General features: G+C 37.8%; 2 protein-coding genes and 1 long non-coding RNA gene across 3 annotated transcripts; all 3 read left to right on the forward strand.

Moving 5' to 3' along the window:
• Window positions 1-22,609: 22,609 nt before the first annotated feature.
• LOC577102 lies at window positions 22,610-109,120 on the forward strand. Its single transcript, XM_030989879.1, has 12 exons — window positions 22,610-22,744; window positions 94,369-94,885; window positions 97,272-97,385; window positions 98,943-99,034; window positions 99,579-99,682; window positions 100,321-100,441; window positions 101,885-102,038; window positions 102,456-102,525; window positions 103,047-103,107; window positions 103,785-103,870; window positions 104,842-105,025; window positions 106,556-109,120. The coding sequence occupies exons 1-12, from the start codon at window positions 22,610-22,612 to the stop codon at window positions 107,687-107,689; spliced, it is 2,772 nt and encodes a 923-aa protein (XP_030845739.1). The 3' UTR covers window positions 107,690-109,120.
• Window positions 109,121-116,402: 7,282 nt separating this feature from the next.
• LOC100891952 (corticotropin-releasing factor receptor 2) lies at window positions 116,403-148,567 on the forward strand. The gene is made up of 12 exons (XM_003725126.3): window positions 116,403-116,698; window positions 133,741-134,077; window positions 135,317-135,430; window positions 136,650-136,744; window positions 138,008-138,108; window positions 138,551-138,671; window positions 142,889-143,042; window positions 144,017-144,095; window positions 144,606-144,666; window positions 145,232-145,317; window positions 146,935-147,118; window positions 147,818-148,567. The coding sequence occupies exons 1-12, from the start codon at window positions 116,696-116,698 to the stop codon at window positions 148,229-148,231; spliced, it is 1,749 nt and encodes a 582-aa protein (XP_003725174.2). The 5' UTR covers window positions 116,403-116,695; the 3' UTR covers window positions 148,232-148,567.
• A 7,728-nt stretch (window positions 148,568-156,295) lies between these two features.
• LOC115926180 lies at window positions 156,296-176,082 on the forward strand. The gene is made up of 3 exons (XR_004065006.1): window positions 156,296-156,500; window positions 166,834-166,836; window positions 176,071-176,082. It is a non-coding gene; the product is annotated as an uncharacterized LOC115926180 (long non-coding RNA).
• The last annotated feature ends 109,644 nt before the right edge of the window (window positions 176,083-285,726 follow it).

Below are 285,726 nucleotides of genomic sequence, written 5' to 3' on the forward strand. Positions count from 1 at the left end.
CAGAGTTAAGTTCAACTTAAAGTCAATCTTAATCTTTGTGAAACACTCCCCTGGTCTCAGCTCAGGAGATGTAGACCAGTCCTGAGAAGAGGGGACCATGTGGGGGGGGGGGGGGGGGCGTATTCTTTGTTGCTGCCCTACTTGCCTTGATCGCCCTTCCAATGGACTTGAAATCATCTTCATCAACCAGGAGCTTTCAAAAAAAGACTTGAAAACGATGCTGATGAAAAAAGTGTATCATTACTGTCATGATAATAAGGTGAACCGTGGTATTTTCATAAACTATATCTTTCTTTATTTGTTTATGTTGTTGTCATAGTAATCATTTGTTTTTTCTTATTTTTCTAAATTGTTTTTTTTTGTTGTTGTTAATTTTCAACTTATCAACTCTTCATGCTTGTATTGATTAATTGTGGATCGATTACATTGCATTTTGCGCCGTTTTTTATTGAAAAAAAAAAATCACTTTTATGGAAACAAATGTAAGATTTTAAAGGATAACCTACGAGCTGTTGGTAATTTGAACACTTGTCCGAATGTAAGCATAGACTGTATGTATTATTCGACGAAATCGGGTTGGAGCGTGAGAACACAATATGGAACGACAATTGCGAATTGTCTGCATGACTTTATACGGCTTACATGCAGTCTATAGTTGTCTGATCGAGTGAAACCACAGGGGAATTTAGGTTAATTTTCGAGTATTTAGCACGTTTTGTGCTCCGAATATCAATGCATGACGTCATAAAGCCATCGCGATTTGTGTTTGGATTATTATGTTTCCTTGCCTTCAAAATGAAACCTGCCCTGGCAAAAGTGGTAAATTGTACGAAATTATTCATCTGCAACATACTTGCACTAATTGCATAGCCTCCAGCAGCATAAATGATTAATGCCTATGTTTTCGCGCCATTACAGCATCACAACGGTGTGAAAAATGATACAGTGCAACGGAACGCCAAAGTTTCTCTAATTAATCCTGTTAGCCGATAATTGCGATGATAACCATCTAGCTAATCTATCAAGCGATAACCGCCTGTGCTCCGTACTAGCTTATTACAGTCTAATCCGCATTTTTCATTTTGCTGATGAAAATATCAATTCATGTTCGTGTCAAAAGAAATATAAGAATTAAGTGTTCACAAAGAACGACGCATCAATTTTTCTGTTAAACTATGCTTGATCAATTTAGTTTGACTGCGCGTCATCACTACTATCAACAGCTGAATAATAATTCATGCATAATTAAATCTTTAGATTAATCATTTAATTTATTATATAATTGATTGTTGTAAAGCGCATAGAGAATTTATTATTATGCGCTATATAAAAATGACTTTATTATTATAATAATATACTATTTCAGTAACAACATCAATAACTACTATTACTACTACTACTACTACTACTACTACTACTACTACTACTGCTGCTGCTACTACAAATATACTATTTTTTAAATTACTAATGTTACTACTACTACGACGACGACGACGACGACGAGGACGAGGACGACAATGACAACGACAAGTCAACTTCTACCAAACGAAGGACATTACCGGAAATAATCTCGAAAGTAGACTTCGCTTGACCAGAAGCTAATCACAATGAGGTACGAACCAATAAATCAAGCTGTTCCACTTCAATTATATCACAACGTTTATATTAAATTAACAATTCTAGTTTTTACGGTCCGGCAATTACAATAACTATCATACTATTCACTTGGGAGGGCATTTATTTTCGATTTCCCTCCCAAGTGAGTAGTATGATAGTTATTGTAATTGCCGGACCGTAAAAACTAGAAGTTCGAAACAAATATAGCCCTTATGATGTAATTGAAATGGAATAGCTTGGTCTATTGGTGCGAACCTTTTCTTGAAACACATGAGAAGGAAGTACAATTTTCGAAGACATACTGCAGAAGAAAATCTGGCTTCGTCATTTAAAATAGGGACTGGGGTACAATACCTGTATTAAAAACGAAAAACATCATGGTCCACGAAAAGCGCAGAGTATCGAGAACGACTAACTCTGTCTTAGAATCGGAGGGGGCCGTGCAATTTAGTTTTCTTCGATATTGATCCGCTCCTGTGCATGCATATTGAAGGGCGAGATGACTCAGTGGTTAAAGTAACAGTTGTCTTATAAGCGGGAGGTCCGCGTTCGAATCCAGGTGGATGCACTATTACCCTTTGTTATGACAGTCACCCTTATTTATCAAGTCTAACGTCTTGGACTTTAATCGATCGGTAAAATGGTTGCTTATTACTGTACAAGCATAATGTAATTTGCTTGGCAGTCAGGTCAACAAGGAATCTGTTGGAAATGTTAGTGTATCGACAACAGATCAAATTTCTTTTATAAATGTAATGCTTCCTGGGAGAAATTTCAATTGTTTAAGCCACAAATATTTGTAAACAATTAAAGATCAAATTTCGTATATTAGTTCAGAATTAACTGCGCTGACAAAAAAAGAATAAAATCATGTGAATCATGTCGAGGAAGGTAGTTATGCCACACATACGCTGACATGTCCCATACGTTTTAAACAAGATCGTAGTAATATCTCTGCCTCATGTCAAGTATTGAAAACCATTCGTATTTTTAAAAAGTTGACCCTACACCATTTCCTCTCCTTAAAGGCCTTTGTCTGCTGATTTTGTCAGGAGAGCTCTATAAATTAGTCAGATGAATGAGAGAGCTAGGGAGGCCCGACGGAATGGATCTGTTTATTGTGAAACATCCCCACTTCTCCACCACACACAACGAGTAGACAGGGTGTAAATTGATGCAATGGATATACATGAGAATGAGAGAGAGAGGGAGAGGGGGAGGGGGAGCTGCTGGCTGGAACCCGTTTCCCTGTTTTGCTGAGAGCACCCCCTCCACTCACCCTCTTTCAGCACGAGATTACTTCAAAGAAAAGAATACTTACGATGTTAATTGTACATTGAAAAGACAGACACACACACACACACACACGCGCGCGCGCACACACACACAAACATATAACGAGAGAGAGAGAGAGAGAGAGAGAGAGGGGGGGGGGGGGGAGGGGAGGGGGAGCGGGTCGTAAAATTAATGAGAATCCTACATAACATGAGAGTCAAATACAAGTGAAGGAGATTGAAAGGGTGAGAGAGAGACACATGCATAACTGACTGTATGAAATTGAAACGTTGAATTTTGTAAAATAGTGTACATGTATGTCACAGCTACTTCTTGCCAATGTGCTGCCACGGCCCCATGGCATGATGATACATATATATTGATTGTAACATGGTTGTCATAACAGAGTTACATGTGTCCAGTTTGTCGCATATTATTGATGTGGCGAATATAGAAACATTTACCTCCCGCGGGCTATGACGAGGCGCCACGTTAGGAAGTAGCACGTCTTTTTAACACGCATGAAGGGAGGGCGTGTCAATCAGACGATTTTCTTATAGGAACTCAGCATGCGAGGACCTGCTCCGGTAGTTAGTTGATGTATAACATGAGAGGGTGGATTAGGAGTGTATGTGCAGGGGTGAATGTCATAACTAATATGAATAAGGGAATGTAACGGTGTTGTTCCATGTAGTATCCAAGCGCTTTACATTTGCTAAAGCTAACCTACGAGTTGTGGTACTGGCATTTTAAGGATATAAACAGGCTTAAGGAAATGTTTAGTGATTTGTTCTGCAGTAAACATGGTAGATGGATTGTTTGGATGAGCAGAATGTACATGGAAGCAACAACAGCTTGTTGAAATAACCTTTAGCTGAACAAAAAAACAAAAAATACATATACATAAACACAAGAACAAAGACAAAGAAAAAGAAATAAGCAGAATGAATCAGAACGATCAGTAACCTTTCGAAGTGCTGCGCCGGAGCTCGAACCTAGAATCTTTGTAATACCCATGAATGTTATTAAAATAAATACGAAGAAGGGGAAATCGGGAGGAATTCGAGTATCGAGTACTGTTTATTAGCTTTTCTGAATGCGATATACATGCAGTTTAAAGATAAACTTTAGTACTGGTAATGCGATTGCATTGTGAAAGAAAAGGTGTGGAAAGGATCAGAAACAGTTGATCATGTAGCATGTAAGTATTGGTGAGCACTGCAAGGTTCTGGAGTCATCAAAATCATAATAAATTTGACCGAGTCTTGGTAAAGTAACAAGCACTCACATAGAAAGCTATATATGGGACAACACACATGGTGTCGGGGCTAGTACTACCTTGATTTCCTTGTATTTCTATGCTCATTACTCAGCCAGTATACATTTTCTTCCAAAATTGTTTGGCACATGTCATTTATTTGTAATCTTGAACATTCAGTGTAAGTTTCGTTTGATTCTGTGAGAATTTTTTTTTTTTTTTTTAACCAGTACTGGAGTTTATCTTTAATAAGAATACACTAAATACGATTATAGGAAGAGAAATTACTAAGAGATTATTAAGAGAGTATACGAGATTGCAATGATTTCGTACAATGATACACAAAGGGGAAAAAATTAAGTGAGATATATTATTGATGGATTGTCGATTACTTTGAGTCTAATATTTCAACCCTGCCATTCTGAACTAATTTCCGTTGCCACAATAAAGCGATGGTATTTTTAGAGTCGTATTTTAGCTGTATCGTTTATTTTCTAAACATCCATCGCGTGTAAAGAATCACACATTTTCCGTTCATTGTTTCCATAGTGTACAGCGTTTCGCTCTCGCTCTCAGGCATGGAATATGGGACTTTTGAAAGTCCAATAGTTCAATGTATAATGACCCGCCAACAATAGTACAGGCCCTTTAGCTACCGACAAACCTTGTTTGCTGAATCACAAGATCCGTCTAAAAATAAATCGTCTTTTATATTTTTGCAGGCTTTATGATTTGATATAATACCCACCAGTATTTTGTCAGCGTCCAAAGTTTATGGTTCAATCGCATCGATAACAAACCAGCACTAAAGCAGGAAACACGTACTTACTTGAGGAAGAAGGGGATTTATGATACCCGTATATTTTCGTTGAAAAAGAGAAGTAATTTTGAGAAATAAAATCAGCTAACATGTAAGGCATTTTTGTTTAAACTGAGATGAGATACTGCCCCCAAAGTGCGGACCCAGGAATCTGAAGGAAAACAACAACAACAACAAAAAAAAAGGAGGGGGGAGGGGGGGGGGGCGGTGTACAATCCCGAAAATGACTGGGGGAAAAATAACGAAAACCAACCAACCAACAGCTAACGAGAGTAAGAGCCGGGTTAAGTTTGGGTCTGAAAGTTTGAAAGGGGCCCGAATGAAGACGGATGAAGGGAGAGCACAATTCCTTTCCTCTAATCGGCGTATGCCACTTTGGTTTTTAACTGGATGGGATAGTGCCCCTAATTCCGCCAGTTATTGTAGCAACACCCCTACTATTCTAATGGAAGTGGTTTTCAACATTTTGCGTAAAATGATCGATATTTTAATTGTCTTCTTCTATATTCTAATTCTATCATCACGAGTGTGTGTCTTTTGTTGAACAATGTTATCATCACCCAGTACGAAGTATTTTTAAGGAGATTGTATTCAAGCTTCCAACACATCCTCCTCGACCGTCCTAAGACAATTACTATTGTAAGTTAATAATCTGACAATGATCATAAAGTCGTTTTGAAATCCATCCCCAAACAGTACATTCCGACTCGTTTCCTGTGCAACCACCGCCTGATTATCATGTGACAATAAATGTTTTCCTTCGTTTGTCCATCGTAAGAATTCGGGAGATATTTGTCATTAAACTTTACAAAAGGTTCTTCTTTACGTTTATTTAGTTATACATGGAGTTACTACTGAGCAATTTTCTTTGTTTCTTTGACGATATTACATGACAGAGTCTGTTGTCTTTTCTTTTTCCTCATATTCTTCCCCACTTAAATGTATTCGTCCATCTTGGGGACACTTTCTTCCATACTGTTCCCAAAATCTCTTTTTCTCTCCCTCCATTTTTTATTGTCTTTGTTTTAGCTTCTCTTTGATTTTATATCGAGGGGGCGGGGTAAAAAGGGTCCATGTTTCCTCGATTCTTAAATGTTTGCCTCTTTCATTGTTATTGTTACATTGTATTACTTCAATAAACAAAACAGTTTTAAAGTATAATATTGCACAGGCATGTGTGCACTTTTACACACAGTTTGCACGTGTAGTAATAGGTACATTTGCTCTGTTTTATGAGTAAAATGTATTGATTGAAACGAAATAGGAATAAAACGTGTTGACGAGCTTTTAATATGTTCAGACCGTTTCGAATGATTTTTTTTTAAATTTCAGAAAGGGCTAATAGTTGAGGAAGGGGACGTAACACAACATAATATTACAGCAACATAGGCTTGATATTTCTCACGACTGTGACAAATTTTGACCCTTTTCTAAAATTAGGTGAAATCTGATAAGGGTTTTGGGAAGGAAGCCACATCCGATTGAGCAGTTGGCAAGGGTCCATGAAGGGGCGATATGGGGTGTCCACTGTCCGCGTATGACTAATGGGGGCGTATCCGGAAAGGGGGCGGGGAGGAGGAAACCACGCGACCGGAGAGGGGGAGGGGCTTTAAAAGGTAACAACTTTGTCAGAATAGAATATGTTCAATTAAGAGATGCTGACGTGTAAGAGATGAACGATCGCGTTGTTTCAGTACTGCACTTTTTCAATGTTATTACCCTTATATATTGTTGTTCTCTGCTTGACATAGGAAGTGTACATTTGAAATCAGAAGATAATAATGTGCTGATATGGAAAAAGGAGATTTCTTGATAGGGTTTGCTGTGTGCAGACTTGTACTCCCAAGAATGGTATTTCCACCAAGTCTGGTTTCAACGAGTAATGGCCTTCTGCACATGGAAACTGACGATCCACCCACTTTACCTTGCAATAGACGTGTTTTCGACTTGTTTAATGAACTTATAGTTTTATGCCCAGAACTTGACCGTTCTGTCCAAATATATATATAGTTTGCAGAGGAAGATACGGACACGTGAATGAACGGAGAATGTGAACTACTAGATCGATATGTTATATTTTGTTTTGATTACTACACTCGATCGTCATTTATTTGTCTGTAATACTTCTTTTATATTTATATGATATTTTATGGTTGTATATGACCGACTATCGTATGCTTTTCATTTAATTTCTCAACTGGATTCGCTGGAGTAGGACACCTGCTGCCTGTTTCGCTCAACTCCCCAGGCATCCCGGATGGGAGAAACCTAGTCTTGATGCGCTAAAATTACAAGTTCGGTGAAAAAGAAATTGAAACTCTTTGAGCGAGGAAAGTAAACACGTAATACGAAGATAATCGGAAAGTGATTGTAATAATTGCTGGGATAATCAGTTTCATATCTGAGGATAAGGTATCAAACACAATGATACTTGATTGAAAACGTTGTAATTCGAGAATCGTAAACAAGCTCATTATGATAACAGGCAGTTTGTTCAGTAGGTGCTACACAAGCCAGTCACAAGCTGTCGGGATTAGATCTAGAAACGTTATCCTTGTTTCAGTCAATATGAAATTAATTATTTCGAAATTATTGAACAGAAGTAAGAAACAACAGTGATTTATTTTGTTCATTTGGAGTGTGTTGTATTAGATTAAAAGGTTGAAGAACAACGAGCAACATTTTATCAGCCATGCCAACATTCTGCAAACTGTAGCTCGAGACAGTAATTGTGTGCATAATGCTCAATTTCAAATATTTTCACAAGTTAGAAGGGGATTGAACTTACGTGACCTGCTTCGCATAAACTGAATTCATCCTACGGGATTTAAAGAATAACGGGAAATGGCGAGGAAAAGTCGTTAACCCCATTTCATGTTTTGTTAGTTTCAGAAGAATTTGAGCTTTGTAGTTCGGGTAAGAGGTGAAGATTGAAGGTTCGATTCTTAGTCTCGTCGAAGATAAGTTCCAAGACGGTTGTATGTCGCTTTCTCCTGCAACAGTTGTTTCATGGTAAAGCCCTACACGAAACGGAAATAACTTCAATCCTGGACCCAAAACTTACCCTAACCCTAACCCTAACCCTAACCCCAAACCTTACCTAGGACAAGTTGTTTCCCTAACCCTAAACCTACTCTAAGACTTATTGGACCCTTTACCCTTTACTCTTGACGAAATAAAACTCAGAGGAATTGCCGCCAGGGCAAATATCCGAATAGCCCAGGGGCAAATACTCATGGGCCTCGTCTTTAAAAAAAAGAGAGTTGATTTGAATAGCAAATGTGTACACTATGCGTGAGATAAGCCCTCTATATCAATTGATTTAACCTTATGCATGTAGATTGCCGATAAACGAAGCAATTTTTTTCTTCATGTCTGCAGCATATCGTACTCAAATCCATCAAAACCTCTCGGCAGTGCATTTTGACCGTCTTGCAAGTCTCCTTTGGAACATTTGATCCTTTGAAAATGGATTTGAGTCGTAAACTATCTAAATTGAACTAAAACGAGTGTATCTTTAAAGAGCAGGTTGGGTTCAAGTAAAAATAAAAGGGATTTGTGAGGTCTTTCATTCCTGACGGGTCAGTTTGAAAGGATATCATATAATAATAGTGGAAACATCCCATGAGAAGTACATGCCCTCTTATCCAAAACATGATGAACATTTTTGGAAAAGTTTGGAATAAACTCCATGCCAAAAAGGTGTGTCGTCCGGTTTAGTCCCAACAATTTCCCTGTTCTGTTGTGTATTAAAATGAGTCAATTTTTTTTTTTTATTCATTTTGATGATTCCAAACAAACGCTGAAAACATATTCATCAACTCTTTTAAATACAAGCCTTCTCCACACAGTTTCTTTCATACTCTTATCTCATGACCAGGATTCAACCTGATCTTTAAAGTCGTAAAATATGTAAATTAAACTAGAACAGCCATGTTTAACCTCATAAGCTTCTGGTCTGAACCTGAGCTTCATTGTCATAGGGTCGGTCGTTTGCGAGGCATATTTCCACGGATTAGGACTTCGGCTCCTCTTGTTTTAAAGGGATTGTTTCTCAAAGACTAAATCGAATTTAAGTTGGACTTAACTATGGCAGGCCATTCATGTCACTGTTTGCTCTAACAATTTGCTGGCATTGGTCTCCCAAGATACGTACATATAATTCATTATTGAAGGATTAAAAAAAAAAAATCTAAATATCATAATGGTGAGATCAACCAGTAGCATTAATGGCCTGCCATAGTTAAGTCCAACTTAAAAGTCGATCTCAGTCTTTGTGGAAAACCCCAAGCTATGTTTGACCTCCTCATAATATAAGTCACTTACACAAGCCGGTCGTTATCGAGGTACATTTTCACGGATTAGGACTTTGGCCTCCGTAGGCAAACAAAATAATCTGACAAGGTATTTGTCCTAAATCATATAAATATTTCATGCTCCTCCCCTAGTTCCTGAAGAACGACAACACACTGATATGTTTAGGTAGTAACTCCATGCATAGAACTTACCTTTCGAATATTAAATGGGGACACACTTGGATTTGGGGTTAGATTTTACCTCTTGATTTAACATGTGCATTAAATTTGACTTGTCACTGTTCTTTCCGAGTACCCTAATGATATAACCTTCATTTTATAGATAAAATTCATTTACATCTAGTGTTGCTGTGTCGAACAAAACTCGTATGATCTTTCGGGTCAAAAGTGTCTATTCTTTCAGCGGAAGTATGTACGCTTACAAGGTTTGAAAACATTCGTAAACCGGTCTGTATATAACCAAAAAAAAAAAAAAAAAAAAAAAAATCCCAACAATTGAAAACAGTCATTCACAAGAGGTGGTTTAGTGGAAGGGCAGTGGTCTCTCAACCGCGAGGTTCTTGGTTCCAAGTCGATGGGCTAGTGCCATTATACGATTATTAGATTAGATTAGATGATGAAAAGCTACATTTATAATGCGCAAATATTCACCCCAGGGACTGATCAATACGCCTATAATTAGCTTGAGTTTAGCCCAGCTGCACTAACGTGCTTTAACATTGAAGGATTAAATTCTTATGAGCTACTGATTAACTTTACCTGGGTGGAGAGTAAATAAGGCATTAATTCTCGTGTTCATGTCCCTCGGCGGTTTCCTGTTTCTTTTTTTTAATTATTTTTTTATAATGTTTTTATTATTATTTCTGAAAAATTAACAGGGTAAAAGCAACAATGTAATATGGTTTCCTGGTTCTTTGTCAATACACCTACACCTGCTGTCTTAGCTGTCATAAAACTTATCTCACTATCTTGTAATTAACCACACTAAAAATGCAGAGAGCCTGGCCAGTAATATTCAGCGCCAAATACCAGTAGATTTAAAATGCCTATACAACTGTTGGTTTAACAGTTAAGTACCTTTAAGTTTCAGGCAGCTGGAAAATGTGCGAACCAATAACTTATACAACCTCTTAAAACTGCATTAACATTGGCAACCATTGGGTGACGGGCTAATACGCAAATATACAATCAGACATGGCCTCCATTAATGTCATCGGCTACTGATTAATGGAACTCTGTAAATGTGCACATGGAACAAAGTTTACCTTAAAGATGAGGTCGAGTACTTGGCTCTGTTAAAAAAAACACCAAAACAACTTTAGACATTCTCGTCATATTTCGAATAATAGAGCATTTTAAGTTTAATCCTTTTCAGGGGACAATTCTGCAATGCTATTCTTCCAAAGTGAAATAGAATAGAATAATTAATCTCTGAAACATCTTTTCTTCAGCTTTCATCGTTCTCTTTAGCATAGTTGTCAGGCTGACTAAGACAGAGATGGCTGCATCCAATAACTGATATTAGTTGGAAAATATCCGATGATGTGCTGCTGAGCTTATCCACGAGAGTAGCACTTTATTACCATTCGTTTTGTTTAAACTAATCTGGATGAAAAGACTGTTATTTTGTTCATTTGTGACAATTATTTTTCATTGTTCACAGGAAGCTTTGTAAACAACAAGCAAAATAATATTGGTTCAGAATGAAAATAATAGGTTCATAATTACGACCGTTCTGTTGGTCTTCATTTATTTTTCCAAAGGTTCATACAAGTCTAGGATTACAGTCCACTTGTAATTAAAAAAAAAATACTAAGTGAAACCAGGTCCATAGTGAAACTACTTTTGAAATGATTTGCTTTGTTCAAGCTTTTGATGTCCACTTTTAATAACAGAAAGGAAATAAGAAGGTAAAACTCTTTTTTTTAATGATAGGCTTTGTTTATTAAAGCTTATGACATCCACTTTAACCGAAAAGATATAAGAAAGTGAAACTACTTCTTCAAATGATATGCTTTGTTCAAGCTTTTGATGTCCTCGTTATTAAACGTCCACTTTCATTTTATAGGAAGGTTTAATAAGCAAACATTAAAGGAAGAAAGAGAAAAGCCTAAGAGCTCATTTCATGAGAGACGTGAATGACAATGGAATGAGAAATCATGAATATGGTCGTTCTTGTGTATTCTTTGTAAGATACGATGTTTGAAGATAAAGAGGAGATCTGACCACGGACCAAACCTAATGCAACATAATATTCTAATATTTGTGCGCAGTGCATGTGCATTTCAACGAGACTCGGTCTTTTTTAAATGAATGTAAAGCTTTCCAAAACCTCACTGCATCACAAACCCTTCCCAGACTCCTCAAGACAGTATATTTCACATTAAAATGGCGTGACCGATAATACTCACCTTCATTTTTTAAATGAACTTGTTGTGTGTATTAATATCCCATTCCTCTTCGAATTGATCTTGTCACATGGCAATAACCCGAGGCGTCAGCAAACAGCTTACTGTATTGGATTAACATTACACATGTCATAATGTGCATTCGATATGTTATAAATGGGGTTCACAAACACACAATATGGTACATGTACGTACCGTCACAACCCGACGTTGAATGTGCCCCCCGGAAATGATAATAATAAAAATAACGTTTCGATATAGTTGTGATTGTGTTATTTGTGTTTTTGGATTAATCATAACATAACAAACAGAATGCCCGGGATTTTCCCTAGTATTATTAAAACCAGCTATTTTTTGTGTTACAAGCTATATGTAACAAATATGACAGTGAACCATATCAAGAGATAGAGTTCAAGAAAATAATCGCCCTGCCCTATATACATCAAGATTCTTATTCAATATTGTTTACTCCCAAAATGCGAATCCTTATATTTCAACTGTTTTCTTGTTTCGCCAAACGTATATGCCTCTCACGTTTTCCCTTTTTCTTTTATCACTTTTGTTAATGTTACATTTTTTGAGTATCTTTATATTTCTGGCACCTTTTAACAGTAATCAATTTTTTTTTATCACGCTTCCCACATAATCATAATTAAAGGAAACCAAAACCTTCATACTAAGTTACTTTTATTGTAAAGTTTAAGATATTTGAAAAATATCAGTGAAAATTTGAACAAAATCGGGCAAGGAATAAGGAAGTGAGAGCTTTTTGAAATGACTAGTCACTAGAGGGCAGTATTCAATTTGATGACATCATCTGTGGACAACTCTCCATGCCTTTTGTACGTCAAATTTCATGTTTTTCCTTCTTTCTTGTGATTGAGATAATGTACTCTCCTGAAAGCAAGATATAGAATGCAAAATGAAATTCTACTTCACATGTTATGAAGTCGGATCAAGAACACAAATAAATACGAAGAAAACAAAAAAGTTGTGAAATTTTATGTACAAAAGGCACGGAGAGTTGTTCACAGATGATGTCATCAAATTGAATACCGCCCTCTAGTAACTAGTCATTTCAAAATGCTCTAACTTTCTTATTCCATGCCCGATTTTGTTCAAATTTTCACTGATTTTATTCAAATCTTTTAAACTTTACAATAAAAGTACTTAGTACGAAGATTTTGGTTTCCTTTAAGATATACTGTTGTACAATTACAGGAGAATAACAGACTGTTAAAGTATTAAATATCACTCACATCCGGTCAATATGACACAAACTGTCTTTGGTTATATCACTCATCTTTAGCTATGTGCGTATGTTGAAAACCATAATGACGTTAAATCTATCTTTAAAGATACGAGTCATCGCCCTTTTGGCTCTTATGGGACTAGTGTCATGATAATGATTGATCGGGTTGTAAAATAATTATGAGGGGTTGTCAATATTTCTTTGTCTTCTTAAGTGGCTTGCAGTATCATATTTATATAAATGTGTTTATTACACTTATAATCGAAGTCACGATGGTGGTATATGCGTGTAAAAAGGTACTAAATATCTATTGTAGTTTTAGTTTCAGTTCTGTCATGTCCGTAGCTGACCTCGTATAAACCTCCTACAAGAAACAAAATTGGATGAGTTTTGAAATACGATAATGTGATTTGGCACAGAATGAAGAGTCATGAACGAATTAGTTTTTATTGGAACCCAGATAATGAAGAAGAAGAAAAAATCGAGCACACATGTTATGGCATCATAGTTAATAATTCTTCGCGTATTCTCACGGTGTACTGCAGCAATTAACTCGATTTAAAGAGAAGGTTGAGTTCTGGGAAGAGGTGAACATGATTTGTGAGCATTACCATTGTATTATGCAAGTGTGCGAGAATATCAGATAACAAAATATTCCCTGAAAAGCATGGCTCTTCAAATGCCTTAATTTTCTAAATATGGCCTCATATACATCTTTCTGTGTACAGTGCTTGTTACTTTACCAAGAATGAGCCTACTTTCTTATCATTTTGATGATTGCAATACCTTGCAGTACACACCAATACTTATATGATACACGATCAACTTTTCTGATCGATTGCACAACGTTTCTTTCACAATGCAATCGCATGACCAGAACTCAACTTTATCTTTAAACCTCAGGATACCAAAATTAATCCAATGCTACTAGACTGTTAGAATGCTGGCCTAGTATAATTGGCAAGAAATTCCATAAAACAAACATTGTGTTTGCTAAACTCCCCCACATCTGCCATCAAAAATATTAATCAATAAAGTGCCAGGATTTCCCGGTAATCGAGCTCCTATGATCGAACCGTTTTCTCTACGCATTATTTCTGCACCAGGAAATAGGCAATCAAACGAATGAGGGTCATGGCAAATTCGTGTGGAATATAAAGTGATAATAATTGTTTTAAATATTCTGAATGGTAATGCATTCACGTTTCATTTGTCAGAATGGGAATCACTGCGGAGAGTGAGGGAGAGAGAGAGAGAGAGAGAGAGAGAGAGAGAGATAATCGTGACCACTTGTATCACGTGTGTTGGAGGCCGAAAGAAGCGTTGTCATTTTATGATAGTTTATGTCATTATAAATGTCATCACAATAAGTGTATCGGTATAACTATTAGTAGAAGTCGAAGTAGTCAAAGTAGTAGTAGTAGTAGTAGTAGTAGTAGTAGTAGTAGTAGTAGCAGTAGTAGTAGTAGCAGTAGAATCAGTAGTAGTAGTAGTAGTAGTGGTAGTAGTAGTAGCAGTATAAGTGGTAGTAGTAGTAATATTTTACAGCAGCAACAGCAGTAGTGCGTTTACTTTAGATCAACATCATCATCATTACTATTATCATGTCATTGATAATCATCATAATTATTATCATAACCACCACCACCACCACCACCATCATCATTAGTATCATCATTATCAGCATCATCAGCAACATCACAATCATTATCGTCATCCCTATCAAAACCGCCATTATCATCACATCATCAGCAACATCACAATCATTATTAGCATCCCTATCATAACCACCATCATCAACACCACCACCACCACCACCACCACCACCACCACCACCACCACCACCACCACCACCACCACCACCACCACCACCACCATCACCATCATCATGATCATTATCTTCGCCATCGTCCGTAATATTATTAAGTAGGCCTACCAGTAAGAGTAGTACAGGAGTATTAGGAGCTACGTGTACTCTCATCTCAGATGTATGTTTTTTCCGCTTGCTTTAATAGGCATTCGTGAGGTTCAAGAACTAGTGCCTTATCATGGTTGCAAGAGCACCACCCTCTTAATCTTATATTCTAGTCCCACCAGCAAGACCTACTAATAACCGACAAGAGACCAAATCAATAATTACGTTAATACCAAATGGCCCTAAAATTGACCATTTGAGTAGATTTGAAAATCGGTTTATCTGTGTGACCGGGTGCGAACCTACAAAGCGCAGAGTGCCTCATGCTGCTAGTCAAAACAAGCCTCACGTGTGTTTTCTCAACGACTTAAGTGGTTTTAACGAAGGTTATGTTGATTGCCCTTCGTGATGAAATGTATTAGCGATGGAAATATGGAATACTTAACCCTTTGGCTATGGGAGCCGGGTGGTCACTGTGATAACTCTATGGGAATGAGTGAATTCAGTAGTCAACGGGTTAAAGGCTTTGTACAGCAGTGGCAAACATAATAGAATATAATACAAAATATGTAATCACCGGTGGCCATGGTCGTAATGGTTGCAGCTTGAAATACATTGTTTTAGAAAACGGAACTTTATTTAATAATATAAACATTTAATTAATCGAAATAATGAGAAGGACGAGAGGTAGGAGAAGATGACGAAGATGAAGTACAAGTTGTTGCAGAAAGAGATGAAATAAATAAGGACATGAACAAGTAGTTGATATTTTGAACAACAATATTTCTCTTTTTGCGTTCATGGGTCGAAAGTAGCGAAAGCTGTGTATTGGTAGATGATAATGTAAGGGGTGATATGCTTCTGCTCCATCAAATGATCCTAAAACGCTCCCCGTTTTCAGTGATTACCTTGTGCTTGCATACACCGCTATATTCATCGTCATCAAAAATTAACGGGGTGTTATGTGACTTAGAGAATGTAATTTTGTTAGCAGACATTTAAATGGTCTCCTACTGACATCCGTCCATGGTATATGTGAATAGCAAATAGTAATCGGAGAAAATTAAAGTTCATAATCCTAATTACACTAATAGCACGTTCGGTTACGTGAATGGTGTCGTTTAATGAGGAATCAATTATGTACTTAAAATATTTTTGCCATCAAAGTAAAACATATTAGAGGCAAACATTAGGCCCCCTTTACTCTCATACACATTCAAATGGTGTTGCATTCTCATCAAAAAGAGCACATTAACATGATTAAAGGATATGAGATCGCTGAAACATTCCGAAATTTTATTAGAAATACGTTACTCATAACGAAAGATAATTGTATTAACTTTGCATTATTGTTATTTCTGAAAGCGTTGTAAAAAGGTCAAATTAACATCCAGTTGAACTATGCCATTTGTTCACTTTCCCGTATATTGAAATTAAACAAAAACTACGAACTTTGCCTTATTTTTATTCTGAAAGTGATGTAATAATCGTGATAACGATGCCATTTGTTCACTTTCCCTTGTAAGTATTTTACAATATGTGTTCTAAATATACAACAATTATTCGCTTTTATACAGTATATCTGCGTGTAATCGTTTGGTACTTATTCATTTTCAAGTTTGTAACTGAAAGTGTATTGAAATTTTGTGGTTTTAGACATCGTTGTAGATCAACCTTGTGCTATAAACAACTTATCCCATAGCCCTACACACACACAAACACACGCACGCGCGCGCGCACACACACACACACATACCCACCCACACCCAAAAATCAATTTATCGGCGGCCATTGCCTTGTGTTCGGTCAGCATTACCAATCACCACAGTCCACTCCATGTGTCGGACCACTTAGCAAAGGGCTTAATTGAAATTGCCCCTTGTCTAGTACCATTGAAAGAGACTGAAGTGTCCATCCTAAATTAGAAAATTGGCGTCATGGCCTTCCTCAAACATGCTCATGCTAGCGACAATGATCCTTGATCAACAGATCAATGTCCTGCATGTCTTACGCCAATGATTTTTTTTATTTGTTTCATCATTTTCTTAGACATGATTGGTATTAAATTGTGTTCATATGAATTGTTTAACTCATACCAATCACAATTATGTTGTATGTATCATGTCACATGTATTATTTTATTTATTTTTCTCTGTGAATAATTCATGTAAACGCAACAAATTTCCTTTTGGACCTATACAATTTGAAATGAATTCTTTTATCGAAATCAGTTATCTAAACGCAAACGAGTAAAAAGAGGGAATATGAAAGAGAGAATATGAAAGAGAGAAAGAGAGAGAGAGAGAGAGAGAGAGACAGACAGACAGACAGCCTGAGCGAGAGAGAGGGAGAGAGAGAGAGAGACAAAGATAAAAAGAATTATCGATGAACATAAACTAAAAATAGGCATTCATAAATTGTTTGCGGTCGGCTCGCTCTAATGATAATTCGGTTAGTCTAACGAGATTATTGGCTGTCCGTTGGTACCAGTTCTCCTTTGTATCGAGATTATCTTTTTATGAAATCAAATTACGGTTGCATGCATACATGATATAGTTCGAAGGTCATTAGAACACAATTGATACGTTTGGTATTATGTATTGACAGCTATACTGGGACTCTGAGTAGGTATTGTGACCTTTGACTTCGATATATATCCAATACGGTTCTGTTGACATAGACTGTAATTTCTCAGTCTTTAATATCTGGGTCGGTTGTTCGTGACTATGGCGATTTGATCTGACCTTGGAAGCTATTTTGACTCTTAAAGTTGTAGATTTTTTAAAATAAAAGTTCAATAAAGTAATACTTATCGATTGAATATGACAGCAAAAATATCTGTACACATTAAAAAATAGTTTTATTAAGCGGGACTGCACTACTTGCAGCTACTTGCGCCATCCATATAGCAAACAATGCCTAAGCGGTACCTGTTGATCGCCCATGATCTCCTTTTTCTTATGTTAATTGAGAGCTGATTAGATGAGATAACCACCTGTCAGTGACCATGCAGGGAGGTATAATCCATCCTGGCCAAAGTAGGGCTATGGAAAATTACGATTTCAAAATTAAAATAATTTGTGAACGCAGGAGACCGCCATCTTGCTTGATGTCGATGGCGACTCCAAGGTAAAAAGCCAACACAGAGTTTACAAATTAAAAGAAAATATGTCACGAGGGTGCAATGCAAGTGAAGTTGTGGTAGAAATATATGAATCAGTTTTTTTAATGGGTACAATGAATAATGAACTACATCAGTAATTCTTTTGGATTTGGTCATTTCCTAAGATGCGGGTAGGGTGTGTGTGAATGGTACTGTTTTGATTTTGAAATAATGAACGAAGTTGGTAATTATATTCTATTTGAACAAACAAACACGGCAAATTAAAAAAAAATGTTTGAATCAGTGACCTTCAATGTATTTAGCTTTAAAAATAGGGGATCTTAACGGAAAAAAGTAGAACGATCCTGTACAAATACGCAGTGCCCGATTTTGTAGGGAAATAATAGGACTGAGTTTGGTATTACCGCAGTTTGCCTCAACATTATTGCAGTATGTTATACGAGTAAAATTGTACAAGTATCAATGTGTTATATGGTAAACACATAGTTGTTTGTGGCAACGTAAATGTAAACTTATAAACGATTCTCACTTCTCGAGAAATGCATTCTACAATATGATAAATGTGATCATTCCATGTTTTCATCACTTATGTTCTCATCAGTGACAACTCCCAGGAACTTAGAACTATTCTTTTGCCCAAGGGAATGTTATGAATATTGATATTGACAGGAATATTGGCTGTATGGATATTATTGTGTTTGAAATGCATATAGTTATTGTGTTTTCTGAATATTAAGATAAAGCTATAATTGCCCTCACCTCAATTCAAAACATTTAGTAAATTCAACATTCTCTATTTTTATAATGATTTTTGGTTCTTAATTTTTTAAAAACACTATATATTATTGTCTTTTGCCAATCATTTATGTCTTATTCATTGTGGATTATCACGTTTGTGTATAATAGTCATTGCAACTCTTTTTTGAAACTCCACAAAAGATAATAATAAAGTAAAAGAAAGGCTCTCAGTTAAGTCATTATCTATCTTTTCACCAACTAAATGAAATAGATGGATGTTAAAAAATAATAATAAACATAATATATCGATGTGTATACAAGTAAAGTACTGTCAGGAAGTGTGCTTTAATATTGAAAAGAAAACACATAATTGTTTCACCAGAGATGGTAATATGGCTTGGTATCAAGTATCATTATAGTAATAGAAACGGAGAGGGAGAAGAAATACAAGAAATAAGGAAACAGAACAATTACAAAAAATAAACTATCTAGGAGGAAACGGAAAGCAGAAAACATTTTATCGCTCATTCCCACACGAATGTTCTGTTATCACTCTGAATAAACAGTGCCGACGGATATCAACTTATTAAGAGCACGTGTTGAAAAGATCATGGCAATTGTTCAAGGGGAAGTTCCTTTCGCGCTCTACTGCAAATACCTAGCGTGAAATACATTACCGACCCCCGCAAAGTTTGCGAACTTGAACTCAATCTTCTCTCTCTTTTCTTTTTTAAACGGCAAGCCAGTAGCCACCCTCGATAGTAATCCATGTTTCGGGAATACAAATATTAAATTGAACAGTTTTGTGAGTTTGATTGTTTCCAGCTGTTTAAAAGCCAACAGGTGCCAGGCACATCTTTCCACCAAAGTTCAACTTCGTTTTGATTATGGTTTTCACGAAAACGTCATATTAAGCTCGCCTAAGTTCGCCTAATTCTCATCGAAATGCGTTTTAATTGGAAAAAGACCCGGATGAAAAGGGTATTGTAAATGTTATTAAATTGACCTTAGCCGTGAGGGTAAGTGGGAGTGGAAAAAGGGAAGATGGAAGAAAGATAACGAGATAAACAGAGATGGGTACTGAGTAGAGAGAGAGAGAGAGAGAGAGAAAAAAAAAGGAGTGGTAATTGTTAATAGTAGATACACGCACGTGAACCTACCCATGGCGGTTGTACACACTTGCTCTTGCGACAATTTCTTACACTAAGCAGACACTTAACATCAACCGGGGACCCCAAAATACACCTAACTCTAACCGTAACCCTAACCTTACCTAAACCCTCTGCTACCATACCTCTTATCCTATACCTTTGATGAAATAAAGCCCAGAGCAATTATTACCTCATGCACGAATACTGGGTCACCAGGCATGACATATGAAATTGTAGCGCCCCCTATTGCCCCTACCTGCCCCCACGTCACCTCTCCTCTTCCCTTACCAGATCAGCCACAATCAAATTCGATATGTTAGGATGTTGTGTGTTTGTTTCAAGTCGTCACACACTGTCGCATGTAATAATCTGTACAGTTGGTTTCCAAAGAAACAATTGTGCAGCAGTCAATTGAGTTTGATGTGAGAAAACAAAGCATCATATTTCATAACTATTATGCACTGGCAAGTTTGTTTGTGTTCTGCTATAAAAATACGTCAAGACCCATAACATTCACGAGTAGATTCCGACTTTGTTATGGTCTTATGTTCCTGAATGAAATTAAAGTAAATGCAAAGGCATTAAGATAATGGCCAGTAGCCAATCGTCTTTTCGTCACACTTTTATTTCAATTTAATTTGTTCTTTGCTCGTATTTTGTTATTCCTTATCTGAGTTTTCTTCAGAATCTTCGCCTGAATATCCTTCATGGTGTTTCCTGCATTTAACTCACCTTTGCTGAACACAAAAGACTGTGTTATTTCCTTGACCCGATTCGACACTGAATTCTAATTTTATATTTCTGTTATCCTGCTTGTGAACGTTATCCTTCCTGAGTGTGTTTTCTTAACTTTGTCCTTGCTTCTTCTCAACAAACACCGCATCGGTGGCGTAGCCATGGGGGCGCAAGAGCCTGGGACACGCGCCCCCATTATGTTTGTTAACATTTACAGTTGGCATATGATCTAGGAGAATTGTTAAATGACTGCGATCGCTAAATTCGATTGGACAACTAACGGTCGTTATTTTCCCACAAAAAGGCATTTCAAGCCCTTTCGTTTTTGAGGGAAGTTCTAAATTAGTATTAATTTCAAATGCCGTTGGAATTTAACCTCTTCATTGTTGTTTGCCTGCAAATTAAACATAGAACCTTAAAGATATCTTGGTTAAAATATGGGTTATCATGAGAGTTTGTAGGCGCCTTGTTTAAAGCAACCCATGGGATCGAAATGCTCATGTCATGTGGGGGGGGGGGGGGGCGCCTCCTCAATTTCCAAACCTTGCACCCGCCGCTGTTGTATGAACATGATACATGTCTGACCTTGTAGTGGTTCTTCATAACAGTTTACCGTGACAACATTTCATTGGTGTCATATTGAACTCTTTGCAATTATGTTTCGCCAATGTATTTTGAGAGCATATAATAATAATTATAATAGTGTGGCTAATACACATGCAAATATGAGTACGTATTAAGTAGGTACAATATATATAGAGAGAGAGAGCATTAACATATTTAACTAAAATAGTATTTCATGACAAATATTATCATTAACTTTCAATTCTCGCCTATCTTTCTGGTTTGCCATCATTTATGCCAACAATTTGTTTTGCATACGATTTGCATTACCATGATTTATGCTTTCTAGTACTCTGTTGGTTATTGTTTGAAAATTTTATTTTATTTCTGCATTTTCGACATAATAGAAAGTTATATACAAACTAGGTACAGATACATTATTAGAAAAGTTGAAATACACATTAAAATACGAAATACATGTTTCTAACAGAGCTTCATCTAGAAATTATCACGGTTTTATCTGTATTTGCCCATTGCGTCTCCATATCTTAGGTGCGCACAAAGAACATACCCTTTCCTTCTGCCACACACTTTTTATTCCGCCATGCGTATTTTCCGTCGAGGCCACTCAATGAAGCCCTTCTCTCGAATTAGTATTAGCGCCCTCTGCCGGTTGATCTAATTCAACGTGGGATGCAGGTTTTTTTTAGGGAGGTTAAAAAAAGACTTTTGATTTAAGGGAGGTAATGTTAAGAAATGAACAAGCATTTAATTAAGGTGCTACTTTAAGGTTAAATTGGTATACTGGATTTTTTTGAGGCGCAAAATACAAAGTCTGTTACTATCCAACGTTCAAATTGTTTCTTTTATGGTGTCATATTGACCATGTTGACAGTCATGCTATTTCTGTATGCATCGTTCTCCTTAAATGTTATCTCATTTCTCCTTAAATATAATGTCCTACTCCCATAATGCAGATGTTAGGCGTTTAATAACTTACAGTCGAATACAATTTTAATTACATTATTTTATTCGATCATAGACCAGTCCATTCCTGAAATCAATGCCAGTAACTAATGTGAGCAAAATTAAAATGGTTAATAAGTCATTTGGAATCGAGTGAAGAAGCTAATATTTTGTGTCTATCCCATTAGTGAGAAATGAACCAGACTAAATGTCAATTGCTCTTGCATCTTGAACAAACATGTCACATCTTTAAGAAATAAATGACTGCAGCTAATCACAAATACTTGAACAGCGATGGAAGACCGAGATAGTCACCATGTTTACGCTTCCCTGGTCGAAAATCCGAGGCTGCATGTGACGATTAGAAAACAAGATAAATCGGTTTTTAAAGAATGATCTCTTCCCCGGCTCTAGATCACTCTCTGTCTCTATTTTGTCTCAGCCGGTAATTGCACGTCTCTCACCCGGCGATGCTTCTCCCCTGCTTTGCTACAAGACTCGAGTGGTTGTCGAGTGGTTGTGTAGATGAAGGCGAAACGGTAGACAATCTGAGGCGGGACTCGGGACCATCAAGAGCGGCCCTTGATGCCGCTCTGCTTCGCCGCGTAAGAGGCACTTCTCGAGCGCGGGCCCCCCTCGAGAGGGTCCTTGAGAGCCCCGTGTGAGTTTCATTGGGCAGAGAGAGAGTCACCCAAAATTCGCGGTACGGCGGCCAAACACCAACTTGATAAATTACCCTAGGAAGATTTTAAAGAACAATTAAAAGATGTTTCTAATTCGTTTGGGAGGGTGTCGGGGTTTTTCGCACGTAAACAAACGCGTGGCCATGCCGTAAAAGGTGAAATCGTATTAACACCAAGCACCAACTGAACTACACTAGGAACTAGGTCCATGAAGAGAGTAATCTAATTATTTAGAGTATATCATACAAATCTTTAACGTCTTGGGGCCTGATCTTGTATTACAAACAACCAATCAGTCACGCCAGTGTTGTAGAACATTGTGTAGACGCGGTGGTTTAGCGACAAATTTGAAAAAAAGTATACGTTATCTGTATCGCTCATGCCGGCGCTCATGATAATATTATTGAAGGTTCGTAGGGTTTTAGCGGAGATTTATCACTTTTGTAAGTGAACACAATTTTTGTTGTCTCGAACAATCTATTTGTTAAACATTAAAACTTGTTATATGGACCGCTCAAAGGAGAAAGTGTTCCTTATTGGCAGGTTTTATGTAAAGGTCATTTGCAACAGGTTTCAAAGAGAACCACTTTTCAAAGGCATGAGTAAAACGTGGTTATTATGGACAGGTGGTCTTTCTATACAAGTGGTCACTACTTAAGCAGGTTTGACCGTAGTTCTACAACCATCACAACCTGCACATCACCAGGAATGAACTTATATTTGGATGTCACCCGATACAGAAGCTGTTTCGCTTATCCATCTATTTTCTGTTTATACGATGAAAGTTTTTATTAACTTTGTACTAAATTTTCCTTTTTCCCAATCGTAAATATTGATTGTCACACGAAGCACACTTTAATAGTCAATAATATGACAACGAGACGACAACGAGACGACAACGGTTCTACATGATATAATATTCACCCTCTTACACCTCATTTATGCCATCAAATTTTCCATTTTATTGGAGGAAAAAAAACATCGTCAAAGTTTACCATTGCATATACACTGATCGTATCATTCATCAAATCCACTTTTATTACAACTTTCTTCAAGCATGTAATTGGAAAACTTGGATCTGAATATTTTCCCTCATCATATTTTTATTACCCAATTTGTCTCCCGCCTTTTTGGTATACACCGACGTATGTGCAACCATGGCAACCCCCATAATATCCAGCGATGATTTAATTGGGATTTTCCTTTTACAGAATAATCTTAAGTCTTAAGTCATAGGTGCATTAGAAGATATAACCCTGCTTTAGCCAAGACAATTGTCTATATGGAAATAATCCTTACGTGGTTCGGGGAGTTTGGTTTTGTATTAATTTGTTTTCGAATAACTATGTTTGTTTGCCCCAACTTTGTTAGCCTCTATTTTAATACCCGTGGCACGATTGGACATCAGAGTAAATAGCTATCCAGAAATGGGTCAATATACGTAGAAACTCCCTGTTTGTATATATTTTATATTTCATTTCAAACCATGATATTTTCGAAAGATATGAACAGAAAGTTCGAGTCATCGTCCTTGCTAGCAGGGATTAATCACGTTTGAATAATAGCCTGGAAAGCCAGATAAAACTATGGTATAGTATTATAATAGTAAAATATAATGCAGTAAAGTATAGTAAAAAGTCGTAGAGTATAGTTGAGTATATAAACATAAATAGTAAAGTATAGTATAGAAAAGTCTATAATTATAGTACAGTATAAAATAGTGTAGTTCATTATGCCTTTTCCACCGCTCAGACATAGAATATAACTGACAGGATACAACTATGACAATCTGGGTAATGCAAATGATCATGCATTTAACCATTTGCGGCACTTGCACATCATAAATACCTTACAGTTCTTTTCACACACTCACTTCATAAACCTGTCAAATTGAAATAGCAAAAGCTATATGTCAGACATGGTCCAGCAATGCCTAAAATCAGAATCACAGTGAACAGTTTGCAATTGGAATGCAATTACATTGAACATGCTTTTTCTCCCCTTTCGTGTTCAAATTGACGAAAATAATTCACATTTGAATGAACATTTCTGGCTCATAACGCGACCTTCAGAGGCTGGAAGTTAATGGGGAACATTTGATTTTCAATGTTCTCTCTGTGGAATAACAGGAAACAGGGAAAATACAAAAATCGAAATTCAGGCAAATGGCTCATGCATCATGCTTGGTTAGATGTGGAATGCTGAATATTGGTCTAAATTCAAGAGGCAGCCGTTCAAAGGTTTGGCACTCTTTCGGTTCACCACTGAAATTACATTTGATTGTGCTTGTCGGGTATTTTCTTTTCATTGTCATGTAAAGACTACCCACGTAAGTTGTGAGGAAAACACAAACATCATGATGATTAAGTAATGTTCCCGTCTGATCTAAATCTATACAAAAAACAATGGTTTCAAATGAACACCTATTTTGTCTTGCTTTACAAATGTACATGTATATCGGCTGTATCACATTGTGACATTAATTGTCCTGAAAATAATATTTAAGACTATAAGAAGGAAAACACAAACTGAAAGTTTTATAGAAAAAGGATCGTTGATTTATATGGAGAATGATTTATTAACAAAAAAAGATTTTCATTGATATCATGAGAGATAAACATTAAAAAAATGGACATATTCATAAATACATGAATAATTTAGCCAGAACTCATAGAGGTTCCTACCAAGTATGCCCGTCATCAAATGAAAGCATTTTACCAGTAGCTACATTAAGTAGATAATGATTATAGGACCTAACATGTCTTATTCGAAATATTGTGACACGCGTACATATTTGCCGCAATTTTCCACAACAATGATGCAGTCAGAAACTTTGTGTAGATCAATACGTTAATAGACGAGTGTGAACGAGGCTACTTGTAATCGATTATTTACTGTGAACGTCTCAGCGGTCAACATTGAACGTCACCTCAATTAGTCTCACTCAAGGCGTGTGGGGCTCTTGATATATATTAGCCACGCTCCATTTGAACCGATAACCGATGCGCTCATTTAAAAGCAATGGCAAGGGCAATGTTAGTGGTGACGTCACAATGATGACCTTCTTAACATCCCGATTACATTTTAGGGTTTAGGACGTGGAAAATCATGGATTTTTTTTGCTCGTGATTTTCGTCATTGATTTCGAAGTACGTTCAAAGAAATTATCAACGAGAGAAAAAAACGAGTAAGAGAGGAGGGGTGGGGTAAAGGTAAAGAGAGAGAGGGTGGGCGGGGGGAGGGAGAAAGATTGAGAAAGAGAGAGAGAGAGAGAATAGAGGGGCAGAGAGAAAGGGGAGAAACTTTGAAAACATAACCAAAACGTGTTCTCGTCTTTCATTTTGTTATTGTCACATATTTTATAACAAGATGATTTAATAATGTGTAATCAAAATGCGTGGATGGAATGATGTATTCGGCAACTCCTAACCAAATTAATTCTACTCCGTATTCACCTCTCACCAAACCTTGATTTTCCAAAACTTTTCGACTGATGTTGAAACATGTATTCAAAAAACAAAGTTCAATTACGTAGAACCTTTGATTAAATACCATCTGATGAGGGAATAGAATGTAAAGTGATATTGATGAAAAAGAAGGAGGAAAAAAAGGAACAAAGATGCTTGATAGAAAAGAGGAGCGTGAGAGACCTTGTAACATTCTACGCATCAGTAGCATTGACGTATTGAAAGTCAAAGAGGCAACCCGTGGTCTGAATTCTCCGCTAAAAGGCTCCCATTTCATCAATAGCTGGTCTCCGTGGAAATAGGCTCCAACAAAATACAAGATGCGATGATGTTTATTGCATTTTTTCTCTACTGGCCTTTCGCGCCAAAATTTACCTTCTTTGCGTACGTGGTCCTGCATACATAATAACCGCCGCTTTTTCGGCGCACTTACTTTTTTTGTTCGATACGTGATTTTCTTAAACAGAGGAGTGCACTTCCTTTTGCACTCTTTGAGGGGTATGTGGTGTGCGAATTAGATGACCTTTATGGCGGTTAATTTCGCGTGTTGCCGAATTACCTTTCGTAAGAAGTGCATTTTGTTCCGACGATTCTTGTAATAAAGGTTGAAAGTTTTCATGTTACTTGTAATAAGTAGAGTGCTTGCCATATCTGTATGTTGTTGGTGGGACTTCAGGTTAGTGCAATTTTTCCTGAATATCAACTAAATGGCTCACAAAAACAGTTCTCAGAAGGGCGTAACAAGTAAGCAGTCTTATTGTATTTCCATTAGAAGAAAAACAATATAACCTTTCTATTATGACCATCAATAATAGGTCTGCTGAGAGCCAGAAGAACGTTAATCTATTATGCTCTAACAAAGGATAAATACCCGTTAGTCTCTTAACAACAATAACAACAATAACAACAACAACAGCAAAAAAAGCAGTATCAAACATGGAAAATATGACAGAAACACGATCTCAACTACTTTTGACAAAATAGACTTGTTAATTTCAGTAGCCGTGTTCATTACCTATTGAAATGTACAAACATTACAGCGCTGTAGTATTACGTAATCAGAACATGATTTGTAGGAGAAATTAGGGTATTGATCTCGCCCTTGACTTGATTTTTCGAAAACAGATGCGATTTAGAGCCTATGCTGAATACTAGTATACAAATAATGACAGGTTTAACATATCTTGCATTGGTTGTTTAAAACCACCCTTCCATTCAGCATAGACGCAGCTTGCGACTGTTTTATTCAATATTGGTAATTATTCTATGAGTTGAGGTTGCTGAACTTCTTTTATTTTATTAGTATTTTTTTTTTGCATGGTGAAGAGGGAAAAAAATGGTATGGAACAGCGGCAATGGAAGTGTTGTAACATATCTGGTGCAATGGCGAGGGCGCCAGACTTGAACGCATGTCGCGCGGATCACATAGTTCAACGTACTTTCCCACATTATTTTCATCTGGAATGTAATCCGTTTCGGAGCCTACTGGCTGCTGCATTGTGTTTGAGGAGACACGCGAGTTTCCACCCACTGCTCCTCTCTGCCTGGAACCACGCGTTATTTGTCACTTAACGCCAGATTGGACCTTTTAGGTTATCATATTTCAATTCGATGATCGCTTTACAGGAAGTACAATTCGAGAAAAGTACACAAGATGGTGAAAATAAAGGAAGGGTGGGAGTCGTTCCTTTAGGACAGCGCCATGTTAAAAGGATTTCGTTTCATATAGACTAGTACAGGGCGCCGTTTCACAAAGCCTTTTTCAATGACGAAGGACAAAAATCAGTGACAAATCTGTTGATAACCAATCAGAAGCAAGGATTTCAGTAGCTTATTACTTAAACCGCCATTTGTCACTGATGACAATTTTTCTGAAACGCCCCCTGGAGTGAAACATGGCGCCATTAGAAAACATTATATATTAATAAAGTGTAATCATGGTAATATACGAATGACAGGTTGATCTTTATTGATTACCAGGGAGTGAAATATTGTCTTACATTTTACAAAAAATTCTCAGATGTAGAGTCTGGAAGATGAGTAGGTCGGTAATTGGCACACATCATTTATCTCCATAAAACAAGACAAAAATATGTCAATTTGATTCCGTTTATGGTCTACGAAAATGATATTTACGAGAATTTGACTTTTGCTTTACTATTCTGAACGCTCAATGCCGCTCATGAAATTAGCAAATAAATCGCCATCCTTATGACGTACGTTCTAATACAAATCAATTTAGAGGACTATCATTTTGTGTTTAATAATTCTCTACAAAGTAAGAAAATACAGTTTTATAACAATTTGAAGATTAATAGACAATTGAATTAGTGGTGTCGGTCGTTTTATGACCAGATGACACTGACTACGATGGAGCGATTCAACACTAGTGATATCTCAAAAGATCTCTTGCCCTATATTAAATCAAGTCCTGTTTGCGAGCGAGCATTAATGGACCATTTCAAAATGGAAACAAAAAGAGAAAAATAGGAAATGTCTAAGATCTCGGGGTTGGAGGTACCTGCCCCCCCCCCCCCCCCCCCCGTCCCCCTCACCAGTACCATGTAAGTATATGATAGAGTACATGAGCATAGCCATCCAGAATATAATTATGTGCTGCTGTTATTTTGTTTGAAATAGCAAATGGTATTTTAATAAACGGATTAGTATATTCATGATTTTAAAAGGTTGAAAAAGAAGGTCGCTACATGAAAGTTGAACGCACGGTCTAGAGTGCCAACATTTCACTGGCTAATGAAGTATCTAGAAATTGGTATGATAAAAACTGATATAGAGTACATACCTAACAGCTAAAATGCATTTTCCCTTTCCTAGTGGTGGTTCTGATGTTACTATTCTCAGTATTACTTATTTTAGGAATACATGAATTGCGCTTAGCTCTGTTTTTAATGAGAGTGAACAACATCAGAGCCTGCTTGTGATTATAGATAATGGAGATGAATAACTATTTTCTACTTATACTCGCAGAGAGATTAACGCATTAATGGATGTAATACTAAGAATTTTAAATTATCAGGAAGGATTTTCACTGGAAGTGGAACATTAAATATAATATCATAATAAACCACGTACAATGCATTTGCTTCATGAAATTCTAATTAATCTACAATGACGTGAGACCGTACTGAGACTAGGGCATTCTTAATGTGTGCTGCTATATTACAATAAAGGAAGCATAAAAGCATTTGAGGAAATGTTCTTTTTTGAAAGTGATAAAATATCGTGACATGACTTTCTAGTTCGAAAGGTGCAGGTTTTTATGTTATAAAGGCTTCGTTTAACAATGTTAAATCTTAGATGCATGGCCCTACATGTTAATATCAGTGTCTGTGATGTGGTGTAATATTGAAGCCCTAAAAACATTGCGCTTCAAAATGATCATGAAGTGCCTCAAAAAAAGTAAAAATCTTTGAGTGACCGGTTTTACCATACTCATTTCCCCCACTAGACTGTAGTGTTACAAAAACCATTGAAAACCGTGTTTTAAATTTCGATTTCCAATCATTAATATCTTGATAATCAGCTTGTAAAAGTCATGGGGTTCCTGACTGACCTAAGGTTTATAATTATGATTGCAGCATGAGCTAAATACATGATTTTGTTTCAGAATCTGAGGCAATGTTACCGAGTCACTTTAAGGAAGGACATTACAATCTCTTTAATATGTAGTTATATACATTAATACAAATACGTCAGGATGACGGTCTTGGTGATTAGGAATGTCATCAAAACATCTTGACCCAAAGCAATTTATTATCATTTCTTTCTGCGGTGTAGATAAGTCATGTAAATTCCCTGTTTGACCTTCAACAAACCTAGACCATTCCTTTCAAATTACATTGATATATGGAATAAGCTAACTCTCTGTTCATTATTTTCTTCTTTCTTTTTTATGTTGCTGACGTCTTTGACAACTCACCACCCATCTCCGGATCTTAACAATCATCCTCAATAACCATGGTAACAAAAGCAGGTAAGCTCAACATCGTTGCTTTGTGTTTTCACGGGGGCTTTATCGCAGGGATACCCTAATACCACACAATAACATAACGTGGGTAATACGATCAGCTTCTCGTTTATCAAAATGTATTCAAAGGCACGGATAGACAGAGTCTTAAAGGTTTCTTGTTGTTTGGAGAAGATGAAAAGAAAAAATATGCTCAAAAATTTAATTTTCCTGGAGACTCAAAGCTTAGATTTAGAATTGGATTTATTGATAAAACATGTTTGCAATATTTTTTCAAACGCACGGTAGGTTTGTGTTTTCTTCATTCCTTAATTATTCCAATTTGATTTTTTCAATGAATATGGAAACGGATAAAGTAAATCTTCGTTTGTCAAATGGAAAGTTTGATAAAAAATGATAGATAGCAGTGGGATTACAAAAAAGGTAGGTAATATGATTCATAGCGAGCCTTGTCCTGATCGCATAGTGTACATCTATATTTTGTAATATTTCTGTTTACGCCAAAGTAAAAGCTGATGTATAATAAAATAATATCGAAAGTAACTCAAGCGGGAATCGTGCTGAAAGTCATATACACTATACACAGAAACATGTATATGGTGTCTCACGAACAATAAACACACACATTCGGTCCAAACTTTTAAAACTATTTATTGTCATAAAGTCGAAAAAGAGGGTTTGCGAAGAGCAATCATAATACAGGGACAAATAGTCTATGACATTCTTCCAAACTCAAAAAGCGACTGAGAAAACTCAGAACTCGACCTTCTCTTTAAAGGTTCGGGGGAAAGGTGACAAATTATTTAGTGTTGTTATGCAAGTGTGGGAGAACATCAGAAAAAAAAAGTTCCCTGAAAAGCATGGCTCTTCAAATGCCTTCATATTCTAAATATGACAAGTAACAGCTTTTAAATGAGGCCCGATATTTTGGGCCACATGTTTGTATAGTCCTAGATACACTTTTGTTACGTTACCAAACTGGGCCAAATTTCTTATCATTTTGATGACTCCAGAACCTTGCAGTACACACCAATACTTATACTCTACATGATGAACTTGTTCTGATCGATTCCACACTGTTTCTTTCACAATGCAATCGCATGACCAGAACACCAGTTTACCTTTAAGCGTAGGGAACTCCCGGACAAACAGGTGACAGCGTACTCTATTCATTTCCTCCCTCATTTAACGTAACCACATTATTTCCCCTGATGCATTATTGATTAATAGGAACGCATCTCCCGATTAATCTTGCTTGTCTACCATATTGCTATTTTGAACCCATCATAATGTCACGTTTTGATTGTCAAGTTGAGAGTTAATGTAAACTTCTCTTTAACTTCGAGTGACCCCTAGAACGAGGGGTCAGGCAGTCTGACGAAGTTTATGGGAAGTAGCATACGGGTTTGCATAACACTCAAATGTCTAGATGTTTAATTACTAAAATCACCCCCCAAATGAACTTGAACAGTAAACAGCGTTCTGGTTGAGAGTTCATAATATTATATTCATTGTGTTTTCACTTCCAGCTGGTCCAGGTAAACACTAGATTCGTAAATTTGAAAATCTGAGTAACACAAGCAAAAGTATCCTCGTTATACATCTTTTAAGTGAAGTATTCTGTGTATTTGTTATTTCTTCTTAAATTGTGGATGTGACATAATTTTGCAACAAACTTACAATACACAAATATTATCAGCATTCTGGGCTTAAGGGTTCCTAATAGGATGCAAAAGGTTCGTAAAAGGTAGCAAGAAAGTTCGCAAACAGTATTCATTGTCGCAAACAGTTTTTCTTGGCGAATTTATTTTTCCTCAAACAGTTGCAAGCGTTTGCAAAACAGGCGTAAGCCTTTGCAAACGATTGTAAGAAGGTGTCGCTGAAGTTATTTTTGATTCGCTAATGCTAGCGACCATATGATCATATGATTCCTATATAAAATCGACCCATTGAGTACCAGGAGTTTATAGCAAAAGGTCCCAAACATTCACCAATATTGGCAGAGAATTGGCAAGTAGTTGCTCATCTTCGCAAAAACTGTCGCTTACATTTGCTCAAATGTTGCTAATCGTCGCTAAACATCGCTAAGAGTCGCTAAATATCGCAAAAGCGAACCCTGATTTTTGCCAACATTCGTCAGAAAAGTTGGCGAATCAAAAATTCGCAACGTTCCTAAGAATTCGCCGCTCAGTGAGATACACCCTTATTTTGTCCATCAATAAATCTGATTTAGTTTTGACTGTATTTCTCTTTGTTTTCTCTTCTTACACTGACCCTTAGAGTATCAAATGGGCGAAGATCAATTTACGTTGTCAGTTTTGAGTCTGGCCTAGTTTAGAATAAGCGATGCTCCTCAGTTCCATCAAAGTTGAGTTTGGTCATGGTAACACAATGCTTGGCGCTCGTCATAACGCGGTTCAAAATGACATCTTATCTTCTAGCTTATATTAAGATGTCAGGGGATGCACTCCGCTGGAGAGAGAGATGAAAGAGGATGAGGGAGACAGGGGTGATGAGAATCGAGAACAAAGAGGAAGGTCCTTGCGGGAAACACGCTGGCCGTTGATTATTTGAGATTTGAAGGGGGATGTCATCGGCGAGGCACTCCCACATTCTTGCGTTGATTAAGATGGAGAAGGGAGATGATGATGATGATGATGATGATGCGGATGATGATAATGATGATGCGAGGGGAAAGATACGCAAACCGAAGTGTAACATGGAGATAGAGAGCAGAGAGTCCCACGGATCACGTTTCGCGGGCTTTCGTGAAGGATTTGGCATTGTCATGGCAACATAGCGTCAAAACCCACACTTTCCAGTAAGAAAGTATCGGATGTCGTGTTTCAGTTGTTTGTGGAATTAAGTGGTCAGTTCGAGAGTTAGGGGTCCTATGTTTCAAGGCATGAGCTATTTTGTATTTTTGTCATCGGTTTGATTAGCAACGTCTTTGCATGCCCCTAATGTCCCCCTTATGTCACGGCATGTCACTTGTACGAGTTGCGTCATTTTCTTTCCTTAGTTCGCGTGAAAATAACAATTAAAGGACCTAATATCTAGAATTTAAACAAAAAGCCTCATGATTTCGGATATCTCTTGGCGTTTTCGACTTATGATACATATGAATAAACTTTGAATTGAATTGAATTGAATTGAATTGAAACATATCTAGAAATACTGCCATTGAACCGTATTGTGATTGCAGCCTGCATGTCATTTTTCATCATGGTAATACATGTATATTTATGGTAGCTCAGCAATAAAACAAAATCTTTCACTGCCGAACCCAACTAACAATGATTTTAAGAATAGTAGTACTAATAATAATGGTAATGATAGTAATGATGGAAATAATAATGATAATAATTGTAGTGATAAAAAGCCAGCCAAATGACGCCAGGTGTACACCGGGCATACGGATGTTTGTAAGGATGTCTTAAAAAAATAATAAACAACAAAGGAAGATTGACAAATATTGATTAAGATCATAGCATCGGTAGGTTTCAACAAGGATTGATATTCTTCAGTTTTCAAGCGCCCATATTCATAATCCTAAATATTCAATGTCGCATATTAAAGTCGTTTTGTGTTTTTTCGGTTACGAAACGATATAGTTGTAGGTGGTAGTGAGTAAACACATTTTTTATAAGCTCTACGTTCTTTTTGAATATGCACGCCCTAGTATCACCATCGTACGATCATTTTCATGATGCTATTTTGTCGTAACAGTCATTAACATGATATGAGAGTGCTTTGCTTCATTTCACACACTTCCAACGTGCTGTTTTACACGACGAACCAATCCAACGCGCTCTGTTTTGGTGTCGCAGCCGCGCGCGAACGGACGTGCCGGCGTAGCGGTAAAATTCACAAACTCGACGCGGCTCTTCCTTTATTTATTACCAGTTGATTTTAACGCTCTCAATAATAACACATCATATCATCCCCGCTGAAGCCGGGTATGGGAAGTGAGGAGAGGATTGTTGAAGCGACTGTGCGGCTCGAGGGAAGTATTCTGTTTGCCATTGTACTTTTAAAAGAGCAAAACTAGATTAATTATTGGATTGGAGTGAGACCATCTTGGTCATAATGACCTGATCACTGCAGCAGGAGACGTGATCTAACAACGAATTATCTTCCTTTGCATCGCCTTGAAGACTCCTCTTCATTTTATATGCACAACCGAGTGAATTTAAGTTGCTTCATTGACCTTAGACTTCTCGTGTCATCATCGTTAAGTAGTCTTGATTTCAAATAGCTTTAACTTTGGGGGAGACAACCGTACAGTGGCGTCGTGTTTCGAACCGAAATCGTTACGAACTCAACCCAGGTGTTTTGCAGTCTTTAAATTGCCTCTGATGTTTTGTACTTATATAAGCGTGACATTTTTTTCCTCGGGTTAGCCGTAATACATGTTCGCAAGCGCTCATTCGTCATGCCGTCGGAGGATGGTTCATCGTACATGTGATGTGCTTCTGAACATGGTGTTGACGACCATTGTTACCAAACTGTAAGGAATAGGTACTTAAATATTTGTCCTCACCGTGTATCGTGTTTTATAAGCATCGCTATTACCATTATTAAACAGGTGCTTGTTAAACCTATCGTATCCTCGTCTCTGCAAGTGCATATGTACTTAGAAAAGCCGCTGCATGTATTTACAAGGATTTGGTATAATGTAACGTCATGAGGTGACGAGAAGGTGAGAGTTTTGCGCAGATTGTGTCGCAGCATACAGACGGCGATGCCGACTCCTTACATATTGCGGTCTGGTTACTGAACAAACGGTTCGGGTCGCAAGACGCAGAATGTTTGAATTATAAATCAGTCGTGTTCAACAGAGAATCTACTGATTAAAGCATCGAGTCTCTACAGTTAGATTAGACAGGGGTGCGTCTGTGATGTATGCGATCCTCAGGAATCTAAGAAAAACCCAGCAGCAAAACTTTTAGTTGTTGATGTTTGTTGAAGGTTGTTTCTGTCTCACCACGCCCGGCGTGATTTGGCAGTCCTAAGATGAACTCATATTTCAATATTGTAAATGTCGGTGAGTTGTAAACTTTCGCACTTTGAAGTTCAGCAACTTTTGCATTCTCAATGTTGATTTTACTGCAGATGACTTCTGCGGATTCAGAGAACACATGTTTGTGACCTTGTGAAAATCTCTATTCAGGCTGTAGGTTATCGGTTTTGCTGAACACCATCGTCTTTTATGACAATTGATCCAGACATATTTGTTGTGATCTTTTGATTGGAAACGACATGGAAAACATAAGGCTTAAACTGAATACGATTGATATTGTTGACTTTGAAAGAAGACAGAGGAATTTACAGACCATTGTAAGAGAAACGGATCCAAGGACTTCATTGTTGTAGAGACAGTGGATCGCATGTTGATCGAGATCTACATATAATACTTTCCTACCTGGAGCATCATTCAAACGAATGATCTTGAGTCGATATAGCCTTCCGCAAAGTTCCGTCGGACACTCCCACGGCTGCTACCTGTTTCGGGGCTACCGTCGATATTATTCATTCATTACCCTGCTTTCCCCCGTGATCATGATACGACTCTGGAAGCATCAATATTGAAGTCACGATACCTCGTGCCTGCAGGGCAATTGCAGAGAGGTAAGGCAATCTTTAGCTTCAAATTGTCTTGTCATTTCTTTTTACCTCACAATTAATGCATCCTTCATCGCTCCCGTTTCACCTCCTTTGCTATATCTCTCTTCTTCGCTATCGCCATCTCGTTCATTCAGTTAACCCTTATCTTTCCATCTCTCACATCCCCCTCTCCCTCTCGTCACCTCGCCCTCCCTGCCTGCATCCACCTGACTCTTCAGTGGCCGAACGCGTTATGCTTTCTAAGTCGAAATCAATTTCCCCGTCGATCCTCCAGCATTTGGAAAGAGGGGGAGAAAAACTGCATGCGTTCGAAAACATGATAATTTCTCGCCTCGACTGTTCTCGCTGAGTGTTTTAACTCACCTTAATTTGGGTATCCGTACTTTCGCGCATATAATGACACCTGCGAGTAGCGTATGATTACACCATCCATTACAAGATGGTAATTTACATCACTGCTGCGGCCATTAACCAACAATCTAAGCACGTACTACCCCTCCTCAACCCTCGTAACGATTCATAACAATTCTACATTTCAAATTTCACTTTCATTATTTATGTTATGCCTTTACATTCGATGTTACCTTACAAGACGCTGTCTGCGCACACCAACATTTAAATCAATGGCCCTGGTCATAAAATGAACAATTATTATGTTTAGTTTCCACTCTGTTGTCCTCCATTTCTCCTCTTTATCCCTTACCTTTCCTCTCTTCATCGTTTCCCATTAGCTCTCCAACCGATCATGAGCGCCAAAGGGGAATCGTGCAGGAGTCTACACTGCCCTCTCCATATCTCTCTCTACTCTCTCGCCCTTCAATGACAAGTAATGCCCTGCATTTAAGCAATGGATATTCGTATTCTAATCATGGCAGTCACTTATCTATTGTGACATCACGACCTTTTGGCAGAAAGCATTTTGATCGATACGGTATTTTGACACGAGTGCCGCTTTTAAGGAATCTCTTTTCCCGGGAAAAGAAAGCCTGATCCGCGTGCTGGGAATCGACAATTTATCCGTACTGGGGGGTGTTTCACAAAGATCTTAAATTGAACTTATCTCTAAGTTGGACTTAAAAAATATGGAAAGCCGTTAGCATCTTTGAAAATATTTTGTAAAAGTGTTTTTGAAAGGCATAAAATGTTGATTCAAATCATTCATATTTTCTATCATCAAGGAGATTTAATATTCTGGATGTGGAATTTATAAAAAGTCTAAAATACCTGAATTTCTGCTTTTGAATATATTTCACTTTAAGGCTCCAATGGCTGTCCATAATTTTTAAGTTTAACTTAGTGTTAAGTTCTACTTAAGATCTTTGTGAAACACCCCCCTAAATTTCAAACCGATAATGGCTCAGGATTTCACCCGGGCCGAGCCAAAGTGTGCCATCTATAACTGGCTCGGTTCCCCCGATGTTCCTCATTTTATACTATCATAGTAATCAAATGCATTCCGAAAAAAACTCAATTCAATTTGGGACCTGCCAGTCAGATAGAATTGTCAATGGTGTCCATCCCTTGCGATAACTTGTATTGTTGACGGATTCGTGCTATCAGGGATGAAAACGAAGCTGTAATCAAACCTTCGACGTTTGATGAAAAAGCTGATTGCGAATAATCCGATCAATGTTTTTCAAGGCATAAAGATTTTGATCAAATTTCTTGTCAATATTTTTCTATGAATGTTTTCGACTTCGGTGGTATTGATTCAACTCTCACTGATAACTGTTTTCCCACTTTTTACGTTGTATTTCGGAGCATCGATTACTAACACCCCAAACAATCACTCTTTTAAATCGAAGTTCCCTGCCGTCGGTAACTAAAAACCATTTAACCATAAATACCATAGATACCATATTGAGGTATATGGATCTAGAAAAGCTCACATGAGACGCGATTGGGAAATAGATTCATCTTGTCAGAATGTTTTACATTAAAACGCGATCGATTCCCGAAATATAAAATGGTGGCAGAATAATAATAAAGATAGTTAAAACACGACCTTCGTCATCTGCAGCGGGAGAACGGCATGTAACATTGAAAGGGGAGCCTTCAAACGTGCAACATACATTTATTTCACATTTCCCAGCTAAAAACACGCCACTTCTGGCATTCTTGCGATTAACAAACAAACTCATACCACTGCGTGCAAGCCAAGTCAAAGGTTTGATTTAGAAAACTTGACATCGTCGTGTGCACTCGATTTTTGCTCCGTTGTCGGTGGCCATAAAACAGCGATGCTGCCATGGTTTTTGCGGTCGCTGTCGCGTTCTCTTCTTGTTCTCTTGTTGTTCATAGAGGATGCATGACGATGTATTGATCGAGTTCCATCATCGACACATTTTTTCCTTCTCTCTCCGGCAAGCAAGGTGTTTGCTGTACCCCGTTTGAAACCTGTGCTTGGCACTTGTGAAACAGGTATAGGGTGTGTCATAAAATGATGCGATATGCAGGCATTGCGCATGACTTTACATAATTATCTTGATCTAAGGAGACACGAACGAACGATTGCGCATGAGAATGACCCATGTATCATACAAATGTTATGACTGCAAACAAGCATTTGTCGTTGTTGTTTTATTTGATATATCAACATGATTTGTCAGAGAATGTTGCAAATTCCTTGCCTTATTTCATAGGCATGACCATGGGTGGGTCCAAGTCCAGTATCATCGCATTTTGGTCATATTGCGTGCCTCATTTGATACATTTTGTGAAACAGGTACAGAGTGTGTCAAAAAGACGCGAAATGCATACATGTGCTCTATTGGCTTGACCTGCATTGATCGAATAATGATAATAATGATGATATCATTGATGATAATAATAATGAAAATAATAGTGATAATGATAATGACGGTAGTGATAATAATAATAATAATAATAATATTTAAATATGTCTTGTTTACTCATAGTAGCCTCATCAGTATCTTCTCCCTGAGGGCCCTGCAATCCTATTTTTACTCAACACCGACGAATTTATTTCGTTTGTCTCCTCTGACAAGAAGCTTGTTATGCCTCATTTGAAACTTGCACTGGACTCTTGTGATACAGGTACAGTGTGTATCAGAAAAAAGATACTCTTGATAATGCGTGTAGTAAGAAAATGTGAAATACAGTCGCCTTCACGCTTCAATACACGATCATTTCAGCTTATGACGATGTGTGGCTTTTTGCGTGCATTGGTATCATGGGAAGGATACAATATAATGCAATGCAATCAACAAATGCGAGAAAAGCGGAGTTCTCTTTTATGTATTTTAACGCGAACACAATTCCCCTCTGTGTATTAAGAAACACTAGTACTAGCTAGTAGCATGAACCATATTCCATGACAGACAAACAACCTTATTCGCTAACGTATATTATACTCAATACATATTGTTTTGTATTCTAGACACTTCCGTGTTAGTTTTCGATTAACTCCCGCATGCTAAATAAGCAGTCTCAAGGATGAAACAGGCAATTTTTTAATAACCATAATTGCTGCGTTTTTATTAGTTCTATCGCCAAGTGCAGACATTTCCCCCCTTTTCTGTTACACCCCCTGCATCGTTCAGGCATTACTCTGGAAGAAGAAATCTCATCATAATAAATCATTGCGCTGTCTCATTTCCACATCCACACCCAGTATTTACATTCGCGATTATGCCGTTCAAAGAATCACATGCATAAATTGGAAAGACTATATCTTTGTGTGAATTTCGGATGAAAATTGTGTCAATTGCGTATAGCATGTATGCGTGAATATCCTTCACCGTGGGCGCCCACACGCACAGCACATATCAATGGTGGATTTGATTACAAATTTGTACAATTTAGTTCACCATTTGTGAGTCCTTAGACCTGTTGACGGGGAAACCAACCCTTTCTGTTTTGGAATTATTTGCAACTTGCAACATTCTTTCTTCATATATATATATATACATGTATATATAACTGTGAAAACTTGGTCGACTTTATCTGCTGTCCTCTTACTTTCACAAAGTTTCACAAAGTTTGAAAATCACGAATCTGTGATTCGATATTATTTTGAAGGTAATCCCCACGCGATCAATCTAATGGGTTTCTAATGCTTTCTTTTATATTTCATTTGCAAAACGAATGCAAATCCCCCACTATTGCTCTTTTATTACGGATTCCGAATATGATCCATAGTTTCAGCCAGCTTTGTGTGTCCCCCATCCGTATAAAGCATGGATTACAATTCTAAACGCCCTCATACCCTTCCATTTTCTATCTTACCCTGCCCCTCCCATAATTCACCCTCTTCCCCCACCGGATTGCCCCCCCCCCCCCCCCCCCCCCCCGCACCATTGTCAGATTCCGGTCTCTTTTATTCACATCGCGGTGCCGCTTAAAACCAGATGGATGCTCTTCCTTTTCCGCCGATCCAATTCCGCAAATAAAAGCACCGCTTATTGGCTCTCTTCATAACATTGATTGGACTGTGTTAGTGTGTGTTCTACCTATCTAAACTCGCTTTCTTACGTGTGTTGTTCCACCAGTGGGAGACTGGTTGCGAACACCAGAGAGAGAGAGGGAAAGAGAAAGAGAAAGAGAGAGAGAGAGAGAGAGAGAGAAAGAGTGAGAGAGAGGGAGAAATAGAGAGAGAGAAATAGATGGGAGGGGTGCATGGTGAGTGAGAGAAAGGGAGCCCTGTATGTGTTGGTTTTATTTGTTGATATGCGTTTGCCTGATCAATCTTCATTTTATAGTGCGTACCCAGCTTGCAAACTATGATCACCCCAGTTCAATAGGGTGAGTGAGAGGAGGAGAGGGAGAGTAAGTTAATGAAAGACGGAGAGAGAGAGACAGAGAGAGAGACAGAGTTGAATGAGAAAAAAAAGGGAATTGAGTGTTTCGATCAACGGAAATTGGCGGAAATATGAAGGTGCGGGGGTAGGAAAACACGACAACTGGATGAAAAAAGAAAAGAAGATTGCATATGTATGGTTATCTGTTTCTATAAATGAGTGGTGTTGTTGTGGATGTCTGTTATCCATAAACTCAAGGATTACGCTGACATTTTAACAGTTAAGGGAGGGAAGGAGAAAATGAGAGGGAGGGAGAGGGAGAGCGACAAATTGGAAAAGGCGAACGGAATATGATTGCGTGGGTTAGTCAATAGTAGGAGGGTTAGAGTTGGAGACAGATTGAAATAATGGCGAAAGAGACTTGCAGAGAGAGAGAGTTTGAACTAATGGCGAAAGAGAGAGAGAGAGAGAGAATTTGAAATAATGGCGAAAGAGAAATACAGAGAGAGAGGATTGAGATAATGGCGAAAGTGAGTAACAGAGAAAGAGAGTTTGAACTAATGGCGAAAGAGAGAGAGAGAGAGAATTTGAAATAATGACGAAAGAGAGATACAGAGAGAGAGAGAGAGAGAGAGGGGGAGGGGGAGGGGAGGGAGAGATTTAAAGACGGAAAACGGGGATAGAGGACGTCGTGAAATAGAAAGAAATTAAGAGAGAGAGAGAGAGAGAGAGAGAAAGAGAAATATATATATAGAGAGAGAGAAATAGAGAGAAATATATATAGAAAGAGAGAGAGAGAGAGAGAGATATATAGAGCCGATACTTGTCTTGAAATAGGTGGGATAATCTCAGTCATTTGAGGATTTAAAGAATGCAAATCACAAGAGCTTTCCACTCTTTCTCTATGATCCAGCCTTGAGGCGAAAATACTTCGTACCCAATATTGACAAAAAGCGTTAATAAAACATGATAAGTGCTTGCATGTTCATGAGGTATGATCAGAACGGATGCCAGAAATCCCTCGCTGAATTTTATCGAACGTTTATTTCGGTTAGCGAAAGTAATAAAAATGGTAAACTCTGTTTTACACCAGCACTCGGTAAACACTGCCATGGCTGAAGCAAAAGAAGAAAAGCTGAGTGCTAAAATTTAGCTCTCTGTTGAGTTCAGTAACGTCTGATTCTTGGTGAATAATTTTCCATTGAAATTCACTAATACTGCTGTGTGTCATTGTAGAAAACGCAATTAGGAATATGTTTGGTTTGAGTGAGTAGATATGAATCCCCTGTATGCCGTACTTAAAAACCACGATTACTGCCTCTGAATAAATACCACATGTACGCCCCTTTCCATTGTACATGTACATGTTGTAACATTCGATTTCGTCGGCACTTAACATTTAAAAGGAAGTTCGTGAAGGCGATGTAAACGAAAAGCTGAAAACCCCACTAGTTTTTCTCTGAAACGTAAATCAGAGCGGTGTCCAAAATAGATGGGCTGAAAATCCCGTTTTCCCTGTTTCCCCATTCAAGCTCTTCGCAATTACGTCACCGACTCAATAACATTAAAAGATTATGCGATAAGAGTAAAACATGGCGTTAATTGTATGTAAATATTTAGGTGTTGGCGCTATTCTGGCGCTCAGTATAGACCGTCAACAACATTTCGAATGCAAAACGGTTCCAAGTTTATCAACCGACTTATAACTTCAAAAGGCGTTGGCAAAGCAGGAGTTGTTGAATGTCAAAAGGGCGTTAATCGTACGTAAATATTTAGGTGTTGGCGCTATTCTGGCGCTCAGTATAGACCGTCAACAACATTTCGAATGCAAAACGGTTCCAAGTTTATCAACCGACTTATAACTTCAAAAGGCGTTGGCAAAGCAGGAGTTGTTGTATGTCATGAACATTACTGTTGTGATAATCTAAACGCTAATATGAATTCATAATGGCGCTTGTCTCCTTCCATGCCTCACCTAAATTCAAATCGAGCCGTTAAATATTCGGAACACGTCGCCTACTGGGATGTTTCGTGGTGGTGTCTGTTCGTTGATCCAAGATTCTTCCATTATTAAGTAATTTTGTAGAAACGGATGCATCATTCATATCTTGGCGCTTCCGAAAATTTCGGTTATAGAGCGACCTGTCATACACTTTTCACAATTATTTGCAGCTGTTCGTCAGCATTATTCAATCAAAGCTTTTAAAGAAATTCCCGTCAAACTGCAGAATATCCTGCTTATACAGCCGAAGGTGTAACTTCAAGGAGAGAGATATAGAATTCTGCCTGACAGCCGGTAAAATGGGGCATTATTGGTGCATTATATATTTTTCTTTCGTTTAGAAGGGTTAGATGAGGATGGAATTCGAAATGAGTTGTCAATTTGAGCGGCGTGTAAAGATTGTGAGTTACGCGGTGAGAGAATATTTGCCTTGGGCGATATGCGGTGCATGGCTTTGGGTAGGTTCACACCAGCACCAGATAACGAGTATTTGAAAAACACTGTTCCACAACAATACTTAATGGGAAAGCACTCAGTATTATAGAGGCAGTTCGACCGCAGAAGAACGGTTTTATAGCATTGAATATGAAAAAACACTGTGATCACACTCCTTTATAACTGTGTTACACTATGAAAATGACGGACAAAGAAAGAGGACAAAATATACAGTTCCTCATTCTACACTCAACAATAAGGTAGACAAAGGAACATCCCTTCACTGCTATGTGACAGGTGTCACATGCATATTCACCTGTTCTACACATTCTTACATAATAGCAGTGAAGGGATGGTCCTTTGTCTACCACAGCAATTGTTGAGGGTAGAATGAGGAACTGTATATTTTGTCCTCTTTCTTTGTCCGTCATGTTCATAGTGTTACATATCATGGTACACTGTGTTCATAGAGATGGAGTACACAGTGTGCGCATGCCACAGTTTAACCACAGGAAGTTTGCGATGATGAGAACGAATTGTTCTGATCCAGTTTCACACCACACTAAGCGTGATCTATTTGAGAGAAAGATAGGTAGATAGAGAAAATGAGGGTGAAGGAGATAGAGGGGAGGAGGCGTTGGGTGGAGAGCTATCGAGTGGAGGTATATAAAGAGAGAGTATATATAGAAAGATAGATAGAGGGAGAGAAATAGAGAAAGGGAGATTGATAGGTATACAGATAGTGATAGGTAGAAGGAGAATTAGAGAGAGAGAGAGAGAGAGGTTGTAAGTCATCGGGAGATCCAGGATTTTCCTATTCAAAAGAAAAATAAGTCAAAAGAGACATTAGAAGGAAGGGAGAAAGAGAGAGAGGGGGGGGGGGGGGGGGGGGGGGGGGGTGAATGAAAATAAAGACAAAGAAAACATTATATTAAAAAATCATTTTTCATTCATGAATTCCATTATTGGGTCAAATTTATCATCATTTCTACCCGCAGATTGTCGACATAAATCTACGAATGGGTTCATATCAGCTTTAGATAGCTAATGCCTGGCCCCGTTTCACAAAACATGTTATCAATAACAACTGCTAAATCTCTATGACAAATTTGCTCTCAGCCAATCAGATGCCATGATCTCAGTAGATTATAACAGTAGCTTGTAACTTGTTATTGATAACAAGTTTTATGAAACAGGGCCCAGGGATACGAGTATTCAAACATTCCTTTGCATGTCTTATATTTTCACACTCTCCTTGCTCTGGAGAATTATATACACTGGTATACTGAGTTGAAACCAAGATACAATGGAGTAAACTAGTGCTTGTATTTCTCACAACAGATGTTTAACGTTATCTATGTTTTAGTATCCAAACCTACTGATCCCTGCAGTGAAATTGGGGACGGGTTGGGAAAAATTATTTTCGACAGAAAAAATAGATGCTAAGAAAGGAAAAACTGACACATGTCAAAGATATTTTATTGTGCAAGATATTCGTATAGATAATCTTATAGTTGTTCACGGCTCTAATGAAATAAAGATGATTGGATCAAAGCCATTAGTTTTAATTGGAAGGAAGAGAAATATTGAATAATTTAAAACTGTTCTTTGTTGTGTACTAAAACGCCAGGGCAAATTTTAAGTGATACAAATGAAAAAGACACATCAGGTCTAAATCTTATTGCAAAATGCCTTTGGTACGTATTTTTTATACAAACCCCGACTTAAGAAACGTTGCCCTACTATTTCGCGGTCTGGCGGTCATTTTAGCAGAGACTACGAGCTCTCATTCAAACCCAAATCGTTAAAATGGAAAAAGGGAGCCCTTTTCTATATAACTCGATCATGGGCGCTGGCAGGGCAATTACGCGAGAATTGGAGTGATGTCTCCCACACAAAACGAAGCTAGGCCTTCATTTACCCAATCGCTACCAGTCAATTGGATAGGCCGAAATACATGAAACTAGAGAGAAAGAGGAGGAAAAAACTGATGTTCGTGAAAAATGGAGAATTTAAGAGCAGGCATTAATAATGCAGGGCGTTTGTGTGGACAGTGGGATGAAAGTGTAAATTATGAATCTTTTGTAGGTGCAAAAGCGGGTGATTACTCTAATCAAGAGTGGAATACTGATGGTTATTGATATTGCAAAGCTCGGCCATGTCCCATATCTGCGTTTTCATTAAAAACATACTGCATGTAGGATAATGCCAATTAATCATACCCATCTTTCCCCCAGTGCTAGAGATAATGCTGATTATAATTGTAATCCCCTTAGTCCCACTCGTAGGGATTTGGCGACGGCTATCGATTTTGTTATTGTTCTGTATCGTTGTAATAATTTCCGGCATCCATGTTGTGTCTGAGCTCACGATTTCCGAATTTTGCAACTGAATGCTAAAACGGTGACATATTATCATGGGATTCACTGAAAAATAAGATTACCTGCGGTATACATTGCAGTCCGAAGTTAAGATAGGGAAATTGTATCTATCATGACGTTAGAACGTGCAAACAAGACCAAAGCCACAGTTAAAGTTTAGAGGGATTGGAGTAGGAGAAGGGAGAGAAAGAGAGATAGAAAGAGAGAGAGAGAGAGAGAGAGAGAGAGAGAGAACGAGAGAGAGAGAGAGATACAGATGAATTACAAAGGAGAGAAAGAAAGAGAGAACAAAAATTGAGAGAGTGAGAGAGAGAGAGAGAGAGAGAGATACAGATGAATTACAAAGGGAGAGAAAGAAAGAGAGAACAAAAATTGAGAGAGTGAGAGAGAGAGAGAGAGAGAGAGAGTCAGGGTGAAAACTAACAGTCAACAGCGATAACAACACACTAAATTAAGAACGGAAAAAACGTATATTTGGTGTCAGTAGGTTCATATATTTTAACCTAGAATCAAAGCTGATATGATATCATGTCCTTAGGTAGAGAAGGGCAAACGTAGGTAAAAATATCTTGTTAAATTATGATGTAAGCACCAATCAGTGGTCGAACCCGTGACCCATTGTATGAGAGTCAAGAGCCTTTACCACGCCCGAATGTGTATCACAGTCATGACAATGCTTCCACCTGGTTGAAAACAGCATTTACGTAAAAACCAAAAAATGGCTAAAGATTCTTCGCAGGAAAAGAAGAGGAAAACACGGATAGATAGAGACGCGGAGGGAAAGAAAGCGGTGAGGTGATGGGTTGTGGGGGAGGGTTGGATTGGAAACAGCATCCACGAAAAACAAAGAAATGGCTGAAGATTGTCGCAGGAAAAGAAGATGAAAAGACGGATAGATAGATAGAGATGCGGAGGGAAGGAGAGCGATGAGATGATGGGTTGTGGGGGAGGGATGGGTCGGAAACAGCATTCACGTAAAAACCAAGAAATGGCTGAAGATTGTCGCAGGAAAAGAAGATGAAAAGACGGATAGATAGATAGAGATGCGGAGGGAAAGATAGCGATGAGATGGGTTGTGTGGGAGGGATGGGTGAATAGATCAAGTAAATGAGACCAAATATTAAAAAAAAAAAAACAAGAAATTGCTAGAGATTGTTCGCAGGAAAAGAAGAGGAACATACGGATAGATAGAGACACGGAGGGAAGGACAGCGGTGAAATGGGTTGTGGGGGAGGGACGGTAGGAAGCAGCATCTACGTAAAAACAAGAAATGGCGGAAGATTGTCGCGGGAAAAGAAGAGGAAAACACGGATAGATAGAGATGCAGAGGGAAAGAGAGCGATGAAATGAGTTATGTGGGGGAGGTTTGTCAGTGAATAGATCAAGTACATGAGATCAAATCAAGACAGGGTGTAGAATCTATGCCGTGTGTTCGACTTTCTGGATGCAAAGAAGAGAACAATGTAGTGATGAGTGGTCTCCTTGAGAATGGAGTACGTCATGATTATGCTGTCATACCGTGAAGGCGGAGAAAGATTGCATGATGAAGTGGCCCTGGAGAGGAAAATGAAAACTAATTATGAGAGAACTCCGGAACATACTTAACATACATAACCGAGGCATTTTGTTAGAGAAGCAGCGGTCTAAATTAAGTCTTGGCAGTCTTTCTACATTTCGAAAGTTGTTGTAGATAGAGATGTTTTGTACTTATATAGAGCGTTAATCATGTTTATTAACAAAGGGGAAAATATCTTGTGTTGTAATATTGAGCCTTATACAATTCCATTTATGAAGTTTGGATGGATGGGATGAAATCGACTGTCGTGGTATGACACTATGAACATGACGGACAAAGAAAGCGGACAAAATATACAGTTCCTCAGGTAGAAAAAGGAACATCCCTTCACGGCTATTATGTAAACAGTGAATATGCATGTGACACCTGTTCTACACATTTTTACATAATAGCAGTGAAGGGATGTTCCTTTGTCTACCTGAGGAACTGTATATTTTGTCCGCTTTATTTGTCAATCTTGTTCATATTGTGAGGAGGAGGGGGGGGGGGGGGGCTCCGTGACGAACAAAAGCCGTTAAGTCGTACATCGTTATGATTTTTTTTTAAAGGCGTTTTAATTTTAAAAGGGAATATTAAAGGTTTCTCATGGGGATATAATTTGTTTTGAGCACCTTAGTAGCCATGGTACCAATGATATTTTTAGTGGAATGGATATGTTTTAGGTTACATCACACAAAATTCGCACCCCCCCCCCCACCTCTAGAAAAATGAAAGAAGAGAAGAACGGAGGTGTAAGGGGGAACGCCCCCAATGGAGTAGCATCTCAAATATCGAGATCATTATCATTTCGTATTGATTCTCGTTTCATTTCCACTTAACGATTCTTTATCAAGGATATCATTAAAGAGCAATTACCGCCCCAAATCCCCGCCTGATAAATCACCGTAATTAATGTAATTTTTCCCTCTGACATAAATGACTTTTCGAATCACGCGATGCATTCGACATTCAACTCCACTGAACTTCGTTACCTCCGTCGCCGTAATGACGGGCCGTTCACATATGTAGCCAAAAATATTGATTGATAATTATTATCATGTTAACGATGACGTTTCCGTAATACACCCTACACATAATGAGTATGCATATAGACCTTTGTTGCACGCAGATACGTTCTCATCCCGACTTGTCAATCATGTACACGTGTTAAAAACAAAACAACAGATTATGTTTCCAGGTTCATATGTGAACGAACCCCTAAGGAAGAGAGGAATCCCGTACGCTTGACATTTTGGCTCTTGATCTGGTGACTGAATGGAAGAATGGGGCCCACCTCGAAGCGACTACCAATCCGCTAAAATTGGTCATCAGTCTATTAATGGAATATTGATTGGTAGAGCGCTGTCCCGTCAAGGATAATCAATCATCATGCTGTCAATCAAAGGGGGTTTGATATGGTAGGGTGGAGTAGGGTGGTAAGGGGTAGGGTGGAGTAGGGTAGGTAAGGGGTAGGGTAGAATAGGTTGGTAAGGGGGTGGGTGGGGAGGGTGGTTTGGAAGATTTTTGGAGGTAGCAAATCAGAGCTATCCAGAAATGACTGGAAAAGAATTACCCAAAATGAGTAATTGGTAATGACAGTATATAGTGCCATACATCAAAGGGGGTTTGATATGGGTATGGATAGGGTGGAGTAGGGTGGTAAGGGGATGGGTGGGGAGGGTGGTTTGGTAGAATTTTGGAGGTAGCAAATCAGAACTATCCAGAAATAGTTGGAAAGGAATGGTTTCACAGAGGCGGGAGGGCCAAACATTACTAATTAAAAGTGTGTGTGTGTAATTGGGTTTTACAGACGTGTATCAATCAGATATGATTATTTACGTCTGTGGACCGACATTTTACGTCCCCATCCGACAGACGTGACTCGGTTTCAAACCGGGGTCACCTGAGCAAGTTTGTAGGCGAAGACAGAGAGCTGACCACGTGAACGTGCCGCCAAACCAGCTCACAATGCTATAGGTCCATACATCTAGGCGCATCAACTAAAACTGTATTGCCCCGGCTCCGGAATCTTTGCCATCATGATCATAAGACATGTGGGACTTCACAAATGTATGACAGGGACGCGAACCCGTACCTTGTCAACTATAGTCCCCGATTTATTCACTACTCCTCCTTTTCCTAACGAAAACTGAAAGGAAAGGTATTTTAGTTTTCCCCCATTGCTTTTTAACTCTTTATATGCCACACTATTACTAACATTTGAGTGATATATGAACGAGCATAACATAAATATCTACCACACCGTAGTGCCATGAACGTAAAAATTTCGCCGAGCTTCTACAAGTCATATGGGAAAAGGAATAACTAATGCTCGTCTCACTATTTGATCATACTTTTGTTTCTAAATATACATATATATCCTTTAGTATTATTGAAATGAAATCTGATATTCGTCTTCCGGAATAATTTATAGTCTTAGTCATGCTGCCTTTATTGATGCTCTTCTTTGTTACCTTTCTCTTGTCAGTGTCGTTTTTCTCTTCCCCATTACCACGATTGCTCCTCTGAAAGTTCAGAAAATATGAATGAACTGGGGGATGGAGGGAGGGGGAGGAGGAGGTTTGAGGAAGGTCATCATCCATCCATAGATATCACTATCACGACCTAATGAAATGGCAGATAAATTCTTTAATATGAAAACTAATCTCTGCCTCTACCTACGCACGCCTACCTGTACAGTGCCCCTAAGTAATTGGGCGAAAACACACGATCACAGACTTGCATATTATTGGAGAACTTTTCCTCAATCAAAGTCAAGTCTGTGCCCGTTTTCGAGCCGGCTAAATTATTATTGTTCAAATGAAGTTGAGTCATGTCTGCAATCGGTCATGCTGCTAACATGATAAAGAGGTTCATGCTTCACCTGAAAAGCCTTGACAAATTATATTCATTTTGCTTTCAACGTGCGTATAAAATATCCCATATTACTCAACTCCTCTGATTAATAGAGGAGAGGCAATTTAATTCTCCTAAACGATTGATAAATGGGTAAATTAATTCGATGGATGGTCTAGTCGTAATTTAGCCTTTCATTCGAAACCGATGGATGCTCTTTTGATTTGAAGCGATTAGATGCAGGCCTGTGCTCTTAAATGATTTGCAATTATCGCATCTACCCTCTGAAAAGAAACGCCTAATTTTATAATGCACCATGTTCTCATTTGTTTCCTTTAACATTTTCCCTCTTTTTATTCGATTGGGTCCTTTCTCAATGCATTAGTTCTCAGTTGTTGTTCATAACTCTTTCATTTGTTAATTCTTGAATTTAAAATGCTTTTGTAACTGAACAAAAAGTATTTCCACGAATACCCCTTTCCGCTAATCTCTGCGTAGATAGATCTATGATGTCATCCGTTTGCTATCTAGCCTATATTCCGTTTTTTGTTTGTTGTTGATAAAGCATGTCGAAGCAACTCATATAATATCAAAACCAAGTATATTGCACCTCCTTATTTCATTCAGTATCTATTTTATCTTAACCTTATAAAGTGCAAATGCTTACATTTTAATTCGTATTAACAGAAACATGAATGATTTTAACATTTCCATACGCTTTATACCAATCAGTTATGCATAATACAATCCATTCATTCTTTGTACATTTTTTTTGTTGTAATCTGAATATTATACAACAAGTACATGTATTCCTATTAACCAAACGACCAGTGAAATCGACTTGCACAGCCACAACAGTTGTTCTGAAGGATATACGCCTACTTTTCTCTAACTTTGTATTCATTAAATGGGGCTGGTTCACCGACTGTGAAGGAGAAAACATTACGAGCATGTTCATGAATTCTAATGAAGAACTGTGGTTTTTTCTTTGCAAATCTTTCCCGTAAACAGGGAACAACAATTCCCGGCTAGGCAAAATTGCATCGTTCTTTGCTTTTCGCTCTATCCCCGCTTGTCCCGTGGGATTTGTCGGGTTCGAAAGGATGGTATTTGTGAGGGTAGGCTAAGAAGGGGGGGGGGGGTCATTTCTGATGCCTTGTATCCATTTCTTGAAAGCACAGCTCACACACTCTCTGAGTGTCTTGAAGAGGCAAGTCCAACATGGAGAGCCGCCCCGACAAGATGTTTTCCTGCGGTCTCCAGCGTCTCATCGGTAGAGTACCCATTTTGAAAATCTCATCTTAATGGATTCCGGCGTAACACCTAACTGTTGGCATGCCACTAAATTTCACTAGGATGTCCCGCAGGAATTTCTTTTCGCGTTTTGGTCGACTTAGCCCTACATTTTCCTCCAAACACGCCTGAATTGTTTTACCGCTGGAACCGTTTAAAAGATGCCATGTGATGGACCTTGGGGCTTTTTAAATGAGCTCTTATCGATGGTTGGGAAGGATTCATAAGAAATGATGAGGAAAGAAACAAAAACACGACTCTAACAAACAAGTATATCCCTGGAGTGTTTTTTTTTTTATCATCGTACAAGGACAGTTTTTTTCTTCCGCCACCCCCTCCGGCGGCCGCTACATCTAGTCGAAGTATTAGTAAACAGAATCAGGTGAAAACCTAAGGAGAGATCGAAATCTTGAAATATTTTTTCTGATTACAACTATTCTTCCCTCTCTTTCTCTTAATCTTTTTCTCTTTGTGCTAGTACTAGGTTGGCCTCAACATATTTCCGTTGTGGCATTTGTCCCTTTTTATACACATTTATTTCAACTTTTCCGTTCCACAAATGAAGTCGAGCAAAAGCCAATTTACTTCATGCAGGCAAATCAGATTTTATACTACCCAAGGCGAGTGACGTCATTACGATCCACGTACGGTCTTTGTTAACGCGTAAACATCAAAACATAGGCTCTGGACAATTAGCCTGAATTCCTCCAATTTCATCCAATTTTATAATTTATTCCTGACCTAAAACTGAGTTTCTCATTTCTTTTAAAAATATTTTATACCCGACGCAAGCCTACCTTGAGTGGGATGTACGCCTTCTTCCTTGTGTAGATGCTCAACAAAATATAAATTGGGTATTTGGAGAAGAAAACAATGTCGCTAAACTCACTATTAAATAAAAAGGTGAGTTCTGGCCATCCGATTGCATTGTGGAAGAAAAAGTGTGGAATGGATTAGAAAAAAGTTGATCATGTAGCATGTAAATATTGGTGTGTACTGCAGTTCTGGAGTCATCAAAATCATAACAAATTTGGCCCAGTCTTTGTAAAGTAACAAGCACTGTACACAGAAAGATGTATATGGGACTACACATATGGGGTCGGGGCTACTAAACTTGATTTCCTCATCTTTCTATGCTCATTACTCAGCCAGTATACATTGTCCTCCATTTTTTTTGGGCAAATTACATTTATTTGTAATCTTGAACATTCAGTTTAAGTTTCGTTTGATTCTGTGAGAATTCATTTTCTTTTTTTTTAAACCAGAACTCACCTTTATCTTTAATTTTGAACATACATGTAATTGATATCGTCTGCTTGGAGCCATAATGATGTTAACTCATGGTGATAAACACCCTTCTGACTCTCAGCAGACTATACAGTGAATATTTCCGCCATTTTACTAAGAATCCTGCGATTCTTAAAGTAGTAATTGATGTCAAGAAACCGAGTGAATCGACTCGTTGGAACTCACAGTTGGAACTGACAGTTGGAACTCACACCCCAAAATGAAATAGAACAGAAACTAATTTCAGAGCGCCGTGTTTTCTAGATCATGGCGAAAGAATCCGCTTTGCAATCGTTTTTGTCTGAAACACGCCATGAGTCCAACATTTCCTTGAGTCCTGCTGTAGAAAAGGACATCCTTGGAATCATTCTTGCATGAAGCTTGAGACAATTAAATGGAACAGATTAAGTATATTAAGTATTGTGTACATCAGGCGCACATACAGAAACCCACACTTACTCTTCCTCCACACGCACTCTTCCTCCACACACAAAATGCCCATGCACACATTGAATTTTAATCGTGTTTTTCTGTGATAGCTTCTCGTCTAGTATTGTGGTAGAAATTACACTAGAGGGACAAAAAGGGAGCAACAATGCAATTAAATGTAATTATTAATAGCTTCATATTTGTTGTTCTATACGTACATATCGCCGGCGGATGAATACGTAGAAGTGAGTGAGAGAGAGAGAGAGAGACAGAGAGACAGAGGCATTGAAGAGAAGGAATAAGACACACGTATCGCAGTACAATATTTACAGAATTACTATAATTGTGAATACATGTATGTAAACAGCACCGGTGGAATAACTATACCCTTCAGAGCTGATCATAATCGTCCATTCTCTTGGTGTGCGTGCTTCTCGGTCTCAAATGATTCCCATAATTATTACTATTACTCTTGAAATACTATTTGAATGTGGTGGTGGTTATTTTACCTGGCTGCTAAGAAAGCATACATGCCTGTTAGTTAGCAACCAGACGGCCGACGGCTTTAGGTCCTCTCTGAGGGACCTGGTAATGAGGATTAATGCCTTACCCAAGGGCACTAGCGTATCAACCTGGTTTCGAACCTGGGTCACCGGATCATGAGACCACTGCTCTACCGACTGAGCTATCGCGCTTCCTCACGATCTTTACGATCTGAATGTAGGTGTATAGAATATTAACTACATTCCACCACGGAATACCATCGGAGGATAGCTACGGGACAGTATGAACTTGATGGGACTTCCAAAATAAACCTCCCTCTCGGCCATCAAAAACAACTCCACGAGATGGATGTTCAAAGCCGTGCAGTCTCATTGGGCAGTGTGTGTTTCCACTATTGATTCCGACAGCCCGGCTTCGTTATTCCGGCTCCGATTGCGACTTGGAGAAATCCCGGTGACTTTGCCCGTCTCATATAACAATCCTGACTAGCTCGGGAGATACCTAACCTCCATACCAATGAAGCCCCCATTAGCATTTGATCGATGCTTCGCTCGTGTGATACTCTAGAAAACTGCCAAGAATCGCCCAAGATTGTATCCTACGCGTAGGTGTAGGAGGGAGAGAAGCTGGAGGCGGGGGGGGGGGGGGGGGGCGTTGGTCGGACGGGAAAAAACATGAGGGGCAAAATGCGAAGCTAATTAGAAAGGGTTGGTGTGATGCTTTTGAGGAGATAATCGAGGAATCGGGGTTTGTGAAGTCAAAGTCGGAAATTGCAATGAAATAGAAGCTGCGTGTAGTTCCAAAGACGGAAATTACAGAAACGGGAGCGTAAGTGGAAAGAGTTGTCCAATACTTGGAGGAGAGACGTTCAGGGAATTAAAATGAAACTAAAGCTTATTTGTAGATATTTAAAAACATTTTCTTGCCTCTGTGATAGGCGGTAAAGCCGGATGAAAGAATATATGGTCTTTTTGCCTTTAACCCCATAGATATTCTTAAAGCTGAACAAGTAAATAATATTTATTTGTGTCGTGCAGTAAATTGCTGACTCCCGAATGTTCGATAAATACATAAGTTGATCATAGTAGCAAATTATTTGCATAGAACCATCGTGGAAAATTTAATTTTGTGTATTTTACTTTAATAAGTACAATAATTTTTTTTTTTTAAATACATTTTTACGACGTTTTACAAATGAAATATGTATATAAAATGTTTTATTGGGGACTTCACCAAGAAAGTTGGAATGAGTTTAACCACTCCAACAGGGTATTTATTTCGGCCAGCTTTCGAGAATCAGGACTTATTATGATCCAATTTGCCAAAAACCTCCTTTTAATCCCGCTTCCTTCCTTCCTCTTTACCACATCAGATCAATAAATTCGTGATACAATGAATTGCGGGAAGCCGCTGCTGTTATCATGGTAGCAACACGAACCAAAATCGTTTTCCTCGCGAATTTTGGATAATAAAAAAATAGGCATCCGCTCTTTGCCACTCAGATTATAACATCATACGACGAATCGGACTTGCATGGTGTCTGCAACCTACTTTCATTTGAAGCGTATGATTAACTCTTGTTGATGAATGTATCACTTCCCGATTCCCTCCTGAACTTGCTTTATTTCACCAAGAGTCTGAAGCTCTGGAATGGGCCCACCAACACGCCTTGTAACAAATTGAGCGTGAAACTATCACGACAGAAATGGGTTCTCCCCAGCGCTCATGCTAATCTCAATTTCTGGGCGAAGAGGGAAAACACATTCGTCGATGTTGGATTCTTTTTGGGCGGTTTCTATTTCACGAGAGTGCAATAGATAGATAGAGAGACAGAGACAGAGAGACAAAGGAATAGAGAGACAGGGGAACGTATTGTATACGCAGGACATTGTGGTAATTAGAAAAGGGGAAGACCATTCGCAAGGGATGGATTCGTAACATGCATTTAGGATATTGTTTCTTTATTTCTTTCAAACAATGTCAATGTGTCTGTAAAATATTGATATGCTCGAGCATTCTACGTTTATTGTATTATTTTGTGTCATTACTCTGGAACATATTACATTTCCAAAAAATGCAATCAATAGAAGAATCGTAATGCCAATTTAGAAACCGTAAGACATTGTCGGGGGGGGGGGGGGGGTTGCTGTGCTGATTGGGATGATAAGGGCTCAAAAGGCAACTGGAATAAGTTCCAGCTTTATTTTGTTGTAATAATGAATAACATCTCCCTTCTCTGTCTCAGTTTGTGGTACGCAAAATACTCTGTGGTTCGCGGTCAATATCATGTGCTAATCATGATCTGACTGTACGCATGGACTAGAAGCTATGCCTCACTTTAACTCTAAATCTATTACCTGAAACCATATTGCAACCCTAACCCAGACCTTATATCTTTGACGAAATAGAGACGGGACAATTCTCGCTACCCCAAATAGCGATTCTGCCGAGATCCGGAGAAAATCCTGAAAACGCGCATTGCATTATGGGATAGCTTTTCGACATTACAGCTTCCTGTGCAGGCGCTATATTACTAGGCGCGATAGCGCAAACGTAAAACGCCGTCGCCACACAACGTGTATGCACCGAATATGTCGTCTGCTCGGTCTTGTTTTTTTTTCGCAAATATTTCAACGTTTATTTGAACATTTCATTCGTTGTTTTTTGCGTCTTTTGACATCAGTGACGATGGTTTTCTTTTGTGAGGCTGCACAGTGCTGGGCTCATGATTCCAAGCGTAAGAACCCTGAAAAATGGGGGTGGATGAAGGCCGTGACTTGGGTGAAATTTCCCAGTTCGTGATCACAACCCTCTCTTTCACGGTAGAGTTTAACGGCCTTTTGTGCTAAAGTCACTAATTCTGCCCGAAGCTTTCCATTGCATGGTATTCCTCTGTCCGTTAAGATTTTTTTAAGTTCCGAAACTGTTTTTTTATCCATTTTGTGGTCGACGAGAAATACATGAACTGAGTGTTGTCTCTACACTGTTTACTGTATCGTCTGCTCGTGATTGTGACGCTGGTCGCTACATGCACAATTTTAAGACAATTATTTTTTTTTTACTTTTAGATTAACAGAAAAAAAACATGAATACAAATAAAATCTTTTCTGTAAACTATTTTTTGCTTTTTATTGTATATTCAAATTGAATAAAAACAAACTAAATTTAATGCATATATTATAATCTGTACAAATTACACTGATTGGCATCGATTTTAGCGTGCGTGAAAACTCTGCACAGCGAACACAGGCGCTAGCGCCAGCGGGATGGGACTCTATACCGGAAGTTGTAGTGACGACCCGAGAGAGTGAAAATTACCTCGTCTCGCGAATTTCGAGATTTTCGTACCTATTTAGGGTAGCGAGAATTGACCCATGCCCACATCATCGGGGCATTAGGTTTAGGATTAGGGTAATGATTTGGTTAAGTGTTTGAGTTCTATTAGCGTAGGAAACAGACCGCCGAACAATTGTCACTGAAGTGCCTGGCAACTCATTTGAGTTTGTGGATATACGCCATTGACCTATCTTTGTGATATTTTACTCGAGAAAAGAACAGATGTAGGGTAAGGTAAAATATTGTGAGAATTACATACATATTTGGTGCAAACATTACAAACTCATACTCTGCCAATTTATTGATCTAGAATCTAGATCAAACCTCACATTTCCTGTATTTAAGAAAGGGGAACCAATAACGTAGGAGGTAGAAGGAGTCAGGTGAATCTAACCGTTTGTTGTTGGATACCGTCTCTTTCACACATACGGGTCAGATTGCAACATGATGAACCTCGACTCTGGATATTCCCAAAACACTGGGACAACTGCCCCCGCAAACTCCTCCGATTACCTGTATACATGTATGTATAGCGTGCAATATCCGTAATTTAGGATTCAGAATATTCCGATTGGTACCTTCTCATCGTAAACAGGTACAAATATTGGCTCGACGCCAAATTTCGTGTAGTTTCATATCTAACGTAGATTGCACGAACAGTTGTCAATCCAGGACCCCGTTGCACAAAACATACCACTGATGGCAGGTTTGTTATCAATGGTAACTACCATGGAGACCTTGATTTTGATTGGCTGTTGAGCCCTGTTACCATGGTAGTTGCCATTGATCGCAAAGTTACCATCAATGGTAAATGTTATGCAACTGGGCCCATGTGTGACTGTTTTTGACATGTTCGACTAATGTATGGACATGAATGTATGCAATTGAACGGAATCGATTATTATGAATGTTCCTTTGAGTATAGAAAGAATGTATAATAATTAAGAATATGCCCTCGAATTTCAAGGATCTTTCCTGAATTAAAATATTGATAATTTTGCCAGATTTGTATTTATGAACCTCAGCCTTGTTTGGAGACGACATTTTGGCCAATTTCATAATTATGCTAAAAAGGACATAGATGGATACCATAAATATTTTTAACTAGAGCTTATCGAACTGTTGAGGAGAGGGCAGTAATCATGATCCCTACTATCTATGTAGGGATACAATCTCTCAACCATAACAATCTCAAAGGGGCTACTGTAGCTTTAAAAAAAATCAGACTGACAACAATGGCAATCTATTGTCAGCAACATGCTCTTATCGGTCTAAAATTCATTGATCTTGATTTAAACCCTTTAGCCTTAATGATTAAGTTATTACATTTAAGAATAAGCTTATATATATGTATCTGCCAAAAAATAGACTGTACACTTCAATAAGTAAGATATCTCTCGCTTAACAGTTTGTTTTAATGACGTGTCCTTTGATAGATTCTGCTGATTTCACAGTGTTCAAGTATTATATCTGTTTAATTAAAAGAAAAAGGAAGTTGAATAATGCCTGGGGCTTTTTCGTGTATTTCCCCTAATTCTGAAGCGATTTGGTGCAGATTGCATTTTGTTATTGAGTGCGATATTTTGCTGCTTTGTCGTAATCTCTACTTTGCGCGTTCACATTGCCGTCATGCGCCCGCGATTTAATATGGACGAAAGGCTAAAGGACGGGCGGCGTTTGATCAACAATGGAAACGTGGTGACGTATGACAAGAACAACGTGCTCTTATATCAAGATAACGGAATCGAGAAAATTGATTGCTAGCAGCGGAGGAGCTTTAACAAATTATTTTTAGTTAGTTTCAAACTCATATGACTGAAAATGGGGGAATATTTGAATCACACATGCAAAACAGTGTGGGTTACACGTGGCACTTGAAGATGTTCAAAGACAGCTGTTATTGCTCCAGCGATTATTATTTTCCTCTTCACAGTTTTGATTTACCTAGTCGTCTTATATTCCTCCCACCGTGAAGAAAAGCTTCATCAAACACTACTATATAAAGTGAAATATCATGGACAAGCAAAGTAGACTTTTAGGCCCGAATTCACAAAGTAGGTTTGTCGACAAACCTAGGTTTATGTGCGTCATATGACGCGTTTTAGCTTGCGATGTTTCATGTTCACACACGGGATGCTTCATCAGGCCGACTTGTCTAGGGCGACAAATGATTGTTACCCTTGTTTTTGATATTTAACGTTATTTATTTAATTATTTATCTACGTTTTTGATATAAGCACCAATAATAAACATATTTCGCAAAACAATGTCACATGTTTTTAACATGCGCTCTACGATCTTTCTCGTAAATTTACGAGCGAATGTTGACCGGACGCAGACGATCCCAAACACCAGGTCAACTTTGTGCGGGAAAGAATGCGTTAACAAAGCGCACCTGAAATGGTGGACGGTAATAATCATATCATTATTACAGCGGATGCACGCACACACGGACGCACAATATCCGGATGCGTTTAATGGAGTGAGCAACACCCGTAGGACAAAAGCGTGTTTGTTTGAGAACACAAGGTGTGGAAAAATATGTTATCATCACCTGTCTTGAGTCTTCAGAGAGTGTTGTAGGTTCTTTGCCCACCGGCCCACTAATCCCATCGCCAATTAGATGGTCGACAACAAGTGATGGGGAAAAGCACTTCTCATGTCAGAAGTTAACCGTGAAGAAATTAGCAAGACGCTGGCATCGTGCACATGCGGACGGAAAATGGATACGGAAATCCATGAATACTGCATGTGTCTCATAATTTATACATCGTTTTTTACCGAGTGATTTGTCAATGCATGTCTCGTTCTATCGGCCCCATTCGAGGTAGGAAAAAAGGCAAGTACGTTTCGTGTGACATTAATCGGAATATTCGGCGGCATCGACAGGAAATCTAGGAATTTCCTTTCGTTAAGTGACATAGAAAATCGTGATTACAGGCAGAGAAACGGCAATGCATCGAAATTGTCGTCTGCTATTTCATACAACCCAAAATATCGAAATACATGTTGTGGTATTGTGGAAAGTGGTAATCTATTTTAGTTTCTGTTATCTTCTTTCGGTTGTATACTGATAGAAATAGTAGTAGGAAACTACTACTAGTAGTAGGAAAATGTTAAGTGTCATCATACACCCTTAACGAGATGTTCTCCAGGGAAGTTTTCATCATCTATTATCTAACTTGTTTTCAGACTGAACGATTTATATATATCTACACAAAGTTGTTTCACTACTAAAATAAAATTGTGCATACTTTGTTAGCCACATTTAAAATGTTTGCGTTGTTGCGTTTCAAAATTCACGCTAATGTAATTCATTTTCTTTAGAGCAGAAAAAGGTGTTACTGATTGTTTGTTCTCTCTGTATTTTGTCCACATCTATATCTACTCACCACACTATGATTATCGCATTATCTTCTCTTTTTTTGTGCAGGATATATGCCACCCCCTGTCCAGGCAGTGATTAGAATATCCCCAATATAAACCCACGTTTGGGGGTGACGAGAATACTGTAAAATGGGTCACCCATATTACCATGGCAAATCCTAAATGAATGTTCGTGTTGTATTTCATGGGAATGCATCTACACGCTGATATCAGCTCATCGCCATATTAATTGGAAATTTTCCTCCATCTTGCATGTGGGAAATTCCACGAATTACGAGACCTGACAAACAATTTTAAAATCAGAATTTTTGTCTATCTGTTATGCCCGCGATGGTTTTAAATTGGGATATTATGTCAAGATACAAAAGTGGAATCATTTTTGTACCTACAGTGGTGGTGGTTATTTTACCCGACAGCTAAGAAAGCAATACATGCTTGTTAGTATTAGCAACCAGAAGACCGACGGCTTTAGGTCCTCTCCGAGAGACCTGGTAATGAGGATTAATGCCTTACCAAAGGGCATTAGCGCATCACCTTGGTTTCGAACCCGGGTCACCGGATTTCGATACCACAGCTCTACCAAATGAGCTATCGTGCCTCCTCCTATAGTTTTATAATTGCGTGTCATCTTCATGTTTTAGCTGCAATGCGTTTGATGGAGTTTTGACGATGCTGCCCTTGCATTCACTGGCATTGCTTACCATCAAGTTGTAAACCACATCCATCCAATCCGAACGTGGTTGAAGCTTGATAAACGAGGTTGGGTCGGCATACCACCCTTACCATGTTGTAACGTCGCGCACGAATACACGTAACGCCACTTGTGGTGAGATAGGGATTTGTGTATGGTGTTTTCTATTGTGAAATATAAAAGGGAATTTAAGAAAAAAAGTCAACAGTCGCCCCGACATACAAATCGTCGTGTGCCAGGCTAACCATCTTTATTCATAGAGTAGATTATTTTGTTTTCCTTTCTGAAGAGACTATACTGTTGACGACATTAATGTTTTACCATGTTTAAAATTAAGGTTTCTCATGTTCAAGTTGGTTCTGCCCCTGTATCTCCTGTACATAAAGCTAGGAATCTTGGTGTAATATTTGATTCTGCCATGTCACTCGAAACCCATATTTCAAATTGTGTTAAACTGGCCAATTGTAATCTACGTAATATCCGTGCAATTAGGCAATATCTCTCACCTCAATCCACCCAACAGTTAGTACATGCTTTTGTTACTTCGCACCTTGATAATTGCAATTCATTACTCTTTCGACTACCCGCCAACCAAATTAACCGATTGCAAAAAGTTCAGAATGCTGCTGCTCGCCTTGTAACTAACACCAGAATATCATCACATATCACTCCTATCTTGAAATCTCTGCACTGGCTCCCTGTTCAACAGCGTGTGATATATAAAATTCTACTCTTAACCTATCGTGCACTAAATGATCTAGCTCCAGAATATATTTCATCCCTTCTATCACCCCACTCTGGAGGTCGTTATGGTTTACGTTCATCACATAATATTAGACTTAAAGAAATACGTACCAAAAGAAATTGGGGGGATAGAGCATTTGCATCAGCAGCTCCTTCTTTGTGGAATAAGTTACCTTTCTCTATTCAGACGGCCAACACTCTCTCTACTTTCAAAACTGGGCTTAAAACTCACCTGATGCTCAATGCATATTGTTAAATTTCAATGTTCTTTTTATACAATGCATGCAAAACAAACAATCGCACTGTGCCACATTGTATGTACCTTGGCACGATGAAGTTGTATGATCTAATGCAAGTTAACATTTAATATTTCTTTAATCTTAAGTATGTTAAATATTAATTTAAATTATTTGTATGCGCCTTGAGCATCTCTAGAGATGGATATGTTGCGCTTTATAAATATTGTTATTATTTATTATTATTACGGAAGTACATGTAGATTTAGTGTATTAAAGACGTGTCAGAACCCGGGAACCCATCACTTGAAATGTGTATTCGTCTTTTGCGATTCCATCCGGGTTCTTTTGCCTGACACAAAACTGGATGTGTATTGTAAGGTACATTGTTTTAAACGGTGTTTGGTTCTTAATACCACGTTAGCGCTGGGAATATGATCACCAATCAACAACATTATCGCCATGGCCACATTGTGGACACAATTGCAAGGCCCTAATCAAATAACTTCAACAATTTCACTTCTAACTAGTTTTTTCTTTAATTTGTAAATTTTCTTATTCATCCAGGACATTAAACAGAAGACAAATATTCAAAAAATAACCGGGCATTGATATCAACTCTTCATTTCGTAACCTGTTGAAAAACTTTCGAAAAGGATATAATATTTGCATTTCGAACGTATACCGATTTTGTCCAATTGGTCATCTTTCTCCAGCAAACAACACAAACAAGCTGTTTATGCAGTCATGGCCTTCTCGCTATATATGTTCTATTATTTAGACTGTAAACTGTGATGGCATTTCCCTTTTTCTATATTCAATAAGCGACTAAACACTACTGTTTAATAACATGTTGCGTACGTGTTGGGCAAGCTAATTCACCAGCGAGGTCTCAGCACGCAATTTCATTTCCCACAATTATTCATGAAGCGTAATGCTTAATATCGTAAATGATATTATATATCTAATTTCCATCGTGGACTCGATGCGATTGCCCAAGTGGAGGGTTCGGGCTTGTTTTGAAAGTAGTATTTGCATGATCGTAACTGAGACCACTTTCTAATTTCGAGCGTGAACATGATACGAATGACCATGTTGGGTGTTCACACGTGTTTTTAATCTAGTATTTGCTTGTAGTACTTAGATTTGTAACAGGGATTATCTTCTAGTTTCGAATGAGAACATAATACGTTTCAATAATTAAGCAAATTAACACGGAACGTTTCATATTTCCTTTTCATTTGCGTTTCAAAGTGCTTGTATGCTTGAACACATAATGGTATATGAATTTTCTACAGAAAGCATTTTCAATGGTACTATTTTGACTTTACGTTTTGATTATTTTGCCACTTCCAATGTTTCATATTTTTTCTTCTTTTTCAAATGGACAAAATATGGTACATTTTAATTCAAAAATATAATTTTCTATAAAAACATGGGCTGGTAAAGAATATATAGAAAATGTTTAAATTGTCTTTACTCTGTTGATTTCTATGGATTTTGCCTTTGTTATACTTCGTAATTATATTCCATGAGAATTCCTGAGAGTGTTTTTTTCTTCACCTACCTCGTAATCTTTTGCAAGTATTTGTAGTAACAGCGCTTTTTTTCGAACCGCAAGCTGTGCATTTTGAAGTATTCATTAGACAAAAACTAATTTCGAATACCTTGGGAAATTGTATTTCATTTTGAATCGTAACAGATTTTGTCACTTGGTTTTACACCGTGATGGTTCAACAAAAAGAAAAACGGGTGAGGTGTACGTTATTCAAAGAATCTTCTTGAACTATATGCCGACATTTGTATGGAAACGCTAAGGCCTTCGTCATCGGACAACAGTATGCTATTTCACTGTGACTTCTGCTCACTGTAGCTAATGAGTTATCATCGCCTCTCTTCATATACTTCAAAGTGAAGTCGTCGTTGCTTTTAAACAGTTATTCACGACTTCTCTGTCACCCCATAGTCGTTGAGACGGCGAGAATTGATTATCAGGTTACAAAACGCCCGGGAATTCGATTGTTTAAAGTAGGGCGCCTCGTAAAGAAGCAGGAGTTTGAATCTGATTTTGTATTTACTTATGATAAATAAGGTGATGAAGCTAGCGAAAATCGTGGCTTATCTTGGCTGACAAATTCGTGTGAGATGAGTTATGTTCATGTATTCCCAAAAGAGCTATAATCCGGTCTGAGAACTGGCTGTACTGATTTAGTATCAATGCGTCCTCCTTGATGTGCGTGCGTGTGTGTGTGTGCGTGCGTGTGTGTGTGTGTGTGTGTGAGTGTAGGCCTACTGTTGCATACGTGAATGTCACTTTCACCAAGTACAATGAGCTTGCATTTATCACAACCAAGTTTTTATTTCTGATTTAGACTTCTGTTAAATACATACGTGGAAAGTATGCATTACACGTGGTATGCTCACAGTTCAAAAGTAGATACTCGTATTGATCATATTTATTATATATACACATACATATAAATATGATATTATATTTATCATAAACTTGGTTCACCTTTAGTTCACTGAATGCCAAGTTTCACCACGATTCCTTACAAATTACTTTGAATATTATAGTAATTTTTATGGAGCGAAGAATCCACATTTGACGCTCCATACATCAATATAACAACATTACCAACTAAGTCGGGGTTGCAACCTGGGGGCGTTTCACAAAATTTGTCATCAGTGACAAATGACAGTTTTTGTTATTTATAAACTACTGAAATACTTCTAATTAGTTATCAGCAGATTTGTCCCTGATTTTTGTCATTTGTCATTGAAAAAAGGCTTTGTGAAACGGGTCCCTGGACTAATGTCAGTACGCTTTTATTGTAAGTGTGTTCGACTCGTGACGGATAAAATATTTACAAGGTCAACGAACATCTTTCTTCCTTCGCGTCTTTCCTCAACTACACGTCGGAATGTCTCGATAGCGCTTCTTCGAGATACCCTGTTTTCCACAATGCTCCAGGCTGCCATGGAGCATGATGAATTCCCAAATTTAGTTACCTTGTAACGAATGCTCAATGTAATGCATGTGTGCCACGCGATTGTCATAATGCATTAAATAAGGAGTCATTATGCCTTGCCACGCCGGTTTTTGAATATGCTCTAAGGCTGATTCCACATCATACGAAGGGGCTCTTGAGAAACGGTCGCCCTTTTTTGGGTCATTCTCGCTCATGTGAAACCGCCACCCTCTCATTGCTTTAATGCACTATTTCGCCTACTTATTAACTGAGCGTTGATGGAAATATAAACCTGATTGAAGCTGTTCCCCTATGAATATTTATGATTGTCGATTCGTGCACGGCTTGTTAGTATTAATTACTCAGGCATACATCGTGACTTGGTTCACGATAGAATAAAGTCCACTTTATTGAAAGTAAAAAATGAAATAAGAGGATGAGATAATGGTGCACTTGATCACGTTCATAATTTGACGCTGTATATGTTGGTGTAAGATACCCCAACGCAAGCTTCCGTCAATATCCGTCGCACATGGGATGTCATCTTGCATATGAAGAGCTGCGTCTGGGATTGTCGCCATTTTAGAGGTACCATGTGAAAGTAATTGGTACACTTGATAGGTACATGTTAAAACGCAATTGAAATGACGCCTCGTCTGCAACTGACATTATACAGTTGTACTTCCTTCAAGTTATTGTATGTTGATGAAGTATACTCCGTCTATTACGTGATGCTTCATTGAGATGAAAACCCAAGCATTCACGATGAGAACAAAGCCACCCCGAGTAACCTTCGTAACGCTTTATGCAGTGCCTTAACGATGTTAATATAACTGTCCTCGTTGCAGCACCATCGCCCCTAGATGTATTTCATAGATGAACAGATGAGGCCCTTAGCAGTGGCAAGCCTAGTCATCTTATCTTCAGTAATTATCATCTAGTTCTCTCGGAGGCGCTATTATCTGCCAACAGCCTTATCGTCGTACCATCTTGCAGCGTCATCCAGGTCCGTCTACACGAAGAAAATTGTACGGGTTTCGTGGAGCGCGTCCCCATTGCTCGGTGAATAGTCACCTTGTGATGATTTCATCCCGTGTCTCGCGCGCCCTCTATTCCGTCTCCGCACGGAGCGTGTCCATTTCCACATACAGACTGTACACATCTTGCAGAACAGAACAAGATCATCGTCCAGTGGGAACGATGACCACGTGTACGGGTATAAAACGCTTACAATAACCCTTTGAGGGAAATCGTACAGTTTGTGAACAAAAAATTAGCTGTCAGTCAGTGGTGCCCGCTAGATAAATTCGATTTGACCGAGTTCATTGACATACCTGGTGATTGCACGCGCATAAGAAGCAGGTAATTATTTAAATGACTGTATTCCTAGAAAATAAGAATGCTGTTTTCGTCGTTAGAGTAGAGACAAATACACCCTGATCGTAAAATAAGAGACAATTAAGACTTTTAATACGATTATTTCTTTATTTGCCGTGACTATTTGTATTCGAGCTTTTGCAGCATCGATCTTTTATCCTGAAAAACACATTTAAGAGGAATTCGTTACCACTCCGCAAACATTACGAGAAATGATATATTTCGTAACTTAACACTATCATAAGTAAGTGACAAAACTAAAGATGAGTAATGTTGTGGTTTGCCCACACGTAGGATTGTTCAAATGAGGTTTTGATCCTCTACAGAACCACAAACGAGATATCAGTCTTAAAATACTAACTTTCCTCATTCAATCCAATCTTTTAATGTTCTAAATACAATTTTCATCTGTTAGTAATGGCAATTTCAGATCGATTTACTTAACATTTTGAATAATAAACGAATCAATCATTGTTTAAAGAAACTTATTTTCATAAAGCGCTTTTACAGGAAAATATTTTGTTTCGTATCATTAATGTATAATAAGCGTAGGCCCGATGCAGTATAATTCCATGTAATGTTACTTCTTTCCCCATTAACGTGATCGATGAAAATGTGAATAACTACTTTTCTGCCCTTTAGTGATTTATGTTAAGGGTATCTTAAGGATCAACCAAGATGTTTACCATCGGTGAATCCAAGATTCATGGGGTCAGCGTTGTCTCAGCAACCTCTCCGTCCCAAACACAATACCCATATTTCGGAAAGTCTTTTCCGTCCCAGAAATGGTGAGGTTTCCCTCGGAGTAAGCAGTAAGGAATCATCCTCTGCCACGGAGATGCCCACTCAATGGGTTGTGCATATCCCACGGACATGAGTGCTAAGTCTCTAATGAATTGCTCCCGATCAGATGACTCTGGAACTGCGAAACAAAAACCTCCGTTGCAAATCTCCCCTCACTTCTATATTCCTCTCACTCTCTCGTCTTACATTTAATAAAGTTTCCCCTCTTTTCTGCATTTGCGTCGCCTGTAGGGGGTACGAGCGTTTGTAAACTCTACAGAAAGTAAAGAGAAATGTATAACAAGTTGGAGAAAGCCTCTCAAAGGGACGGCTTTCGGAGGCATTAAGATGATTTCGGCAATGTCGCGTTGACTTGATAATTTCGGTGTTGTTAAAGCACTTGTAAGATATGCGCAAAGCCGTGTCCGTGTTTCCCCGTTTGAAATCGACACCGGTACATTGGAATTGGAGTGTGGAGCGAGATGGGGAACGAGATGGGGAACACTTGCTCATTAATGATTTGGGATGTATGCTAGAAGCCTTGAACGCGGGTATCCATTGTTTAGAGAATGGACGATCGTGTTGCCAAACAAGTGAATGTTTGATGAATGTTCGCCGGGAAGCCCATATCTATTCCGTAATATGGTAATACCAGTGCAATGATAATGCAGCTTGCAAGACAATGATTTGCATTAGATTGTCTGTGGAGCTGAAATGTTAGATGGGGTTATGTTGCAGCGGATGTAATCAGTCAGGTGTCCTGTATAATAGCCCCATTCGTCAACCTCTCTGAACCCTTTCCATTAATCATAATGCTCAGTCGGTGTTGTTATGATCATGATGAGACCTTGATCTAACACGGAAAGCATTTAATTCGGTTCTTTAAAGGCCCACTGCACTACTTGTAGCTACTTGCGCCCTCTATATAACAAACAATGCCTAATCGGTGACCACTGGTCCCCCATGATCCTCTTTTTCTTATGTTAACTGAGAGCTGAGTTGATGAGATAACCACCTGCCCAGTGACCTTGCAGGGCAGTCTAATCCCTCCTGTAAACTACGGCAGATAAGCTTTAAAGCCCGTTTGTACTAGTTTGGCCAGAGGGATTAGACCTACCTGCATGGTCACTGACAGGTGGTTATCTCATCAAATCATTGAAATCAGTGAAAACGAACTCGTTTAACAAAATTATGGAAATGCAAGGACTATTTTAAACAAACATAACTTTGTTATTCCTAGCTCATTTTTCCTGATTGAGGTGTCATATGAAAGGGCAGAAACTCAACTTTCTAGAAATGTGATTTTCTCTTTGAAATTCAGATACCGTCCGCCAAAAGAATTCTTGATTTCATATCTTCCAATTCATTTGAGTCACCCATGCGTGAAATATGCATTATATGAGTTGGGTCAAATGAAAGAGGAGGATCTAAGCTTTACAAATATGTGTCATTTATCAATTATAATTGTGATTAAGTTATGACAAAACATCGATAATTCTCGGTTTCGTTTTTTCTGGGACGCACTGTATAGAGGGCGCAAGTAGCTATAAGTAGTGCAGTGGGGCTTTATAGGATAGAAACCCGGAACGAAAAAGCTAAAAGCAAAAGCATAACAAACAAACAAAACGAAGCAAACAAACGACAAATATATTGGGATTTCAGTTGATGTGCACTTCACTTTTTTAATTGATCATATAATCATGGTCATGGACAACCACCATTAAAAGTTGAGCTATGAAGAAGAAAGCTTAAGTTTTTAAGGGAATCGGATATCAAATATGAGTGTTGATTGCAATTGAATGACATGTATCTTGTTGAATTGCTGTAATAGCAACCCACGGGAGACAGATCAAAGGATCGGTCGTTCACTTACAAGAAAATCACTAGGACATAATATATCTGAGTATGGTATAGCTAACATTTAGCTCCAGGCACAATTGTCCCAGTGGTATTTAAACTCCTCCGCACCCAAGATTCTCTCTCATATTTCAAAATTTTCCTTCTTGCCCCTTTCTTTTTTTTTTCTTCTTCATATTTACCTACACAATCGATGATATTCATTATTTTGACAAAAAACGTAAAAACGAGGGGTTAGATTACAAGGAAGGAAAAAATGCATTATGGAAAGTGGTATTATCAACAAGACGGTATGGATCGAGTTACTAATTGAATAGGTACCTAGACAAAAACATGGTTTGCACGACCTCTCAGCAAGGCTAATTTTGTTTACATTTACAATAAATTACTTTCGTGCCAAACAAGACCCGAGCCATCAAATGGAACCGCCAGAGGTAGTGGCAAATCTCACACATGCGATTTTTATATGATCTTTGTTTCTTGCCAACTTACAAATGTTAAAGAATAAATGTACAATATCCATTCTCGAGATTAGCTCATTTAAAGTTTCTGTCTTTGCAAATCGTAGTTGCGAATATACCAGTAATAGTAGTTGAGTTCATTTACAATGTAGTAAGGATTAGATGTGCTGTTAATATTGAGGTTCTTAGCCCTATAGCTATCGTCACTGCGGCAAGCATTTGCTTAAAGGTATTTTATTCAATTTTTTAATTACAATTAAATGGGCAATATTTTCAAAACTAGCACGATTTACTGGAGTCAAGATATATAAATGGAATAACATACGACATACAAGGTTTGAATGTATTTTTCTTAACGTGATTAAACCGTTCTATATTATCCTTTTTCATTCTAATCACGTTTTTTCCTTTAAATTCTGCGTTGTACATGCTATATGTCTTTACCAACATGGGAACGAAGTCTTTCCAAAAATTCAATTTATAGACAACATAAAAGAATTGCGATAGCTCGTGATTTTGTTACCATTTTGTTGCTACTATTACGCAACTTCTATTATAATAAGCATCACCTGTGTGTTCCAAAAAATTAAGAAAAGGGGACTCTGGATTAGGTGGGTCAACCATCTAGATGTGAGTTTCTCAGTCTACAAGTTATATTCGAATTGAGGTTATTACAGTGTGCTCAGGTAGATAGGGGAGAAAACAGCCTATCTAAACGACATTAGAAACGGGACAAAAATACCCCTTTTTGTCTATTACCTCTAAGCAGCCCGACTGCTAACCTAATCAACGTGTATCGATCCGGAACGCTCCCCTAGTCCATCTTCACTTGCAGCCTCGTAGGAAACTTCTAGTGAAGTAAATACCAGTAATTGTTGGAGGCAGCGCCGCCTGAAAAGGTTGCCCAAAATTAAGCGTCTTGATGGTACAGAATGATAGGTGATGTATTGATCAGGTCGAGACATTAAGGGGGAATAAGATACAGCGATTGGGTAATTTGAAACCTAACCGGTTAGGTAACGCTGAGGAGGGAGGGGAGGGGGGGGGGGGGTGGTGGGTAGCACGATTTGCTTCTCCCTCCTCTCGTTATGTCGGCCCTGATTAGGTTTACCCCTGACAATTCCAAGACATTGGGGTGTTCCATCTGCTTAGATAACATAAAGAGCGTTCATCAAACGAATTTCGGAGTATTACAAGTGCATGATTACCTGTGTTTGGTGCAATCAACGAGTTACATCATAATAATTTTACCCAGAGCTAATTTTCAACACATCCAGGATTAAAAGAGGATAACATTGACAAATAGAGGATTGTTAATTTGGTCAATTTTTACAGAACGCAACCATATCTTCGCAATTCGGTGCGATCCTGATTATCTTCTTTCAAGTTGGTACATTCACATCTAATAAAGATTTTGTCTCCGCCTGGTAATTGCGCGGTGACGTAATGGAATATGGGTTTTAAGCGCGGAAAGTTGATTTATTCCTGATGTAGTGAATGCGTATATATCATGCTACATAATTACCACCAGCTTCTGTGGGAGCGGGATACAGATGAGCACAATTTGACGATACGCGGGCACATGTGGCACAAGGCAAAGATAAGATTGTAGATTGTAAAACAATTATAAGTTGTATAGGTTATTGTACAATCTTTACTAGATAGAAACAGATCGGGAAAGGCTAACGAACAAAAGAGGCGATTTCATAACGATTGCCTGTCTCTGTATTTCTATCTCTTGCATAACCCCCTCTCTCTCCCTCTTTTCCTTTTCTAAGATTTATGTCTGCCAGTGAATACAATGTTACTAGTATATCAAGGAGGCAACTGGGAATGCGTAAGAACAAAATATCAAGCAAAACATTTAATTTGTCCAGCCTTTTCTGTAGAAAAATAGAATGATTGACATTCTAGGGTCTGCGATTAGGTCACTCCATTATGATTTCTAACTTGACCGCTTTCAGCATTGAAGGGCAGTTTCGTAACTCCAATGTGTATTCAGTATCTAGTTTCGTTTTTAAACAGAAGACTAAAATGGAACGCGGCCCTGTTTTATTTGCTCTCCGTAAAGCCATAGGTATAGCGAGCCTAGCACGTTTGGCTTCCGTAAGATTTCTGAAGGACATGGAATGAACGAGATTGATTGAACGAGGGTGAAAGAGAAAGAGAGAGAGAGAGAGAGAGAGAGAGAGAGAGAGATAGTGTGTTTGAGAGGGAGAGAGAGAGAGAAAGAGACGACCTAAAAATCCAGAAATAAACGAGGTTGAAATGTTTTCACAATTTTTTCTTCGGCGGCTACCGTATGGAAGTGAGTTGCGCACGTGAGCTCCAAATTTTATTTACCATGCACTTAAGGTCGGGTGGTATTAAGTGTTGCGATGATGCTTCGCTCCAGAGTAAAATGGCTACTGTTTGCTAGCTACTCTAGCGCCAGACCTTGCCGAGTTGTCCTATCAATTCCTTCCTCCTGCTCCCGATGATGAATTGGTGAGGAGAACATCTGTATCAAGAGGGGATGTCGTTGTGTTGACCGCTCAAGAAAGCGAAGGTGAAAACCATTCTTTGTATTGCGTGACAAAATATGTGGTATTTAGGTTATTCTCCCTCTCCTTCTCTCTCTCTCCCTCTCTCTATCTCTTTTCGATTTTGGAGGTGACTCACGTGTAACTGTTAGCCACTCACCTGCTTTTAGACACCCCCCCCCCCTCTCTCTCTCTCTCTCTCTCTCTTTGTGTATCCCATCTCTCGCTGTGTCATTGCTCAAGTAAATCCTTCTTCCTGAATTACAAATAGTATCAATTCTAGAACATTATGTAGCATGATAATAATTGATTTTACTTCTTTAATCCTTAAAACTTTAATAAGAACTTATACTCTTCCTACATTTGTTTGTTTATAGATGTGTGCTTAGTGGGCATCTGATATTTATCATCAGCGTGTAACATGATAAATGTTCCTACCTGTTTAATAGAAGAAGACAGATTAGAAGAGAAAGAGAGGAAGGGAGAGGGAGAGAGAGAGAGAGAGAGAGAGAGAGACAGACAGACAGACAGAAAGAGATGGAGAGAGAGAGAGAGAGACAGACAGACAGACAGAAAGAGATGGAGAGAGAGAGAGAGAGAGAGAGAGAGAAAGGACATAAATGGGCATTCTCGTTTGAGTACTTTCTCAAGAAAGTCTTAACATGTTGAAGACTCTCTCATATCAAAATTGACCGGGGGCTTTGTACCTAAACATCCACCTTACCCGTTCAATTATGGCAGACCAAAATTCAATATTCCGTCCTGACCCCCAGATTATCTCCCCAAAGAGGGTGCTCTTAATACCTCCTAAACAAGATTTGCGAGATAAAACAAGGTAGCCGACACTGTCTGGTATTCCAGTCACGCGCTCTCGCGTTTTGAGTAAATAGTACACGGTACACTCGTTTGAAGTGTGCCTTTTACATGTTTGCCTGTGCTACGTGATATTCGCCACTACAAAGTGGCGGATAATAAGTGGTCAAATAGAATAGAGGCATGTTGCGGAAATACATCCAGAAAACAGATCTCCATCGCATGTCAAATGGGTATTCACCCTCGCCCGATTTGTTTTGGTACACGAAACTAACATCTTTGACTATACTTTCAAGCCCATGTCGAATTTATAATTGAAAATGTCAGAATGTGGTTACATATTTAATCTGCAAAACACGACGCATTCTCGAATAATTATTGAATGTTTACAACTATTATGTCGTCATTTAACGTCCCAGTGGCGTGTACTGCGATATCGATCAAGTTAATCTACAGGTGTACTAGATATATTGTATCCCTAATGATAATTATCTCCAGAGCTGATCTATGAAATGACGTGACGGAGCATCAGAGGTATAACACTAATTTGACTTGGACTACACTACACAGGTCAACTTTGGGGGCGCTGCAATGAGCTTACTTGAAATACAAACTTTTACTACGCATAACATTTCAACAAAAGATAAGACCCCCTAAATAAACTAGCAAGAAATGTGTTCGTTTTCCGGCGGGTGTATGGACACCGGTAGTCACGTTTCAAACTATATATATATATATATATATATATATATATATATATTTACCGAGAGAGAGAATAAGAGAGAGAGAGAGAGAGAGAGATAGAGAGATTGAAAGAGAAGATTACAGATACATTATTTTGGAACTTTTTTAAGGAGTTTCTCTCTACCATTTCCTGATGCAGATATTCAGTCATGCCTTTGTTTAACTTCCGATTCATTAATTTTATGTGAATATTGCTTCTTTTTCTATATCAAAACGTTTCCCCTAATTTTCAACACTGTGAGCGCGGGCACATATACATGTCGTCAACATTGTTGTGTTTGGATAACGTTTTACGTCATATCATAAAGTTGACACATACTGTTTTGACCACCAGGTACCAAGTACTAACTACAAATATTACACGTGGACATGACTAAGTGTACAATATTGGGAAGATTGAAAAACCAATTACCTAAAGTACGTTTATAGATGGGGTACAAAAACTAGCTGTCAATATGAGTTTCTCATTCAAAGTGATATGTATCGCAGTTGACATTTTAATGTAACATGCGATTCAAACCGAACAATAAACTAGACAATTATGCCATTAATTCTGAAAATGATGTGATGATTGGAAAGTAACGTATGCATTACGTTATCAACACATTTAATGAAGTTGAGTGCAGACTGTTTGTTTATCCTTGCTCATGTACTTAATAATATCATTTTCCCCAATAACACTGTCCTCCACGGCATGTGCAGATTGGCCAAATTAATGATTTTGAAATAACAACAACAGTACTACAAAAACACAAGAAAAGTGGATTCCAATCATGTCGCCTAATGGTAGTGCCTATAATACAGTGACATGATTTTTATATGAAACGCTAAGTCTTTTCTCCTGTATTGATATTCCAGGCTAATGCGTGCACTTAGTGCTAAATTTCCCAATATGTCATGATTATTATAGGTCGCAAAGACTTTCGGAAAATTTATTCCAGTACTATGTTCATGAGTTCAATACCCTGCTTGTATACACCGTAGAAAGCATATTCTGATAACGTAATAATATGTCAATGCAATGTGCACACTTTTCAACGGGTAACGAACAAGAATACTGAAATAACTTCAAGTCATTTTACTGAAAGTCTTTCATTGTACATGTTGAAAACCGGTTAATGTAATTTGCATGTAGTGCTTCTGTCAATGTTACGTAAGAAAGCTGCATCATGTGTTCTATTAATTATTCTAAAACTCTCTTCAACCATACAAGCATCTTAATTAAGAAACTGCATGTAATTATTTTTAAGAATATTTCTCAAAAGTTCCGTGTTTACCAGAAAGGATGGAGATGTGTAGTGCTCTAATACACCCCTCTTAAGTCTGTATCATACGTGTATACCTTCACCAAGTTGTTGCCACACCTTATTTCTACAGTGTATACGTCACAACTTCAGAAGCTATCATTGAATGATGTGATGCACAGAGATGTATTCGATAATGAATTGAAACTCAGAAATGAACAGACTATGGAAATTTTCCAAGGACAGAAAAGTCAACAGAATGATAAACTTAATGACATGGTGTCCAAGCTTTCCTGAAGCTATGACGATGACGGACAATAAAAACCACAATTTTCCCCACTTGTTTATTCGGTCTTCGCCACACGCAAGCTAAGCATTAATATTTCATCAGAACTTTTTCTGTGTGCATTTTCTTTAGTTGCCATCCTGAATTGTGTTCATCTGTATTCAGCTTCTAAAAAGCTACAAGGAAGATAACAAATAACTCGGCGAGGTGCCCTGGAGAATTGAGAAAATGTCATCCAATGGATACAAAACCCCGTAGAATCGGTAAAAGGAGATTTGAATAGAAATCAGGATTACAGGGATCTTGACTGGCATGAAATGCATCATCTCTATTTCAGCCCACTTTCCTTTTGTGGGCTTATTGACAGAAGCACTTTATTTCTCTTTTAGAAGTATTTATCCGTATAGATGCTAACTTCTCTCGTGTTCTGTATTAACAGAGAATAACACCTGTTGTTTGAGTGCTATTCCATCCAAATCGTAAAGCAACAGCATGGCTGCTGAGGACTTCTGAATAAAAAGTTGCCAATGTTTTAATCTCACCGGAACTTTATCGGCCTCTGAAGAAAGTGAAAACTCTAAGTGTTTTCAATTTTTCAAATAGTAAGAAAGATTTGAAGATTCTTTAGTAAATTCCCTAAATCGGTATTAACGGTGAGAATTTAAAATTTGAAAACGAAATCCTCTTCATCTGGATTTGCCTAATACTTCGTAGGCGTTCGCTTTAAAGTCTTACTACTTTTAATCTTTTGGAAAGAAATATTTCAAGTTGTGAAAAGATGAAATCTATTTATTCCCAAAGCACGATTTTATTGAATATTCATCCCACCAAATTTATTGCCAACTGAGTAAATAATCCGTTCAATCGGATTATTTACTTCACTAAGAAAAAAACGAAAATAGCTAGCCTCCAATGAACCTATATAGCATCCCCTTTTTTTCCTTTTAGGATTATAGTACAAATCGTCCATAAATGCAGTTTGTTTTAAACTAAAAACTCGGATCGTACACATCAGATACCATTTTTTGTGATTTATTTCTTAAATCAAATGCACATGAAATCGGTCAAGCTAGTCACTATCCTCACTTAGTCGCCTACTACGGGCAGTGGGGTTGAATAGTCCAAAATGACCACTGCTGCGTTACTTGTCCCGTTTGCGGAGGACTTTCGTTGTCCGCGGAAATCGTCTGTCTCCTGATATGTCTATATTGTTGTTATTTTTGTTGTTGTTTTTATAGACGTTTATTGTTCAATTTTAAATATCGCTCCCTTCTTAATAGCCTGTGATATCAACGCCATACTTCATTTCTGAATTTTGTTATTAGCGTTCAAAAACAATCCCCATAGTATCCTTTTATATCACGTGATCTGAAACGTGACGTACCTCAGGGATACATTTACCCACCTTAGGTACTTGTATCCGCAAGCCATGCATGGTAAGAATAACGGCGAGTGTCTTTTGAGGGATCTGACCGTATTAGTCTTGACCTTAAAGTGGAGCGAAACTATAGGGTTATATAGAATCAGTCAACTTGTCTGTGGGTGTGTGTAAGCGTGTTTGTGTGTGAGTGTGTATCATAATTTCTTACTGCGAAACAAGTGTGTCATCCTTTCAGATAAAAGGTATGCTACGACTTCCTTTTCTTTTTTTCAGAGTGGCTACATTGATGGCTAAAGTATGCGAAATTATTTATTTATGGTTTGAAGAATCCACGTGCTTATTGTAAATTTCAAGGTGAAAGATAATTTTTGTTATAACGTGTTAAAGTATTTCTTGATTTCGTAGTTTTCCAAGAGCGAAACATCGCTTTTAACGAAGAATGAACTTCCTTCTCCCCCCCCCCCCCGGATTGTAGGTAGGCTGCACATATTTTTTCTCTTCATTTTTGTCCAAAATCTCAGTGTACCACAATAGAATTCCATTTTAATCTATTTCATAAAAAAAGTTCCCAAAGGAAATGATCATTGGTAGGTAGATGATAAATGAAAATCTTCGTTTTCATTTAACTATTATCACGTAAAAGTTTATCTAACAACGTCTTTTTTTTAGCTACCTTTGATCTTGATTGAAGAGAAGTGTTCATCCGTAGAAAGCTCCCCCCTCCCAGCCAGTTTTGTCGTTTGGAAATGTCTCATATTTATTTCATGATCATGATATCAATTTCAAACTCTGCATCCCGTTCTAAGTATCAGAGCACAATATGTTCCGACAGGTCTGTTGAAATGCTATTAGGATGCTTATAGAGAGAATAAATATAACGATTATGAAATAATCTCGCTGCCCAAGGCTATCTCGAAATTGTTTTGATCCATCATTTAGGGGGAAAGACATGTCTCCCGTTGTAGGCTTGTAGCTCAGTACATGTTCTATGAGACGGGACAAATTCGACAGAAGGAAGGAAATTACATAGCTATGATTACCGTCAGCAATCTCGGATATTAATAATTCATGGAGAAGAAAAAAGAGACGAGAACCAACATTTGTTTAAGATGACACTGTGTGGAATATTGGCACAGAATAAAACTTTAAGAGAGAAAAAAACCACGACAGACGCGATGGCTTGTTGGTAGATCGGTGCGGTCTTGTAACCGGGAGGTGCTGGCCGATGGTAAGCCATTATTGCTCTTTACTATGTCCTTCGGATATGAAGTATAGCCGTCGATCCCCTTGTTGCTTACGTATACGCATATACATTCTTTCTTTGCAGTGAGCTAAAACAGACCAACAACCTAAACCTTAAGACTGATATGAGATGAGGGATTTGGTGCAAAATAACCCTGAACGAATTATCTGGGTCAAATAATTACGCGGAAATACTGGGGATTTGTAGGTTATTGATATTTAGAGGAGACTCTGATAACTGACATTTCGAGTTTAAATTTTAGAGACGGTGCTAAGATTCCCCAGTTTATGGTGATGATTCTAATGTAATTTAAGATGGAAACTTAAACTAGAAATGTCTCTTTAATATAGCGCTTTACGTCAAATTTCTCTGTTTAAGCCGTGGATAACAAAGCTAGATAAATGCATGTTATTTCGTACTATTTTTCGAAAGAAATACAGAACAGAATCAAACCATATTATCACCCACAACGTCACAGGCTCATCTCTCACAAACTGAAATCAGCTTTCAATTAGTATGAACGCAATATGCAGTAGAATTTATTTAAATACGATTATGAACATATTTCATGATGATCGTTGAGTACTAAATAGGGGGAAAAGTAAGATGCTTTTAATATCATAATTTTTGAAGCATCATAACGGTGGTAGCCTAAAAGGTTGAATTCGTTTTCAACAGCATTACAAAGATCCTTTGAAATGCCAAATTTTAATAACAAAGAGAAACAGAGAGCGTTTGTAAGAAAAATAGATATCTTGCGTACATTCACGCTTAAAACTAGGTATTAAATTTCACTTTCGTTTTGCGTAGTTTTTGCAAAAATAAGTATCGATTAAGCTCGTATAGAGCGATTCCGAGAAAAAGTAATCTCTGATATTGAAGTTAGATTACCAAATACAATTAACATTCTTGTATTACATTTTGCTTTATCCCAATAGAACGGAGTTATCTATTAAAAGGTAAACAAAAAGCCAGTTTGATATATCAAAGAAAAATAAGCGGGAAGTAAAAAGACGGCTGAAAATATGATCATGAAAATTGTAAGCCTCTAAAAGTAAAGTAAATATTATTTGATTTGTTTTCAATTGTTAAAGAACAGGGTAATATTTTATGGGGGGCTGATAAACGAATATGAGGTGCATTGTCGAAATGCTATTGTTTTATTTCGGGGGAGGGGGAGAGGGAGGCGCTTTCTCGTACTTCAATTTATGTTACAACTGTGAAACGAATTATTGTTCTAGATTTCAAAGAGGGCGTTTTAACATTAGCTCTTATCGTGCCACAGGGCTAATCCCCATTGTGCCAAGCCCCAAACCCCCCGTGCCAGGTTTACTTTTGAAATAATCTGATTAACGCGATGGTTCTATGAATAGCACATGCGAAACTCATAGCACAGTCCAATGACATGAACAATAATTGCTATTACGAATGCTTGCAATCATGCACAAGGCAGTTAAGTAATGGTTTGCTCGCATGTACAAAGCACTTTAACTGTAGCGTGCATGCAGCCTTATTGCAGGCTATGAGTTAATCACCCCTGTATTTGGCTGTGATACAACGAAAAGGGAAGTTACCCCCCCCCCCCCTCCTGTACAAACCGTTATTCTGAGCGTTTAATCAATGAATGGTTCACACCGCCACTTTTAACCCTATGTGAGAACATTCCACTAAGACTTAAAACACTCGTTGTCGTGAGCGTTTAATCAATGAATGGTTCACACCGCCACATTTAACCCTATGTGAGAACATTCCACTAAGACTTAAAACACTCGTTATTGTGAGTGTTTAATCAATGAATGGTTCACACCGCCACATTTAACCCTATGTGAGAACATTCCACTAAGACTTAAAACAGGCTAAACAAAACCAACACGTTTACCCATATTTCAATATTACTCATTTGTCACCCCACAACGCTAACGTTTTGTTATACACCCGAAAACATCCTTTAGTTTTCGATATCGCGGTTTTTGTCACGATTGGCCCTTTCATACTCGGTAAGTGCAGTCCGCGAAATATATGCCCATGGCCCTTTTGCGAATATCAGAATCACCATGCATACGCATCTAGATCTAGTGTGAACGCGTCCAGGTAAGGATTAACAAGAATACCGCTGATTTTCCCCGATTACGAAAATTATCATATAGATTGAAACTGAAAATAAACAATTCTAAATTTCTCGCCGGGTAATCCTTCACAGCTACGCTCGGCGAATTGGTGTTATGAAAGATATGAAATTTACCCTGATTTCATAAGTGGGCTCTCTGTAATGAAGTTGCAACGAAGATTGGGAATAGTAGGTGGTATTAGAGGTTAGAGGTATTAAATGCTATTGTCTATCCCCGTAACCTTGACGACGAGGTCAATCCTTGGTTTGTGACGTAAAACTTGATAACCTGGGTTTCTCTCTCTCTCTCTCTCTCTCCCTCTCTTTTTAAATGTTAGTGGTAGAAAAGTAAACTTTAAAAGAATAAATTCCCCTTGCGCTCCTCTCTAATTTGAGTCTCATATGGGAGAACCTGGAATTTTTACCCCGTTTTTTTTCGTGATAAATCGATTGAATATCAAGTGGCACAAAAACCATGATTTTTTTTTAAAAAGATAGATCTTTCGTAATTCATCTTATGGATTTGTTTAATGAATTTGAATCAAAATAGAAGAAGACGGAACAAAAATAGATCGATCACTTATTAACAATCACGAACCAAATACGCCTTTTGGGCGAATTATACCAAAAAGATGGATCTATTTTTGAACGACTCACAGGGTTGACTAATGACAAAGCAAGAAAAAGCCAATTCCGGAGCTAGCCAAACACTGATATTTGGAAGATCCTTCAATTTCTTCAAGATTTATAATAATGATAGATTTTGATCGATGTTTAAATTTTTCGGTGTTCGATTTCTCTTTAGATTAGATTAATTAAAATCATCTATCTTGATGTCAGATTAAAACCATTTAATTTATCGAGCATTGCGGGATGTAGTCAGGCTACTTTTCTCGCACTCCGACTCGTTTTAGTTACTGAATATCTGAAATGGAAATTACAAGTATATCTCTTTCCTTTTCCGGATCTCTTCTTTCCTTTTCGTACGGACAATTGACAATTTCGAGGAGATCATTTACCTCACATTCTATCTGTCTCTGCCTTCCCCTCTTGTATATCTTCTTAACCTAACGCCTTATGTTCCTTTTCTTCTCTTATCTGCACTTTCCAACAAAAAGGAGACGATTTTTTGGCCTCGACGAAATGCTTATCAATTACAACCCTTCGGTGTTTTCTTCAAAAATCTATCTGTACCCTCGTGTGTCGATATGATTATGCCCCCTCGTTATTTAAGCTGCAATTCTAATGTTATTCGGAATAATATCTACCCCCGGAGGTGTTGAGAGGGTAGGTGGCATGGATGTATCAGTCGTTCCGTGCTTGGAATATCGCTTCTTTTCCCTCACCGTTCGGGCGACGACATTTAACAGACGCCAAAAGCAGATTTAACAGTTTATGAGATGTCTCCCTCTGGTATCTCTCTCTCTCTCTCTCTCTCTCTCTCTCTCTGTCTTACGCTCTCTCTCTCTCTCTCTCTCTCTCTCTCTCTTTCTCTCTCTCTACCCTCTCTCTCTTTCCATTTCTCTCCCTACTCTATGTATTGATGTTTCTCTTTCCCTCCACCCCCTCTCTTATCCATATTTATCTTTATCTGCCCCCTTATTTCTACCCGTTTTTCCATCCTTCTCATGTCATGTATATTTCGTTACTTTTCTCTCACTCTCTTTCTTTCTTTCTTTCTTTCTTTCTTTTATTATTTCCTCTCTCCCACTCTGCTCCGTATTACCAAGTACACTACTACCTGTGAGAGGACAGTTCTCGTATTGTATGAAATATCTGTACCGCATCGATCTGCCTTTTTGTCAACCATGTACCTCCAGAAAACATGATGCACCCAATTAATTCAATAAACAAAAAATAGCAGTCAAGCATCATTTGAGATGATTGACAACTACAAGTAGTAATCCTAATGCATTCAGCTAGAATCAATGCCAATTCCAAGCTTGGTTGATGAAATTGCCCCCATGGTTACGACCAAACACCCTACCAAGGGGGGCTTTGTGGATCTACCCCTTCTTTCATTACCGCTCGATCCCTAAGCTCTGGTGCTGTACGTGGGGCATTTTTAAAATCGCGGTTCTGTTAAAGGGCAAGCGGCGCGAAATGTCATTCTTGATGTTGAGGATCTCGCGAAGTGCGTTGAAACACCCATGAGAGCTAGCCGAGATGTATTGGACTGTGTCTTTAAAGCGTCAATTACTGTGATTTCACGCTTGACGTTGAGTCCAATCAATAAAATTTCGATTCTATGCATGCGGGATTATTCAGTTCGGTGGCTGTGCGTGTACGGAGAGGCGATGCCAGACGCACTTTAGCGTGATTGTAAGGACTCACGACATTTTGAAGTAATTGTGAAGTAATGGCCCTAACTGGAAGATTTAGACGAATATTCTGCTAAAATGTTGTTTAAGTAACTGTTCGTGTAAGATGTACTTATCATCCGGTCTAATACCCTCTCATCTTTGTATTTGCCTCTTTATAAACCTTCCCTACGTAAGAGTGGCCTCACTTCGTGCTTTTGCCGTTCTTCCCTTATACTGCTAATCCTACCATTTGCCTTCAGAATATGAATCCACGCATCATTAGAACAAAAAAAATACTGTACCCTTTTCTTCGACTGTCCTTGCGGGATTTTTTCCTACTCTGACTTACAGTTGTTTCCAAAAACGATTTGTGATATTAATTACAACCTTGACAGTAGAAAATGGCAAGCGAATAATCCCTTCCCTCATCACTGTATTCGTATTTGGAATGTATCCCCATCTCGTGTTTTAAAGAAGTTATTACATTTCCAGATAAATGTTTAATACAGTCAGTTGATCCTGTTGATTAGCTCATTTCAGTTTATACCATTTTTGCAATTTGAGTTAATTGCAAAATCATACACTCATGAAACTTGTTCCCTCCGTCCGCCTGTATCATTTTATTAGTATGGTTAATGCATTATTGACTTAATTTAGATAAATTTTAATGCTAATGCATTAAAATGTATCATATGAAATGAACATACGAGAAGAAGTAGCATATTGCCATCATTGTTTTACTTGAATTTTTCACATTGTTTACGTCCCGTTTCTTCTTTGAAGCTATGAAATATTAAAATACATTTAATTTACAAATGCACGTCCTTGAAAGTAACTCGAAATAACTCCCAGTTTTCTTCCAATTTCGGAGTTAAGCTTAAGCTGAAGGATTGCCCGGGAAGACAAATCGTGTAAAGTTTATCAAAATTTCACAAGGATATTAATGCTAGTAGTTACCATGGCAACGCATTTCAATACTTAACATTCGTCATACTTTAACCAGGTATGCCTTCCAATTAGGCTTTGCTGATTTTCATGTTTATAAAAACAACATTTTCCTTGTTGTACTCTCTTAATTTCTAGGACTTATTTTAAAGTCCAAATAATTTATTCTAAAGCCAAGGGGGACTTGGATCAGTGACAATCAGTGACAACCGTGACTGATCCAAGTCCCTCTTGGCTTTAGAATAAATTCTTTGGACTTTAAAATAAGTCCTAGAAATTAAGAGAGTAGATAGCATGAATGTATGTATATTCGTTTATAAATACGGTTCTTGGTCGATCTACACTTTCTTTTATCGTGTTTTAAGCGTGAACAATGCTCTAACACCGAGCGCTGTACCAGGGACTTTTCTTCCAAGTCCCTGGCTGTACGAAGGGCGTTCTGTGAAACCTTTGAGGATGCAAAAAAAATGCATCAGATAAACAAGTTGGAGAAAGTTACATGCATTCAAAAAGTGATAGGAAATATATGTCTCCAAACCACTATAACACGGAATAAAGATTTTACCCGTGTTCTTGCACTTGCAATTTCATTAATGTGATTGCAAGTGTACACGAAACTTGATTTATGTGGAACAAGTGGATTGTTGGTTACTTCTTTTATATTGCTTGTGTAGTGGCGGTATTATTTATAAAATGACACCAAACCATTCATTGAATGTTTTATATCGGAATTCTAGCAAAGACCCTTCCCTCTTTAAAACAGAATATTCTACATTGCCCCTCCACGCCCAGGAGAAGGTATGGTAGTCAAATTAAAACAAAAATTGTATCAGACGAAATGGTTCTCTGGATAGATTTGCTTTCGAGGACTTAAGCTAAATAGCCGTTGTAGAGTGGTTCATTCACTTGAACTTCAATCAAAAGGTTGAGGGTTCGAATCCCAACACAGCATCGGAGGACAATCTAAAACATTCTGACCGGAAAATTGATACTGTTGGCATGGCTGGAGAGCGTCTGGCGTATATGAACGCTAGAATAGTCCAATATTACTTCAGTTACTAATAATTAATTTCTGCCGCGGCGTTGACACAGTCATTATGTATAATCCCAAGGGAGAAGGATGATTTATGTTTCGGCTTCATTTGCGAATATCAAACATATAAAACATGAATGTCGTTAAGAGCTTTGGCGCTTGATGATAATGTTACTGCGTATTCATTTTATGGATCCACTGCAGTCTAATTATTTAGTACTCATGTTATGCATGATCAACAAAACAAAATGTTTTCGTCTAAATACGTGTTTTCCATCACGAGCTAATGGAAGGTGATGCATTTACGCTGGCCACTAGCTGCTGTGGAACAACTTCTGTAACTGTAAGTAAGTGCTGGAGATAGTAGTGGTGTATTATTACTTTGATTAATGTAGCAATCTGCTTCTTTTTAATTACAGCCCGCCTACGACACTGTGAATGATAAACAGAGGTACAGGCAATCACAGGGAAGTGAAACAAGAGATAGAGAGAGAGAGAGAGAGAGAGAGAGAAGGGGTGGGCGGTGTAGATATTAAAAGAGATACAGAGGCAGGAAGAAAGTGAGATAGGGGTTGGGATAGAGAGAGAGAGGGGAATGGATGGATATATATATATATATATATAAGAGAGAGAGAGAGAGAGAGAGAGGGGGAGAGAGATAGAGAGGTAGGAAGAAAGCGTGGGTAAGATAGACTCACAGAGAGGGAGAAAGATAGAGAGGTTCAGTGGGACAGTGAACGAGAAAAAAATGAGAAAGTGGAAGAGAGATATAGACAGCAATATAGAAAATGATGATGAGATAGAGAGAGAGAGAGAGATATATATATATATAGCTGAGTTGGGAAGATTGGATGAAGATTCACAATGACAGACATGACATAGAGACAATGCTCAGAGGAAGAAAGGCGGGGGTTAAGAGAGATAAATGTAGATATAAACAGAGACGGAGATTGAGAAGGAAATACAGCTAAACAAATAGACAACGAGCGAGGAACAGTGACAGACAAGCTAGAAAGAATCTCTTACATGGGAAAGATGGTAGAGGGAAGAGGCATTGAGAGGGTTCTTTTGACGGTTAATGGTTCACATGCATTCGATATGTTTTTTGCACATAACTAGTATTATTCCTTGTTACGCGCCTTGATCAAATCATCAATCCCGCGTTTGGCAGAAGGAAGGATGCGATACGTTTAAGAAATTTCTCTTTGAGTAGCAATGAGACACAAATCTTTTATGAGTTGTCGCGAGTTAGTCTAAAGTTACGCCCTTAAAAATACACACCCACACCCTCAACATTGATAATTTGTCTACTCTTCAAAAAAAGGTTATTTTCTATTGTCAATGGAAGGACTTAATTTAAAATTATTTTCTGATGATTGTCACTTACTGCCTTTTGCCAGGGAAGGATGTGATTGGTTGAATGACAGCGTTGTTATTGGGGAGCGACCAAGATGAAGACCTCAGCAGGTTGTTGCTGAAATTGTTCTTTTCAATCACATCGTTGTTTCCAAGCACGTTCTGCGTGTTCAATTGTGATGAAACGAGAAAGGTCCACAGCACGCTTCCAAACCCATCCAATCTAAAATAAGAATTCGCCTTAATTATGATAACACCCGTTTCGTACAAGGCGTTACTGATACTGCGTCACCACTTACGCCAACGCAGCCTTTGAAGAAAGCTTGAACATGCGCCAATATTCAAACGCAATAGTTTCACTGTACATTCTGGATGTACGTTTTGTACGAACTCACTCTCATATGATGCGTCAAAGACCGCACCATTTACTGACGTAATCATGCGTCAGCGCAATGACGCATCCTGCGCAATAGGCATATGTTTTTTTCTTCATAACATTAGGTGGCAGGTGTTCATTTTTATCTCATTTGGCTGTCCATACAGTGTTGCATCTCATGCTGCGTTTCCGGTCACATTTCGCATCGTGCAGATAGGGAACTGATAGTATGACATTACGCTGTCCATACGAGCTAAGATGTCTTGGCGCATTCAGAAACGCGGCGTACATGTCACAGTGTATGGACAGCGAAATGTGTTGAAGTAAACACATTTGCATGCCACATGGACAAAGCAGTGAATACTGTTCATTTTCTTGCAAATGTTACTCGACCATCATACAGCCAGTTAAGGGATAATCTTGCCCAATAAAATGATCAGATTACGGGCTTTAATTTAATTCCGAGTTGTGGTAGTAACCACTAACTGAATAATACTCACTTAAATCTGCCAGAACCCATAGTTCTGGTTTATGTCATATGAGCTGTAATTAGCATGATTGGATAGATAATGGAGGATTAGCCGAGCAATGATATGGGTCATTTCGAAAAGTGACATAGGTGTACATCTCCCCACACACTCATATCAATGTAAGTAAAAGTCTTGCTTTAAACACAAGAAGAGTATATTGGACCACATACACATTGGCACTAACACCTAGCAAACAAAAACAATATTTTCAGCTATATTTTTTCATAATTTAATTAGGCCGTTTCAAGAGCAATTTTTAATCGTGTAATATTCTAGTTGTGATATTCTCCGACAAACGAATGTAATTAGATCACAATACTTATTTATCATCTTCATCAGAACTCATCCTTCTCTTTAAGGTGGGGTCTGTGCCCCATCTGTCTTCTTGTAGCATATGAAAGGTAAAGCAAGCGAGAAAGTCTGCATCCTATATACCTATGATGACGCTACCTTATTGGCCGGACTGTCAAATTTCAACTTGAAACTCAAGACATCAATTTAGAACTCACTCCACTTTTGTTTGCCAACGTTCTGCAATGTTTAACCCATAAAAGATGATTGATGCGAGCTCCTTAACTCAACATCGTTGTGTGCAGAAAAATCCAGAAGAGAAATTATGATTATCAACAAGAAAAAAAGAAGGATATCAGCTAGCACGAAATAGGAGTGATTTTGTTTGTTTGTACGTTCTGTTTTTCTTTTTTCTCAAGATTAATGCGAACTCCGTAATTTAAACTCGTTGTATGCAGAAAAATCCAGAAAAGAAATATGATTATAAAAAAAGGATATCAGCTAGCACGAAATGGAAGTTTACTTTGTTTGTTTGTTCTGTTTTGCTTTTTTCTCATGATTGATGCGAACTCCTTGATTCAGGCATGTTGTATGCAGAAAAATCCTTGGAAGTAATTATAGTATTTTAAAAAAAAATGGATATCAGCTTGCACGGAATAAGAGTGTACTTTGATTGTTTGTTCGTTCTGCTTTGCCTTTTTTCCTCATTAGTTACAGTAGGAAAAAGTCTATCGTTTTTCTCAAATGAAATTCCATTTTCCGTAGCTTAAAATTCCAGAGGAACTATTGATCTGTGTCACATGGATGCAATTCTACCTGTACGTGTCCACACTGATATCGACTATAATATACTCTCTGTTTTCTTTTATTTCACTTACTTATACGGGATATAAATTCAATATATGTCTATTACACAAAAACACTTAAATCATGTTTGCATTGATCAGTATACTCCGTATAACTATCGGAATAATACATCTTGTTTTTTTCTTTACAATTACTCTTCGACTGGGAAAATAAGATGCAGGGCATTTACGAAATGGCTCAATAAAAAACATAAAACGTCGTATTTTTCGATTCAATTTGCATTGATAAGAGATGCGAGGCTTGGAGCAAAGCACCAAAGGCGAAACTTGGACGTGAACTGTTATGACTACATTCCGTATACACTGCCGTATTGATTAGAAAGTGGCTTTCTAACGTGCTTTTTGATTGCTATTTGCCACGAGGCCCGAACCCTAGCTGACCGTTCAGAGAGAGAGAGCGTGACAAACATGTTGAGGCGAAGACGTACATTTCCTCTATTTTGTGGTGAAAGTTTACAATGAACATGATGAATTTTCAATATATCATATGACCAAAGTATAAAAAGTGGATAAAATCCATACTCTGACGAAAATGTTTAGAATTGAATGAGCACCAGTGAAATGAATCCTCTTAATTCATAACTGGTTGCTAGGTGCATCGTCTGTTCAAGACATTAGCAATATTGGCTTTGCATCTACTTCTATCTATATAGTTATTTGTGATCCGCTGGTACTACTTGCACTAGCCAGCCCAACTAATGAATCCATGAATTTCGTTCATTGTCTTACATTGCTTATCGTTCCCACAATGTTTGTTTCCCATTCAGTATTCTATTCCTATTTATCAATTCGTCAAATGCATGTCAAGAGCGGGAAAATAGGGAATTGGAGAGTGAGGGAGCCGGGGGATAGAAGGGAGGGAGAGAAAAAGATAGAGAGAAAGGAGATAGAGAAAGCAAGATAGAGGGGAGAGATAGAGAGAGAGAGAGAAAGAGAGAGGGAGAGACGAAGGGGGGGGGGGTAATTCTACGCAGATACCAACATTATTAGTATAACATAACGGCAACGGAATATGCCAATCAACATGACTATAACCTTATTCTCATCATCATCACTTGAAGAAAAAGAAAATGGAATGGTAACCTACCAAATAAAACAACTTTTTCCTTTTTTTCATCCAGACCCATTTTAAAATGAACCCATCATCTTCCATTAACCGCGTACCAAGGAAATATACATGATCGAGAACACGACACTTTTATTGCATTCATAAGTTGAAATATGAAATGTCAATACACACGTTAATAGATGAGTGACACGCGAACGCAGAGAAAGCGGAAAATCATGCGTACACAATTCTGAGATAAAAGCGGGTTTTCCATTAGGCTCTCCGGTACTCACTTCCAACGATGGCATCATTTGATCTGTAGAAAAAAGAGGAAATTCCTTGTGGCGGTAATTACCTGTTTGAAAATAATGTGTGTTCTACCAATAGACCAGTTCACGGTTAGCACATGGCTGCAATGACCCCGAATATCCACAGATCTTCAAAACATGAAGAGGTCCCACTTTGTACATTTTGAAATTATCACTCCTACAGCGATGGAGATGCTGCATACTTAGCCTTTGTTTCCCCTTTTCAAAGAATACTTCCACCTGTGTATCATGGAGTGCTCTGCTTGTGCATAAATGAATAATGATTACATAACTTTCATGAGCACGTATCCAGTATTCCGTCTCCGTGTATTTCACAATTTGTTCTGCAATGACCTTGATCTGCTCATGCTCAGACTGCAACCGTGAACTGGCTTATTGCAGTTTATATCCGAAATGTAACAACGAAGATGGGGGTTTGTAAGGGCTATGACGTTGCACCCGGTGTGTTATTTGGCTGACGTAGCACTCCGTCAGCGCCTGACGCAGTCTTTAATTGACGCGAATTCTGAGGGCTGATACAACAAATCAAAAAATGTATGTGGAACAATAAGATAATATATACATATTCATGTAGCACCTAGCAGTAAACATAATATTTATTTAAAAGATAAGGACATAATAAAAGCAATACAGAGATTATCACCTGTGCTGTTGACAGCCACAGCAGTAATACGAATTTGGCTTAATTACGTAATAGGAAGAGTTAGGTTGGAGCTTCTTTTTGAAAGTGTTATCTGTGTTACGTATACGGATATGTTGTGGTAGAGCATTCCTTCCATACAGCCGGTCCTGCGTATGAGAATGAGCATTCGGCTGCCGTTGTGTTTCTTCGTGGGATTTGAAGTAATGTTTTATCGTTCTGTGAACGGAGATGACATTTGGAAACTGGGATGATCAGTAGGTCAGACAGGTAATGCGGAACAGTACTCATCAAGCATTTGTAGATAAAAAGTGCCATTTTATATCCACTTTATATCACATTTTGATATTGCATAAAACCGATCACTTGCCAAGTCTTTTCCAGGTCAATCATGGACAGCTTATCATCGATCGCGCGATGCCTTACATTAAGAATCTACGTGTATATATTATTAGGGCTTTGCATATTCCCGGATTGGTTTGGATTAGATGGAAATATCATTACAACTCAATGAATAATACCATGACATCGTATCTGTCAGTATAACCTTGTTTTACAATGTCATAAACTAGCTTTCTAGGTAAAATATGAAAAATTGAATAATAATTGTGCCTTTAAGGGACGTTCTTTCCAAGATTCGGAAAAGAGGGAGATGCATGCAGAGTTCAATTAAAACAAAATTCTGTATTTCTTTTCTGAATTTCATAGCTGCTCTGATTTGCATTTTGTTCAGATTTCGGTCGTGTCCCCTCTGGGATTTCATTTAAGATCGAGATAGGTTCAGCCTGCACAATCAGTCAGCTTCCATGTGGGCCATCTCTGCTTACATGTCCCTTTGTATTCGGTCCATATCTATCAGGAATGAACAACGATTTGATGGAAAAGATAGTGAGTTCGTAGGAAATCGGTAACATGGCCAGGAAATTATCCCTTGCATAAGGCACACAAACAATGACTAAGTTGAACAGAGAAAGGAGTTGTCTCTTTAATTATTGTTGCCGATGTAACACTCAGAGGCAGACGTGTAAAAGCGTTAAGACCTGCTAGGTTCTAGCTATAATCATAATGTTTTCAACCAGTGAAGAAAACATACACGCGTACGCTTTCGATAGATCACTATGTCTTCATATCAGTTCATCACTTAAATTATGATATCAATGTTTATGTATCACACATTCTCGAAGAAACGCCAATTTGAAATTCTATATTTTGTTTCTATTTGTTTTGAATATTTCCCCCCTTTAATAGTTTATACAACAATTCGCGTGAACTCGCAAATATTTCCAAGTCAAATTTGGGGACGTTCTTTATAACCACTCTTTAAAGTCTGTAAAATGTATTTGTTATGATGCCAGCCATTTGCTTACCCCTCCTAGTCAATTAACCTTCGATTTTTAGGCGAAAGTGTCCGTGCTAATATTGTTTTGAATTGGCACTGAAGTTAACCGGGAAGAGATCTCAACGTCTTTGCGCCCTCTGGCGGTAAGCACTGGGTTCGTGACGAGCCCTTTCCCGTGCGGAAATCAATTTTCTCAAGACTTGAATAGGTATAGGGGGAGAGCGGCAGGCTGGGCCGCTAGAATACGACGGTTTTCTTAACCCCCTTTCAGAAGTTTCTTTCTAGATTAATCTAAATGTGCGTCTACGATCAATAGCCCCTAGGATTGTAAGTGATGAGTTCTAATTTCATCTGGTGGTGTGTGGTGTGGTCAAATAGCCAATGAAACCGTCCAGGGGTAGAGCCAGGGATTTTTCAAGGGGGAGTCAAAATTCAAAACACCAAAAAAGACTCTGACAAGAAAGATCACATTGTTGAGGTATTTATTATGGTCTCGAATTTTAAAATTGGGCACAAAAACTAACTAATGAAACCGTTGACTGTTCGGTGGTTTCCTACTATTCCGATAAAAATGAAGAAAAAAAAAGAAGGAACAAATCTATCATGATTGCATTCTTCAGATATCGGATTCTAAAACCGTGTTAGTACACATCTTAAAATTAAAAGTTATTTCTTGTCACAATTTTCATTTAATTGGGAAAGACACCGTCTGGAAGCAATTTTTGGAGGTTGTTCATGAATTAAATGAGATGCAATGCTTCAACTACCGTAAGGTTGGAATGCCCAAAACGAAATGAAATTGACCCAGTCTTGATCAACATCACATGCACTTACACAAGATTACGTGCATGGGACTACACACAAATATTTGCTACAAACAAATTATATAATAAACGTTAAGGTATAGGAAAAGTAATCCTTTCACTGTGTTATTCTTCCAAACTAACTTTTATATCATAACGAAGGAGAATTTCTCTTTTCTCATCTACCATAATTCATCATTCTCTTCAACTTTGAATTCGACTATTCAATCACTGTCTATTTGTTTTATAATGCTAGTTTACCCTTAGGTTTTCCCCAAGACATAATATTAAGTACAATTGATTTATTGCTTGCGTTTGTTTGTATACATTCTATTTTCCAATCTTCAGCATTAGGATAAATGAAATGTATATCAAATGCCCATACGAACATTATTTTATGCTTGAAACTGTTCTCAGGGCACTAGATGTCTGGCCTTTATTTTCCTAATTTCGACAAATTATGCGATCCTCCGGCTGCGTAAACAATCTACACTTTCCTTTACGAAAAATAAGTTGGGAGGGCATCAATTTGTTTGATAAAGCTTTTCAATGGAAATTCTACTCACTGGACAAATATGGCGAGTTTTTCGTTCCCCGAAAAGAATTTGGAGAGATAGAGGTTTAAATTAATTGCACTGAAAATACAGATTGCTTTGGCATCAAACCAATTTGCCAGCAATGTACCTCAGTCTAGTGCGTTATATTGAGCTGATGGTTCAGAGGGGATGGAATATTAGGGTTCTTGGATTTGAGCAACGATACGGCAGCCATGTCCTTTAAGAAGGCATTCGTCTATATTTCCCACTACTGACCCAAGCGTAGAAAATGGATTATTGGTTGAATATATACCCTGAAACATCGGGTACTGGAGTTAGATGCAAGGTAATAAGTTTCAAACCATTTTGGAAACGCTTTATTGTTTTATACTCTACATGTCGGTTTTAAATCATTCTACAATCAAACTGATTATAGAAAACATATAAGGAAAACTGTTATTACATTTACATCGACACACAGTAGTTTTACATGGCACAGTTTAAAATATATATGATTGTATATAAACAAAACAATATATACTTTACATCATAAATATTCGTCTATCGTTACTGTGGCATGTTGCCAAAAGGCAAAACATATCAAGAAACCTTTTTTTTTTTGTTAACTTTGCGTGGTAATTGAAAATGTGATTGAAATTCATAATTTTTCATTGGAATTATTTTACGAAATCTCTTTGGAAGCTCTCCGTATTAATAGCTCGCTAATTTCAATAAATTAAAACATTAGACAATAAGAGAGAGAGAGATACAGAGGAGTAAACGTTTAATGATTATTTTAAAATTTAAAATATGAGAGTCAGGCACATTAAAGTTGTGTTTGATCAGTCGAACATTTCAAGAAACCTTTTTTTTATTTTTTAACTTTACGTGGTAATTGAAAATGTGATTGAAATTCATAATTTTTCATTGGAATTATTTTACGAAATCTCTTTGGAAGCTCTCCTTATTTAATAGCCCGCTACTTTCAATAAATGAAAACATTAGAAAATAAGAGAGAGATACAGAGGAGTAAAAGTTTAATGATTATTTAAAACATTTAAATATGAGAGTCAGGCACATTAAAGTTGTGTTTGATCAGTCGAACATTTGCAACTCTGTCTCTTTTAATATCGGAACCAAGTCTCTATTATTGCACAGTCTTAACGAATATTCGGTTTCTGAAGAAGAAATGGAAGACAAATCTCTAATTATATAACTAGGGCGCAACTATGGGGACATGTTCTCATACCCCCCCCCCCCCACGCACACACACAAACACACATACATAAAATAGATTTGCTTCACGTTTAAAAAAATGGTGTGCTGCTCGCAATGACCCTCCTCTGAATTCACTGAACTGTAATTTATTTTCTTTCTCAACTTAGATTTTTACTGCATACTAGAGTTAATATTCAATGAAAGAGAAGATTAACTTGTAAGAGAAGTGAACAACGATTTGTAAGCTTGTTATACGTGAAAAATTATATGTGAGTGTGGGTTAAAAATTTACAAAGCCCCCCCCCCCCCCCCCCCCCCCCGACAAGGATGGCTCTTCAAACGCAATAAATGTCGAAGTATGCTAAGAAACAGCTAAACGTTGGGGACCATGCACACTTACGTGCTATGTGTCAGTATACACATGTCTGTGTACAGCACAAGCGACTTTTAGCGAGACTGGCCCAACTCCTTATCGTTTTGATGATTCAAAAACTGTACAGTATAAAGCCCATGCCCATGTCTAACAGGACAACAAAAAATTCCAATCGACTCGACACAGTTTCTTTCGAAATGCAATCGCATGACCAGAAGTCCACTTTATCTTTAACAGATTAAGCAAATACATTAAATGCATTGCAAAGCCCCGACACTTTGAATTTGTTTCGTAGGTACTGCCTAAGCCGCTTCCACAATCCCTCATCCGCAAACGAGCTTACACACTCAGAATAAAGCGAGGAGTTAGTGATACCGAATAATGTATTTGTAATAATTCATTTATCGGTTTTCTTTTCTTCCTAAGATTAAGGAATCGTCTTTACCTTTTGAAGAGCAAAAAGTAATGCCGCTTGTAAATGGAATAGGATAATATATTTTCATCAAATTCTCTATGATAAGCCTTGATTATTATCTTTACGTAGGCCTTTTATAATATGTTATATTTGATATTGTATACGATTATATAATTTGTTTTCAGATGTATGGGATGAACGAGATTACGGTTTCGAATTGATTTCGTTCTTTGTTGTTTGTAATATGAGTGATGTAAGTTTCTCGTTGGGAGCATTGACCTCAATTTACTTTGTTTCCAGCGTTAAGGGTTTGCTAGAGTTCATGAAAGCTGGGTTTTAAATTGTTTCGTTTTCTGTTGTTTGTTCTTTGATGTAGGTTCTAACTGTTGGGACGTTGTACCTCCTGCTCACACCGGTACACTGCCAAACGGACCCTGCTGCCGCCACGCCTCCGGCTGTCGGCGACCAGAACCAAACGGCGTCAGCCACTGGCACGACCCCATCTCCAGTCCTCTCTTCTTCCACGCAGCCCGCCCCGTCTTCCACCAATGCCACGCTGCAACTAGGAACACGTGACGGCAACGCCACGTCCATTCCGCCAACGCCCCCAACGTCCGATTCTAACTCAACAGCGCCAAACACCACAGCCAAAATGGAGATGACCTATTTGGTCCGTCGCCCCACCACCCAAGCCCCGACAGATGCGCCTCACACCCCGTCCGAGAATCCGATCGATGAACCGGAGAGCCAGCTGGTGAATGCATCTACATTTGAGGTGATCGTGAAACATCTAGCGGATTCTGAGGGTTATAACTACAGCGACCCAGTTCAACAGTGCGATATCCGCAAATTTCTAGAGCCCATTTACCTTGATAATGAAGCAGACAATGGAGGTAATGGTTATTTCTCACTCACTTCAGTTTCGTCTTCATGAATTCATGTCGTATTCCTCAAGGGGGACTATATTTCAAATAATCTCCTTTACCAAAATAATATTACCTATTTCTGCCCATTCCTCACCTATCTTCTTTTTCGAATGTGTACTAAATTCGAGATAAAAATGGAAAATGGATATCTTTATTTTATTTTATTTTATTTATTTATTCGGTTTAAAAACATCAACACGTAAAGTTCAGGAACTCATAATGGTTGATTTACAATGAAATTGAATAGTGTAAACAAAATTAAACCAAAATATATACACTTAAGAAAAACATGTTGTTTTACACACATGAAAAAAATGGTTACGATTCAATAGGATATTCGTTAAACATGTATACCTGTCAGCTACTGTTCTTGTGAATATGTCTTTTCACACTTTTCCTTAAAATACGATCGCAAAGGTTTTCAAGAAATCAACTAAAGGCCAAAGTCGCTACCCTAGATTTTTGCCTCTAGAGATCATGTTGAGATTACGTAATACATCACTGTAATGCTCCCCCACTTCAATCGGTGAGGGGGCAGGGCTTTTGGAATTACAATCAGTTGATATTCACAAGTCTTTGCGATTCTGATTTAAATTGAGGCAACATGAATCTTACCTAGCTATAATATGATAAAACTTATGATAGATAGAAATTGCCCAGGGGGTGTTTCACAAAGCCCTTTTTCAATGACAAATAACAAAAATCAGTGACAAATCTGCTGATAACCAATCAAAGGCAAGGATTTCAGTAGCTTATAACACAAATTGTCATTTGTCACTGATGACAAGTTTTGTGAATCGCCCCCCCCCCCCCCGAGCGCTGTAATATGTTCCAGCATGAACCTGCTACCGTTTGTCTAGAGTTCATGTGAAATATATCCTCACAAATGTTAAAACAACATGAACAATCTTTTGAATTCGTGGAAGTTCATTAATCATTGGCAGATCTTTCCTACTTGGTACAATATTATGAAGCATGTGACTCTTAGCAATTTCCCAGAGCGGTGTACGGTTCAGCATTTTTGTCCACCATAAATATTTTTTCTTCTTCACACGGTTCGTGTGAATATTTACACAACTTTCCTTTATAAATTGAAGCAACATGAGACGTAATTAAACAAAGAACTCTTTGAGTTCTTCGAATTTAGAAAACATTTGCAGATTTTACCGAGGGAACGCATGATGAAACCTATGGCGAAACTTGTGATTGATATAGATCGCCCAAAGCTCGGTGTGATTCAAGTTACACGCTTCAGAGGTAGATGTATTTCGATGGCGGATCAATGGCATACCCGCTGGACATTCTGTCAGAAATAAGAAATTACGTTCAGCAAAGAGCAAAGTTATGTTTTTCCCTTCTATAAAGAATATGGTTAAAGTGACTCAGTAACATTGCCTCAGATTCTGAAACATAATCCTGGGTTTAGCTCATGCTGCAATCATAGTTATAAACCTTTAGGTCAGTCAGGAATCCCATGGCTTTTACAAGCCGATCGCCTGTCTGATTATCAAGATATTTATGACTTGAAATCGAAATCAAATTTTGCGTTTTCCTAACTTTTTTGTATGTAATACTACAGTCTATTAGGGGAAAGGAGTACGGTAAGACCTGTCACTTAAAGATGTTTCATTTTTTTGAGGCATTTCGTGATCATTTTGAAGCGCAATCTTTTTAGGGCTTCAATATTACACCATTACAGAGAAGGTTAAAGTTTGGTGAAAGTGAAGGGGACAAATAACTTGTGACGGAGATTTCGTCGTTCTCTTTATGTCAGTTGGGAAGGAGGTTCACTAGAAATGTCTACTGAAAGGGATCATTATTTAAACACCCTCCTGTAGAAAATAGTGACGAGAAATATCTGAGATGTTTAAAGCAAACTTTCATGTCACATCTGTTTGTGTAGTCCCGTATACCCATTTCTGTTTGCAATGCATGTTACATTCAACTGCACTGTCTCAACTCCTGTTATGCAATGCATATGTGGTAAATATAAAACCTCACTGTATCATACACCATTTCTTTAAAGCCTATCTGCACTAGTTTAGCCAGGAGGGATTAGACCTCCATGCATCGTCACTGACAGGTGGTTATCTCATCAAAACAGCTCTCAATTAACATAAGAAAAAGGGGACCATGAAGGAGTAACGGTCACCGATTAGGCATTGTTTGCTATAAAGGGCGCAAGTAAGTAGTGCAGTAGGGCTTTAACGAAGTTACATTTAACCCACAGTCTGAGGCACACCGCAAAGCAGGACCCTAACTGACCGATTATGTTCGATTCAAGGTATATAATTGTTTGTTTGGTCTGCAGTCTTGTTGATGTATCACTTCTGAAATACTTTTGATTTTGCAGGTACGTTCTGTCCGAGTTACTACGACGAGATTGTGTGTTGGGTTGCTAGTCCACCAGGTCTGGTTGAGAGGCAATGTCCAGAGTTCTTCAACGGAATCATCTACAACACCAATGGTTAGTTAGAACGTCACGAGTCGGATGTGGAAGTGATAGTGATGGTGACGGTATCGAGTTATGAGTATATGAGATTAAAGAAAAAGTTTAGTTCTGGGAAGAGGTAACATATAATTTTTGAGCGTTTTTTGTTATGCAAGTGTGGAAGAACATCAGATAAAAAATGTTCCGTAAAAAGCATGGCTCTTCAATTGGCTTAATATTCTAAATATGGCATGTAACATCATAAAAATCGGGACGGATTGTTATGCAACATGTTCGTGTAGTCTCATATACATCTTTTTGTGTACAGTGTTTGTAACTGTACCAAGACTGGGCCAAATTTCTTATCATTTTGATGATTCCAGAACCTTGCAGTACACACCAGTACCTATATGCTAGATGATCAACCTTTTCTGATCGATTCCACACCGTTTCTTTCACAATGCAATCGCATGACCAGAACTCAACTTTATCTTTTAGCGCCGATTGTGACATTTATGGTTATACGAGTATTGATGGTGATGAAAAGGATGTTGTCAAAGATTTTGTTAATTAAACCGTGGTCACATTATAGATGATTACGACGAATAATAATGGTTACAGTATCGTGCTTAGAGTGTTTTAACGCCGATCCAGAAGTTTGGGGTTTAAAGGTACTATGTCCCTTTTGCAGCCAACCTCAAATTCTGTAGAACTTTGCAGGAATTATGAATATGTCATGTATGTCCTATCTGTGAAATTTGAACGTTAGCAGTGTCCTAATATTCAAATGATGCAAGGAAACCCGTTTACTCGCTAGACTTCACTGTCAGACACTATTGAGTGACTGACTGGCTTTTTTTCTTCTTTGGTAATAAAATACATAAAATGAGCTGTAATGGGTACATGAGCATGTGTCTACATCAATAACTCACTTCTTGTGATGGCCAAAATTAAACAGATTGAATCTTTGCACAGCATAGATTAGGTACAATGGTCTGAAAATCAAGACTATTACTTATTGGCTCTATAGCTCCTAAGTCGATTTGACAACTAATAGTCGTTATTTTTCCACTTGAAGACATTTTCAAGCCCCACTTTTTTTAGGGAAGTTCTAAATTAGTATTATCTTTCAAATGCCGTTGGAATTTAACCTTTTCATTTGTTTGGCTGCAAATGGGACATAGTACCTTTAAAGGGTGTAGGAAGAGCCTCGTGTAGACAAAAGTATTGAAGATGACGACGATAACAATGTTGACAAATTATTATTGGTGACATTGTGGATGCGGTCGACGAATACCTTTATAATAATGATCGTCGTGATGAATGCGGATAACGGTCATGTATTTATGCTCGCAATCATATCATGATGATGAGAGTAAGGTTAATGACGATTGTGAACTTCATGTAGTGATGACGTTGATGACGACGAGGACGATGATGACAGCGATAGTGATGGTGAAGAATTCGATAGTTAAGTTTCTACTTTAAAGTTTTAGTGTTTGTGTGTGCACTTTAAATGTCCACTGTGTAGTACCTTTAAATGATGTCTTCCCAACTTTCATCTGTTCCCCTTTCATCCGTTTCCTAACACAGACACTGTCACTAGATTGTGCATGTTCAATGGCTCGTGGGGAAATGACAACAAATCGGACTACACTGATTGCAAACCGTTGGTAGATATTAACGTAAGTATTTCTTCTTCTAAGCTTTTCCCAAATATCTTGGTATATCATAACAAAATTGTTGGCTTAATTGTAAACCTTTCAGTGTCAGTTCTAGCCCAGCATTTTAATAGCTATAACGCCCCTACCATGTTTTAGCGTCCCCCCCCCCCTGACAAAAAAAGAAAACAATTACAACTTGTTTAAATGGGATAATAGCTGATGTGTGTCAAACTACTGTATGCCTATAGTAGGGTGAATCCTTTTACCATGCTTATCAATTTCATGATATTACATACACTTCCAAACCGAAGCGGAGTTTCCATATGAAAAGGAGATTCATACATTACCACTCTGTAATAAGTATTGAATAGTAAAGATAGCTAGTGAAATATGGACCTTACGTGGGTAGAAATCCCGAACGATTTAATCGGTAATGTATGAAGTGGTTTAATATTTTGTATGTGATATCAATTAGACTTCAACTCCGTGATATAGTATGATTATATTAAATATTTAGAATGAAATTTATATTGTCATCCTAATTATTTTTTTTTCTTCTTTTCAGCCCTTTAATCCACATGAGAGAGCCGCGGACATTTTGATTTACACGGGTTACAGCCTGTCTTTCACCACTCTACTGGGGGCGTTTGTTATCCTTGTCTATTTCAAGTAAGTTATTATTTTTAATTTGATTGTAATGAGGATGGTTTGTTTTAGGACAAAATGCTCCTGTGACATATGTTCACTTTGACGAATTAAAATCCGAAGCAAATTCGGATCACCAGCAGTGAACCTTTAACTTTGTTGATGAAAAGGCACGTACCACTATCGTGGTTTTGAGTCCTAAGCCTATTCAAAGAAATTTATGAGAAACTTTACATTATTTTTAGAATTAATAATGCCTTATTGGGGGTTTCTAGAGCATTGACTTGGTTTTGAACCCGGGACCTTCTGATAAAGACTACACCTATAACTGAATCGTCCTGTCCATTATATGTCAGTTTTTGTCGCCATTTCTAGTTCAGGGGTAATCTTGCGAGTACGAAGAACGACAACAAAATGTAGTGAACATAACAATTTACGACCTACCATAAAAAAATAATGCTTGACTGGCCATGGTTTAAACTAAAAATAAGAAAATAAATCCCATATTCTCCCCGTGTAAATTAGAACATTACATTTTTGGCTACAAATTAAAGTACACGGTTCCATATTGACTAATGAGTAATTAATAAGAAATCCCACTCTAATATAATATTATTTATTTCCTCTATATATCTTTCTCCCTATCTGCCTTTCTTCTGCAGGAGCTTACGATGTGTGAGGAACTACATTCATCTTAACCTCGTGACCAGCTTTCTCCTTCTCTATCTCATCTTTTTTCTCATGATCATCATAAGCACTTTCTCTGAAGTGGCCGAAGAAGCAGTAAGTACTCTCCTTATACTCGGCCAGGGTAGTATAACAGCAGCTACGGAACATTACATGTACATCACCCCGATCACACCAATCTGACCGACAACAGACAACGACAGACCGAACAAAACAGTACATTACCCATCTAAACCCCAGTTACACCCATCTGACCGATACCACACCAACAACAGATCGAAGGAAAAAAATAGAACACCGTACTAAACCAGTCACATGAAGGTGATGTACCAACAACGATTAAAAAAAAAAAACCGATCACAACATTACATTACCCCCTGATGCCCAGGTCACACCACCCTGTCTAACACCAGGGACCCGTTTCACAAAGCCTTTTTTCAATGATAAATGACAATAATCAGTGACAAATCTGCTGAAAGCCAATCAGAAGCAAGGATTTCACTAGCTTATAACAAAGACTGTCATTTATCGCTGATGACAAGTTTTGTGAAACGGGCCCCAGGTCGACACCAGATCGAACGAAAAATGGCATTACCCCTTCTAAACCAGTCACAACAAACTGACCGACACGAGACCGATAACCGATCGAAAAAAAAGTATTACTCCTAATACTCCGTCAACCAAACCTGGCGGACGACAACGACAAATACCTGAGCCGAACCGTTTTGCGGACTCCAAAGCGAATCAAAATCGACCGACTCTCAGTCAGTGAGGCTAACATATTGTTCTGTTTCGTCTGTTGTCTGTCTTGGTGTCGTTCTCGCTGGTGTGAATGGTTTATCAGACAGGGGGCTGTTACTCGAGACCGTCATAAGTCTAAGTTCGTGAACATCCCATCATAGAAACGCGTGTTAATTCTATAACATACGTTTCAATGGGATATCTAAGAAGTTAGACTTGTGACGGTTTAGAGTAAAGGCCCTACTGGCCTAGGTAGAAAGAGGCTCCCTCAGCGGTGCTTTCTAGACATCCATATTCCTGTTAGGTGTTGTGCAAGCCCGAAAAGAACCTTTACTGAAATATATGACGTATAGAATGTATACAGAATGCCATCGTTTTAGTGGCTGATACATGTATGTTATTACTGTTCCTCTATAGATAAAACTAACAAACAAATAAGAATGGTTCAGGCAAGCTGGAGTGTAGGTATCAACGTCTGCAGTTTATCTTGCTTATCCATGAAATTTCTATCACGTTTCTCTGGAATTAATTCATTAGTGTTCAGCAAGATTATTTTTCTTGGTTGTATTTGCAATGGCACTCTACAAGCACATGGAATGATATCATTTATATTATTGTACACACCTCAACATTGTGTAGAATATCAATTTCAAGCTGTTATCATGTGTGGCTGAATTAGCTGAACGGTGTAACGTTTCTTAAACATAATCAGTGTTGAGAATTTGCCTGGAGTTGTATCCCTGAACTCCTCTGATTAACCTCGGTGTTCATATCTTGTTATTGTATCTTCTTGTTTAGTGGTACTGCCGTCTGCAGGCGACAGCTCTTTTCTATATCAATCTGACCAGCTTCTTTTGGATGTTCGTAGAGGGCCTGTACCTCCATACCATGGTGGTGCGAGCCCTCGCCGTTCGGAGAGAGAAATTTTGGGTGTATTGCCTCATAGGCTGGGGTAAGTGACTACTTCAACAATTTAGACAGTAAAACCGGGTATTCTGCAGACAAATAAGTCTACAAAGCATTTTTTTTAATAAGAAAAGCCTGGAGCTGAGTCTAGCTCTGTCAGTATTTGGACTGTCTAAAATATAAATAAATACTAATCATTAAAAGTTTGCAGCAGATCATGCAGCCAACAATGTCTCACAATACAGACACTCTGTTTTTTTCACACTGACTGATAATGTTTGTTTTGTGCCTATAAAAACAGGGAAGGGGGAGGAAGGGCACAGGGCAGTATTTCACAGTATATCATGATAATATGCGAGAGTCTATGGTTAATGCATGAATAAAAAAAACCCACTTTGACTGCTCAAACGATTATTCAAATCTGCTTATTCCTAATCTCGTTTCTTATTTTTTTTACTTGAAGGATTACCGGTCATCTTTTCAGTGGCCTATGCTATTACCGTAACAGTACTGGCTACCGGCACGAAAAATGAGTAAGTTTGCCACCTTTTAAAACTTTGTGGAGAGAGATTCAAGAGAGAGTGATAGAAGAATATATATATAGAGAAAGAGAGAGAGAGATAGAAGAATATATATAGAGAAAGAGAGAGAGAGATAGAAGAATATATATAGAGAAAGAGAGAGAGAGAGATAGAAGAATATATATAGAGAAAGAGAGAGAGATAGAAGAATATATATAGAGAAAGATAAAAGAATACATAAATAGAGAGAGAGAGAGAGAGAGAGAGATACATACAAGTATAGAAAGACAGAGATGCAAGTATATATATATAGAGAGAGAGAGAGAGAGAGAGAGAGAGATAGAGATAGAAGTATATATATATATAGAGAGAGAGAGAGAGATGGAGGGAAGGAGAAAGGCAGAGACAGAGACACAGAGAGAAAGAGATAGACAGAGACACAGAGAAAGTGATAATTTAAGTCACCAATCCCCGCGAACATGTATCTCATGATTTTTATTTTTATTTTTTACGTTTTCTCCATCCTGATACAGTTGTCTTCAGAACAGCAATGCGGAATATATCATTCGAGTGCCTATCATAGCCGTTATCCTGGTGAGTCCGCTGCCTCAAAATACATCCAGGTTTTTTTTTCTCAAGCTTTTTATTTGATTGTCTCTGGAATTTAAAAAATAATATTATTATCAATTTTATTTATTCCAAAACATTTGGGAGAACTATACTATGTCTTTGATCAAACTCTCCCCCCCCCCCAAAAAAAAAAAGAAAGAAGAAGAAGATATATAAAGAAATTGGGGATTTATGGCCTGAACATTTCTTCATCTCTATTCGATAGAGATAAATATTTATTTAAATAATAAGTATGGCAGAATTATTTGTTCTGTCTTTCTCATCTCCCTTCTGTTTCTTTCTTGCTCCCCACTCGTTATCTCTTTCTAGCCCCCTCCCCCTCTTTTGACAGTGTCAGTGCTAAATTATACGTTTGACAGTTCATGATTATTATTATTTTCATTATTATTATCATTATCGTTATCATTGTTATTATAATAAGGATAAGTAGAAGTAGTATGAGTAGTAGTATCATGATTATTATTGTTATCTAAAATGTATGTATTATATGTCAAATGAGCGACCGTGTCAATTTGCAATGGGCTGAAAATAAAAGTTCATTTTGATAAAAAGCCTGTAATTTTCCTACAATATGATTGACATTTAACAAATATCATAAAGCGATTAGTATTGCATGATAACATTTGTCTTTCCTTTACCAGGTCAACGTGTGCTTCATGGTCCATATTATGATCATTCTTGTCACTAAACTGAGGGCGTCACATTCCTTCGAAACGCAACAATACAGGTATGACCCTCGACCCCGGTAGCAGTCCGAAGGTTTCAAGTTGAAATAAATTTAGAGGCAGCTGTTGATTCTACTTTCCTCGTCTTCGTATTTATGCGTCAACAACATAATTTACCAAAACAGCTTAGGATTGTATTCTAGATTGAATGATACCTTAATTTGACCATGCCGATGCTCTAAAGAATGCATCATGTAAAAGTCAAATATTAAACCTTGCCAGTCTATAAAGTTTACCCTATTTTCAAAATCTTTCGAAACCATCGCACCTTTTTGTATGTTTTGGTCATATAGATTTAGGAAATGTACGGGTTTATAGTCGGAGATAGCGATTAGGCTAGATTGAAATTAGTTAGGTATTATTCATGCCTACACTAAAAATCATCGAAAATCATGGTCGCAGCATTGACACGTTTTGGCACACGTGTAATTTAATACTAGGGGAATAACCATAAGCATGATAAGACCTTTCCATTCGTTATTTATTTCATAAAGAACAGGATTGTCTTCAAGCTTGCGCCCTCTATATAGCAAACAATGCCTAATCGGTGACCGTTGCCTTGGTCCCTCATGGTCCCGTTTTCTTATGCTAATAATTATTGAGAGCTGAATTGATGAGAAAAAAAACACACCTGTCAGTGACCATGCAGGGAGGTCTAATCCTTCCTGGCCAAACTAGCGCAGAGGGGCTTTAATTTGTTTTTTAACTGTTTTAAAAAAGTTTCGCCATCCCCACATTTAATTTTAACTGTTCTGGCAATCTCCTTCCCCATGCTCTTGACACCTGGTACCCGTTTCACAAAACTTGTCATCAGTGACAAAGAATAGTTGTTGTTATAAGCTACTGAAATCCTTGCTTCTGATTGGTTATCAGCAGATTTGTCAATGATTTTTGACATTTGTCATTGAAAAAAGGCTTGTGAAACGGGCCCCTGCAATGATAACATTTTGATATTTTCAACGTCGTCTTACAGGAAGGGTGTCCGGGGGATCGTGGTCCTGCTGCCTTTACTCGGGGCGTCCTACTTCATGCTGCTTCTAGAGCCGAGCCCAGAGAAACCCAACGCCTCCACCTACGTCTACCGCTACCTAAACGCATTCCTCCAGTCAACCCAAGGCTTCTTTGTCGCGATCATCTATGTTTATATGAATCAGGAGGTAAGATAGATTTAATAACAGGTACTATATACCTCACTTTAGAAATCCAGCCATCTGATTGGTCGAAATTGGAGTCGTGATTTTATCCGTTCCCGTAAACAAATGTAAAATGCCAATAACGGTTAATAGTCCAAGAGTGAAATCCCTCAAAATTCCGGTTACCATGAAAATAGTAATTTTTTGCTGCGATACCCATTGGTTAACATGTTAACATTGTCTTTGTGCGAGCGCGGACACCATTCAGTGCCTTTTGTCTGCGATTCCCAAATGATCGAAACTTTCAGTCATTTTTTCAAGTTAAGATTAACAGACAGTATTTCAGATTTTCCGTGATGTTTTAATTAATCTTTACTCAATAAAAGGATAAGGTAATAATTATTGGTAGACTTTTGTTTCAATTCGGCATATGAAAGACACATCGACTGCTTTAATGTTCGAGGTCTCGCGGCTTTATATGCTTTTGGGAACTAGCAGATGCTGCCATGACCCCTTGGCGCGCCGCCCACCCAGGCGCGCCTCAGGGTAATGGCAGGATCTGTGCGCGTTCCCTTGAGCATATAAAGCAGCTAGGCCTCTCAAAGCAGTCGATATCTCTATACTATGTACGTTGATCCAAGTGCGTGAGGGCGCTGCGGCCCCCGGCTGGAAAGAAAGCACGATCATCATCCATATAATAACACGATCGATTGAAAAACCTCTAAGAAATCAACTCAAAGCGATTCTAATGCCCTATTATATTAGAGTATGTAGAAAATAATGTTCAGACTACGTAATATGTTATTGTCATATCGCACAATTTAATAAGTAATGCGCAAAGCTATTGAAATTAACAATTTTGATCGGTTAAGGTCATTGTGATCGTGTCTATTGACAAATTGTCATCCTTAGGATCATCGAAAGGGCTGGCATAGGGTTTTATCTATTAAAAACAAAATTGGTTTGCTTTTCGAACAAAATCTGACAGTTTGTAATAACGCCCCCACCCCCTACCTTGGAATTGTTTATGACCGGGCCTGTATTTGCTTCTATTTTATTTTTGTTGCTAAGTTATTACATTTCCAGTAATATGTTTGTACTAGGCCCTGTCATATAAAGAGTTGTTACTATCAATCGCAACTATGTGTATAACAAGAGATACAGGACTGCAAAATTGCGATTGATTGGAGGACTTGCCATTGATTTGGATCAATCGCAACTCTGTATAATACAGAGCCCCTGGTGTTGATGTGCATGATTCTAAAAAGAATCTTTGAATATGTTAACCCACCCATTACAATTTTATAATTAAGGTGGTTAACAGAGAACTTTTGCTATTTTTGTTGTTGTTCACATTGTTAATATTATTATTATCGTTATATTATTAGGAGGAGTAGTGTTTTAGAAATTTGCTTGAGTACGTAAACGCGTTTAAACGAATACATATCCAGGCGCTGTAATGCTGTGCTAAGGAATTATATTCCTTAGTGTTGCATAGGGAAAAAAGGAAAAATTTTGCTGGATTTTTAAATCGTTTTTCCTCTCTCCTTTCAGGTACAAAATGTTATAAAGAGACTGCTGAGGAGATGGCAAGAACAAAACACGCTACCCTCAGGGCGTCACATCTCAAGGATAGGTTCACACTCGCGACAGAACAGTCTTGCGAACAACCTCTCTCACTTTAGAAGAGGTTCCAATGAGGATACATGCGCTACCTTAAAGACAAGCCTCTCCCCCAAAACCGATGGAGGGGACCACGTGGGCAACGGGAAACTCCCAAGTTACGTCAGCTCGGGAAGACAAGAAGAGCTGGTTCCCTTGCAACCCGTCCTGGAGGGCAGCAACGAGAAGCTACCAGATTGGCCCGCCTCGGATTCCCCGGCGACTATTCTTGACAAGGAGACAACGGCACTTACGACAGACGAGGTGCTACCAGAAAAGAACGACAACGGAGTCGAGCAGGAAAATGACAGGGCGGAGGAAGAAGAAGAGGAGATGGAATTTCGAAGCGATGATAATTCTATGAACGATGATCATCCGGTTGGAGTGGGGTCGGATGAAGCGCTGATCGTCCACGGCAACACACCTGTCATGGAACAGAATCTGTTTCTGCAAGACAAACTTGCTCGTGAAAACAATAACCTCCAGCGAAATGGCGGCACCAAGGTGAATAGTTCCGATGAAAACTTACTGGCAGGACAAGTTGGTGCATTGAACGCTAGCAAAGAGAAAATGTCAGGCGGTGGTGACCAACCTTTCGGGAGTGTGCCTTCTGAAGGCAACCAGAACAACAGCAACAACACGCAGCTTCCATGTATACTAAAAACCCCGAGCGAGAGGCATTGTTCCGGTGGTAAGAAACACGTTGCCTTTGTGTGTCCAGATATCACAGGGGATGTTCAGCCCCACCCTCAACAGTTCTTTGAGGACTCCGAGTTTGACTCGTCTTTCATAGCGAACCAATCGCTTGGACTCTCGCCGGAGCCTGCTTCCACGTGCAGTACCATCGCGTCAGACCCGTGGACGAGGGAAGGTGATAAGTCAAAATGGAGCCCAAAGATTCTGTTTAAACGACCAAAGTGCTACGGAAGCCCCGCCTCACAGAGGTTGGTACGTCCCTCCTCTAGCGACCAAGGCCGCAATGGTCGGATCAAGCTTCCCAAATCGCCCGCTGGGACTCCCGTATGACTAGCTCCGCAAATGGACGGTTACAATGAATTAAGCCGCGACTTTATTTGATGACATATTGACCATCTTTTCAAGGGCATGATTTTTTTCTGCAACATGAACCAATGAGATGCACCAAGTCTGTACTCAAGTGAACATCCTGTCAACTGCCCTATTGACCGCGAAGGATGTGGACGAAGGATGTGGACGCGTACAAACGTGAATACAATTTGATATGATAGTTCACCCAGCGGATAGACAAAGGGCGGAAAGGGAAATTGGCTGATGGCACCAATATGAACCTGCATGACCTGACTGCAAACTTGTGCTTTCACAATAGGTTAAAGACGGTGTGTATGATCGGCCGAACGCCCTGCCTAAACGATGGTCATGTGAATCATAGCCGAGTGCCTCCGAGTATTTCATTGATATTTGTACAAACCGTTAGCAGTTCCAATTTGCAACATCTTATTGTTTTCGACCGAGGCCAGGAGCCTAGTCGTGGGTGCTTCTGTAATGTTGCCTTTACATACCCAGCAACGTACCTCAACTCTAGGCTCGCACTAGGAATGATCGTAGCGGGAAAATGGAGCTCGCGCTTGCAACCAGTCACTTCTTCGCAATGTGAACCGCCCGTTGTTGTTCTGCCCAAGTTATGTAGAGGATTCTGTTCAAAAGCAACCATAGTGGAGTTGTCAGCGTATTTCCAACCAGCTATTATGTGCAAAGTTAGCATACAAGGAGTTCTTGTAACGTTGTGTTTAATGTATTGACGTGTATCGTTTTGCTGAATGTAAACAAGAGAAACATTTCATCCATAAACCATAGATATCCTTACGATGTATTGTAAATAGTTTAAATGCACGGTTAACAGGGGCTCTATGGCATATTACTTTTATTTTGTAAATTCGACAAAAATATTCAAATAGTCCTATTTAGAGTAAAGATGTTGCTGTATATAATAAGGAAACTGACTAAGTTTGGCAGAACAAAACATGTTAGAGTATCTAAATACGTGAGATATAAAATACAATGCTTAATGTGGATCAGATTTTCCCATTCGACCCAGGTGAATTAAGTTGGTAACTGGCAAAGCTAGTGTTTTAACAATTTACAGTGCCCTTTGGAAGAACAGTATCCAATACTGACGTGGCCACCATGGGTAAATAAGATCACACATTTAGAATAATTGTTGTATTATTTCATCATAATGCTGAATATTATTTATGCTTAGGAAAAATCGGGGCAAAATGCCCGATTCAAATTATAGCCGATGTATAAGACCCCAAATGATGTCAGCTACATATTCCAATTTAAAGCGGCCTGTACCTGCATTAGGTATAACAAATACAAACTAAAGACGATGGATAAACAATTTAACAGGTAAACTGATTGTTGTAAAGACAACTTTGACACTTGGGAATAAATTGTTATATATTTTCGGTGATTTTTTTTTTTAATGATGTTCCTTCCTTAGACCTTATGTCTGTAATAAAATGAGGACATTCTGCCGAATCGGAATCTGTTGCTTTCTATTTCCTTTTCCATCCATGCAAAATTATTTGTAAAAGATTACGGTTGTAGTATTTTGTTGTGAATGTTATTTTGTCGGATGAAAATGGACCAGATTAATTTTTGTTGTTGAGTCAATGGCAACTGTTTGCTTGTTTGCTTGTGTTTCTTTTGACAAAATTAGCGCCTTAATTGATTTATGTTCAAAAAGGAAATGATGTACATAATATAGTTTGTATTATTTTGTTCTCCATTTATACAGAAATGCTGATTCTTATTAACTGCTGCATGCGTGTATAAGCTTTGATCATTGTATACTGAAATTATTCATGATTATGAGTCGCTTGTTTTGTTGCTCATTTTTCTTTGATTTATGACATACATGTAAGCCGTCTGGTTAATCGAATTTATAATAAATGGGCATATAGCAATCGGGGGGGGGGGGGGGAGGGGAGAGGGGGGGGGGGGTATTGGGCTCTGTCTGTGTCAAATCATCTGTATCGTATAGAAGGCAACATCGGATTATGTTTGATTGTTATTGATTTTGTTTGTACATGTAGGTGAGAGAGTTGAATATTTCCAACTTGACTGAAATATCTAAGCAAGTTTTTATGCTAATGATCTGATGAAGCGAGCAAAGGGACGTTGATTTCTTCTTTTTAATGAGATTATCGTTTCAGTACTGAGCAAAATAGCATTTTATTATACTTTATTGCAAAGTAACATGGTTTTTGCATTCCGCGATCCTGGCATGATTTAATGTTCTACGTCCCTCCTTGTGTATGATGTATCTCCATTTCAATGATTGATGATATATAAATCAGGAAATATTAATGTATATAGATTAAAAGATATATTTGTAATCGGTGAGACAGATCTGTAAAATACAATGCTGCCTTCAAATACTGAGATAATGTAGTTATTATCCGTGTTGTTTCTACGATCACCGAAAACGATGAACGTTATGATTAACATTCCCTAAAAAATCAACAAGAATTTTCTGATGGAGTTGAGCTTTCTTCCAACAACGACATCGAATGAAACTTCGCGGCGAGTTTACACCACTGATTTACGATTGCAATTGTTTTGTTATAACCACAATATTTTGTTACTATGGATAGTGAAATATATATATATATATATATATATATATTTGTGTGTATACTATGTATGTATGAATATAAATCTTGTTTTTTGTGTGTAACGAACATAATTATGTGAAATATTTTTATTACTACCAGAAATCGGAAGAGGGAAACAGTCGGTGAACGTATTTAGATTTTCAGCATTGACACCGATGTGTGATATGGCTGAGATGATAACAAAATATGTATGATATAGTCATGTTTCACCGTGTAGAGAAATGTGAATATATTTTTCGTTTTATAGAAGGACCTGTTTGTATAATTGTGTATGCATTCTGTGATCATTGCATACGAGGCATCATTTTTGTTGACGTAAGACTGCGTCAAAGATTGCGTCAAAGATTGCGTCAAACTAAGATTGCGTCAAACACTGCGTCAAACACTGCGCGATCTGTTTGATGCCGTATGCAAGTGACGTATGGCATGCAACGTGAATGCAATTGTGGAAGGTACAAGAACTGCATTGATCGGCTGACGCATGGCTGACGTAGGCCTCTAAAGCGTATGGACGAAAAAGACGCAGTCGAAAAGACAGCTCGTGTGCAAGGGGTATTGAATCATATATGTATGTGGATGCTTTGTTATCTCTTGTGTATGCTACTGGAATACAGGACCTAATACGAATCCTATTCGTGACATTAACGTCATTTGGCAGGGCATTTAAATACATTTGCCACTCTTTATGCAGGTGTATAAATCTATGTAAGAAAACTGGTAGTTGATACTTGTTAATACGTACATTACCTGAATACCACCTGCGTAATTGAGGGAAGCTCGGCTTAAGCAAGGATTCTAATTTTACCTCGGAAGTTGTCTAGATGGTCCCTTGCATTTGGTAATTGGCGCTTTGCAAATTATAATTATTTTGTTATACTTTATTACTGGTGATAGTATACGTATTAAAATACTGTAGTCGTAATCAAGTGATTGAAGACGAAAACATATGTAAAGGAATTACATAAAATACGATGTGCGAATATTTTTACAATCTGCGAATGAAAATGGGGAAAGTTATAACGCATTATACTAGCTAATCGTTCTACGCCAACGCATTTTGCTGCTGATGCGTTACTAGTTCTTCATGTATTGGCTCAATATTGCGCCATTGACGGAGGGCTGCGTCAGTGACGCCGGTTTTGAAGCGCTATGGGAGGGTAAACTCGTATAAAGTATGAGTATGAACATTACATCAACCAAAAAACGACTACTAGTAATAAATTGAATTCAAAGTTTAATTATACTTAACGTTTTATTTCACAGTGTTTGCTCTTAAATAAGCGCTCTTCCATGATTTCTATTTTACGTTGTAGATGTATTCCAAACTTGTTGCATTTTTGTTTTGCTGTTGTTGTTGTTTAGAATGTTTAGAATGCTCGTTTATATTGAAATATAATTTTAATCTCTTTCACGATACCAACACTGTCGTTCTCAAAGGATGTTTGATTGTTGATGCGTGTCTGGAAAATGTAAGGTATAAGGGAACCCATGTTGGCAAATTTAAAATCCTACGACCACTTTCTTTTCTTCAAATTTAATATTGTCGTCAAACATTGTCTTCAAAATCGCCTGGCGAAATCCCTCCTCTCCCCCCCCCCCCCCCCACTCAAATGTACATTAATTATCGATTTAACGGTGAGTGCACTTTTTGGTAAACTCACTCAACGTGTTTTTGAGTGTCTCATTCAATTTCAACGACGGAGGTAACTATATTCTTATTGTTACCAATATTGTTATTATTGCATCCGGATTAGTTTCTTGTAAGCAAATAGATAGAGAGCAAATGTACTAAACACCATCCCGATCATACAATTCTATACCACGTATTTGACCAAGTATCGAATATAAACCTTTTAATTGAAAATATGTTTGAATCCGAGTTGGCTGTACCTGTCGAAAATGAATTTCATTGTGATGTCATTTTCTATTATACACCCTTTCACTATAATACTGTTAATCGTGTACAAGAAGACTGTATCCGATCTAAATCATGTTTTAATCGTGTTATTTTTATGTGGTGAAAAAGGCGAGTCGTTTTCAGGTGATGCTCAAAGGGATGAAAACTGAGGTGGTCTTTTGTAAATATACTCAAGAACAAAAAAGAATGTGAATATTTCACGTACAGTAGTGGTGTTGATCGGTGGGAATTTGGGGTTTCTTTCTTTTTTTCTTGTCTGGAGGATATGCATTAAAAGCTGATTTAAACAGGATTGCCAGCAGTTGAAAATGTGTTTTATTTTGTGGTTTCACGTGCTATGTTTTTGTTATACAGTAGACTAACGGTTGTACCATGTGTGAAAGGGGGTAGGATTGGGAAGTCCTGAAAAGGACGGTCGGTAAACTTTTTATGTCTTTGTTGTGGTTGTGAAAGTGGGTGCCCTTAAAAAAGGAAATGGTTTGGTTTGTTTTGGGTCACGTCAACACATCAAATGTACACAGTTAATTGTTGACCCCCTAGATGGATGATCATACAGTACTACAAAAGAATCGTCCCTGAATAAATTCAAGGAAAACTATACATGTATATGTATCGGGGGTAAAGACTCACTACATCCCTGTGCCGTTCATTTGACATGTTTAAAACGGTAATATTTAGAGGGTAAGATATTAGTTGATAACAAATTTCATTTTCAAAGAACATTCAATATATATCACGATCCAAATGTCCCGGGTCTGTTGTAACTGAAAGCACTAACTAAAGGCAGGTCCAACGTACAAATTCGATTATAGTATATTTTATTGAATTTCAATTTAATCAAACTTATCTTAGGATGTAAGAAATGAATAGGACTGTTAACTTTATTTGATGAATAGCTTGTTCAAATTTACAATCAATTAGATGTATTTCAGAAAAGAAGATCAAGACATTGATCATAAGTATCGGGATGGGAGGTGATTTTCTTGTTGTTCTTCTTCTTTTTCTTCTTCTTCTATATATAATCATTATCATTTTCCTTGTTTCTTTATGTATTTCTCCTTCTTCTTCTTCTTCTTCTTCTTCTTCTTCTTCTTCTTCTTCTTCTTCTTCTTTTTTTTCTTCTTCTTCTTTTTTCTTCTTCTTCTTCTTCTTCTTCTTCTTCTACTACTTGGTAATCAGTCTTCTATCAGATAGAATTGTGTCACGTTTATAGTTTAAAATGTTGCCCTAAAATGTACATTAGCTCCAGGCGTAGGGGATTTTACTTTTTTCTTTTCTTCGATGATAAATTGCAATTTCAGATTTTGAAAATCACCTTATACTCCATGTTGGGTGCACGATTGGAGCTAAAGCACATTCTAGGGCAACATTTTAAACAATAAACGTGACACAATTCTATCCAGTAGCAGGTAGCTACGGAACTAGAGAAGGTTCATTTAAATGAAAGAGGCAGATATAAAGCTTTAGGGTTGTACCTCGAAATCGGTCCAAAGTGTTATGTTTTTTGGCTGATCAAGGGAAGAAAAGCCCTGGTAGTTTGCCAAGTATACGAAATAAAACATAACGAGAACTGCCAATTCACTAAAAATCAATTTCGAAAAGGGTTATTGCACTAAAGGTTGTTTTGTTTTGTTCTGGTCCAGTGGAAAATATCACATTCCCAAAATTGACAAAAGAGAGAGAGAGAGGGGGGGGGGGGGGGGAGAGAAAGAGAAAGGAATTAGTTTGTATTGTGTACGTGCGCATGTGTGTTTTTTAAAGCTCATAATCATTTGGCTAGGCCGAACTTCAATCATATTTGATATCTCTTAATGTTTATCTTCATCTTCCTTAAATCCCCAATCAGACATGAGTACTTATCAGATCCGATCTCAGCCAGGCGAGACGGGGGCATCTATTGCCCCCCTTTTCCCGAACAATCGATTTCATAAAACCACACCTTTTCAAATAATCTTAACTGTGTGAGTGTGTGAATTAGAGGCAAAAGGGGGGGGGGAGGGGTGGGGTGAGAGTGTGAGCGAGAACGAGATTAAAAGAATTGAACAGCATTGTAATTGACAGAATATTGAGACAGATTAAATGATTGGGAGAGGAAAAGGGTGTGCTTGTGAGAGAGAGAAAGGGAGAGAGAGGGAGAGAGAGAGAGAGGGAGAGAGAGAGAGAGAGAGAGAGAAAGGGAGAGAGAGGGAGAGAGAGAGAGAGAGAGAGAGGAGAGAGAGAGAGAGAGAGAGAGAGAGGGGAGGGAGAGAGAGAGAAAATACGTGTGTGCGTGTGCCTGTGTAAGTGTGTAAGTAGGCTATGTGAGAGGGAAAGAAAAAAAACAGCGGAGAGATAAAGATGCATACAAAGAAGAACAAATAGAGAAACACTGAAAAGCAATGGTTCGTGGGAGGGGGATGGGGGTGAGGATGAGGGAAACCGTCCATTGACGCACTCTCCCCAACACATGACAATATTATAGTATTAATGACTGCTTTGAGAAAAACAACTATTTCTCGAATAATAAAGCAGTCATTATAACTTTTATATACCGAAAAGGGTCATAGAATACATGTGCGATCTACCAATCATGGTAATCAAGTTTGTTTCCTCTATTGAGACCTAGTCTTAATAGGGGGTCTGATCGCGCACCACTCGAGTTTGTGTGCTAAATCATTCCCATTGAGATTGCACGCCTATACGTAAAATGCCAAAACCGGTCAATAGTCTTTTGAAAAGTGCCCCAGGACTTTTTTCAAAAGACTATTGATCGGTTTTGGCATTTTACGGGAATTGCTAAAATCACGACTCCTATTTCGACTAATCAGATGGCTGCATTTCTCAAGTGAGGTATATAATTTATTTTGTTTGTATTTATTTAATTTCCAGGTACATGACTATAAACAAAATAGAAATGACGACACAGAGCATATAACATGAAAGAGTTACAAGACAGTTAAATTACCGCCAGCGGACGCCTAAGGATTACCTAAAAGAATTTCCATTCTGTCATGTGGTTCTCCACGTCCGCTGGTGTTACATGTGAATATATTTAAGAAGTAACGGTAAAATAACATAACATAATTCAAGTACATCCATCAAGCATAATAAAGATTGCATATATGTTGGGACGTTGTGGCATGGAGAAAATAACAATCATGTAATAATAATAATAATAATAATACACAACATTTATTAGGCGCTTAATACATGTGTTTCTAAGCGCACCATTGTCTGACTAAAAATTACCAACCAAAACTTATAACTCTCTACATATAAATCTGTTCTTAATTCAACAAATCATGCATATATAATAATACAAATAAAAATGAGATCAAACATAAGGTCAAACATAAGATCAAACATCAGATCAAACAAATAAGGGATGAGATGGGGTGCACCTCCTTTGACCGACTCACAACTGCAGAATATCATTCATGAATTTAAAAGGTGCTTTTCAGCAAGGAAGAATTACAAAGCGCAACAACAATATTCATAAATTTTTCAAATGACCTAAATAGATTGAGATAATTAAATCAAATCAATTTCTTACACTTATCTGCTTATAATTATAAGAAGCAGGTGAAGATATATTCAATTTAATGACAGTGTATGATGCTCAGTTGAGTCTTTACTCCAAGAAAGATCACTCGAGAATATTAATCCAAGATATTTGTGTGAGGTAACCACATCACGTTGACGACCCCCCAGATTGTACTCTTTATCGATTTCTCTTCTAGATCGCGTATTAAATATGCATTACATTGCATTCGGATGCAATGAGTTCCAACTTATTGTTTGTACACCGTTGAGATATTAGGTTTAAATCATTTTGAAGTACTTTGCAATATTTTTTCAAATAAAGATTTGAACATGCCGCTTCGGCCTCCCCCTCCCCCCCCCCCCAAAAAAAAAAAAACAACAACAACAACAACAACACCACGCACACACAGTTTAAATATCAAATATTTCTATTGATTTTCGGTAAATCCACACACAGGTTCGTGGAGTTACCATACGCATCGTGACTATTTTGTGATCTACCTTTTATTTCGGCAAGTCGGAAACATAACAACCGCTTTTTGTTTGCTCAGCCCTCTATGCATACTACCGTGGACATCACACAAACCAGGCCTGCGCACCACTTGAACGTAGCGCACTTGACATTGTTATGAGCCCGAATCCAGGGGCGGCGGACGGGGCCACGCAAGTGCGCCGGATTTTCGGTGTGTGCCTTGAATACCATACATTTCCAATGCTGCGGCGAGTTGAAGCGAACACAATCCCGAGCTCTTTATTAGATCCTCTGCGCGTTCTCTCTCTCTTTGCCGGGGAGTTTCGGTCGGTCGATTTTTAACATAAAACACTAATGTGCTTGTTCGTGCAGACTGTGGAAAGAGAAGTCGTGGAATCATCGACATTTCTGGAATATAGAGAACAGTTCGGACCGAGGAAAGTCTAAAAAGCATTCTAAAAATGGTAAGTCTTTTGGACATTTTTTTAAAATGATACAATTGCGTGAAAAAGTAAATACTTGTACAACCGTTTAGAACTGTTTTATGTTGTTTTTGTTTGCTTTCGTTGAAGTTGATCTAACCCGGTGTATTAATTCACATGAATATGAAGTGGCGTAACGGGGTTTATACTAGTGTCGAGGGAGGGGAGGGGGGGGGGTCTGTTTTTGGTAAGTATGTGGAATGCAAAAAAGACGAGGAAATGGGTGAGAGGGGATTTGTCTTGTTTCTACATCTCTGTCTCCCATGACCTCTCTCTTTCTCTACCCCACTCCACCCTCTCTCCCTCTCTCTCTCTCTCTCTCTCTCTAGCCTTTCGGGGGGGGGGGGGTAGGCGTGCCCTACATGCCCCATGCCCTCCTTTATCTACCCCATTGTTAATCATCACTAGAGAATGGAGACATTCTTTTATACTAAATAAATAAAGAATCGTACATTGGAATTTTGAGTGCAACCTTATAGCGCCATAAATCAGCGCTCTTTTGTAACTTCCCATCGAAATATATCTCATTTGACTCGAAACGACCAGCTAGGCAATGATTTAATATGTCATGAAGTGGGGTTGAAAAGAAAACTTCCAAACAGATTTATCGATGAATTTGGGAGAGCTCACATTTTAATTGATTTTCACGACTGACAAACGACATGAAAAGAACATTGAAAAGTAGGTCACAGATTTTCCTGGTCACAGTAAAAAGAGAGGAATTTCTATAGAGCTTTACGCAAATATTCACACACAAAATGTCAATGGTAAAGCTTTGAATAGTAAAGAGATGGCTTTTAATTCAACGAGTTGTCAGGTGAATTTAAAGTGACTCGGTAACATTGCCTCAGATTCTGAAACATAATCCTGGATTTAGCTCATGCTGCAATCATATTATCATAAACATGTAGGCCAGTCAGGAATCCCATGACTTGTATAATAAGCCGATCGCCTGTCTGATTATCAGACGGTTTTTATAACACTACAGTCTAATGGGGAAAATGAGTATGGTAAAACCGGTCACTCAAAGATTTTTTAACTTTTTTGGGTACTTCTTGATCATTTTGAAGCGCAATTTGTTTAGGGCTTCAATATGACACCATATTACAGACACTGATAACACATAGGGCCATGCGTCCCAGTTTTAACATTGTTAAACGATGCCTTTAAGAAAGAAGAGAACCCTCTTCTCCCTTTTACCATCTTTTACCATCTTACCCGACCCTAACCCTAACCATAACCCTTACCCAATACCGAAAGCTAGTGTAAAACTAGGGAAAACCGAGTGATTTCAACCCTAACTCAAACTCGGAAATTTGAGCGATTGTCGTCGGGGCACATGCGGGGTCACAACTGTAGCGTTATTCAACCAGCTCATGGCAATCAACGTGAGTGTCATAAGTGCCATACTGCTCTGATCAAAGGGCAAATAAATTAAATGATAGATTCAAGAACTACGTGCAAAAACATAACTCACGTTAATTGGTGAATGAACATAGTAAACTTTAATTGATGATGGTCGTGCATTATTTATGCAAGCAACGTTCTCCGTCAAATGCGTTCATGAATAAATTACCATGCGCATGCTATAACCAAGTCACGGTAATTTGTTTTAGATATCGGTTTCATGTACACATGAATAAACATTTTTAAAAAAAGGTTCCCATTTTTATTCGTGAGTGTTCGATGTGTCAAAATAGCTAAGGACAACTAGTTGTCCAGGGTTATTGTTTGATTATTTTCATGTTTAATTTTGTTCTTGAATTATTTTATTGTAAACATCTGGGTGCAGGACCCTAACTTTCCTAAAACCGCCCCTAATCCATGAGGATGACGATGTTGATAATTTGATATCTGTTAGCATATATCACTATTCACTCCATATGCGTTTTGGGGGATAGGGAAAGATGTAGAAGAAGACAGTAACAGAAAACATAATCCAAATAAGATATAAACCACTGAAACTACAATTAAATATGACCCAAACTGCGTTTGAACAAATGAGTTTTCGTTTATAATTATATTTAGCATTATATTTCATACAGTTCAATACCTAACATTTGTAATATATCTAACTATTTTTCAAATCACACTCATGAGTACCCATGTCATATCGATGTTACCAAAGTATTAGTGGTTGAATTCGGTGCTCGGAATATACCATGAAATGATCTTCAATATAGATGTGTAGAAGTATGCAGTATATCAAGGTTGCGTTTATCAACCAGATTTTTGGCTAGAATCAGGTTTCTCAAACGTCTTTCAGGCAAATTTAGAAGGTGATAAACGCAAAGCCTTTTTCAAACGTCTTTAGATATGGGCATATCTAAAGACGCAAAAAAGTGCGTTTTGTATGTGACATACAGCCAGAATCACGTTTCTGAGAGATCGATAAACGCAAAGCTGTTTTGAACCTCACGTACAAATAGGACCACCCAGGTGTTGTGTACAAGCATGTGTGTGAAGTTGACCTCCGAGAAACTGTCTGCTTCCCTGGTCAAAACAGCTGGGCAGACACAAGGCCTTTATTTTGAATCGTGAAGTGACGATAAACGCGACATCCCGCAAATCACGATCGTATAGTGGGGTTCGATAGTGGGGTTTGATAGTGGGGTACGATATGTACATATCTAGTGGCAAGCCCTGATAAATGCGCCCTTAAGGTCTCTTTCACAAGTGCCTGTACTGGCATGTCATGATAAGGGACCAATGTACAAAGTCTGCAAATCGGAAGTTTACCTAAATAGTTTGAGATATCATAATTATATTATCAACATATAAAATTCGGTTACATAAAGTTCAGCACACAATTTGTGAAAGGGATTCGACGATATGGTAATCGTAAAACGAAACGAAAAATAGGAGCATATTTGTGATATGCGCTACATTTGTGTACATAAATGAGGGATATCACAATTATTATTCACGCTCAAAGTTTTGTTCTTCGCTACAATGGTAATAAAACACGTGTGGCTTAGCCTTCTTATTCTGTATAATGTACTCAAACAAAACTATGAAAAGATGCTCAAACTTGCACACTAACGTTTCAATGAATCAATCAATGAACTTAGTCACTCGGAATCCAGTCTGCTACACTACTTGTTGCTATGTCGGGAAATATTTCAGAATGTCAAGAATAACCTTTCTTTATAAAGTATGCATAACATTTGAATATGTTTGCTAACCGGTCTTTTGCCGCTATTGGGAAACAAATTGACATTTTAGCCTCACTTTATTAGTGTGTAAAACGGTCAAACAAAGAAAGGACTAGCTACGCATCTCTGCAAGCATCTTTTTCACGAATGCTTCTTCTATACATTTATTTATAATTCAATTGGTAATGCACCATTCTCGGTAGCCAGTAGGGAATTATATATGGAATGTTCATTTTGACAGTGCGTGACATACATGTACTACACACAAAGTGCAGTTGACCCCCAAACTTAGTCGCAGAATTCAAAATTTCCTTTGAAACATTTTTTATCTGAAAAAGTTGTTATCATGGTATGGTATATTATTTATTTCATTCTTCATAATGTTAACCTTTGTACATATATAACGAGTTTAAAACATCGTACAAACATACACAATCGGGAAGTGAACTGTGGAATTCCGCAAGGTGATTTACTCGTTAAAACTTTAAAGGTAATACAAAGTTTTGGGAAATTTTGAAAATTGGGTGAATAATGATTCTTTACAATTTCGATATATTTAGATGCCCCTGTGGATGTATTATAAGCACTAGAAAATTTAGCCCCTATAAAAACACTTCTGCTTTCGAGAAAAAATATTACCGGTCCTCCCGTTTTGATAATTTTCAAATACCGTCCGTACATCTCAGAATGTGTAGTTGTGATATATAATTTCTAAACGGGAATAGCTAATCGGTCGATTTAGTCAAGAAACATTGTTTTATAGCTTAATTAATATCTTGACCTTGAGAGGGAGCTATACGACATAAATTTCATAACTTTAAACTCGATTTCAACCGCGACAACGATCATTGAATATTGTCACGAAATTGGTTTCATTTCGTAGTAGTTATTTCGGCGTAGATGGCGTAATTCAAGTAAAATATACGACGCTATATAGTCACGTGTTAATTTTAAGAATGTTCGATTGTGCATGTTTTTGACAGTTTTAGTGTAATTACTTTTCTACCATTAATAATTACTTGTTTTCTTTTGTTTAGTTTTATAGAATAAAACTAATGCTTTCATTTGATATATGGTTTGTTTCAATCTGATATTGTAAAGTGGAGTTATATCAATGTTTATATAATTTTTGGAAACCTAACCAGAATAATAAATGTATAAGAAATGTGTATATAAATCAATTGTCTCAAGTGTCGGAGAGCTTCCTGTCATAGTCTACATAATTGCCGTCGCCCACTGGGCACACTTACATTGTAAGGCAATCAGATTATGTTTGGATATTTGCCCAATAAAGTATTGCGTGCAACGAAATGATTGAGATGATCGTTTGCATGTCTTTCCATGGGGAAACCTAAAGTTGAAGTCTGATTTTAGGTGACGACCATGGTAAGAATCTAGGTTGTGTTTGTTGGGTCTTTTACGTTCTAGTATTAGACAATTCCAGGGACTACTGTGTAGCAGAGCCAGTGGCATGGTCGAGTAAGCCGACTGTACGAAGTCAGACGGTCTGGTTGTTTGGAAGGTGCATGAAGCAAACTGGTGCGGCCAATTGGAGTTGCATGCACAAGCAGACTGGTATAGACGTCTGGAAGGTGCATGAAGCAAACTGGTGCGGCCAATTGGAGTTGCATGCACAAGCAGACTGGTATAGACGTCTGAAAGGTGCAGAAGCGGACTGGCCTAGTTGGCTTGTGGTATACGACGGTACAACGGTTGGTAGAAGACGGTGGTCGAGAGGTGGTACGGAGCAATATATCAGACTGGTGTCAACGTCAACGGGGCAGTATATTTCTGCCAAACGGATCCACGGTAAAATTGGTACCGGACCAGGAAAACCTACCAGCAGAAGGCATCCTGACAAGAGAAGCTGCTGGGAAGAACATCGACAGGAACCGGTTTCGTTACAATATTGTAGGTCGCATAATTATGCTTCCATATGTTCAATTGAACCACATTCATGACCCCATACCAAAACGTTGTATTACCTGTAACGTTTGTTCTTGGTTGATTCATATTTTTCTCACTTCACCAATCAAGTCTATGAAGGGTTTTATGAAAGCTGAATATTACAGCGTGGCATGTTAACATTGAGTTATATGAATGCAGTTTCATCATTCAGAAACCTCACAGTATACACCAATACTTGTATCCTACTTAATCAATTTTCCCAAGAGGCCATTTTCGTATTGTAATCAAATTTAATGCACAAATATCTGTTATGTGCCTCGTTACATATTATTACATTCTCATTTTAACGAATAATTGTCTCTCAGAAGTCAAAATGCAAATTGCATTCATTCCGTCTTGTTACGTGGGGCAAGCCATAATGCTTGTCCAACATTGCAACAACTTAAGTATGCAATTCGCATTCTTACTATTAATATACAATTATTCGGTAATAGGTGAATTTATGCTCAATATTTCATTACATTACCAAAATAGTCTCATGCTGCCTAATCGTGCCTTTTTTTTAATCACGATGTGAGCACATGACCAGAATTCAACTTGATCTTTTAAGCTACAAGCTTAAACGGCCACCGACTAAGCAGCGTTTGAATGGAGGAAAATGTATTATTTACGTTGCGTGTTGGTCTGTTGTTGACATTGCATGTATGTTTTGATCAGAATAAATTCACCATCCAAATGATGACAGAGAAAGGAAGCTGTCAAAACAGTACCTGTGGTGTACACCACTGTGTAAACGTAATCAATGATCATCAGTTAGTGAGTTTTGGACAATAACTGCAATTCATTGTGATATCGAGGCGGAAATATGGACATCAATGAAATCTCGTCATGTCAATATTGTTTTCTCAAGGACGTACATGTACATTGAAAACATATTCAGTAAACAGGTTAGGGGTCTAAATGTGTTTATGCATAGGTGAATGCACTTTCCATTTTGAATGCCTTTTATACAATCGTTTAAACATATCGACCTGTTCACTAATGTATACATATTTTTCTCATTCACCTGCTATGATCAATATATGGACGGGATTCGTTGTTGCTATGTCGAGCAAGCATCTGACCGGCTTTTTTCAGCTGTCAAGGGAACATTTTGTTCGAAGGGTATAGATAAATTAGTAAACCTGTCTATAATATCGAGCACAGGTGTGTTGGAACCGGGGATGGGGGAAAGCAATGGGACGTGCCCGAAATCAAATAGACCAGTTACAGTTTTGTAACTCATTTTACGCATACTCCTTGATTAAAAGTTGCTTTTGCCGACGCAAAACATTGTTAGAGGCTTTTCCTATATAGCAAAATCTAATGATTAGCTTCCATCCATAAATGCATAGCGGGTGAATTAAATGGTAAAAGACCGGGGTTCTGGATATAAAAATGTTTGCAATACACTTTCAAAGTTAACTGGTATTGTCCAAAATCAAGCAGAAAACCAAACATGACGAAATAGTGCTTCTTAATAGACAATTTTCTTAATGTATTAACATTTAATGCAGAAATATTTTTTAAGTGCCATGTTAGAAATTATTTCATTTACCTATCATAAATAGTTGTCTTCGATAGTCAGAATGCGAATTGAATATATTAATTTTGCTAGGTAGGACAAACACTATGGCCCGAATTCACAAAGGAGGTTTGTCGACAAACCTTGGTTTTCGTGCGTCATTTGACGCGTTTTTACGCGTTTTTTTACAAACCTGGTTTGTAAAAACGCGTCAAAACGCGTCAAATGACGCACGAAAACCAAGGTTTGTCGACAAACCTCCTTTTTGAATTCGGGCCTACGGCTTGTCATACCTAACAACAAGTAATGGTGAACCGATTAAAGTATTAATTTGTAACGAGGCACTTAAAGATTTTTGCACAAAAGTGTTAACCCTGCACTGCATGATCACCTTTTCATTTATATTTATCCCTTTCTCAAAATATCTCAATTTTCCCATGATTATTTCATTTCGATTTGTATCATTATCATCACCATCATCATCATGACCACCACAGCCAACACCCCTATCATCGTCATTACCACCCCCACAGTCCATCATCATACAAATTGTTATTATCATTAACGTCTACCTCTCCCAGTCCCCCCTCCCCCCCCCCTCTCTCTCTCTCTCTCTAATCTTTCTCCATCTCTCTATCTCTCTTCATCTCTCTCTCTCTTCATCTACTCTCTCTTTCTCTCTCCATCTCTCTTTCTATAATCTCTCTGCATCTCTCTGCATCTCTCTCCATCTCTCTCTCTCCATCTCTCTATCTCTCTCTCGCTCTCTCTCTCTCCATCTCTCTCTCGCTCTCTTTCTCTCTCTAACCAATCGACGGCTCATTAGGGCCCTTCATCTTATCTCCGTTGCCATGGTAATGTGTAATGACGCACATTCAAAGCTAGGCCTGGGGACAGATCGAGTAAGGGAAATTACCTTTCAAAATGTGATCATCTTATCACCTGAAAATAAGTTCATAATTACGAAACAGCAGGAAATTAAATGACACGAGGGAATGAAATAAAGTCAGAAAGAGAAAGAAAAAAGAATACCGTGTGTCTTCTCTCACTTTCTTTCTTTCCCCACATACGTGTGGGGGAAAGGCTTTAAAGTCCATCAATACTAGTGAACAGGAGGGATTAGACTATCCTGCAAGGTCACTGGACAGGTGGTTATCTCATCAAATCAGCTCTCAATTAAGAAAAAGAGGATCATGGGGGACCAATGGTCACCGATTATGCATTATTTGTTATATGGAGGGAGCAAGTATAGCTACAAGTAGCGCAGTGGGGCTTTCATAAGAAAAATATAAATCAGAAACAGCAATGATACTTGCAGTCTGTTTGTTGTCAAATTTCCACGCTCATTTAGATATCATACAAGGTGCGGCTACTCCCAATTTCTCTTTTTTTTCACAGTACAATGAAACGGATCGATAGGGCACTCCAGTTGCAAGGTTTGTTGCATTGTGATTGTCAGCTTATTCTTTGTTCAGAAATTGATTTATCGTATTAAACCTTACTACAATGGCATAGTATCACGCATTTTCAGTCATATTGTGTCGTCTCTATGATTCACAGGGTTTGGATCGAAACCATTACAATTCTTTTTATTCAGGAAGATTACAATTAAATGACATGTGCCAAACACTGTTGGTAGAAAATGTATAGGGGCTGAGTAATGAGCATCGAAAGATAAGGAAATCAAGGTAAGTAGGCCCGAAACCATATGCTTAACACAGTTGTGCGAATGTTGAGTTGCGGTTTATATTAAAGATGATTTCCAGCAAGTTTTTGTGAGGTTGTTTTTATTTTACTGCTTCAAACAATCAATCTACTGCAGGATAACCCAGATTGAATTATCGTCATGTTCTCTCGACATATGTTTCCCATACCAGAGCTCAAGATTAGCTTATATTTGTTACGCAATAGAAAACAACCATAAAGTCCTTTGAAAATTGACAGGAGTTGCCAAAATCGAAGGCAAATTAAGTCGGATATATTTGAAATGACCCTCAAGTTTCGTAATTTTGCTCTCATTTTTTGGTTTTTACACATCAACTTTATAGTCTGATAGAAAATAAGTATAAATGACACTTGCTCATCCCACCGACATTTAGGTGATTCATAATAACTACTATCGAAACTCTGTTAAGAATGAGCTCCCCGCGAGGTGATTTCTATTTGGAATCATTCCAGTTTAAACTGGTTATTGTTGTAAATCTTGTCACGTGATAGGTTATATAGAGGCCAAGCATAATATGAAAGACGAATGAATAATCTTCATAATGGTGTTAAATTACAACATCAGGAGCATGAGGAAGTTGATCGGGAGATCTAGTGCTTGTCCATATGAAGTTTCTTTCCCGGTTCAATCTCGAAACTACTGATTTAATCACAAAGCTCTTAGCTATTTGTTTCCTCATCGTCTCAAGATAAAATTCCCGAATACACAGCGGACTTCTAAAGCAGATTTCACACCATGGAACATTCGCTTGACGCATACAGGACTACGTCAATTAATGGTGCGTCAATCCATGTTAGAAAGATATCCCAAAGAGAAGAGTGAAAGAATTGCTTTTATTATTAACGCATGGAGTGCGTCAATTGCCTTCACATGCCTCATTTACGAATGTAATGGCGCAATCAAAATGGCCCCTCTTTACAACGGGCATCAGCTGAATCCAGAAAGACTCGTTTCATTACCTTTTTTTTGTACAAGCATTAATTTTTCACTGGGAAATTCACATTCGGAAGACAAATTGCCATTTCTTGCTTTTTTGGTTATAACGAGTCGTAATCAGGAATTGCACTTCGCATTTGATTAAAATCAAATACGTCAAGTCTATGAATGATGACGGTCCTTTTTAGCCCTGCGTTTAATTTATTCCTTCAAAGTACCCTAACCTGCGTTCACAACAATAGACCCTTTAATCCTCAATTTTTAGGAGAGATCACACTTACCCGAATCAGGTTAGGGGAAGTAGACATATCTTTAATTGATGGGAAGTAATTCATCCCTTCAATTCAAACAGATTTCTTTAATCCTTTTGTAAAAATCGCTTCCTGTGGGTAAATTTCTCACGGCTGTCAAATCTATTCAAACGACAAATACACATTGTAAGTTTTGTCTTAGTTTGTAAAGACACGGCAGAGCAAACGAGGAAGGAACATGAAAAGAGGATAATAGGAAAATAGAAGAAAATAGTTCGCGAACGCAGCCACGCAAATAGACCCCTTGGTGTGTTGTAATGTCGGCATTATTTATTATGATTACTATTATTACGTTAATCCGGAAATTCATTCACATAAGGTCAGATTAATCGATCGTTCGTCAACATTTAGGTCGATTTTAATTTTAATCAAACCATTATCTATCCATGTCTCCTGAGCTGTTTCAATTACTTTTATGCCCGTCGCACACGCGATGGCGCGGTGGTTGACACGCGATGATAGGGTGACATTAAAAAGTGAACTTAATATCCTAAAGACCAAAAGACGTTAAAAGATGGGAGTTGTTGCTACCTTGTTTGGCGTTCAACAATAAGGGATAGAGCAACGTCGATCTGGCGCTGCTCAGTGGCTGCCGGGCTCACGATCAATTGGGCAAAAAGAATTTCCGTTTCGGTTTAATAAAATTTGGAGTGGACTATTAGGCTATTATTATTATTATTATTATTATTATTATTATTATTAACTGATTCCTGTTGATGTGCAGGGCAGCATACAGCTCATATTTTCTTATTCAAACATCTAAATATATTTCATAGATTTTTACATAATTTTTAAAGTAATTTTCTCATATCTGCTAAGCCCCAGCCTAAAAAAAGCTCCAGATCTCATTCATCTTGTGACATCATCTGTCAATCATTAGTGAGCTAACAAGAGACAGTGGTATGTAACTTCCCCTCAGCTCAGCATATGCTCGCAGAAGATTTGCATTCTTTCATGAAATACTGCCACATTACCTTTCTTTTCCTGGTGATGCTATAGCACGTCTGACATAGCAACTCCTACGTTGGTATTGTTTGGTCTATTGTAAACACAGGTAGTCAGCTCTAGTGAAGCTGCATACTACTGTCTCTTGTTTTCACTAATGATTGACAGATGATGTCGAGAGATGAATGAGTATAGTATAAACGACGCAATAGAATGGAAGCCTCATTCGCAACATGAATATATTTATGCTAATCCATGCACTTCTTTTTTTCCTTTCGCTGCCGCAATCTTGAGTTTAAAAAAACTTACGCCCAACGCGCAATGGGGCTTACGCAGAAAGCCTGCGTTCGACTCGCGGTACGCTTTGTTTTTTAATGGATATCAGTCTAATATCCATGTCAGTGAAACCCAAAATAAAACATAATGTTCGTCAACGCAACGTACAATATTCTTTATGACTGTTGAACACGATAAGTCAATTGCATGACGTAGAACTGCGCCAACGACTGTCACGGTCTCTGACGCTCCACGTGAAGATGAAATCCAACGAAAAGAGACAACGCAAAATAAATAGGTGTGCTAATTGCGTCACGTAAGGGATTGGCGCAGGTAATAGCGCAAACGAGTGACGCCTCATGTCGAACTAGTATTAGAGCAACATATTGGCACTGTAGACATGATACATGCATATGGCCTGTACTATGTAGGATGTTCACGTCCGCTTTAGAGAATGATGAATTTGGTTTCCCTAAAGAGCTATCTATGTCGGTGATTCGTTTCACTTCTAACGAGGCACGGTAGAATCTATCAGTTGGTATATTACGAAGGAGAATTTTGAAGATATTCCCTCTATACCATATTACGGTACAATTACAATAGTGTTAGAAATGTGAAGATAGAAATAGTTTGATAGAGAGAGAGAGAGAGAGAGAGAGAGAGAGAGAGACAGAGAGAGAGAGAGAGAGAGAGAGAGGGAGAGGGGGAGAGGTACATTAATAGAGAGAGAGACACAGAGAGGGAGACAGAGAGAGAAGGGACAGAGAGAGACATAGAGTGAGAGAAAGAGCACTAGAAATAGAGAGAGAGAAGAGAGAGAGAGAGAGAGACATAGAGTGAGAGAAAGAGAATAGAGAGAGAGAGAGTGTGTGTGGGAGAGAGATGGGAGAAAGAGAGAGAGAGAGAGAGAGAGAGAGAAGGAAGTGAGGAGAAAATTAATCAGGACGCGAAACAGGTGGGTCATTTTTTCATACCAATAGGCGTTCTTGATTTATCTATTGAATGATTATAACAGCTGAGGATAATTATCTAACCCCAAATGGTCCAAACTATGGCATTTCATGAAAACTTTGAAGTACGAAAGTACTGTAGTAAAGAAGATGTGGAGACAGCAATATGGTATATAATTCGTATGATATATTTGTGGTATTGCAAAACGATAGCATAGACTTATTACATTTTCGTACCTTCATTACTATGTTTAACAAGTGACCTGGGATTTTCTCTTCTTTGTATTTATATATATAATTATACTTTGTAATTTCTTTGTTGTATCCGAATCTCAAATAGCTTCAAATTTGTGGCAGCTTTAAAAAACATATTAAATTGTTAGTATTGAATTCGTACGTGTAATGCACTACTCTTCTATTGTTTCCCCGACTGTGACTCCCAACCCACTATATTTCAAAACTTCCTGTTCTATCTTCTTAGTCTTCTTTTGACTCCCATTCTTTACTGTCCTCTTCCTATTTCTTTTTGTTCTAACATCCATCATCCATATCATTTCCTCGTTTTTTCATGTAAGATAAAAGAAGCTAAACTGAAACTAAACTGAAAACTATTATGATTGATAACTATAGTGATATTGAAACAAATAGCAATTTACGTCAGAACTGTAAATAGTACTCTCAAAAACAACTATGATCTATATGGATCAGAGCCATATTTAGAATATTAAGGCATTTGAAGAGCCATGCTTTTCAGGGAACGTTTTGTATCTCATGTTCTTCCACACTTGCATAATAACAATGTTTAAGCTCACACATTTTTCACCTCTTTCAAAACTCGACCTCGAGTTTGTTAAAACAAGTACCAAGTAACAATGACATTAGTTGATATGGGGCCTAATCAACAAAAGTGTAACAATACAAGTAGTCGTAACAAAACGCTGATGATAATGATTCCTCGAAGTTCATTTCATATTTTGTTTCTTTCAGATCTTTCAGAGAGTTCGTGAATTGAATAGAAAAATATAAATCATAATACAAACAAAAGCCAGTAACAAAATATAATAACACAAAAACATATGAAAATATTTAAAAAAAAACATCAACAGAAAAATAGAAAACCAAACAATGGAAATCAATCAATCATATATCATCATGATGTACAGACAAATTCAAATTATTCAAAAGTAATAATTAACAAGAGGACTTTACTGTAAACATAGAGTATGTTGACTCTCCTTCCCATGGTCAGCCCCCCCCCCCCCCCCCCACCTCATAATATATTTCCTAGGTGGTGACATTATGTTTTTCTTTCAAAAATATTTATATTCTCTATTGATTTCAGTTCATGTACAAGTGTGTTTCAGCATTTCGCTTCGCTATAACTTAAACTCCTTATTTTGTTTGTTGTTTAGCCCTAAGGCACCGTGAAATTATTGTATCTTTATTTCTTTTGTTTATTAATCTACATAAATGTTCACTTTTGTTCTTCTGGGCATCAAGGCACTAGCCACATAAATCAAATTTAATGTAGCTTTTTGTCACGGTCCTGCCCCAGAAAATCCTCTGCAAAGTATTTTTTTGTTATTGTTCGGTAATAAAAACCAATGTACCAAAGCGTATATGGCTTATTACACATTTACCATGATACCAACAGGTACACGCACTTTGCATTTGTATTTACTCTGACTTCTCACCACCTGTTTCGTTCGTTCATTCACATTCTCTTTGTGAATCTTCTTAGCTGGGGGTCCGGCTATTGTCCCCCGCACGATGAAGGGGGGCAAAATAAATAAAGGCGTTGGGGTTACTGTTCAAAGAAGCGATCTTCCCTTCCTCTTCGCCGAGTTTACGATGTTTACATGATTGTTCTCAATTGCATCATCATCAAGTCATTGAGTTTGTTTATAACATTGTGGGAAAGTATGGCGAAGCTTGTTATTCGTTTATTATTCCTATATTAGATCCAAAAAGTTGGATTTCAAATACAAAAGTCCAAAGAAAAGCATAATGATGATCGAATTAATCTACACAATTAATGAATTAATAAATGAATTAATAAATGAAACGATATAGTGTTTGATACATAAATTCATTAATAACTATGTAGTTACTATACAGTTGATCAATGCACACTATCAAATAAATTGATTAAAGCTCATGAGTGTATTTATGTCCCTAACTTAAGCAGTGTATAAGCTTGCTCCAAGGATTGTGTTTCTCTGTTTCAACCCTTGTTAATATTAAACCTTTGACTGTTGAATTTACAAGTCATATTGCCCTTATAGGTTTGAAACAGGAACCACCCGGTCCGAGTACACAAAGGGTTAATAATCTGCAGAGTCTACCTGCTATTGGCACTGTGTATCTACTTTCACTCTCGGGTCTCGCTATTATTATAATGTGTTTGAATTTACTACCACTAAATCAATATAGAATTCGCTTGGATTTTTCTTTCCATAAAACACTTACTTCTTTCAAAGGAAGAGCGAAATGGAGGGTAATAAATAAAGAGATAGAAGAGAAATGGAGAGATGAAGAGAGATATATGAAGATGAGGAAGGGGGTGGAGAAGAAAAGGGAAGAAATAAATCTTATTGATAATATCTCACGAATGTGCCCTTCTAAGAAAGGTTATGAAGAAGTACTCGGCAGGTTTTTAAAAAATGGTACGTATTATACTTCTCTCCAGTTGTTTTATGTCACCCATATTATAAACTTGTGAAAAAATGACAAAAACAAGGTGATACATATACCTGTTGATTGTAGATGTTTAGATTAGATTTCTAGAATTGCTACGTTCCGCCAAAACTATGCTGCATGCCTTTGAGTTACTAGCCTCGGAATAGGTCGCGAGCGTTTCGGCAACGGGGACTTGGAAATGGATCAATTTCCAGGGGTTCGTTCGAATGGGCAATCAATGTACTAGGGCTGTGACTCTTCAATTTTCCATTTAATGTTTGAAATTGCTCCGGTCTCGAATTGATTTTCCAAGATGTTTTCGTCACTTTGAAGTAAATCAAGGCGAAATGCAACATCAGAATGCGACTTCAGAAAGGTACCAAGTAGTAACTTTATCATACACATTTCGCATTGTTTACGCATTTCAGTGGATGTAAGAATGATTCTACTACAGCTACTACTTCTACTACTACTACTACTACTACTACTACTACTACTACTACTACTACTAGTACTTCTACTACTACTACTACTACTACTACTACTACTACTACTACTACTACTACTACTACTACTAGTACTTCTACTACTACTACTACTACTACTACTACTACTACTACTACTACTACTTCTACTATTACTACTACTACTGCTACTACTATTACTACTACTAATACTACTACACTACTACTACTACTACTACTACTACTACTACTACTACTACTACTACTACTACTACTTCTACTACTACTACTACTACTACTACTAATACTACTACTACCACTACTACTATTACTACTACTACTACTACTACTACTACTACTACTACTACTACTACTACTGCTGCTGCTGCTGCTGCTGCTGCTGCTACAACGACTAATAGGACTAGCACTACACCTATTTGTACTACTATTATCGCTGTTGCTGTTATTACGACTAATATTACTACTACTGATACTATTAGTAGTAGTAATTATAGAAGTAGTACTACTACCAATGCTACTGATGTTGCTACTACTACTTATAAGACTGCGAAATCGCACTTGATGAGTCTTTTCCCTTTTATGCCTATATTGTCATGATTACGTAAAAGGCACATAACTTTCCATGTATTAATATGTGCAAAAGGTGTGTAAACGTTGTATAGAAATGAGCAAACTTAAGGCGTGCGAAAATAAATTTAAATTAAAAAGAATAACGAAAAAAAGGATATTCATACTTATTCAATTGATTACATTGTGACCAGCATTTGCGATGGATGTATCTCTCTCGTAATTTTCCATATTTGTTATCATACTTCTGATTTGTAAAACATATTATTAATATACCACTTGAATGGTGTTTTTCTAATACCACTTCCTTTCCCTAAAGCCACCAATTCTCTAGTTTAGGAGGAAACACATAGAGTAATTGGATTAATTGATTTGGAGTAATTTGGATTTGTATGCTTTGATTGAACAAATCAGATGCATTCTCTAGTTGTAGGTGAAAAAATTACTCCCAAGTTTTGAGGACAAAAACCACACTCCACTGAAAAGACGGGTAAACATCTATGCAACTTGCTTATATTATGTTCAGGTGTTGTCTAAAGAATATAAGCCAGTAAAACCCTAAGAATAAAACCTGTATTTTCTTTGGAGTGTATTCCCACATAACGTTGGCATATGTATTCAACAGCATAACTTCGTGGGGGAAATTGCTCTGTTTATTTGAACTTGCCTGACCTAATTCATATCAACAGGTGTGTTTGGCCGAGGCATTTTTTCTTTTTCCTTTTCTTTTTTGGTCGATGTCTACACGCAAAACACAAACAACATCATAATTGATCAATACACGTTGGGTTTGTCGTGTGAACTTAGAAAGACCAAAGGAGGGAGAGAGAGAGAGAGAGAGAAGGGGGTAGGGGAGTGAGTGAGATAGAGAGAGAGAGAGAGAGAGAGAGAGAGAGAGAGAGAGAAGGGGGTAGGGGAGTGAGTGAGATAGAGAGAGAGAGAGAAAGAGAGAGAAGGGGGTAGGGGAGTGAGTGAGATAGAGAGAGAGAGAGAGAGAGAGAGAGAGAGAGAGAGAGAGAGAAGGGGGTAGGGGAGTGAGTAAGATAGAGGGAGAGAGAGAGAGAGAGAGAGAGAGAGAGAGAGAGAAGGGGGTAGGGGAGTGAGTGAGAGATATATATATATATATATAGAGAGAGAGAGAGAGAGAGAGAGAGAGAGAGAGAGAGAGACGGAGAATAAGAGAAATAAAGATAGAATTTTCAAACGTGACGGACGTAGGAGGGGAGGGGTGGGGGGGGGGGTCTAAAAAAAATCAATATGCATGTCCTTGTTGTCTTTAAAATCTCCGCCCCTCCCATGAAACCTGTTTGAACAATCAATTTGCACAGTCACTCATTCCGCATGCAACGTTTTGTAATTTAATTAATCTCGACTTGCCCTATTCTGCAATCAATTGTAAATAATAACGCCTCTTGATAAGTCTAGGTGCTGAAGATGAAGATACGAGGTAAACAAAATTCCATTTTGGAATTGTTTGAATCATTTATATTATTATTTTCCTATCCTCTTTTTACTTTAACAGATGTACATCACAACCCTGTCGCATCTCATGGTGGTCCTATCCGTGCTCGGCAGCGGATGGGGTCAAGGCCCCTCTACGGCCCAAGAAGCGGGCGCCATCAGCGTCGAGAGATCGTTACCAACTTCACCTGAGTCAAACGGGAGAGCGACTGACGACACGGCAACGGCCACGCCCATGGTCACGCCCACGCCCAGTCTGCTGAATACGGAGAAGTTTGATTCGCTGGTCAAGCAAGTTATGACGTCACAAGGTGCCGATATGCAAGATGAGAGGCAGATATGCGAGAGCCGCCGCTCGCTTGAGCCAACGTTTCTGAACTTCACCACAGATACTGGAGGTTAGTGTAGTTTAGGTTCAGTGGCGTAGCTACACGACGGAGGGGCGGGGGGGGGGGCTCGGCACGAGGAGATACGTGCCCCTCTATCAGATGAAGATGGATATAGGGTGAGGGATGGAGGTAGGGAGAGAGAAGTAGAGAGAGAGAGAGGGGGTGGGAAAAAGGAAAAGGAAACTGTACGAACATTACTCAGTTTCAGTTTCAGTGTTATTTGTATTACCCAAACAACAATTATAATAAACAGTTATTATGACAAGAAATCAATAACAAAAATAAATGTACATTAATATAAAGCATTTTGCAAATCATTTATTGAATTACAAAAGTAACGTATGCATTTGCAGTATTAGTTATTCATCTTTTTAAGTGAAAACTGATGAAGTGGAGGGATCCACTGAGAAGCATGGCTCGTCAAATTATATGACCCACTTCTACACTCCTCCCTCAGGAGTGGGGGGGGGGGTCACAACCCTCTTCCACGCCCCCTGAAATCCAAGTATAATGTGTTTACTGCACAAGTTCATGAACGGTTCTCTATTGGGGTGATCACCTTTAAAGGGATCCGGTAACTTTGTCTAAGATTCTGAAACAAAATCCTGGATTTAGCTCAGGCTGCAATGAAAATTATAAACGTTTAGGTCAGTCAGGAACCCCATGACTTTTACAAGCCGATCGCTGGTCTGATTATCAAGATATTTATGATTGAAATCGAAACAAAATTTTTACAGTCTACTGGGGAAAATAAGTATTGTAAAACCGGTCACTTAAAGATTTTTGCTTTTTTGAAGCACTTCTTGATCATTTTGAAGCGCGATCTTTTTAGGGCTTCAATATTACACCATATCACAGACACTGATAACATGTAGGGCCGTGCATCTCAGATTTAACATTGTTAAACGATGCCTTGAAGGAATGAAAAGGCTTGTCAGCAAATTAGAGGAACAGTGTGCCCCTCTTTTACGGAATTCTGGATCTAACTCTGCTCCCCGATTAGTGGGCATCGTTATTTCGCATTTGATCCACACGGAAAGACCGTTGTCCCCTTTCCCCATGATGCCATCCTTGTCATCAGCATCATCTCTATTATTATCGTCATCGTCACCATCATTATCATCATCATCATCATCATCGTCATCATCATCATCATCATCATCATCATCATCATCGTCACCACCATCATCATCATCATCATCATCATCGTCATCATAATTTTTATCATTTTTGTCCTTCTTATTTCAGATCGATATTGTCCTTCCTATTACGATGAGATACAGTGTTGGAAAGCTTCTCTACCTGGCAATGTGACGATGCCATGCCCGACATTTTTCTTAGGCATCCAATACTCCAACGCCAGTAAGCTACACAATTATTGGGCCTTACATCATGATACTGTCATTTCTTTTGAAAATTATGATCAATTTTAATGAAACGTAATTGAACATTATACAACAACAACAAACTTGTTTAAAAATCTCATATGGAATAAATTCTGCATTTTTCATCCAAAATCATGACCTTTTAATAATTTCTAAAACAAATACAAGATGCATGTCAAACTTGTGTTGATGGATTTTTGTTAAAGAGAGTCATACGTACTGAATTATCTAAATCGTTCATCATTCATCGACTTTTGAAGAAACAAAAATAGAAGGCAAGTTCAATAGCCTTTACGTCTATTGAAATATACGAATATTTTAATGACATACACGTAATCCAAACATATCTATATGGTATAAGGTAATGTATTGAAGTTGCCCTTTAGTTTTACTTTAAAGGGATAGTTGAGTTCTGTTTTCAGACCGCAAATGCCTACAAAGTGCGTGGTTATTGCTCTTATTCGTATCTATGACATTTTATAGTGCCCTTTTAGAACCTAAAATTGATATGAAGGTAATTTTAGACCCCAAAATATGTGAAAATTAGCCAATACGATCACACTTTAAAAAAACACGGTGACCGTTAATTAATGATTTAATTAAAAATAACAATACATGAGCCAGCTAATTGTGGGTAATATAAGCAACATGAAAATGCCAACAAAAAAGCCAACATCGGCATTAGCCGAAATACGACATAAAGGCGATATTTCGTTTTTTCAACGGCTTTCAACGGCTGGTTCAAATTATCTAATATTTGTAGTGGTACACAAGTATTAGAAATCGTTATATTTATGGATATTTCAGCCGTCTCTGAACCGATTCTGATCAAACAAAGAAGATTTTGACATTTAAATTGTATGTTCTTTCAAACTTGACACTCAGTTTTTCATTATCTCACACATAAATTATTTTGTGTAGCGCCCACTGTAACATAACTCATCTATCCATTTAAGTGGCTTTGTGATCGATTTTCTGATGTTTTTATAAAAGAAAACAGTGCGTGTAGGTGAAAACCGCCGTACAGGACTTACACCTATAACAATGTATGGCAAAAGTAATGTGCCGAGTGATCATGATGGAGTTAATCAAAATTTATTTAGACCATAGCTTACTTGATGAAAATAATATTGTACTATATTCGTCTTGATTATTATTATTTATTTTTTTACTTTATATTTGTTCGTTCCGTATAGCCTCGGTGGTACGTGTCTGTTTAACGAATGGGACATGGGGTAATGACAACAAATCTGACTACTACAGTTGCACGCCCGTAGACACTTTTCTCGAGGTAGGTTGGTTGGCGTAGTCTGCGTCGAGTCATGGGGGCGTGGTGAATAAGTGGGGAGGGGCCAAAAGCGGAAGAGTAGAGCCACCAGGTAAAGGTCTATGATGGAGCTGTATCATTTAATTCCCCCTCGTTTTCTCCCCTCTCCCTACCTCCCTCCCTCTCACCTACCTTTACCTGCACCCCTCAAGTCTCCCCAATCTCTCTCTCTCTCCCCTCTCTCTCTCTCTCTCTCTCTCTCTCTCTCTCTCCCCTCTTTCTCTCTCTCGTTCTCTATCTCTCTATCTCTCTCTGAATCTTTTTCCCCTCTGCAATTTCCTATCTTTCTCTTTCGTTCTTTCTCTACCTCTCTTTCTCCCTTTCTTTGTGCCTCTCTCTCTCTCTCTCTCTTTGTCTCTTTGTCTCTTTGTCTCTTTGTCTCTTTGTCTCTCTCTCTCTCTCTCTCTCTCCCCTCTCTCTCACTCTCTCTCTTGTTGCTATGGTAGGGGAGGGGTAAACAAGTTTGGGTGCAACAAAATCATTATAATGGGCGCGAACAACGGGATAAGCCTTTTTAATTAGTTCATATTATATTCCACATACTAAGAATCTTGCTCTACGATTGGTCAAAAGTAAATCACGTAATGAAAGATAGTTCGCCCATTATTGATGGGAGAAGCAAATAGTTTGTTACAATGTGTAGATAGTACTACTATCTACACAGTGCAACGCACTTTCCCTGAATATAGAGGTACTTTCTACACAGTGCATCGCACTTTCACTGAAGATTATCGAAAAGCGCACTAAAACAGGCGTAATTAAGCGCGCATTACCAATGTGCGCAATTAAAGAAATGCGCACACCATAACCTGAAGGGGTTGGGTTAAACTTAAACTTTTTTAGTGTGAATTTGGACCTAGGTGTCTTTTATGTACATGCATACGCGTCCTTTTCTTTCTGTAGTTAAATTATTTTAAACGTGGAATATAAAGCAAATAATCACCTTTTGGTTTCAGGCGATGGCAAACTATCACTTCCTCGTCGATCAGAATGTATACGCTATCTTTCCTCAGCTTCGCTTCGGAAAGATAGCTACATCCAGATCGCCTCGGAAGTGATAGTTTGTCCCATCACCTTCACCAACGGTAATTATTTGCCTATTATCCCTTTTAACGATGAGATTCATCTTTTTTGTACTTCTTAACGCTAATGGTTGAGTTGTTAGTTGTTTGTCAATTGTTCCTTTATGTTTGTGTGTAACTTATTTTAATCATCATTCTTTACTAGCCTGAAATTCATCTTCTCCGCCTCTCTGTCATTGGCAATGTCGGATACTCGATCTCTCTATGCACAACGTTGGGGGCGCTACTGATATTGATAACATGCAAGTAAGGCTTCTTTCATCGCCAATGTTGTCAGGCAAATGTTTACCATCCTTTATTTCATTTCAATTTCACCTTTTGAAAATATTAAAAATGTTATACCCATGTTCCATTAAATGATAATAAGATAATGACAGTAATTGATGTTGTTATTATTCTAATGGTGATAATCACAATAATGATGATGATGATGATAATAATGATAATAACGCTAAAAATAAATAACTGATTTTAATACTAATATTAATAATCACAGTAACAATAACGATAATCATTATTAGTATATGATTTTTATTAATAATGTAATTATTATTTTTTCTCAGTAGTATAAGTAGTAATAGTACTTGTTGCAGTAATATTTTTACAACTAATACTACGACATTATGATGATTACAAATATTAATACAATTTAACTGTCACAATTTCCCCCTTTTTATTACCATATTAGGTCGCTGTGGTGCTTACAGAACTACATCCACATGAACTTCTTGTTTAGTTTTATAATCATCACCGTTACCTTACTCGGCTTCTTACTCGCAGAAAATAATTCCGACATTTATTCAGATGGTGTAAGTTCTTTATTTCATATTAACATTAAAAAACATCATTAAAACTAGATTTGTAATACTTGTTTGGAACAAGTATAGGTGGGCTGATCCAACAAAAAATTGAGACAAAATAAAGGGTACATTTGAGATAGCTTTTTGTCTCATCTACAACATACTCGAAGTTCAGCGTAAACGAAGCTAAAACGACGTAGATATTGCTCGCGAAAGACGGGAATGTAGAATAGAGTTTTGAGAAAAAGTCATATCCCATAGAGAATACACGCAAAATGTAAAAAATTTACATGCCTCCTTTAATCGCAAAAATACGCCATGCCTTTGTCAAAATGAAAAATAATAGCAATTGCCTTTGTAGAGAATTGTCTCAGCTAGAACATATCAAAATTTGGAAGAAAATCAATCAATATTTACAGAGATACAATCAATTTTCCATAAATATGCTGACGTCATAATATGCAAATTGGAATTTTGAGTTCGGAGGCCATTGTGATGACGTCATGAGTTAATTGAGGGTCGAATGAGACATGAAACAATATCTCCGAATCATACTCTATTAAAATATGAAAAAAAATTGGGGTCACCTTGCATCCTAAAGAGCTACAATGGATTTTGTATAGGCATGTTTTTGCCCATATTTGCTATGTATTACAAGAGCTCGCGCGCACGGAAATTTTTGTTAAACGGTCGATCAATCCGTTATTAATAGTCATAAAGAGACAAACGTGGTATCAATTTGTTTGTAAATATATGTGGTATATTATGAAAGAAAAAAAAAAGCAATTCAATGTTGTGCAAAAGTTTTACGCGCGAAAACGCGCGCGCATGCTCGTACGCGCGATTTTTTATAAAATGCTTAGAATGGCCTAAAAACGTATGCAAAATGATTTTCAGACGATTTTGAGCATTTCAAAATTTTGCGCGCGCATTGACGCGCGGACGTACGCGCAGGCGCGCGTTATTTGACCTTTTATTGACCGGACGGATATTGACCTTGATCATGATAAATATGAACGAGAAATACCTTTTGGTTATGAAGATATGATCATGAGTTGATTTTCGTAAAATTTTACAAAATGGCGCCTAGATGACGTCATCAGTGAAGGTCAATGTTGAAAACGTTATTGTGCTTTGTACATATGTCTATACATATGTGTGCCAAATTTCTAGGCATTTGATTGAGCCATTTCCAAGTTATCTTGTTCACAAAAAAGTGGTTAGAAATAAGAAAAATATACTAGATTTGTAATACTTGTTTGGAACAAGTATAGGTGGGCTGATCCAACAAAAAATTGAAAAAAAATAAAGGGCACATTTGAGATATCTTATTGTCTCAGCTACAACATACTCGAAGTTCAGCGTAAACGAAGCTAAAACGACGTAGATATTGCTTGCGAAAGACGAAAATGTAGAATCCAGTTTTGAGAAAAAGTCATGTCCCATAGAGAATACACGAAAAATGTGAACAATTGACATGCCTCCTTTAATCGCAAAAATACGCCATGATGCCTTTGTCAAAATGAGAGTAATAGTAACTTTGTTTGTAGAAAATTGTCTCAGCTAGAACATATCGAAATTTGGAAGAAAATCAATCAATATTTACAGAGATACAATCAATTTTCCATAAATATGCTGACGTCATAATATGCAAATTGGAATTTTGAGTTCGGAGGCCATTATGATGAGGTCATGAGTTAATTGAGGGTCAAACGAGACATGAAACAATATCTCCGAATCCTACTTTATTAAAATATGAAAAAAAATTGGGGTCACCTTGCATCCTAAAGAGCTACAATGGATTTTGTATAGGCATGTTTTTGATCATATATGCTATGTATTACAAGAGCTCGCGCGCACAGAAATTTTTGTTAAACGGTCGATCATTCCGTTATTAATAGTCATAAAGAGACAAACGTGGTATCAATTTGTTTGTAAATATATGTGGTATATTATGAAAGAAAAAAAAAAGCAATTCAATGTTGTGCAAAAGTTTTACGCGCGAAAACGCGCGCGCATGCTCGTACGCGCGATTTTTTATAAAATGCTTAGAATGGCCTAAAAACGTATGCAAAATGATTTTCAGACGATTTTGAGCATTTCAAAATTTTGCGCGCGCATTGACGCGCGGACGTACGCGCAGGCGCGCGTTATTTGACCTTTTATTGACCGGACGGATATTGACCTTGATCATGATAAATATGAACGAGAAATACCTTTTGGTTATGAAGATATGATCATGAGTTGATTTTCGTAAAATTTTACAAAATGGCGCCTAGATGACGTCATCAGTGAAGGTCAATGTTGAAAACGTTATTGTGCTTTGTACATATGTCTATACATATGTGTGCCAAATTTCTAGGCATTTGATTGAGCCATTTCCAAGTTATCTTGTTCACAAAAAAGTGGTTAGAAATAAGAAAAATATACTAGATTTGTAATACTTGTTTGGAACAAGTATAGGTGGGCTGATCCAACAAAAAATTGAAAAAAAATAAAGGGCACATTTGAGATATCTTATTGTCTCAGCTACAACATACTCGAAGTTCAGCGTAAACGAAGCTAAAACGACGTAGATATTGCTTGCGAAAGACGAAAATGTAGAATCCAGTTTTGAGAAAAAGTCATGTCCCATAGAGAATACACGAAAAATGTGAACAATTGACATGCCTCCTTTAATCGCAAAAAATACGCCATGATGCCTTTGTCAAAATGAGAGTAATAGTAACTTTGTTTGTAGAAAATTGTCTCAGCTAGAACATATCGAAATTTGGAAGAAAATCAATCAATATTTACAGAGATACAATCAATTTTCCATAAATATGCTGACGTCATAATATGCAAATTGGAATTTTGAGTTCGGAGGCCATTATGATGAGGTCATGAGTTAATTGAGGGTCAAACGAGACATGAAACAATATCTCCGAATCCTACTTTATTAAAATATGAAAAAAAATTGGGGTCACCTTGCATCCTAAAGAGCTACAATGGATTTTGTATAGGCATGTTTTTGATCATATATGCTATGTATTACAAGAGCTCGCGCGCACAGAAATTTTTGTTAAACGGTCGATCATTCCGTTATTAATAGTCATAAAGAGACAAACATGGTATCAATTTGTTTGTAAAAATATGTGAAATATTATGAAAGAAAAAAAATGGCGATTTTATGTTGTGTAATAGTTTTACGCGCGAAAACGCGCGCGCATGCGCGTGTGCGCGATTTTTTATAAAATGCTTAGAATGGCCTCAAACCTATGCAAAATGATTTTGAGACGATTTTGAGCATTTTAATATTTTGCGCGCGCATTGACGCGCGGACGTACGCGCACGCGCTCGATATTTGACCTGAATTTGACCAAACGGATATTGACCTTAATCATGATAAATATGAATGAGAAATACCTTTTGGTTATGAAGATATGATCATGAGTTGATTTTCGTAAAATTTTACAAAATGGCGCCTAGATGACGTCATCAGTGAAGGTCAATGTTGAAAACGTTATTGTGCTTCGTACATATGCCTATACATATGTGTGCCAAATTTCAAGGCATTTGATTGAGCCATTTTTGTGTTATTTTGTTCACAAAAAAGTGGTTAGAAATAAGAAAAATATTTAATAAATAAATAAAGGCAATTCTAACGAAATTATAAGGTGGTCTGTACGATATACAGCCCACCTGATAATAATAAATAAATAAAGGCAATTCTAACGAAATTATAAGGTGGTCTGTACGTTATACAGCCCACCTGATAAATATTAAAAAAGAGCACAATTAAAATATTATTATTTATAATAAAGTTTTTCTGCATTATTATTGTTTTGTTTATTCTAAAATTGACCAAGGAGTTACTACTTGCTAGTAACTCCTTGAATTGACGAATAATTTATATTAATGTGTAAACTGCTCATAACCGCTGATGTCTTTGACATTTGGGCTACTTTGTTTGATTGGTTAAAAAAGGGTTTTAAGATCCCACCACCATCATCTGTGCACTGATACTGTAACCTTTATTGAACTAAAATAACACGACAAATGTATTTGACTTTGAATCGTTTTCTTTTTTTTCTCTCTCTCTCTTTCTGTCTCTATCTCACTCTCCTTTTTTCCTCTCTATCTCTCTCTCCATCTCTCTCCCCTTGTCTCTCTCTCTCTGTCTCTCTCTCTTTCTCTCTGTCTCTCTCTGTCTGTCTGTCTCTCTCTCTCCCTCTCTCTTCCTACAGCCGTATATCTGTCCGACCATTGCCGTCCTCTTGACCGCCTCTATGGCCAATTTCTGTTGGATGCTGGTGGAAGGTATCTACCTCTACAGCATATTGGTGCGAGGGGTGACGGTGACCCTCAAGACCCTCTGGGTCTACGCCCTCATCGGATGGGGTAAGTCAGTATGGATAGCACTAAATGCCATATAATACAAATGATACACAGCAGTGAGGGCATTAGTAAGAATTACCCACAGAAGGTACCTTTGGAACAATCTACAACGCCCGAGGCGGTAGCCGAGGGTGTTTGGACTGTTTTGAAGGTACCGAGTGTGGGTAATTTTACTAATGCTCAAACAAAATGATGTGTATAATTTTTTTTATATAAGATTATTTGTGTTATAAAAAGATGTTTTGTAACATGATTTTACCAATGACCGGTCATTAGAATTGGATAATGACCGGTCATTATCCAAATTACGCGTTAGGCAAAATAAATGCCTGGTCACGTCACGTGTACGCTTTCAACCAATCGTTTGATTTGGATCCACGTCATCATGTTATAAAACAAATTAACATCGATCTTCATGGTACTAAATACCTTTTTTTTATAAGCCTGTGGTTTACTTGAAATTTTTTGGAATAGCTATGACTCTCACATTCGGTTACATTGGGGGTCGGGGTGGGGGGGGGGGGCTACGACTTTGTACCCTTTGTATCTACAAAACCAACGCAGTTTTCAATGATTCAATTTTGTTCCCCGTCACTTTAAACATACATCTCTTGATCGTATTTGCACCTTCATAAGGGGGACATTATACCACAGCACAGGATGTGGGTTGGGAAGAGAGTTTGAGAGTCTGGTCTTCATCTTTGCACTCGTAAGGTGCTGCTGTTGTGAACCAACATTGAAAAGTTTTAAACTACCTTTTGAGTATGATAAGAGGAGATAAGTTATTGCAATACCACGTTTGATATAATCAGTTATCCTAATTATACAAAGGAATAATACTAAACTATGCCTTCTATTAAACCAAACTAACGATGTTATATTGGAGTAATAAAAGAGTCTATAAACAGAGGAGATTTTGAATGTGGCAAACAAATTGATATAATTATATACATGCATATATATTTTCTAACCCGCAGTGGTACCTGTTACCCTTGGGGTTATTGATGTGACTGTTCGGATGACAGGATTGGATGATTACCAGACCAAGAATGAAGCGTAAGACCATTTCATAATAATTGTGACATATCATGAAACCTCTTATCAGAGGTGTAGATCTTATGTTATTATTTTATTATTAATTTAGTCATCATTTATATTTTCATTTGTTTATGCATTAGTTTCATTATTATTCATATTGTTATTATTATTATTACTATTGTTATTATCATGATAATTATTGGTATTATTATTATTATTATTATTATTATTATTATATTATTATTATTATTATTATCATTATTATTATTGGGGGGGGGCACGCGCCCTAACAAGATTGGAGAAATCAGAATGAAAGTAAAATAAGTAAGGCATACGCCTTAGTGAGTTGTCATGTAATGATCAAAAAAGTGCTCTAGGCAATTTTCACCAACATTTAAAAAAATAAACATAAATTGTTATATTTCCTTTTATTGTTTTTAAGGCAATTAAGTCATAATTTATTATTTATGCCCGTTTTCCCGGCTTTTTGTACTTATCGTTTCACTCAATTATGGTTCATTTGTACAGGTGTATTGAAAACAACAATATTGACTACATCATCAGAATTCCAATTTGTCTAATTGTTGTGGTGAGTAGTATTTTGTTGTTGCTGTTGTTGTTGTTGTTGCTGTTGTTGCTGTTGTTGTTGTTGCTGTTGTTGCTGTTGTTGTATCTACATGAGTAATCACGCCATTCGTTTTGGCGGTGATAATCTAAGATAAACAAGGGTGTGTATAGAGACACATTTAAATTGTTTGTTTGTATGTTTTAACTGACTGCTAAGAAAGCATGTGTATGCTTGTAATTAAGCAACCAGGGGACCGATGGCTTTAAGTCCTCTTCGAAGGACTTGGTAATGGGCATTAATGCCTAATCAAATGGCACTACATATCGACTTGGTTTTGAACCCGGGACCTCCCGGTTACGAGACCACTGCTCTGTAACTGAGCTATCGCGCCTCCTACCTATACATTACAACAAAGCAGCCATGATTACATAAGCAAAATAGAAGAAGAATGTATTCTATGCATAGGTTTGTCCCCTAATGTAATAAAACAGTTATAAATGTTTAAATTCATTTCCTTTTAATGTACATGTACATGTTATGTATTTCTGATTTTTGTTTCTCCTCAAAATAAAATTTGGCTCGATAGATCAATGTTTATTTTCTGGTCCACATCATCGTCGTCATCATTCGAAGGCAGAGATCATCGACCACCAGCGATATTCCTCAGTACAAGTACGTCACACCTCCATAAGTAATTCAATATTAGCTAAATCAAATACTGCATGATTGCAAATTAAAACCTGAAATGTCTCATTAAATTATAAAGCTATATGTTTTTACCTTTTTTAAGCTCTTTGATATCGTCATTTCCAATTTTATGTAGTCCTTAATTTGTTAATTTGTGAGTAAATACAAGAAAAGTAAAGTGATGTAATGTATTTTATGTAGGCGTACTTGAATATACTTATTCAAAACATCTATATATTGTACTTTATCCCTAACATTTTAAACGAAAACAATGCGTAATTTTGAATGTGAAACGTGGAAATAATTTTCCAATCTGATAATGATTATTTTACAAGTTTAACGTACGATCGGGTGCGAGGAAGAACACATGTTTATAAACAATGATGAAACGTATGTGAACCTAAATGAACATAGTATAATAGTTACTTTCATTTGAAGCTTACAATCTTTTTGAAGTAAATTAAACTGTCAAAAAAGATGTCCCAATTACGGCCACACAACTTATGTTTTGTCTCCGTACTTGCTGCACATTTTGAAATAATATTTCCCGAATCATTTATTTTACATTTGAACAAGTTGAAATTTCGCCGCGATGGCCATTGTCAGCCACTGCTTGTAGAAAATACATTCGATTTACTTCGTCACCATATAATGGTAATATAATGATGATGACATATTTACATCTAAATATTTTCATTTTCATTTTCATCATCTTTTTTACCATCAACATCATCATCATCATTATCATCACCATCACCAGCGATTTGAATATAAAATCACCCCCCTCCAACCATAGCCCTACTTCTGCAGATTTGTGAATGAATACATATTAGTAGTATGTTATCAGTCAACATTATTTTCTATTATTGTTATAATGTGTACCCGTTCACAATTTTTTTAATTATTTTGTTCATGTTGTATCGCTGAAATTTAATTTGATTTGTATGTTGCAAAAGAAAATGAATTCAATTCAATTAAAACCCGTTTGTACTAGTTTGGCCAGGGGGATTAGACCTCCCTGCAAGGTCACTGACAGGTGTTACCTCATCAAATCAGCTCTCAATTAACAATTAAAAAAGGGGATCATGGGGGACCAACAGGTACCGATTAGGCATGATTGTATGCTATATAGAGGACGCAAGTAGCTATTGGAAGTGCAGTGGGGCTTTAAAGATAAAGACCAGTTATGGTCATGCGATCGCATTGTGAAATAAACGTTGAGGAATCGATCGGAAAAGGTTGATCATCTAGCGTATAAGTATTGGTGTGTACTGCAACGTTCTGGAATCATCAAAATCATAAGAAACTTGTCCCAGTCTTGGTAAAGTTACAAGCACTGTACACAAAAATATGTATATGGGACTACGCACACGTGCGCGACACGTGCGTTTATCTCTCACACACCAATAGATAAACTAACTTACCAAATATATGAATTAGTAGGCGGTTTCCCGGCAAAATTTGTATGATCATGTATTAGTCAAAACATATTCTTTCACATGATTGGTAATAAGAGCTTCCATTTCATTTTTTGAAATTGGGGCGTTTCCAAGACTGGTCTTTACCTTTAAATGAATACATATTTTCCTCTCGTTGCCACAGGAAAGGAGCGCGAGCCCTCCTCGTGCTGACCCCCTTGCTCGGGGCGGCGTACCTCTTTTTCTTGATCGAACCCACCCCCGATGAGCCGACAGTAGCCACCCACATCTACAGGTACATGCAGGTTCTTCTGCAGTCTACACAAGGCTTCTTCGTCGCACTCTTCTACGTGTTCCTGAATCCAGAGGTAGGTAGACAGAACATGATACCGAGGGGTCAGTGACACAAAAACGTAACTCCATTTTGGCCATTTTGAGACAAAGTGGTTTACGTGTCCCTGAGAACTGAGGAGTTCAGTATATGATTCACTAGCCATTGACTTCCAGCCTGTTGACTTCAATGGGGTGTTGGGTGGAGTAAAGTCTTTGTGTTTCCTGGAAAGCCCACATTTTTCTGAACATTATGATATCAAATACCCATTTTGCAAAATATGAAGTTACATCTTTGTGTCACTGAACCCTCGATATTATGATCATAGTTTCTAGAAAGTTAACTCTTTATTTGCCCCACACACATGATCTTCCTGCGCCACATTGTATTTATTATGTGGGAGATAAGTTAAAGACCGTCAATACTACTGGGCCAAAAGGGACTAGACCACACAGCGAGGTCACTGACAGGTGGCTATCTCATTAACTCAGCTCTCATTTAACATAAGAAAAAGAGGATCATGGGGGACCAACAGGCACCGATTGGGGAAGTTTTCTATATAGAGGGAGCAAGTGGCTACAAGTAGGACAGTGGGGCTTTAAAGGCTTTAAGATTATTTACCCTCGTTAAGCACGAGGACAAATAGCATCTTATTCGAAATTCAATGTTAGATATCAACTCCTATTTTTTCCAAAGATAGTGTATGAAAGCAAACGAATTTTTTGTATATTTTCAGGTCCATAAACTAATCAAGCGTCGCTTTGCGAGTTTGAGGGAGAACAACACCCTTTTCTCCACAGTGTCTTCTCGAAACGAGTCCAAACCTTCCCTTCCCAATATCATCTTCTTCGCAAAAACAACCAAGGATGGCGAGGGGAATAACGCACGGCTGCCGACAGAGGGCGACAACAACACTCATACGCAGAACGGGGAAGCCCCGTATTCCTCTCTGCGCAGCTGCAATGAGCATGATGTGGGTGAACCAGAGACGACTTCACTGGGGAAGGAAGCCCAGGAGAACGACGTCAACGCGAACAGTTTTCATCATGATCAGCGATGTCCGGACACCGACATCGAATCTGCTCCTTTTGTGAGACACACAGGACATGATGACGAGAAGGAAATGGTAGAAGATGGCGGCAGAGGATGAAATTTTTCAGTCCAAATCTGAAAATCTGTCGCCTTCTCACGAAATGAAACTCTTGTTATAATGGGCTGAAGTCCCACGGGAAATTTTATTTGTAAAAAATGTTATCCTGCATTGTTGCACCTGTTGGTAAAGAAAATAAGATGCCCAAACAGCCATATACCTTTTCACAAGAATAATGCTCATTCGTAACAAATAAAAGTTTTATTTTGTACCATAATATCTGACTTGTAAGTCATAATAATGAGTGATTGGTTTAGTCGAGTTGATAGAGTGATCTCACTCTTTAAAGCTTTTCACCTTTCTCTTCGACTTGTGGTGTTAAATTGCCAGAGGACCATGTCACAGGGGCGGATCTAGCTTTTTGCTAAGGGGGGGGTTGACCAAAATAATGACGATGCGGAGCATCGTCCACGAGCCGCGAAGCGGCGAACCGATTTTTTTGGGGGTGTTTATTTGAACCCCGTAAGTGATGTTTTCCTGGCATCTATTAACACAATGGAGACCATAAAAAGCAGTGCATGATAACGTCTTTTTAAATCAAGTAACAGTTAAATACACAGTTATATCCAGAGTTATCATGTGTTTGGTTAAGTTACCTGATGAGTTGAATATCTTCTCACAATATTTGCACTTGAAAGGGTTTCTCTCCAACGTGCGTTCTTTTTTCTTTCTTTTTTTCTTTTTTTCTTTCTTTTTTTTTCCTTTTTTTTTTTTTTTTTTTTTTTTTTTTTGGGCCGCCCAAGGGGGGGGTTGCAACCCCCCCAACCCCCCCCCCTGGATCCGCCACTGTGTCAATACTTGTATGTACCATGTCCGTATACGTCAATAGTCGGCTTTCTTATTAGTCTGACTCAACTTTTATCTTTATAAATAACACTCTTTCCAATATTTCTCATCTTCTTTTATACCTCACCTTGTTTTCATCCAAACCCGTGCTTATTATGGCTATCCTCTCTCTCTCTCTCCCTATTTATATTTTATGACCTAATGTATATCAAATGTATATATATATATATATATATATACAACAAAAATGCTGTTTTAAAATTTGATTGCAAAGTTACGAACATGGACATACATGTCTGTACATACGTACATACTGTAAAATATAGATGGGTGATCCTTTTTTTAAAATTAAATCAGTATTTCGTCAATGTTTATTTGTTAGTAATAAGTGGTTGTATTTACGGTGTGCAGTCAATGCCTTGATTTTGTCCCCTTTGTACATTACTGAAGTACTTTTTTGAAGATTAGAAATGAATTAGAAATAAACACACTGTTATTAGCTATCATTAACTATTTTAGGCAAGAAATGGAAATCAATTAGTTTGTTGACCGACCACATAGCAAATGTTACAGATATAAAAGTAAACAAGGCGACTGACGATGTTATCTAGATTTCATTTATGTATTGAATAAACCATTAGGCGTTTATTTGAATTGACCGTCTTTGGTGACTTTCTGTATTGGAAGACCCTCTCTCTCTCGGCTAAATTACATTTACCCCTATAATTGATTTTTTTTTGTGTGTGTGGACATTAGAATCCGTGCAAACAAACTGCCTGTCTATAAAAACCACCTTTTAACCTCTTCTTCGAGTGGTCATCATGAAACATTATACTTTGACTTAGACATGTCCACTAATTTCATTTATGTATTGAATAAACCATTAGGCGTTTATTTGAATTAACCGTATTTGTATTTAGTGACTATAAAATGAAAAACCCTTTCTCTCGGCTAAATTACATTTTCCCCTATATTTGATTTTTTTTTGTGTGTGTGGACGTTAGAACCCGTGCAAACAAACTGCCTGTCTATAAAAACCACCTTTTAACCTCTTCTTTGAGTGGTCATCATGAAACATTATACTTTGACTTAGACATGTCCACTAATGAATCGGGACTAAATTATGATCCCTGGGAGGGGGGGGGGGGGGGAATATTACCCCCAAAGAAAAACATCATTTTTTTTCAGGCGTGCCTGACACTTTCGCTTAAAAAGATTATTTATCATCATTTAAAGCCTATCTGCACTAGTTTAGCCAGGAGGGATTATACCTCCCTGCCTGGTCAGTGACAGATGGTTATCTCATCCAATCAGCCCTTAATTAACATTAGCAAAAGAGGACCATGGGGGACCAACGGGTACCTGTTTACAATATATATAGGGCGTAAGTAGCTGTAGTGAGTTGTAGTGTAGTCCCCTTTTAACTTTGAATGTTGTGTTTTTGATAGGAATGTACAATCCTTCTAGGATGTGCCTTGAAATCAACCATCGGATAATGATTGATTATCCAAATAGCTGTTTAGTTGTCTTAAAAATGAAGAAGTTTAATTCGAAATTTACGATGTAAGCAAAATTTGGGAACATTGTACATCACTTCTTATCATTCTCTCTGTAATTATATTTTTTGTTTTTATTGTTGTAACATAATACATGTATATATATATATATATATATATATACATTTGTAAATGTATGTTGTGGTGACGTGGTTGTGATTGTTTTTGTTGTTATTGCAAAATTGAGTTCCTGAAGATATGCGTCTGGAAAACGGCCTGGCTCCTGACAGGATAGTTGTTCTTGTGCCGTGTTTATACAAGTAAAACAAACAAATTAAAATACAAGTACATGTATACTAAGCAACAGGCCAAATAGGTTCTTTGGGTGGTGGGGCAGGAACCCTAATAATGTGAAAATAACCGAAATTCGGACGAGCGTCACCCCATTGGCGAGCATTGCATACATTTATTTTGTAAAGCAAACTAATCTTAATGGTGACGGAAGAAAATTATGCCATTTTGCCGTGATTGGTATCCACATCCTCTGATATGGGAATAGTGTACATTTATATAAATGTATGCTGAGATATTGTAACTATATTTTTGTCGTGGAATTCTTGTAACAATGTTAAATGTTATTCATCTGCATTATCATATACAAAGGGTAGACCTATAAGAATGTATTGGAGATGTACATTGCCATTGGTCAGATGTTAGCTATTATCCCAACTGAAATACTCGTTTTTGAAGGAAATTAATTGTTTTTATTCCTTTGTATGACGTTTAGAACCACCATATTGTATCTGTTGAATGTATTGTGGTACAAAACATGGTTGTCCCGCGGTTGAATATTTTATTAAAGGTGTTATGATTGGTTGATGTTTTATAGAACATGTATGTATGTGTTTATCAATTGGTTAATGTGTTTGCTTTTTAAATGGAGGGTATTATACTGACATTACAATCGGGAGGTCGTGGGTTCGAACCCCGGCCGCGTCATACCAAAAGACTTTAAAAGACGGGAGTTGCTGCTACCTTGTTCGGCATTCAACAATACGGGATAGAGCAACACCGATCTGGCGCTGCTCAGTGGCTGCCGGGCTCACGATCAATTGGGCAAAAAGAATTTCCATTTTCGGTTTAACTTAATAAAAAATTTGGAGTGGACTTTAAAAGATTATTATTACTATCATTATTACTACTTCAGATTCAAGTATCAGTTTCCATGTGCTGCTCACTATGTCCCTATGTGTCGACAGCCACGTCCCACAATGCACCAATCATCAACTGTTGACGATCGCGTGATGATGATTGGCTACGGAAATCGGAAATCGCTCCATCATTTTTTATGAATGCCTTCAACGAAAAATGGCGCAAGTGAAAATACATTGTACATTACAGCAGTCACTATGGTAGCGATATCAGTGAAATACCCTGTCTTTGGAAACTAGCTGTACGCTATATAGGCGAATGAGGGCGGATGGAGAAACGGGAGAGAAAGGGAAAACGATATGAAGAGAACGGGAGAGAGAGAGAGAGAGAGAGAGAGAGAGGAGAGAGCGAGAGGGGGGGGGGTAGGGAGAGAGAAAGAGAGAGAGAGAGAGAGAGAGAGAGAGAGAGAGAGAGAGAGAGAGATGGGGGAGGGGTAAAAGGGAATGCGAGAGAGGTAGATGTAGAGAAAAGGAGACGGAAAGAGAGGGAGAGACAAAAAGGGAGGGAAAGGGGGGGGGGGCGAGGTGAAGCAATGGTATAGTTGAGAAAGTCCTAATCCCATTTTTGTTTAGAAACATCATAACATTAAATCAAATACTGCATTAAAACACACTTCATGATAAAACAAAACAAAGATGTTTTCGTCCCAGGTCTCGACATAGTTAACGATCTCTGAAGATTCAGTTTGACATGTAAAAAACAAACATAAAATAATACTGATTCAATGCACGAAGTCCTATTTGACCATGGACCTACTACGTAGTAAGTCCGTGATTTGACCCTCTCCACATAATTATCATTCCACCTGTTGTTCACAATTTGTTACCAGTGATTGGGATTCTTTTGGGAAACAGAACAAATAAAGCCAAAATAAAATCACCAGAAGGACGAAACCCTATGAACATATGATTAGCCTTGCCTGTGTCCTTCGTTAATTCTTGCAGGCTAGTAATTTGTCCATAAAAATTGTATTTTCCATCAGTTTGATAGGTCGTTATATTTTTCCGTCATATTTTTCTTTAAATTGTCTTCAAGGCAATCATCGATGTACGAATAAATCATGAGAACCTAATTTGTACATGTCCCAGACAAACGAATAACTGAATTTAGGACAACGATGCAGTGCCATTTCAATAAATCGGTGTTTTGTTTTAGGGGCGAATGAGGAGGCCTGGGGTGAGATACTTGGTACTTGGTAGGATTCCTCCAAAAGACGCCGTAAAGGTGTTTAAACTGGAGGTGTGTCGTTGTGTGCGGCCACCAACTTAAGCCTAAGGTGCTGGTTTTAAGTTGGTTTAAGCGCAGATTTCAAAATATTTAAGGAAGGTTGCCCAATACATTCGCAACTTAGCGGAAATATGGAGTTTTACGACTAATATTATAGAAGTAGATAAACAACAGCAATAATATGAATGATTCTCAATAAAGAAATGAAATAGGAGTTGAGAGCGAATTTCTAAAAAGGACAGTGAATGAGTATACATAATCGAATTCTACCATTAACATAATTATGAATGTCCCATTCTTGCTTTAGATAAGAACACCGTGGCATTTAAATTCATGCTTGTATTGTGCATATGTATTGTTTAAAGCCCCACTGTCCTACTTGTACCTGCTTGGTCCCTCTATATAGAAAACTTCCCCAATCGGCGCCTGTTGGTCCCCCATGATCCTTTTTTTCTTATGGTAGTTGAGAGCTAGGTTAATGAGATAGCCACCTGTCAGTGACCTCGCTGTGTGGTCTAATCCCCTCTGGCCCAGTAGTATTGACGGTCTTTAATTGATAACATTAGCACCTTCAATTATCAACAACTTGGTCATACCAGGGGTGGATCCAGGGCCCGGGGGGGGGGGGGGCGGGGCGGACCCCCTCCCCTGGCAAGAAAGCCCCCCAAAAGTAAGTTTATATATTTATTGTTTTTGAAGGAGGGGGGGGGGGGGTGTTGAATAAAAAAAAGATTTAAAAAAAGGTCCATACTCTGCCCCCCCCCCCCCAGTTGAGCCCCCACAATAACAAAATAGTGAAAGTCACGTTCGACATCACTGATCCCTCAATAAAAGAAATTGTATTTATCTATCTATATATTTGTTTATACCTGGTGTTAGGGTCACAAGACTGGTACATTAATAATTATGTTAATGGTAGAATGCGATCACTGTCCTTTTTAGAAATCGCTCTCAACTGGTATTTCATTTGAGTTTATTTACATTTTAAAATATTTTGTAGTCACTTATTTATTCAAGTACATTTATTTAGAAAGATATAGTTCATCATCATCACATTCATCTGTCTTTTAAAATTGCACGACTTCACCTCGTGTGTATAGGTTTTGGAACAAAAATTCGAATAATTTATACGATGTGAACAAGTTCGTGCAAAGAAATGCCACCAATTATCCTACCTTGGGCTTGGAGGTTTGATCACCTCAGAGGGTATGAGAAGCGCGCAAACAAATCGAAACCTATAAATGACCACTAACATCCGGGTACTGCCATCAGGCGCGTACGCAGGGGGGGGGGGGGGGTTTGGGGGGTTAAACCCCCCCCTTTGGAAATTTTTTGTGTGTAAACCCCCCTAAAAAAAACCTAAAACCCCCCCCCCCCCCCCCATGGCCGACCTAAAAAAGGTGACCTTACCCCCCCCCAACGGAGCAAAATGTCAAATTTCCAAATTTCGAGACCAAAAAAAAAAAAAAAAAGTGTCCTCTTACCCCCCCCCCCCCCCCCCCCCCCCCCGCTTATTCAGCGGCTGGCTGAGTCGTTGCGAAATTTTCGGACCGATTTATAAATGTTAAAACCCCCCCCTTGAAAAAATCCTGCGTACGCGCCTGACTGCCATGTTATGTATTATGAATACCTTGGACTGACAGGGTATCAAAGAAAGAAGTGCTCAATAAGGCATGTGTCGATGTCGATAGATCCCTCCTTAAAGATACTATGTCCCTTTTGGCTCTTGCAGCCAACATCTAATTATGGAGTAGTTTGCAGGAATTATGAATATGTCATGTATGTCCTATCTGTGAAGTTTAAACGTTAGCAGTGTCTCCTAGTATTCAAATTATGAAAGGAAACCCGTTTACTTTCTAGACTTCACTGTCGGACACTGTTGAGTGACTGACCGACTTTTTCTTTCTTTGGTAATAACATAGATAAAATGAGCTGTAAAGGGGACATGAGCAATTGTCTACATCAATAACCCAGTTCTTGTAATGGCCAGAATTAAACTGATTGAATCTTTGTGAAGCACAAAAAAGGGTCTGAAAATCAGACTATTAATAAGGTGATAGCAATCACTTATATCGATTCGACAACTAATGGTCGTTATTTTCCCACACACACAGACAAACACAATTTTTTTTTGAGGGGAGGTCTAAATTAGTATTGTCTTTCAAAAGCCGTTGGAATTTAACCCTTCATTTTTTGACCTGCAAATGGGACAAAGGCCTAGTACCTTTAACATCATAAGGGAAAGACAACTCAAGTTTGTTTGGCATATCATGCGAAGAGAAGGCACAGAAAATAGGATAGGGAAAATTGAGGGGAAAGAAGCAGAGGAAGACAGCGCATCACATACATGGATAAGCCTTTTGGGCTGACTGGTAACATAAGTAACGTCACATTACAAAGAACCCGGGAAAGAAAGAACCAGTGATAACAGTTGATGAAAAGCTGGAACGCCAATGTCTGGAGCACACAAGATACCCATCAAGCAAGTTGGTGCTATATCAGGCAATCAGATCCCTTGAACTCGATGTTGTGCCGCAAGGTCTAAACTACAGACTGTGCACTTCGCTCTATTTTTCTCTCCAACTTCTTGAATAGCAGAAGCGCTCGAGTCAGATATTAGCTTTTATTTTACTGACACGCTCCCGCACGCAGCCGCAAATAATTATTGATACGTTTTGTGACTTTCGCATCGATGCTGTTCAACATACACAATGGTCACTTGACGGCTGACAGTCAAATGAGGTTGTCATCCTTCGGCTTTTGTGTTATTAATGAGGCACCGACAAATTCGATAGACGTCAATGATCACTATTGTAGTTGCGGCATGATACATTGACATTCTGCTCTGAGTATTACAGTACTGATTTCTAGCCATGCCCGGGGATATAACATAATAATCCTGGAAACTAGAACTGAATTTGGAGTAACCGACGCATTTGATCAAGTGGAAGCTGGATTACGGTGATCATTATAGTTTTTGTTTGCACGCGCGTTGACATCTGTCTGGTAACAGAATAAGCTTGGAAGAAACGGTTCGATACGTTCATTCGTACAAGATTATTGTACAATAGCAGAGCTATAATTGTCAGAAGCTTCATTCTAGCAGGTACACTCTCCCTGATTCAAGTACAAGTTGGAGCGAATGGCCCCTTATGGTGCTTGAAAGTGAAGGGTATTTAATTACCTCGATTTATTATCCGGAAGGAGCTCGAGGCGAAAGTGAAAGTGAACGTGACATCGAACCTGGATACTCAAACAATAGAAGAAGAAACAAATACAAGAATAGCTCTTTTTCGGCTCCGTATCAAGAATCAAAGCGACGTAGGATTATCTCATGGTGCCTTGTGGGGCCTACATTGTTGCAAGTCTACGTAATCGGTAAATTTGACGATTTGTTACCAAAGTAGCTATTTTATTGGGAATTTTCTTCCGCGCGTGGAATAGAGAGGAAAACATTTACAAGTTGTGGAATTAACCAAGTCTGGATATTTTATTTTCCTGTCGGTGATCATCAGTATTGAAGAAGCTGTACAGAAGAGATAATACAGGTAAGATGCGTGCATTACGTAATAATTACTAGAAATTACTACTGACTTCTTGTTAATGGCATGTTACTAGTTACATGTTGTATGTGCTATGAAGAGGGAGAGAGAGAGCGAGAAGAAGAAGATATATAGAGAGAGAGAGAGAGAGAGAGAGAGAGAGAGAGAGAGTGAGACAGATAGAAGAAGAGAAAGCGAAAGAGAGAGAAAAAAAAGAAGAAGAAGAAGTAGAGACAGAGAGAGAGAGAGAAAGAGAGAGAGAGAGGGAAGAGGGATAAACAGAAGAATAAACAAGAGGACGAAGAAGAAGAAGAAGAGGGAGGGGGGGGGAGAGTAGTTCTTCAAAATTTCTCCCAAATTATTCCCTCAGGTTAAGTTCTATAAATATAGACCATACTTTAAAAATCGTCAGTTTAAGCAGAAAACGCCAAAGAAATCGAATTTAATCAGATGACGCCTTAAGGTAGCAGTAGGCCCTATACATTCATTATGTTGTGCCGTTTACTATATTCAAGTAGGCCTACAATGTACATTTCTAATGTGAAAGAAAAAAAATACATTCAAGTTGTTTACTACATATCCTGCTGTGTGTGTGTTTGTTGTTTAATTTGAAATTAATTTGTTAAAGGTGTATTCACATCAAACTCCTGACAGGTTCTTTCAGAACTTGAAATGCGCAAGTGATAACAACTATATCTTCAAGTGGCTCCTTCATGGGTCTCGATTTAAACGGTGATCGTGGTGTTGCGTCAAAGAACATACTCACTAGGTATGTCATCATCAGCTCGAGATTGCCAAATAGCCAGCTATTTCTGATTTGGGAAATAAGCTCGAAGTTAATTCGCGTCTTCGTCAGCTCGAAACTCGAAGCTCGAGCTTGAGAAATTGGCTCGAGATATTTTGCTCAGCGTTCGCGCATAGTGCGAGTCTTGGGGCTGGTGATATCTTGGGATGATTTCCTCGACCAAATATTCCGATAATTTCAACTGCGGGCTGATGATGACGCAAATTAGCTGGATAATTTGCGATCGGGAAAGTTAAAATAGAGGGTTATTTGGCAATCTCGAGCTGATGAAAACAGGCCTAATCGGTCTACCAATCTGTACACGGACAACTCTCCGTCCGTGATGGAGAGAGCGGTTGTCGGGTGATATGTCTGGGTTATCTGGAGACAGGATTTAATACGCTAAGCGTCATCATCATCGTTATCCAATACAATTTGTCTTCTTTTCAACACCAAATCAAATGGCGTCGTACGTGTCCACTTTACATAATCACAACTGGTTAAACACAATGGACTTACACATAATCCACGGTCCCCCTTCCCCGTATTAATTGCTTAATGTTACGTAATACCTGTCAGTACGGGAACGAGATCATTAAAATACCAAGGGTCCAACGTCTGACGTATCCCCACCTAACCATTTACGAGACAGACACCAGGGTCCCGTTTCACAAAACTTTTTTTCAATGACGATCTTTGTTATAAGCTGCTGAAATCCTTGCTTATGATTGGTTATCAACAGATTTGTCATTGACAAAAGGCTTTGTGAAACGGGTCTCAGAACGAAGTTTGACCGTTCGATATACGCGCATTATGGCAGAGACACTTATAAATCTTAATTATTTAGATATTGTTTTTAAAGTCACCTTGACAAATCATGTCAAGCTGAAAGTCGTGTTATCGCCATGTTATTACATTGTGAAAATCGTTGCCTAACAGAAGACGAGAACATGGTGATGTTGAGATTTTTTGTTTTTAAATGGTGAATTTTTATAATCATGCTGTGAAGCTGTATAATAATCCAGAGGATGGGAAGTTTACGGTCTTGATGAAAGGTCCCATGTATCGACACAGAACTTGGTATATGGTACTCTATAACGAAACTTTGGTATACACGTTTCAGCTAGTTTGCATCAAAATTTAAATTTGGTGAAGAACAAGAGTTTCCAGTGGAAATTCTATTAATGAAATTCTTTCAAAGTGACAAGAAAAAGAATGAGAAAACCTGCAAATTATTATTCCTCCTTATCAATACTCAACCTTTCCATTTTAGTCAGTATTGTAATAAGGAGTTATTATTAGGCTGAATCCTAGAAAGAATTCTTTGGAAGGACCATAATTATTTAATGGAAGTGGTCTCAGAGGGTAAGGCCGCAGCGGTTCATGGTACGCCGGGAATTATACGCCAGTCATGAGTCACACCATCGAGACCAGACACCAAAACAATTGAATTGATATACAAAGGTCGTGGGTTCGCAGCCTGGTGCGGCATTTATCATGCTTACATGTGTGTCCTCATGTTAGCAAGTTTATGTGCATTGCTTCTCTCCATCCATGCAGGTACAAAACGTGTACCCAGTATGATGCGAAAGTCATTGTACATTTGCTCAGCATTGTGAGCGTCTGTAAGATGGCGCCTCGCTGGAATGCTCCCCAGGGAGTGGTGAATGTGCATACATTATGTGCAGGCAATTACGCATGGAACCAATGACCAGGGTAATATATAATATATCTGTAAACCGCTCAGAGACATCATGAATGTATAAGGTGTTTGATATATAAACCAAGAAAGTCGCTATTATTAAACAGACCGAACATCAACAACAGCAAATCAATGCCCGGAATTGCCAAGATTTTTTAAATAAAAATATTATCATGTTCTGTATGTATAGTATTATCGGTATCATATTATTATTATTATTAAAATGCTATGCTTTTAGCCATCGCTAATATGGTTGATATTCATTATGTATATCTTATTCTGAAGTATTATATGATATTCATTTGTACATGCATTCAAATATTTATTTTCAATAAAAATTGCCTATCGGGGGGTCAAAAAAGTCACCCCCCCCAAAAAAAAAAGAAGAAGAATCGGTCGGTTTGGATTCAGGTAAGAGGTGTGACCGAGGCATAACCGACCTCTGTCTATGCCTCCCAGAAGTTGTTGAACGGCTTCGGTCCGCTATTAATTCGTCTTTACGCATTCACGAAGCCGTACCTATTTCAAAAGCCCGACACTCCTTCCAATCAGGTAGCTCTTGTCCAATATCTTTTGTGTCCTGCCTCTTTTCTATAAATGTTTACTTTAGTTTTGTCCATTCCTTTAAATGGGGGAAAATCGTACTTGTTGTTGAGAGGTTTTTAATACAAGCCACAACAGAAAGCAAAACAAATATTGAGAGGAGAGTGATCTATTTATAGAGGTGGTTTTTTTATATTACACTACATGCTCCTTTTTTGTCATGGTAAACGAAAGAACGCAACCCGCTAGGATCTAGAAAATGCAATTGCTGTAGCTACCGGTCGAGGGGCGGGGGGGGGGGGGTCCTACTTCAATATTACAGTCAGTAGAGTATTGTAATGTGTAATTGTAAGTGTTTTGTTTTTGTTAACAAAATAAGGTTATAATTTAGCCTTACGGCTACGAGACAGATTTTAACTAAATAAGTACACCATTAAATATGATGCCTAATACATTCGCAACGGGAAAGGAACTCTACGAATTTACGGTTAAAACAAATGAAGTATGAGAAATGAAAAATTGGTTCGGTGTCATGTTTTTAAGCAGGAATTGCTAACAAAAATTATCGCTCCCTTTGCCCGCTCGATCTTGAAAAATTTGGACGAACGTTTTTTTGTTTTTTTGTTGTTCAAGCTCTGTCTCAAGGTTATCGATTTTACTAATTGCGCTTATAACAATTGAAAGCTTAAAAGGGCATTTTAACCATATTGGAAAGACCGGCCAATGAAAGAAAGAAAGGCTGATTTTCAAGCTGTTTGCATAGTGACATCAAGTGGTCATTAACTTGATATAAAAACAGGATTACTAATCCGGTCATTATACAGAAGGTTGAATTCCTAGGATGATAATGGTGGAAATGTAACTTGTAAGCTTTCTTGTCACTTTTATGCAATTTTGGAAGGATATCATTTAAAGGCATCGTTTAACAATGTTAAATCTGAGATGCACGGCCCTATGTGCTATCAGTGTGTGTGATATGGTGTAATATTGAAGCCCTACAACATTGCGATTCAAAACTACAAAAATAATTTCATCTTACGACTAAGAATACTTTATAATCCGAAAACCCTTATCACGAAATAAAGAAACATACTGGTCCTATATATTCTATTTGAGGTATCACGCAATGCCGTATTTTGTAGTGCAGAAAATACACATTAAAACTGTCAGACGTTCTTTTTGCCGGCCTGCCTGCTTGTAAATAACAGACCACCCTTTGATTAAAAAGATATTTTTGAAAAAGGATGCATTTATATTGCATGATTTTTGTTTTTTTCTCTGCATGGAGGACGTGGGGATGATATGAATAGCAACGAGCTATCCTAATTGCCACAATTACTGCTGGAATATGAATAGGAATATGGTTGTAATAAATGACGTCAAGCCTTTTAGAAAAAAACAGGAGTACATTGTGGAAAAAAGTCAAGCTATTATGTACCACGAATGAAGTATGGTTATTATATCCAGTATATTGGGAATTACTATTCTAATCGAAGGGAACATGGATTGATGCATCTCCTTTTGTACGTACATTCAAGAAATAGTGTTCATAAAAATATGTATTAAAGGGGCAAGTCTACCCTAATATTTTTTTTTTTATAGAATCAGAAAAATGAGAGGAAAACGTCAATGAAATTTTTGGCAAAATCAGACTAAAAATAAGAAAGTTATCAATTTAAAGTTGTCATCAGTGAAACACAAATTATATAAACACTGTGACATGTCCTGTCATTAGTCTGCTTCTATTAAAAACAACTTAAAAACCAGGGTGGATTTTCCCTTTAACGTCGTCACCTGATATATGAAAAGGCCATATACTGTTTCTCAACCTATTATCCTTATGGATTCATGTAATTTTGTGGGGGGGGGGGAAGGATCCATCCTGATGAGACATAATTCAAAATGAAGAAGAAATACAAATCTCTAGTTAATTTCATTTTTTAATGTTGAAGCTTTCAGCCTTGTGTAGGCCTATTTGGCAAATTAGTTTCTTTAAATTGATAATCGATAAAAAATCATTAGGTATTAGTACATTTTATATTAGCAACATGATACTCTCATAATTAAAACGAAATATTGCATTAATCCAAAATCAAATAATATACCGTCTTAATGAAATTCACTAATTTTGACCCCAGGTTAGACAATATCATACATGCATGAGTGTCATTCTAAGACATGTATATTAATTGTGATCGGGTTGGCTTAACCTGATTGCTAATAAAGAATGTGTATACTCGTAAGTAAGCAGCTAGGGGACCGACGCTTCAAGGCCTCTCCGAGGGACTTGGTGATGAGGATTAATGCCTTACCGAAGGGCCCTACCGCATCGCATGGTTTCGAACCCTGGCTCTCGCTCTTACAAGACCACTGCACTACCACTGAGCCATCGCGCCTCTTGAGCCTATACCTTGAGGCCAGCAAAAAAACAAGGAACCCTAAACCAGGAGGCCTGAGATAATATATATACAGTACCTCTTGTACGTGATCATTTTAGATTTTTTTTTTCTCTCGACACTCCAGACTTCATTTATGATTCTAAAATAACTTTTATAGGTTCCCCGGCCTTCCGGCATGTCTGGCGAATCATTCTATCAAAGAGTCTGACTATTGATTTGCATTATGTAGGTTTTGTGGCTGCGATTCTTTGCCACAAGACACGCATCAAAGACACATCAAAGGGCACTTTCAGCTGTCTTTCACTTTCCCTTCAATTTGATTATGTCATTAAATTTTAAGAGTATTTATCCAGAATTTAAAAATAGGCCTAGGCCTAAATTGTGTAAGAACTGTTAATTGCGACAAAACTCTAGACAGTTTTGAAGGAGATACGTTGAAGTTTATGCTAAACGGTACCATGCGATTTTGTTAACCAAAACCTTGAATTATCCTGGTAATTAATCGATACTTTCAGAGAAACTGACTTAGTAAATGCTAAATTGTCCCGGCCAGAAAACTGAAAAACACGTTTCAAATGGCATTCATCTAGGAGCCCAACAAAGATTTGCTTACATGAGAATATGGTGGTTAATCACGAGGTACGTGAATCTAAATAATTACCTCGATTTCTTGATCATTCTTCTTCCACTAATCACTTTCTACAGCAACAAAATTATAAAATTGTTTTTAAAAATTCATTCTCAGATATCATGGTCAAATTATTTTGTCTTCATTCATTGTAATCGTGTTATTATGTGAGAATTTGTGTACATCATGAAAACTCGAGATTACCTTCAACTGACACGGAGTTGTATTGAGAAAGTGCATATATAAAACTTGATAGCAGCTTCTTTCGAAAGAAAAAACCCAAGGCAATCTCAATTAGCCTTGTGTATCACGTGACAATGACGTATTACGTAATCTGAACATGATTTTTGTGGGATTTACAATGGGGTATTGAAATTGCCCTTGAGCTGATTTTAATTAATTTGCGTTTGTCTCGAGAAAGTGGCATCGTAGATTGTGGGGGAGTCCCCAAATTTTAAAGGGGATGGGATGGGACACAGTTCCATTTCATAACAGGGAAACAAAAATAAAGAAAGAGAGAGAAAGAGAGAGAGAGAGAGAGAGAGAGAAAGAAGAAAAGGAGGACGGGTGCAGATATATTTTGTTTACATGTACCTGTGGAATGCTGCATTGGGTTATAGAGGGGGAGGGGCTTGAGACACACATGCACCCTTCAATCTGCCACGGGTAAAAAGGAAGGAAAGAGGATGGGATTTGCTTTTGCGACGTAAATTACCAGACATAATTGCATACACTCTATGCGCATACTATGATTTATGAAACGCACGTTTCGACACAAGTCGTTAATATGCAAGAGCTATTATTTTTAGAGAAATAATGGCCATGGATATCTCATATTTCATGGGCGTATGCATTACAGGGAAGAGAGACATTCAGTTTTAAGGGGGGGGGGATGCATTTTTGATGAAAGGAAGGAATTTTGTAATTTTCATTTTCATCAAGATGAATTACCTTCTTGTAGTTTGTATACTGGTTGACTAGTCTGCAAGCACAGACCCTAATTTGACACTTAATCAAAAAATCATTGTGCTTTGAAAGAAGCCTAGCCAGCCTATAGTAGTCTTATAGTGCAGACTCTCTTTTACGACTGACCAGTGTTTGTGCCTGCAAACTACTGGTTGACTCAGGCCTTCTTGTTTACATAGGATAGGACGTACTGCCCCTAAATTAGGGACTTTTAGATTCGCACGAAGACAATGGGGATTGCTACGGTCGACGTCCTTTTAATGCATTGCCTTGAATGGACGTCACACGTATCAGTCCACGCAAATCTAAAAGTCCCTAATACGATGGTGACCATTTGATGATAATACATGTTAGGCACCCGACCTGATTACTTAAATCCATCAGTCGAGATTTCTCATGTGTATATTACATGACAGTCATAGAAGATTAATGAAAACATTAGCTACAGGCTGTACTTATTTTAAAATCAATCATCATTACTATGGCCCCCCCCCCCCCCCCCAAAAAAAAAAGGGAAACAAAGAATCAGACAATTAGGACAAACAAAGAGAGTAAACAGTCAAAAACGAAAGCAGAGGCATTCATGTTATACTGGTCTCTAAGTAAATAATGGTTTGTCACATGAAAACACTCACATGTTGGTAACTACATTGTACGGCTAATGATGCAGGAAATTAATTACTTAAAAAATCTTTCAGAAACTGTAAATAGAGAGCTTTGTGCATTGACTAAATGGATTCATGCAAATAAACTGTCACTTAATTCATTAAAAACCAAATGTATGTTTTTCAGTAATAGTGAAACAGTAATGCCTGGTAATGTAGTCTTTGATCAGGTAAATATTGAAAAGGTCTCATTTATTAAATTTTTAGGTCTCCACATTGATGATAAATTGACTTGGAAGATGCATACTACTCATTTAAGTAAAGTGCTCTCTAGAAATGTTGGTATGATCAACAAATTGAAGTTTGTATTCCCAAGAAATGTACTTGGCATGTTGTACTGTTCCTTAATTCTGCCCTACTTAAATTTTGTGCTAGCCTGGGGAGCCTCAGCCAAATCCTACTTAAATAAAATTCTGCTCATTCAAAAGAGAGCAGTGAGAATTATTTCGGCAGCTGATTGGCGCGCTCACATTGACAAGCTATTTTACGAAAATAAAATGCTCAAGGGAAAATATATATACTTTCTATATCTAGGATATCTCATGCATCAGTTAGAGAAGGGTGAAGCTCCCATGGCAATAGCAAAGAATAACCAAATAAGCCTACATAAATACTCTACTAGGCAGGCTGTCTTATACCATGTGTTATCAGCTAGAACTCAGCTTAGGATTAATACACTTGCACATACTGGACCAAAGTATTGGAACTCTTTAGACTGTTCTATTAGTCTGTAAGCTCTTCTGTCTTTAAACATAAGCTGCAATTTCATCCACTGTACACCTACAGTGAATAAATCTAATATTTATTAATATTCAATATAGGTCTGGATTAGGTCTAATATGACTGGATTAGCATTGCCCCCCCCCCCACCCCGTGTTGTACATTTATCCTCCTTCCCCCATTTCTTTATTATTCTATTTTCATTATTCTGCTTCCTTTTCGTAGTCTACCATATTCTATAAATTAGTGGTAGATCTGATATTTATTTATAGTCTGTATAGGTAACTAGATTAGTATTCCTAGTCCCCCTCCCCCTGTATTGTAATCTACTTCTTTAAAAAAAAATGTTGTTGTTCCTATGTAAAGGTGATCTGTGTTTTAACAAGTTGTGCTTCCTTACAGACCACCTCTTTTCCACATTTGTTAAAGTCTTTATAATTGTTTATTGTTAATGAATGTATGCTAGTTGACGATGAACTTGTTGCTACTGTTCCTGAATGAAATGGGTTTTTTTATGCAAGTGGAAAGAAATAAATAAATCTTGAAATCTTGAATCTTTATTCTTCTTACAATTTTTAAAGCAAGGTTTTTACAATACGTGTACCTGTGGGCAATGTTTATGCAAGTCTCAATTGTATTTCTGTACACTAATGAGTCCCTGTTGAAAGATAACACGTTATAGTTTTTCTATAAATGTAATGCTTCCTGGAGAAATGTCAATTTTTTAAAACAAATTTCCGACTTGTTTTAAATTACAGACCAAGCACGCGATCTTTATTGGGTGCAAGCCAAACATTTGTTTAAAACAATTCATTATATATTACAATTTGTTTTTCTTTCGTTAAACCCAGACAAGTATCATAAGATAGCAGAACGACTCACATATCTTGCAGATCTTTTAAATGTTGACGAAACATTACTTTACTATCAGATCACAAAACATTACCTGCATGTCATATTTAATGGCTCATGCTATTACTATCCATTACTATCATATTATATTTCATGGTATCTGTCTGTGACCCATGCTTATCGACTATGTTTGCAAAATAGATTCATCAAATTGCATAGCACTATTGTGACATGTAATATACGGTACCAAAAGGATGAAAGTCGTTCAACTCACCGTACGAACCTAACAGGAAGATTAATGACACAATATTTTGATTAAACACAAGTGGCGGACAAAATAATATTGATACAGTGTATATTACAAAAATATGTACGATTTGAAGGTACTGCTTATACATACCATCTGCTGGAGAATGAAGAGGAAGATATGGAATTAAAGGTAAAATTAATTTCAATTCTGTTCATGTCAATACACAGCATTGTTATTAACTGATTAAGGTGTCAACGCACGTATGTGGCATGGTCCATGTAAGCCGATCTGATAAAGCATGGCCAACATGGAATACGATATGAAGGTTTGGTTATAACCTTCAAGAATCAACCTAAATCAAACTCACTGGCCTTGTACCATGTGTACCTCACATGCTAAAATGTGCGAAAAGTATGCTGACGCATTACATGATCTTATTAGTAAAGAATATTTCTAGACTATAGTATAGACAATACAAAAAGGTACTTTTATTGAAATTGATTTGGTTTCTTGATTCATCGAAACATTTTCAAACACTGTCTTGTAGTCGCTTTTTTTTTCTTTTCGTTTTTCGAGTTTTTCTTTCTTTTCTCATTTTCTTAAGGGGGGGGGGTGGGTATTTTTATGTTATACACTGTGCGGAGTCCATTATATCGATCCTTAATCATGGTGATAGCCACTGACAATATGGGAAACATCACTGACTAAATTTATCACCAGTGGCATAGCGAGGGCACATTCATTGAGGGTGCACCTGCTGTCATGGGGGGGGGGGGTATTGGTCTTTCGAGGTTATCATATGCGAGAGAGCAATGAGACCGAGTGGGGAGGATGTAGGAATGGGGGGGGGGTATTGTATAATCTTTTCTTCAGTTGTTAAAGTTTGTTTCCCCTTCTCTGCTATAAGATAGGGGAGGGTTGCGCTTGTCCCATGGCCCCCGTCCATATATAAACCAATGTTTGTGATTGGGATAATTGAGGATGCCATACGGGAAGGAAGCTTTGGAAGAATTTTATGTCTTTGGATGATTTCACGAGGAAATATCCAGTCACAGTCTATAAAATGTGCATTTTCCTTTTTTTAATCAAAACGTGTTCTTCGATAACTTTTGTTCCATAGTTATCACATAGGCTGCAACATTGAAGATTGACTGAAAGAATGTTCATAGAACTTCGGCTATTTTTCTTATACATGAAAGTTCGAAGTAAATTATAGATCTGTCGTAAGGACAATGCTGACTTAATTTTAATTAAAGCCCCACTCCACTACTTGTAGCTACTTACACCCTTTTTCTTATGTTAATTGAGAGCTGATTTGATGAGATAACCACCTGCCAGTGACCATGCAGGGAGGTCTAATCCCTCCTGGCCAAACTAGTACAGATAGGCTTTAAATCCATGAAGAACTCTCCAAACGGGTTTGCTGATAAATAAATAATAACAATCATGAAGACTGAGGAATAAATGGCGCTCTCTCCATGTAGAAAAGTGGGAATCAATCTTTAAAGGAGGTAAATCCACAAAAATTTATAGTAAGATCCACACTAATATATAGTTGAATTATCCTTTTGTGAGTGGATTTATTTATTAAAAAATTATCCTAATGATACTCACGTTATGACTTCAAACCTCGCTAGAAAAAGGGAGAAAGAGAAAATTATTTCCACTCATATACACTTAATGTGTGAGAAAGATCAACCCAACCTTTTGGTTACAATAAATGAATATATAAATAGATGAATGAATACAAAAATAGGCAATGTCGTAATGTAATCCAATTTATTAAATAGGTCTTTGTAAGGGGCCTCCGTATTTCAATAGTTAGAATATAAAATTGCATACGTAACGTGTTGTTGTGTAAGGTAAACCAGAATGTTTGCGCTACCTAGCAACAACTAATGGATGCAATTCGTTCGCATTCTAATTATTGAAATACAATTTCATATATAGCAATTGAATGTAATAGCTCGTTGCTACTAGTAAAATTGTATACATATTGAATACATATTGAAAATTATTCATTGAGCTGATCGGCGAGGGTTGACTAGCAGAATATCAAAGAAAAAGACAATTTTCGTAGTGTAACCAATTAAATGCATACGTCTTTGTGAAGTGCCTCAATACATATATTTCATTCACCTTTATCTAATAATTGCATTATAATAGTCAGAATGCAAAATGCATATAGAATGTGTTGCTAGGCAGGGCAAGCCATACTGTTTGTCCTACCTGGCAACAACTAGTGTTTGCAGTTCGCATTTTGACAATTGGCATATTTTATTCGTAACAGATGAAAGAAATAATTCGTACCGAGGCACTTCACGAAAACGTATGCATTATATTGTTACATATCGAAAAAGGTCGGTTCAAACAAATCAATGCATATATCTACACCTTTATACAGAGATACGTGCGTATTTCGGGAATATGATACTCGTATGAACCAGGAGATCGTATCTCCTTGCTCATATTATTACGCTATTTTCTTTACCTCCCCACTCGCGATGGGAATTACAACTTTAGCGTGTTAGTATTGTTTGTTGACAGATTCATGGTTTCTATGTGTACAGCCACAGATGTATCCAAAGGAATCCTATCAATTTAATAGCATCCCTGATGATGAAAACAGATCGATCCTTGAATAATGCCCCCCCCCCCTCCCACGGCGGCGACTATAGGTCCGACCATGGACCTCCACGGCCGACCACCTAAGCGTCGTCTTTTGTTAAAACTATTGATGTCTCTATTTTAATCGTAGATATAGGCCCTAGGTCTTTCAGCTACTTGTTGTAATCGTGTTAATCGATGTGCTCTTCACTAAGAATTAATACTAATAGGCTTATTCACACAAAGCAAACACATACAAAACCACCTTGCAACCTTGCAGGAGGGCTATCAATCCATCTTTATGTCCAGATTTGGGGGCATTTATCAGAACCATTGTGTCCCTTTTTAGTTTTCTCTTCATTTTTTTTTTCTCAATGAAAAGAACTGTATTAGAGACAAGGTAAACACGTTGGGAGCCATTAGTAAATCTGTTCAGTTCAGTTTCATTTCGTTTGACCAAGGCAACGCAGAATTGAGAGTGCCCCTTTTTAATTTTCTCTTCATTTTATTTATTTTTTCTCAATAAAAAAGAACCATAATAGAGACAAGGCTAACACGTTGGGAGCCATGAGTAAATCCGTTCAGTTCAGTTTCATTTCGTTTGACCAAGGCAACGCAGAATTGTGATATGATATGCGCTATCGTGTCGTACACAAAATGTAACTAAAAATACACTTTTATGCAAGTTACCGGTAGTCGGAGGTGAAGTGACCCTTCTGTTTAGTCGACCTATATGTCTATTTGCTGTAGGTTCCGGTTTCCTTACAACTCCATACATACACTAACAAAACATAGTACCACTACACACCATTATTGCCCGCCACACCAATTACAGAGACGAAGGAAAAATGAGGGATAGAGAAGGCGTCCCCATACTATTCTTGTTCTCTACGTAAATTTCACCAACTAGAATTAATAAAGGAATAAAAATTGGGTAAACCTCAGGCCTGATGTCTGGACTTGGTGGAGGTGGTAGTTATTTTACCTGACTGCTAAGAAAATAAAAATGCTTGTTAGTAAGCAACCAGACGGCCGACGGCTTTAGGTCCTCTCCGAGGGACCTGGTAATGAGGATTAATGCCTTACCAAAGGGCACTAGCGCATCGCCTTGGTTTCGAACCCGGGTCACCGGATTACGAGATCATTGCTCTACCGACTAAGCTATCGCGCGTCCACTTGAAAATTATTTGAAACTGATGAGCTTCAAATAATTAAGATATGATAACGCGTTGCGTTGCAGTGGCTATGGTAGTCGTTCAGGAAAACTGAGGTACATTGGCCATTTTGGAATAGTTGGCAGAGGTTGATTGGTAACAACCCTTGGCTCTTAAACGAGAGGCACTGGGTTCGAGGCTTGCTCACATTCTTGGACGAGACGTTTGTCCCTCTCGACCCAGATGTATTAACTGAAACATGACAATGCTGGGGGTAATAATACTAACAGCGATAAAACTAAGCAGGCTACCTTGGGTAAACTACGTCCACATTATTTACTCGTACAATATACAGTGATCCATAGGCCCACTCGTTCTCACAAGCTTTAGGTTGTTGAACTATAGAGAGTGGAAATCGATTTAAATCAATCAATCACTCAATTGAGTAAATCTATAAAGGGTCATTGAAAGGGTGTGTGTACATGACGAAACAAATTAATTGAAATTGCTATTACCAAAGAAGAAAAAAGCCAGTCACTCACTCAATAGTGTCTGCCCGTGAAGTCTAGCAAGTAAACGGGTTTCCTTGCATAATTTGAATATTAGGACACTGCTAACGTTTAAATTTCACAGATAGGACATGCATGACATATTCTTAATTCCTGCAAAGTTCTACAGAATTTGAGGTTGGCTGCAACGGGGACATAGTAGCTTTAACTGAAGGGGGGGGGGGCCTTGCAGGATGTTGAAATCAATAGCACACCGATCATTCAAATGATTGTCTTTGCTGAAACTCTAGCCATCTGTAGGCGTATATTAGGATTCATACATTAATCAGATTACAAGAATTGATTCGTTTCAAATAAATTTACAGGTAGCTGGCACCAGAATAAACATTTTCCATTCTAATCGTATACTTCTCCTTGCCTACATGATGTGAAAATCAATGGAATTCGATCCGTTAGCCTTGTTCCGTAAATATAAATTGATTTTGCTCATCATTTTAATTATTCGCGTGAATACCGTAACAACTCATGTGAACACTACGTTCTGTCATTATAGCTTGTTGAATTCAACATCTTTCCAACTATTGCCTTTGCTGAAGCTGAATATTTGCCTGGGGAGTTATAATTGAATCAGTTCACACCATAGTATAACTTTCATTTTAATCATAGAGTCACTCCCTTACTATATAGAATGTAACAATTTAAAAAAATCGATCATTTAATCGATTAGTCTAGTTTGATCTGTATACTATAATAGATTTTGCAAAGCGCACAACAGTGGCTCTTTTTATTCGCGTGAATGCCGTTACGCTCTGTTTATACAAGGAGGTCCTCACTAAAATTCTATGAATTAACCAAGGGGATTAAAACGAACAGTCGAATTTTTTTTTTAACAAAGGTGTAAATAGGTAGTTGGCCAAGGTGGAAGCAAGGATCCTGATGGACAGAGGGAAATCAGGGCTTTATGCAGTCACAGAATTAAAAATAAAACTTAAAACTGTTGAAGGCCCAATTACCCGATGATAATCGGATAATGGTGAATACCCCCTTCCTCTCTTTCCCTCTTTTCTCTCTCTCTCTCTCTCTCTCTCTCTCTCTCTCTCTCTCTCTCTCTATCTATCTCTCTCCATATCTCCCTCTCTCTTTCTCTCTTTCTTTCTCTCTGTCTCTCTCTGTCTCTTTTTCTCTCTCTATACATGTATATATATATATATATATATATATATCTTTTCTCTCTATATCTCTCTCTCTCTCTCTCTCTCTCTCTCTCTCTTGGTTTGTGCTGAAATACACACGCAAACAATTTCTCTCTTTTTAGTTTGTAAGTATCAGATATATATTCCAAAATAGTATCACCTGTGATATTATGATGGAAATGTTGATGTTACACCATATATATTAGAACCTCACATTTAATAATTTTTTGGGACACAACAACGACGAATTTGCACGTCTTATTCATTACCATACATCAACATGATCATGGTCAAACTGGCAATGCGAGGATTCCCGTATTATTATTGATTTGAACGCTCAGCACTTCTCAACTTTTTATTGTCAGATATCAAACTTCTGCAACCATTCACTCACCCTTTTCTTTGATATTTTGTATGATTTCTGTTTTTGCTCCGACTTCGATCAACCTTATCTAAAGTATTACGCTCTTCATAAAGTTTACCAAATATTTAGGTTGGCTTAAACACATTTTTGGCTTCCTCTGCAGTCTAATAGCGCAGGTTTATCGATACCGTTTATCCGTTTAATACCATTATAATAACGATTATCAATCATTTGGCGAAATGACCCGAGGCGAAATGTCATCCTCCCCTCCATTTGCCTTTGATTTTTTATACACATGCTATTGGGCTAATAGGTTAAATGACCCTGACGGGATTAAAAGTTTTTTGTTTACAGAATTACGGTTTCTAAACTAAGATTAATGACCAATTCACAGAGCCGACTTAATACCTTAACACCCCTTTTATTCTAAATACAAATAAAACTCACTTAAGCATATAAATGATAATGTTTACAATTCTTTCCCTGTGTGATAACAAATACACCTTGTAGTCTCTAGGGGCAGGATAATGTACGTAAAAGGTACAACTTTGTACTTCGTAATAGGTTAAATGACCCTGTCGGGATTAAAAGTTTTTTGTTTACAGAATTACGGTTTCTAAACTAAGATTAATGACCTATTCACAGAGCCGACTTAATACCTTAACACCCTTTTATTCTAAATACAAATAAAACTCACTTAAGCGTATAAATGATAATGTTTACAATTCTTTCCCTGTGTGATAACAAATACACCTTGTAGTCTCTAGGGGCAGGATAATGTACGTAAAAGGTACAACTTTGTGTATTAAAAAGGTGTAATGACCCTGTAATCTTTGCATTAAAATGGTAAATCGTTGAGCTACACGTAGCATTACATCAGGTATATTTTGCAGAGTCCTTTTTCCATAATATTCACTTATCGATATTACAGACCTAATATATGGAATAATGATTTCTCAATTATAGCAGATCGTTAATGTACTGAGGACATCATACGCTATGAAAAAAGAAAGGGTCGATAAGAAAATAAATTAAAACATACATAATTTGAAATGAGGACGGGGTCGTTGCATTGGCTAACATGCTAAAAAAAGAAAGAATTGGGATATTGTTCGCCTTTCAGGTAGCCAGCAATATGGTTATTGTTATACTCCTATTCGTTTCATTTTGAGTACAATGGACACTCATTGCGAGATGCTCTCGAATACGGTTAATTGGGTAGTGAGTAGGGAGTGAAGAGAAAGACAGGACAGAGAGTGAAGCGAAAGTGATTAATAAGAATAGAGAGACGGGGAGAGAGAGAGAGAGAGAGAGAGAGAGAGAGAGAGAGAGAGAGAGAGAGAGAGAGAGAGAGCAAGCGGGGGGGGGGGGGGGGGGGGGAGGGAGAGAGAGAGAGAGGGGGGGGGACAGAAAGTGATGATGATCTAGAGAGAGAAAGAGAAAAATATTGATAGACAGAGAGAGAGAGAGAGAGAGAGAGAGCGCTTGAGAGAGAGAGAGAGAGAGAGAGGAGAGAGAGAGAGCGCGAGAGAGAGAGAGAGAGAGAGAGATAGGGGAAGGGGGAGGGAGAGAGGGATATAATGATAACGATAACTAATAGTCATCTCTGGTACATTGTCACTCATGGCACTCCATTTTTTTATAGAAGAAAAGAGAAAGGTGAGAGGAGAGAGGGGAGAGGGGGAGGGGGTTGAGGGAGAGAGAGAGGAGAGAGAGAGAGAGAGAGAGAGAGAGAGAGAGAGAGAGAGAGAGAGAGAGAGAGGAGAGAGAGAGAGAGAGAGAGGGGGGGGGGGGAGCGAGAGAGAGAGGGAGAAAGGGTATTGTTTACGGAGTACAAGTAAACAATAAAAGAACCAGGACACTGCTACTCTGATCATGCTGACATCATATTAAATATCTCTAATCAATTTTCTGCTATTGAACAAAGATGCCGGTAGCTCTATTCACATGTTTTAAATGAAGTAAAAGAAAGGGAGGAAAAAAAAACATATTGCAAAAAATGGCACAGCTGTTGTAAAGATGATGGGAACACGATTTGTGTATGATTGATTATTGGAAGGGGATTGGCTCGTGATTTATTACTCCCAAATTAATTGCATTGATGACGAGAGAAAAAGGGAGTGAAATGAAAAGCATACACAAAAGAAGAACCCGAACCTTTTAAGTTGTTTAAATTGTGATTTGATTTTGATTGTTTAGTGTATGCAATTTTAAGTAGTTTTTATGTAAATTTAGGCTATTCCTTTCCAATTTGGTCGATTGATCATTTATTTCCCGTCTACACTAGTTTGGCTAGGGGGATTAGATCTCCCTGCAAGGTCACTGACTGGTAGTTATCTCATCAAATCTGCAGCTCTCGATTAACATAGGAAAAAGGGGATCATGGGGGACCAACAGGCACCGTTTAGGCATTGTTTGCTATATAGAGGGTGCAAGTAGCTATAAGTAGTGCAGTGGGCATTTAAGGCATATCCATATCTTGTCAAAAGGGCGAATCTCGGCTTTTGGGGGAATATGTTTTAACAAAATGAATCTCATGAATCTAATGAATTCCTTGCTTTGGGTGGTAGATGGCGCTGTTGAAGTATCTGCTATCTCGATTGGTTGATTTGGTGTGCCAGCGTCTTTTTTGATCTGATGAAAAAGCCAAGAAGAACATTATCATGTTCATGTAATATAGTTAATTATAAATCAGCAATAGTGGCACATGCAATATCGTATACCTTGCAGTATAAATTTAATAAAGAGAAATGTATGTATCTAACATTCTTGGAATCATATCTTTAAAAAAAAAAAAAAATGAATACAGCCTGTGTGGTTATCTGATGTTATATAGCTGTAATACCGTTATTACGTCCATTGATATTTGTAATTATAAACACATTAATCCTGTAATAAAGATAAGCATCGATTGTGATGTAATTTTTTGTTTCTTGAAAATTAGGCTAAAGCATAATTTTTGCTTATTTTACTCAAGCTGACACCCTGATGTCCTTTCTTTTGATAACTAGGAAATTAGCCTAGCGGATTTAATTCCCTTTTATAAAGGATTGGTATCCTCTTTATTCTCGGATTCTTCTGATGGATTTACTGTGTTATTATGTCCCATTTGCAGCCAACATCAAATTCTGTATAATTGCGGGAATTATGAATATGTCACGTATGTCCTTACATATATGGAATTTAAACGTTATCAGTGTCCCAGTATTCAAATTATGCAAGGAAACCCGTTTTTTCTTTCTAGACTTCAAGCCCTTTCATTTTGAGGTAAGTTCTGAATTAATATTATCTTTCGAATGCCGTTAGAATTTATCGTTTATTCGTTTTAGGGCCTGCAAATGGGATATAGTACCTTTAAATAAATAATTAAATAGTATTTATAATATGAGATTTTTCGATACAGCCTTTAAGCAGTAGAAACACTGAAAACTAATTTTCAGTCAGCTTGTCGACAATTAATCGAAAACAATAACTAATGTGAATGCGGAGAGGGGTCCATCTTGCCTTTCTGAATGTTATTCCACATTACTGACATCTTGTTCTCTACTTTTCCTACTCCCACAATCCAGATGACTTGAATGAATTCTTGCAGCAGCTTCAAATTTCCAATTATTATTCTTCGTGAAGTCGGAATGAGCAACCTGATCTTCTAGCGACTTTCTATTTTCGGGGGATCTTCTGCCCTTTAAAGGCCCACTGTACTACTTGTAGCTACTTGCTCCCTCTATATAGAAAACAATGCCTAATCGTTGTCTGTTGGTCCCCCATGATCCTCTTTTTCTTATGTTAATTCAGAGCTGAGTTGATGAGATAGCCACCTGTCGGTGACCTTGCAGTGGGGTCTTATCCCTCCCACAAACTAGTACAGATGAGCTTTAAAACAAAACAAATTAAAAGAGGGAAGGAAAAGGCGTCCGTTGTATTTCTCTCACTGTTGCAAGCCATTCAACGGTTAGTCTGCAGTTGCAAACTCTTAACTGACACTTGAACACACAATTAAATAAAGTGTTTGGCAGAGTCTAGCTCTGCCTGTCTCTGACTTTGTCAGGAGCACTTTAAGTACAGATCCTATGGGGTGCGCTAGACCGTGCAGTAGGCATAGTCTCTTCGTTCAGGCACTGTGTACACACTATTACTGACATGGGGTTCGTATCTTCAAACTAAGAACGGTCTAGGTTTACATTTGGATGTTGTTTTGGTCATGGACTAGGACTCTTCAGAGATGAGAGAAAGGAGAGAGTATTCGAATAAACATGAGCGACGTCGGATAATCCACGTTAGGAGGGTGATGGGTCTGAGGACACGGGGAGGTTTATGGCAGGTACTCAGTGCCCTCCAGTTCGATCTATACAATTTTGCTACTATACATCTAATTTGGGAAAAGATGGATTGTTTATATATATTCATTTATGTAAGTTAGTTAGATGAGTTAGCTATTTAGCTATGAAGTTATTTTGTATTGATTTCTTCATGAAAATATTTATTTGTATACTTATTTATCTATGTACGTATTTATTTATGTTTTTATTTACTCGTTCATAATTTAATCATTTAATAATAATCCTTGTTGGGGTGGGGTTCAAACACATTATAGAGCAAGAGCCAATCGTTCCACATAACCGAAACACTTTGTGGAGATCATTCTCTGTTCTCGTCTTCACAAAATGCTGTATAAATGATTGGAAGAGGATTATTGACCGTTATAGATAACTGACTGACTGGCACGCGACTCTGATCGACTTTAAGTGGGGTACGGAGATAGGATTACAATTCCAACACCCTCAATAACTGAATAAACTCAATTGGATTACAACAGCCACAAAAGCCAATAGCGAGAACTCCATTAGTGATTTAAGTGGCTAATGCGGTACACAAAAGAAACAATCAATTCTGATAAAGTGTAACTAATCCCTGGATAAAGAGATACGAAGGTCTGTTGAATGCGCCGATTAAGTAGACCACTTATGTTAATCCCCCAATAGGTTTAGCAGTCCATTGTCGTGGTTTAGTGAGTGTGAAGTGGGTTTTGGCAGAGGGCAAAGGGTGCGGTATACAACGTCCAAGCACTCAATAGAAAGTAATTTGGCCCTGGATCTTTGCACGAACTTGAACCATGGTCAATAATTATTAATCTAGTGACCATTTTAGACAAAAAAACAATATGATGATACACCTGTATGTCCTTCCTTGCTAACATGACTAAAGCCAAGTCTTGTCGTTGACATAGCGATGGCATTGATTTTTTGTAGTATTTTTTTTTTTGTATTGTACACTGTAAAACTAAACATATTGGCCCGAATTCACAAAGGAAGGTTTGTCGACAAACCAGGTTTTCGTACGTAAAATGACGCGTTTTGACGCGGATTTTACAAACCTGGTTTAGGAGGTTTGGCGAAACAAAAGGAGGTTTGTTTGTCGACAAATCTCCTTTGTGAATTAGGGCCATTGGGTCCCAACGCAAGAGGAATAATTATGATTTCCATCTCTTATTGCATATTACCTTGTTCAATTATTGCCAAGATAAGGGAATACAAACCATTACTTCATCACCATATTAGGGTTAGGAAAGAAATTGCCCCCCTTTTTGTATCTTATCAATTTACCCCCCCCCCCCCCCCCGTTGTGTTTTATATCAAAATTATTTATGGTATCCTTTTCGTTTTATTTGCTTTAAATTCTGCAGTTCTGTTTCATTAACTGTAGCTGCATATAACGCAAGATGGCGCTACACCTGCTTATCTCTCTTTCCCAGCACTTTAACTCTCCCTTTTTTCAACAACTTAATTTTTGTTTGGTCCTCTCGTGTTCCCCTAAATTTGCCTTAAACAATGCTTAACGAAAACTGAACTGAACAAGTGACATTGCCAAGAACAACAACAACAACACCTTCGTTCTTTTGTCTTCAAAGCTTTTGATGAAATAGGGTGACATACGCTCCGTAATACATCAAATTTTAGAGACAACATTAAAATGAAAAGAACACAATGAGATGATTTATTTTCTGCATGTTATATTCATGTTTTAAGTGTGGTTGGATGATGTTCGATCTGATGGTCTGTGACTGGTTTATGTTGGCAGCTAATGGGGAAATGCATGTTAGTTATTACTGGCAATGTCATGTGACGGTATATCATCTATTGTTTAGACAATCATCGACGCCCATTTGTCTTTGGAAATTCCTCCTGTAAACTAGCTCCCATACGGTGATCATTGTCGAGATGATATATATATGAAGCGAATTGCCTGTCATTAATTGAATCACTGCTTTGGATAAGCGAAGCACGCGTCGTCTATTTCTGGATGGGAATCGTAAATAATCTGAAGGAAGCTATCCGCTCTTCGTGGAAGATGGAAAGTGTAAGAGAGGGAGAGAGAGAGAGAGAGAGGGAGATAGGGAGAGAGTTATAAATATAGTGAGAGTTAGTGAGAGAGAGAGAAAAAGAGAGAGAGAGAGAGAGGGACAGATTGAAGGGGGAGGGGAGAGGGGGGGGGGGGGACAAATAGGGATATAAAGATATAAATATAGCGAGAGAGGGATGTTGAGAGGAACGGAGAGAGAGAGAGAGAGAGAGGGAGAAAGAGAAAGAAAGAGAGAGAGAGAGAGAGAACGAGATAGAGAGAGAGAGAGAGAGAGAGAGAGGGAGGGAGAGAGGCACGAGGGGGCGAGACGGGAAAGTGTGATATGAGAATGGGAGAAGAAAAGTGACAGACGAATGTTCTCGAGATTAAATGAATAATGGCAAGTACATTTGTAAAGATAGCAAACTCGTTCGTCTATCTGTTAAGTCTCATTGCCGTGTTCTACGAGTGAAACATTTGTCTCTCTTTAGAATTTTCGTCCAATTTTTGTTGCATAATTCAATCTTGATTCGTCTTCATTTCTGATTCTTCAATTCATTATTCCACCATTTTTATGGCAGGTAATGCATTCGAATTTACCCCCGAAATGGGGCTAGCTGTATGGATGGTTCATACATTAAACCAATGGAATGAAGATGATGCAGTAGTCTGTGAGTTTGATTTAATATTTGTTCTTAAAATGAAAGAACCCCCAGAACATATGATTCTGTGTGAATGTTAAACAAATTTTATATAGGAATTAAGAGCAGATTTGTTTTGGTGATTTGATGAAGTCGTAATCGTATTTGTATTTGTATTGAATCAAGGAATTAGAAATACATTTGCATGTGGCTAAAATCTACACATACAATATATTAACATCAAAGAGATACATAAATGCAGCTTATCTGTCAGAGTTTGAATTCCTTGGTCTAAAACATTACATTTTATTTGAGACATGCAGGTGATAAAATTAAAATAAGCTAGTAAAAATACAAGTAGATACAGTGTATATAGGCCTACATTTTTTTTTTTACTAAAATGCAAAATGAATGAATTAATAAGAACTATATAAATGGACAGATCTATATATTGTTAAGTAAACAAACAAGCAAGTGAATAAATAAATATATAAATAAAAAAATAAAATAATAATAATTAAAATAATACATAATAACAAATTAAATAACTGAATAAGCACATTGATACACACAAATATGTCAAGGAATCAACTAAGACAAGATGTTGAACTGGTAATGTCAGAATACCATAATCGCAACCTTAGGACTATTAAAACTGAAATATAGATACATGTACATGTATAATTATACGAAATGACAACATTACAAATAACAGAAACCAACATACTTCACAGCCTACATTCTCTTTTGGTATTGGTATAAACCGGACGGGAAAAGGATTATGGAATGTTGAAGATTTCAAAGCTCCACAGCTTGTTAATCGGGGGGGGGGGGGGGGGGCGTTTCACAAAGCCTTTGTTCAATGACAAATGACAAAATCAGTGACAAATCTGCTGATAACCAATCAGAAGCAACGATTTTAGTAGCTTGTAACAAAAACTGTCATTTGTCACTGATGACAAGTTTGTGAAACGCCCCTGATTGATGAAAGGAGCTATATGACCGTGACAAAAGACGGACAGCAAGAAAAGGTGTAACCCCGTTAAATGTGATTAAACATCGGTATGGAGATAATGATGACATTAGACACCAACCCATCAAGTATTTAGGAGCGTGTCATACTCGAGGTTTATGCAATATTTTAACGGAGATTGATGGCCAGCATAACACTGGGAAGATAGCCCAGAAGTGGCTTAAAGGGATCCGGTAACTTTGTCTCAGATTCTGAAACAAAATCCTGTATTTGGAATGATAATTATAATCATTGAGGTCAGTCAGAAATCCCATGCCTTTTAATAGCCGATCGCCTGTCTGATTATCAAGACATTTATGATTGGAATTACAAATTTTAACAACTGTCTGCCAAGCGGTTTTCATAACATTACAGTCTATTGAGGGAAACGAGTATGGTAGAACCGGTCACTCAAAGATTTTTACTTTTTTGAGGCACTTCTTGATCATTTTGAAGCTCAATTTTGTTTAGGGCTTCAATATTACACCATATCACAGACACTGCAGATTTAACATTGTTAAACGATGCCTTTAATGATTAGATGTGATGAAAGGGATATCACGTTCGTTTTCTTTCTTCTTTCTGTTCCGTTTAGTGCGGAAGGATGTCATTGACGAATAAAATACCTCGTAAAAAAGGGATTACTGATCAAATTATGTCATGAAATAGCTTTATAAGTGGGGACCAGTTCATGTCACATGTTGTTAAGTATGTGGACGGCATGTGACATAAAGAAAGACTGGGTCAATTTAATTTTAATGATTCCAAAACCTCAAAGTATACGCCGATTCACAAACTCTTTAAATGTAAACGGGGGATTGAGTTCTCCTACGATATATAATGCGATGACTTTTGTTGTTGTTGAATTTATTTTTCCTTATTTTCTTTACGGTTCTGTTTACTTGAATATCATGATACCAAGGTCGCATTAAAACGATTGCTTTAAAAAAAATAACCTTCCTATTGAAAGATAAATAAAAACCCAAACACCAAAGTATACGCCATTTAATTTTCAACCTCTTTAAATGTAAACGGGAGATGGAGTTCTCCAACAATATATAATGCGATGACTTTTGTTGTTGTTGAATTCCTTATTTTCTTCACGGTCCTGTTTACTTGAATATCACTATACGAAGGTCGCATTAAAATGATTGCTTTTGAAAATAACCTTCCTATTTAGAAAGAGAAATAAAAACCCAAACACCAAAGCATACGCCAATTAATTCTCAAACTCTTTAAATCTAAATGGGAGATTGAGTTCTCCTACAACATAAAATGCGATGATTTTTGTTTTGTAATTCCTTATTTATACGTTCCTGTTTACTTGAATAACATAATACCTTGGTCGCATTAGAATGATTGCTTTTGAAAATAACCTTCCTATTTAGAAAGAGAAATAAAAGAAATCTTCCAATTTATCAATTTCTGTTTGCATACGGTGATTGCAATACGCCTGTAAACAATCATGTGTGAGGATGTGAGAATGAGGGAGGGGAGGGGACTTTTTTTTTTTTTTTTTTTTTTGGGGGGGGGGGGGTGGGGAGCTGTTCATAAACACAAATCCTCTGAAGATAGTTGGCAGAGACAGACAAGGTCAGTCGTAACGTGCAAAAGAGGGTCTGAATAGTTAGACTACATAGATAGAATTCCTTAAGCATTATGCTGCAGAGTCATATCACGCTACCAGAGACTGACAAGGTTAGCCTAAGCTCAAGGCTGTGTTGAATTTTGTCTGGATGTCAAAATATAGCTTGCGCCTACAGACTTCTCAGGAGCGACGACCCCGGCAATACTGCAAAGATCAATGGTCATCGATTGTTTAATTATATACTTCTCCAGCAGAACAAAGCTAGTCAACTTACACGGGGCATTCATCTCCCTTGGGACCTATTGTCTTTGTCATTTTCCACACTAAATAACGATCGGACACAGTCTAACGTGCATTAGAAGAGAAATCTTATAGAGAAATTGGTACATCCTAATAAAAGAATTCAATGGGATAATAAAACAGAAAGAATACATGGGAGCATGCATGCAGATAAAGGTGAGTTCTGGTCATCCGATTGCATTGTGAAAGAAAAGTTGTGGAATGGATCAGAACAAGTTGATCATGTAGCATGTAAGTATTGGTTTGTACTGCAAAGTTCTGGAGTCATCAAAATCATAATAAATTTAGCCCAGTCTTGGTAAAGTAACGAGCACTGTACACAGAGAGATGTACATGTATATGGGATTACACAAATGGTGTCGGGGCTACTAACCTCAATTTCCTAATCTTTCTATGCTCATTACTCAGCCAGTATACATTTTCTACCAATATTGTTTGGCAAATGACATTTATTTGCAATCTTGAACATTCAGTGTAAGTTTCGTTTGATTATGTGAGAATTAATTTTCTTTTTTTAAACCAGAATTCACCTTTTTTTTTAAAGATGTACAAATTAACATTTAAAGAGACAGTGAAGGAAAGCGGACAAAGAGTTAGGGCGAGAATGAGACAATGAGAGAGATAGAGAGAGTGAGGGGGATAAACACGACTTGTTGGACGTGGATAATCAGAGGGTGTTCCAAAGTTGTCCTAAAATGTATTTTACTTGATTTTTTTTTTTACTGAATTACCAAAGCTAACGTAGACAATTTGCAAGTAAAAGTGTAGATTTCTTTAAAATCCATTTACTGAGAATTGACTGGAATTGACAGAATGAGCTCAGGTTAAAAAAAAACTTTTCATCATTTTGTGATTTATTTTTTTCTTCATAAAAGCTATTTTGTACGCTATTCTTCACCATAAGAACTTTGCTATCAATTACTGAAATTTTCATATTGAATTAGTGGGAACTAGATATTCTTCACCATTCTGTTTTTTTTAAATTTTTATATTTGATAAGTTTTTATTGATCCAATAATTTCTGAAATTAAGCGCCATTTTTCATTGTACCTATCTAGTATATTGCGTCTTTCAGCAATAAACTTTTCTACCGTCTGAAAATATTTAAAATAGTGTACAAAATGGCGAACGTAGGGCATATTTTTTTGTAGTCCTACACCTAAAGATATATTGCTCTCCTAACAAAAGCGGGAAAGTAATGGTTTCAGCGCATTACATTTGCAATGTCTTTTCTATGACGTAATGTCAGTTGTTACGATATGGATGGGTTCGGAAACGGCAGCCAGAATTTTTCCTTTTAATTTCCTCTAATAACATCATGATCTTGAATAATGTTATGCTTAATTTCATATATAATGTGGTCGTTTATTTTCCGACTTTGTCCACTCAATTCCTCGATGCCCATACTTGCAGGTAAAAGATCATAAAACTTCGTCATTTTTAACGGCTGCGTGCGATCATTGCACTTTGTAAATTATTGGCCACATTTCGTTTTGATTGACGGGTTTTGAACAGGTGCATTATTTGTATTGAATTGATTTTGTCAAATTTGATTTCAATTCTTGATATAAGAGCGGCGTTCATTTTTACTCTATATGGGGATTCCTGATTTTAAGATAATTATTCGGATATCTACCATCTCTCTCTCTCTCTCTCTCTCTCTCTCTCCTCTCTCTCTCTCTCTCTCTCTCTCTCTCTCTCTCGTAATAACTATGCACGGTGAGACCAATATTTGGCGAGATTGAAATACGACCGAGAACGATGAAAACAATCCTTAATTCATGAGGTTTTAATGATAATTTCGATGGGGTTGAGGACACGAATCAGAGTCGCTCCACACACCTAGGACAGGGACTAGATAGATAGGGTTAGGTAGGGGTCAGGGCAGTAGCCAGAGTTTAATTTTTTTTTTCATTTTTTTTTTTTTTTTTTTTGGGGGGGGGGGGGGCTCATACATGTAATTGATCGACGTCCTGGGGAGGGGTCTTAAAAAGTTCAACCGATCTTAGAAATTTTTGGGGGGCACGTGCCCCTCCCCCCCCCCCTGTGGCTACGGGCCTGGTAGGGGTATAGGTAAGACTGAGGTCGTGACCCCTGAGTTCAGTTGATGACATCTTGTTGTTCTCTCTCTGGTTCTATTGCTCCTATCCTAAGCAGAACTAATGATAGTTTCTTATTCCTGTTCACGATCCATGTATCAACATAAAAATCGATGTATAATAAAGGGACTCGTACCTTTGTCTTCAACTGACTTGTTTTTTCTCTAGATTTGCATATGACATAGGGTGTGGCAGAATGGTGTTGAACTCATCAAAAATAAAACAGTCTTCACAATATTTCATTGACAGGTCTATCGATATTTTTGCTGGCCCTTTCTATCTTCCTTTTTCAATTGACTAATTTTGGGCAATTAAGGCACACCACGAAGTGGCTTCCAATATGGATTCTGAGTGACATGAAATCGATCAGGTCTTGGGCCCCCGTTATGCAACCGTAAGGGGGAAAAACATAATGTAATGCATTAGCTCATTTCAACGAATCCGTACATATAATATAGTTTGAGGACCTAACGGAATGGTCGGCGCAGCCATTGCGTCACAACGCTTATTTCTATTTCTTTTTGTCTGGCGAATGTCTGGCGAGACAGTTACACACCACAACGAAGGACTATAGATCCCCAATACCTCGCCAGATCACGCCGATGATCCTAGTTTTAATAATAACCAGCGACGGGTGTATTGTGAGGGATGAATAGAGAGGATTAAGTCGAGCAGGATAGCGTAGCAGATCTCTTTGTGCCGTTAATCCCCTTCTCCTCGAAGTCACCTAGGAGTTATTGATCCGGCGTCTTGCGGATTCTAGATGAAGACGAACAAAACTCGAGGAGAGGTTGACCTGAGAATAGTCACAATGTGAGATGATGAAGTAAATCATATACCAGTCTTCTTTACAAATAACCTTCTCATTTTCTTTATCGCGAACGGATTCCTTTATAATTTAAATCTATTGAAGATATACCCGTCTTCTTTACAAATAACCTTCTCATTTTCTTTATCGCGAACGGATTCCTTTATAATTTAAATCTAATATATTCCAAGGAAACAGCACCATTGCTGATTCTGAAACCTGTACGGTGTACCACCTAGTCGCATGCAATTGTTGTTATGTTAATGCTGTTTTTGTCGTTCGAAATGAAAAATTATTTCGACTATCGGATGGTTAAGTCAACAAAACTTTCTTCTTTTTGTTTTTAGGAAAGATTAATCGATATGACAAACAAACCTGTTTTGGTTACTTTCTGGTTGAATTATTCTTAACTTTGATAAGACAATATATAAGCATATCGATATCTTAAAGGTGCATTTCAACTTATTTTGACAAAAACAAATCGTGATCGAAAGCTATTAAATTCGCAAATAGTCGTTTAATTCTAAATTTTCTAATGATGATTAATTCTTCGAGTGTTACATGTCATTTAAACCGCTGGATTTCAATATTAGATATGTTAGTCCTGGCTATATCAACAATAATTTTTTTTTTTAACATTTCACCATCGTTTGAAACTTTTACGAAATGTGAACTTTGTTACGTTAAATAATAGAAAATATATATTTTTTGTTATTAAAACGAAGAATACAAAGTGGCAGTGTGATAGGATACAAATGTCCCATGGAAGGCCATCCGAACGTTAAACAAATTAATAACAACAACAACAACATAAATGAAAACGAAAAGAAAAACACATAACAAAATACATTTCTTATGCTGTTAACGTTAGCCAGTTAATTGTTATGATTGCAAATAATCAATTAATCCAAGAGTGATAATGTCCGATAGATTTAAAGCACAGTTTGATACTGTCTGTCTCACTTTATAATGGTAAATAGACATTTAATATTAATACGAATCAGAGAAAGGAGAGGTAAATGGCATGTGAATAGAACAATATGGTAATGGAAGTCCTAAATGGATAATGACTGCATAAGGTTCATGAGCTCCTGAAAATTCTGGACCATTCTGTTTGGTGGAGTTTCTAATTTGGTACAAATGACCTTCTGACCTTCTGCTCATGCGCGGACCTTTGCGCAGATCATGATAAACTAGTAAGGGTGAAGAAGAAAAGTAAACGATCAAAGTGAAAAGAAAAAGTAAAGGTCACGCTGAAGAAGAAGATAACGAAGAAAAAGAAGAAGAAAAAGAAGAAAGAAAAATTAAAAAAAAAAGAAAGAAAGAAGAAGTAGTAGACGAATTAAGAAGACAAAAAAGGAGAAGAAGAAGTAGAAAAACACGAACATGAGAATATAAATAGAATGAAGGAAAATAAGAAGAAGCAGTGAAGAGAATAAGAAAACATGATATACAAAATAGAATGAAGGAAAATAAGAATAATCGATGAAGAGAAGAAAGAAAACAAAATTCATAAATAATTGTAATGAAACACATTCATTAGTTTTCGCATCATCACAATACCACACTCTTTAAAAAAAAGAGGCCATATGAGTTCATTCACGCGTAAGCTTTCATTTAAATAACAGTTGAGCAGCTGCGAGGCATGCTATTATTGATACCCATATCGAATCATTGTTTTGTTGAGACTGGTGTATAAGTGTTCCGCTTCATTGGGAGCTCGCAACATTCGCAAAAGAGCACATCAAATTGACTGGGTTGGTCCACTGAAAAACCTAGCGTTCGAAATATCTGGATAACCTAATCCCCCGATTTGAGGCAGTATTTTCAGTAACAAAGGTAAACAATCTCTCATTAGATCAGATGTGGTGTTTCTCTGCTTGGTTCGATGTGTGCATCATGTACCTGATTTTTAAGATTGAGGTAAGTTGAATGATCATGTTATCTAATAATGGGGCAGTTACATGGAGACTTCAAGTTTCTAAAAAGTGATAATAATAATACTATAACAATATTCCACTTTTATTTAGCTCTTAATACATCAGCGTTGTCTCTGAGCGCTTTACAGATATGTTATTACCACGGTCATTGAATTTAGGCTTGTCTTCAAGTTTCGAAATAGTGATAATAGTAATACTATAACAATATTCCGCTTTTATATAGCTCTTAATACATCATCGATGTCTCTCTTTACACATATATTAATACCCCGTTCATCGGATTTAGGCTTTTCTGCACATTCTCCACTCCCTAGGAAGCATTCTAACCAGGCGTCACTTTACAGGCGCTAAAAATGCTTAGCAAACTACATTAACTTTCGCATCCCGCCTATTATACGGGTAATAATAACACAAGCCTCATTTTAATCAAATAATAATTCAAGTTCTTAAACGAGATTTTGATGTTTGAATTTATTTAACGACAGCCAAATTGAATCACAGTCGACCTACATGTAGATCGACGATTGGTTCTTTACTGATCTGGTATAGATACCTTTATGCATAGCAGATGCATTCAATAGTGAGTAACTAGGTTTCTGTATAGAGTACCCTGCACAAATTTAATTGAATTAGTAAGCAATAATATTGGCCAGTCGTCCGACGGAAATCGATTTATATTTTTTGACATGCCTTGTAAATAACAATTAAACTCCCGTGTTACAAACTAGTGTTTTTCAATATTCAGAATGCAGACAGACAAGCCATGATACTTGTCAGACATAGCAACATATAATTATGCAATGAGCCTTCCGACTATCCATATACAATAAGTCGGAACAACTTAATTATTAGTTATATCTGCTAACGTATATCAATGTATATGGATTGCGAAAAGGGTCTATTGGGTAAAATGCAACTCGCTTCAATGTTAGAACAAGTAGTCACAAACTTGCATCTTGCAGGTTCTATATTCATATTACTGTGAAACATCATTTAAATTCTTTGGAACCATATTGTACACACCTAAGAATTGAAATTCCTTAACAGACAAGCGTGTTTGCAAATTTAGCATTGGTTCTTGATGGCCTGCGTACTCGGAAATTGAAATGTGACATTGTTAAATTCGTTTATCATGAATTGTTTTCTATTTTACAATGTCCAATATTTTATTTATTGATAAATCATACATTTAGAAACAATATGCAGAGTGTTGTTCTCGCAATGTAGTTAGATAAATAGTAATATACAATTCAAAAACCTAGAAACGAAAAAGGTGATCAAACAATATATAATGAACAAAGAAACAACAACAACAACAACAATAACATTATTCGAAAAGCAAAGGTAATTTGACGAACCAAAAGTACACCAATCGAGCAAAACATTTGGTGAATATAATGTAGACGAACGACAATGAAAGCTGACAAGAGTTTCCTTTTAAATAGATTTGTTGATATTTGTTGATGTATTGATAACCAATAAATTATGCTAATAGTGTACACATTTAATTAATGTAAGTAATAAAATCCTCCTCATTGCCACAAAACGTTGTATTAGGAGATCTCGTGATGGTTTTAATTTTCAAAGTCAATGTAGAAGGTGTTTCAGAGATATTTGCGAAATGACATATTGATTCAGCAATTATCCATATCACCTTAATTCTATAAGATAGGAGATCTGAAACAGTTAGCTTGGACTTCGAATGAGATAAACGTTCATTTGCATGATGTAATTTCTTAAGCTTGAGGACATGTCAGGGGTTATCTCCCATACTGAAATTGAATTGTATTATTATGCAGCTGTGAGCTGTGAACATAACTTAACATGAAACATTTAATTTTCTTGCGTTAAGTCTGATTCTAGCTCTAGTATACACTCTAAAAAAAAAGGGTGCAAAAAGGATGCAAAATAAGAGTTTGCACCCTTTACATAAAAATGAACCCTATTGAAGGAAAAGGGGTTAAAAAAAGGGTGCAATATAAGATTTTGCACCCTTCCCACAAAAATGAACCCTATCGATCAAAAAAGGGTGCAAAATAAAAGTTTGCATATTGCATGCATATTCATGATACTTTCCACGTGTTCACATAAAAATACATTTATCATTATTTGTTAAGCAAATTATGACAATGCACATAAATTTTGTGATTTGTATTTTCCTTTTGGCAATCATTAACAAATAGATTATTTTGTCTGATCATGTTACAATTACATTCACGTTTTAGCTATAGATATATTGATTATATGATTACTAACCAAGAAACATCATGCATGTTTAATATGTATTTGTGTACGAGCAAATTTTACCTGTATTCCTCGATGATGGGTGCAGGGTTGCACCTTTTAAAGGGTGCAGGATTGAACCCCTAAAGGTGCTGCTGTTGCATCGGTTTGCACCCCTAATGGAGCAGGATTGAACCATTAAGGGTACTAACATGTCACATAAAAGGTGCAATCTGGCACCCTCTTAAAGGGTGCAGGATTGAACCCATAAAGGTGCTGCTAGTGTTGCATCGGTTTGCACCCCTTAAGGTGCAGGAATGAACCATAAAGGGTACTATTTCCCCAAAAAGGTTCAATCTGGCACCCTTTTAAAAGGTGCAGGATTTAACCCCTAAAGGTGCTGCTAGTGTTGCATCGGTTTGCACCCCTAAAGGTGCATACTTGCACCATTTTTTCTTAGTGTGTAGGGCTAGCAGCCGGATACAGTCATCGGATACAATAACGTTTTAGATATGGTCGGTAACCCGTAGGAGACAAAATAGCTTCGACTTGCCTTTGAAATTGTTTTAAGGTATCGTTTAAAAATGTTAAATCTGAGATGCATGACCCTACGTGTTACCAGTGTCTGTGATATGGTGTAATATTGAAGCCCTGAAAAACTTGCGCTTCAAAATGATCGTGAAGTGCCTCAAAAAAGTAAAAATCTTTGATTGACCGGTTTTTACCATACTCATTTTCCCCGATATACTGTAGTATTATACAAAACCGTTAGGAAAACGAATTTTTTAAATTTCGATTTCCAATCATAGATATCTTGATAATCAGACAGGTGATCGGCTTGTAAAAGTCACGGGGTTCCTAACTGACCTAAAGGTTTATAGTTAGCATTGTAGCATGAGCTAAATCCAGGATTTTGTTTAAAAAAAACTGAGACAAAGTTACCCATTCCTTTAAAAAAAAGTTCTGTAACACATATTGTTTTGGAAATGCTTTGAGCGCCGAAGGTGCATAGAATGGTCATGCAATATTTAGCCATCGATTCGCATTCAAGGTAGACCGTCAACATGATGATAAACCCTGTCATCTGCAGTAGCATTAGAAACTAATTCATTATTGTGAAAGAAGGGGAAAATGGGATTTGTAAATCACCATTTTATTCGAATTTGGCATACACAAATAAACAAAGAACATGTCATTTTATACAAATGAAATATCCCTGATATGAATGCTAGTGAAAATATTGTTTGCCTAAAGTTATCGACTAAGAATTAAGGTATATTATACCTATACACAATGTGATTATGGCGCCATTAACGCTACGTCAAAGTACACAATTACACGATAAAGACAATTCAAGATGAAGACCACGCCTTGTTATATGTCTGTCTTGGGAATGAATTCGTCAACTAAATCCATGAAAGCGAGTGTTACAATAATTGTTACACATATCATTATTGCTGTGGGATACATACGTTATACTCGTTAGTCATGTTGATGTTATGGTATAATGCTTAGCCATGCCAAATTGTCTGATGTTTAAAATAATTTAAAAAAACATGGATGGCATGACATTTGCAATTATGCATCTACATGACTACATCCGAATATCTGTTGAACAGCGCATAGAGAATTTTTCAATTTATTATGCGCTATATAAATATTCTCTTTATTATTATTATTATTATCGTGTAACTGTAAAGTGAACATTTATAAATCCTAAGCAAAAAGTTTTTGTTGACTTCAAGAAGTAGAGAGATAAAGAGATTTAAAGGACTATAATACACCTGACAGAGAAAGAGATGAGATGAAAAGGGAAAGTGAAGAAGGAAGGAAGGGATGGAGAAAGAAAGAAAGAGAGAGAGAGAGAGAGAGAAGGAGAGAGAGAGAGAGAAGGAGAGAGAGAGAGAGAGAGAAGGAGAGAGAGAGAGAGAGAGAGAGAGAGAGATGTATATAGGCCTACATGTATATTGAGATAAAGGCAGAGACAGAGTGCATAATTTTTATAGCAAATATGTCGCCAACTTCAAAGTTAGTTGGATCACAAAAATACACAAACAAGGCGAGTTATTTTTTGCTTTAGCTGTATCATGCTCTTCCATTAAACTACATAGTATGGTAGTGATGGATGTATGGTTATGGCCCGTGTAACTCGGTGCGGCCAGCCAGTTAGCACGATTGCTATTTTTAATCACGCGTAAGAACGAATCTAGCACGCGGTTCTGTATTCTATCATAGCTGTCATCGATCGCTAGACGGCCCGTGTGTTTATTGTATATTCAACTGATACGAGGAATTGATCGAACGCTCGCCTGGTTGCCGTTTCAAGGTTGATTATCGCAATATTGAAGGAAAAATATGAAAAAATGAGAAAAGAAGTAAAGGAAAAAATAATCATAGGCGTCATACTGGCATCTCACATAATAATGCACAAAGGAATGCACAGTGGTCATTTGGTTATCAATGTATACTTCCATACGGAAAGCCTGTATCAAATCGGTAGATATTGAAAGAGGTGTTTATTTATATTAATATGTTAATTAATATTCAACAATAATGGTTTGGGAGAAATGTTGTGTTTAAGCTTTTTGATAGATTCTATCACATTTGCTAAGCCTCCTGACCTAATTTCGTCAGGACGGCGTACATGTATCTTGTCCGTACATCGTGTGCGTACATCAACTTTCCACTTCCCGAATTTTGCGAGCGACCGAAGTGAGGAGGTAAAATTTGACCCTTTATTATTAATTTAAAAGGTTGTTGGAGTATGGAAGTGTGACAGTATGAAGGAATCCATAATACGTTTCTTAGATAAAATGCAAGGAACTTTTCTTTTTCGTTTTGTTAATTCTCTATATTGCTTTTTCGTGCATGTAGGGCTTGGCGATTTTGTTTTTCTGTTATTTTTTTCAATGACTATATTACCTAAATTGGCATGATTTTCAGATCCATAAGTAAGCCTGCATGACAGTGTATACACATTATTTACTTTTTAAATGGTTTGTCACGTACAAAGAGGACGATTAGAATATACAACTAAAATACAAATATCGTCCAAACTCTGCTTAGGTGTACGGATATCTAAAAAAATAGCGGGGACGCACGACTTAACAAACTGTGTGCCAGCACAGTTTTCCCTTTCTCTCTTATTGGGCTAATACATACAGAATATGATTTCCCCAGGTATCGAATTTCTTAGCTTCAATCAAGATGTGATCATGGATGATTTCATATAATAATAATCTCTAGCTTATAATTTATAGACTGCCCCAGAAATCGATGCAACTCCCCCGATGCATCGCCATCAAATATTACTCCGATGGGTAACCTGCTATTAGGATATAAGCATTGTATTGTGTGACGCCATTGTGTTGCAGGCGTGCAGGTGATTTGACTGAACAGTGCATGCGTTGCTTTACCCCCCCCCCCCTCCTCACAATAGTGAATGAATACATGTAGCGTATACATTTTGACATAATTATGAAATAAATACCTTTATAGATATGAGTAACTTGTGTATACGCTTTGCACATGATGGCATATGGCTATAGTATAGTCCGGTGGATGTATGATTTGTTTAGTGGTTGTGGTGGGGGAGGGGGGGGGGGGGTTGAGGGTAATATTAATGGATTTTTCTGACACGCTAAACTTGAGTTTTATATCGTTTTGGATTCCCTTTTTACTAAGAATAAATGAAAACACCACCACCACCAACAAACAACAACAGCAACAACACAATGACTGAAAAGGGCACATATTCGGAGTTGTGTACTAAAGCTTTGTTTCTTGGGTTTCAAAAGAAGGGCGGGAGAGGAGGGGGGGGGGGGGGGTGGCAACGAGTTGGTTGTTACATTGCGGTGGTAATGTAGGATTTAGTTTGCTTACATAATTAAGTAGTAAACAGAAGGTAATAGAAGCGCGCCGACTTAGAGGGTAGCAGAGCAGTGGTCTTTACACTGGGAGATGCCAAGGGCATTGATCTTCGACCTGTATCAATAAATCCTTCTGATTGTCATATGCATTAATTTGCGATCCATACTTCTTAACATTGTAAATCCACTCGTATCTGATCGCCATTTATCGGCTTGATGTTCTAGCGGTCAGGTAGAGAAGTTGATTAGTAGTAAGTTAAGTAAATGTTAAGAGAGCAGGATGAATTTTACAAAGTCTCAATTACTTCCATGTGCTAATTAATGACTATAAAGACTCTTTTCAATACGTTTTGCAATGTTTCTTTCCAATAAATCTTTCATACCATTTTTTTCTTCCCATCCGCCATATTACGTAGCTATTTTCGTTGTCTTGCGAACATTGCACTTTTAGTGATACAAGTGACTATTTTTTCAAGAATGTTATATTTTACACCTAATCTTCGTACATGTAAGTAACTATGGGGAAACCAAATATTATTTACACTTTTTTTTTAATGTCAAGGCTGTTTGGTGGTGAATCGGTGGTTGAAATTGCGCTACCTCACTGATCAATATATCGTCGTATTGTGCTATTATTACAATCATAACGATCGATTACATAAAACTAGCAGCGAGATTAATACTCGTTAAGGTTGTCCGGGAAACTCAACGTCAGGCAATCCCCAAAGCGATCTTTATATGCTACATGACATTTAATGCGGCAGGATATTGGTATGAGTTATACAAGGTAACAAATTTATCCACGATAGCACGACTTGAAACCAGTAAACATGGTGGCATTACCATCTTGTTGTAATTATAATATGAATCCAGTTCACTGTACGTACATGTAATACCAGATGACACCACTTCGAGTTAGAGCTGAACAATGTATTTTACATCTCAATGATAACACATTAAACACACACACACATGCAACATGCTGTTTTTAGTAGTACGTTTTGCCTTGTATTCTTTTAACTAGTTTTTGTGCAGTAAATTAAACGTTCTATCTGGGTGACCATGGATTAAATTTTTGCTTAGTTGGTCGTATTTTAACACACTTTAGGGACATATTGATACCTTCATAATTGTATCTGTCTAACAGGGCTCAAATAAATTGTTTGTCCACGGGGGCTCTTCCCCCCCAAAAAGAGCCCCCGTGAGCCTTCTAATGGGGGCTCTTTTAGTACTGACGGGGGCTCTTTTTTATACAAATATCCATTGAATTGGTACCTATGATACTCCTCGATTATTTGCTATTTCATCATTATCATTTTAATCAGCATTTTCCTTCTTACAAATTTACAAGCTACATAGCTGTTACTGACTTTCATTCCGTGATGACATTCTCTCGATTTCTTCCCGTTCTGCACATTATTTCCTCCTCATTATTGGGAGCAACATTTACATTCTTTCTTTACTGAGCCGCGTAGCGGCGAGGCGATTTTGTGTGTGTGCTATCTTGGACAGGCGCGGATCCACGGGCCGATTCAATACAATTCTACCGGCCCGCCCCGCCACCCCCCCCCCCCCCCCCTCCTAGCCGCCCAAACCGGTAAAAAATAGGATAGTAACGTAAATTTTACCTTAAGAAATAAAATAAAAACGCCCCCTTACCTGCCAGTGACACAAATACGGCATCCAAATATTTGTGCTTCTCTGACCGTAATTAAATGCCTAAAAACCCTGAACCCCCCCCCCCCCCCATCAATTTACGCTCACTACCCTCTACCTGATCGTATCTTGGTCTTCTTCTTCTTCTCAATAGGAACTTTTAGATTTGCGTGGACGTGGACGTGGACGTGTTACGTCCTTTTAAGGCACTGGCAGTCACATGTGACGTCCTTTTAAGCACTGGCAGTGCCTTATAATGAGGTCACACGTTGCAGTCCACGTTCTCACCGTGCAAATCTGAAAGTCCCTATTATTGATTTACTGGTCGAGGTTCATTATTTGCTGGTCATTTGAAATCACCAGATTTCAGCGGGTTTACGCTTTCACAACGAAAAAACTTCTTCATGACCATGTTTCTACCCTTTCTCCAGCAGACATGGCGCGGCAGCGTACCGTTAATAGGGACTTTTAGATACGCACGAAGACAAATAGGTCTATGCTACGATCGACGTCCTAATAATGCACTGCCTTGAATGGACGTCACACGTTTCAGTCCACTCAAATCTAAAAGTCCCTACTAACGGCGCAGTAGGCCTATAACCACTGCTGACGGCGGCACTGCACTGCGAGCTGAATCGCTAATAATAATAAGGCCTACTCATAGAACGAGAAATCTTGGTTTAAGGTTTGTAAATTGAAACTCAATATTGTGTTAAAGTTATAACAGAAAAGATAATCTTTATTTTATAATTCCACGGGGGCGATTTTTAATTTTGCAATTGCCCCCGTGAGCATCCTGACGGGGGCGATTATATAGCTCACGGGGGCGAATCGCCCACCGCCCCCGTGTATTTTGAGCGCTGCTGTCTAAGCGTTGAACCATAAACACGTATCAACGTAGTAGCTTGAGAGGACACTGTTGTGACGCCCTCTCTATCAACATACGTGTAATTGCAGTGACCATCAAGAAATCTGCCCCTCATTAGAGAGTATTGTTTATTCATTAACTTCATGATGATTACTTTCTAAATCTTCCCATTATGGATGACCTCAAATGCACTAGGGAATCGGTACATGTAATTTTGTTTCTACATGTCTACTACACACGCCTTCTCTCTCTCTCTCTCTCTCTCTCTCTCTCTCTCTCTTTCTCCTTTTTTTTTCTCTCTGTCTATCTTTCTAGATTTCTATTTGTCAGCAATGTCTCTCCCGCCTCTCTCTGTTCCAATACCTCCCTTTTTTGGCCCTCCCTTCGTCCGCCTCTTATTTAATATGAAAATGTTCATATCATACTATTCTATTAATCGTTATATTCTCCATATCCATGTTCCACCTCCCTTTCTCTCTCCCTCTCTATCTCTCTCTCTCTCTCTCTCTCCCTCTCTCTCTTTCTCTTTTCCTTACCACTTCTTTACTTTTTTCCTCCAGCTTTTTCTCTCCCTCTCTTCCCTTTTCCTTTTCTCCCGAACAGTGCGACACACTTTCTTTCCACCCCCTTCTGCTAATCTCCCTTTCCTCGTATTTCTATTTTCAATCATTCTCTTTACTCTCTCTCTCTCTCTCTCTCTCTCTCTGTCTCTCCCCCTCTCTCTCTCTCTCTGTCTGTCTGTCTCTCTCTTTCTCCTCCTTCCCTGTCTTAGCTCTCTATACGTCTGGCTCTCTCTCTCTCTCTCTCTCTCTCTCTTCCTCTCCCCCGTCCCCTCGTCCTAACTTCAGCTAAGAGTCATCATCATCGGATAGACGCATGCATTATACCCTTCCCGCCATGAATTCACAACCCGGTTAGTCTCTCTCGGCTTCAAGCCTCATAAAGCTCCTCAATTATTCAGACAATCTTTCAGAGGGGCAACCATGCGATCCAGAACATATGACGTAAATCTTTTGGTAGACCTGACTATTTACATATAACCATACGGTTCAGCGAAGACACTCCTTTCGCTGCTATTTAACTTGGATTCTGATTCAAAATGTCGGGTATATCCCACGGAACAGAAGGACCTTTCCCTATACATTTCAATGGGGCTATATCATACAATGTATATTAGCGAGCGGCTGAATGATAGTCTTACAGGGAGGAGAGACAACACCTCTCTGGTCATAACTACGCTCGCCTTAAAGGTAGGCTTTACTACTTCAGCAAGGAGGGATTAGACCGCCCAGCGAGCCAGCGAGGTCACTGTGACAGGTGGTTATCTCATCAACTCAGCTCTCAGTTAACATTAGAAAAAGAGGATCATGGGGGACCAATGGTCACCGATTAGGCATGGTTTGTTATATAGAGGGCGCAAGTAGCTACAAGTAGTGTAGTGTGCCTTTAAAGGATGATACTTATAGTTTCTGTCTGCGTCGAAAAGGCGGATCAGCGAGTGACATGACTTGGAGAAATCGTTGTTGAACCTTGCGAAACATACGTCACTCGAGGGGGATTACCCTTCCACTGCCCAGGGGATTCCCCTCTCAAGACACGTACAATGTCTATACCATATACTGAGATGACGTTACATTATTATCTAGAAGGATAATAACAGAGATGAATACACGGCCAACAGCTGCCGCCGCTGCTTGAAGATGTTTTGTTGCAGCGAGAAGAAGCAGGGAGTGTGTTTGTATGTGCGTGTGTGTGTGTGTTGTTGTTGTTGTTTATAAGGTACAATTCAAATAAAGAAATTAAATCTGCCGGCAACTACGAAGGATCTGTCTATCACAACCCCACCCACACCCACACACACTAACACATGCACACACGCACACACTTGAAATAACAAAAATGCAAATAAAGTAATTGATGAAAAGGCAGGCATGGTATACAAAGAAAAAGGTAGAACCACAAACTGTATTTATTGTTCGTAATACTGCAGTTTATTTAATGATAATTGAATGCATTCCCATTTCAACCAAATCGAAATCAATTCGTTTTGAGCATATCATGAAAATGAAATGACCCACATTTATCAATAAACCAAGAACCAAGAATCAAATCGGCGCCTAGAGGCTTATCTTCAATATTTTAGCCAGCCCTTATCATAAATATATGAAAGATGATTATCATTTTAAAGCAAATTGATTCGTCACCATAGATGCATGTGAGCGACGAGAACTATTACTTTCATAACGCTGTCTCCAATAATCACTGCTCTCTTTTTTCAGATATCGTGACCATTTAGATTTAGGCCCTTGCTAGAAAGCATAAGAGCTACTTGTATATTTGCGTAACTTTAATGTGAAAGCATCATTACATGTGACGCGTTGCCCCTGAATTCATAGAATTGTTTAAGATAATGTTGGGTACTTGCTAATTTAATGTTGATGTGGAAGTATAATTGTACAGTAAAAAGAATAGTCTAAACGATTGATTGTGTTACGTATTTTTGTATTCGCCCTAAATAATGATAACCAGTTGTCTACATCTTGCTCTAAATCATAAACAGTGTGGTAGTACTGGACACAGATGTTGGGAGATGGGACTACGTAATGTGCCATCGAATCGATCCAAAGTATCAAAGTATTGCTAAATGTATTTGACATAATTATGAAGGCACTTGGAAAGAAATTCTCTTCATGAAACATTGCTACTATATTTATCCACGTTCAATTTACAATAGAACGAAAGAGAAAGATTACACATTTTTCAACCTCACCAAAGCTCAACGTTTTCTTTAAGTTGATATCCAAACCGGTGTAATATCAATTCCGAAAGTCGTTAGTATTTTTATCGTAGTCATGTGCAATTGTGCATACCGGTATATTTGCCTTACAGTGAACTTGGTAAGTGGTCCTTATTTTACTCTCGGGATTTATTCAATAATTTGTATTCTACAACAATTTTATTGCTGATGGTGAATACCCCCACGAGACACGATGCTAATTTGCTCAAACATTTAGACTATCGAAATTGTATATACAGTTATTACTCCTCTCTATATTGATTCACTCCCATAACTCCTCTGAAAAAAGTTCTTCAACACGAATAAACGTTATTATTTTTTATGCCATTATCATCACTATCACCATCAGATGATGATCATCATCATGATCATCATTATCATCATCATCATCATCGTCATCATCATCACCATAATCCTTTTATTTATCATTTTCATCACATTCATTATTATCATCAATATCATCATCATCATCACCATAATCATCTTTTTCTTTACCATCAATATCATCATCAGCATTTTTAACACATTCATCATTATCATCAGTATCATCATCACAATCATCACCTTCCTCATCATCATCACCATAATCATCTTCTTTATTACCATCAATACCTTCATCATCATCATAATCATCATCATCATGATCATCATTCTTATTATCGTGATTATCATCACCATCCCCATCATCATCACCATAATCATCTTCTTGATTTCCATCAGTATCATCATCCTTATCCTTATCATCAGCACAGTCGCCATCATCATCATCATCACCACTAAAATCGTCCTGATAGCCGTTTGCTAATTCACTTCCATTATCATCATCCTCCCCATCCTAGCTACCTCATCATCATTTACCTCATCTTCTCTCCTCATTGCCCCCCTTCTCCTCTTTCTCCTTCTCCTCCTCCTCACTAACTACCTGTTTTCTACTACCTTATTTCTGCAACATGCTTTTCTTTTAACGTATTTCCTCAACTCCTGAACTCTATTTCCCCGTAAAATGATTCCTGAATAATTAAATCGGTCTTCAGGTCAATCTGCAATGAAATTTAATGAAACTTCCATGTGTTCTAATCCTCCGAACGAACCCCACGTATGAATCCAATATAGTGTAATGCGAAAGTTATTACTATTTAGAATCTTGACTTTGCGGTTGAGTGAAACTGTATCTTGTTGCTGTTTGGTGTTTCAGGCTTCTTAATCATAATGTAATAGCCGCTTGCATAGCCGTAATGTCCGTCACCCCATGGCGTATCCTGCGCTCCACCATTATTGTATGTATGTGGTGGTGGTTATTTTACCTGACTGCTAAGAAAGCATAAATGTTTGTAGGTAAGCAACCAGACGACCGACGGCTTTAGGTCCTCTCAGAGGGACCTGGTAATGAGGATTAATGCCTTACCAAAGGGCACTAGCGCATCGACTTGGTTTCGAACCGGGTCACCGGATTACGAGACCACTGCTCTACCGACTGAGCTATCGCGCCTCCTTATTACCCACGTCAGAGCCTTCCTGCCATATACTAAATCATATCGTGTACCCACTCTCAAATGGGTGGATGGTGGCAAAAATGGATGAATGCCTTGCCAGAATAATGTTAGTCATGTTCGTTCCGGGTTGGGATTCGAATCCTCAACCCCTTGACTTGGAGTCATGTAAATAGACCACTATACCACAACCTCTACCTCTATACCTCTACACTGAAACAAGTCAAAATACATTGATAACAATCGTCTCAAACATGAAGGAATGTTTGTTTATTTGTTGTCATTTTGAAGGTAATAACAAACGACATTCTATAACCTTTGCCAAGAAACGAGTTTATTGCCGGTCAATAAAGTACAGTGCTCCAGCTTTCTTTTCCAGTATTTACGAAGCTTTGCACAATTACATTTCAGTGGGATTATTCGTATAAGGAAAATGTCCCTAATATTTTAAAGATCGTGCTATTCAGTATGTTCTAAGATTTTGACGATTCTTGAAAAAATAACAACCATTCTTATTTCCCACATAGCTCAAGTTTCCGTTCTCTATACAGACCATTATCATAATTAAATTTCTCCTACAGTACACACAACCAACCTTACTAGGTTACCGGATGTGCACATTTTCCATTTTCATTGTAAGACTTGGGTGAACCGCTAAATTTGGTAGACTCATTACGTTTATGAAGCAAAATGAAATGAAAATAGACAATGGATATGTTATAATGGGAAAAGGTCCTCAATAGATCATCAATATCTAATCCATATTAGAGAGAATAATACATTTTTTATGTCATTACTTTTTTTAAGGTCATGTTTTAGATTGACGAAAATGAGGAAATTTAGTTCTTTTGAATTGGATACAATAGGGTGGATTCCCAATTAAAACGCCCCCACCGGCAAGCTGCGACATGTCAAATTTTCATTTCGCAGGTCAACATCTTTCACCCAGTGTAGCGAAGCAAAATGCTAGCCAACGATCAAAATGACCAAACTGGTCCCAACTGTGTACATTCATTCAATGAGATTCATTGTTCTGTTATCGGCGCATATTTATATATTATATCAAAATATTTTGACTGAAACTATGGCATGATTTGGACACAAACATCTATAGAAATGGTCATTTGGGCCAAAAAGGGACCAAAAATGAACATATTGTTGTTGATGGTGGTCAATATGACTCATTTTACTAGCATCAGGACATATTTTGTTTACACAGAATAGGCTTATCAAATCTCATCTTCTGATAAAAAAACGATACAAAAATTACCTCTTAGCATGGTCATTTTTACAAAAAAGGTGGCCAAAATCAGCGGTTTTTAATATTTTACCGCGGATAAGCTATTCAAGCCATTTCCTACCAATACAATTTACTAATTTCTCTATATACTAAGTTATGATTATAAAAAAAGCCACAGTTGATCATTTCTGCGACTTTTTGCCTTCTAAAATGCATCACGCTAGATTGCGTTGTGAATTGTTAATCCTCCGTATTGACAGTGAATGTGGACACTTTAGTAGAAGGTTATCAATATAGAGTTACAGAATTTGACATTTATATCCTTTTACCATGTAGGCTTATACTACTCACAACATGACATTTGTAAGCGAAGAAGAGTTTCTCATGAAATACATGTCAGATTTGTTTATTTCCTGAAATTCTATCGAATGTATTTTTCAAAAGAATTTGCTTCTTGAATTTCTTGACACCTCTCTTAATGTGGCTTTAAAATTGCTCACATGTATAATGTTGTAAATTACAGATATTATAAATACCGCTTTAATAGTTGTATACTACCTTTGAATACTCGATATTGCTTCAGATCGATAGATGCCTCAAATACACAGCCACGTTAAATATTGATTGTAATCATGGTAATGCAAAATAAGGAAGAGGTCTTTTAATTCTGTGTTTTATAAGTAGAAATCGAATGATAGCCCAAATAAGTCTTTATGATGATTGAATAAAAGCGACGGCGAGGTCTGCTTTCACTTGTCAAATTTTGATAAAGAGACCAAGTCAGAATTCCTGATCCTTTCAAAAGGTAATGCATATATTATTTTCGAACATGCAATCAGTAACGGGGATTTGAGATGCATATATTTCTTAGTCACCAAGGCGACAAATCCTACCACTGATTAAGTTTTGAGCTGAGCGGAATATACATAAAGCCGAGAAGAGAATACAAATGAGTAGCTTAGCATTGAAAGTGGAGGAAAGGTTCCCTATTTTGATTTTCTAAAACTTATATATGATTGAATATTTTAAAGAAATATAAAGAAATAAACGTACTAGCTTTTCCAACAGCATGCCGATTTAGACGCTTCACGTTTCGTAACTTCCTTTTCTTTCCTGTTTTCAACTTGCAGCCTTTGTGTTTTGTTGTATAATAAACCAAGTTGTAGATAAAGGATTACTAAGTTCCGTTCACTCTCCATGCTATGAACTACGCCGACAACCGTCGCAACACAGTTATACGAGGCTTTGTAATTGTATTTTTTAATTCCATGTGATATTAACAATTTTGACCAAGACGTTGAAGTCTACCATCTCTCGTAAAGCGAAGAAAATAAGTTGGAAGTCGTCTAACTACAGCAATAGCAGAAAAATCTACTAGATCTAACCCCCTTTCCCTCCTTCCTCCTCCCTCCTCCTCCCCATTCGTGTAAAATAGTCCTTCATCCGGAACTCGAGTAATTATACAACACAACACATTATAACAGCAAACCTATACAATCTTTGCATAACTTCATTATGAAATATGCATATAAGAAACGTATCAAAATGAATTGGAACGGTGAAGAAATAGTTTGAATGACTTGATAAGTTATGAAAAGTAACATGAATCACCGTTCATAATTGCTGCTAAATGTCAGAAAGGATTCACGACGATGTATGATTTTCCGAAAGGGATTAGGAACAATCATACTTTCATGATATTATCTTTGTTATTTAGCATAATTTGTTCGTATAAAGTACATTTTTCCCAACCCACGTTTTTATGTTTGCCTGCGGCAACCCGTCATGTATTTATCAAAGAAATTGGTGTATTTTGGTTTTTTGAATATAATTTTATTTTTTATTACGTCGTTTCGTAAGAAACTTATCAGAGATTTTGCTAACACGTCACTCTGCAGGAGAGAAGGATGAAGTCTGACTAAAATTTGTCGAAAAAAATTTGGGCAACAATGTGATTCAGCAAAATCCTTTGAGGGAACTGTTTGTTTTCTTCATTCTACCAGGTCCTGTATGATAAACAATTTTAATTGGAGACGATTTTGCATGTATTTTTTTTTAGTTTCATTTTTTAAAGAGTTTTTAGCAGAGCCCAGGATGTGGCGTAAATATTCAAAATTGAGTGACTATAAAAGCATAAATCATCACCAACAACAGCAATACGTTTGCTCTTTGCCTTAAAAAGGATTGCGAATCTTCCTTCATCTCTTGAAATCGTTGCTTCCTTGACTTACGACTAAATTTGTGTGAGATTGTCACTTCTTTGCGAATCACTTTCTACATGTAAATGTATATGTGGCGGGCTGGATTTGGTTACGAAAGCCTTCCGTGTCAGTCGGATAATGGACAAGGCACCGTTCGTCGATCTTTCACCTGTATTACGTTTCTCATACTTCAACTTGAAATCGACCATTTTACGTCTCTTTCGCTTGAGATTGATGGTTAGGTGGCCTTCGATACAGCCACTTCTTAGTGTTCTCGCCTCTTTTTCTCTTTGTTTTCAATAGCGTAGCGTGTGCCGAAGTATTAAGGGGGCACTAGCTTCGTGAGTAGGGGGGGGGGGCGGCCTCTAAGTGCATGGCATGATACTGATTATTGAGACCGTCGATTATTATGATTAGGGGAAGGGGAATGGAGGGGCGCTTTTAAGATTCTTTCTCTCTTTTGTAATTCCTCCCTCCCGCCTTTCGTTATTCTGAGGAGGGGGAGGGGGCTTGACAGTGCCCCATATTGTTTCTGTGGATACACCACCGCCCATTTTAATGAATAATGCCGTTAGGTTTTTTCTGATTTCCCGACGGTCAGGTCAACTAGGTGGTAGCGGTCGAAAACCGCATGGAATAGATTAAATTCAAACGTGTTCTTCTCCATCCTCTTTCTCTTTTCTATCCATTGCCCCTTTTCGTTAATTTCTTTATGTTTCCTTCTTTCCACTTTTGATTAATATAAGGTCAGTGTATCTTATGTCTTGACAAAATGTGGTGAATTACAAAAGGAGTCTTTTCGATCGCTTTCCTCCACATTGACTTGACTTTCATTATGGTCATAGTTTTCGTGGCGGAAATATACTGTGAATGTACCCTTGTCTCATTATTTTATTCAAAAGGGGCTTTCTCTGTCGGTGCTTTGTGAAATAATGATGATACATGACCGAACATACCCAAGTATTCCTAGACGTACTGTTAGAAATTTATCATTCAGAATGCTCGAAGGAAGACTAGCGACTGGATTTGTTTTCGTCTGATTTATACTTTGTATTTTTGCACGTTCAATCTTCGTGTCATCCAAGCTTTCCCGGTATATTACCACGCCCGGAATGAATATCAATAAGGAATACTTTAAACCTCTCGGTGAAAAATCCACTTAATCCCACTTTCAATACGTGATGCCGACTGCCAACCTTCATAAAGTTGTTATGCTTGTTGTTGTTGTTCTTTGTCTGCCCATAATTTGCAAAAGCAAAAACCCCTGAAATATTATATAAACCATAACGACAACCCCCCCCCCCCAAAAAAAAAAAAAATATCAACAAATCCAGCTACACAACGCCATTGAATCGGCTTAATTACGTACGCCAAATACTAGACTACTACTACTACTACTACTACTACTACTACTACTACTACTACTACTACTACTACTACTGCTTCTACTACTAATACTACTAATACTACTAATACTACTACTGCTAATGCTATTACTTTACTACTTCTACTACTACTACTACTACTACTACTACTACTACTACTACTACTTCTACTACTAATACTACTAATACTACTTATACTACTACTGCTAATGCTATTACTTTACTACTTCTACTACTACTACTACTACTACTACTACTACTACTACTACTACTACCACTACTACCACTACTTCTACTACTACTACTACTACTACTACTACTACTACTACTACTATTACTACTACTACTACTACTACTACTACTACTACTACTTCTACTACTGATACTACTACTATTTATTCTACTGCTACTACTACTACTACTACTACTATACCACCGCCACTACAATGTCTAGCGGACATGTTTGATGTTTTCGATATTCACATCTACTATAGATCTAGCACGCATGATGATCCATTCACGACACCGATTTAAGTTTGGCTTCTTTATTTTTTTTCGATGAGCTGTTTCTATTGAGCTTATTGATAATTTAAATTCAAAATGTGAATCATAGTGCTCAAGAATTAAATTCATTAGACGTTTTTTTTTTAATTTGGATATGTTCCATAGAATTTTCCATTGAAGTAAGTGATGTCCCCTTTCCTTCGAATTAAAAGGAAGCCCATTTCATTTTTGTTTTATAATCACTCATGCTAATAAACTATTGTGTCGTTGAATTTATCAAAGATTAAAGCTGAAACTAACCCAGCGCAAAAGTTAAACTAGCAGAGCTGAGGTAAGATCGCGTAGGCCCATTTTCATTCCTTATCGAAATAATGTCCTTAATAAATTAAAATGTAAATTCTTGACTGCAATATCTGTTTAGATTATACGTTTATAAGACTTAATGTATGTCGCCTACTTCAACAAGATATTTTTTTTGCGTTGATATTGTAATTCTAACTTTGTCCAAATCTCTTCGCTATCAAAGAAAATCAAAACGTTAAGTCTATGGCACCGTTATGAGTCTTATCTTCTTACTGGTTCGCCTGATGTGAGGGAATTTCTATTCGTTACACGTCGGCTGTATTTACTAGGAGTAATTATGAGAGGCGACAGGGCGTTAGGGTATGGGCCGATCGGGGGTAACAGTACACCGATTAGGAGGCCAGAGTATATCCCCTATATACTATTCCTCTTTTACGACTCTCTACCCTTCACTCATTCAGCTCAGAGATTTGGAGAAAGTGAGACGGGATGGTTAAAGATTTATAGCAAGGTGTCAAGCGCATGCACGATAGAATCAGATTGTATGAAGGTTATGTCTGTGGAGCGGCATTTAAAGGTAAACGTGCAAATGATTTGGGGGCATTTTCTCGTAATTCAGTAGAGAGAAAGTAATGATATCGGCCCCACTCTGGTTGAGCATATATGTGAAGGGGTGGGAATATTTTTAAGCCAAGAGTTTCACACTCCAATTTGTTTTAAATAAATATTTTGTTTGGGTTTGGAGAGTGATGAATGAAAAGGAAGTAGGAATTTTAAACAATATATTATAATCAGAAGAAGAAAAAGATCCCAACAACAACGACAACAAGAAATTGGTATGTAAAATATATTTTGTGAAATGTCTTACCAAAGGGCGCTAGCGAATCGACTTGGTTTTGAACCCGGGACCTCCAGGTCACGAGACCACTGCTCTGCCAATGAGCCATCCCGCCTCCGTAAACTGAGGATCAATGTCTTGGCAAAATATTTCATTGTCGGGTTTTGCATCTCCAGGCAAGCGTTTAATACTAAACTATTCGTCTTGGATAATTCCGTATTAAGCTCTAAGTTCTGTTTTGCTCTACCTTACTTTGCAAAATAAGGCAGATCACAAACTAAAGCTATAGGATATACCCGAGAGATGAGTGGATTTACAACGGTAATCTGTTTGAATACTAACAAAATAAAGAATTTTTCAATTTCAATATTATTTTTTATCCTAGCGCTCAGGGCGGACTGGGAGCAAAAGACCGAGATACATATTTTACTTTTAATTGTTGTTTTTGAAAAACAAACAAGTGGTTCAGAGCCTCAACAATAAGATTCGTTTCGCCTGACATTTATAGTCTTCAATGGTGAATCATAAGTTATTAAACAAATCATAGCAACTCTTGTCTTTTAGGATAATGATCTATATTATTACAGTTTTTAATTTAGGAAATGTATTCTTAAATGCTGCATGTGTCAACAGCCAAGGTTTGTATTGACATGAAACTCATTCTACTAATATTTAATGAATTCAATAGGAGGTTGAGTTCAAAACGAAGAAAAAAAAAAAAACCATATCATTTGCTGAGAGCTTTCTGAGTATCGTTGCTCCTATATGTTTTTTTTTAATTCCTGTGTAGATATCTTCGTAGATACAATGGCACATAAAACGGGATCTTTGTCCACATTTGGCTACGGAAACTGTTGATGATATATTAACATTTTTACTCTGAACAAAAAATGCAAATTCCCTTTGAGGAACGCCTCATAATATATGAACCTCAAATTTTCGAACTAATTTACAAAAAAAGGAATGCGGCTCTGATTCTCATATGACTTTTGTGTGAAAATGAGAGGTATGCGTAAAGTCGGGCTTGATTAAGTACGCCCCCCTCCCCCTTCCCCAAAAGCGTCACGGTGACGCTTTTGGGGAAGGGAGTCTTTTCGACATTCACAAGATTTCCATTTTTCTAGTGTACTAAAAGACAGTCATATTTATGACCATCAGCGCTGTGTGTAGGTATACCGTCTTTTGGTTCATCTTTGGTATCAGATTTTCGAAATTTCAAGGTTCAGGAAACAAATCAGAAAAACAGACCTCGGGGCCCAGTTTTCATTGAACTTGTTATCCATAACAAGTGCCAAACTGTTGGATCAAATTTATTCACAACCAATCATATGCAAGGATTTCAGTAGCTTATAATATAAGACATTCTACCTCGTCACTCCTAAGACGTGTTTGTGAAACAGGGTCCCTGCTGTTATTATCACATTCATATCATTGTATTCATGAGGCGCACCCACGCCTTTCTTGTCATATTTGTTTTTCTCTTCTTACTTGTTAAACTTCTACAATGTATGCATGCATGCATGTAAGTTGCTATTGAAATTGCAAATGCATAACAAAGGCAAAGGGCGCAGTATTTTGAAGTTGGACGGTATACACCCATACGCCATAATATTCATTGGATCTGACGCACAGATTACGGTTTATAGATATTGATGGATTGTTCTTCTGCGGACAACGGTCTAATTATCGAAGGAGTGTCGGTCTTCGTGGTCAGCTTTCTTTGGGAATTTACATCACAAAGGTTAGAATAGCAGCTTATATATGTGAATATTTGGTAATATACATGTATTGTGATTTGCTTTGATGGAATATGAATAGTGTGGAAGCTTAAACACGGAAGTAGGATAAAAATGTAAAAAGAGGAGAAACGAATGTACTAGACTATGTACAGAAGCACAGGGTGTATTTATAGGTTTATGAGAGTAAGTGTTAGAGGCAAACAGAAGAATATTTAAGAAAATTACCAAAATTTCTGATGTGAAAGACCCGTCCTAGAATTAAGTATTTCACGGTTGACTGAGCACAGGTTTAAAGGTAACTTCAAGTCATATTGTCAGTAGATCATTTTACAGCGTTACGGAACCTGTTTCTTAATAAATCTGTAGTAATGATGCTACTGCATTAACGTTCGAAACTTGGTAATGTTTTCTGTAACTTGTGCTCTTTCGACTATGACCTTTCAACTGTGACATAATAGGTTCAAGGTTAGAGTGGTGTCAGGAGGTCATTGATCAGCCAAATATGCCTAAACACAGAGCTGAACGTACTACAATTTACTATCTTTCAGTACATTCAAGAAATAAAGTTCATCATCTTGAATTTGTAAATTTTGTCTAAATCTTGTTAATTTTTTTTAATATAGCCAATTTATCTTTAAAGCTTGCTTATTGAAGCAGGTCTGACGGGTTATTCAGGTTTTCACGCTTTAGCTATGTTTAAATCGTGTTTAGTTTAAGATTTTGACATCAGTCTGATGCCACGTGTGTGCTTGGTCCCGTATACTCTTATTTGTATTACCAAATGATTGACATTTCCAAGAACACTTAGAGAGTTTAGCTCAGAATTTCAAACGCGCGACTAGTTGAATATATTGAAAGGGACACAAGACAACATACATATATGCATTTTTGAAGGGGAAATACCTAGATTATAGCTTTAAAGAATTATCTCACAGGCAAGATACATTACAATTTAGGCTGCGTGGGTTTGATAATGTACGTGTTATAATTATGTCGGTTGAGTTGACCTGGGAGCGATGATTATTTTCCAGCTTAGGATAATGACTTGCCCACGAAACAACATTTCACCAGGCTTAAGAATAATCTAACAATTTCCATAAAGACTTGGAGATAATTAGAATGCAAAAACACCGAAGAGAATATGATATATACAGATGTGAACAGATAATTACTAGAAAGACATTGAAAACATGGTAATTTGTTTGCTTAGAAGTCTGTTCGATTATAGTTTCGGATGGAGGAGTTGGAGAAATTAAGTTTCTTTTCCGCACGTGAATCGTCCAATAAATGTCTATCTCTAAAAACAGAAGCTGTTGGCCACATGCTCCCATCTCTCCTTCTCTCTTCATTTCTTTCTTTTTTCTCCGCCTTTCTTTATCTCTGTCGCCCTCTCTCTCTCTGTCTGTCTATCGCCCCTTTCTACCCTCTCCCACTTCCTCCCTTCCTCCCCTCATCTCGTCACCACCTTTCTTCTCTTCCCTACAGGCAGGTTCAGTTTCCAATTCCCTTATTCGGATCGCATCCTTCTCATTCTTCTTCCCCGGTGAAAACCCTTGCTCCAAGGCGTCACGCTCCTTCCTCCCTTCTTCTCAGCTCTCCACAACCTATCCCCGATCTCCCAACATCCATTCTTCATCTTTCCTCTCTCTCTCTCTCCCTCTCTCTATCTCTCTCTCTCTCTCTATCTATCTCTCTCTCTCTCTCTCTCCCTCTCTCTATCTATTTCTCTCTCTCTCTCTCTCCCTCTCTCTTTCTCTCCCCTCTCTCTCCCCTCTCTCACCCTCTCTATCTCCACCTCTCTCTCTCTCTCTCTCTCTCTCTCTCTCTCTCTCTCTCTCTCTCTCATGTCTCTGTTGCTTGGCATCACGTCACTACCTTACACGTTTGAGGCGAAAGAGCGCGAAGGCAGAAGAAGAAGAAAAAAAGCCTGCTCGTTTAGGGATCTCTAGTAGCCACTCGTTGCTGATTGACCCTTTTCACCACGTATGCAAAATTTCCGGTATCATATGAGGCCGTTGGCGCCATAAAGTCTTATCTCACAAATACGTCATTCTGAAAGTAATCGCCTCGTTCAAAAGTTACACATCTACAACAAAATACAATTCAAAACAGACTGTAGGTTGCTCTTGTTTCATGTCTTTCATATTTGACCAACTTGTAGTTAGAATTTGACAATGGGATTATTACATGGTGCTTAAAAGGCACAAGGTGTAGATAATGAGGTGTTAAACTAATTTGGATACAAAGTGCGTGTTAATTCTTTATTGCAGTTTATATACTACAAAATCTACGGCAAGAATGACAAGATTATAATAAACTTGTCGTTGAACCCTACAAGCTTGTGTTCTCTGGGATGTTCCCCCTATGATATAAAGAACAGCGACTATGCCGACATCACATAATGATGTTTGCTTGAACATGCAAATCTTCGAACGTGTATATGCACATGTCATTTCAAATGGCAAGCTGGGGGCGTCGGAGAAATTACTGAGATCCAGCATAAAATAAAAATATGATAAAATACATATAGAGAACATCGACATTGAGAGGGAGAGAGAGGGATAGGAAGAGAGAGAGAGAGAGAGAGAAAGAGACAATAATAAAGGAGATATATAGAGAGATAGAGCTGTGAAAAATTATCTCGATAATAATGTAAATCCTGCTAATGTATTCCATCAATCAATGGCTAACGTCGAAAGTTAACATGTCATTGATATACGTGTGTCGATTTGGCATAATTTTTTGCTATTTGTCTTCTTGCTGGCTTTGCCGTTTCCCAGAATCGACAGTTCCTTGGACTTAATCTAATTTTCTTGAATATTAATTGCTCAGTGTATCTAGGAAAGTTTCCGTCAAACACGTTGCCCATAATGGAAGTATGAGAGAAACAAGCCCTTACTAAGACAAGAATACCTAATATCGCTGGATCTGAAGGTCTTGGCTCAGCTGAAAAAACATAGGTTCATGATATTTCTGTAAATATCTGTAAATATATTAATACACTGTCGCTCATAAGGTTGGAATATTTTTGTTTTACCCCAATTTATAGAATTATTTTTAAAAATAATTTAAAAATAATAGATCTAGATAATAGTATATATTCTCAGATTTTATTGAATAATAATTTGCCAATGTGTGTTTTGCGTGACTGCTAAAGCACGTGTATGCTACTATGCTAATCAACTAGGAGACCTACGCCCTTTAGTGATAAATGACAGTAATGAGGATTAATGCCCCACAAAAGGGTACTAATATAGCACATCGACACGGTTTTGATTCTGGGGCCTCACAGTTACGAGGCCATTGCTTTGTCACTGAACCATGTCTGTACGCAGTGGGGGCTAGGGTAGGGGGCAGGTTCCATAAATAAAAAAAAAACACAAAGAAAATGCACAGTCAATTTTCAATAATTTATTGCATTTTACCCTGGTTCCCAACATAAACAAATCCTCTGTGTGCCCATGCCTTGAGCCATAATGCATGGCCGTCCAGAGGATTTTTTTTATGTTAGAGACCGGGGTAAAATGCAATAAATTATTGAAAATTTATTGCATTTTATGTTCTTTTTTTTTTATTTATGGAAACTGCCCCCTACCGTAGCCCCCGCTGCGTAGAGACATGGTTCAGTGACAAAGCAATGGCCTCGTAACTGTGAGGCCCCAGAATTAAAACCGTGTCGATGTGCTATATTAGTGTCCTTTTGTGGGGCATTAATCCTCATTACTGTCATTTATTACTTAAGGGCGTAGGTCCCCTAGTTGATAAACATAGTAGCATAAACGTGCTTTAGCAGTCACGCAAAACACACATTGGCACATTATTATTCAATCAAATCTGAGAATGTACACTATTATCTAGATCTATTATTATTTTTTATTTTTTTTAATCCCATAAATTGGGGTAAAACAAAAATATTCCAACTATATGAGCGACAGTGTACTAACATAATTATTTAGATGTTACTCACGGCACGTTCCAGGATACAGAATGGATTAAGCCTTTCTCTTTTAGATTTGTTTTTGTTTCGTTTTCTGGGGGAGGGCATACCAACCTTTCCCTTTTAATTACCTGTCACGTTACGTTTATGTTTCCTTAAGCTAAGGTTTGAAGCAGTTTGTATCCACAGACCCTTCAGCAAACTTAGAACGTAGCCGAATTGCTTCTGTTACCACTATTTGATACTAGGCGTTAAAAGCAGGATTACTGGCAAACAGGACTGTTGTCATCATCGCCTCTCTTAATTCCAGAGTGCCAGGAGTTTGTTTTGTCTCAAGCTTAGCATCTGTCCTCAAAGTCTGCTAAAAGACGACAAGTGTCGGTCCTCATCCAATCTCCCTGTCTTAGGTGTACTTATACCCACCAATGGACGATGCAACTGCCTGCACATAATATAGAAATATCGGACAACTACCCGGGGCAACTAATCCTGTGGTAACGAATTGCCTCTGGAGCAATATCACTATGACATTCTAAACAGAACAGATAGCCCAGATATATTTTGCATGACAGCCATCTACTATCTATCTCAAATAGCCCTTACACAGGACGGGATGAGTTGTTTAAGGAGTGGTGGTCTATCTTAAATTGAGCAGCATGTCTGTGTTGGTTCTATTCACCATCCTTTCTTTTCCATTTTCCCCAACGATTTGCCATATACCGAAAGCTTTCGTAATTTGTGTCGAGTCATTGCGTCATCATGGCCATGTGTAACGGTACGGACCCACATCATATCGATTGCTTCTTTTGATAAAAGTCTTGGCTTAAAACAAAATTTAGTTATCTTTCAAAGTAGCAGTTTTGACCGGTCAAAATCTTAATCCAGACACCAAAATACCAGGCTTGCCCGCGAGCATGATGGATGCTGTAGATGCCCCATCCCAGTGTGTCTACGTTTGACGCCCACCAGGCCACATAACGGGGACGCCATTAATTTACTGAGAGACTGGGCTTAAATTGGCATTGACTTTTGGTGATATGCTCTGAAAGGAAGCCTAAGTCATGTCTTTTCGTCCCATGCAATAACTCTTGTAGAAGTCACAATGTTATTCTTGAAAGTACAGTCACCACCGCCAAATGTTCAAATCAAACAACTACCAACCCCCATTTAGGTTGAGTTTCCTTGTGGTACGTTCCAAGTCGAGTTATACAAACAGAACCTGCTTACCAAGCAACCACTCTCGAATGAAAATTCGGTCAAGTGTTACAGAAGTCTTGCATCTTCTCTCTCCTTCTCTTTCTCCCCATCTCTGAACATTCTCTTCTCCAACATTCCTACCTTGGGTCCGTCAGACATATGCAATTCGTGGTGGAGAGTGGAATTTGTGAATGATTTCTTGCCAAAGGACGCTAGTTTTGGGCTGGGATTCGAACCCTCAACCTTTGGATTGAGAGTCAAATGAATCTTGCAGACTCGTCTCTGACATTTCGGCATGTTTGACATAACTAAATAGCACAGGAACTATATTTTCAATATGTCATCGGTGAAACTTGACCCCCCCCCCCCACCACACACCCAATCCACAAACACGCGCGCACACACACACCCCACACACTCACACTTTACAAAAAAAGACTAAAAAAGAAACTATTCTACATGTATCATACATGTCCCTTATCTTTTATTGTCATGCCAACCTTAATATGGTATAATTATGTTGCCTGCTATTTAGGAGGAGGTTACTACATAATCGTCCGGTCTTGTTTTCTGTCTGTTAATTGTCATTACCCTTTGTTAAGCACACGTACGATGCGATCGATGCAGTCACCGAAGGCTAGCCAAAAGAGAATGTAGCAACTTTTTCATGTGAAATTGATATTAATCACTTCTTATTGCAGCCATTAACGTGAACGCAGCTATTAAGAACATCAATTTATATTGCCTGGTAGCAATTAAGTTATTAAATGGACCACGCATTCCAATAAATGTTTATAAAAGAGGGTGATTTTTATGACTAAATAGGGCATGCGCTGATCGCATTGATCAAATGGGATAAATGCAAATATTTTCCAAGCACCTCTAGTTTAACTATATGTCTTTTGAGTTAATCAAGGATTTTCAATTTACCACTTTATTTTGTAAGTTATCCTTTCTTTTTTGTATATGGTAGTTATATTGCCTCACATCATTGTATCATTGTTAATCAAATCTAGCAATAAATATTTTTGTTTTCATAAATTATTAAGGTTTTGATTGTTGTGGATTTATTCTCTTTTAGAATAAATTGACGGTCGACCATCTCATTTTGCACTTTTAACTCATCTCAACAATTCAAATTAAATGCGAAACACATTAACACTGCTATCAGAGCATATTTTACCATGTTTTTCTATGTTTATTTGTTATTGAAAACAAAATAAGGAAAATCCTCTAAAAACACCGCTTTCAGATGTTTCATTACAAAATGAGTTAAATCCAACAATATTCGTCAACATAATTGTACTCTCATTGAACTCTAACTAATCGCCTTGACGGGTAACTGCCCAATATGAAACAACAACCGTTGAAATTATCTTTAGAAAACGTGTTTCAAATAACAAGAAATCATCTCCTTTCGGAATAAAAAGAAAATGTGTAACCTAATTATTCTACCTTTCGCCAACAAAATTACAATACGAGATATTGCATTTTGATTCTCATGTGTCAGATACACACATTCATGTACAGAAATGGCAGTCAAAAGTATTTTAATAGAATGCTGCCATAATTTTTGCAACCATATTGAGGTCCTTGTTAGATCTTCGTCTAATATATAGTGAATTCTACCTCTATCTAACCTCTTTGTGATTCCCCCTGTTCGCTCTATCTAAACAAAACTCGCAGACGATAAATCTTCTCACTTTATATTTTTTCCCCAGTCTTGTCCCGTTTTGATCCCATTTCCTCTGGCACAATCGATCGATTCCCAGCATTATCTTAGCACCGAAAATAATTGTCCCATAATAGCATAATGTAAAATCGATACGGCGCGGGGCAGCTGCACTATACGTAGCTCACTGTGAATGCAATGGGATGTGCTAGATGCCGAACTTTCACTGGAAAAATATTATTAAGAGATTATCTGAATTTTATGGTAGCCGTTGTTAGCTACGCCGGGTAGCTGCAAACCATTCAAAGTGGAATCATATTTAATACTCTTGATGTACTTTGAGCTGTCTGCTTGAAACTTGCATGCCCGTAGCTGCTGTTAACTATGGTAGATCAGATGTTATCATAGGGAAATAGTTTTACTATTGATGTCCATCGAGCTTTTTCGTGTTAAATCACTACGGTAGCTATCATCCGTTCCAAAGTAATTAGTTTTATTATTCGTGGACATCAACCTGTTTTCACGAAGATGTATCTGGAAATAACATTTTGTAAGTAAGCACACGTGTTATGTTATACGCGCGCTACCATACTTTCCGAGGGAGATAGTTTTACTATCAAAGGTCATCGGACGTTTTCTTCGTGAAATAACATTTGGAAAGTAAAACACACGTGTTATCGAGGAATGTAATACTAGTTCTTGTCAACAGACGTAGGACTACATGCACCTAGGCCCAGTTCTTCATTATGCCATTCGACAAGTAAAGTATAGAAGTTGGTCATGTGACATGTGTGAATAGCTATAATCATGGTGCATACATTATATAGCCTATATCATTTTTTGTAATATTTTTTAGTAGAACGCAATATCAAATGAATTACCGAATTAATGAAATAATCAGCACGGATTTAAAGATGAATTTAATAGTGGAACTAGTGTTTGGTTTTGTGCAGAGGCTGCAATTTCTTGCCATGACTCATAACGTATTCGGCTATTGTAAATCTTGATGTTTTTCCTTATTTCTCATTACTAGCACATTCTGATCCATATATAAATAATTTGTTCACCCCCTGTGTAGTATGATGTGAGCATTTTTCCTGTCATTTCCAAAATCCAATATTGATTTATTATATCAACCGAGTAGAAAAATAGCCTCAATGGTGTGAGCCTAGAGAGAATGTTGAGTCCCAGGAAAGGTGAACAAAAAACAGTTGTGACCGTTTGTTTTATTCCGTATGTTTTATGCTCGTGTGGGAGATTATCGTATAACAAACTTCCCCTTGAAAAGGATGGCTTTTTCAATCCCCTTATATTTACAATGTAACAAGTGGAACACAAATTTCAAGCCACATGTATGTGTAGTCCCATTAACTCATGTTTGTGTACAATGTAGGTGAACTTGTGCGTGCAAAAATGGGCCAATTTTGTATCATTTTGATGATTCCAAAACATCACAGTATACACAGATACTTACATTGTATCTGGTATACATGATAAGCCTTCTTTTCAGTCGCTTTCACACAGTTTCTTCACAGTGAAGAACTTCCTCGGCTTTTCTCGCTAACTAAACTTGCCTTTGTGCGGGGGCCGCAATTTCTTCTTCATGAGTGAGTGTAGAGACGACATACTTTGGAGCTCAGTGGTAGAGAGAGAGAGAGAGAGAGAGAGGGGGGGGGGGTGCTTTGGGCAGCGGAAAGTGGGCTATGATTTGCTGTTTTTATACACTGTTTCAAGGAACGGATATCCTCAATAAAACACGATTCCCCTTTTTTTCTGCATATAACTCGATGACAAGTACTGTCGAAAAAAACCCTAACCCAAGGCAATTTCAGTAGCCTTATTTCACGTGGAATGTGCGAACATGACCACCATCAGAAGGACGTGGTTCGTAACCCGAACATGATCTCGAGTGGATGTTCAGTAAGGTTTTGAAATTGCCCCTTAGTTGGTTTTGCGAAAACACTTGTGATCGTGTTATATTACAATTTTCCCTTGTATCATTCTAAATAACACACGTAAAGCAATCATGTCAATAAGTTGCCTGGAAAATTACCATTTTCTTTCTCATAATTCCATTAAAGACAATCAATACAGTATTACTAACCGTATCCTTTTTTCCGGGGGGGGGGGGTAGATTTTCTAGTAAGCGCCCTTCCCCTGTTAGCCGCCCCTCGGTTTATATCTTTATAATGGGTTGTTTTCAAACCACATACGCATACATATAGATCAATTCCAAATGCAACATGGCGGAAGCGATATAGAGCTCGTTGCGTCTAAGTAGAAATAAACGACTTTAAATGGTTTACCGGTAATGGGGAGCGATATGATCAATTTTACCCGAGACAGTTAGATGCGTAGGAAATAGGGCCTATACATTTATTTGTATTACCCATGGGTACGTCTGATACTCAATATTCCAATTAGGGTATGCATGTATTATCAGCGTGTCTATTCGTGTGGGCAGTAATTGCACTGTGCAAGTGATTGCACTTTTAAAGTGGGTTCCTGAACATTATATTGTCATCAGAGGTGCCACAAGCTTAAGGCGCATAAGAGCGTAGGAAAACTGTGGCGATAGTGGCATCCGTTGTCTGTATATATATTAATCATACTTTAAACCAAAAAATCTTAGAAGACGGAGAAATATTTTGTTTTCCACAGTAAATCTTTAAAGGTTATAAGTGGAGTTATAAATAAAGCATTAATGAAAGGTATTGATATACACCTGTGTTCGCTCTATGGAGGTTTGGAACATCATGTGGTGTTCGATTTTGTTTCTGGAAACTTCGCCCAGGTGGAGGATCAAAATATTGAATAAAAAGACAAGCATCTCAAGCGAATCGTGCAGTCCATTAATAATCGGCTACACATTCAAGCAACCGATGCCGTTGCATCACTTTATGCAATGCTCCTGTTATTAAGAGGAAATTAAACAAAATTGGGTTATAGCATAAATATCTTCCTAATTTCTTCAATTATTCATTTATTCATTTATTAATTTATTCATTTACTTATTTGATTATTTAGTCATTCATTTTGTCATATGGCTTTTTTTATTCGTCCGTTTAATTCGTTCATCTATGCATTCATTAAATATTAGTTCGTTATTGGAGAGGGTGTGTTTAATGATGTTATTGATGGCATCATTTCCGACCTTCAAGTTGCAAATTAGTTTGTGGAAGCAAAGCCTATAATTCCACGCTTATGAAAATAAGAAGTAGCCTTATAAAGAAAAAGTCTATAACGGGTGATTCTTCATCATGGAAATTTATGTATGAATGGACGCCAAAAAATGACGCGGTAATATCACATTGACCTTCATTTTTACAACCTTTCTGAAATCACTTTATGGAGGTTCAGTGAAGGTGGAAGAAACCATTAAAGTCGAGGGATTTATAAGGTGTCAGGGGCTGTCATGAAGGGATAAAACCTGCATACCAGCGCTTAAAGGGGGTGGATCGCCAGTTTCCATGTGCAGAAGGCCATAATTCGCTGACACCAGACTTGGTGGAAATACCATTAATGGGGGTACAAATTTGCACACAGCAAACCCATAGTCCAGTCAAGAATTACCCCCTAATATCTCGGAGAGCTCGAGAATCTTCGGGCAATTCAAAGCATTACATAAGGTCCAATGGTCATAAAACTCAAGGCTAACCCTGGTGATTGACAACACCTATTATTGGGTAAACACCCGAACGGTGTCGAATTCCCCATGAGAGCCGACTACTCAGTGACTTTGGTAGGGGCGAAGTCTGCTCGCATGGGCAGTCAAATGAAAAACGGGTTTCAGTCTGACAGGCAGTGCAGTCGGTTGTAAAGATTGTTCTAATTTTTCAAAGATAGGTTAGACTATTGGCCATGCAATTGCGTTATGAAAGAAATTGTTTGGAAACATTTAGAGAAGTTTTATTACGTAGTATGTATAATAATTTTGCCTTCTTTTATTTTGAGGTCGTGGGACCATAAACACATCGTTGGATCGATGTATTAAGCGCTATACAAAGACGGAATATTATTATTATTATTATGAACAGAGATTGAGTCTTATACACACAACAAGGGAAAATGAACTACACAAACACTCGTGTGATTATTGTCTTGCAGAATGAGTCAAAAATATGGTACTTGGGCGATGATGTATATTTTTCACCTCTTCTTTTTCTTCGCCGCAATGATTGTTTGACGTAAAAAAAAATATCAAAGAGAGCCGCTTCAATAGAGGAAGTAATTTTATGAATACGAGGACAAGGAGGTAGTATGAAGTAGGATGCTTTGAAGATAAACAATGAGATTTTGTAGTATGCAATTGTATCTGTATTTTTTAAAGGCATCATTGTTAAAGGGATCCGGTAACTTTGTCTCAGATTCTGAAATAAAATTCTGGATTTAGCTCATGATGTAATGATAATTATAAACCTTTAGGTCAGTCAGGAACCCCATGACTTTTACAAGCCGATCGCCTGTCTGATTATCAACATATTTATGATTGAAATTACAAATTTAGAAAACCGTTCGCCTGACTGTTTTCATAACACTACAGTCTATTGGGGAAAACGAGTATGGTAAAACCGGTCACTCAAAGATTTTTACTTTTTTGAGGCACTTCTTGATCATTTTGAAGCGCAATTTTTTAGGGCTTCAATATTACACCATATCACAGACACTGATAACACGTAGGGCCATGTATCTCAGATTTAACATTGTTAAACGATCCCTTTAACAATGCATGGTTCTACGTGTCATCAGTGTCTGTGAAATTGTGTAATATTGAAGCCCTAACAAAAAAATGCACTTCAAATAATCAATAAAGTGCCTCAAAAAAGTATTACAACATTGAGTGACCGGTTTTACCATACTCATATTCCCCAATAGACTGTAGTGATATAAAATTGATATGAAATTTCGAATTCCAATCATATATATTTTTATAATGAAACAGGCGATCCGCTGGTAAAAGTCATGGGAATCCTGACTGACCTACATGTAAGGTTTATGATTATGATTGCAGCATGAGCTAAATCCAGGATTTTGTTTCAGAATCTGAAACAAAGATACCCAAATCCCTTTAATGGAAATGTTTTTGCTCTTTCGTTTTCAGTAATTCAGCATCATGATGTGCATACATGTAAGGAATTGGTAATACAGGAATTCTGCTCAAAACAGACGGCATTAACGTATTACGAAAAAAGCCGGGCGGAGCAAGAGAGAGAGAGAGAGAGAGAGAGAGAGGGAGAGAGATAGAGAACGACTTATATTTGGAGGAGGAAGGGAAGGAGGGGGGAGGGTAACATTACCTTTATCAAAATGGCATTATGATTACTATGAATACATTCCCGTACAAAAACGACTTCAAGAGCACTACGTATAGGAACCCACAATAATCATAATGTCAACGGCAGGAAGCCGGTTTTCCATATATCGGTAAGTTGATCTCAACTAGTTGCCCATGGCGAATTACATTATATTTCAAGTGTCTTCCAATTTTGAATAAGAGTTCTCCACTTTCCACGAAGATGCTTTTTCCTCATGAGCGGGGCTTATTGCACTCACGCTAATCTTCCCCACTATTTTTGTCTTTATTTATTCTATCCTTCATTTCATGATCACATTCAGCAGTGAATGCAGTAGGTAACAATTTTCTAAAAAATATCGTAGGAAAGTGCTCTCGAAAGTATATGCAATGAAAGCAAGCTGAAATATGCATTTTGCCCTGCATAAAAAGCGATTTAATAATTTAAGAAATGTTGATATATCTCCGACCAAATTCAATTCAATTTAGTTTCATTCGATTCGATTAAACTCAATTTAATTCAATTCAATTCAATTCAATTCAATTCAATTCAATTCAATTCCATTCAATTCAATTTGATTAAATATTTTATTATAACACATGGATATTAGTTTTGCTAATAAGTGTGATACAAACTAAATACAGATAATGGATATGACGAAATCACAATACAGTGTTAACAATATAGTACAGGGGGGAATACAGGTTAAAGGGATCGTGTAACAATGTTAAATCTGAGATACACGGCCCGACGTGTTATCAGTGTCTGTGATATGATGTAATATTGAAGCCCTAAAAATATTGCGCTTCAAAATGATCAAGAAGTGCCTCAAAAAAGTAAAAATCTTTGAGTGACCAGTTTTACCATACTCGTTTTCCCCAATAGACTGTAGTGTTATGAAAACAGTCAGGCGAACGGTTTTCTAAATTTGTAATTCCAATCATAAATATCTTGATAATCAGGCAGGCGATCGGCTTGTAAAAGTCAAGGGGTTCCTGACTGACCTAAAGGTTTATAATTATAATTGCATCATGAGCTAAATCCAGAATTTTGTTTCAGAATCTGAGACAAAGTTACCGGATCCCTTTAAACATAAACGTTTGATTTGATGATAGTATAATGATTATGATTAGATAACATAGGGAGCACACGAGCCATCCTAGTGGTGTATTACAATCATGTGCATATCGTTTATAATCAGTTATTCAAATTGGTGAATGGTAAGGATAAAATAAATGCCACTACTTATATAAAGATTGCTTGAAGAGATGAAATCCATTCGAGTGAGAAGATTTACTGACTGCAAGATAATAAATATCATCCTAACGCAAACGACGTCGGTGATATTTTATCATTGTCTCCGTTGAGATCTAAATAAGTGTGTAATGTCATGAATGCAGAACTACTGGGTTTGTCTAACCCTTCTAGGAACAACAATGGACACTTTTCCCAATCTCTGATATTATAGCCCTTCCAACTAATTTCCAAATTTTTTATGAAATAATGTAACCTAACATTTAGACAATTTTTTTCTTCAAAAAATACATTTCATAAATTCCCGAACCCCCAAACAAATATTTCGTGTGGTATTATTATTTTCAATCAGGCTACAACCAATATGAAAATTTAAGAATAGAAATATTATTTGTAGATAAAAAAAAGATGATGACACTTATAAGCAAACAGTGAGAAAATACACTCCGTAGAGAATATAGTAAATATACAATTCAATGTAGTACAATGAAGAAGTGATACAAATTGTCACGTTTCTGTAAATTTCAAAAAGTTTTCTAAAAACTACGTCGAAAATTGTTTCATGTAATGGAAAAATCTGACACTAACGCTGTAAAAAATGCACTAGACTTTTGTTACGTTCTTCATACAGTATTTAATTTCACCCCGTCATCTTTTTCAGGTCACCTAAAAAACTTGCTGTTTTCAAAATGAATTATTCATGCGATTAGCCTTATTTGCTTCGCCCTTCAAAGTTACCTGGTAAAATGAAAGTGAAGACAGATACAAATGATGTATCATATCACTTTTAGCATTCGTGTCTTTACTTTTTTTTAGACGGATAGGTAGAACCAACAAGATTACGAATTTGTATACATTATCTAGCAACGCTTATTTATTCCGCGTTGAATTAGGCACAACCCTCTCGAAGGTTTCAGATTTTAGACGAACTCCAGAAGAGTCTATGCTAATCCAGGGGCGACCAATATTTTACAGGTTTGAAGTAAATGCGCGTACAGGCATCTGTCTAAATCTTGCAGATATAACATGGTTAATACAAACAAATGATATTGAGCAAGAGAGAGAGAGAACAAGAGAGAGAGAGAGAGAGAGAGAGAGAGGAAAAGAACGAGGAGAGATAGAAAGAGAGAGAGAGAGAGAGAGAGAGGGGGGGGGGGGGGGGGGAAGAGAAAGAGAGAGAAAGCAAGAGACGGAAGAAGACGAGGAAAGAGTAGAATCAACGTGATGTTAACAAGGCAATCGGAGAAGAAATGTTACACTTTTCCCGTTGAACAGATAATGCCCAGTGATTTTTGAGTACAACAAGCTTTTTTCAAAGGATTTTTGTTCTTCTCCACGCCCCGATTGAATCGCCTTTTCTTGTTTTGTTTTGTTCCTTTGTCAAGAGAAAAACCAATGATCCTTTTCTTCACTGAGTGTGCTCAGAACGAGCTTAATTAAAGGACGGTGAATCCATAGATTAGAAAAGTCATTAATCACAGGGGAATGTTCCTTTTAACAGAATCTTCCAGTTTCTCAAATCCGTTAGCGCTTTTTTTTTTTTGGTGCGTTCTCCCTTTTATTCTCTCCCAGTATTCAACCAAGTAGAAAATGTAATCTGACACCTAATCCGATTTGCGCGGACCCCTTACAAAAATCCGACGCGGCTACAGATCTAGGAATATTGTCACTTGCAACATCCACAAAAGAAGAAAAGTATCTGGTGGAAAGTTAATCATTGGTAACAAGACGAGTGAGATGTTCCAAGCAAGTTGGTCTGGACAGGAATGTCCATACGCTATTGGAATGATCGGATTGATTAGATTTAACTTTTTAAATCCTGTGTTGCTGTCCATACGTACATGTACAAGAGCACAGGCTGGATGTATACATAGCGTGCCGAACTATTTCATTTACCTCCACTTCACACCACTTCATTAACTTCAATTCAATCTAATTCAACTCCTTACATTTCATTTTTATTAATTTATGGGTCTTACAACTCAACCAGCGCGGGTAATATTACACTAAGTGAAACCTATACACCCCTTTGCGGTTAAGGCCGCCGTTTTGATTTGCGAATAAACATTGCATCATCAATGTTTTCAGATGCGCATGTATTGTTGCGTCACTGCCGGCGCTGCGCGCTCATATCAAATTGACATAGGCGCCATTTTAAACTGCGAGCAAATAACTTGTTTACTCGCAATACACCAGTTTACGGTTACATCAGTGCGCATGCACAGACATGGGTGCCATTTTAATTGACGAGTAAAACAATCCAATGACCTAGAGGTCAGTGGTATTTATGCGTAAATTAAGATTGCGCCCATGCAAACTATGATGTGAGCGCACAACGCAGGCAGCGATGTCATCATAATTTGCATGGGCGCAATCTTAATTTACGCATAAACCACTGATCTCTAGAGGTCATTAGGTTTGTTTTTTCGCAAATTCAATTTGCGCCCATAACCGTAAAACGACAACAGTTTACGGTTATGGGCGCCATTTTAATTTACGAGTATTCAAACTAAATGACCTTTAGAGGTGATTTGGCTTGTTGACTCAACAAATTAAAATGCGCCCATGTCGGCGCATGCGCACTCTTGTAACCGTGAATGGGTGTATACAATACGACCTTTACGGTTACAACAGTGCGCTTATTAAAATGGCGGCCTTAACTGTAAAAGGGTGTATTCGCTGCCCATGCGTTGAGTGATAGCTCGGCCTTGTTGCTAACTCCGGCCCCAAGCGGAGCGTGCTTAAAATTCCATCGTATGGACGCACACTCTGTTCAGACATGTGCGTGTGCGTGTATTTACTGTGGGTAGCACTGAGAGGCTAACATATTGGCTCCAGGGTATTTTGATTATTATCTTTCATGGCTAAAGGGTAGGGATCTTTCTAAACAAGATGTTCGTTCGCGCTTGTCAGATAGCTGACTGGTCCAATTAGAAACAGGGACGACCGTCTCAAAATAGGATGATTATATACTTTGTAACCTTTTGTAAGCTTTTATTTTCTTTATCCAAGCTTACGCTTGTTAGTTTCGCCCACCCAAGCCATCCTAGATGATCTATTTTCCTCGTCTTCTCCCCCCTTTTTCTCTTTCTCTCTTTTTTTATTTTTGATCAAGTGCTGTATTAAATATCTGGTACTTGGAAGCTCTATTTCTGAAATTGAAGTATTATGTAATCAGAGTATTTGTTTTATAAGTTCTACAATGTTTTTTTTTAAAACCCTAGATTTAATTTTTGTTTTAATAGTAGCGATTGTGTTGAGAGCGATTTAGTCGTTACGTAAACAATTGCACATTTAATCTTATGTACGCTCATTTCGAGTGACTTCTTAATGCAATAGCTTTAACACAAGTAATCAAAATATGATTGTTTACACTGTTCATTTCACTATCACTTTTTGTATGATAAAACTCTCTGATGATGCGTCAAGGACAGAAACATTTATTGGCGCAGTACTATACGTCAATCAAATGGCGCATCATGCACACAGCGTGCCTTTACCGATCAGAAACATGATTAAAGTCCAAATAATACGAACAACACGTATTCTCGCAATACATTGTAGATCTTTGGTGGCATCGTTGCTTGTATTTTCCTCTGTACTCACTTCACTTTGTATTATTTATGGAAATACGAGCCCAGAAATATTCATGCTTCCCTTTTTCACAAACAATGCCAAATGCATGCATTGATATTGCTTTTTTCGGGGAGGGGGTGAGCGAGCATTGATATTTATGATTTATCTTGAAAATGACAATATTTCTTAGATTGGAATTGAAGTCAAATTGAATGGATACAAATATTCCATTTTGTCATTGCCGTTCGTTCATTTTCCTGTTTCGACCGACCGAGGTAGGCGAATTCGGATGTGATAGATACGCGGAATACTGGTACTACAGTTTCTGTTGGGTTAAATCAGCGGTATATTACCCCTGGATGGTCCGGGTTCAAATTTTGATCAAATCACTGTTTTTTTTATATCACTTTACTGCAGAAATCATTGTGGTATATTTGCAGGGGTTCGATCCTCGTTCGGTGTTTACATCCTTGGCAAACAAGTTATATTCTCGGTAGAATAAATAATTTGACTATAGTCATGATTACATTAATTATCTGTCGATTAAAAGTGGCAGAGCCCTTTTTTTTTATTGTAATAAACTTTTTTTCTTCATGTAAATCCCTCATATTTATATCATATTTCAGCATCCTTTATCATATATATGTCGTGGTTATAATTCTTTGATAATTCTTTACAGTATGTGTTTTAAAACCAACGAATAACAAACTTTATATTTACGTTTACATGCATACAAACTCATATAATTTATCTTTTCTTAGTGTGTCATCAGTAATTCTACTATTTTCTTATTTTTTATATGATATATGTTTTCTTGTGTTAACTTTGTATTTTTATTGTATATGCACGGCCCCATTGTAAAACAGCTTAGCAGCTGAACTGGGCTTTTACCGTGAATAAATAAATAAATCAAATCAAATCAAAACAATAATCAATATAAGATTTAAGCCTACGAATTATTGGTGCTCTTAACAATATTGTATTAAAGATGCAACCGAAAAGAAAGAGCCTAATTAAGAGCAACATTGTATGAAGCAAAGGTCTGTTTATCTTTCATGTGTTTCTTTCGCTATAAAATATGAAATATTCAAAATGGTTAGGTTGTATAAATGCGATGAGAACTTGTAAGGCTGGAATATTCCCTTTCTAAGCCTGTAATCTCACCCATTTCCATATATTCGAATTTATTACAATTGACCTTGTTTTCAATTTATGAGCACGACGAAAATAGTTCGACGAGGATGATAATCAGTAAACAGTTGTATATAAACGGGTCAAAGCTATTAAAAGCAACACAGAGTAATTGAATTTAAGAATAGCCTAGATGTGTTTCGAATTTCTAGGATAATCTTCTTCTTTCCAGATGATGATGGCAATAAAGATAAGAAATGTGATCTTCAATTAAAAAATAATTGAGACACCAACACCGACAGCAATATATCTGTGAACAACCCGTTTCAATACATCTCCCGTTACTTTTAATTCCTTTGTCCTTACGCGTACGTGGAATACCGATCGCAAAGACTTTCGAGAAATCAACCCAAGGCAGTTTCAAAAGCCTTGCACGTCACCTATTGAAGTGCACGATAAAAGTCGATCATTACAAAAACATAATAGTAATAATCTTTTAAAGTCCACTCCAAATTTTATTAAGTTATTAAGTTAAACCGAAAATGGAAACTCTTTTTGCCCAATTGATCGTGAGCCCGGCAGCCACTGAACAGCGCCAGATCGACGTTGCTCTATCCTTATTGTTGAACGCCACACAAGGTAGCAGCAACTCCCGTCTTTTAACGTCTTTTGGTATGACGCGACCGGGGTTCGAACCCACGACCTCCAGGTTGTGAGGCGGACGCTCTACTGATTGAGCCAATACACCGGTAATCTGAGTAGTATGATCCTTATGGAATATTTACAGTAAGCTAATAAACTTACCCTGAGTTTATTTCTCGAAAGTCTTTATAATCGTGTTATATCCAGATTTTGTAGAAAGACATGTGTAGACATCAATAATATACCTTGCACACAGGCTAGAATATTTGTATAGGATCATGGATTGGTATGCACAAACTAAAAGTCAGGAAAAAAAATGTAATAACATTATCGAATAAACTCTGCCAAAATGTCAAGCAACGTGATAATTGATTGCCGGAAATACAGTGTGCTTTGTAATTTGCCGAAAAGGATTTCAATTTTTAGCTTTTCGGACGAGATTTATGCGGATTGAATAACAAACGCATATTTAAGTGAAATATTCTGGATGATAAAAATAAAAGATGAAATAAAACGTATATGTTTTGAATTTTCATTTACTTTGACTCTTGTACAAAATGACTTTTCTGCTCAGTTTATTTCGGGATAGCGTATTCTTCTTGAAGATGCAGTCCTCAGCATTTCCTATTTACAATTTTAATCACAACTTCAGGGAAACCTGGCGAGAGTATAATGATACACCCTGTGCCACTATACCGTCTTCGAATATATGATTTGTTAAAGTTCGTAGATCATACGAACGCAAGCCAAATTTGAATCGAATAGTTAAGGTCTAAATGCCATTCCAGTCCATTCCATTCCATTCCGTCTCCACAAAAAATAAAGAGTTTCATTCCAAAGGGGGCTCAATAGTTTTTGTGTAAATCAAGGGCGTTTAATATACAATTTTCTTTTGTTAATAATTATGGATATATATATATATATATATATATGTGGTAGGCACATTGCCTTTTATCATTATATCATCTTAAAAACAAATCTAGCAATGAATTCTATTTGTTCAGAATTTTTAAAATAATTTTTAATGTTGTGAATGTAGCCTTTTTTGGGATGAACATTTTATGCAAAACACATTACGATGATATGCTGTTAATTTCAATTACTACATTGTCGTTTTTTGGTTTTGTTTTTTTGGTGCTTTTTACTACTTTTAATGCGTATTATGCTTATATGTTAGTTTTATACTGTTTTTACCTTTGCCTGTGAGCTTTGGTGATATTCATTATTTATATTTCCATGTTTGCATTTTTATCCTGTTCAGGACCATTATGTAAAACAGATTGTGTATCTACAATGTATATCTCATTCTTGTTATCCTGAATAAATATATTTCAATAAAATATGCAATATTTCATAATCTTACCCAATTTTTATTGAGTATATGGAGAAAACATATTTTTCTTTGAGAAACAACACTTTCAGATGTTTAATTCCAAAAGGAGCTAAAATAAAACAAAAAGATCGGTTAGATAATTTGAATGTAATGTAAATGTTACTAACATTTCGCAATGATCGTTTTGACTGGTAACTTCAACACATACAAGTTTTTTTTAAATCGTAAAAGTTAACATAATGTAACGTGGTTAAAAAAAAAATCGTATTGACCACATTGGATTTAACTATTTTCGGAATGAAACGATTTTGGATTAGCTCAATTTAGAAAGAAACGAATATTTGTAATCTAGATTACTTATTATTTGATGAATGTTTTTTTAGGGCAATATAGTGATCTGATTATCATGTATCAGTTGCTCATTTTACACATTCATCTGAAAATTAATCAGTTTCGTTCAAGATTGGATTAACCTCCTTCTTCAAATACTTGACATTTCTCTGACTTTTCTTAATGTTTCAATTGCAGGATTCTTCGAATAAAGGATGCCCATCTTCAAGGCGTAGACTCAAGATCTCTCTAAAGATGGTAAGTGGATGGAAATTTTAATGACTTTTAGAACAAATCAGGGGGTTTGAATTTGCTGAAAGGATTTGAGAGAAATGGAGAAGAAAAAATCGTTTAAACATGAATCATAATTTGGAAATTAGGGTGAGTTTTTGCAAATTAGTTATCGACGGATAATATGAAACGAATAGAAAAACTAAAAAAACAAGGGAAATAAACAATTAAATAAGATAATCTAAGGTTCGCAATTATTGAAATGTTAATCTATTGTAAAGGTTGAGTTAAACCAATAGCAAGCAGCTGATTGAATCCTTGGTATTGTACCCTAGTGCACTGAAAATATGAACTCTTAGCAAAACAAGTTTAATCTGTGGATTTGATACGTCAATTTCATTTTTAGGCTTTATGGATTTTGAAATGACTCTTGAATTCCACGCAACGTGCGTCAAACCACTGTGTGCCCAGTTTTCAGGTCACATTTTTCCTTTTTGTATAAACAGACGTATTTTCCAAATTCTAAGAAAAATCTGAAATATAATCATAGGCTACAAATGATATAATTTTTCTTTTCCAACGGAACGTGCCAATTTATAGTTCTTTGACCATGTCAGCAAGTTCGAACAATGGCAATTTGTAAGTGGACTCTTATCATTGGAATTGTCTGCGTCAGAAGATTTTCTTTTCAGGTATCATTACGTATCATATCATAGCCGTCGGCAAATACGACGGGGGGGGGGGGGGTGGGGTTTGGTCCTCATTGAAATGAATGTTAGTAAAAAAATAAAAAAATAAAAGAAATAAAAATGATGACCAACTTTTTTAAGTACACTTTCTCCAAATCTGAGGAATCGGACATTTTCACTTGTTGTTTTTATTGTAGTTGTTGTTGGTTAATGATATATAAAAAAAACTTGTTTGATATTTGTAGGTCGTTAAGTTTACCGGAAAATCTGGCTCTACACTTCCATTTGAAAAGGTTTTGTGACTCCGAAGAAGCGTGATAGATAAGGTGTACAATAGAGCGTTGACGCACTTCTCGGCCTAAAATGACTATTCGTTTTTTTCTTATGTAAATCGCATTACCAAACTGAATTATGAAATGTTATGGTTTTCTTCCCCACGCAGTGTAGATACGTGAATGATACAACGGTTAAGTACAGTTTCTTGATATATCATATTTGAATTAATTTTAATAATCTATCAGTGGCGGATACAGAATTCTCTGGCGCAAGTTTTGCACAGCTGTTTTGCACGAATGTTGATCACCAAGATATTCGTGACAGCGTGTTCCCGTTTTTAAATCCAACATTTCAAGGAGAGTGTAAGCGATACAACGAAATCGAAGATCATTCGTGGTTTGCATTCTTACAAACAAATCTTCTTGATACGCCCTACTCTCAAGGACACTTCCTGGCTGTAAAATTCTACTTTTTGAAAAAATACTAATCCTTGAAAATGTTTTCAGCCTATCGTTACAAATTAGATTGCAAAAATGGTGTTTTCTATAGCTGCAGTTCTTTAAAGCACTGTTTGATTCGGCAATTTATTGGTGTTCTCATTTTATTTTTGGTTGCGATTTCAAGTGTAGCTAGCAACTTTCAAATGAACTATTTAATTAACACATAGTCCCCGAAAGATTATATGATATCGAGTGCTTATCAGTGATTATTTGTCCTCGTTAAAGAGATGAAAACACATTTTTCTCAAGAAGAAATAGATTGACAAATAAATTAATTTGTTTTAGATTTCAGAAGCGCACTTCCATTGAAGATTAATTTTGCAATGAACATAAATGTATTGGTCATTCTTCCTTTTGACTCTAGTTATTGCTGATTTGTGAACAGACCACATAATGCCGAAATTTTGTTTTCATAGATTTGTATCAATGCCGTTCATTACTTTAAATTACCTTCCTTGCGAAACCAGTTCATGTTTCACCAAATTTTATTTCGCCATTACCTACAGTTCAAGCAGATCTTATAGTTCTAGCATTCGGAACTATAAATAGTAATTATGAAATTGCTTGAAATATTGTCTCGTTCAATAGCATAAGCCTATTTTAATCTCGTATACCGGCTGCGGCCTCCGTCATTTCTAAATGATAATGTTTTGACAAAAAATAGTTGAGGCTATAAACAGGGGTGATTGTACGGGTGTATATTTATTAGAGCCCATTCCACAGCTGTATACGTACTTGAATCTCACATGTCATATGATTATTTTTTTTCTTTAATGATGAGAAGATTTATTTTGAGATGCTTATTACTTTTCCCTCTAATCTGGATGCTTTTTAATTTCAGAATTAAATGTAGCACTTCGAGCTACTTACGCTTTTAAAGTTTTTGGAATGGTCAAGTGAATTTTCTCTGAATTCTGACAGATTTCGAATTTGGGGTTACTGGAAGGAATGAGCGAGTTTGAACACTGTTATTCTCCTCTGATAGAAGTTGAAAACAGCCTGCAGCGGTTGTGGTACATCTAGTACCCTCTCGTTTGACAGAGCGATTCGGTTGCACCTCAGGGTTCAAGGAACGTCACTAAGGTTTCTTCTCGTATTTTGAGGGAGTGAGCCAGGCAGTGGCATATTCACAACTTGGCCTCAGGAAGGGAAAAACATTTCGACTTGCTTTGATTCATACACTCTTAGTAAGGAGGGATCCGGTTTGTATTTCTTGGCGTGACAGGGGGGGGGGGGGGGAGGCGTCGCCCGAAATAAATTATGTATTCAACGAGTTTAATGACGAAAAGAAAAAGTATCATTTCTCAACGCTTCGTGCGCTTCTTGACCTGCAGTATAAATCCCAAACCACTTACAACCAGTGAGGCTGCATTTTCCTTTCCTTTGGTCGATAACGTGTCAGAAGGGGGTAAGGCAACCCGTGGTCCCGCTGGTGGAGCCCCCGAAGAAATATCATCAACATCATCATTATTCTGCTCGCGTGCTTCAATGTCACAGTTTTTTTTTTATTTGTTTACCCCCGTCTTCCTTTTTCGTGACACGTCGACGGAATCGAAGACCGGATGATCCACTTGGTGCTCTCACAATCTTCATCATGTTCACGGCCTTCTCTTCCGTCTCCGAGCTCCGCGGGTGTAGAGCTAAAAGGTCGTAAGGGATGGATTGGTGACAGTTTCTTTCCATAAAGTAGGAGGCGAGAAGGTTAAAAAGTGATGTATCCGCAATATACGTTTCATATCCTTCCAGAGTGGGATTTCTGAATGTGGAATTGATCTCGGGGAGAATGAATTACTTCATAGAATATGGGATAGAGAGTTGTGGCACTCCATGGTCGCCAACGTCCTAGGATATGGCACATAGAAGAAGAAGAATCCTTCCGTAATATTTGTTCAAAAACGTCAGGCAGTAGGAGAGGAAGAAAGTCGTAATGGAAGCTTTTGTTGTGGTCTCGTATCCTATGTTTGGAGCAAGAATGTCGTTGCATCTGCTGCCCTAGTTTCGTATCCTCTTCAGGTTTGTGTCTAGGAATGCCTGTGTGCAATGCCTGTGGCTTTCAGCAAGAGTAGATTTCCATTAATTTTTTCTTATTATCATAACTATATTTCTGTCTCTTTTCCAATACTTCACAAGAGAAACAACCTGATCCTTAATATCTTTCAGACATCTTCTTTCTCATAACCGCTTAGAGGCAATATGCAATTTGCGGTATGCACATATCTAATTATTATTATCATAAGTTGTAATCGCATTCCCAGAAAACCTACTCTGATTTACCCTCAGCACTGCAGATGATTAACGAATGAAGGACACCTGAGGAATCTTGCGGGCAGTAATTTTATATTTTATCATTTCTTACGTTCTTGTCAAACGAGTAGGATGAAGGAGTTATGTTGATGGAAACCTGGAGGGCAAAAGAAAATATCATCATCATTTACGAACTATTCAAGGGTGCAATTAATAGTTCTCATTGTAATTGATTTTTGCAACAATGCACAAAGCAGGTTAGAAAATTCTTTAACAGAACTTCATTTTTGTTTCCTCTCTTTTATATATCATAAGAATCATGAGTGTTATCATATCATAAAAATAAGTTGTTGTCAAGAGATTGGGTGACAAGAAAACAAGCCGAAGAAGCAATTAAGAAAGGTTTATTATGATAAATGAACTGAATCTCATTACTGTGAGGATTTTGGCGTGATCGAAATGAAGAGGGAGGGACTCAATCGTGCAGGAAATCATATGAACTGCACACAGAGATGGGTATATGGAACTATGTGGCAGCATGTTTGGTCTAAATCGTGCTGCTGTTTATCATCGTATTTTGAATAACAACAACAATAACAATAGAGCTACTAATTCGCCTGATACTTGTAATTCTACTACTTCTACTATTGATAATCCTTTATTAAGCTATCCGTCTTTTCTAAGCATTTAAAAAATACTCACTTTTTCATAATCTTCTCCATCATAATATCAGCGCTCTGACTTTCTACCCAAAGTTTGTCCTTTAAATCTAGGGAGCATACGCAATAATTAGGTCCGTATTTTGAACACTGATTAGATATTGTAAGACAACAAATAACTCTGGCAGCGTTTCTACCCATCCATTGGGGGGGGGGGGGGGAGTTAACTGAAAATATCTCACATCAAATCGACCCGAATTAAGCGATGCAAATAAAACGTACAGCACAGCCCACGATGGAGGGGGATACGGTGAATAGAAAGAAGACAGAGGGTGTATATGTTTATGATAATTCTCTTGATTGGAGAAATCACGAGGAAGAGAACGTTTTCTGTATTTTGCTTTACACTTACTTGCGATCTTCACTAGATCCTCTGCTGTCGCCGCCGCAATGCCAACTTTGCGCGTGTGGAATACGTACGTCCATGCGCGCGCATGCATGGTGTTCTCTCATGAATACATGAACGCCACGAAGAGGGAGAGAAGGGGTTGGGACGGAGAGAGGAAAAGAGGAGGGTGGGACAGAAATAGGAGGACAGATCGAGATAGGGCTGGGAAGACAGACAAACAGGGAAAGAGAGAGAGAGAATGACAGGTAGTCATATATGACATATGGGCAGGTAGACAGAAATGCAAAGATACATCGATGACAGTTAGACAGACGAAATAGGGAGAGAGAAAGAGAGAGATAGAGAAAGAGAGAGAGAGAGAGAGAGAGAGAGAGAGAGAGACCGATATAAAATGGAAACGAGCAAGAGAAAGAAAGGTAGTCAGAGAGATGGAGACAGAAAAAGAAAAACAAGTGGAGAATAAAACATGTAAACAAAAATAGAGAATGACAAAGATTAATCAGGCAGAAACAGTAATACGCGAGAGTGGGGGAGAATAGAGAGAGAGAGAGAGAGTGGGAGGGAGAGAGAGAGAGAGAGAGAGTGGAAAGCACGATGGAAGAGTTTCGGAGCAGTTGTGAGCAATCATAGGATATCACCAGGGATGCAAACAACAGTCAGTTCATTTGCGTATTAAATAAGAGAGCGTGGGAGAGAGATAGAGATGAGCCGCGTAACGCCGTTCCGTTCGCAGGGGGGTAAAGCTCGCATCCGAACAACTTCTCAATCTATTCTTCGCCTTGTCGTAACGGAGTGAGCACGCACTTCGTCTCCTCTCGGCCCAACCATTCCATCAATCGCCCGGACCAGCTACGCCACTTCCTCTCTCTCTCTCTCTTGACTATTTTGGAAGATAGCTTTTTAATCGAATGTACGCATTATAAGACCTGGAAAATGGCTACTTCATCTCGGCCTCTTCACACCTACCACCGCCACTGACTCTCGTTTATTTGCAGCACTTTAGGAAGCTTTTAATCTTTCACACCCCTTCTCCATCTGGATCGATGAAGACAATCTATTAGTTTTTGCGGGACGATCTTCTCCCTGGCTCTCTTTTTTTCACCATTCGTCGTGGGAAATTATCATCGATTTGTGTTTGGAATGAAAAGAACGTGATTCTTGTCTCTTCAACTCCTCGGTTAAAAGTCAGAATCTAACGTCGATCCGTTTTTGGAATAAGAAGAACACGATTTTGGGAGTAAAGTGGGGAGTCTTTTGGATTGTATTTTGAACGATTTCTGCTGTCGGATTGGATCACAACTTACCAAGATGGGTTTGCTCTGCGAATTGGTGAGTCCTGAAAAGAAAAGTAAATTAATGGTAATGTTTTCGTTATTTTGACAGTGTCGTCTTAACAAACACTTTTTAGATGATTGCAAATGCATCCGATAAATGTTTTTTCATCGTTTCATGTGTAAATAGATCGTTAAAAATATTTCATATTCATTTTGTACACAGGTGGCATTTTTAATTAACATTTAGTCCTACATGATTTGCATTTCTAGTGTTTGCATATCAGTCCGTTTTTCAGTCGAATTTAAGTTGGATAAAAATAGGTAAGTAAGTATCAGTAATGATTTCTTTCCTGAAATATTGAAGGTAATGTTTTTTCAATATTCTCAATAGCCGTCAGCTTCGCATGTTTCGTATTTCGTAATTTACAATAATAATTAGAGCGCGTTATATTATATAATAATATGAGGCATAACAATTTATTTTGCAATGCAATTAACAATTGATTCAATTAAAAAGGTACAGTGCTATACTTAATTCCGTTACAATACTAAACACTTTAAGACTGAGAATAAAGGCTAAGGTAGTAACAATATTACATTTTAAAAAAAATCGTAGCTTTTATCGTTCAAAAATATAACCCCTGCGAAAGATAATTAGTCGCTTATTCTTCAAACGTAGTTTCTAAAATGTTGTCAGCTTCGCAATTTCCGTATTTGCAAGTTAATGGTAGCCATCGATATTTTAACAGCTGCTTGCAGAAATTTAACTAGATTATCTGAAATCGGCATATGCAGTATGAAGATATTTCGTTTTCCTGGCTATAAAGCTTGTTTCTTTACATTTATTTGTTTATAAACCATTAGTTTAGATATTATATACAGGATATTAGATATTACTTTTGATTAAAATGTTCATATTCTAAAAGAATGGGGATAATGGACCGTTCTCATCCAAACCGAGAGTAAACAAAAATTCATAAATGTCTTCTTAGCATTGCGTCTCTCGATATAATTAGATTCTGGGCCAAAAACGATGTTTGTATTCAATTATATTAATATATTATGACGAAATCATTTTGCTCGTTTAATAGAAATACGATTGCCAGGATTTTTTCCGATGGTTTCGCAGCAGTTAGTAAATTATTGTTACCTAGGGTAATCGAGTCTGTTGATTCAGTCTGAGCTAGCCATTTGCGTTGATAAAGAGCACTTGGTACTTGATGGGTCGGTTAGGGATAGGTACAGATGGAGAGATGGAGAGCAAGACAGAGAGTGTGTGGGAGAGAGAGAGAGAGAGAGAGAGAGAGAGGGGGGGGGAGGGTAATACATGCATCCGCATTATTGGTAGATTTTTGGAGATAGATACTAATACTAGGTCCGGCGTACTCAACTGATATGAACAGTTTTATTCTATTCAGTTTTATTCTCCCTGATCTTTGGGAGATAAATATTTAAATAAAATTGCAGGTAGAGAGGGAGAGAGAGAGAGAGAGAGACCAACACGTATGTACATGTATATGCATTAATATACGGAAATTAATAAAGATTTGTAAAATTTATTGAAATAAGGCACCTGTCCTGTTTTGTTTAGTAAACTATTGACCCTACCACGACCATGAGTAAACGAACTAATATTGACGCTCCCTATATTAACAGAAGTGGAACTAATTACTACTCAACCGTAACATAATCAATTATTATTATCACCTATCCTTTACCTTTTGTTCCTCCAGCACACAAACGCATCTGGCTGATTATAAATAATATATCATGCCACACCCCATCGTGTACTGTTGCCCTTGAACTATAATGGCATATTGTTTGATGGGGTAGCGTGATGTGTCTTAATTACACCGGCGCTCTCAATAGCTCATTAACACCAGCATCATGACTTAATCTTGAACATGAAAGGCATTGTAAAATGTGCTTTCATGAACTCAATCGGTTTCGCACGCTTCGGAACCGGAATTGTCGTTTCAGCCGATCTTCTTCACAACCTTTAATTATAATGCTCAGTGAACCTTTGATCAGTTGATCCCAACTAATCACCCGATCAATTAATCACGAAGTAATTGAACAACGTTCAATCTATATCTTCGCAACGGGATTGTAAACGTTACATCGATACAAAACTGGTAGCACCGAATATACTTCAGCAATATAAAAATAATATTGGTTCAAAAGAAGCCATGGCAAGCACACTGCATAGATATAGTGTGTTACTGCATGGGTAGGCCAAAGCTAGTTGTCCAAGGGAGATGTGAGTTTAACTCACATCTCCCTGGTTGCCCCATACGTTTACCCACCACGCCCATGTCAATTTGATTTTCAATTTCGATTTCAATGTTTAATTTAAAGCCCCACTGCACTACTTATAGCTACTTGCGCCCTCTATATAACAAACAATGCCTAAGTGGTGACCGTTGGTCCCCCATGGTCCCCTTTTTCTTATGTTAATTGAGAGCTGATTTAATGAGATAACCACCTGTCAGTGACCATGCAGGGAAGTCTAATCCCTCCTGGTCTAACTGGTGCAGATAGGCATTAAAGGAAACCAAAACATTCATACTAAGTTACTTTTATTGTAAAGTTTAAAAGATTTGTATAAAATCAGTAAAAATTTGAACAAAATCGGGCAAGGAATAAGAAAGTTAGAGCTTTTTGAAATGACTAGTCACTGGAGGGCGATATTCACTTTGATGACATCATCTGTGAACAACTCTCCATGCCTTTTGTACATAAAATTTCACAATTTTTTTGTTTTCTTCGTATTTATTTGTGTTCTTGATCCGACTTCATAAATGTGAAGTAGAATATCATTTTGCATTCTATATCTTGCTTTCAGGGGAGTACATTATCTCAATCACAAGAAAGAACGAAAAACATGAAATTTGATGTACAGTACACGCCGAAAATCTCCGCAACACGATTTACACGATTCAAAATTTACACGATTCGACTGCTCGCGGGAATCGTGTAACCATTTATTTTTACACGATTCGTTTTTTGCCAATGAAGCGAAATTTGAATCGTGTAAACGTGTAATCGTGTAAAATTACACGATTCCTCAATTCAGGTCGAATCGTGTAATCGTGTAATCTGCCCGCCGAAAATCTCCGCAACACGATTACACGATTCAAAATTTACACGATTCGATTGCTCGCTGGAATTGTGTTACAATTTATTTTCAGTGGTGATGGTGAGCAGGTTAAGGACGTCTAGTTCAGTAAAAGCAAGAAGTTACTTCTTGGTTGAACGAGGACAACGTGGACGATACGAGGGGATAGCGAAGATTACGCTTTCTTTCTCTTGTATATATTTTTAATTGCAGTGTCTTGTCTCTAGTTTTATTAAAGAATGTTTGAAAGTTAAAAAAATCAGTCCACTTCCCGAAAAGCACTCTCGGATTTAATCCTCGGTGATAAAAAAGAAAAAAGCGATGAACGACGAAGGAAGAGGGGAATTTTGTTATTCCTAAGTTGTAAATAAGTAAAAATGATTACAAAATGTAAAGGAGGGCTAACATAATTAAGTATGTTGTGATACTCTTACATTACAAGGCTGTACCAATTAGAATTACGGTTCACCAGCTCATTCGTTACTATGAATATCGTTATACTTTTTTTTATTCAATCATTATCCATTTTACAAACCTGGTTTGTAAAAACGCGTCATATGACGCACGAAAACCAAGGTTTGTCGACAAACCTCCTTTGTGAATTCGGGCCTTAGACTTTGATCACTTATTGCTTTTTTAGCGTTCCTCATTTTCGTAAATTACCTTTTACAACATTGCATTATTCAGCTATATGTATAAAGAGCTACGGTCAAGGCTTAAGGGCACACTTCCTGTCACATACAAAAGAAGCTTACTCTGAATGTGGCCTGCCATTGACCCTCGCCGGGGACAAAGGCCGTTGCCCTAGCTACAGGCAGAGATCCTTACATAATACCTATTGTTCAGGGGGTTCCCCTTGAACATAGGATCCCCCTGAACAATAGGTATTACATGTATGTAAGTATGTAAGCCACTGGCTACAGAGTGTAGGGAACAGTTGCAAGCCGAGAATGAATAGAATAAGTGAATGGCCAACTGTCTTTGAGTTACGTTTAGCTAGCGGCACAGTGTCCCCCACTTTTTCAAGTTCCCCCAAAGTGCCCCTTTGTATTGTAGGAAAAGTACCTATTTTACTTTGACAAGTGTCCCTATTAATTTGTAAGTGCCCCTTCCCCTTTTCAACTCTGATAAGTGCTCCTTTTCTTTTGACACACACCCCTTTTCCTTCGACGAGTTCCTATTTTCCTTTACAATAAGTGTCCATTTTCCATTCTCATTAGTGTCCTTTTAATCTCTAGTAAGTATCCCTCTTTAAGTACGAGAAGTACCCCTCTTCACTTTTGATAAATGCCCCCATCAACTCCGATAAATGCCCCTATTAAAATCTGATCGGTGCCCCTTTTCTTTCAACTAAAGCTTTTTTTATATCTCTCTCTCTCTCTCACTCTCTCTCTTTCTTTCAATATCTTTCCATTCCCCCATATCTTTCTCGCCTCTCTTTCCCTTATTATGTTCCCCTCTTACCTTATTAATTTGTCTCTTTTCCTCTCCGTTTCATAGCCTTCTCATTTCTGTTAATTTTACTAGGTTTCGCCCTTCTTTTTTTTATCACTCTATTTCACTCTTTCTTTTCTTCCGGTCAACTTTTTAGTTTTCCCTTTTTTCTCTCTTTTTTTTCTGTTTATCTTTATCGTGCCTTTCAACCCTCATTTTCCTTTTATATGTTCCCTTCTCCTCGTAGCTATCTTTTTTCCTTTACTATTTCATCTATCATGTCTTCCTGTTTCTGACGTTTTCCTACCTTGTCTCATGAATTAGTATACGATACATGTTAGTGGAAAGTGCTGAGGTTTATACACGAATATAAAGTACAGTAATTAACTGATGTACACTGAAGGTAAGTTGTGTATAAAGCAATTGGTGTCAGCAGGATAAGATTTAACGATTGTTGCAGCTTGTCGCATCGTTCTACCAATGCCCTTATAACCCTAATAACTATTTACACGATTACACGATTCAGAGCGACATTCTTCAATCGTGTAAATTTACACGATTACACAGTTACACGATTGTTACATCTGGTCGAATCATCCGACCAATGCACTTAACTATTTACACGATTACACGATTCAGAGCGACATTCTTCAATCGTGTAAATTTACACGATTACACAGTTACACGATTCAGGTGAATCGTGTAAACCGTGTAATCCTAAAAATAAATCGTGTAATCGTGTTGCGGAGATTTTCGGCGTGTACTGTACAAAAGGCATGGAGAGTTGTCCACAGATGATGTCATCAAATTGAATACCGCCCTCTAGTGACTAGTAATTTCAAAAAGCTCTTACTTCCTTATTCCTTGCCCGATTTTGTACAAATTTTCACTGATATTTTTCAATTATCTTAAACTTTACAATAAAAGTAACTTAGTATGAAGGTTTTGGTTTCCTTTAAAGACATTTACCTCCGATATAGATATACAATATAAAGTAATAAATGAACAATTGATGTAGTTCTTCGACAACAATGTTCAAAATATGCCTTCATAAAGATATAACATAATTGAAGGACACACCTCTATAGAAGCTAAGCTTGTGGTCCTTGCATATATGATGACTTTATCAAGCTGATAGCCCTTCTACAGAGCTTACATCAGGGAAAATACCAAGTAAATCATATTATGTCGATCTATGTTCAGGATTCCATAATCATGGTAATACAATTACTTGGTAAAATGGATGCATGGACTTATCATGGACTCACTCTGCTACAAATCAAACAAACTGTTCTACAAAATTGTCGACTATTGCATAATACTCATTAAAAATACGAACAAAATAGAACCATATTGCATCGGGTTCTCCGAATATTGACACGTGGTACTATTTGGTAGAAACCCCATGCCTTGGTTGTACCTGTTGCACAAGGTCGATATATTGCACGTTAGAGAAAGAGGAAAATATCATTAGCCAGAGAAAAATACTTTCACACCAGTCCTAATTATAGAGATAATGATGATGATGATGATGATGATGGTGATGAAACTTCCGATCCCCCTATGCATGATAACCTGCATCTTTGCTGGCCATTATAACTGGAGATGGTCGTCAGTATCTATGTACAGAAGGTCATGATTCGCTGACACCAGACTTTGTGGAAATGCCATTAATTATACATGAACTAATTACTCACATAATGACTTAAGCTTCTGCCATGATTCATGTAATAATGTTGTGTGTATCTTTGTTATATCCAGAGTTGATTAGTTGATATCAGTAAGACGATATTCTGGCGGAAGGTTTACGTAATATTCCCTCTAGGGATTTGACATATCGCTCGCACACCTTATGTTAAGTGGTACAGTGGTTCATTAACCTGATTGTCAGTTCAACGGTTAAGGGTTCGAACAGCCCAGCCCAGCACTAGCATCCACATCCCCCACCCCCGCCCCCGCCTCCCAGGTTTACATGAGTACCTGGCATTCGTTCGGGCGATAGTAATTGCAGACACATATCAATTGTTACAATTGCATACCTAATGCGTTTAACATGTATACACATTTAATCACGCGCTTGTAGAGTTCCATCGATCCGCATAATGTGAAACATTGTTTTCCATCGTATATGATTTCCGGCCAGATACTCTTTATTCGTGAAGACTTTAGCGATGTCCTAACCTGGTAACCATTTTAACATATGGTCGTTTTTATTTACCACACATCAACCACACCATTCACGAAATCCCTTCATGCCTGTACTTATTTAACACCTGGATGGAGAGTGGCAAATGTAGATTAATGTCTTGCCAAATGACCTCAGTACCGCGAACTGCGAACCGCGAACCCTGTGATCGCTAATCCGTATCCCCTAGACCTCTGTTTCATTTATAAGTTTCTTTCAAAACAAATTGCGTAACCAGTACTCAAACATTATCTTTAAATACTTAGGTTATTAAAGTGGTATATTAGATTTTATAATTGCCTTCTTCGTCTGCTTTCAGGGTCATCTTATGACTCCTGCCTCGGATGAGGTAAGTTGACCTCATCTTCAAAACAAATTGCTTAACCAGTACTCAAAAATTATCTTTAAATACTTAGGTTATTATAAGTGGTATATTAGATTTTATAATTGCCTTCTTCATCTGCTTTTAGGGTCATCTTATGACGCCTGCCTCGGATGAGGTACTTTGACCTCATCTGACCTCATCTTCGTTGATTTGATGTGAATGACACCTTGTAATTACTACCGGAAATAATTAGTGGTCAAATTGGCAATTAGTTTATTTGACCTAAGTAATCCTAAGCTAATATCCTTCTTCATGTTTACCTTTATTAAATGACCTTGTAGTTTTAAATGCGGAATAACTAATAAAATGAAGATATTTTGTGGAAACTTACTAACATCATGACTCTCTTAATCGTGACCATTATAAGCAGTGGTCTAATTAGCAATTAGTTTTATAGACCTAAGTGATCATATTAAGCTAGTGCTTCATTATTTTCCCCTCTATTGAAATGACCTTTTATTTTTAAATGCGGAATAACTAATAAAATGGAGGGGGAAATGGAAATTTGCTCGCTTTATGACCCTCATCATCATTACTATTATAAGCAGTGGTTTAATTAGCGATTAATTATTACACCTACGAAATTATATTAAGCTAATCCTTCATCATTTTCCCCTTTATTCAATGACCTTGTAGTTTTAAATGCGGAATAACTAATAAAATGAAGATATTTTTTGGAAATTTACTAACTTCATGACTCTCATAATCGTGACGATTATAAGCATTGTTTTAATTAGTAATTAGTTTTATAGACCTAAGTGGTCATATTAAGGTGGTGCTTCATCAGTTTACCCTTTATTGAATGACCTTGTATTTTTAAAAGCGGAATATTCAATAAAATAGAAATTGGAAATTGGTTATTTACTAACTTCATGACTCTCATAATCATGACCATTATAAGCAATGGTTTAATTAGCAATTAGTTTTATAAGCCTAAGTTATCATATTAAGCTAGTGCTTCATCATTTTCCCTGTATTGAATGACCTTGTATTTTTATTTGTGGAATGAATAAAACAATGAAGGCAAAACACATACTCGCTTTATGAGCCTCATAGTCATGATCATGATGAGCATTTGTTTAATGAGCAATCGCTTTATAAGGTTATCAGATGCTAATAATTCCTCTTTTTTCCTCTCAGTAAAATTCAATGAATGATTGTATTGGCAATATCTGAAAAACAGTCTCGTTAGTAGATCTTTAGTTCTTAAAGTTTCCCTTAGTTTGACAACCCCACAACTATCTTACTATAATCATAGATGCTGACCCTTGGAGAGAATAATGTGACAACCCCCCCCCCCCCCACACACACACACACACACAAATGGAAAAAGAAAAAGAAAGATTAATATACAATCGCTAAGAATAATAAATTATATTGAATTTGTTTAATTTCAAACCCACTTTATGAACACCTTGAAACTTCCACAGTACCCCTTCCCAGGTTAAGAGCTAATGCATTTATCTACATGATTTATCTAACACAGCAGTGGAACAAGACTAAACCTTAAGAGTCATTCCCATCGTCATCGACCCTTCTTTAAGAGCTGCAATTTGTCTAGAATGTTTCGTTTTGCTAAAGAACCATTGGGGAAATTACCTAGTGATAATGACTATTTGTTTATGGATCCCCGAAATCTTTAGGCGGCTGCAATCTTAGAAAGTGGATGCTTTTTGTTTGCACGGTTTAAGGCTCTAAGCTTTTAAAATGAGCGCTAGCCCTTCCCTATATAAACCAGAAACGCACACAGTGTTAGTGAAAACAGCTTCTCCTTCATCATGAAAGTTAACAGTTAGACAGAAAGCAACAGAACGTTGACATTGAAAGTGCTCAACGTCTTCAATGTCTTTAGTACCATGAACATCCATGCTCTTTACTTTGTATCTTCTTCTTTTTTGGAGGGGGTTTAACAAAACAGACCCGCGTCCCCTGGTACATGATCGATCGAATGCTTAACACAAAATGTAGTTCGGTATAACAGAGTTGTGTTGTATTCTTGTCCATGTTCACTTTATTTCACATTAATTTAGTTTTCATGCTGAAAGGATAATTAAACGGTAATAAGCATTATGGAATGGCAGACGAATTATTATGTTTAACGTTGTGTAGCGCCTCTAGTGTTGTGGTATTGGTGCGTTATAGTGGTGGTTATTTTACCTGACGGCTAAGAAAGCATAAATGCTTGTAAGTAAGCAACCATACGGTCGACGGCTTAAGGTCATCTCCGAGGGACCTGGTAATGAGGATTAATACATAGACCATTCTCTTTCTAGTGAAACAAGATCGAGGGACGTCTTTTTGGCGAGTAAGAAAAATTGATAATTATGTAGTGCAGCAAAAAGCAAGGGATACATCTGAAGTATATTACTTTGTCAAAAAAAACTTGGAGATGTAGCCTCCGATGCTTAATTGAGAATTACGTTCTCTACCCTACATCAGTCCTTAATTCAAAAAGTTGAAAAGATGGCAAGGTATTGCGTAACATCATGTAATATTCACCATGCAATCAGACTAGTAGTAGGAAGTATTCATTTGTCTGATTGCTAGGGATGAATAGTCTTGAATGCAATTAAGGGAAAGGAACCTCAAGGGGAAAAGACAAACGTTGATGTACTTTAGGCTAATTACTTAATGTCTCGCTGGACAAGGCGGATATAGTATGGCGACCACGACCTTAACGCAAACGGGCCGCGGTGATGATTAGCATAATACAATGCAGTAGAGCTTCTTTATGAAGGCCCTATGCTGCCCCACACGTTACCCAGAATAAATCAAAACTAAACATAATCCAAGATCAAAATTAACATTGCCCTCGTCGCTTGGTGTGGACCAAGCTCCAGTAGGGATTTCAACCTGATGGAATCGTGAGGTATACTTAATACTTTAAGTGATGTTGGTAACGTATGTGACACTATACATTGATTTGCTATAGTATGATGGTAACGCACATGACGTTTGGGACAAAATGATATCGGAAGTGCCCCATTACAATACAATCTCTCACTGAAGATGGAAGTTTTCCGGTCCAACTTCTTCATGTTCTCTTGTGCTCAGTCCTGGTGTCTCTACTCCCGAAGGGTTTGTTATAACGACGAGGCTCTACTATATTTAATGGGGCATGTTCCCCGTATTCCAGAGAGCGTTCAAAATACGTACCCGCTGGCTGCTTTTTCCACCCACTTTCGTGACGTCACGATCGGCAGCGATCAGCTGGCTTGGCGAAGGCAGGCCAGACCGCGCGTACTTTGATTGACAGCTGTATGCAAATTAGAAGTCGGTCTTCGGAACCAAGATGACGATGACTAGAGCAGCGATAACTACACTGGCGGGAACGTGCCCCTTTAAGTTTATCTGAAGACCCCCCTCCCATATCTTCATTAAATGGTTTCATGGGAATACCCTTATAATAGAGCATAAACCATGTATGAATTTTTATATAGAAAGATACAATAACGGTTTAGGATGCAAGAAATGATGATTGCACAGTAAAACATATCTGAATGACCACCTCTATTTGAAGACCACCTGCATAAAGAGGTCACCCATATTGGCTCCGTCTAGAAGGCAATGCGTGATAGAATCTGCCTAAAAGGGCAAACTGTCTACAGTGGCCACTTTTAATGTTTCCCTTTGGTGACCCTAATATACAGGTTTGAATGTATTTCGATTAATAAATTGTAACTGTAAAGTGGACTTTCCTCATTTACCTTAAATATTTCGCGAATATACCTCGTAACTTTAGCAAATGCATGTGGGTCTACGAGTTTCAACCATATGTTAAACTGTAAGCAGCCATTAGGCATTAACATATGCTGTATTTAGTCAAAGAAAATAAAAGTGCTTTATGGGTTCAGTACCTGTGGGAAAATCTATTATTAACGCTATTGCTATCAATCATTCCTAATGTATGTGTGTTAAAATGGTTTGTGATGTTTTTATGAGACGAGGGTATTAGGAGTGATGGAAACGAGATGAAGAGAGAGATAGAGAGAGAGAGAGAGAGAGGGGGGGGGGGGGGAGGGAGATAGTTAGGAAAAGACCGGAAGATAAAGAGAGATGAAAACGGACAGACGAGGTCAATAAGACAAAGAGGGTAGGTATAAGAGGAACAATATAAAACATTAGAAGGGTATGGACGGATAGAAAAGTAATTACTTTAGCTATAACACCTTGTTTTCAATTCTGTGAACTTAACCTTTCTTACCATCAAAACAACTATTGGGCTCCGTCATGCTCTATGCCTACAAGTTTGCTACATTCATGTATACTTTTTCCATAATTAATTTTGCAAGTAACCTTCATAAAGCAATCTTTTTTAACAATATCCAATTTAACTCGTCAGTTTGTTATTTTAATAAATTGTCGCCATCATCATCTTTTCGACAACAGCGGACCATCATAATACTATGCATGCACCATGGCAATAATTTCTCGCTCAAGACCACCCCCCCCCCCCCAAAAAAAAAAAAAAAAAAAAAGAAAGATAGGCTGATGGGGATAACATGAATGGAAGAGGACAAAGCGACTCTCATGTGAAGAAATCAATGGATCAAAGAATGAGAAGAGTAATAGTTTGTTCATGTGCCAAGGTGACGCCATATTGAAAATTGACTTGTCAGGTTTGGCGCAGACAGTGGCCGTCTCTGTCTTGACACGGGGGTTTAGCGGCTCATGCCGTGGATTTGGGCAGTATTATGGAGCGCCGCTCGGCACGGCAGAAGCAGAAAGTTTAGCCTGCGTGACATGTGGAAGTCTGATTAACGCTCTTCGTCACGTAGCGCCACCACTCCTTGTATGCGCATAGATTTGGCAGTAATGTGTGTGCGTTTCGCGCGACTTTCCGATCGCATTACGATATCATAGGTTATAAACATCTGTGGGGATGCTCATGTTTTGGTGGAATGGCGGGGGAAATAAAGATGGAATGAGAAGTGGAGAGAAAATGTGAGGCATGAGACAAAACAGAGAGGTAGGGAGAGAGAGAGAGAGAAAGAGAAGAAGAAAGGGAATGGGGAGGAGAAGTGGAGAGACGTAGAGGAGATATAAAGATGAAGAGACGGGTAGAGAGAGAGAGAGGGAGAGAGTGATGAATTAGAAACGTATTCGATACGATTACCAATCGAAGGGCCATGATTTTACAATCTTAAAACATCTGACATGCATTGGTCGCCGGCACAGCAGCATTCAAACTCAAGCGAAACCAAAATGATCGCCAAGGTTGTAACAGAATTCAGTGCCGAGAGCATCCTATTCCTACACGGTTACATATGTTTTTGTGGCATTCGTAAAGTCAAGTGCTTGTAAATATATGACTAGCCTTCTTTCCCCAATTTCTTTGCTACCGGAAAATTATTTTCTTCCAGGCGTTATTCACTTCCCGTGAAGTGGCAGTAAGCAGCATCGTACAAAAGCGCGTTGCCACCTCGTGGGCGAAGCGCTACATTTTGTTTTCGCCTGCATGGCAGATCCTGGCGCGCTATTCCGTACACGACTTTGTTCCAAGGACCTTTCCCGATTTCCACCTTTGGCGACATCAAGAGCTACTCGATGAGGTCCGTCTGGGGCAACACTCCTTCACTCTTAGCCTCCTCATAATATGAATATTGAGATGTGTCAAAGCCGTTGGAACAACTAGACGAGACTAAGTTGACTTACATTGTAACGCCTCCTCGAACCTTTTCGGCATGCTTAGAGACGCCATCAGTATTCTGCATGTCTTATTGAGGAGATGAAGAGACGAAGGCAATTCTAAATTAGTTCAAGTAACTCCACCCAGATTGTGACTGGGCAACATAATGTGGAATAATTCTTATCTGAGCAAGGATAGTATGTGGGTGGCTCAAAATACCTTAGTTAAGTCTGGAATCATCCTACATCTTACGTCCGGTAGCGGTCCCGGCTCTTTTTCTTTCTTAAATATGAATTTAAGCGAGGCACATGGATAAAAATGAATGTAACAACCCCAGGCCCCAAGCTCTCTCACCCCCCCCCAAAAAAAGGGGGGATTTGTAATACAAATATATAAATAACAAAGTAAGAAATAAGAAAATGAAATCTAAAACCGCGCTTTACTTTGAGAGCCCCCCCCCCCTTTTTTTAGGTAATATTTCTATCAACATTATTCTACATTTGATCTCTTTCCCTTCCTGCAGAATAACTCCTGCCAAACCAATATATAAATAAATCCTGCCATTTTATACATTCATTTTTATCCTTACTCTCTTCATTGAAACTGACTAGGTATTTTCCCCTCATTACGAGGCAACATCCATTTTACCCCGAGGCGGCAGCGAAATAAAGACTTTATAAGAATCCGCAGGTTTTTAAAAGCGTCAAATCCATCCAGCCATACATCAAATACTGTATCATTACTGACATTCCGAGCCCAAATCCATCGATCTCGTCATCATGCCCAAAATTGAATTCTAAACTTACAAAGACAAGTGAGATAATCTGTTCTGACCGTGAACCCCACGTGGGATACTATATCGGATGAAGATATTTCTATTTCTGAATTATTATGCCCTCACGATGCGCTCTTTTTACCTGCTCCTTCATAATATTTTGGCAGATGAGCAAGTACTTCCGTGAAAATACTAATTTATTAACATCAGTGACAGTTTATCGCTTCATTAGAAACATTTTAAAAGACATTCTTGATCAACTGTCTTAGAAAATTCAGTCGCGTCATCAATCTCGACACTGGAAAACACTTTTTTCCTCGCCTTTACGAAACGTTGTCCATGAGTGTAAAACTATTTTTGAAATGCGGCGAAAGTTTAATTTTAATATATGGGGATAACATTCCGTAGAGCCTAACGTGTATTGAAATATGTATGAAGTGTACATCCTATGATAGTGACTAGAAACTTCAGAATTTAATGGGATAAATAACATGTCAAATGTAAGAATTAGTCTGTTTTAACAGCCAGCAGCAATTTTTTTGTTTCTTAAAACGTCTTGCCTGGCCTTTTTTACGGACCGAAAAACCTCACTTCGAGTGCTGAATACTGAATGGCCTAATTATGACAGTTGTTACATTGACGGTTTATTCCCAAGCCACCACCACTTCATTCAGAAATAATTTCAAAAAACAGGTGGGGAAAAAATAGTGTTCGTACTCCTTCTCACGATGGTAAATAGAATTCCAAAGCCAACAAAACATGGCAGCGAATAAACGTGCCCTGCTCCTCTCCCGTTCCGAACGTAACTCTAAGAGGGTCCTTCAGAAGAGGTAACGAGAAAAAATAAACTTGAGTGGTCGTTTGCGTCAATCATCTCTGAGAGTCTAGGCAGAAATTGATTTCAATAAAAAACGCACTTCATGTCACATCGTGTCAATGGTTGTTATAAAAGAGGGGTGCAGTCGGAGCGGGAGGGGGCAGTGGGCTCAGGGGAACTCGCGCTCTTCTGTTTACTGACAGGAATCCCTAGTATGCAGGCAGTAGAGTTTTTTAGGTTGCCAACTTTGCGCTAATATCATTTTGAATTTTTCACATGAAGCACCAATGGTTGACGCAAGGCTGCGTTGGGGAACGATGCAACCCTAATACTGTCGCATCCGCTAATCACCTGCAAAAGCATTATTGGCATAGGTAATTACCATGGTAACGATGCCGCAATCTAAAGGACGCCTCGTGTGCAATAGTCTAGAACCTTTTGCAGCTTAGCATGCACGGGCCCCTTTCTAACATACTCCTGGCCATGCCACTGTTAGATGGAGGCAAAGTAGGTTCGTACAGGACAGCAGCATCATCATCAACCAAAAACATAAAATTCGCATCAAAATTCGCGAAGCGTTATATCAGTCTACCCGCAATGCATTACATGTTTTTGTTCATTCCTGCCCAGAAATGATGCATCAGAAAGAAAATCATGAAATATTCATCAAGCTCGTCAATCACATAGGTACGTTATTTAATGAATTGTGCTCCGAATTGCAATCTTCCTCGTTTTCTCCCAAGGATATATCTTGTACATGAAGATTTGACATGAGGGAGTGGGTTTGAAATTCGAATCCTCTCCAAAGTATTAACATGATACATGTGTAAAGATTGGGTTGCATGGGCGTGTTATTGTTTTGTCGACGCTGATGTTTTTTTTATATCACAAGCTGCCCGCAAACACTTCTTAGGTTTATATATTTTGGCAATATATATTGATGATTATCGGAATAATTTAGAGTTTATGTTTACTTTGTACACTTTTAGACTTTATAAAATGCCTTAAATGTTATTTTCATTCAATTTGTGGTTGATAGCACGTGACTAAGCACTGGTATAACCTCTATGGAAGTTGTGTTATTTTAACAAAAAGATGACTTGGTATTGAATACAAAATTACGCTTTTTCACAAAGATCAAAGAAAATTTTCCCATTTACTCCTATTCACAAAAGAATGTAATATGATATAAAAAGGAAAATTTGAAATACAAACTGCACTTATTCAAAATATGATAACTATACTTTCTTCACGAATTGACAATGATAATGAAATTAATAATGATGATTATGTTTATAATAATAAGAATATTTATAACAATAATAATGTATAATTTAGCGCATCTATATTAGCGCAAGGTGCTAAAATGTAGATCAAAGTCTTGAACCATGTGATCCACAGTCCGACGACGTATCCACTTGACCACGACACCTCTTGCGTTGACCTTTGTAATCACTTGACTTTTAACCTTTGGGAAATTCATGACACGAAACGTAGAACATTGTATAAATAAATATATCGATGTAATGTATACTAATCCCTGTGTGTATACATTGGTAGGTCTTTTTTTTCTCGAGGAGACATTGTCTTTCAGAAAGCTTAATCAAAACATTTCATATTCAGAAGGTTGTGTCTAAGTGGGTCAGGGCCTTTAATATCTGATGAGAGCGATGAGGGCGTTAATCCTATATAAACATATATACTAATGGCACCCTTCTGTCTCTCACCAGTCATCATGTACTGCGTTTTACGCTTGTGGGGGGGGGGGGGGTATTTAAGAGTTAGGGAAGGTCACTGAATTATCTCTAAGCTCGCATCTGTTGATTCTGTATGTTATATGTGATGAATTTAAAGCGTCCACTGTCTTTCCGTACTGTTGAAACCCATCCGTCATGGCATTTGCATAAACGGGATATAGCATGACTGGTGTGTATGATGTATTAATGTGATATACGATGAGGTATACGACCAATACATGCATGTGGCATGACCACATTTCGTCGCTGTTTTCACGAAGTGACGGTAGTGAAAACAAATTGCATTCACTTTGCGTTACGATTTACTTCACTACCGTCACTTCGTGAAAACAAGGACGATTTGTTTATTATGCTGATAGAAAATGCTTCCGAAATAGGAATGGAACATAAAACAGTTATTTGCACCGAATCATTTGCATGGTTAGGTACGCCCCGGTCTCATGGGTATCCCTTATCATGGGTATGAAATGGACCTACAGGTACATTTAAAAGAAATACGAAATTTACAATTAATGTACATGTATACACATGAAACTCTAAACCTGGTGAATAAAAGTGAACTATATTTGATCTGCAAAGGAGCGATAAATTATCAGTTAATAATGATTGCATATTCGTAGCTAACATTGTTCCATTAACGTTGTTTTATGAATGGCAACCTTAACTCCTTTTAAATTAGTGCCATGCACACCTTTGATTTAATTTAACTCACCGTTATATTTGTTGCGCCGTCAGAGTCGTGATGTATTACCTTCTCTCGCCATTACTACCTAGAGACGGCCTGGGGGCTTGATAACTTCTGCCTGACCGCGTTTCACGGTGTTTCATGGGCATTAGCTTCCGCCGTGAAATTCGGTCATTTTACGTTACTACACAATGGGAACTCAGTTCTCACAAATTCTTACATTAACGCCGTGTTTAAAAAGATAGCACTCCATTCAAAAATGCCTCTACAAGTCTAATTTTAGCTTAAGCACCGGATTATACGCCCGTTTCACGCCTGTTGCACGCCTGTTGCACGCCTACTCTTTAGGGAACTAGTTTTTTTTTTTTTTTGCATGGGGTACATAAAGTTAATCACATCAATCTCCCCGCCACGTGATATCAATATTTTATCAGCGTTAGCAGCGTAAGATGTGAAGTCATTATTTGAATGATGCTTTTGTGTGGCGTCAGACCATCTTGGTTTATTCATCTGAATTTAAATTGCAAGGTTGATGGTTTAAGTCTCATGCAGTCATTCATGTCATTTTGCCAGACATTAAGTTAAAATCACCACTCTTCATCTCTTCTTGATCGCTCGTATATTTAGCGGCTCGTATATTTGGCGGCTCTGCCAAATAACCAAGGTAATAATGTTGGAGCATATAACCATTTCCATCTCTCTCAGCTCTCTGTCTCTAACTTGCTTACACTCTTCGTCTATCCCTTTTCCTCACGAAAAATATACTACGTTATCCATATTGTTGTCGACCCTGTTTTTGCAGTAATTGGATTACTCAGCCAAGTGTATTATTCCTCTCCGTGTTCCAAATTAAACGTCATCCCTTTGACATACCCCGAATATTGATTGATCAAAAATGATGAGATGAATATCTTGTAGATCCTGATTCACTGTCAGAATTCCGACTCAATGTTTTCATACAATGTAGCTTCAAACGTACTCCAGAGCAAATATTGTTGCTGCATGTAAAATTGACGCGGTTCGTTAACCCCATCGTTCCCAACTATCGTCCTAAGCTCAGAATCCAAGACGCGAAGAGATTTATAACCGTGGCTGACAACCGATTATGGAGGTAGAACTCGGATCCTCTTTTCTACCGCTGTTTGGAACAGCTCGCTCTAATTGTCAGTGAAAAAGTATCGATTGGAATTCATTACATTTCTAATTAGGAGAAAGGGAGAAAGGAAGGGGTCGACAGAGAGAGAGAGAGAGAGAGAGAGAGAGAGAGAGAGAGAGAGAGAGAGAGGCAGCGGGAGATAGGAGCTCTGTGTAATACATCAATGAAACTTTCTGGCTATTTTCCTTCCTTAGACAAGACGTTGCCGTTTTGGTCTGTAATCGTGAATCAGATAATGAGAACTTGTAAAATCATAAACCAGATTTTGCAAAATTGAAAGTACGATTTCCGTTCCTTCTGGTTCAATTTCCATACCTGACCTGACTGGGGGAAATATTGTCCCATATTCTGATCCGACGTACAATCTGAATACTTGTTTTAAACACTTCCTACATTATATTGTCTTATAATAACTTAAATAATGCGACTGTCAATTTGTTGGTACGTAGTTTAATACGCGGACCATGCTAACGGTGTGACAAATTAAAATTGTTTGATTATTCTTATTTAAAAACTGCCAGTCTCAAAATGTTAAAATGAGCGAGCGATATATAGACGAAATTAAGCTGATTGAGAAATAAGGAGCATGATTTGCCCTGAATTAGAGTAGACATGATAGCGGTATATAAGAAACGAAAGGACATACAGTTACATCAATTGGTATACATGAGAGGCCTAGTAGATACACACACAAAGAGAAGGTGGATGAAGAAAGTGGAGTGAAATTAAGAAAAGGGTAGATGTAAATACACATGTCAGAAAGATAGAAATCTGCCCATTCAAGAAAAAGGCAAAGTGATTGAAGAAATCCCGAAACACCAAAAAAGGAGAGCAACAAATGGGACGCGTCAAACCCTTTAATGAAATGATGAAATGAAGCGAGAGAGCGGTCATGAGGAGCTTCCCTCTCTCCCCCTCTCTCTCTCTCTCTCCCCCTCTCTCTCTCTCTCTCTCTCCCTCTCCATCTTACTCCTCCACTGTACTCATATCTAGAGGTACGCTCTAACAAGCTAATATGTCTGCTGCCATAAGTGGATCGGCTGTTTGCCCCCTTCCGCCGCAGTGGAGGGGGCGGTAGTATTTTACCATAGACTGGCGTTTTATTAACCTCTTAGCCCTTATTTAGAATCGTCACGCCGTATTGCCCCACCAAACACCCTCTTCTTGTTATTTGCATCGCGCGTTCTAACAGGTCAGGTCACACCTACCTGATTCTAACATGCATATGTACCTCAGTAAAGTAATATCTAGTCGTTTAATTGACTGGAGATAGGAACTGGGGGTGTGGAGGCTTTATTAAGCATAGACCGTTCTTTTAACTGTATTTAACTCAAATTATTCAAGACATTTCTTTGACTGTCAATTAGTTTGCTCCTTTACATGCACGTTGTAATTTGAACCACGCCTTGCATTATATAACATTTCAAATTTTATCACAACAAATAAAAATGTTCCCATTAAAAAGTACCATGTTCCGTTAATTTCATAGGAAATGTAGTCAAATAAAAATGGACGAGCTCAAGAAAAAAAATAGCAATAACCTTTAAGAACAACCAGTATACAAACAAAAAACTCCGCCTAGCATAATGTGCATCAGATCATTCTCCCAGTGCCACATTGTATTTATCAAGGATTTCGAAAGGTTTCAAGATTATTTAACAGCTTCGAGTGCAATATTAATCTATACTAGTGTAGACTGTTGGAAGGGTTTTCATGGAGCTAATCAAGATTGGAAAAGGATAATTATGCAAAGGCATTGTGTTACACAAATTAATCATAGCTCCAATTTTGCCTATTGTTTTGTGCAAAACTGCACGTGTGACAAACGAGTGACTGTGTTGAGACACGAATAAAGTACTCGAAGTGTTAATACGTCAAAACGTACCTTGTCTGATTAGTAAATCTACATTCAGTATGTATTACATGAATCCAATCCATTCCAATCCAATCCAATCCAGGAATTTATAAAGCGCCAATATCTAGTTACCTAATCAAAGGCGTTGACCATGAATCGTCTGAACGTTATAATATATATGCGTTCATAAAAGGTGATGCAGCACGATTTGTGTTTAATTCTCATTGCGACGTATGTCACCACATATCATTGATGACACGATATTTCCGTGGCGACATGTATTATATAATAATAATTAAAATGAAGAGTTGAATTCCAAAAGGCGCTAAATCCACTTTTGGTGTTTTCGAGTAAATCAAGATTTTCTGTTAGACCACTTTTGCTTCTACGAAACCGCCAAATTTTCCCACAGTTCAAAGATCTACCCCAAAACATCATTAAAATAATGCGTAAAGAAATTCTGCTATAGTATTTATTTTAAAATATTTATTTTCTTTTTCAAAAAGTTAATACTAATAATTATTGTGAAGCATTTGCCGGTAGTCCATATACTAGACACCTGTAAGTTCATAAAGATTCAGAGAGCACCGGATCAAATAACGCATAGGGCTGAGGGATTGGCGCAGGGTGTTGAAAGCCAGGCAAATGTCAAGAGCAATGGTGACTGATGACGGGGGAAGGAAATAAGAAAGGGAGGAAGAAGACACCCCTCGGCGAAAAAAATAAAATAAGTCTGACAGAATGACCCGCTCGTAGATTATTCATGTGGATGGCGTGTGTATAGATTACCTTGGATCTTGTAATGCAACTCCTGCACGTTAATCATCCACTTAGCGACTCTCTCACTAGCTCACTATTACACTCACTCAATCACCCACTCACTCACATGCTCACTCGCGCACTCCCTCGTTTGCTCGTCCATTTCTGATTTGTTTCTCCTAGTAAACATTATCCTTCTTCTTTAAATTACTTTTATCTTGTATTTATGTTCTATTTTCCTTTCTCTTTTCAATCACATTTCCCTATCTCACTCGCTCATTAATCTACTCTCACCCACTTACTCGCGCACTCCCTCACACACTCAATCGTTCGCTCATACATTTCAATTGTTTACATATTAAAAATTTTCCTTCTACGATCTTTTCTTACTTTTATATTTTCTTTATGTTCTACTTTCCTCTCTTTTTTTCAATCACATTTCCCTATCTCACTCGCTCATTAATCTACTCTCACCCACTTACTCGCGCACTCCCTCACACACTCCATCGTGCGCTCATCCATTTTTATTGTTTCCATATTAAACATTTTCCTTCTACGATCTTTTCTTACTTTTATATTTTCTTCATGTTTTATTTTCCTTTCTCTTTTCAATCACATTTACCTATCTCACTCGCTCATTGTTTTACTCTCACCAACTCACTCGCGCACTCCCTCACACACTCACTTGCTTGCTCATGTATCAATTGTCTCACGTGAACCGCATCAATCTGACGTATTGTTCTATCTATATCTTTTTCTCTCTGTTTCATTTCATTTTTCTCCTATCGCTCGCGATTGAAATTCACATTCTCTAACCACTCCCCTCGTTCGCCCATTCACTGGCGCACATTCTCACTTGTTCATTCATATCTTTTTCTCAAGTATATGCCTTCCTTTTTTCTTAATATTATTTTCATTTTGCTTTGTTCTTTGCTCTATATAATATCCTTGGCTATTTTACTCAAGTACCTACTGTAATCTATATAGCTCTCTCTCCTCTCTCTCTCTCTCTCTCTCTCTCTCTTATCTTCTGAACTCACTGTATCAGATTATCTCATCCTTCCTACTCTTACCTTCTCTTTCCTATCTCAGTCTATTCACTTTTTTTCCCCTTAAAATTTGAGCTGAGTGTTTTGCCCCGCGTCTTGAAATCTGTATTCGTCCTAAAAAGACATCAGAGTCTCTTGAGAAATTTGACTGGAAGGAAAATTAGAAGATACCCGACCAGGAGGGAACCCAGAAACTTACTTTGATAGAGGGGAACATTGAAACATGGAGTGGAGTGAAACCGCGAGAGTTTACCTGAGTGGCAGAAAACAGAGAATTGTGGGAATAATTGCAATCAAAATCCGAACTTTGAGAAGACATCTTGATAGAAAGATAGTTTCGTTTACATATTTCCTTTTATCGTATCGCATCCAACATTTCTTCTTTACCCTCTCTCAATGTCTCCACATATCTTGATAAACCCTACTCAGTATCCCGGGGCATGCACATTAAACCCCTTCTTCCTTTGGAAATCTATCATAAGTACATTAAAGCCACATTTCAGAGAACAAGGATGTTCCATGCAATGTCGAAGTATCCCCTTTTCATACCGCAGCTAAAGGCCGATATTCAATATGGATTCTTGACAAGCCTCATGCATTTCAATCTCATAGTCGTCACGTTCACATTCGATCTATTGAGTTCCATGTTCTCGGAATATGTTCGTTTTCGTCATCCACAAACGCAGGAGGAACCACGTATATTTCACATTCATTAAATCTTCGTATACACAATCAAGCCGTTAGGCACAACACAACCCATCTTGCTAACACTACCAATGATCATTCCCGCCTTCTGTAATCCTTCGAATTAGATCATGACTGTTTTTCCCTCTTCAGAGTGTTGCTTTCCCTCCCCATCTCGGAGTTGCGCGAAAATCAATACAAATGTGTCACTTTCGATTTCTTTTAAGATAATAAGCAGTCATCATTGCTTAATTCCCATGTGTCACGAATTGTCTCGTGTAACCGAACGTAATACACTCTGCGCAACTCGAAATCTCTCTCATACGATTTGACCCAAATGCGATCCTATAGTTTTACATGTCTTTAATCCGATCGTCAGTACGTGTTCCCACTCTTGTCCGTGCCTTTTCCCTCTATCAAAGTATTGCCCCTCTGTCGTTCCCCCTGTCATTTGTTCTCCCTCCCTCTCTCCCTATCTCCCTCCCTTTCTCCCCCTCTCTTTCTTTTCCGTCTCCTCTCTCTCTCTCTCTCTCTCTCTCTCTCTCTCTCCATCTTTCCCCATAAATTCGTTCTCTTCACTTTGTACAAGACAGTGTTAAGTGACATTTTTACCTAAATTTCTTTTTATTTTCTTTACTGAATTGCCACCAGCCTCGGCCCTTCGATTCGTGAGAAAATACGACAACATTCTCTCCTCCTCACAAAACAACAAAATCATTTCCAATTTCCCTTCATCCACTTCAAGCCATTTGATTAACAACCCAGACCATCTATGTCCATTGTGATAATTTTCATTAGCGTCTATCGTTCTATACTGTTGTTTTATATGATGTCTGTATATTAATACCGCCTGGAGCTCGAGTCTAAGGCAGCCCCTCCAGGAGCAGATCTTATCTTCTCGAAAGGCACGAAATGTCTTCAGTTTTACCATGATAACCTTTTTTTTATCCTTCAATTCTTTCTAGTCTAATTAACGTTGGTTGGTAGGACATTTTAACTCCTGGGTACCGTAGTGGCCATGATACCATCTCTATCCCCTTCCTTGTCCTTACCCCTTTCCTTTTCTCTTTTCTTTCAAATTTCTTCTCTGCTCTCTCTCTCTCTCTCTCTCTCTCTCTCTTATTTTTGTTTGACCTCTTCTTTCTCCTTCAGACACAATCACTACTTGTCCTCTTATAGATTATATATTGGTCTTTAAAAATTTATCTGTCCCCCATATCTCTCTCTCTCTCTCTCTTTCTTCCCTCTCTCCCCCCATCTCTCTCTCTCTCTTTCTCTCTCTCTCTCCTTGGTGTGGGATATGCCCTATTTTCTCATCCACTTCGTTCCCACTCCCTATACACTGTTAAGTTTCTTTTCCCGTTGGCATCTTTTTTCCCCTCCCATTATACCCTATTATCATAATTCACTCTCTCTTTTCACTCTCTCTCTCTTTCTCTCAAATCTCTCTCTCTTTCTTTCTCTTCATCTCTCTCTTTAAATCTCTCTCTCACTCTCTATCTCATACACACACTCTCTCTATCTCTCTCTCTAATACACACACACACACACACTCTCTCTCTATCCTCTCTCTCTTTCTCACGCACCCCTCCTCTCCCTCCCTCCCCCCATCTGTCCCCCTTCTCGCTGCCTTACCGGGTCTCTCTAGCTCTACGACCATCGTATAACTTCCTACCTTGAATGGCCCGTTTCCTTCGCCCACTTTAACGTTTACCTCTCTCACACTTATGTGTCGAGCGTTTCTCCTCGCCCCGAGGAGTGAGGTTATTATTGAGGAAGAATTCCTATTTTGGATATAAAGCGTGTCAAACGTGTGCATTTAAAAACGAATTATGCGTTTTGTCTTCCCCTCTGCCCCGTAAGCATACTTCAGATAAGACCTTGGACAATTTCTCGTGTTACCTATTTGCCTTGAAGTTCTCATAACTCTTGATTCTATATTGATTTTATGATGACTGGAGATGTAACGAGACCGATATTATTATTATTATTACTACACTCTTATTCATTCATGCTTCCTTTTCTATAATAAATTAAATGTAATGCTTAGTTTCTGATGGATTGACAATAATATTATCCATCTTCGTGCTCTGAAAATGACGTAGTTGTGACACATACATTTTATGCAATGGTCTGGAGTAACCGTGGCTTGCATTTATGAAGGCTATTCAACAGGTGTGTGTTTCCTGATGTTTTCACATCTTCAGAAGATAAATCATATTTTTATAGAAGAGAAATAGTTAAATAGTAGAAATAGATAAATCATATTTTTATAGAAGAGAAATAGTTAAATAGTAGAAATAGATAAATCATATTTTTATAGAAGAGAAATAGTTAAATAGTAGAAATAGATAAATCATATTTTTATAGAAGAAAAATAGTTAAGTAGTAGAAATAGATAAATCATATTTTTATAGAAGAGAAATAGTTAAATAGTAGAAATAGATAAATCATATTTTTATAGAAGAAAAATAGTTAAATAGTAGAAATAGATAAATCATATTTTTATAGAAGAGAAATAGTTAAATAGTAGAAATAGATAAATCATATTTTTATAGAAGAGAAATAGTTAAATAGTAGAATAGATCAATCATATTTTTTATAGAAGAGAAATAGTTAAATAGTAGAAATAGATAAATCATATTTTTATAGAAGAGAAATAGTTAAATAGTAGAAACAGATCAATCATATTTTTTTTATAGAAGAGAAATAGTTAAATAGTAGAAATAGATCAATCATATTTTTATAGAAGAGAAATAGTTAAATAGTAGAAATAGATAAATCATATTTTTTATAGAAGAGAAATAGTTAAATAGTAGAAATAGATAAATCATATTTTTATAGAAGAGAAATAGTTAAATAGTAGAAATAGATAAATCATATTTTTATAGAAGAGAAATAATTAAATAGTAGAAATAGATCAATCATATTTTTATAGAAGAGAAATAGTTAAATAGTAGAAATAGATAAATCATATTTTTATAGAAGAGAAATAGTTAAATAGTAGAAATAGATAAATCATATTTTTATAGAAGAGAAATAGTTAAATAGTAGAAATAGATAAATCATATTTTTATAGAAGAGAAACAAAATAATGTAGATATGTATTTTAGGCACCCATATTTTAAATAGAATTAGCATATTTTGCTTTTCGTCTGAATTGTTTTTATTTGTATTATTTTTACTATTCGACATGTGTACCTATATAATGTATAACACAATGTGTTAACATCTTCAGTAGACTACCATGAGTGATGTTTTATTCGACCTTCTAGATATGTAAATGATGTAATACATAATAAAATGGGGACAGTTTTCGAAAGTAATCACGATTGTGTTTATTAAAGACACATAGTAGTAGGCTCTCATTGGGAATTCGACACTATTCGGTTAACAGGTGTTGTCAATCACCAAGATTAGTTTTTACTTCTATGACCAACAGGCATTATGTAACGCCTCGCATTTTTTCTTCAATCGTCCCTTGTGGAAAATCATTATCTTACATTTCCCTAACACGAAGACTCTCCGAAAGATGGGGTTATGGGTTTTAAAGGCATCGTTTAACAACGTTAACTCTGAGATGCATGGTCCTATGTGTTATTAGTGTCTGTGATATTGGGTAATATTGAAGCCCTAGACAAAATGATCAAGAAGTGCCTCAAAAAAGTAAAAAAAAGTCTTTGAGTGACTGGTTTAACCAAACGCATTTTTCCTAATGCAGTGTTATAAAAACCGTTAGGAAAATGAAATATGTAATTTCGATTTCCAATCATAAATATCTTGATAATCAGACAGGCGACCGGCTTGTTAATGTCACGGGATTCCTGACTGGCATAAAGGTTCATGATTATCATTGCAGCATGAATTAAATCCAGGATTTTGTTTCAGAATCTGAGACAAAGATACCCAATCCCTTTAATGGTATTTCCACCAACTCTTGTGTCAGCGAACCATGACTTGCGGCACATGGAAACTGATGACAATCTCCCTTTTGATGAAGAACGTGTATTTAATACTTGACAACTGTTCCGTTTGCAAATCGACCTGAATGGCAAATTCGTCTCCAAGCCCCAAGTGAGATACATACAATTACTTTCCTAACTGGAAACAAATTATAATACTCCCGTGGTTGACCTAATAAAACGGCTTTTCCCCCTTCCAAATGGAAAGAATAATGGATGAAGAGCACCCCGCATTGGAGGGGATAGTAGGAAGCGAGGGTTAATCAGAAATGACCGGGGGTTATTATAATTGGGTACGTTTTCACTAAAAAAAATAAGACGTTTATCTGTATTGTTTGTGTGCAAAATAAAAATCAAGTTTATATTGATAAAGATAATGTCATTAGTATTACAGTCGTATTGATGATAGAATCCATTATATATATTTATTATTTATTGAAATTGCAAAGGGGAACAATGCCCAAAGATGCAGAGTGGAAATAGAAGAAAATATATCAATTCACAAGCTAGATGTCACTTGTGTATTTGATCTAGAGTTGTGAATTTATATATTTCAAATTATATATATATATATATATATATATATATATATAATTAAATATATATGTATTTATTTATGTTTTCTTTATTGAACAATGAACTACACATTTACATGGTTATATCAACGTCATGTCGCATTGAGTGCTAGCTACTACAACTTTTAAGGATCGAGTTCACTAAATATAGGTACATGCGGTATTCCGCTGATGTCTTGGAACTTTCGTACTTGCAAATGACTTGGCGGTCGTGATTAAAAAGAATGTTACATCGAGTCTAATTATCTGTAGGTGTTAGATGTAGGTTATTTATAAACACGTATACCAGGTAGTGACTCGTATATACATTGTATCGCATGCTTCAAGTTCAAGCGAAATCATAACCTAAACGCCACGTATCGGAACCCTACTTAGAATGATGAGTAGCATACTAGATGATGAATTAAACACTTCCCCGAGAAGCCATCTGGACGGCGTTTCAGTTTCGATTTAACTTTCAGAGTGGTATTTCAGCTGTCAAGCGGCAAAATTAAAGGTGTGAGAACGGGGAAAATGCGCACGGAAACTTCGTTAGGGCCGTTGATTCTGTATCAATCAAATTGAGTTCCGTGTTGCCGCAGCGGGAGAAAGGCGAATTTGAATGTATTGTGCTTCAGACTCGCGTAAGTTGACACTTGTGGTTTGCGTTCGACTCTTTCCGCAGCCGCTGGTAAGCTATCGATAGAACGATTGGTGAGGCAAAAGGGTAAAAGTCACACTAGAATCTTTCTTTTTCTGTCCCCCCCCCCCTCTCTCTCTCTCTCTCTCTCTCTCTCTCTCTCTCTCTCTCTCTCATCGGCTACTTTTATTGACTTCGATTAGGGCAAATGGCTGACGTTTCGATGTCAAGGCTGTGAAAATGCCTATTTCCTTTGCTTAGGCGTAATGTTCTCACAAGCTATGTTTCCCAAAGTGATGTCCGCCTAAAATAACACAGAACCTTTCGCCTAAGTAATGGCGCAAGGTATCACCCAAACACATTAGTAAGTAAACGACACTTAAATTGAAGGAAGACAGCGATTCTCTGTATAGTTATTTGATGTCACGTACATCAGCACATGGGGAAAATTAACATTTTAAAACAGTTATGGAGGAACGGACTTTCATTACTCTTCCCTGAATTGCAATAGCCGTATCTCGTGCCACATGTTGATCTACTGTAGATGAGCTTTGTCATCAAGGCTTCTAAGTTCTGACGTGGGAGATATATAGAAATAGAGAGTAGGAAAGAGAGAGAGAGAGAGAGAGAGAGAGAAAGATATATATATATATATATATATATAGAGAGAGAGAGAGAGAGAGAGAGAGAGAGAGAGAGAGAGAGAGAGAGAGAGAGAGGGAGAGGGGGACAGAAGGGAGCCTGGTGGGGGAGGATGAGGGGACGGGAGCGGGAACGCAAAGAGACATATAATGACCAGGGCATATAACATGAATCTAGAGGTGTAGAGGCGGCTAGGTGAGAAAGAAAGAGGGAAAAGAAAGGATTTTTTTTAAAGTGATGCGGGAGGAAAGGGGGAGGACAGAAAAGCGGACGGGGAGGAGAACGGGAGAGGTTGGAGTCTAACCATACTCCTGGCATAAACATCTCGGATACAAGGTTGTCCGATCATGTGTTGCCGTTCGAATACTGTATCCCCTTTGTTGTTCAATAACACGTGACATAATTTGATCTAATTATGCTAATACACAGTACGGTGGAAAATGTATAATGTTACAATAGACCTGTTGTAGGTGAAGTATGTTAATTAACTTCAAAATAAGGCCGTTTTATCGATTGTTGTCAAGGTCATGCACGTGGAAATGTATTGAATAACTTCGAGTATAGTTTTCGGAATAATGACAGATTGTAAATGAGTTCTCTCCGGGTTACGTATGCTAATTACCTCCAAATCAAGGTTGTTGGATCGATTTGCTGCAGTTACTCTATCTACCAGTTATATATGTCTAGCAATTTAAAGGAATACATACAGGATAAGGATAAAATCATCTTCGGACACATTTTGGACAAGTCCCTTCCCCACTTGAACATTAATCATCAAATTTTGTTTTATAAAGTACAATCGATTTGTGTACGGTTCTTGGTCCCATAGGAAACAAAAATCTGATATGTATTTAAATATGTATTTACTGAATCATTTGATTTATTTTAAGTCAACAATTTGGATCAAGATTCAGATTTAGAGCAAACAATTCAAATGTTTTGAATACAAATTTTACTTTATTTTCTTGTCAAATATAAAACTCTTTTTTCAAATTCGTAAAATTAGTGGGCGTGGCCTCATCTCAGTTGAATATTAGAAATTCTCCAAAATAGAAACTAAGTGATAGTTTGCTAGGATCTAAGATATATTTTGTTTACATTACTGCATTCATTGAAACCTTATACATTCAATAACGCCTCTCGTATCAGCCCCAAAGTGACATTAATGTGTTTTGTTAGAAGGGGCTGTCTTCCAATCGCTTCAGTGTCCCATCAAACACATCACCCCCTCCTCTGGTTTCTGCTGCGTCTCATTGGCATTGTAAACAAAGAGAACACTCGAAAGGTCAAGATGCAACCTGAATGATTTCGAAATACATCCAAATTGATATCTAAAATACCTCTCTCAAATAAATGGTTGAACGACAATGCAAATGGGTCGTTTGTGAAGAGACCGTCACATGACAAATTTTCACCTTAATAAAACAACGTTAGAACCTTGAAACGCCTCAACTATCGTTTAAAAATGTCTAATGGATTTTTCGTCTCCGTAGTACCTAAATAGTGTCTCTCCTTTCTCTGCTTTCGGCAAATAATATGTGCCTGAATGTTAATTTAGGAGATCCACGTTCTATAAATCTCATTTTACAAAGCATTCCCTTCTAATCATATAACGTTCTAAATCCAGTACGTATTCTATATCACGTTTGAATCCATGGATTGCGTTTAAGAATATTCTAAGGCATGCAACCTTTTCTTCATTGTCGTCATCCATAATGTTATGTCAATTTTTTGCTTTGTTTATCTATTGTTATTTCCCTTCTTTGTCCATCTGTGTTTTTTCATCTCGTGTTTAATTGGATTTCCCCCATCTTTGTCGTGTGCTTTATATATTTCACTACGTCTAACCACTCGAGTCCCTCAACAATTGCCCTCGTGCTCTTGTTGAGGTGGAGTGGTAATGACTGTTTGAAGAATATCAATGTGCCTCAAGCAATCGGAAGATGTCAAAATTAGGTCAGTCTAATCTTTATTTTGGCGTTTCTCTAGCGACCCTTACTAGGGAATAATTCATGACCATTTTGATTCGATGTTAGTGAGGTGTTTCCATTAACTTTTATAATAACTGACCTTGTTCAGAAATCGGGTTGTTCTTAGACGTTGATTTGTATTTTACAAGCTTTCTTTCTCATCATGCTTAAGCTTGAATGAAAAGAATAGAAGAGGAATTGGAAGTGTTGAAAAGCAGAAGAAGGAGAAGAAGAAGTAGAAACAGGAGAAGAAGAAGAAGAAGAAGAAGAAGAAGAAGAAGAAGAAGAAGAAGAAGAAGAAGGAGGAGGAGGAGGAGGAGGTGAAGATTAAGCAGGAATACAAATACGAAAAAAAAGCAAATAGCAATGAGAAGACGAAGAAAATAAAAAAACAAGGAGAAAAACAAGATAATGAATGGTGAAAAAATGGCTGATAATCCGTTTTATAAATCCGCTATTTGCCTTTTTGCTTGGCAGTATTTATCTCCCCATTTAAAAACCGAGCTTGCGTTTCTTTGTGATTCCGCGTATATCGTCATGAATATTCTTCGCACGAAGCTTCGAATTTTCTCCTCCTAAACAGGCAAACTGCTACAAAGTTTAATAATGTCGGCAGGCCTTTTGATATTTGGTGTCCTGCGCTGACTTGCCATAGGTGCTATCGACTTCTTTTCAATCCAATTTCACGCCACCGTTCACTCTTCAGCTGTAAGTTACCCTGTCTCAACATTTTCATAATAAATTTGATAAACTTCCTAAATTGTGAGAATCCGATACGATTTCACAAACACGAGAAAATCGATATTGACTCCTCGCCCTTTCTGACGAACTCGGCTGGTTCATAAAGACCGGTTCATATATAAGTGATGAGTTCATAGTGACTAACGGTAAAGAGGAGGGGGTAGATGTTGTACATTTCAAGGTGGAACATACAACCTACGTACATCTACACATATTTGTAATGAAATATGAAACAACAACAATGGCAGATTCCACGTCTTGGTCATGCATCATGCCATACCGAGAGAGAAAAGAAATGGCAAAGGGGGTATATTACCCCCCCCCCCCCCCACCTGCTTTCACTCCCTATTCATATGTACTGGGAAAAGGCTTGAAAGATGACGCACCTTGGGCTTTTGTTGCAGCATACGGGACATGCCTCCTCGCACCGTTCAATTATGATATCACGTATGCATTTTGATCCAATAACCGGGCATTTTATCGCGCAAAGTGCAAACGGTAACCCGAAACTGACCCGTCCGAGGAGCTTTAATGGACCCTTCGGGATCTTTAGGGCACTTCTAACCCAAGACCCTGACACCATGAATGGAAGATGGTAGCTTTGGAGCTCAGAAGAAGGTCGCGCCCTTCTCATGTTTATCCCTTTTTGTGCAGATATCCATTTTTGAGGTTTGAGGGCATACTTGGAATTTAAAGGTCACCAAGCAGAGATCATGGGTGAAAAGACAAACCCACACACGAACAAAAAACGAAACAAGAAGTTGCTTAAAATTACCCACTTTTATTTCACTCATTTACATAACATCCGTAGAAATCGTACATGTACGTGACTGTTCATCTGAAATGTCATTTGTATGATAAAGCGCTTAATGAACTGTATGAGCAAGGAGAAAGAGTAAGGAATAAAGCATAGAGAAATATTATTATAGGAAGAGTATTCATGGCTAGAAATAATGAAAGAGACGGAAGAAATAATATCACCCATATCAACATGGAAAGAAAGGATATCTGAATTTCGTCATCATCAAAGTTTACTGAACTGGAACAAATCATGGAAACGGAACTCGGGTGGCATTTTCCAACAATTTTGCCGAAATACTAGCTCCTTTATCGATTCTGAATAAACATTATGAAATGCAATGGTCGTGTGTCACCGCTCAGGAGATATAGAAAACCGAAACTAGAGAGAAAGTGCATTTAACCCTGAGGGGGGAATCCAAAAAAGAGATTGAAACAATTCCAGCTCATCCCTTTACCTTCAAATAATTCGTCGCTGTTTTCACGAAGTGACGGTAGTGAAAAAAAAATTGCATTCACTTTGCGTGACGATTTTCCTCACTACCGTCACTTCGTGAAAATAGGGACGAATTGTTCTCTGATTTCCTTTTCTTTTTCCGTTTGACATTCATGGTTTAGTTGCTCTAGGCCGTTATTGGAATTCATTATCGGATCCGCTCCATCGGGAGATAAGCATGCAGTACATGTATACTTTAACTCTAAAAGCAAATAAATACAATTTTATTGGGTAACATCCCCAACCTCACCCCCCCTCCTCCAACAAGAAAAGAAGATATAATTATGATATTTAAATAATAATATTACTAATAAATTGTAATATATTACACCAACATGAATTCAAGAGAGATGGACGTGTTTTTCGCGAGCTCCTGAAAATTGCACTTTTCTGCAGCCAAATAATGGACTCAAAGAAACTTTTTATACCGAACTGACGACGAAAGGACAGTGGTGAGATTTGTGTAATTCATTTTTCACAAATTTTTAGACTTTTAAAGATTTTGGCCATTTTATACTGTTGTTTTGGTCAATTTTTAAATATTTATTTTCTTGATTTTTGAACATTAAGCGCAATATAAACACTTTACGCAGAATTCATCTTGGATACAGCGCAAGTGAGCGCAAAGATACAACGCAAGTGTGCGCTAGTGAGTTATCTCAGTATTTATTACGCACTGATGTTAACGCAGTACTTTTCAGCAAAGAGGTGAACAATTATATTAAATGACGTCACAATGACCATCGTTAACGTAAGAAGTCTCCGTGTGAAGGAACTCAAAGCTGAACTGCAGAAACGTGGTCTAAATAAAAATGGTGTAAAAGAAACTTTGGTAAATAGGCTGCAAAGTGCAATCAATGACAATATCCATCAAGCGAGTAATGACAAAAGAAATCAGGAGACGAATACTGAGCAAGCTGATCTCTATGACCTATTCAATCTAGTTTTGTCGTCAGTTCATGAACTAGCCGACAGGCTTATCCATCTTGAAGCTAAGTTCGATAGTGCTGATCTGGTAAAGGAGAAAGTAGATCTCAATGAGATAGTGGGAGCTATCTCAAGCGTTAATCCCGCGAGGTATGATAATCGACCAGGAAATGTTTATACCGTCCCGACGAAGAATAGGTTCGATGTCCTTGCGGATAATCATGTCACTGACGCTGAGCCTGCTACTTCGATGTCGACTAGTGACCAGATGAAAGAGTACCGAGATGGGCATCGCCAGCGCCGCTTGTCTGAGCTACATGAATCTGTCCTCGAAGGCACAGACGTCGAGCCTCCTACTCCGATGTCGACGAGCGACCAGATGAAAGAGTACCGAGATGGGCATCGCCAGCGCCGCTTGTTGGAGGTACCTGCTGCTGTTTTCAAAGGCACTGACGCAAAGCCTTCGACTTCGATGTCGACGAGCGACCAAACCAATGAGTACCGACAAGGGCATCGCCAACGCCGCTTGTCTAAGCTACCTGATGTGGTCATCGAAGGCGACTCGATGATTAAGCACATCGAGGGCCGACTCCTGAGCCGAAAACATCGAGTAGTCTGCCATCCGAACCCAGGGGCAACGGTGGCTGATATCTCCTCTAAGAAGGCTACTGAGGGTGTAAAGGCGAAAGGAGACGTCATTCTACATGTTGGGTCAAATGACTTGTCGAAAGGTAATGGTAGTACATCCACCGCCGATGACATCATAGCATTAGCAGACGTGATTGCAGCAAAAGGCTGTGATGTATGCTTGTCTGGTGTTATACACCGCAGATGGGAATCGGTTCACCAGAGGCGCAGTGTCGATGGGGTTAATGGGCGATTGAGAAGAGCTGCCCGTGAAAGGAGATGGGGTTTCGTTGACAACGAAAACATAGGTGACAGGCACCTCGGCAGAGATGGGGTCCACATCAATAAGGCAGGACAAGCTGTTCTTGCCTCTAATCTACGCCACTTTATTGAGCGACCTCAAGGGCCACCTACACCTACTCAGCAAACGTCCTACGCTGAAGTTGTTGGATCTTCAACGCAGGATTTCGAGATGATTGCTCCGAGAGGAAGGCTAAAGTCTGCACCTGCTCTTCCAATGTTTCCACTGACAAAAGCTCAACAGGGGTGGGACGAGCATCTACGTCTTGTCATGGCAACATGCTGTTAAACTCTGTCTCTGATACTGGCATACTACATCATAATCTTCAGGATCAATCTCATGAACTGAATAAGAGTAACATTAAACAGTTGGAAGGTGGTTCAGTTCCTCCGTTTAGAAACAGGGGCTTAAAATTTGCCCATTTGAATATTCATAGCTTAGTTGCTAAGATTGACGAACTTAGATTACTTCTGAGAAATGCATCATTTGATGTTATTGGTTTAAATGAAACATTTTGCGACTCCATGATTGATGATTCTGAATTGTATATAGATGATTATATTTTATTACGTAGAGACCGTACGAGACATGGTGGTGGTGTGGCTGTATATATATCCAAGAGGTTCAATTATAAAAGAAGGGATGATTTGATTTCATCTACTTTAGAATGCCTTTGGTTTGAATTGCATTATCCAAATAAGTCTCCCATCCTGGTTGGAGAGTTTTACAGACCTCCAAATTCTCACGTTGATTTCTTTGAAGAATTAGACGAAAATTTGGACTCTGCTCTCTCGGAAGATATGAGCTGTATTATTTTAGGTGATTTCAATTGTGATTGTATGCCCCACCAACTTGATCTGAATGCTGAAAAGTTAATGTTTTATACAAATATGTACGGGCTAAGTCAGCTAATTGATACTGCCACGAGAGTTACAAATACCTCTTCTACTTTAATTAATTTGATATTTGTATCAGACAAGGAACTTAACAATGAATGGGGAATATTTGAAACTAGCATAAGTGATCATTATTTGGTGTATACGGTTCGCGATTTTAGTGCAAAAATCCATAACAAATCTGAATACGCAGAATTTCGCTCGTTTAAAAATCTTGACGAGGAGAAATTTTACAATGAATTGAGAAGTACTCCTTGGCAGGTCATAAAAGATATAGATAATGTTGATGTTGCGTGGGATATGTGGTTGACTCTATTCAATAATATAATCAACAAGCACATACCAGTATGTAAAAAGCGGATAAGAAAAAAGGCATGTCCATGGATATCTGACGAGATTGTTAAGCTTATGACGGAACGTGATAAAGTTCTCAAAGCTGCTAAAGCTAACAAAAGTGATGATCTTTGGGACACCTACAAATATCTAAAGAATACAGTTATTCATCTCATGAGGAAAAGAAAAAGAGAATATAATGCAGACCAGATCTCGCAAAATCATAACAATAGTAAGCAAATGTGGAGATGTTTGAGAAACCTGGTGCCTAAGTCATTACCTATATCTCCCAATAGCATAAATGTTGATGGTGCTAATGTGTCAGACAATGCAAATATTGCTGAAGCTTTTAATGACTTTTTCATTTCTAATGCTACTAAGATTACAAAGGACCTGCGAAGGAATAAGTCTCAACTGAGAGTAGACGAGGACAATAATATTGGTCCAACTCATTCGCAATTTAATTTGAATTTGATTACTGAGGATTTTGTATTGAAACAGATTGATAATCTGAGTATAGATAAAGCAACTGGTGAAGATCACATCAGCTGTAAACTTTTAAAGATGACGAAGAATGTTATCGCAGAGTCTCTTTGTGATATCATTAACAAATCCCTGTCTACAGGAGTTGTTCCACGTGAATGGAAAAAGGCTCGGGTAGTACCAATATTCAAATCTGGAGATATTTCTTCTTTGAATAATTACCGCCCCATTTCAATATTACCTATCGTGAGTAAAATTATAGAAAGGGCCGTCCACCAACAACTCAGTGAATTCTTGGACGTGAATCAATTATTACACCCTAATCAGTCTGGATTTAGACCTAAACATTCAACAGCTACTGCCCTTGCAAAACTTGTAAATCAATGGTCGTTGAATATTGATAACAAAAAATTTTCTGGAGTTGCCTTCATAGATCTTCGTAAGGCTTTTGATACTGTTGACCATGAGCTACTTCTACATAAACTAGCTTGTATAGGTTGTAGTAATAGGACTATTTATTGGTTCAAATCATATTTAGGGGATCGACAACAAGTGACCCAATTCAAAGGAGCCAAGTCGCATCCATCAACCATCAAATTAGGTGTGCCACAAGGTTCAATTCTTGGTCCCCTTTTATTTTCAATATATGTTAATAGTCTACCTGAATGTACTCCTGAAGGTATCATAGATATGTATGCTGACGATACGACACTTACCGTCAGTGCAAGTGATGCAACTGTTGTGGAAGAAAAATTAACTGTTGCGTTAAACAGAGTCATGGCATGGATTAAGGAAAATCGTCTTGTTCTTAACACTGAAAAAACTTGTGTCATGTTAATAGGCTCTCCTGCTAATCTCAAGAAAATTGAATCTTTTACCATTTCATTAAACGGCAATTTGATCAAAAGAGTTCAATTCACCAAATGCTTAGGACTTTTGATAGATGAAGAATTGAAATGGTCTAAACAAATCGAAAACGTAAGTAAACTTACCCAGAAAAACATTAGCATGATAAAAAGAGCAAAAAGTTTTTTGCCTCAAAAATCCTTAAAGTTACTTTATAACAGTCTAGTGTTGCCACGATTAGATTACTGCTCTGTTGTATGGTCGAACCGATTTCATTCTCATACAACTAAGCTGCAAAAAATTCAAAAGAGGGCCGCAAGAATAATATTGAACAAGACATATGACACACCGTCGGCTGATTTGTTCACAAGTCTTAAATGGATGACACTAGACAAGCGGTTTGAGTTAAGTCGCGTTATGATGATATATAAATGCGTTCATAACTTAGCACCTTCTTACCTTCAGGTAGGCTTAATCAATCCTAATGATGTACATGAGCATCATACAAGGCAAATAGACAGTGGGTGTTTACGTGTGCCTAGATTTCACACTGATTGTTATAAGTGTAGCCCAATTGTTTCTTCCATATTTGAATGGAATAAGCTAGATAATGCATTGAGAACGGCTTCCTCTGTCAATTCATTTAAGAGATTGTTTAAACAAAGTTGTAATTTGTGAATGGCTCAGCCGTATACGTGCATGTTCTGTAATATTTACATGACTTATTCACATAATTGCGACTTAATTAATATTTTCCTATTGACATTACTGTTTACTAGGTTAATGATTATATTTATTTTGCAAACGAGTATTATTTTTGTAACTGTTCTGTATAAATGTTATAAACGATGTAAATATGTTCATTCAGGGCCCCATGGAAGACCACTACTTGTTGGTGAATGGGCTACCCTGTCAAAATATTAGAAATAAATAAATAAATAAAAAAATATATATATATATATATATTATAGATAAATCAATAATTAAAAAAAGTAAATAAATGAATAATAACTTTAAAATAATTATAATACAAAAAATGAGATTATTTATTTGGTTAACCTTTTCCAGTGTGTGTTATAATTCAGGACGTATTTCAGGTTTTCGTACCCAAGTACTGAAACTAATCATGTTAAAAGATAATTTCAGTTTAAAATTGATATTTTTTTAAGGGGCCTGACAAAGAACCCAGAAGCTATTAGTTAGCTTCTGTTGATTTCCCCTTATACTAACAATTACACCATTACCGCTATGCATCCGGTTTGCAAACTAAAACTCCTTTGGGATATTAACAAAATTGCAAAGGCTAAGCTGTTATTATCGCAATGACATAGACTGTCAGGCTCATAATGGCCGATGCATGAGTCACGCATAGAGAAGCGAGTCGATTCCATATATATTTGCATTTTTGTCCAATTTCGCGATAACATGTTGACTATTTTACAGTTTATGCATAGAATCAGGAAATAAGATCCACATGGCCGGCAAATAGTTTAATCAAGCCTTGAATAACGATAACAAGAGTAGTGTAAAACGTGCTTTTTTGTGGATGGAAGTTAAGCAAACAAACAAACAAATACTTCTCACCTTACTTTTTATCGTCGAATGCCAATATCGACTTTCAACGAGCACTAAAATCTAATTGTGCTGTTATTGTCCAAGCATCACCAACAGGGGTTCATACTCAAACATTTCGATTTACTTCCCAGGTTAGAAACTACCCATATAATAGGCATTCTCCCTAAAATCAAAACTTAAACATTATTAATGCTAAATATATTACTCATTGCGGATCAGGCGCGTACACAGGGGGGGGGGGGGGGGGGGGGGGGGGGGGGGGGGGGGGGGGGGGGGGGGGGGGGGGGGGGGGGTTTTAACCCCCCCTTTGGTAATTTTGTGTGTGTAACCCCCCCCCCCTAAATTTCTCTAACCCCCCCCCCCCCCCTTTTGGATTTTTTTTTAAATTTCGAGACCAAAAAAAAAAAAAATGTGTCCTCTTACTCCCCCCCCCCCCCCCCCCCCTTATTCAGCGGTCGGCTGAGTCGTTGCGATTTTTTTGGGACCAAAAAAAAAAAAAAGTGTCCGCTTACCCCCCCCCCCCCCCCCCGCTTATTCAGCGGCTGGCTGAGTCGTTGCGAAATTTTCGGCCCGATTTATAAATGTTAAACCCCCCCCCCCCCCCTTGAAAAAAATCCTGCGTACGCGCCTGTTGCGGATGTAGTATCGAACATACTATCGCTAGTGATATTTGTTTGTCTCGCAATGTATGGTCAACAAGGGATCTAAAAGATCACGACGTTTCGTGTGCCGCTGCAACACTTCGTCAGGTGATAAAATATGATGTAACCAAGCGTGTTTCATACTCTATTTTCGGTCAAATAATTCGATCGATAATAAAGCAAAAACGGACATTAAACTTTATCGTTCGCAAAACAAATACTGTGACATTAAGCTCACGAAGGAAATAAAATCGCTTGAAGATTACGATCGTTTTTTTAGTACTAGGTCAAATTTGTTTTATACTGCATTATCAAACGTTAAAAAAAGTCCATATATTTCAGTTTTAGTAACCGTAAGTCAAATCGAATCAGTTTTCCCCTCCCCCTCCCTATACAAAAAAAGGTTCGTATAGATACGCCATAAGTGACTTTGACCAAATGGATTTGTTAAAGTGATTGCTTCGGGAGCTACCCCATGATAACAAATGATAAGATCGGGGTTTCTTCAAGCATTAGCCAGCAGAAGATAACAGCAACAAACTTTTTAATCACTCTGAATTGCAACAAGAGTTTCGGTGCCCGTCTCTGCGTATTCCCTGAAGGTGATATATCCGACTTCAAAGATGGTTGCATGTTGTCAATTCTTTTATTTACTATTACTGGGCTTAACAACTTTAAATACTGATGACACTGAAGTTGAAATGCAGGAGTCGTCACTTATTGAAAGCATAAATGAAATCAACTTATTGCTGGATGCTTTATTTTTCTTTGTGGTTGAAAAACAACGTTTACATCCTTGCTTGTCAGGATGTTATTTAAATCGTTACTTATTATAATGAGTACCGTTTTATTTTTTCCCGCATAACGCTTTTCTTGTCATAAATTACTGATATAAAACGCTTTACCAAACTTAGTCCGATTTTGTTTTTGCATTTGTGCATTTCACACTCCCTAAGCACTTGCGTTAGGAGCCTTCCAACAATGTCCATCTAATTGGCAATCAAGCAATCATGAATACAATACAATTTTTTGATTATCTAATTATACAACTCTATTATCTTTTTTGTGCCCTATAGATTATTATCTGTTTCTGGACATGTTCCTCTTTTATTCTGAATACTTGATTATTGCATAATGTTGTCTTATTCTTCTCAAGTTATCGTAAAGTTTTCTTCTCTCCTGTTATTAAAAAACATACAATTGTATATTTACATGGCTGTTCTTCATCACCTATATTCTTATAAGTCTGCGTTGTCTTATTACATCCTCGCTCTTGGATGTTAATTATACAAGAACGTGTTCAACATTACATCAGATCAGACAGCTAGGCTTCGACCGGTGTAGTTTTGCTTGTTCTAGTAACAGTAAAATGTTGATTTACTGAATTCAATGGCAATTTGTTATTAATTTGTTGTGCAGTACTGCAGTGCATGCGATTTTAAGCAACAGTGAATCAATTTAATTTCATCTCGATCATTCAAAATCCTCACATTATACACCAATAACTGCATAATCACCCTTTTCCGATGGCTTCCGAACAATTTCCTTTACAATGTAATCACGTGACTTTGATGACCAGAACTCAACGTAATCCGTAAGGGGCCATTTACGCTAGGTATACTTTGTAGCTGGTGACATTTTAGAAAGGTTCGTGTGGGTAGGAGTAAGATGTACAAAAATGAGAATAAAATACGGATACTGAGTTCAAGAGAAAGAAAATTGTTTACACGTCTGTTTGTGTATACGCTTTTATACTGAAATGGTCAACATGACTATGGCCTTTCGAATATAATAAATATTTTATTTTGTTCATATACTTCTTTCTTTTTTTATACAATTTGCTTACGACGAAACTCAAATTTTCCTTATTTTGGTATATTGAAAACATGTGCGTCGTCACAAACTTGTTATAGACTTGTTTTGATTGGGTTGGGCGCTCTTTTCCAAGTTTTTGATATGTATTCACATGTCTATTGCTGTTTGATGTATAATAATTCGTACTAACATAATGACAACTTTACAATACCTTTGAATATGGTAAGGAAGACGTAATACAGTATATAACAACACGATCTAGCAGGTTATACAAAAACATGCTTTTATAGGCGCAGCACGGGACGTATTAATTCAGATTTTATATGATCACAGTTAATACTAGGGAGTCTTAGGGACCCCCCCCCCCCCTCCGAATGTTACTACCCCCTTACAAACACTGGGGTGTGAACATCACGAAAGCGTGAATAAGAGGGTTGAGAGAGAGAGAGAAAGAGACATAGTGATAGAGAGAGAGAGAGAGAGAGAGAGAGAGAGAGAGAGAAGACGTGATTTGGGTTAATAAAGGACATTGACGGCGGAGCAATTGTGGCTGCGCAGGAGCATGTGTCGTAGAGCATTCAGAATACCGACCCACCCTGTAAGTAAACATGGTCTAAATTATAACGAAAAATCCAATCCACAAATTTAGTTGCATATGATTATTTTTCAACCATCAACTCACCATGCACAGATGATAGGCTATCCTAATTACAAGCATAAAACAGATGACTTCTGACTTGAGTGAAGCCGCCACGAAACGCTTCGTGAGATCGAGCTCCCTCCATTGGCAGCAGAAGTGTACAGTTAGCTGCGAACAGTCGCCAGCGATTTTTTCTTCTTCTCCCTTCTTTACTTTGGTTTTGATTAAGCGCCTAATGTTAGCCAATCCTCTTATCAATTTTACCCAGCTCACGTATCAGTCGCAGGTCCTAGGGGGATTCCCCCGCATCCACGAGTGACGAAATGGGAGACAGTCTTTCACACCGCAGACTATTCATCGCAGCCTTCCGTCTTCCCTTTCACTCCCTGGCGTAGGCGGGGCCCTCTCCTCAGACTGCAAAACGGCACCGTTTATTGTTCCAAGCATTTCCTTCATCCTAAATCAAAGCACATGAACTATAAATTACAAAATGTCTTTCCCATGTTCCCCCTTATTTTGTTTTACTCTAGACTTTTGATAAATAGATAAATAGGTCTACCATTCATGTTGTTATTTTCGTCACACTCTGTAAATGCCGCCGTCCTCTAGCCGCCGAAAGATTATTAAGTTAAGTTGCTTTGTATGAATATTTGACATTTGGAACAACAATCTTACGGGTCATTTACTTTTATGGGAACATGATAATAGGCAAATTGCCCAGGCCTCACAAAACCTTAAGTTAACTTCATGTTTAAACATCGACTGTTTGGGTAGAGTTAAGTGTTGGGCATCGTTTCACGAAATCGTTATCAGTACAAGTTCGCCAATTTCCGATTGAAATGCGTGTTAAATTCGAGGTAGTCACTAGTTTTTTTAAACGTTTATAATAATTTCATCACACTTCTGATGAGGACGGCTGTTTGTCAAAAACAAGGGTTTCAATTTAAAAAATGAGTTAATAGTAAACTGTCTTAATAATGACGTAAACTTGTATGATCACTTGATAAATCAATATTCTCCAGACGATACTATAAAAGACCGTCAATACAACTGGGCCAGAAGGGATTAGACCACACACCGAGGTCACTGACAGGTGGCTATCTCATTAACTCAGCTCTCAACTAACATAAGAAAAAGAGGATCATGGGGGACCAACAGGCACCGATTGGGGAAGTGTTCTATATAGAGGGAACAAGTAGCTACAAGTAGGACAGTGGGGCTTTAAAGTGATATGATATATTCACTGGATGCGCGAAACTAAAGTACATACTGAAGACAACGGAAGAAACAATATACCCATGAATAAGAAAATAAGAAATGATAATGTTACGTGTATTCACATGCATAATGGGCAGGCGCCTGGAGAGTGTTTAACCACATGCATAGAGAGATAGAGAGGATTTTGATGAAAATCCGCCTAAATGTCACGGAGCGCTGACGAAGAAGTTCTTGATTTGTCGAAAAAAATGCAACCTATTCAGGCAAAATGCGCTAAAACGAATCACGCCACAGGCTCCGTATCCGATGAGGAGTAAAGATTGTTTTTTTCCTGAAGTAAATGATATCATTTTGGGGGAGAAAATTAAGATACGAGTACGTCACTTTTGAATGTTTCCGCGCCGGGAGTTGTTATGATAGTGGCAATGGATTAGTGAGAACCCCCCCCCCCCCCCCCCTCCTCCTTGAAGAAACCGTTGATTATATAAAGTGCAATAATCCTAAATGACGGAACGTGACGTCCCCCCCCCCCCCCCCCCCCCCACCCTCCCGCTTACCAAATCAGACTGCTGATATTGTTTGAATCAACTATACTTATGAAACGGTGTAAAACATTAAATGTATACAATAGTGTATTGCCTCACTTCGATTGTATTTCATTTGCTTCTTTAGCTCTCTCCTGTGTATGATAAATAATTTTAAAGGGATCCGGTAACTTTGTCTTAGATCCTTTAAAATAATCCTTGATTTAGCTCATGCTGCAATGAAAATTATAAACCTTTAGGTCAGTCAAGAACCCCAAGACTTTTACAAGCCGATCGCCTGTCTGATTATCAAGATAATTTACGTTTTTGCGTTTGCCAAACGGTTTTCATAACACTACAGTCTAGTGGGGAAAACGAGTATGGTAAAGCCGGTCACTCAAAGGTTTTTTACTTTTTTGAGGCAATTCTTGATCATTTTGAAGCGCAATTTTGTTCAGGGCTTCAATATAACACCATATCACAGACACTGATAACACGTAGGGCCGTGCATTTTAGATTCAACATTGTTAAACGATCCCTTTAAGGAGGCGGAGAGATTTACAAGAACCTTGCGTCCTTTTAAAAAATATTATTTATCATTATTCTTCAGTTCGAAATCTCCATTCGTGTTACATTTGTACAGTGTTCTTCCCCGAAAATGAAAAGGTATACGACCTTTAAGTTCGGATTATCATACATCACGATGCCACAGTCTGTGCAGAACAATCATTCAGAAGAAACAGCTTTGTAAGGATATTTGTTATAAAGCCCGTCCTTCGTTTACATCCCAAAGTGAAAAGGGACCGGTTTTAATCAAGATAAAATTCCCAATAGCAAAGTAAGACATTAACGTTTTCCGTCTGAAAGAAAAAATGAGGAAGAAAGGCTCAAAGGGTAGAAAAAAGCCTGGAACCATTGCCCATCGATAACGGTTCAAATGCCTTCTTCGGTGCGATACCGAAGGAAAGAGGTCTCCGAGAATACCGTCAAGGGGATAGAAACACGAAGTAAGAACACCCAAATCCAATCCAATTTAATGATTAAGTAATGCAGCGGGTATATGCGCCTGATATCATGTAACGATTGCGATGAGTACGCTTTCGAATCCGACTCTCAAGTGTGCCATACTGCGCGCGCCCATCGTAAAAACAAAGTCGCCAATTCGAAGTCTTTTTAAAGTGAGATTTATTTGCCGGTAATTCAATGGCTGATATTCTTTGTTCACAAAAAAGGTAACCATTGCCATTTCTTTTGAAATTGGAAAGTGAATTGGATGGTATTTAGAGAAACGTACCTCACTGAAACAGTTTGAGTCAACTTGTCCGATTCAATTCCTTATTAATTCCTTCGTGAAATGGACGTTATACAAATAAATAATCCCATTGGTATTTAGTTTGGAATTCAGATTATTTGAATAATCATGTACTAGAACACAGTTTTAAAAGCCTCTTGAAATACACACGTGGCGCCACATATTCTCAGGCAAACTGCTGTTGATTGCAAACTATTCCAATGAGCTTGGATGGGTGGATTTGAAGGATAGGAACAAACATTGTTGTGAAGCAAGGGTGTTGGATCGGGGCCGCATTTTACCTAGGGCCAGGGAAAGACACTGATTGACGTTGGCAGGTCTTCGGGTGATCTTTCTGCTCTGTTGCCTACCCTACGAACATTGAGGTGAACTCTCTGTCGAGGGGTGCACCATCCCTCCGGAGATGCCGGAACTGCCGAATTTCCCCCTGGGGTTCAACAAAGAGAACGTTCTCCCTGCTTCACCCGGTAGTCTCAGCAGTGGTGAAAGCCATTCCTGGTAGATGGCCCAGTTTCTAGAGCAATGTGGTTTCGTGCTGGAGCTCTGTGGTGTGTTGGTTAATATATTGACTCTCATACGGGAGGTCCTTGGTTCGATCCTTGCCTCTTGCTTCCATAATCTCAAAGGTGCTTCACCCACAATTGCCTCTCTCGATCTACATTAAATTAGGTATCTGACAATGCTCAGGTAATAATATGATTCGAGGACCCTCTCCTAGAACAGTTTTAATACTTCGAATATGTGAAAAGAAGAACACATTTTTATTATCGCTTCTACTTTTATTATCCAATCACTCTTATTTTCACTAGAAATATCTACCTCTCCCAAAGAATATGCCTAATGCTGGGCTGCTTAATGCTCTGTAATTTGATAACAAAAGAGGGGGACCCTCAATCTCCACGTCCGCTTTTCGAAATGTGGTCATTCCATATCGAAGATTTACGATAAAGACGTGTGAAATTGTTCTGATAACAGTTTGTTGCAGGTGTGGACACTAACATCATCTTAAGATGCGGGAACAATGTGGTTTCAAACGTGTCTACCGCTCTAACCGTATGTGAACTGATATTAAATCCATTGAACGAGGTCGATATCTAGATCAATAATTGCACCAATGTAGGCCACGCATATACTTGACAATGTTATCGAATTGAGCACGATTCTTCCAAGACGTGGTTTTCACACCCATAAATGTTTTGATATCCTTGGTCAGTTTGGTTCGTTCTTTCGCGAAAAAGAGCTGGACATGCGATTCTACTTTTTTATGTGGTTTCTGACAAGAAGCCGGTAGCCTTTCTCAACCCAGATCCATCCCCTAAAAGCCTGATGGCTCCTTTCAAGTTAGCCTTTGTCGTCTCATCAGAACTAACTTGCCTGAATAACTTAAAGTGTGGTGACATTTATAGCTTGTCAAGAACAGTCTTCCGCCCTTTTGTGTGCACCTATGGGGGTGTTACCATGTCTTGGACTTAGCCTGCAGCCTGAACCAGTTGTCTTTGACGTTGCGCCTGCCTTTAAGTGTGTCTCCTAGAAAGGTAGCCTAAGTCGACGTTGCGTTGTATGTCTGTCTGTCCCTTCAACCCTAACTGTTCTCCTTTTTCCCCACAAAGTGGTTCTCTATGTTCGTAGAGTCCTACTGTTGAGCACCAACAACGACATTGGTGTTTGACAATTTGCAATAGTGTGATATCTGCCTGGTAATCTACTGCACACAGCTATCCTGTTCTTCGGCAGCCGCATTTACAATATGTTGTACATTATTAGCATATATGATTGACATTGACTATGAGGTCCTTAGGTCATTAAAAATGATCATCAAATCGATGTTGAGCTCTAGCACAGAAGAGCCGGAACATGACGCATGAAATGTTTTAATTTTCGTGCTGAATCTACTCCCCAAGAGCTCACATTTAAACCGAATCACAACCATGAGAGCTAACATGACACCACAGCGTCTCGATGCGACACCGGAGAAAACAGTCTATGATTTAATAGTTCAATGTGCAACTTAATCGTTCCTTACTACCCGGTTGTACTAGATCATCATCATTTTCATCACCCACTAATACATCATAATCGATTTGAGAACTAGTTCATCTCTGGACTGATGAGGGGCACTGTAGCATCGATTTAAACGTGTCTTAACTTTCAGATATGGAACGGGGTGTGGATAACGATGCATCGCTGACGCTTTGGGCTGTTGGAATGTGAGAAGCCTAGCTTGGCGTCATCTCAAAACATATCGTGCATATTTCTCGCTCCTCTAGTCATTATGGTGACTCGGGTTACACTCTTTTTCTCCATCCTGATCCTTCTTCTTTCGCTGCCAAATTTAAGGTGCCAGAATCCCCAAGACAAGGCACCCTTGATTTATGAAGCCTACCCAGAAACGTGCTTCAATTTTTTTGGGACTGTAAATAATCAATCTTCAAGCGTTCGTAATCCATACAATCATACTTTTTCACCTCAGATTAATGAAGAGAGAATGAAGGGCAAAGGATGGATGTAGAATGAGATTTTCTCAAAAGCTGGTATTAAAATAAAAAATATTTTAATTCTTGATAATGGGATGATTATAGTTATGTCATGTACACTAGTGAATGTAAAACACACAACTAATATTGTTCTTAGTATGTCTAACTCCTTGGTAGGTCCAGGCTTTTGCAAAGGGACTTTAGCAAAGCAGATTTAAAAGAGTGGTTCTTAAAGAGACACTGGTGCCTTTAACGGCAGATATCGGCTGTGGCCACTCTCCTTCGGAACCGGTGGATCATGAACCCCTTTTCATTGATGTGTTGTTCGGCATAAGAGCTAGTAATGGGGCTAGGGCCTTGGGCAGAAGTGCAATCTCACTTTCCGATGCAAGACCCTCCCCCGTGGAGTGTATGTTCAAGGAGGTATGGCATATCGGTCATCGAGATAATTCTCTGTGATTAAACGAAGAACCTGCGAGCATATCAGTGGGCATACACCTGTTCTGAGTAGAGTTTAGCTTTACATCGCTCAAGTGGTGCTTGTATAGCGCCACCGGGCCCTGTCGGCATCGCTAGGTGTCTATTGCATGTTTATGACGAATCGCTTACATGTCACATATACATGCCCGAAAATAGATGAGTGTGTATGATTACAACATACCTCATCGGATTGTGATTAAAAGTTTGTATTTTGAGAATACTCGTGGTTTTCGACGCTTTTGAGTAATACCAGAGGATGGATTCGTCCTCTTCTGAGATGTCAGAACTATACGACCGTTGAGGCTCACAGGAAGTTGAGTAAAGTAATAAGCCAGCTGAGATCAATCCAGAAATTAGAAAAGTTCAGATTATTCCCAACCTTCATTTCTCATCTTTTGTATGCTATGATTGGCATTATCACTGGCTAGCTTCCTCTCTTTAAGCTGTTCTATCCCTCTTATCTGAGCTGTAAATCCTGAAGACCTGATTTCTGCTAGAGTATGCCAACAGACAGAACGAGAGACGCACCATCTCGTCGTTTATGACAAATCAGCCCAAATGTAGAATAAATCAAGAGTCTTGTTTCAGGGTTAGCCGGGATGTGTGAAATAATATTTCATGTTGTTTAACGAACCCGAGAAGCGAAGATGATCACTGCCTAGACGGATTTTACATCTGTAATGTCACAGAAAATAAATTGACTTTTCAATTTTCACATTCTTTTAGGCCCAAAGCACAAATACATTTTTTGTAGGTACCAATTCACATTCATATTTTGTAAATGATTTCTCCGTTGTAGATCGGATGTTCAGCTATTTCTAAGTGTTCTACGAATTAAAAAAAAGTATATAATTATGCAGAAGTTAATAAGGAAATTCGACTCGTTTTGGGTGTGCATTATATACTTTGGATTTTTAAATGGATGAAGAAGACAATAATTTGTATTATCTCAAATGATTTTAAATCATTAAAAAAAAGGCAAAATTATGACATATGAAAGTATGCCAAAATATACTGTAAATGAATTGTTTATTTGTTGAGAAAAACTTTGTTTACGAATTAGCATTCAATGTAAATTATGTAAACTAATTAAAATGATATTAGAAAACATAACGGCTTGAACATGGGTTGAATCGAATGACTTTTAAGGTCTAGCCCCCCTCCCCCAACAACAACAACAACAACAAAACAAAGCATTCCGTTACTTTTAATGCATCCGAAATGGTTTCCTGAAATTTGCATTACATTATGATTCATCAAAGATCTTTTCCATCTAGAAGTGACCAACAATGCATAAAAACATGACGAAAAATGCTTCCACGCATACATGTACGTTCAACATCATTCATTAGGTAGTGAATTTATTAAAGTCAACATTATATTGCAAGTCTAATTCGATACACATGGTAGCTTTTATAAAGACGACACAGCCCTGGGAGAATAGCATTTTGCTACGATTACGGAAACCCGACCCTAAAAATATACGACGGAGTGGCTAAGTTGTAAGAGTTACCGTCTCTTGGTCGTAACCTTACCCGTAGGACGGAATAAGGCGCGCATCGTACACTCATTCGCCTAATCCACTTCTCATGCCCAAGTAAAAACCATTTTGCCGTCGTCGTAAGTGCAGCGGGCGGCTCAGCTCCTCGTGAGCTTTGACTGAAAGAGCTAGCTTGGAGCGTGTTTATGCATTTTTGGGGTAAATATGATGGTTCTTTATTGTGAGTTGATCAGGAAAAGTGGCAGTGATGGATATTACATTGCAGAAAAGCGAGGTTCCAGGAAACTCCTCGATCCCAATAGTTATCATGATTATATCAAACAGATTGCACGTCTCTGCTTAGATGCAAACAAAACGCACCCATATAATAATGTCTTCAGAGTAACTTGTCTCGTGTTTTTGGTCATCTTCAATTCCGGGTGTCCCCGACTATTTCTTTTTGAAAATAGTTACTGTCTTATTAAGTATATCATGATGTACCCTTCATCAGAAGGAAATACGAACAGATCGGCAAATAAAGTGCCTTTCAAATCAAATTTAAAAGGAAGAATTCAACTTGTAAGATGAAATAAGAAATGATTGATGAAACATGACCGAGACGCACTTCACCTGCAGGCGTCCGATTGGCGTCCTTACCTTGCTAGTGGCGCCCTCTATCTGGTAATTTCTGCAATCTGTGCGTAGCTTGAGTCCAGGGGAGTGTTTCACAAAGTCTAAGATCGACTTTAAGTTCGACTTAACTATGACAGGCTGTTCATGCCACTGTTTGCTCTCACCATTTACTGGTATTGATCTCTCAAAGGACGTACAAATCGTGGTCACAAATCTACAGAATTTACCTTTTTTTAAATTTATTATTGAATGAAAAAATATTATCTAAAGATCATAATTGAGAGACCAATGTGGAGAGCAACCGGTGGCATGAATGGCCTGCCATAGTTAAGTCCAACTTAAAGTCGATATTAGTCTCTGTAAAACGCCTCCTGACATTGGGATTGGAGTAGAGGCGGGGGGGGGGGCGACTATCAACATGTTTGGCGGCACTGATGACCTTCCTAGGTTGATGGAATACGAATCATCAAGGTCTTCGATAAGGGGGGGGGGGGGAGAGGATTGGCGGTCTCGTCGTCACCTTCTATCTGCCCTTTTCAGTTAATTCTTTATCTACATCATATATTCTAATTTCGATTTTGTTTGTGTCTGTTTTGGCCACCATTCGATTAGAGGCACCCTCCTCTCCTCCTCTCCCTCGTAGCCGAGGAACTGTTCCTCGAGGGAGACAAACAAAACTAGATGGGTTTTGGCTTTTGGAAATGACTGCAGTGTCGTGTGGACAGAAACTCTTATCCGCACACTATTCCATTTGGAAAAGGATTCACTGTTTATGCAGCTCGTTCTGAACTCATCCGCGTTTGAATGTTTCTGACACCCCGATTCGATTCAGATCATAAATTAAGCCCGTATAAACACAAACCAAGAAAATGGATGGTGCGGGAAAGGAATAACAAACAAGAATAAAGAGCAATGCAATAAAAGTCACGAGGCAATATTTGTATTATGTCTGGGTGTGACCATTTTGGATGTAGGCCTATGCTTGATGCTGATGGGTATATGTTATACCGCATGACAGCCTTCATATTCATAGCAAAATAGTGTTCTATCTTTATCCCCCGTTGGCAAATCCCGGCTTCTTTTCCCTCTCTGTTGTTCCGTTATGCTCTTTCCGGTCGTGTTATTTAAGCTTAAAAGCATACTCAAGTACAGGAACAGCGTAACCTTGTTACACAGAAATTTGTAAATACAACCATGACCGCTGGCACAAATTACCCTACTTTTCGAAAATATCATTGTTTATTGCTTTGGCATAGATAAGTAGCGTATCTCCTGTTTCCCGATAACCCAATTCAAGCTTTTATATTTGATTACCAAATACGACGTATCATCCTACTGAACATGGCAAAAATTCGAGCCGAAAAGCAAAACAGATACATGATATACATTTAAGGGATACGATTTGAACATTATGTGGTATAGAAAAGGGAACTCGCTGGGCTAGACTGGTACGTGTGGCCTGCATTATCCGTATCATGTCACTGATGGCATTTTGGTGTTGGTGTCGTTGTTGTTGTTGTTGCTTTTGTTTTCATCAGTTGTGTACGAAACCTGTCTGAATCTGTGATGTGATGAGACGGAAGAGGGGGGGGGGGGTGGGGTGATGGGGGGTAATTAGCAACTGGTTAACTCATATAGACCGACGGACAGTTTGGCAATGTTAACGTGACTTCCAATGCATCCTAATTGTCCTTCCTATTTTCAGCTTAAACAAAAACAAAACACAAACAAAGACAAACAACAAAAAACCGTATGATTTTTCATATTTAGCCACTATCCATTATACACTCAAAAGGTGTTTAGTTTCAAGTATACTCTGCTAAATTGACTTTTATACATGCATCATCGATACAAATGCATTTGAGTGTGGTTTCTCGCGCCTGTTATGGGTTTTTCAAAAGCCACAAAGAATGGTGGGTTTTCGATGGTATTTGTCTCGCCTTAAATGTTATAAAGGATTCCGTTACCCCGAAATTCCTAGAAGCTACGTTCCCCTTGGGATGTCATTATGCTAACTGTATGGTACCCAGCGAAACCGACAGGGAAGACAGAAAAACCGAACAGAGAAGAAGTGAAAAAAGAAGAAGAAGACAAAGAAAAATATGATGATGA

This window comes from Strongylocentrotus purpuratus, unplaced genomic scaffold, assembly GCF_000002235.5.
Source record: "Strongylocentrotus purpuratus isolate Spur 01 unplaced genomic scaffold, Spur_5.0 spur5_scaffold_19, whole genome shotgun sequence".
In the NCBI taxonomy this organism is placed as follows: domain Eukaryota; kingdom Metazoa; phylum Echinodermata; class Echinoidea; order Camarodonta; family Strongylocentrotidae; genus Strongylocentrotus; species Strongylocentrotus purpuratus.

What these genes read in the sequence shown, in the direction of transcription:
- LOC577102 (XM_030989879.1), top strand. Translation starts at nt 22,610, where the DNA reads ATGCTTCTCCCCTGCTTTGCTACAAGACTCGAGTGGTTGTCGAGTGGT. An exon ending in GTTATCCTTGTCTATTTCAA is followed by an intron (nt 99,683 to 100,320) that starts GTAAGTTATTAT and finishes TTTCTTCTGCAG; the next exon opens with GAGCTTACGATGTGTGAGGA. An exon ending in CTATCATAGCCGTTATCCTG is followed by an intron (nt 103,108 to 103,784) that starts GTGAGTCCGCTG and finishes TTCCTTTACCAG; the next exon opens with GTCAACGTGTGCTTCATGGT.
- LOC100891952 (XM_003725126.3), top strand. An exon ending in CCGTAGACACTTTTCTCGAG is followed by an intron (nt 136,745 to 138,007) that starts GTAGGTTGGTTG and finishes ATTCTTTACTAG; the next exon opens with CCTGAAATTCATCTTCTCCG. An exon ending in CTACGCCCTCATCGGATGGG is followed by an intron (nt 143,043 to 144,016) that starts GTAAGTCAGTAT and finishes TCTAACCCGCAG; the next exon opens with TGGTACCTGTTACCCTTGGG.